Source organism: Marmota monax, unplaced genomic scaffold (genome assembly GCF_021218885.2).
Source record: "Marmota monax isolate L192 unplaced genomic scaffold, Marmota_monax_Labrador192_F-V1.1 WCK01_AAM20220418_F8-fsc00035, whole genome shotgun sequence".
Classification (NCBI taxonomy): domain Eukaryota; kingdom Metazoa; phylum Chordata; class Mammalia; order Rodentia; family Sciuridae; genus Marmota; species Marmota monax.
Window position 1 is genome coordinate 4,815,410 of NW_026691961.1, and position 282,481 is coordinate 5,097,890.

The 282,481-nt window shown below is 50.6% G+C and overlaps 5 protein-coding genes and 2 long non-coding RNA genes across 29 annotated transcripts; 3 read left to right on the plus strand and 4 right to left on the minus strand.

Moving 5' to 3' along the window:
- Nucleotides 1-1,906: 1,906 nt before the first annotated feature.
- On the plus strand, nt 1,907-17,641 carry Cep20 (centrosomal protein 20). 3 transcript variants are annotated; one of them, XM_046437781.2, is made up of 5 exons: nt 1,907-2,003; nt 4,290-4,487; nt 6,287-6,371; nt 12,003-12,131; nt 15,394-17,641. In XM_046437781.2, the coding sequence occupies exons 1-5, from the start codon at nt 1,937-1,939 to the stop codon at nt 15,395-15,397; spliced, it is 483 nt and encodes a 160-aa protein (XP_046293737.1). In that variant the 5' UTR covers nt 1,907-1,936; the 3' UTR covers nt 15,398-17,641. The 3 variants fall into 3 exon arrangements, 2 of the variants coding, with proteins under 2 accessions (XP_046293737.1, XP_046293810.1); XR_009226105.1 differs by lacking the exon at nt 6,287-6,371; XM_046437854.1 differs by lacking the exons at nt 12,003-12,131; nt 15,394-17,641 and having other exon boundaries at nt 6,287-6,375.
- A 5,291-nt stretch (nt 17,642-22,932) lies between these two features.
- On the plus strand, nt 22,933-111,526 carry Myh11 (myosin heavy chain 11). 5 transcript variants are annotated; one of them, XM_046438191.2, is made up of 43 exons: nt 22,933-23,144; nt 35,516-35,877; nt 42,806-42,962; nt 58,119-58,146; nt 63,332-63,434; nt 64,909-64,929; nt 66,522-66,614; nt 67,956-68,019; nt 69,650-69,748; nt 71,288-71,431; nt 77,235-77,330; nt 79,756-79,874; nt 81,192-81,344; nt 82,313-82,486; nt 83,427-83,600; nt 86,870-86,984; nt 87,830-88,023; nt 89,053-89,174; nt 89,267-89,336; nt 89,426-89,586; nt 90,839-90,947; nt 92,273-92,404; nt 92,486-92,692; nt 93,601-93,738; nt 94,058-94,181; nt 94,327-94,498; nt 95,790-96,002; nt 97,231-97,375; nt 98,533-98,739; nt 99,846-99,950; nt 100,037-100,189; nt 100,282-100,530; nt 101,692-101,904; nt 102,086-102,298; nt 102,507-102,668; nt 102,904-103,032; nt 103,308-103,396; nt 103,604-103,727; nt 104,262-104,470; nt 105,257-105,365; nt 105,448-105,620; nt 108,458-108,495; nt 110,874-111,006. In XM_046438191.2, the coding sequence occupies exons 2-42, from the start codon at nt 35,533-35,535 to the stop codon at nt 108,486-108,488; spliced, it is 5,838 nt and encodes a 1,945-aa protein (XP_046294147.1). In that variant the 5' UTR covers nt 22,933-23,144; nt 35,516-35,532; the 3' UTR covers nt 108,489-108,495; nt 110,874-111,006. The 5 variants fall into 5 exon arrangements, with proteins under 5 accessions (XP_046294147.1, XP_046293970.1, XP_046294223.1 ...); XM_046438014.2 differs by lacking the exon at nt 108,458-108,495 and having other exon boundaries at nt 22,935-23,148; nt 110,874-111,526; XM_046438267.2 differs by lacking the exon at nt 64,909-64,929 and having other exon boundaries at nt 22,935-23,144.
- On the minus strand, nt 99,230-140,948 carry Nde1 (nudE neurodevelopment protein 1). Of its 6 annotated transcripts, none has more exons than XM_046438380.2 (10): nt 132,972-133,131; nt 132,658-132,782; nt 131,537-131,690; nt 126,960-127,108; nt 119,695-119,831; nt 117,679-117,858; nt 116,174-116,265; nt 114,991-115,142; nt 113,703-113,820; nt 99,230-100,500 (listed from the first exon to the last, which is right to left on the minus strand). In XM_046438380.2, the coding sequence occupies exons 1-9, from the start codon at nt 132,972-132,974 to the stop codon at nt 113,730-113,732; spliced, it is 1,083 nt and encodes a 360-aa protein (XP_046294336.1). In that variant the 5' UTR covers nt 132,975-133,131; the 3' UTR covers nt 99,230-100,500; nt 113,703-113,729. The 6 variants fall into 6 exon arrangements, with proteins under 6 accessions (XP_046294336.1, XP_058433076.1, XP_058433098.1 ...); XM_058577093.1 differs by lacking the exons at nt 99,230-100,500; nt 132,972-133,131 and adding exons at nt 135,975-136,040; nt 140,866-140,899 and having other exon boundaries at nt 112,656-113,820; XM_058577115.1 differs by lacking the exons at nt 99,230-100,500; nt 132,972-133,131 and adding exons at nt 135,975-136,040; nt 136,554-136,572 and having other exon boundaries at nt 112,656-113,820.
- Nucleotides 140,949-142,483: 1,535 nt separating this feature from the next.
- Nucleotides 142,484-145,013, minus strand: LOC131423397 (uncharacterized). Its single transcript, XR_009224890.1, has 3 exons — nt 144,077-145,013; nt 142,784-142,866; nt 142,484-142,652 (listed from the first exon to the last, which is right to left on the minus strand). It is a non-coding gene; the product is annotated as an uncharacterized LOC131423397 (long non-coding RNA).
- Nucleotides 145,014-145,158: 145 nt separating this feature from the next.
- On the plus strand, nt 145,159-182,993 carry Marf1 (meiosis regulator and mRNA stability factor 1). 11 transcript variants are annotated; one of them, XM_046438971.2, is made up of 27 exons: nt 145,159-145,266; nt 148,688-148,889; nt 151,365-152,057; nt 152,755-152,929; nt 153,838-154,064; nt 154,858-154,975; nt 155,894-156,066; nt 158,414-158,842; nt 159,033-159,190; nt 159,278-159,436; nt 160,556-160,748; nt 161,395-161,573; nt 162,777-162,857; nt 164,566-164,802; nt 164,925-165,044; nt 165,730-165,905; nt 167,100-167,341; nt 168,062-168,204; nt 168,371-168,504; nt 169,484-169,686; nt 170,466-170,693; nt 173,943-174,173; nt 175,423-175,635; nt 177,871-177,931; nt 178,014-178,139; nt 179,023-179,193; nt 180,411-182,993. In XM_046438971.2, the coding sequence occupies exons 2-27, from the start codon at nt 148,746-148,748 to the stop codon at nt 180,659-180,661; spliced, it is 5,265 nt and encodes a 1,754-aa protein (XP_046294927.1). In that variant the 5' UTR covers nt 145,159-145,266; nt 148,688-148,745; the 3' UTR covers nt 180,662-182,993. The 11 variants fall into 11 exon arrangements, 10 of the variants coding, with proteins under 10 accessions (XP_046294927.1, XP_058433258.1, XP_058433220.1 ...); XM_058577275.1 differs by having other exon boundaries at nt 167,121-167,341; XM_058577237.1 differs by having other exon boundaries at nt 160,559-160,748.
- Nucleotides 182,994-191,166: 8,173 nt separating this feature from the next.
- On the minus strand, nt 191,167-282,171 carry Bmerb1 (bMERB domain containing 1). 2 transcript variants are annotated; one of them, XM_046439684.2, is made up of 6 exons: nt 281,903-282,171; nt 226,747-226,870; nt 200,256-200,329; nt 196,282-196,393; nt 195,134-195,216; nt 191,167-192,550 (listed from the first exon to the last, which is right to left on the minus strand). In XM_046439684.2, exons 1-6 carry the CDS (start codon nt 282,006-282,008, stop codon nt 192,438-192,440), a joined length of 612 nt encoding a protein of 203 aa, XP_046295640.1. In that variant the 5' UTR covers nt 282,009-282,171; the 3' UTR covers nt 191,167-192,437. The 2 variants fall into 2 exon arrangements, with proteins under 2 accessions (XP_046295640.1, XP_046295556.1); XM_046439600.2 differs by having other exon boundaries at nt 196,282-196,396; nt 281,903-282,169.
- On the minus strand, nt 273,775-281,684 carry LOC131423997 (uncharacterized). The gene is made up of 2 exons (XR_009226335.1): nt 276,873-281,684; nt 273,775-274,847 (listed from the first exon to the last, which is right to left on the minus strand). It is a non-coding gene; the product is annotated as an uncharacterized LOC131423997 (long non-coding RNA).
- Nucleotides 282,172-282,481: the final 310 nt, after the last annotated feature.

The following is a 282,481-nucleotide window of genomic DNA, read 5'->3' on the forward strand; positions in this document are numbered from 1 at the left end:
AATTTTTTAAAAAGAAAGACAACCTCAGGATCCAAATATATGTATAAAATATGTATTTTTTGAAACAAAAACTTCAAAGAATAATCTTCAATGTCTTCTACTTGTTACCTTGTATCTTTGACAATGTGCTGAGCACAATGGGGTCCAGAATATCTATTATTGGGCTGTCTGGCATCTTATTTATTTTTTATTGTTTTTTTTTTTAGTTATACATGACAGTAGAATTCATTTTAATATAATTATACAAACATGAAAATATCTTAATCTAATTAGGACCCCATTCTTCTGGTTGTACATGGTGATGGGATTCACCTGGTGTATTCATATGTACATAGGAAAATTATGTCAGGTTTGTTCCACTGTCTTTCCTTTTCTGTTCTTCCCTTCCTTCCCATCATTGCTCTGCCACCTTTTTTTTTTTAATTTTTATTTTTTTGGTGGGGCTGGGGATTGAACCCATAGCCTTGTGCATGTGAGGCAAGCACTCTACCAACTGAGCTAAACCCCAGCCCTCCCATCATTCCCCTTTGTCTAATCAACTGAACATCTATTATTTCCCTCTCCCCCCTTATTGTGGGTTCGCTTTCACATATTAGCAAAAACATTTCACCTCTGGTTTGGGGGATTGTCTGATTCTACTAAGCATGATAGTCTCCAGATCTATCCATTTACTAGGAAATGTCTTAAAGTCATTCTTCTTTATGGCTGAATAATGCTGCATTGTGTACGTAGACCACATTTGCTTTATCTACTCATCTCTTGAAGGGCACTTAGGTTGGTTCCATAGCTTATCAATTGTAATTGAGGTGCCATAAACGTTGACATGGCTGTGTCACTGTAATATGTTGATTTTAAATCCTTTGGATATACACCAAGGAGTGGGATAGCTGGGTCAAAGGCTTGTTCCATTCCTAGTTTTTTTGAGGAACTCCATACTACTTTCCAGAGTGGTTGCACCAATTTGCAGTCCCATCAACTGTGTATGTGCCGTACCCTTTCCCGACATCCTCACCAACATTTATTATTACTTATATTCTTGATATTTCCGGCCAGCATTTTAAAGAGTACAGTTCTAGAACCCAGGTCAATCCACGTCACTTGTATAACCAAGGCTTTCCATCTCCCTGGTGATGCAATTGGAATCATGCAACCTCACACTCAGTTTGGGACACTTCATTCCCATGTTCCTTTTCTAGGAATCTGAGAGCCTATTCCTTCATCAGTTATTTCCACAAACAGCTCTTGGATTCCATATGTGCACTGCGCAGTATTAAATGCTAGTGGAAGACGGTCGGTCGGCTTTGAAGAGAAAGAGGCCTGGATTCAGATGTCACCGCCACCATCTGCCGGGGATCTTACAGGGAAATCACGGAGCTAAGGTATGGGAAGGACTTGGCCGAACGTCAGGCTCCTAGCCGGTGCTTAACACAGTGGTTCTCAACGTGTGATTTCCCAGACCAGCAGCATCGGCGTCACCTGGGAACTTGATAGAAAGGCAAAGCCCCAGTCGGCGCCTCAGTTTCACTGAGAAGCTCCGAGGCTGGGACCCGGACGTCTCTCTTAACCAGTCTTCTAAATGGTACCGAGGCCTGCTCACTTTGAGGGCCACCGGCTGAACGGTGGTAACCATTAGCAGTTAGTACGCAAAGCGGCAGAGATGAGCAGCGGGCGGACGACGAGCGGCTCCGCAGGCTGCAGTCAAGCACCAAGGGGCCAGCAGCACCCACCGGTAAACGCTTGAACTGTCTCTGTCCCGGCTCCTCCCACCTCCCTCCTCCCGGAGCAGGACCCGCCTAGTGCGCTCGCTGATTGGTGGAGTCTCTCGTGGACTTTCGCCACTCACCCAATCCCGGAGAGCATAAACAGAGAAGGGCGGGACTGGGCTGTGCGCTTATTGGCTGTAGACCACGCCGGGGGCGGGAGGGCGGAACTGCGCATGCGCGCTTTCGCGGCGCGGCCCCGGCGGCCGTTGAAAATGGCGACTGTCGCCGAGCTGAAGACTGGTGAGTACCAGCAGGGCGGCTTGCTGGGTGGTAAGCATCGCGACTTCCACCGGTGAAGAGCACGGGCCGGAAGGAACACAGGCTGGGCCTTTGCGGGGCTCGTTCTGCGGTATCAGGGTCTGCGGGAGCGCCCGGCAGGGGTGGCGGCCGCGGCGCGCGGGCTCTGGGAGGGACGCGGAGGTCCAGCGGCGTCGAGCTGGAGCCAGAGCCCAGAACCCGCGGGCCCCTGTGCTTGCTCCCGGCCTGCACCCTGGGCCTCTGGCGCGTCTTTCTGGACCCCGCCGGGGCTGGGGAGAGGAAGGCCCGGGCGGGCTTTGCACCCGAGCTGCCCCGGGATGCAGGGTCGTGACCACTGGGCAGTCATCATTGCTGCACGCACAGCCGTCGTTGGTAGGAGCTCGGTCCTGAACGGTTGGCTAGGTTTGCTCAGGAGTCCCGGCAGCAGCCTGTGCAGGAGGTCCTCCTGTCCACCAGGAGAAACCGGGGTCAGAGTTTCCTGGTGTGGCCATTCGGAAAAGTTCCCCGAAGTACTTCTGTAGTAGTTCTGTGCATGTCATTAAGAACATTTTATGCCGTTAACTTCGAAGCAGACGTTCCGACAAGTGTTAGTGATTGTACTTGTCAGCGCCTGCGCTGGGTATGAAGCACTCCCCACGGCCTGTGTGTTGTCTGATCCATGCCCTGTAACACCTGTACCCATGGCCTGGACTGGGAAACTGAGCTGTTAACAGGGGAAGTGCCCGAAGTCATTTACCGAGGAAGAGACAGTGTGGGAACCCAGATTAGACGCACCACGATGCCAGGTCTTCATCACCGGGCAATAAACCTGCTAATGAGTCCAACCAGTTCTGGTTTTTCAGAAAACACAGGGCCTGATAACCAGTCGTTGGTAGAGAGGTGGAGAATAGGAAGCTGCATGACTTTGGGAATATGATTCCCACATCCGCGATGTGAATGTATATTGGGGACACTGTGCTGGGGAACAGTCATAAAAGAGGCATGCAACTGTCACATCAGAACAAACTGCACTGGATCTGTGGGCTCCCTCCTTGGAGAAATACACATCACACCTAATGTCGTGTGCAGTTTCAGAGAATTTAGGTATTCCATGGGGGATCAGCCAGGTCAACAACCTCTTTCTGATGGCGTTTTTATGGTGCAGTGTTCTAGGCATAACAATGAGGAGAAGAGAAAATGATATGGAACCCAGAAGGCGATTTACTCTTTGGGGACTAGGAGTGTCCTACAGTGACTTGAAGAGGGGCCCATTTACCCTGTTTTCCCCAATTCTGAATGTACTTTGTGTCCACAAGAAAGTCCATGAAATCTTGTTTGCCAAATATCTTAAATTTTATGGACGTTTTATCTTTTTTGGGAGGGAGGGGTGTCTTGTTCTTTTTCTGTGGTTCTTTGTTTTTTTGTTTTTTTGTTTTTGCATACCTCGTGTCTTGCCTGTATAGAATTCAGGCCACCTCGGGAACAAGCACCTTCATTGTTGCTTTCTTTTGTTTTTGGGGGGTGCCAGGGACTGAACTCGGGGGTACTTGCCCACTGAGCCACATCCCCAGCCCTAGTTTGAATTTTATTTAGAGACAGAGTCTCACTGAGTTGTTTGGTGCCTTGCTTTTGCTTAGGCTGGCTTTGAATTTACGATTGATCTACAGGAGTGGGCCATCACTGCGGGCCCTTTTATCTTTTTTAAGCACTCATAACTGTCATTAGAAAAAAACAAAACAAAAAAGCCCCCAAAACCGTTTCATTCAGACTGGGCCATTTCCTAAGGGTATCAAAGGCTTTTATACAAAAAACATGATACATTCCTTTCTTTATGGCGGCTAGTTTTCTTTAATCACCTTTCTGAACTGGAGTCTGTTGGAGAAGCCCAGAATCCATTTACAGTGACAAACACTCTTGGACATAGGAGAGATGGGGGAGGTAGGCTAAGTCCTGGTAAGCTAACTATACTTCTAATCCCCCCATATTTTCCCGTTTGTAGTCTCGGAGTATGTCTCAGACTACAGCCCCTGACCGCAAAGATGCTATAGGGATAAAACTGAATTCCTTCAACTGTATTCAGAGTAAATCATAACTTGGAAACTTTGTTTTTGTTTTTGTTTGTTTTTTTTATAAGCATGGTTTGTGATAGTCAATGTCATTGACCACTTTGTTACTTTGTTTAGCTCAAGGGCTGCATTTGTACTATTTACCTTTTCAACATTTTTCTTGAGAACATACCCAACAGTGACAAAATTTATAACTGAAGCATTAATATTTTATATTTAACAGTTTTAAAGGACACTTTGGAAAAAAGGGGGGTACTAGGGCATTTAAAAGCAAGGATCCGAGCTGAAGTTTTCAGTGCCCTAGATGATGATCATGAACCCCGACCAACGTTGTCTCATGAAAACCTTCTAATTAACGAATTAATTCGGGAGTATTTGGAATTCAACAAATATAAGTATACGGCATCGGTCCTCACAGCAGGTAAGTGGTCATGGTTTATCATTTGAGGCAGAATCTGTGCCTCCCTTTCCCAATTTATCCTAGAAGTCCAGTTTCATTACCAAGCAGTGTCATCTGGGTGATTGGATCAGAAAAATCATATGTGCTCTTTTCACAGCTCAAACAAAAACTTTTAAAAAATATTTATTTTTTAGCTTTTAGGTGGACACAATATCTTTATTTTATTTTTATGTGGTGCTGAGGATCGAACCCAGGGCCTCATGCATGCCAGGCAAGCTTGCTACTACTTGAGCCACATCCTCAGCCCATCAAACAAATTTTTATAAGGTTTAACATAGTACAGGAGAAAATACTAGCTAGAACTTTCCATTACAGATCCTTTAATATTAAGCATACATTTCTGCATCCCTCAGTTTGTTATAGATGGCTATATGATGCCAGTGACATCAGCTAGTTATCTTGGATTTTGGCTTCCCTAGAATGAAATTCAGTGAGGTAACCAAATTTCATATTAAATGTTTTGGCTTTAAAAAAAAGTGTAAAATTTACATACAAAAAAAATTACCTTTTTTAGTGTACAGTTCTATGGATTTTGTCAAACATGTTCAATCGTGTAACTACCACCACAGTCACAGTCGAGACACAGAACATTTCCATCACCTCAGGAGATTTTCTGGCACCCATCTGTGGCCAGCCTTGTCACTCAGCCCCGCCCTGACACTAAGTTTTTCTGTTCTGGGGTCTTCTTTTCCGGAGTATCCTGCATGGAGCATGTTGGTAAAGCCTTTTGACTCTGCTTCCCGTTGCTTGCATACTGCACCTGAGGTTCAGCCATTCTGGCTGTCCCCTGCAAGTGGCATTATCCCCAGGGAAATAGTGTGGCCCTGCCAGTTCACCTGTTTCAGTGGTTAGGCAGTTAGGTGGTCTCTAGTTTGGGGCAGTTATGAATCAAGCCCCTGTAAACATTTACTTACGAGTTTTTATGTGAACATGAATATTCATTCTCTTGGGTAAATAGCTAGGAGTAGCATTGCTGGGTTGTGTGGTAAATGTTCACAGACCTTTATAGGAAAAGGGGCCAGCTGTTTTCCAAAGTGACTACGCCATTTTACTTTCCCACCAGGGAAGTACGAGAGTTCCAGTTGCCGGTGTCCCTGCCGGCACTTGATATCAAGTCCAGTTTTACTTTTAGAATTACTGATGCCAAATGGATATATTTTTTCAAAATTGAGTTATTAGTAGTTATGTGTTTATATTTTGGTGGTGCTGGGGATTGAACCCATAGCCTTGTGCATGGGAGGCAAGCACTCTACCAACTGAGCTATACCCCCAGCCCTCCCGTCATTCCCCTTTATCTAATCAACTTTATCTAATCAACATCTATTATTTCCCTCTCCCCCTTATTGTGGGTTCGCTTCCACATATTAGCAAAAACATTTCACCTTTGGTTTGGGGGATTGTCTTATTTTACTTAGCATGATAGTCTCCAGATCTATCCATTTACTGGCAAATGTCTTAAAGTCATTCTTCTTTATGGCTGAGTAATGCTGCACTGGCTTCTCAGGAAACTGATTGAAGTATTTTCAACCCAGAATTGGGGATTTAAAAACTTAGGTTAAACTGCATTACGTTTTGCATTAACAGAATGAATTTTTCAAAGTCATAAAGTCGGTTGCAGTTGGATCTACCCTGTTTTGTTCTGTCATTAATCTTCCCAAATCTGAAAAACGTATGTGTATCTGGTAAGTTTGGTTGTTATCAAAATCACATTTGTTTTTAGATTAACAGACTCGGTGTTTTAATGAATTTTTCCCCTCCAGAATCTGGTCAACCTGCAGTTCCACTGGACAGACAGTTTCTCGTCCGTGAACTAAATGCCTTTGAAGAGTCAAAGGACAGCAAAATGTAAGAAGCTTCTTTAATGTGGGCTTTTAGCTCCTGTTGCAGGAGTCCTCCTGGCGCAGGGGGCCGTGGTTTCTCTTTAATTCAGCAGGTCTTACCCAGATCTGGTGAGCAGCAGCGAGAAGGTCCGCTCTGTTCGTGAAAATTCCTGTGGCGTCAGAGGACTGAGCGTCTCTACTATTTTTTTTTTTTTTTTCCGGTGGTGCTGGGCCTGGACCCCAGGGCCTGAATGTGCATGCTGGACATGGGCTGCGCTGACCCCCGCCCCAGCCCTCTTCTCAGGGCCACTTTCACTTGCTCTCCCTCTCGCCCGCTCTGCATCTCAAGTTCTGTCCTCGGGTTGACGCCACCTGGTGGGAGTGGGCGGCACTTTCTGGTGGTGGTTCTTTCCAGAGGGTCCCTGGGTGGGCTGAAGAGGGCTGTGGCTGGCAGGCCAGGCCCTCGCACTCCAAGCAGCCTGCCCCAGCACCTTTCCTTCTCTTTCTGAAAATTCATTGAGCTTTCAGTTCTCCCTCCTGGTGTGATGGGGTTTGGTTACCGCGAAGCGTTTGACATACGTGCCAGCTGAATTCGTGCAGTCGGTGCCCCTGATAATGTGTGCCCGGCCCTCTACTCTGAGTTGAGGCATGCGGGCCAAGAGTGGCGTCTGTGGATTTCTGATTTGAGAAGCTCAACTTCACTTGAGTTTCTGCAGTGTTTTGTAATATTGGCTTGTCTTAAAATGCTTTTTGTCATTTGTTTCTAAGACTCTTTATGTCTTAGTTTCCAGGGCTTCCTCATAGTGCTCTCAGTTTCTTTGTTGACTCTTTAGGGCTCCTTTCACCTCCGCCCGACCCCAAGTCTGCCCTCTGCTTTCCCTTCTCCTTGTCCTCCACCTCCTCTTCTGTGGCCTCTGGAGGCTCCAGCGAGGCTGCCTGCTGCTGCCTGCTTTGAACCCTAGTGGTAGGCCGGGTTTCTGCTGGCATGTCCGGAAACCAAATGGGTTATTCTTATCTCCTCAGCTCCCCGCCCCAATGGGAGCCTGCTGCAGCTGCTCAGGTCTTAACTCAGAGTCTCTCGAGGTGCGAGGTGCGGCTCTTTCTGTTCTCTACCGGTCCCTCCGCAGATCCCACTGCTTCTGCCCCTGCTGCGTCCCCTGTCCGCTCTCGTCCTGCACCCCTCTGCTCAGGAACCCTCTGACTAGTTTTTTTTTTAATCTCCAGTCACCTTCTTTTCCACCTTGTTTTACCTGCCACTGTCTTTTAACAGAGTTGTTGCATTGTTTAAAAACAACCTTGAGGATGTGACGAAGCCCCAGCGCCTCTGCCCAGCGTCTTCCCACCTGTCTCTGGTGGGATTGGCTCACACCTCACTGTGCGTTGTCCCCAGAGGACACCTTGTAACCCCAGGCTTCTCTGCCTTTGCACCAACTGTCCCTTAGCCTCGCAGCCAGGGTCACTTCCTTGTTCGTCTCACTTCCTGTGGGAGTGTCCTTTGTCACCCTGGCCCTGTTCAGGTGTTAACTTCTTTTTGACATTTTTTCTTCCTCTTCTTTCCAGGTTTCTGTGTTTAAGATTTGATTTGTACTTTTGTTATACATGTGTCTCATTTTTTTCTTAGACTTAACTGTTTATAGTTCATCTACTGGACAGGAATCTTTAAGAAAAAAGGATATGTGACATTCATTTCTATTTGTCATGGTATGTCACTGTGTTCTCTCTCTTTTTTTTTAATATACTTTTTAGATGTTGATGGGCCTTTATTATATTAATTTATTGATATGTGGTGCTGAGAATCGAACCCATTGCCTCACACATGCCAGGCAAGTGCCACCACCCAGCCCCTGTCACCATGTTCTCTACACACATGAATACACAATAAAATGCTTACTGCACTGAACCTCCATTACCCAGATAATTACTAACTATATAAAATCAGGGTTGCTTTGAAAAAGAGGAAAAAAACCTTTTTAGCTCAGTTCCATTGATGTATATTTTCTTAAAGTCCTCATGTGGGCAGTAAATGACTGTAGAAGGCTTTAGCAGCAACATTAGGCTGACTAGAAAGAAGATAATTCCATTACGCCATATTCTGAATCTAGAATTTGACCCAAATAAGTGTAGCTGGGGCTAGTGCACACCCGGACCTCGCAGTCACGTCTCCAGCTCGCACTCCACATTCGCATTCCCGCGAGCATCCAGACCCCGCTCAGTCCTGTGCTGGGAGGTCTGCTGCTCTGATGGAAGGGCCCCATGGGCATGAGACAGGAGGAGGTGACGCGCTTGCCTGCCTGCCCCTCTTAAGGTCAGACACTTCTGTGAACTGCCACAGGCTCCCGGAGGCTGAGCAGTGGCTGGAGGGGTCAGGACAGACCTCTTCAGCAGGGGGTCAGAATGTTTTAAGTGACCGTGAAAGTAGTAATTGTTGTTGAGAAAGAATGCAGACAGCACAGAGAGGCAGCTATTGAAGAGGAACAAGCTTGGCCCTCCCTGAAAGCCAGTCTCACTTCCCCAGACGCCCACCGTGGGCTCTCTCCCTTGCAGCCATTCAAACTTACGCTATATTTAAGCCTACCCATTGTACTTTCTCCTGCCTGTGCAGGGGGTGTATTTGCCACTTGTTTTTCATCCCAGAGTATATAAATCTTTTTTTCTAAATAAGATTATAAATTATTTCAGCTGTACAGAGCAGTGCGGAGTCATGCAGCAGACGCTGAGTTCCTTCCCCTCCGGCTTGGAACCTTACGCTTTGTCTTTGAGTTTTTTAACTACATAAATATTAAGGGTATCTTTGAAGGCCACCTTCCCCCATTTCCCCTCCCCCGGCAAAACTGTTTCCCCTTTCTGTTTTAAACAACTTTGTAGTGTTCTGTGTACCATAAATGATTGGCACCTGCTCCTATCTGTGGACATTTAGGTTGTTTCCAGTGTTTTGCTATTGCACCAGATACCGCAGTGGATGTTGTTGGTTCACTTAAAAGTGTCTGAGAACCCATTGTGTGTCAGACACTGTTGTAGGCTCTGGGGACAGCAGTATGCATTGTTTTCTGCAGTGTTGTCTGGGAACCAACCATGCCCAAAGCGTGATCCACAGAATAGTTGTCCTACGAGCGTCACCACAAAAGAGATTTTGAGCAGGAAGCCACCATACCACTTCCCTTCTTGGAGATTCATGATCACCTTATTAGGACAATTGCTCTGAAAAATCCTGTAATTCAAAGAGCCATTGTTACCTAACCTGTTTGGCAGAGGGACCAATTTTGGCATAAGTATTCACATCCTGTAAAGCCAGAGTTCATGGGTATAGTTTGATAGCTGTACTTAAACACTGAGTTGTTAAAGCAGTGGGTAACACTTTAGAAAGCATATATTTTGACAAATTTTGAAAAGTATAGAAAACTGGCAGAGTAGAAATGGTGGGAGTGGTAATTTGGAGTAGTCTACGTGTGACTTGGGGCGGGCCGGGAGGTAAGGTGGCATCCAGTTCAGGACCTTGGTTTGCCCGTAGCACTAGGGAATGAACCCTGATACAGTCTTCCTGGCTCTTGGTAGTTTTGATATACTTGCTGCAGATGAAAGGATTAAGAAGTAAGTGACGGCTTTACTTCCAAAAATTTAGGGAAATTCTTCAAGCTCTACTTTTGCTGAGTTTAGTGATTTGCGTTTGCCAAGTTTGCCATCCCCCCGTAGCACTCGGGTTATTCACTTAGTACAGATCTTCTGTGCTAGTTCTGAAACCCTTAGGGCTGCTGGGTCTTGAAAGTCCAGAAGTTTTCATAGATAATATGTTAGGTCAAACCCTGCCACCAAATGAGGGTGTGCCAACCTTATGAAGAAAGTTCCAGTTTTGAGAGGTTTGATTTTTCAGTATTGTATGTGAGGCTGTACTTTAAATGATCTTTTTAAAACTTATTTTAAAAAATGACTCTTAATATCCATGAAATTGCAAGTTAAATGTGTTAGTTATATACAAGTTAGAATACTTGATTTTTTTAAAAAATTTCAATCTTTTGTCAATCTTATCCATATTTAAAATATAAAAATTTAAACATTTAACAATCATCTTAACAAATTAATACTTGGGGAAAGACTGGCTTAAAATAATAGGAGACGTATCTTTTAATTGCTAGGTGAGGCCTGTCTAAGAAAGGGTTGGGACTCCTCTTAGAGAAACCTCCTTTCCTGCTTTCCTGGTAACATGGAGAAATTGCTTTGATATGCAATTATTTATTGCTGCCTAAGCGACTGCCCAGAATCTGATGACTTAAAACAAATGTTTATCATTGTCTGTAGCGAATGTGGGGAATGGGCATAGCTGGAGAGTCGAGCTCAGGCTCCCTCCTGAGGCTGCGGCGTCTGGGCTTGCTGGGGCTGGGAGGTGTGCTTCCCGTCTGCTCTCGGTTGCCAGCTGTTGATGGGCAGGAGGCCTCAGCTCCTTGCTCTTCATTCCCAGGGGGCTGCTGGAGAGTCCTTGGGAGTCGACCTTCCCCTAGAGAGAAAGCAAGGAGGTAGACACTGTCACTCTCCATCTTATTCCTTGTGTGGGAACTGAGACCAGTTCTCAGGGAGGGCAGTTTGGTTCCAGTTTCAAAGGACTTGTTCATGCTTTGAACCATACTAGCTGGTAAGTAGGTGGATATCTAAAAAAATAAGTCAAGTTCATTGTATTTTCAAGGATGCAATTAAAAACATTTCTGTATTGTCAACAGAGCAGCTTTCATTGATGCAAAGGCACTGATATCAATTCCTGGGTGGCATATTTCTAGAAAAAGTATGGGACTTGGGGTATAAATATGAACTTTATTAATCTCTGGGCTGTGGATTTCTCATTCACAAATTGATGATAATGGTTATGACATCACAAAGGGAGGATAAAATGAAGAGGAGTAGGAGTGTTTGGTGAACAATTCAGCTGCCACGTGTGTGCCGGGCAAGCCCTAAGCACTCAGTGCGTGGCGTTTGGGCCTGTGCTTTCCCCACCTCAGGTGGCAAAGCCAGTATTGGAGCCCTGGCTGTCTGGATGTGTGATGTTTTCTGGGCCCTGATTTATTCAACAGGCATTTGCTGTCCTATTATCAGGCAGAGTCAGATACTGGGAGGTATATGGACTTGGAGTTTAAAAGCTGAATTCCTATGAATTGATTCATAGTATTTCAGTTTATATGAATTTTAAGTTGTTCACATGTTTTCTCTGGGTTTTAAATTTTCCTTCAATTGGTACTTTTAAATTTAAGAGTATGAATAGTTCACAACTCAAATAATAATCATACACTATTTTCTTAATATTATTTTTTGATACTGGGGATTGAGCCCAGGGGTGCTTTACCACTGAACCACATCCCCAGCCTTTTGTTTTTGAGAAAGGGTCTCACTAAATTGCCGAGGCTGGCCTTGAACTTATGATAATCCTGCCTCAGCTCCTGAATCACGGGGATCATAGGCATGCACCACTGCTTATAGAACTGTTTTTTTTTTTTTTCCAGCGTCCCGGTTTTATTGCAAACTCGGGCTGCACCGGGTAGATATAGAACTGTTTTTAAGCCTAGTGAATTACTTGGCCATTTTGGTGTCAGAGGTTATCTTTTAAAGAATAAATGTTTTTAGTTGTCCCTTTTATGTCAAATTAATTGATTTTTTTGTTTTCTTCCTGCTACAGACCTCTTTTATATGGAATTTTGGCTCATTTCTTGCATGGAACTAAGGACGGTGTCCCAAACACCTTTCTGAAAGAGTCTTCACTTCAGCCTTCAAACCCAAATCTTGTCAGACAGAAGAAGGCCGATGGGTAAGAGGTTCCTGAGGTTCCTCTTTTAGCTTTAATAAGTGTGTTTTCTTCCTGTGCATTTGTATCCTTGAAGGAGTTTTTCCTGAGCTTTTGAGCCGTAGTTTAATTTCACTTATGTCTAATACAGTGAGCTTATGTTACTCAACCTTCAAGAAATACTTTTTGGAAAGAAAATTTTAAAAAGAGTAGGGGAATAACTGGGAAAGTTTATATGTGTGTGTGTGTGTGTGTGTGTGTGTACACACATACATGTAAATTCATATACACACACAAAAGTTTTGCAAAACCCGATTTTTATTTATAGTCCTTGGAGCACTGCAGATCTGTATACTGCAAAAGTAGTTTTTTTACCAAGGGATCTGCCGTAGTCTGTCTGGCTGCAGCAAAATAACCGGGGGGTGACGAATAACTTTGTATGTTGATACAGCAGGAGTAGGAGCCGTTTATTGCAGGACAGGAGCAGTATTTATACATTCCACATAGCTTATCTAATTAGCATAAACTAGATACATCAGTCAACCAATAAGGAATTTCCACACTTAATGGCTTGTTTTTGTTACTTCTCAAACCATTCCCTCTGGCATTTTGCCAGGCACCATCCAGACTTGTTTACAGACTCTAACATTCCCCTGGCAAAATGCCAGGTGTTATTTTTGACTTGTTTACAGACTCTAACATTATCATTTTTTTCTGTCCAGGAGCGAAACACAGATGGAGAAGTCATGGGCCATGTGTCCTTTGCATTTTCAGGATTTTTTTTTTTTTTTTTTTTTTTTACAGTAGATGGTGGTTATTTTGACAAATAATGGATTCTTAGAATGACTTGATCTTTTTTTTCAGAATGCTTGCTGTTAAAATGAGCTTTCAGTTGTTCAGTTACATCAGTAGTGGAGCCTCCGTTTTTGGATTGCATTTTAGCTGAGTTTCTAGCCGTGGTAGAGAGCTCATCGCTCTGCCCACTCCTACCACTAGTTCTTCTGTGTGGGCACGTAAAGTAGAATTGCTGGTCACAGTGTACGCATGTTGAAAACCAGCACAAATTGTTTACACACTTCCCAGGAATATGTGACTCTATCCGTTTGTTCCAGTGGATCTGGGTGACACATGAGCACTTGTTACACAGCAATCGCAAGACATTGTATTAGTCCCGGGAAGAAAGAGAGCCTCTTGAGAAATAAGCCTTTCTGGCTCGTAAGCTTCTTATAATCAGCCTCTTAACATTCCTGCTAGTGACAGGTACTTCCTGACCAAGTTCTGTTCAGAGGTGGAAGGCACTGATGAGCTCCTGCTGTCTTACACCACACAGGGATGGACACGGAGGGAAAGAAGGGGCAAGAGACAAAGTGCCAAAAGTATCGTAGAATCGGCTTCAAGGCAGTAAAGCAGCTTTGGGTGCCTGTTCTGTGGCAAGCTCCATAGAAAGCCCAGCAGTGAGGGTGACCACTGATCCAGTGGACAAGAATGATGACTTGCAAATTATTTTCTTGGCACAACAGTGATTTCTTTGTGCAATGACTTGAAGCACTGTCAGCCACATGTTGCGTCATGTTTCAGGAACACGGTTCAGCAGTCCACTCGCTTTCTTAGCCTGCATACCTGCACGTCTGGAGCTGCGTCACTCTTACCTGACAGCACTGAGGAGGTCGCAGAAATAGTAAAGTGACCACTCTGCAAGCCACACGCCTTATCACTGCACCAGCCCATCCGGATGCAAGACAAGACATCAAACAAAATCTGCTTCCATTTGAAAATAAGCCCAAAGCCTGCCAAGATGGAAGCACACCTCATAAGAGCTTTCAGAGTGGGGGAAACCCCTCCGAGAGCGCAGCTCACTGTCCTGCTGCTGCTGACCCTTGCCACCTTGCAGGCAAAGAAGTTTTTGCTCCGAATAAAGACAAGATGTTTAGAGAAAACCTTTATCAGCTCGACTTTATACAAAAATGCAGACTCCATTTTCTAGAACGTGACTTTTCTAGAAGACCTAACATCATTGTGCTCTAAGGAACTTGTTCATTTTGTTCTGTCAACAAAGTTGCCCAAATGTGGGGAGAGAGAGATCTCCATCTGTTATCCAGACTGGAGAGGTCCTAGTCCTAAGGCTGCTCAGCCTTTGGTGACATTCAACTCTGGGAGATGTCACCTCTTCTTAAGGATTTGAAAACCAAGTGTGGATTTTTGGTACTAAATCTGCATTTTTCTTTTTTTTTTCTTTTTTTTTTTTTTTAATTTTTTATTGTTGGCTGTTCAAAACATTACATAGTTCTTGATATATCATATTTCACAATTTGATTCAAGTGGGTTATGAGCTCCCATTTTTACCCCATATACAGATTGCAGAATCACATCAGTTACACATCCATTGATTTACATATTGCCATACTAGTGTCTGTTGTATTCTGCTGCCTTTCCTATCCTCTACTATGCATTTTTCTAATTGCTTGCCTAAATTTGTATTTTCTTAAAAGAATTGACACAAGAAAGGCTCTGTCAGCTGTGGCAGTGCTGGGCTGGGCAGAAGTGCCCCCTTTACTGTGGCCAGAGCACTGCAGGAGTCACAGAAGCCTCCTGGAGCTTTCTTGTCTTGTTTTGGGGCTTTTGAAAACATTTTCCACGGTTCCAGGAGTTTTCGAATCTCGGTAGGAAGATGTGAATGTGCCCATGTTTTTCTTGCCACCAGAGGGCGCTGCTGGGAGGCGCTTGTGTCTGAAGGTCTTGTTTCTGATGGAAGAGCCCTGGCGCCCTCAGCCGCTGACCCACCACTTGTCCTCCTCCCTCGTGAATTCCATTCCTTACAAATAAGAGGGAGGCCTGGAACTCATCACGCAGGGGTTTCCTCCAGCCTGCCTCCTTCACTTAAAAAAAAAAAAAGGGGCAAGAAACACTTTTGAATAGTTAGCCCCGAGGACTGAACATTTCTGACTTCCTCAGTAGGTTTAAGAAGTGCACTTAAAGGTAGGTGCAGTGGTGCAGGCCTGCGATCCCGGCCCCTTGGGTAGCTGAGGCTCACAAGTTCCAGGCCAGCCTAGGAAACCTTAGCAAGGCCCTGTCTCAAAATTAAAAAATAAAAGGGGCTGGGGATTTGACTTATTCCTAGGTTCAAGCCCCAATACCAAAAAAAAAAAAAAAAAGATTTTTTTTTTCATCATCTTAAGCCATCTTCAGAACTCATCAAAGAGTGCATGACAACATTGGAAAATACGTGCAGGTGTGGCCACCCCTGTGGCTTGGGATACATGTTGACATGTGCTTCTGCTCATTCCAGGTGACCACCAGGAAAGGAGAGGGATGAAGGCACCAACACTGAGGCTGTCCCCCTTTCTCAAGCCGTGAAGAGATGACACTTCGATGCAGAGTATCTTTTATCTTAAAATTGTGTGTATTAAGTAACGAATTTATCATTCCAGAGTTACCATTTTGTAGAAATTTGAGTTTCTGCAAAATACTTGACCCCTCATGTTTTACTGCATTTGTGAATAAAAGCTAACTCTGTCATCTAGCTTATTGGATGTGACTGGAAAGAAGGTGCATGGTTTTTACGAAGTAGTTTAAAGGTCCAGAAGTTCATGAAAAAGGCGCAAGGGCTTTTAGAACTTTGTACCTTCTTCTAAAAAAAGTTCTAGGCCGTTATCCACATGTTCTGCTCCTTGACATGCACATTAATTAAATTTCCTTCAGTTGGAATCATGTGAACTTGTAGGAAAATTCATTCATGACTTAAAGAATATTAAAACCAAAACTAATTTCCTGTACAGTTTGATTTTTCTTAAAGGACCTATTTTTCAGAAAACCACTCATGATTCAGCTTAAATGTCTGAATTACTACCTAAAGTTTAGTTTGTAAATAGATAACCAAGTACTTTTTCTTTCCTTAGTCCATTTTGGCTTCCGCTGGAAAATTTAATTAAAAGGTAGAGGGGGAAATAATTCTTTTAACATGCTATAAGTAAAACAAAGAGTTTATTTTGTTTTATTAAGAATGTAAAATAAGGGGGGCTGGGTTTGTGGCTCAGTGGTAGAGCGCTCACCTAGCACGGGCGGGACCCAGGTTCTATCCTCAGCAGCACATAAAAATAAAGGCATTGTGTTGTGTCCATCTACACCTAAAAATATATATATTAAAAAAAAAAAAAGAATGTAAAATAAGGGGCTGGGGTTGTGGCTTAGTGACTGAGCCCTTGCCTCATGTGTGTGAGGCACAGGGTTTGATCCTCAGCATCACATGAAATAAATAAATAAATGCAAAGATATTGTGTCCACCTACAACTAAAAAAAGAACGTGAAATGACATGAAGTGACAGGCTTTAGGGAAATACCAGAAGGAGCTTTCCCTAGAGGCACTGTTGAAGCCCCGCGTGGCCCGGGTCGTGCAGTTAAGACTGCTGAGGGACGCGCGCCTTCCTGCGCAGGCTCTGGAAGTCATTTTGAATGTCCGTGTGTCTCCAGAAGCCCCTTTGATCGTTGCTAAGGAAGTCTCGTGGTGTGGAGTTTCACTAAGACAGCTCTCAGGGTAGCCTGCTCGTGGTGCAGAGTCGTGGGGCGCTGGAACTCAGAGCGCCTGGACGTGACCGTCTAGCCGCGTGCTTCCCACGGGAGAATCTGAGGGCTGTGGCTGGTGCCGCTGTCACCATCCTTGGGGTGCTGGGTATGTGCTAACTTTGAAAATGACAGAAACCTTTGATTTTTATATTTGATGATGTTAATTGTATTTACTCCTTACAGATTAAAAATTTTTATCTAAACACAAATCACCATTGTTTTTCATTTTTATTTTATTGTGTTTGGGCTGGAGCTCGGGGCCCCAGGCTTTCTAGGCAGGTGCTCTACCACTGAGCTACCCAGCCCATCAGAAACTACTAATGAAACCCCTTGAAACTGTATTTTATAAGTCAAAAGATTTTGACAGCTGGGCGCAGTGGCTCATGCCTGTCATCCCAGTGGCTTGGGAGGCTGAGGCAGGAGGATCTTGAGTTCAAAGCCAGCCTCAGCAACAGCAAAGTTCTAAGCAACTCAGTGAGACCCTGTCTCTAAATGAAATACAAAATAGGGCTGGGGATGGGGCTCAGTGGTCTAGTGCCCCTGAGTTCAATCCCTGGTACCCCCCCCCCCAAAAAAAAAGATTTTGAGAGCCCTGTTTGTGGGTTAAAATTATATCTGTAGATGCAGAGTCTTGTAAGGGCCCATTTTCACTTTTAAATCTGTAATGTCTGATTACAATTATGAATTCCATTGTATCATATGTGGGAATATAAAGATCTGACTTTTCCCAGCAGTCTTGGTTCACATCCAAGTTGTTGTCACTAAGTTTACCTCAGGAATTGCAATCATGTAGATTAAGGAAAAATGCTGGAGTTGATGATTTTGGATACTGTTGAAAAACCATCATAATGAAAGCTGACCAGAACTGTCACCGGTGTTGTAGCCTTCTGTGTGCATTACTCTGTAACTCCTGTGCCTGGGCAACTTTTATACTTTCAATATATCATTTAATTAAAAAAATTTTAAGCAACTCACCTTTGTGCAGAGGGTGTTTGTATCGCTGCTGTGTGGTCAAGAGCTGGGCACAGAAACAGAAGAAGGACCTGGTGGCTCTCCCGCTGCCTGTCGGGGTCCTCATGGTGGAGAACCAGGAGTAGGGGCTGGGGTCTGTGTCCTGGGCTTCAGCCCTGTCACCCTGCAGCAGCTATTCCCAGGGTGCAGTGGGGGGCCTGTGCCAGTCCCTCGGGGGGGTAGCATGATAATGGGGGGCAGGGGTGGTTTGAAAACATTTATATTTGGAAAAGAAAAGACAAGGGCTGGGGATGTGGCTCAAGCGGTAGCGCGCTCGCCTGGCATGCGTGCGGCCCGGGTTCGATCCTCAGCACCACATACAAACAAAGATGTTGTCCGCCAAATACTAAAAAATAAATATTAAAAAAAAAAAAATTCTCTCTCTCTCTACCTCTATCTCTCTCACTCTCTCTTTAAAAAAAAAAAAAGAAAAAGAAAAGACAAAACATTCACTGAGAATTTTATTATCCAAAAAGAAGGACTTCGTGTTAAAAAATCTGCCCTAGAAATTTCCATACTTGAGATTTTTCAATAGTGTCAGTTTTTAATCCAGGAGCTCAAAAAGGCAGTGCCTGAGCAGGGAGACACTGGGGGAAAGAAAATCGAGCACAAATGGATTCAAGGAAAGAGAGAGCTCCATAGTGCTGGTGGGTTCCCTGGGCTTGGGAGAAGTTGGGGGAAAATGTTGGATTTACACAAAAATCAAATGGGAAAGTGGAACAGAAGGGATTTAGGGAGGTGGAGATTTAAAACGTGGACAGTCCAAAAATCCAGAGCCCCAGGCTCAGAGGGCATTTGAAGATGATGAACAGGCTTGGCATATGTATTTGCATAGAATAAACGAATCGCTTTATAATTACGTGCGAGTACACATTTGTGTGTGGCTCACGAGCCTGTGTGACTGTGTAACCTTGATGAGTTCTTTTAGCCTAAAGCCAAGTGCACAGGAAGGATCGAGTTGTGACAATCTGCCTTTAGAGGTCCTTGGTATGTGACGTTTGTAACAACTGTTAGGCATAGACTATGATCTCCGTGGATTTTTAAAAAAGAAAATGAAGGAAAACTACCTTCTTAAAAGTAGATGATATTGTTTAGAGCAGTTGCAGATGGCAGCTAAATAGAAAGGAAGTGCCCTCTCCTCCCTGCCCCCAGGGACGAGCAGCCTCCGCATCTCTGTCATTGTGGACGGTCCATGGTTGCGTTAGGGACCACTTGGTGTCTGTCCTGTGGTTTTGGACAAACGTGTACTCACATGTGTTCACAGTATAGTGTTAGACAGCAAGTTCCCCCCACACCCTCTGTGCTGGGCTTTCCTCTGCCTTTTGCAGAGACTCTAGCTGGAGACATTCAGTCTGGCTTCTTTCACCCAGGACCCTGCATGAGTTCCCCTCTGCTTCATGATTTGAAAGCTCATTTCTTTTTAGTCTTGAGTAGTATTCCACTGTTATTTGTCCATCCCCCACTTGGGACATAGTAGTTGCTTCCAAGGTTGGGCAGTTTGAACAAAGCTGCTACAAACATCCATGTGCAGGTTGGGTTTTTTGTTTTTGTTTTTGTGTTGGACATAAGTTTTCAACTCCTTTGGATAAATTCCTAAAAAGCGTCACTGGCTGGATCATATGGTAAGAAAATGTTTGGTTTTGTAAAAAATGATTTTTGTTGAGACTCTTGGGACCCTTTCCTAAGATAGTGGTAGAGAATCTACAGTTACTGGGAGGCCAGAGTTGGAAACTGGTGACAAGGAGGGTGGCAGGTCACTACCCAGTGCAGTCTTACACCTGGAGAAGCGTGGGGCCGCCTGGCTGAGCGGAAGTGCTCTGGGCAGTGCAGGGGGCACAGTTGTGCTGTGGTCAGGAATCTTGGGCCAGGTGGACTTGAGATGATACCTGGGGCCTATTAAGTATTTATTTGAGTATATAAATCTATTTACCTTTTAAGTAAATAAATCCTGAAGCCCACACAGGAGTAAATCATGCTTAGGGTGACCTATCTTTGATAACTAGAAATTAGAAGGGGTCGGGTGCTGTGGTGCATACCTGCAATCCCAGCAGCTCGGGAGTTTGAGGTGGGAGGATTGCAAGTTAGAGGCCAGCCTCAGCAACTTAGGGAGAAATAAAAATTGGAGGGAATCACACTTTGGGGGCTTTTTGAAAACAGTAACAAGAAATTATTTTTATTTTTTTAGAGAGAGAGAAAAAACATTTTAATATTTATTTTTTAGTTTTCGGCGGACACAACTTCTTTGTTTGTATGTGGTACTGAGGATCGAACCCGGGCCGCCCGCATGCCAGCTGAGCGTGCCACCGCTTGAGCCACATCCCCAACCCAAGAAATTATTTTTAAAAAGATCCTGAGAGAAAGATTTCCTCTCCCCCATAGTTCATGGAAATGCGCATTCTATGGTCCCTCACAGAAAAGACGTGCCTCGGAAAAATATTTGACAGCACTCAAAGTGACATTTTGTAAAGCAGCTTTTTGTCTCCATCTTAAAATAACTGGCCTTTTGAGACATGAGAAATAAAACAGGCATCTGCTTTAATTCATAGAAGAATGCACTTTTGAAGATTCCAGCATCTGAACGTGGTGCATGGGCCGGCACATACTGAACGGCCGTTACGTGAACATGCCATCTCTGGGCACTTCTAGAGCATGCATGATGAAGTGGTTGATGGAAAGCGTCAACACCATCATATTCACAACACGGCAAGCTAGCCAAGGCAGGGTCTCATCTTTGCTTTTCCTTTGAGAAAATGGACTCAGGTACAGCAACCAGCCTGCAGCTGCTTGGCTGGTGCTTATTTAGTATTAAAAGTCAGACTTGTGCTTACTGCAGACTCAGGCGGTGCTTGGAATCCCTGCCCCACTGCTAACTACCCCAGCTACTTGCCCTGGGTGTCTCACCTCTCCAGACCCTCACCTACGTCATGTCCTTATTAAGGACCACAGGAGACAGCAAGTAAAACTGAGCATTGGCTTCAAAGTCTCTGCTTCTAATTACTCTCTTCTCAAAGTTACCAACAAGTTCTTCAAGGAATCAGCTGCAGCCCTGTGGAATACCACTGTTTAGGGCCAGTGGTGGAAATGCCAGTCCTTCCTCGGAGGGGGCCAGGCTGGGTTGGGCCAGCCGCTCTGGACTCTTTCCAGGATGGGAAGGTGAGGATCGGCTGAGTCTTCCCCCTTTCTCTGCTAATGCAAAGACAATTTCCACTCCTTTTACAGTGTAGATGTGAAAAGGTATGTGGGGAAGCAGCTCATTTGTCATTTTCGAAAGAGCTTCACCCTGAACTTCCCCAGCCGTGGAACTCGGGCTGCTCTTGGCAGTAGGATTCAGGCCTCTGAGCCGGTGGGGGTTGGGCGCAGATGCTTTCAAGGGTGAAAACCAGGTGGACTTGATGTTGGAGGGGTGTCCCCAGGACCGGGAGGGTCTGAGCTGCACAGCTGTCTGAAAGTTCTATTGGAGGGTCTGTGCAGCTGGACCTGGTTTCCCGGAGCCCGGCCAGAGGTCTGCTCCTTTCACATCAGGGACTGCTTATCCCCAAACAGGAAGGGCCGAAGTCCTGCCGTTTTCCAGGTGTGGAAACCGAGGCCTGGCAAGGTGAACTCACTTGCTCGTGGCCAAACAGCTAGAAAGTGGCTCTGGCAGCTTGACTCCCAGACGTCCACCCTCAGCTCCTGCCCTTGGCCTTCTCCTGTGCTCCCCCGGAAGTCCCCTGTCTGGAAGTGAATCTTCCTTTCACAAAGCCCCAGCACCAATCCCTGGCTGTCCCAATCCATGGCAGTCCCCTGTAGGGACCCGATCTTCTCGTCTGAAAAATGGAGATATTGGTTCCTATTGGTTCCCGGGCTGTTGGACAGGGCGTGGGCCAGGTACAGAGCCTGCCAAGGGTCTTCCCAACTTTTTTTAACCCTTTCCCCAGATCCTCCGGCTTAAAGCAGTTGGGCGCACGTGGGCCTGGAGCGGGACGGCCCCTCTGGGCTCTGCCCGGGCAGAGGGTCCCCTCCACCCGCGGGCGGCGGCGGCCAGCTGCGGGATGCGGCCGGTCCCCATCCCCGCCCGCGCGCCGCGCCGCGCTCGGCACCATATTTAGTCAGGGGGAGCGGGCAGCCCCGGCTGGTATGCGGCGCTGGGAATTCCTGCAGGAGGAGCCCGCGCCTGGCCTTTTTGGGTTGTCTCCCACCCAGCGCCGGGGAGAGGATCGGCTCGACCCGCCCGGCCCGGGAACCTCGCAGCGGTCCGCGCGGGGAGCGGGGCGTCCCCGGCCTGGAGCGGGGCCAGCTCGCTGCCTCGACTCCTTTTATGGCCTGTGCGTGCGGGTGACAGGGAGGAAAGGGACCGGGAGAAGACAGCCAGAGACCCAGGATAGAGATGGGCGGGCGACAGAGGAGGAGGGGACGGGGGCCCCTGGACGAGGGATGCGACAGGGGCTAGGACCACAGTCCGAATGGGACCGGAGCGCGAGCGAGGCGACTAAGGTGCCAGACGTGCGGCACCTGAACGCCCCGGAGGGAGACCGCAGGCGACTTCTTGGTCTCTGAGCCCCTGGGAGGAGCAGTGGGAACTCGCAGCGCAGAGGCGCCCCCACGTTCTCCCGGGACGGTGACCCGCACCCCGCAAATGACACAGCGGCCCCGCCCCCACCCACTCCCATGTCCTATTTTGCTGATGCAAAGGCTCAGCGAAGGCAATGACTCGCCCCAGGTCACCCGGCTCTCCGGGACACAGCGTGGGGCTGGAGGCACAGAGCGGGATTGCTTTAGTTTTGCTGGTGGCCGCGGGCGCGGAGGTGGGGCTGGCAAGTTGGGAAAAGCGAAAAATTCCCCTTCTGCCCCCTTCCCAGCCGTCCGGGCGGACCGAGGGACGCCCGCCTCGTACTTTGAAAAGTTGATAAATAAATAATTTAATAAATTATAAATATAAATAAATAAATAATCAACGCGATCCCCTTTCCCTGCCCTTCACGCACACGGCCGGCCCCCTCCCTCGACAGTGGCAGGAGACTGAAATGGGGACAAGGGAGGGAGGCGTCAGGTCAGATCCGCCGAGGTCCCCGGCGCGGGCAGGAAGAGGTTAAGGCCCGGGAGGCTGGAATTAGGGAAGAAATTCCCAGTATCCAACACAGTCGCTGCCCGCTCCACCCCTTTCTCTAGGGACCCGGAGTCCTGGCGACTGCCCCGAGCAAGGGGTGAGACACCCGGCCCGCGCCCCTCCCCGAGCGCCCGCGCCAGGTGCGCCCGAGGCCCCGGTACCGCGGCTCTTCTCGGGCCCTGCAGGGGGCGCCGCGGAGGCCGCACGTGGGACCCTCCCCCTCCGCCCCCCGAAGCCACCTCCTCTTTCCCACCGCCCCAGATCTGGGGCTATAAAGCCAGGCGTCCGAGGCGCGCAGGGAGATTTGGACGCCCCGGCCTGGGAGGTGTGCCAGATCTGAGCTCTGCGTCCAGCGTCCGCTCCGCAGTCCCCAGGAGGAGGTGTGTAAGTAGTGGTGGTCCTGCTGGGCAGATCCCTTGGTGGGTTTGAGGGTCCCACAGTAAGGCATTCTGCAGCGCTGGGGAAAGCTGCGGGGTCTCTGTCATCCTCTCCTAAGGGCTGCCGCGGGGTCCCCTGTTACCCAGGTCCTCTGTTCCCCAGACCAACATCTCCCCCAAAATCCCAGCCTGGATCCAGGTCCAGCTCCAGCGCTGCTAGAATCTCCAGGAAGACGGTCCCTCCCCCCCCCCCAAAAAAAAAAGTACTGGTAATGAGGGCTGGGGTGCACCTCCCCAGTTTGTGTGAGGCCCTGGCTTGGTCCAGCCCCTGTGCCACAAAAAAAGAAAAACCAGGACTCCCAGGTGATTCCGGTGAGAGGCTGTCCGGCTGCCACATCAGGCTCTTCATTTTTATTCTAGACACAAAAAGTGCAGCTGGCTCCCCGACAGTCCCACTTCGCCATCAGGGTCTGGAAAGTCCAGCTCCGAGTGCGTTTCAAAGCCTCTGCTGAGTTGGGTGGAGGAGAGTGGAGGGGGGGCTTTTCCTCAGTTATCAAGCCTGTTGATAACTCCAGGGAGATAAAGCTGGCTTAGCAGATAAGGTTTGTTGATTACAGCCCAAATTTCTTCCAGACCCGGTCCCTCCAGATTTTAAAAAACCAAACCTGGTCTGGGTTGATCTCAGCCCCAGGTCCCCAGGTGGATGTTATTGGCATCCTCGCCTGACAGGCTGTTGTTAGGTCCTAGGACCTGTGCTGGGGGCCCCCAGGGTAAAAGTTGCTCTCCTGCCTAACAAAGTGGCCCAAGTGGGGGAGCGTGGCTGCTCCCTTCTCACAGCTGCTGGGGATTTCACCACTCTTGGAAAGACACCTTTCAAAGCCGAGCTTGTCAAGAAGCAAAAGAAAATATTTAGAAACCCAAGGAGGGGAGCGTTTAGTTACAGCGGTAAGAACTAAGAGATGACCTTGTTCACTGGCCAGGGTTTAGCAGCGGAAGTCAGGCTGTGGATGAACTGCTCCACTAGTTCTCTTTGGTGACCATTTGCTGGGTCTTCTTAAAAATTTTAGCATTGGTTTAAAGAAAACTCAAAGATCCGAACTGCAAGAAATTTATGGCAAGGCACGTGTAGTCTAGTGAGCGTCATCTCAAGGAAAACATTCGTTCTTGCTGAATTCGTGGCTGAGATAGCTACTGTCAATGGTACACTCAGGTGGAAGGCACTAATGCTAATGGATCTCATTTAATCATTGCCCCAACCTCACCAGAGGGTCATTATGATGTTTAGTATAGAAGGCAGCCAAGACTCAGAGAAGTTAAGTAACTTGCCTAATGTCATACAGTAAGTGGTAGAACCCATTTCCCCCAGTCTGTGAGATGCCAAGTTTATGTCCTTGAGCCTACCAGATTTTTTTCTTGACTGAGGACAAAAACTTCTTGTTGCAGTCAGGTTTCCGGTAGGACCGAATGCTTCCAGCAAAGTAAATATTTATCATCGTCTCTTTGAAGAAAACTCAAACTGACCTTTTATTTTAAACTGCGAATTTAAAATAAAATGCACTGTTTGTTCCCCGGTGGGGTGGTTATCTAGCTGGAGTTGGTGACCTGAGGTGGGCCGCCATCCCTAGAGCCCAAAATGGGAACTTGCTGGGCCTCCTTTGAGAAGCCTCTGGGGGGTGCCTCATAAACACGGTGGTTTTTTTTATTATCATGTCTGAAATAGACGTGCTATTCCGTACAAGGTATTTGTTATGGATTTATCATTACTTTTCTGTGGGAGGGCTGGGATTGAGGCACACATGCCCATTTATGGTAGCGTTTTTCCATGAGGCCATCCCCAGCCCCCTTGCCAATTACCCTGCCCTGGGCTGCTCAAGGCTCTGGGGATTTCTCGGCCCCGTCCTTCCCCGGCAAGAACCAGCATTGAAGCCCAGAGGAGAGCACACACGGGAGGAAAGGGCATCATTTTTCCCACTCCTTTTTATTTAGAAGTCTTGATTTTTGGTGGAAAAGTCATCTCCTCTATCTTTGGTAAAATGAACCCCAACAAGTGACATTTGTGCTTCAGGAGCAACTGTTCTAAAATCAGACACATTCGATTTTTTCTGGAAAACCAAGTTCGATTTTAAAACCATCAGAATCCTAGAAGGTCATGAACAAATTTAAAAGTCCTCCACTGTGGGCTTCCCCCAGCCTCAGTTTTCCCATCTGCCGGATGGGACTGCTGAGAACAGCCAATGTTAGTTTTGCCCTGGTGATGGACAGCACTTGGGGAAGCCTCGCTGGGCATGTGCTTATTAAGTCTTCACCACAACCCTTTGGAGTAGATACGGGTTATTATGGACCCTATTTTACAGATGTGGATTCTCAGTAACTTGCTCCTTGGTCTAACTAGCCATTAAGACAGGATTTGCTGGGCGCAGTGGTACCTGCCTGTAACCCCAGCAGCTCGGGAGGCTGAGGCAGGAGGATTGCAAGTTCAAAGCCAACCTCAGTAAAAGCCAGGCACTCAGCAACTCAGACCCTGTCTCTAAATAAAATATGAAATAGGGCTGGGGATGTGGCTCAGGGCCCCTCCAAAAAAGTCAGGATTCCACAATCCAAGACCTTTCTAAGGGATTACCCTTTGGGGAGAATTAGACAATACTATAAAGGGTTTAGCACAGTGTGTGGCATCTGGCAAACTTCAGCAGATGGTCATGTATGATGAATGTGATCAGAGATGTTGAGGAGGTGGCTCTGTGTGGCACAGCTCATCTCAGCAGAACCAGGAAAGCCATGGCATGGTCTTTCCATATGGAGAAACTTTCCCTTAATTTTTGTGTAATCCTTTTTTTGCAAATTCAGCTCCCATTTGGGGCTCAAAGTAGTAAATAGAAACTGATCAGAAACATACTTCCTCACCTGTGAGATCACAAACTCCAGTTATGCCGGCCCGTTCCTGCTTTGCTGGGGGTCACTCTGGACTCTTCAGAGCTCATCTGTGCCCGGGAGAAGTCCATCTGGTTCTCTGGTCTTCCAACCTTCACCCCTGACTTTTGGTCACATTAACCCTGGGCACAAACTGAGTTTGAAGAAGGCCAGGCAAGCATTGGAAGGGGATTCTTGTGTGTGAGAAGAGGAAGAAGCTGCTCATGTGTCCAGAAGCAGGAAGTCGGGTATCTCTGACTTCCTGGGTTTCAGGGACCCATCCTCCTCAAAGTCACAAAGAAAAGGTCATGGGGCCTGCCTGCTCTCTGTGCAGAGTTGAACTTGCCAAGTTGGCTCTGCCGTTGGGTCCGAGTCTATGAATTCAATCAACCGTGGGCTGAAAACATTTTTTTTTAATTGCATCTCTACTGAACATGCACCAATTTTTTTTTTCCTTATCATCCCCTAAATCATACAGTAGAGCAACTATTTCTATAAAATTGGCATTGCATTGAGTGCTCTGAGTACTCCAGAGACTTAAAGTATACAGGCGGACGGGCAAAGCTTCTGTGCAAACATCATGGATGGAGCATGGTTGGGTTTGGTATCCATGGACACCGGCCAATGCCTGTCCCTGGTCCTCTCCTTGGAGAGGGAGGGGCCAGTGCCTGGGACTGCCATTCCCCTATCTCCAGACAGAATATCTTTGTCTCCATCTCTGCATGCATCATGGTAAATGTAGTCTTGTGAATCTTCCTAAAATTTATCTATGTCAGATTTTCCTTTTTATGCAATTATTGGCATTCTGTAGTTCCCCCCGCCCCACCTAATTATGTATTTTCAACATCTTTTCTATGTCTGCCTGCTTTAGCACTTTTCTTATCTGCTACACAATGTAAAAGGACAACATCTTATTTAGCCCCTTATTAAATATACCAGATTCATGCCACCGTTTCTTATAAATAGTGCTTCAGGGAGTACCCTCAGGCAGGTTGACTATCTCTTATCTCCAATGGTTGGGACCACAAGTATTTCAGTTTTTTGTTTTTATTTTTAAATATTTGTGGGTACATACTGTGCCATCTTGGTGATGGGACCCAACTCTAAACACAAAGGTCATTTTTTTTTCCATATCTACATTACGCAATAGCCTGAAGGGTAAATTTTTCTTTTTTTGGTGGTATTGGGAATTGAACTTGGGGGCACTTGACCACTGAGCCGCATCCCCAGACCTATTTTGTGTTTTTTATTGAGAGACAGGGTCTCACTGAATTGCTTAGTGCTTCAATGTTGCTGAGGCTGGCTTTGAACTCATGATCCTCCTGCCTCAGCCTCCCAAGCTGCTGGGATCACAGGTGTGCGCCACGTGCCCAGCTGAAAGGTAGTTTCATATGGTCTTTTTGCGTTTGAACTGCGACCTGTCCCAGAAGGTCAAGTGTGGAAGTCAACCCTCAAAAAGTATTCTAGATTTGCTAGGCTCACCGAATTTTCTCAAGAGTAAATATGTGGCCAAGTGTCATTATGAGAGCCCAGGGTCCATAAGGGGGGCATAGCCTTTGGATTTCAAGATCTGCCAGGAACCTAGCTGTCCCGATGTGTGCTCTCACGAAGCACAGGGAAGAGGTGGCCCCTTCCTAATGGACTTGACCTCAGTACTGTGTTTGAAGGGCTTTGCGATACCCTGTCCACTTTACCCCATTATCTCAGGAGATGGGGGTTCCAAGGAGCCCCATCTGGGAAACATCGTTGCATCATAGCCCAAGCGTCTCCATCCCTTGTCTGCTTCCCGTGACCAAAGTGGCTTCACACTTGGTGACTGTCAGAGGCATCAAAGCCAAGCAGAGCCTGCCAGCACCGCTAGCTCCTCTTTATGGACGGAGACGCTTTTTTTTGTCTCTGCATTTGATCTTGTTTGTGTTTTCCAGTCCTGGATGAGTCGGGCTTCCTAGCCGCGGGGACCCGCCTCGGTGACCCGTGAGCACTTTCATTTTCCTGTTGAGATTTGGGCTCCTTCTCCCTGCCCCTCTAAGGCAGCTCCTCCACATGGTGATGGGAGCTTGTCACACTGCCTGGGAAAAAATGCCCTCAGCCGGGTGCTGCGATTGGCTACTGCAAGACACTGCTCACTGGCTGCAGAGTCATGAAAAAATGCCACAGCCCAGCCGTGCTGTCCCCCGGGATGGGGGGACATTTTATGTTGGGAGTATTTTGCTGCAATTAAGATAAAAAGAAACAAGATAGAAAAGCGGGTTTTGTATCCAGAAAAGTCCACACGCAGAGCAGCTTGATGAAGTCCTCCAACACCATCGCTCTCCTGTGACAGGCACTAGGGTCAAGAAATAGATCACTGGCCCCCAAGCTGCCCTCAGGTCCGGCCTTCCAGGGCCTTCGTGCCTGGGGTCATTCCTTCTGTGGCCTCTGTCACACAGACTCCTTTTCCAGCTTCAGGACCTCATTTAAACAGAATCACTTTTGAGTCTGCCTCCTGTTGTCAGGACAGTTTCTGTAGGATGACATTTTCTCACGGTCGGGAATTGTAGTTCATTTAATCTGATTCAAGTCCACGTTGAATATTTATTATGTGCCGGCTACTTTAAGGATTGGTTCATTTGTTTAAAACACCCCCCTGAGCTTCTGACAAGCACAGGCTCCGAGGGGCACCTGGGCTCACGTTCCAGCCCTGTAGTTCTTGGCTCTGTGGTCTCGGGTAGATTCCTTCACCTCTCTGAGCTTCAGTGTCCATATGTCTAAGGTGCAGCTGGCTGTGGCGATGGTACTTAATAATTGCACGTGCAGGATTTAGCTCAGGCTGTCACTGAGTGCTCAGAGACTCCACCATGGACATGCAGTAGGGCTTCAGTGGGAGATGGTGCTATGTTTGCATTGCTTCAAGTGGAAGACAGCTTTATAGATTTTATAGGGTTATATTTTTTTCCTTTTAGAAAGATCTCAAGCATGTGCAGAAGCCCAAAGACCAAGATTACATATTCCTAGGCACCTGCACTCATCCTCACCGGTTATCAACACACAGATCCCATCTGATTTCATCCTGATCTCATTCATTTCTTCCTGCTTTGATTTTGCAATAAGCCCCGGGTAGATCATTCCATCCATGACTCCTTCACCATGTCCCTGAGCAGTAAGGACTCTCTAATCACACGAAGTCATAATACCGTGTTCGCACCAAGAGTCTAAGACATTCTCTGAACTATGGAGTCCATCTTCAGAATTTTCCTGCTTATCTCTTTTTTTTTTTTTTTTTTTTTTTTTTTAAATATTTATTTATTTATTTATTTATTTTAGTTTTAGGCGGACACAACATCTTTGTTTGTATGTGGTGCTGAGGATCGAACCCGGGCCGCACGCATGCCAGGCGAGCGTGCTACCACTTGAGCCACATCCCCAGCCCTCCTGCTTATCTCATACGGGTTCTTTTTGTCCTTTTTCTGAGGGGGAAATGCTTGCAAATAATTTTTTTTTTTCTGACGACTGCATTCAGTCTTGCTGAATTTCCCATTTAAGGCATGGCTTTTGAAAAACACAAAGCATACCTTTACTTGTGATTTGCTGTGTGTGGTGGGGGTAGGGACCTTCCCCTGCCTTCTCTTACCAGATATCTTTTATTGTACCTGTTTTTCATTATGAAAAATTTGAAATATATGTAAAAGCAGAGACGCCAGTCACTGGACTTGAGATAAAAGCTTCCTTGGTTTCCACCCCTCCCATCTCTCCTGTCTGTCAACGAAATAGCAGGATCTATTGCAGCATCTTGTAAACAACAGGGATTGTCCAGGAATTTGCTACATTTCCTACTTCAGGAAAATACCTTGGTTATAGTGTTGCAGAACAGACAGGTTTGGTTTTTGTGTTTTGTTTTTTTTTTTTTTTTTTGGTGGGGGGTGGTGGGGACAAAGTGCTTCAGAGTAAAGGGAGGAGGAGAGATGTAGAAAGGGCACCTTGGGGGTACCTGTCCCAGACGACCCTGGGCCGTACCTCTCACCTCTCCACCACTAATGCAGAGGTTTGCACAAACTGCCCAAAACACCTCCTGGGGTGGCTGGATCAGATTTGAACAGGGATTTGCCTCCCCAGCCTGGGGACCTTTCCCCGACTGTAGATGAAGGTCAACTAGCGATTCAAACCTGACCAGCTCCCGTCGGCATGTGTGAGGTTGACTCAAATCTCTGTCCCTTTGAAATGTCTCCAGTGCGTTTCTTCCTCTTCTTTCCAAGTCCCGTGGGTCTCTGGGCTGCCTTCCTTTTGGTCTGCACTTCATTTGGTAACGAAGTCGCTTGCCCTGTGGCTCCTGACTTCTGGGCCTCGCTGCCTGCCCTTGACCTGTGTGTGCCTGGTCTTGCCCGTGGACAGGTGGCAGATCCCCAGCCCGAATCCCACCCGCTTCTTGTGAGACGGCTCGTGGGCCGCGGTGCTGCTCCCTGGGCCGCCCACCTTGGGCCTGGAAGGTCTCTTCTGCTCTCTGTGGTGGTCATTAATTATTAGGGTTAGGTGGCCCCCGCCTGACCCATGCACAATAAACTTCCCCAACTTTTTATCTCAGAGTTGGTCTTCAAGGGTGGACCTGGGCCAGCCGCCCTCCTGGGAATGGTTAGAGATACAAATTCTTGGGGCTGGGGGCGCGTAGCTCAGGGAGAGGGCGTGCACGTGCTTAGCACACGCAAGGCCCTGGGGGACCCCAGGACGAACACAAACCCCAACAACCACAGCAGGAAAACTCCCCAACCAACCAGATCCCCGAAATATGAATTCTTGGGGTGCTGGTCCCAAACCCCCAGCACAAGGCGATGTGAGAACCAGCCGTCTAATGGGCTCAGCAGCTATGGACGGTCCTTGCCAAGACCTGTTATCTTACCAGGGGTGACACAATGGTCACACTGAGTGTCAGTTTCTGCATTTATTCACCGGCGTCCTTCCCCGCAGGAGGGATGATGATTTAGATGGGGAAGTGGGAGGGAGGATGCTCTTGGGCTCATTTGCTCCTAAGATAAATTTATTAACAATTTTCAAACGCAGGAACACGTGATTGTTAAACCCAAACAGCCTGCGATCACATCTGATTGGCTAAGGTGATCCTTCAGAGTTACAGAGCGATTCACTTATTTCTCCCTTGATCAGGTCCCCGGGAGAAGTAACTTTTCTCCAAACAACTACCTTCTGGTTTTTATTACTATTCTTTTCACCCTGGAAAGAGCAAAGTAGGTATTAGAATAAAGCCTCCTTTTTTTTTTTTTTTTGCCTTGTGAAATCTGCCTCCCCCAAATTAGAGGAGTTGGTGCCTTGGCTCTGGGCCCTGGGTAGGGGGGATTGGGGCCCTCAAGTGGGTATTGTCTTGGTGAATTCAAAGGAGGTGTGAATTACTTTTTGCTGAAGCAGGGACGTCAACCACACAGTGGGTCCTGGTAGCTGCACATCCTATCTCAATTAGTGGCTTATTTCTTTGGAGCCCAGCAGCACTGAATGGGGACGGGGTGAAGCTGACTGGGAGCACCGTCAGCTCCTGCAGGTACAGTCAGAGGGTCCAGAGCAGGTGCCTGGGGCAGTCCACAGGGACTTGCTGCCCCAGCAGCTACAGGATGGAGAATCAATTGCAAATGGTCTCCATATTGAGAGGGACAGTTAATGAATTGAAATCTTACTTAAAAAAAAAAAGTGTTCTCCTTTTCAGTCACTTAGTTACCCTGAGCAACAATTTGTTTAGGAAAGGTAGACTTGATAACTTGGTTTTTGCCCCCCTTCTTTAGCCATTTTTCAAAGACACACTTGGTTCCTTCTCTTCTTGCAAGGATGATCTAGGAATGTCTTTAATCATTATGAACATGAGTTAAAGACTTGAATAGCCTTTCAACTATTACAGTTATTTTAAAAATTGATGTTTAAGTCGTCCCATGCTGGACCAGATAGGACCATAGTTTAATATTTGAATGTGCACTTTTCTAGACTTTAAAATGCAGATGCATCATATAAAATTACAAAAAAAAATTCTAATTATACTTTATTGAAGTGTAAAGTGTAAAATTTGCCAGTTTTTTCAATTCATTGATTTTTTAAAAAAATATACTCAATGAACTTTGCAAAATGTATGCAGTTATGTGATCACCACCATTGTTATGATACGGGTCATTATTATCATGCTGTGCTTCTTATGAACCCCATTCAACTACTGATCTGTGGCCCTGGCAATTACTGATCTACCGTCATGGAAAAACGCTGCATGCAAGGTTTTAGATCTGGCTCATTTTACTTAACATGGTGCTTCGAGACTTAGCTATTGTATTGAGGTTTTTTTTTTTTTTTTTCCTTTTTATTGCTGAGTAGTATTCCATTCAGACATGTTGTTTTTTAACTTTAAAATATATATGTATCTTTGCATGGTCTCAGCCTGGTCAGAGGTCACCTATTATGTGATTCCATTTATCCAAAATGTACAGAAAACGTGAATTTACAGAGTCAGAACATTAGTGGTTGTCAGGCCTGGGGGCGGGGACCCTAACCCCAGCCACAGCAAGGCCCATAGGTGCTCCTGCAGTGCTCTCTGGACACGCGCTAGGGTGTGCAAGCCTCTGTGCACTGTGTCTGAGAAGCAGAACTTCAGGTCTAGGGATGTGCCTGGTTTCCATAGGACATAGGACACGGGCAGAGCCCTGAATTCTACTTCCTGAACCCTCCTGGTTCCATCATGGCCAAGCTGAGGGGTGAAAATCGACATCTCGTTCTTTAACTTCATTTCTTTGATTGCTAGTGAGGCTGAACATCTTTTTCTAATGTTCTGTTTTTGCAACTATTTGAAGGGCTTTCTAAATTTTTTTCTTTTTTGTAATGGAGATTTAATTCAGGGTTGTTTTCCCACTGAGCTATCCCCCCAGCCCCTTTTGTTTTGTTTTCATTTTGAGACGGGGGTCTCCTTAAGTTGCTTAGGGCCTTGCTAAGTTGCTGAGGCTGGCCTCAAATTTGCAGTCCTCCTTTCTTAGTCTCCAGAGCCACTGGGATTATAGGTGTGTGCCACCACACCCAGCTAAATATCTATTTTTGCTGATTACAAATGTAATAGTTATATATTTTTGTCATATTTGATTTTTTATGACAGGAAGTACACCCACCTTCATAGCAGCATTATTTATAATAATTAAAATGTGAAAGCAATCTGGATATCCATTGGTGGGTAAATGAATAAGCAAAGTGTAGTCTCTCCACACAGTGGAATATTACTCAGCTGTAAAAAGGAAGAAAATCTGGACGTAGGCTACAGTATGGATGACCCTCGATCATTATGCCAAGTGAAATAAACTTGTCATAAAAAGATGAATACTCTAAAGTCCCCCCTGTGTGGGGTAACTTAGAGTCATTGGCGTACTAGGAATGAAGAGAGAATAGCCATTGCCGGGGCTGGGGGAGGGGATGGATGGAAAGGGTCCCATGTGACCAGTTGGTGCTGCAAGGTGGAAAGGGTGCTGGAGGCGTCCGTGGTGACAGCCGCACCATGATGTGAGCACGCTCTGTGCCACCCGGCTGTTGACCTGCAGATGGTCACGATGGCAGAATTTTAGGTCGCGTATATTTTACCATAATTTTAAAAATTGGTGCAAATAATAGAAGGCAAAAAAAATCCTCTCGTGACTGTGTTTGATAAATGCATATTTCTCCAGTTCTACAGTCTGTAGCGTCTACGTCTAAATATTTTAGATAGAACATGGAGTAGTATGTCTGCCGTTTTGCAATTCCCACTTTTACTTTTTAAAAAGCTTTATCGGGGCTGGAGTCCTGGCTCGGTGGCTGAGCGCTTGCCCAGCTGTGGGAGGCACCGGGTTTGATCCTCAGCACCCCATAAATAAAATCAAAATAGAGGGATCGTGTCCATCTTTAAAAACAAATAAACAAAGGCTTTATTCGGACTCAATCCCCAGCACCGAGTGGGGGGTATAATGCGCCCATTTATTAATTTTGTGCTGGGATGGAATCCAGGGTCTTGTGTCTGTGTTGAGAGCCACAGCCGAATCGGAATGGCCCCTGGCATTTTGCCAGAAGTAATGGCTGAGAGGCAAGCCATTAAGATGATGTTGGATTGATTCGATTGTATATTAGACCTTTACTGACAGATAATAGGGTGGCTCTTGCTGCCTCGGCCCCCGCTACTTTGGAGTTCCTGTTGCGTTCTCCCGAGTGAGTGTGCACGCCCGCAGCCCTGTGGAGGGAGTTCTGGTTGGTGTGTGGTGCGTTCCTGGAGGAGCTGAGTGGGTGGCGTTCGGGAGAGTTCCCAGGAGTGTGGGGTGTGCTGGTGGAGTTCGGAAATAAAGTTTGTTCCTGCTTGAGTGGCTCGTGATTTGTGCCCAGCCAGACTGCGGCATGTCTGCTCAACACCTGCTCCACACGGACCCCACCAGCCTTGTGCAGCCCAGTGGCTTTTAAGTATAGTCAGTTATGTGCCTATTACTACAGAATCTTCTAGAACACTTTATCACCTCCCCAAAGAAATGGTGCACCCCTCAGCTGTCCCCTGTAGTGCTCCCCCAGTTCCTGGAACCACTCATGGACTTCATTTCTAAGGATCTGCCTACCGGGGACATCTTATATGGGTAGAATCACACAATAAGTGGTGCTTTCTTCCCCCCAGTACTGAGGGTGGAGCCCGGGGGCTTTGCTACTGAGCTGTACTCCCAGCCCTTTTTATTCTGAGGGTCTAAGTTGCTGGTTCTGACTTGCGGTCCCCCTGCCTCGGCCTCCCTAGTTGCTGGGATAGCAGGCGTGCGTGTTGTGCCAGCTGTCGGGGGGCCTTCTGGGCCAGGCTCCGTCCACTTAGCGTGATGTTTTGGGGTTCAGCCACGTCGTAGCACGTGTCATGTTTCATTCCTTTTTATGGCTCGGTACTACTCCACTGTGTGGAGAGGCCACATCTTACTCGTCCACTCGCCTCTTACCTGCCCATGGACCGTGGGGTTGTTTCCACTTTGGGGCTGTGATAAGGGACACGGCTGTGAACGTCCACGTTCAAGTTTTTGGGTGGAGGTCTGTTTCACTTCTCCTGAGTACGAACTCGGGAATGGAGTTCTTGGGTGACGGGGTGGCTCTGATCCATCACCTGAGGACCCCCTTTTGTTTTGCAGTAGGCAGCGAGGTTTGGGCACCTCCTATGCCTACACCCAAGGACCTGCTTCTTGCTGGCCACTGGGTGGGGTTCGCTGCATGAAAACCCCCTGGTTTACCCTCCAGTCTGAGCTGGTGGCCGTTGGGTTGCTCCTTGGCTTTGTGATCATGGGCCATGAAGCAGGGGGTCCCCTGGAGGCCTCGGAATGTCCCCGTTCTCCCACAGCACACACGAGGCCAAGGCCGCAGGGGACACCCCCGTACTTTGTGGACATTTCTGCGGACCACACAGTGTCCTGCCGAGACACGGGGCAAGGTGTCTTCAAGACGCGGTTCTGGCCTGACCCTGACCCTCTCTCCTCCTCCCGCAGGGGACCAACCAGGCGCCATGGCACAGAAGGGCCAACTCAGTGACGACGAGAAGTTCCTGTTTGTGGACAAAAACTTCATCAACAGCCCAGTGGCGCAGGCCGACTGGGTGGCCAAGAGACTGGTCTGGGTCCCTTCCGAGAAGCAAGGCTTCGAGGCGGCCAGCATCAAGGAGGAGAAGGGGGACGAGGTGGTCGTGGAGCTGGTGGAGAATGGCAAGAAGGTGACGGTGGGCAAGGATGACATCCAGAAGATGAACCCGCCCAAGTTCTCCAAGGTGGAGGACATGGCCGAGCTGACCTGCCTCAACGAGGCCTCGGTGCTGCACAACCTGCGGGAGCGCTACTTCTCGGGGCTCATCTACGTGAGTGTCCAGGCGGCCACTGCCCCCCGTCCTGGTCTCAGGGGCTCAGGGAGTTGGGGTGCAGAAGACGGGCGGGGGCTTCACTGAGCGGATCCCACGGGGGTGACTCCATCCCAGTCCCCCCTCACCAGCTCTGGGATGTGGGCAGGTGTGTGGCCTCCCGCAGCCTCACTTTTCCCATCTGTAAAGTGGGAACCGCGCCCTCCCCACAGAGCAGGGGTGGACAGTCCCTGCCATCGCATACCCCAAGTGCCAGGCGCGGGACGGACTCCCCTCAGATCCCAGGGGTGTCTTCCCTGCCCGGCCTCCATCCTGGAGGCGGGGAGAACTCGGGGACCCCTTGGAAAGGCTGGTCCACCCTGGCACTGGGAGGGTAGGGGACAGGAGAGGGTCCCTGTCACAAGTGGGGATGGCCAGATGGGCCCTGGGACTCCTGAGTGGGCCCTGCAGATGAGGTGGACTGGAGCCGTATGTGCAGCATGGCCACCACTGGCCACTGCGGCCACCTGCACTGGGCTTCTAACTAACTTTAAAAAATGAGTGTTTGAGGATTCGTTTCTCCAGCTGGGTCTCGGCCACGTGAAGTCCCCAACAGCCCCTGTGGCCAGCAGTTGCCTGACTGGAGGGTGTAGGTCTAGAACATTCTCACCATCACAGTTCTGTGGGGGCTGGTGACAAGGGGGGACACAGGTTTCTTGGGCTGGACCAGATTTCCAGGACAAATGGGACAGGAATGATTTGAAATTCAGAAAAAAAACAAAAGTTTCAAAAGCAGAAAACACAAAGATCCGTCTTCACCCAAAAAGCCCCATGAGGCCACCTGGGCGGGCGGAGGTCCCCAGCCCGATCATTGTCCGCCTTTCCTCTCTGAAAGCCACGCTGGTGCCTGGGGCAGGTCGCCTTTCGCACCTGGAACTTGGTTCCCTTGTCGGTAACAGACAGAACCGCGCCAGCCTCCCGCCCCCGGTAGCTCTAAAGAGAAAGCCCGACACTCTTCCTGGCACATAGTAGGCACTCAGAGTGTGAGGTGTCACCATCACAGGTTGAAGGCCATCATGACGGCTTTAGTTGTCACGGGGCCAGTGTTCTTGGATCCTTCGCAGAGCCATGGGCACAGTCACTTCTGTCCTTGTGTCCCCTTGGTCCGTCCTGTATGCCTTGCCACTTGAAAATCACCCAAAGCTCCTTGTCATCTCTTAAAAAAAAAAAAAATGTCCTGCACATTTTTTTTCCTAATTGGGACAATAGAACACATTGTCTAGGAAGGATGTGAAATTCAGAAAAAAAGCAAAACTCGGTCAAAAGCAGAAAACACAAAGATCCGTCTTCACCCAAAAAGGAGGTGCGTGCATCCATCTCTTGGTGGGAATGGCGCGAGATGTGGGTGTGTTTGCAAGCCTACTGTGCGCGTGGATTAGTGACTTGCTCTTTTTCTGTGTGAAGTCGATGCTGAGCGTCTCCCAGCCCCAAAGATTCCCTTTGAAGGGCCACATACTCTGTGGTGGTCAGAGCCACATTTAATGACCCCTTCTTGTGGCTATTTCCGAAGGGGCTACAGAGGCTGTTTTAAGAGCCGGAGGGGAGGGGACAACTGTGAAATGCCGCCCCCCCCCCCCGCGCCAGCCAGGTGCTGTAACCCCGCACCCTCCATTTCCCTTAGTGGACACAACAGCCATGGAGTGACGCAGTGAGTCCATTTTACAGGTGAGCAAGCTGAGGCCCATCTTCCCTTCCCCAACTAAGCAGAGAAAGTCCCTTTAGTCTGTGCCACTCCTTGTGTGGAGACATCGCCACCCTAAGTCCCTTGGTACACTGGACGTTGTTTTTCGGTGCTAGGATTGGGCCCAGGGGTGCGTAACCCCTGAGCCACATCCCCAGACCCTTTTAAATATGTTTATTTAGAGACGGGGTCTCCCGGAGTTGCCGGGGGCCTTGCTAAGTTGCCGAGTCCGGCTTTGAACTTGCAATCCTCCTGCCTCGGCCTCCCGAGCTGCTGGGATCACAGGTGTGCCCCTCCACACCCCGCTACCTGGGACATTTCTAAGGACACCAATCTGCAGAGAGCTGGGGGGACCGTTGGGGTCCAACCGGTGTCACCTCCCTGTGGACAGGGCCACGTCTCCACTCGACTGTCCTCTGACGTGGCATTTGAGCCCAAAATAGAAGTCGGGAACCAGGAGGCGCTTGTGAAGTTCCCGAGACCCGGAGTATCATCTGAAGCAGATTAAAAAAGGAATCGGAGCTGCACATTCCTGCTGTGCTTCTCTGGACAAATTAGATTAAAGTCATGTGGCTTCGTGACCAGGCACCTGCTGTTATCTGGTACCTTTCTGCTCAGTTTAATCACTTAATAGAAACTGTTGCCCATGGCGGGAAAAAATAGAGAAGGCAAGGGGTTGGGGGATGGGGACGGGCACGGGAAGCCGCTCTCCCATCCCATAATCAGACTGCGTGACCCTTATCAACAGGTGGCACTGTGTCTGCGGGCCAGTCGGCCGACCGTGCCCACCTTTGCCCTCGGTGATGAGGAGACCCTGGCGGACCTCTGTCCTCTTGGGCCCTTACCTTAGATTTTTGGGTCTGGGCTCAGCAATGTCCAGGGTCTCGCCCGAGCTGCCCGCACACCTGGCGTGGGGACGCAGCTCTGATCCCTGCTCCGAGGCCCCCTGGTCTTCTGGGTCCTCGGCCGAGGCTTCACTGTGGAGCCTGGTAGCTCGGGCTCTGGAGCCTGCTCTGTGCCAGGTGCTGTCCCAAGCCCTTCCATCCCACTTTGTCCCTTGGGATACAGCAGAATGATGTCCCAGCCTTCAGATAAGGTGACTGAGGCAGAGGGGACATGCACTTGGGAGGGATCCCCTTCCCAATTCTGGTCTTGTCTATAAAACATGGTCTGTCTCCACTCTCCTGTTTCTGGGTGGGACAGGAGCGTCGGTCCTCGCCCTGAGATGATTCTGCACTTAAGTGACAGGCGAGATGTGCTTGAGCCAGAGGCAAGTCACAATGTCTATGTTCTAGGACTCTCTTCTACAACATGGGGTGGGGAGTTCAAGCCCCGCCGTCCCTCAAATGGGTTCCAGGGAGCCTAAGCCTCTGATGATTTGGGGGAAACATTTGCTCCTATGTGTACTTTTTCTGGCCCCAGATCTTAGTTGTCATTAAACTCTCAAAGTAGCCGGTGACCCTCAGTGATAGTAGATAGTATTTGTTCAAAATTTACTATGATCAAAGTTTATGCTAACATATCATTGTGATTACCATTATTTTTGTATAAGAGAGACGCAACTACAATGTACTATTAAAAATGTGTGTGGGGGGAAGAGATACCATGACTTATGCCCATTTTTTGCAGTTTAAAACTGTGGCTTTGAAAAGTTAAATGACTTGGGGGACCCAGAGGTGACTCTCAAACCCAGAGAGGCTGCCCCCAGACCAGTGCTCTCACCTAGATCCCACGTGATGTGTCCATGATATGAGACAGATAGTGTCATTTTGCACTTTAGAGAGGGGGACACTGAGGCCCTGCGCTCAGTCTCATTGCTGGTGAGTGGGCTGAGCAGGGATGTGGCACGGGCTGGGGAGGCTGCCCGGGCTGGGGAGGGCCCTCAGGGGAGCAGGAGGTGAGGTGTGGGAGGGGCAGGGGAGACGGTGCCACGGGTGCTCTCGGCTATGAGTAGCACAAACTTGATGTGCCTGCGAGGAAGGAATCTAATCTTGTGTTACGATTACTTGAGCACCTACTGGGTGCTAGGGTAGACATTGTACGCTGTTGACCCAGAGCGAGTGATTTTTTTTTTCTTTAAAATGAGTTAATTCGAGGCGTTGTATTGCTTAAAAAAGCAGAGGACCTGCGTCTCCTGGACCAGGGTGGAGGTAAAAGTCCCTGTTAGATGCGCTGTGTGGTTGCTGCTTTTCCACAGGCCCCACCCCTCCCTGTTGCCCTCAGGACCTGGAGGACTCTCCTGCTGCTCACTGGGTCCCCCTAGCCCCAGTCCCCTGCCCAGTCACCCAAACCCATGTTCTCCAGCAGGTGAGGATCCCCTCATGTGGGACATCTGGCCCCGCCACCTTATGGTTTTCTGGAATGATCACCAACCAGAGATGCTGGGGCAGAGGTGTTCTGGGTGCCCATCACTGCCCTGGGGCCTGGATGGGTGGCAAGGAAGGAGACAGGGCGGGGGGTGCCCTTTGCTGAGCCTCCCAAATTAGCCCTTCAGATCCTTTTAAGTCATTATGGCTTCAAGGAAGCTCCTCCAGCTACACAGGGTCACCTGTGGACGAGAAGGTTGAACACTAAGTCCTGCTTTGTAAAAGGCAAGAGTTCATGCACCTCTGCCTGGAGGCAAACGTGGTAAAGGGGATTTTTTTTTTTTTTTTGGCATTTGTTCGTAACAATCTGTCTAGACGAGATCTTTTTGAATAGGTAAAACGTGAATATGTAATGAAGTGGTCCATCAGGGTACATAGACCTTCCTTTCCCCACCCCAAATGGGCATGCAGGCCACTGCTGTCCTGCATCTTGGCCTTCGCATCTAGCTACCCAGAGGCTGGCTTTGGACTCCTATCCTCCTGCCTCGGCCTCCTGAGCTGCTGGGATGACAGGTGCTGGGATGACCATGCCAGCAATGACACTCTTTTTAACCATAGCAGGGTCTTCTGCTCTAGGGATGAACTGGACTCCCTGAGCCCACCAGGGCTAACGGGCATTTAGATTGTTCCTAGTCTTTTGCTGCTGAAATCCAGGCAAGAGCAGAATCACTGTCAGTCTAGGACAGGGATCCCGTGGGGCTCACCTCGTTAAGGAGTGACTGTCCATCGTTTTAGAGAACAAAAGCAGGATGCCCAGGTCGGGCTGTGTGTACAGCCAGGCTGGGGAGATCCCCCCAGGCCCTAAAGCCGGTGTTCCTTGCCCTTCCTCCTGCTCCTGGACACTCGGCTCAGGGCTCTGGGGCTGACCATATAAAGCCTCAGGGAGCAATTGGAGCCGCTTCCTAATACGGTTACAAGAGGGACACCGTGCCTGTGGCCTGGATCTGCATGGCACAGATGCCCCAAGATGCTGGCTGGGGCACGGGCTGGGGATGTGGAGACTCTGTACTTGCCGGTCGGGAGCGGGGCTCCTGGGGACTGAGGCCAACACAGGGCCAGCTACAGGGGGCTGGGTCAGGGCGAGGCTGAGCCGAGTGGGACGTGGGGATGGAACGGCCAGATTCGCGAGCCCAGTGACCCTGTGGGACCTGCCACTGTACCCTGGCTTGCTTGGGAAACTGAACTGAACACAGATTCAGATCTGCCTGGAAGCACAGAGTAAGTGCTTGCTGTGTGCACAGCACCCGGAGAGGTGTCCTGGGATCGTGGTGGAGCTACGAGGGCCCAGCCGTCCCTCTTTAGGATTCGTTTTATTCAGCGAATATTTGCAGGGTGAACATCTACCCTGTGCTGGGGGCGGGAGATGCGGTACGTGTAGCTCGTCGTCTGGGAAGTGATGCTGAGACGGAGCCCTGAGCTGCAGGGACACTGAGGGGTAGACATCATGACTGCTCATCCCCTCCCCTGGAAGAGGGGGTGGTGGCTCCAGGGAGATCAGGGGGAATAGCCTCTGGGAAGACGCCATGTGGCAAGGTTTTCATCCTCGGGAAACAGCGCAGAATAGTCGCTCATATTGACTACTGAGCACCTACTGTATACCAGGCATGGTGCTGAATGCCTTAAAAGCATGATCTCAGAACAAACCTAGGAGGAGATTGTTAGTGTGCCCCCACGGTTTTGCAGATGAGGATAACTGAGACTCAGAGAGGTTAAGAGTCTTTCCTGGGGTCACAGAGCTAGGAAGTCGGAGAGTGAGGTTCATATCTGAGTCCTCCCTCAACTATTGCCGATTACTGCCTCCGGTTCAGGGCTTGGGCGGGATGTAAATGACACCCTCAGGCTGAAGGGGGCGTGGCAGGGGTGTGGCCTGGAGGAGCTGGAGGCGGGGCTGAGACCAGAAGAGGTGGGGCCTGGCTGATTCTGTTCCACGTGGTGCTTTCAAAGCTCACCCATGTTGCAGCCTAGGTCAGTGCTCTGCTATTTTGGAGGACACTTGTCCTCGTCCCCATTTTACAGATATGGAAGTGCTTTGTTAACCATCATGAGCTCTGAGATGAGCAGTCATGATGTCTACCCCTGAATGTCCCTCCAGCTCTGTGACCTGGAGACAACCCCACCACGCCTCAGTTTCCTCTCCTGTCAATCAGGCAGCAGGGAAATCAAAGGCTCCTATTACCTCCCAGAAGATGCCTGTGAAGTGCTCAGTTCAGTGACAGGCACTTAGTGAGCACTCAGTCATGGCCACTGTTGTTAGGTCCTCGGGGCTCAGAGTGAAGTGACATCAGCCGGGTGGAGCTGAGGTTTGAACTATTTAAAACCACACAGATGGGGCTGGGGGTTAGGTCGGGGGAGAAACCTTGCCTAGCACGTACAAGGCTCTGGGTTCCATCCTTGACGCGCACACACACAAATTAAAACCACACAGTTGGCCAGACACGGTGGTGCGCACGTGTAATCCCAGCAACTCGGGAGGCTGAGGCAGGAGGATCGCAAGTTGGTGGCTAGCCTTAGAAACTTAGGAAGGCCTTAAGCAACTTATACCCTGTCTCAAAATAAAAAATAAAAAGGACTGGGGAGTGGCTCAGTGGTACAGCACCCCTGGGTTCAATCCCCTTGTACCAGAAATAAATAAATAAAACCAGAGTCATCAAACACGGCGCGGGCAGCCTGGCAGTCCGGGCTTGCTCCCGTTCCCCTGTCCCCACACCTGGAAATCGTGACGCTCAGGGCTCCCACGGCCACCCTGGGCCTCAGTTTCCCCGTCTCGGGTGGGAACTCGGAGCACACCTAGTGACCTCTTCCTCCTGCGGGGCCTCGAGCTAAGCCCGCTCTCTGTTTGCAGACCTACTCGGGCCTCTTCTGCGTGGTGGTCAACCCCTACAAACAACTGCCCATCTACTCGGAAAAGATCGTGGACATGTACAAGGGCAAGAAGAGGCACGAGATGCCGCCGCACATCTACGCCATCGCGGACACGGCCTACCGGAGCATGCTGCAAGGTGAGCGCGCGGGACCCACGCTGCGCTGCGCTCGGGCCACCTCTGGGGAGCTGCTGGCTCGGGAGCCCCGCCCACCCAAGGCCACGCCCACAACAGGCCCCGCCTACAAGCAGCCCCTGCCCACCCAAGGCCCCGCCCATCCCTCAGGCCCCGCCCCCGGCTGTGGGGCTCGCTGGGGACGCAGGCTTGGCAGGCGGTGCTGGGGCCAGGGGGCAAACCAGGCGGAACGTCTGTGTCCACGCCCGGGGAGCCAGGGGCCGAGAGCTGGAGAAATACGGGCATGGCCCCCTCCCAGCGCCGGCCCTGGGAGGAAGAGGGTGGTGACAGCCAGGGCTGCGCCAGCAGATGGCTTGCCCCTCCCGCTCCCCGGCAGCTGGGCGGACACCGTCCCCTCTCCAGCCTCAGTTTCCTCGTCTGTAAAGGGGGTCAGCGCCTCCCCCTCGCCGTCTGTTGTAAGATTGCTGAGGCCGGCCTCTCCGACTCAGGGGCGAGTATGTTTCCCTCACGCCCACGGCCTGAGCGTCCCTCTCTGGAATGCTGGGGACCCGGAGGGTTTCAGGCTTGGGATCTTCAGATGTAGAATGGCCAACCTGCGTCATGGCTCTTAGGAACAAAGTGTTTTAAGGAGAAGAAAACTGGAGACTTACAGAATGGGCAGACTGTGCTCAAGGGTCCAGTTTAAAGTGAATTTTGATGTCTGCAGTAGTGTGATCACCATCCAGACCAAGATGTGAAATATTTCTAGAAAGTTCCGCCATGCCTCTTCCCAGTCAATAGCTCTTGGACACCCCTGCCTGGAGTGGCCGCTGTTGACCTCCATCACTGTCAGTTAGTTTTGCTTGTCCTTGAACTTCATATAAATGACATTCTTATGTGATGTACGTAATGCTTTTCATATAAGCTTCCTCCCCTCCTCAAACTACTTTAGACTAAACAAAAAAGATTCCTTATTAAGAGTGTGAATTCTAGAACAGAGCTGCTTGTGTTCAAATTCCAGAACTGTCACTCACAAGCTGTGTGACCTTGGATGAGCCGCTTAACCTCTCTGTATCTGTTTCCTCCTCTGTGAAAGAGGATTATAGTGACTGTGCCCATCCTCATAAGGCTGATGCAAGGATTAAACAGCTGTTGCACCCAAAGATCGGAACAATGTCTGGTTTTAGAGTAAAAGCTTGTTAAGCATAAACAATCACAGGCTGAATATGCCTAATCTGAGAATCCAAAAGCTCCAAATTCTGAAATGTTTGAACCCAGTGTGAAGCCATAGTGGAAATTCAACACGTGGGAACACAGGGGCTGGGAATTGAGGGGAGCCCTGTGCTGGGAATTCCTAAAGGGCAGGAAGCCAGGGGTGTGCAGGAGATAGCACCCCACAGGGTAGAGGCGTTCAGGTAGAAGTGTCCCAAGTTGCTGGCAGTTAGCCAGGCTCTAGGGCAGGACCTGATCCTTCAGGACATAGGGCTGCCACTACCTCCAAGGACCAGCAGATGAAGCCTTGCAGGGTCAGTCCCAGAGTGCAAGCTGTGTCCTTGAACTTCATATAAATGACATTCTTATGTTATTTACGTAATGGGGTTTAAAGCAATGGCTCCTGGAATTAGGGTGTGTATTTGTGACATTATTGTATTTTTGGTGTCCTCAGATGAAACAGTCTTTTAAAAGTGGTTCCCACCCCACTTTGGGAGGCTGAGCATCACAAATGTAGGATGTTCATATGGTCTTTTGGCATGCTTTTGGTTGCAAGTAACATAAGAACTAACTCAAGTGGCTTAAACCGTAGGAGTTTATTACCCTATATACAGGAAGTCTAGAGGTTGGTGATTTCCGGGTTGCTTGATTCAGGAGTTCAAAAGCAGGCCACTTTGGGGGATTTTCTTGGCTGCTTCCTCATAGTCAAAAGATGGAAGCCATTGATCTGGCCATCACATTGTCAGGTGATAATAGCCAAAAGCATGAAAGAAGTAGGAGATTAGGCTTTTACCCCTCCTTCCCTCTAGTCAAGGAGGAACTTGGTCACATGTCAGCCTCTAAATCGAGCATTAGCTAAGGGGGTGTTCACAACTGTTTTAAATCATTTCTGGTTTCTTTTTCTGGAGTGGAGGGAGGTCCCACTAAGCGCATTTTATCCGACTACTAGAATGAAATAGAATTCTGTCAGGGAAGGAGAATGGGAGACACACAGGTGGGTAGGCATTGCTATAGTGCTCTGAAAATGGGCATTTGTAACTTTGAAAATCCTTAGCATTATAGTCTATTCTAGAAAAATTAAACCCTCTATTTAAGCAAAGGAGAAGCTGGGACCTGTCATTCTGTCACCCAGAGGTCACCATCACTGATGTCTTGCTGTGCAGCCTTTCATACGCTAACTGAGCTGAATGGCACATAATGAATAGGACTCTGACCATCAGAAAATTAGCTCCAGAAAAAGGTGACTTTACCCAAGGCCATCGGCCATCGTTTCACTGTAGACAACAAGGGGGGGGGGTGGGGAGGGGAGAAGGTGTGGGCTTGAGAAAGGGTCTGGCAAATTAAGAAAATGGTCGATTTCCCTTTTTTAAGTGTGTTTAGAATTCAGTTATAACTGCAGATAGCTGCTAGTCCTTGGATTGAATATAAAATGAACCAAGGGTTTATTTTTGGGGGAGCTTAACATTTTTCCACATGATCATGAGAGCATGACAGGCAGCCCCCTTCCTGTCTCCCTTGAGCTCTGCAGCGCAGCAGGGAAGCCACTCTTCAGACTCACTCAGTAGGTCAGCGGTTTCCCTAGGGCTTCTCCATGGTGTTGGTGCCGAGCACAGTCCCCAGGCCCCTCTTGTCTGGTTCCTGACAATGCTCTGACCTCCAGGCGGGAACTGACCCGACTCTCTTTGTGGCCATTCCAAGGCCCTTGACTCCGGGCAACACTGCCCCTTGGTGACGGCTCCCACATGGCTGGGGCTCTTGGAGCCTAGTCATCAGCAGGCTGCAGTCCGAGTGGGGCTAGCGTGGTGTAGACCCAAGCAGGTGGCGTAGACCCGGGAGGCTGCTCCACTGCGTCAGACCTCCCCGTGGTCAGTCCATTGAGGCTTATCCCTGGGGCCCGCTGATGCCTGCTGCCTTGGACGTGCCTAACTGTGGGCCAGGCTGGTGGATGGTGAGGACCCTGTGTCTTCCCTCCGTGCCTCCTGGGCTCCGTGTGCAGACACAGAAGCACAGTCTGCTGACGCCACTTAGAGATGCTCGCTGGGCTCCTTGGTGGCCCCCCAGGAGACGGCAGCCAGGAGCAGGGCACCCCCAGAAGGCGGCCGTCTGTGCAGTGGGCGTTAGTCCGCCGCCGTGTCCTCGTGCGCCCTGTGTGTTCACCGAACTCCAGGCCTTCTGAACCACAGGGAGGGGACTCCAAACACAAGACCACAGAGCTCAGAGACACATCAGGGAGGAAAATGGAAGCTGGGGAGCACTCTGCACATCTGTGTCCACTCCCCCCTCCGTCAAGTGGGAGTTTGGCTGTGGTAGAGGGACGGGGACTTCCCATGTGTGCACCACTGGGCACATTCCTGGCTCGTGTCATTCAGTCTCATAAAGATGTAGAGATGGTGCGTTCACATCCACAAGGTCACCTTCTCCTTCCCCCTCTGTGCATCAGACCCCCAGTCCACCTCCCCGGAGATGATCATGGCTCCTAGTGTATCAGGTGTCCTCCTGGAGTCTATTTTCTTGCATGTGTGAGCAGATATGTCTATTTTCTCCCACCATCTTCCCTATAAATAGTAGCATTTCACACGCATCACTTTACATTGTGCGAGCTGTTCCTTGTTAGTGTTATAAGGACCCCTCGTTCCTGTGATTTTAAATTTAGTTTTGATTTTTATTAAAAATATTCATGCAGATGATAGAGTCAAAAAACTCCTCCAAGCCTGTTATGAAAAATAGCCCTCCCTCTACTCCTTCCCCAGAGGTAACCCTTATCAACTCCTTTCATTGATGTTTGACTATTTGCCTTTATATCCTATTTTTTTTTAAGTCTGGTAAAACATTAAAATTTTTTTTTTGTAGTTGTAGATGGACAGCATACCTTTATTTTATTTGTTTATTTTTATGTGGTGCTGAGGATCGAACCCAGAGCCTCACACGTACTAGGCAAGCGCTCTGCCACTGAGCTCCAGGCCCAGCCCCTTGCCTCTGTATCTTCAAATAACTTGACTATTTTGCTGATATCTTAACACTTTTTCAGTTTTGCCTTTCACCTATTGACTTTTCACCATGGATGATGAGGATTTAACTCATCCACTTTCTTGATTTGCCCTTCTGCCCCATCCTCATACGCCTTATTTATATTACAGATTGCCAGTATAGTTAGCCTTAATCTTGATGAGCTCACTATTCAGAGTTTACTATGTTATGACTGTAATAGTAAATGCTATTATATAGACATCATTCAGTTCTGATCTCTGCTCTCTCTTGTGAGTACTTTTCTTTTACCGTACGACTTATTCTTTTCCCTGGAGTTAGCAGTTGCCTTTTTTTCTCGCCCCCCCCCCCCAGCCTGGTTTTCTATGTGGCTGCTCACTTATTCTGCCCCAGATTCTCCATCTAAATGTTTTACTCTTGTCTTAATATGTCCAGAATTGTATCAGAGGTCACCCAGTGATAGTCTGTCCTTGAAATGATCTCTACTGTAGCCTTTGGACCTGCCCTGACCCTATTACTGGTAGCGGTCAGTGCTCTCAGGGGGATTCCTTGTTCCCTAATTTCCATCTCTTCCTGTTCCTTGGTTGACTCTCCTGTTTGAATCGCACCTTCTCCAGTAGCTTCCCAAGGAAGGGTATAGATGATCCTGATGTATGGGGATCCTGAATAGCTGAAAGATCAGAAGTTCCTCTAATACTCAGAGGACGATTTATTTGGGTTTAAATGTTCTGGCAAGACGTAAAATCTCCTTCAGGATTTTTAAGGACTTGCTTCATCGCTCTCTAGCTTCAGTTTTTTTTGAGAAGCAAAAGCCTAGTCTGATCCTTGATCCTTTCTGTGCAACCAGAGACTCCTCTCCTCCTCCTCCTCTGGAAGTTTTTAGATCTTCATCTCCCTATTCATGGTGACGGGACTTTCCGTGGTTCTGTTCCCCACGTTGTTCTGAAGACCTAGTGGGCGCCCTTGGTTTGTAAACTCATCCACATCCTTGAATTCTGGGTAGTTTTCTTGAATCATTTCCCTGGTCATGTCTTTCTCGCCGTGTTCTCTTTTCCTACTTCTGGAATGGAACTTCTGAACTGGCCCCAGAGTTTTCCTTCTCCGGGCTCTTTTATCTCCTTTTTGTTTTTTCCTTTGTTTTTAGTACTGAGGATTAAACCCAGGAGTGTCGACCACTGAGCCACAGACAGGGTCTCACTAAGTTGCTTGGGGGCCTCGCCAAGTTGCTGAGGCTGGCCTTGAACTTGGAACCCTCCTGCCTCGGCCTCCCGAGCTGCTGGGATTACTTGGAGTCTGTGCGCCTCTGCACCCAGCTCTTTATGTTTTTTTTTTTATTCTGTTTACTGAGCAGTTACCTCAACTTTATCTTTCAACCTTTCCACTGAGTTTTTAATTTTGGTATTTTTAAAAAAATTTCCAAGAGCTCTGTTTCTCTCTCTGAATGTTTCTTGGGCTATTCTTTCCTGTGGCTGTGATGGCCTCTGTCTGAAGGACACTCCTTCATGCATCTTCTCTGTTTCCTCCAGATGCACATTTTCCTGCGTGTCTGTGTTGACTTCTTCCTGTGACCGGCTTCCTGGTGATTCTTGAACGTCCGAGTGTGTGGGGACCAAGGAATTGGCGGGAGCTGTGCGCGCAGAGGGCTTGCGGGTGATGACCTTGGCCTAGTTCCCATGGCTCTTCTGAAGTTCCGTCCCCTTTCCTGGCCTGGTCTGCGTTCCTCTCTCCTGCTCCCTCCCTTCCAAAGGCCCCTGGTGCTCTCAGTTACTGAGGCTTGGGGTAGGAATGAGACCAGGTCTGATACCGGGCGTTCAGAGTCAGAATCCGGGTCCGTTTCCCTGGTGTTGGCGATCCTGAGAAGTGCCCAGCCAAGAGCAAAAAGTTTTATTTAAAGGGTGGAACACAGCGAGACAGAGACTCCCCCTCAAAGGAGGGGGTCCAAGGCTGGTGCCCCAGGGAGTGGGGGTGTCCCGCCCCTTCTGTGGATTTCAGATATCCTTTGTTCTCATGCTCCCTCCTCCCATCCTGCCGAGTGACCAAAAGGTGGAGTGATCCTGGGGTACTGGCGGCAAGTTGAATCAGCCCAGCTTCTGACCCAGTCACCGGCTACCTACACTGACTGCCCTTTTGCCAGCTCCCCAGGGATGCGTGATCCTGCAGTTAGGGGAGTTGGGGCTCCTTCTAGAACCTCCTGCTGCCGACTGACTCTCCTCCTCTCTTGGAGGAGTTGCCCCTTCCACTTCCTGGCTTCCCGGCTGCAGCTGCAGGTCTTTTTGGAAGTTGCGTGGGCTTGTGGAGACTCCCTTTACCATGGCTCCGTGAGGGCTGGGGAGGGAGGAGAGCTCCGTGCGTGTGTTCACCCGCTGTCCCCTCACGGACATTCCCGACTCCTTTGCCACGTAACTGACAGTGCTGTGGGATGTTACCAGACGTCTGCTAAATGCTCAGGGCTTAGCAAGAATGTTCAACTAATCCTTAGCTACGAACTCACCGCAGCAAACAGGACAGATAAAGACCTTTAAATTTCAATCCCGAAATTAATACGGGGCCTGAGTGTGTCGTCCAAAATAAAAGCGAGCTTAGATTTAAAAATAAGGAAGGCCAACCACATGTTTAAATCTCTCTTATGTTTACCTTAATGGCTTTTACAGAACCACAACTATCCAATCCTTCCTTGGCGTGTGCGTGCACTGTGAGCGTGGGTGTCCGGGGCTTGTTGGCGACCCAGCGCTGGGGCAGCCACCACGATGACTCAGTCCCCTTTTGTAGCTGGAGAAATGAGGCTCAGAGAAGTGAAGGATTTGCTGAAGGTCAGATAAATGTCGTCGATGGATTTGAACTTGGCCTATCTGACATCCAGTCTTGCCCAGGGCGGAGCTGCAGCAGGGTCCCCATCCCATGGAGGCTCTGTGCTCCCCAAAGTCCAGCTCCTCGCGTCTCCCCATAGTGAAGGCCCATAGCTTGGGAGGCAGGAGCTGAGCTCGGGACACCATGGGACACCACGGGGTGAATGGACAGCAGCACAGCCCTCCCGCAGGCCCCCCTGGGGTCTTCCTCTCCTCCCAGGGCTGCTGGGCTGGGAGGGCCTGGGGTGCAGGGAGGACCTGGGGTGCTCGGGCAGGGAGGCCCGAGTTCATTCTGTCCTGCTGGCAGGAGCCCTCAGGCTGCGCCCGGCTGGCCCAGTCACCAGAAGTGTCTTGTCTTCACCTCATTAGCACCAAATGGCCACTCTCGGGGGATTAGAACAGATGCCGGGCCAGCATGGGGCCCTGGGCCCAGTCCTCTCCAGGCCTGAGATAAGTCTGCACAGGGAGGTCATCCAAACTGCCCTCTGGGCCTCGCGGGTTCCCACACTCGGTTGTGTCCCTCTGTGCCTGGTTGGCAGGCCCTGGGGCTGGCTCACGCTCGCCCAGCTCCCCAGAGGCTGCTCTGGAACGAGGAGGAGGGAGGAGGGCCTGCCAGGTCCTGGCTCCCTGCTCCCTAAACCCCAGCAGGCTCAGCCCTCGCCCGCAGGACAGGCAGCAGCCTCCCCACCTGACAGAGCGGAGAAACTGAGGCCCCACACGCCAAGCGATCTGGCAGAGCTGAGAGTAATCCTGGAGACCACCCCCTTCTGCCCCGCCGGGAACGTTTTCTCCTCCCTCCAGGGCAGTACACGAGTTGGTGTAGCTGGTTACTCCATTTAATGGAAGAAAAACAGAGGCCCCCAGAGCCTAAGGGACTGGCTTAGGCCTTAGGACTTAATCTGTTCTGGTTGCTATAACAAAATGCCTTAGACAGAGTGGCTTATAAACCACAGGGGTCTATTTCCTACAGTTCTCTAGGCTGAGAAGCCCAAGGTCAAGGTGCTGGCAGATGTGGTGTCTTGAGGATCTGTTTCCAGGCTCCTAGGTGGAGCCTTGCTGGGCCTTTTCACAGGGAGAAGGGGGAGTGAGCTCCCATTGGTGACTAATCACCTCCCAGAGGCCCAACTCCAAATTCCGTCACCTCTGGGAGAGGATTTCAGTATAAGAATTTTGGGGGAGACACAAACCTTCAGTCCATAGCACCTTGTCACTAGAAAGGGATTGAACTTAGCCCTCAACCCTGTTTTATCTATTTTTAGCCTGTTCTTATCTGTTTTCCTGGTGAAGGACTAGGCTTGGGGAGGCAGAGGGGGTGCCCAGGGGGTGGGCCTGGGAAGTCACCCCACACTGCTCTGCCCCAGGGACAGCTTTCCTGCAGACCCGTCTCCCCATGGGGCGAGTGCCTCTCCGTCTCTGGGGCTCGGCGGTGTGCTCAGCTGTGTCTGGCCTGCCGGGTGGTGGGGACAGCGAGGACCCTGGACAGCCTTCAGGGACGGCTGGTTGGCACTTGTCTTAGCTCAGGCTGCTCAAACCAATTGATGTTGTCCACTTTATGTGTGAGAAATGTGCTGTCCACCATGCTGGAGGCTGGGAAGCCCCAAGTTCAGGGCACCAGCGCGGTGGAGTCCCGGTGAGCCTCTTCCTCATAGATGGCACCCCCTCACCGTGTCCCCATGGGGTGGAAGGGGCTAGCCAGCTGTCTGGGCCTCTTTGATGGAGGACGCTGATCCCATTTGACCTAATCGCCTTCTGAAACTCCAGTTCTCCACCGTCACCTTAGTGATCAGGTCTCCCCAGTGCGTGTGGGGGTGCCGGCGCTCAGGCCCCAGCAGGCTCTGACTTGCCACCAGGAGCTCACGTCTTGGCAGAGTGGAGAGCAAAGGGCGGTCATTTTATAGTGAGTCAGTACTGAGCTGGAGAAGCCCACATGCTCCAGAGAGTGGACTTGGGGGTTCCTTGTTGTATATGCATGAAGGTGTCCCCCCAGCTTCGGGGAATCCGGTTCCTGTCCCCTCGTTCACTCAGCAGGATTGATAATTGACCCCCGCTGGCAAGGCACAGGCTGGGGAGGGAACGTTAATCGAATCATTTCAGGAATGGACAGGCCCTGGACAGAGGCCCAGGGAGCTGCGGCAGGGGCACCCCCTGGGGCCTGTCCTAGGCTGGGGGAGCAGGGCCTCCTGGGGAGGTGGCTGGAGCAGGAGGAGGGGGAGTGTGGCAAGTGGGAGTGGAGGCCCCCGAGGTCCCCGGGGAGATATTGGTCTTCTGCTCCCCAAGCCCCTTGGTGGCTCAGTTTCCCACCCAGGTCTGCGGGAAGGTGGGGGCGGGGCTGGAGGAGGAGGAGGCCCCACCTGCAGGCGTGGTGCAGGGAGTGGTGCAGGCGTGGTCTGACTCTGGGTTCGCACTTCTCTGAGCCTCGGTTTCCCCGTTTGCCCCAGGAGGGTGAGAGTTGCCTGCTTCAGGTGTTACTAGGGCTCACCTGGCAGTGGCTGGGGGAGCCGGGAGCCTGGTGCCTGGGCAGGACAGGGCCATTGGGGGTCAGCGTCATCTTTCCTTGGGGACCAGGCACTGGGCTCATTCACGTTCGCCCTGCGGAGGGTCAGGTGCCCCCGGCACCTCCTTCAGGTGGGGAGGAGGGTAGGGAGCCCCTTCTTGCTCATGGTGTAGACAGTCCCTCCATCCCCACTGGCCTGGGACTAGGGAGACCCCGCAGGGGTGTGGGCTTGGCCCCTTCTCCCCGAGGTCCCGGGCAGCCTGGCATAGGGAGGAAGGGAGGGACGCCGAGAGCTCGGTTTTCTCCTTTTATGGTCAGCCTGCAGGACTCTGCGCCCAGCCAGAAATCAGGAGCCTGTGCTTGGGATCCGGCTGAAGGAGCCGGTCAGTGGGGAGCTGGGCACCTCCTGAGGGTCTTGCCTGTTGTGCCACCGCGGGGAGGGGCCACTGGAGCCCTGAGTCTCCTTCAAACACCCCAGAGACCTGCACCCCAAGGCAGACCCCAGGCCCCGGAGGAGGTGGGGGAGGTACCCCAGCTCAGGGCTCTGGCCGGGAGGCAGGGCTGCGCTGGTGACATCTCCCAGGCTCCAGCCCTGCAGAGCCCCACACAAGGGGGTCCTGTGTCCTTTCCCGCTCTGAGCTGCGGGGTCTGGGGGGCTCTGCCTGGGCCCCGGGATTGTACACATCCGTCTTGGGGTAGCTCCCTCGGCACGGAGACCACGAGGCCTTCCTGCTGTCTGAGGGACCTCAAAGCCACACTGCTCGTTCCCGGCACTGGGCACATCCCCACTGTGGTGCCGTCACAGCCTGAGGTCGTTTATTTGCCCATCGGGCCCCAGCCCTGGGTCACAAGCTTCCGAAAAGCAAAATTAAGCGGGTCTTGTGGTTTGTGCATCTAGCCTGGCGCACAGTAGGGCCTCGGGACTCCTTTGCTGAGTGAACACAGCATGTCCCCCAGTGGATAGGCGGTCACCCTGCCCCTGCCTCCTCCTGCGCTCCAGGTCAGCACAAGCCCCTCGGCACCTGCTGCCCCCTGTGGCTCTCGGTTCCCAGGATCAGGCACCACCGCCCTTGACCTTCAGGCGCTCTGGGCCTCCCAGGGAAGCATTGGAAACAGTGAGGTGACTGTTGGGAAGCCGACAGACGCACCTGAGGTGTGGGAAGTCGGATCTCTCGACTCGGAGAGGGCATAAAATTAATACAGTTTTCCAAAAACCATGATTGTGGTCTCGTTTATGTACCACGAAGGAATCGGCTTCAAAGATAGCATTTCCTGGTCACTAGTGGACTTGCAGGGTCAGAAAGCCATCTTTGCCCTCTAACTTTAGATTTCCACCAACACAAAAAGAGGTGCCCACACGCCAGCCGGGCCCCGCCCCCGGCCGGCCCCCCACCCCTTCTGTGTCTGTAGACCCCCCTGCTCTGGCCCATGCATGTGACCAGGATCCTGGACGTGGGCTTTGGTGATGACCTCAGGCTCACCGTGGGCCAGGCTTGCCCCTCCTTGCTGGATGACATCCTGTTGGACGGAGAAGCCACATTTTGCTCACCCTCCCTTGGCTGTGGGACAACTCGGCAGTTTCCGCTTCTTAGCTATTACCAATCCTGTAAAGTACCACGGTCGTCACCAAACTTGAGAAAAGTAAGAAGAACTCTACAAGCTACATCATGATCGTCCCTTATCATAGAATCTGTACCCTTCTCCCCAAAGTATTAATGAGACAGGTTAAATAACCATCATGGGAAGTTAATTGCTACCATAGAGAGAAACTTTGGACTACGGGAGCCGGGACCACCCTGGACCGTGAGGCACATTCGCAGAGTGAGAAAGAGCCACTGTTTTCTCCAGGTGGTCGGCCTCCATCTGCTGGGAAATGATTTGAACGAACATCCAGATCTACCATGAGCAGTGTGGGTGGTCCCCTGGAGAGTCGTGCAGTGTGCAAGTCACCCTACTGTCCATGGCAGCCATGCAGGTGGTGGGGTACCGTGGAAAGACCCCCTTCTCAGCTCCTGAGAGGTGTGAGTAAGAGGCAGCATCTTAGAGGAGGTGACTCCTCAGATGCTGTTTGAAGAATTGAGTACAGTCTACACCCACAAACTGAAAACAGGTGCTCGCTGAAAGATTTGTATGTAAATGTTCACCACAACCCAGATTCCATCAGTGGAAAAATGGAGAAATGAAACTACTCTACCCATGGAGCAGAGTGTCAAGTCACAAAAAGGAATGAAGTAGGCAGGCACAGTGCACACACCTGCAATCCCAGTGGTTTCGGAGGCTGAGGCAGGAGGATAGCAAATTCAAGGCCAGCCTCAGCAACTTAGCAAGACTCTGTCTGAAGTTAAAAATTAGAAAGAGCTGGGATGTGGCTCAGTGTAGAGCACCCCGGGGTTCAGTCCCCAGTGCCAACGATGATGATGAAGTACTGATACAGGCTGCAATGTGCATGAACCTCAAAATTACACTCAGGGGGAGAGGCCAGGCCCAAAGGTCCACACATCACATGACTCCATTTCTTGTGAAATCTCCAGGTGAGGTCCATCCGTAGAGACGGAAGGCAGATTGGTGCTGACAGAGGTGCCAGGGAATGGGCCGTGGGGAGCAATGACTTAACGGGCACCGTGGTTTATTGGGGGGTAACAAGTACCTTGGAGTTAAGTGGAGGAGGTGCTCTTGGGCCTCGGGAATCCACCAAACCCCACGAGTCGCTGGTTTTGAAGTGATGAATTATGTGGGGACTTCGCTTCCATGAAAGAGAATGAATTGTGCAGGGGCAGGGCAGGGTGGGCTGGGGGCAGAGGATCCCCTGCACATAACTGAGTTCTGAATCTGCTCTCTGGTCTGGAGTGGGCACAGCCGGGGCCCAGGACACCAGAAGCCCCAGGGCAGCACAGGCCTGTATCCCAGGTACAGCCAGGTTGGCAGACAGTGCCCCGCGCCCTGCTGCCCATGACCAGCCCTCCCCGGGCTTCCCACGCTTGCGTTTCTGATGGGAACGTCCCAGGCCAGAGGTCTCCCAGTGGCCCCCGCACAGAGCCTGCTCCCCCTCCTGGGGGCCCTGGGACCTCTGAACCTATAAATCTCTCCTGCGCTGGGGCTGACTCTGGGGGGCTGCGGGAGGGTCTGCCGCTCCCTGAAGCAGACGGAGCCAGATAGTCCATCCTCTGCGTCTCAGACTGTTCCTTAAAATAGCGGAGGCCCCTGGGGGTTGTCTCCCGCCTGGCCTCTGATCGCTGGGGCCTGCTTCTTCCAACCCTCGCCCTCTGCCCATCCTGCCTGGATCCATTTTTAATCCGTTTCCCGAGATGCTCTGCTCTCAGTTTCTCCCGCTGGGCAGGTGTGGCGGCACAGGTCCGCGGTCCTCAGGCCTGCATTGTTGGGCCAGCTAGGATGGTTTCCTGTGCACGAGGGATCTGTCTGTCCCCAGAGAGTGCTGGGGACATTAAGTTTTGATTGTTTCCTTCCTTTTTTTGTCCTTTAAGGAAGTGCCGGCCGGGGAGTGTGGGTGACCTAAGGAAGGTGAGAGAGGCCCCGGCCTGGAGTCCCACCTGCCACTCACGAGTGAAGGGAGCCAAGGGAGCGGCTGTATCAGTTTCCTCTGGCTGCTGTAACAAGTGGCCCCTAACTTGGTGCCTTATCAGGAATGTCTCCTCTCCCAGCTCCGGAGGCCAGAGGCCTGAAACCAAGGTGTTGGCAGGGTTGGTCTCCGTGCAGGCTCGGAGGGACATCCCCTGGCTCCTGGGGGCTGCCAGCTGTCCCTGGGGTCCTGGCCTGTGGAGGAGTCTCTGGTCTCTGCCTCCTGCTCCCGTGTCTGTAATCTCCATCTTAAACAAGGAGCCAGTCCTCGACGCTGGAGGACCCTTACCGTAATTGTACCTGAGAGACCCTTAAGCTAAGTGACCTCTCAGCCCTGAGGTCCCAGGGTTTATTGCTTTGGGGGTCCATGGCTTGGCCCCCCATGGTGACCGTGTAAAGTCCCCCTGCTTCTGAGCATCGCTTTCCACTGCAGAACAGGAGCGATGCTGGCGTCCACACCAGGGCTGCTGAGGACCCGGTGCAGAGGCCCGGGGGACATGCCCTGTGGTCGTGGTGGTCTGACCAGGCGCAGTGCAAGCTCTTCTCCCCTCGGCCGTTTTTGGTGGCCTGAGGGAGAGGCTGCAGGCGGCTGTTTTGGTGGGGACTGGACTTGGGATTTGAATCACGATCCTTTCGGCCTTGGCCACGTGTGGCTTGATCCTCCTGCTGCCGGGCAGCTTGGAGCAGTGGCTCTGACCAGCCCCACGATCCTGAGGGGACACAGCTGGAGCTTGGCGGTGAGCCCCGGGGCTCAGCCATGGAGGTCAGGAGGTTGGGGTGCATTCCCAGTAGTGACAATCGCTGGCACATCACCCCGTCCTGAACAGGGCGCCCATGTTCTCCACCCAGACACAAGTACGTAAGGGCACACATGTCTACAACAGACACGTGTGTGCTGATGCAGAAGGCGTGTTTTGAAAAGCTGGCGGTGGGCCAAGTCCCTCCTGGCCGCCCACACCTGTCAGACACGCTCCCCAGGAGCCCTGTACCTGTCAGACACGGGGTAGGACCCCGGGGAGGAGGGGGGCTGGCGAGGGGCCGAGCGTTCCCTGGAACTAAGGACCAGGGAGTGGGTTAAAGGGACGCCCACCCCTTTGGCACTGCCCGTGGGCAAATACTATTCTCCAATCTTTGTCATTGGCTGATGGCCAAAGATGTTGGAAACTGTTCCCATGTCCCTTGTGAGGGACAAAATGAGCTTTAGGACCCAGCCCCACCCTCCGAGGCCCCCTGAAGAGCAGATAGTGTTCTATGACATCTGCAGTCACCTTTGACCCCAGGATACCCCCATATCCCTGGGGGGCACCCCAGGGCTGACTTCCAGAGGACAGGAATGTATGGAGGCATCTGAGGAGCCTGCAGATGGGCGGGGAGGCCGGGAGCCAGCCCTGAACATGTGACAGACACTGGGGCTGTTCAGGCTCTGGGGACAGCAGTGAGACCCCCTCTATTCCTGTGGTGCCTGAGGTCCGTCTTAGGCCAGAGAATCGGAGGACACAGCCTGTTCTCACCTGTTCACTGGGGCCTGGGGCTCCTGGACCAGCCCCGCCCAGGCTGGGTGTGATGGCCGCTGATGTGGGACAGATGACCTAAAGGCAGGTCCCTGCCCCTCTGAAAGGAGAGGGAACCAGGTTGGATGTCTCGAAATGTCTGCCCCCACCTTACAGACGAGGAGCCGAGGCGTGGGGGAGGTTCGGACCGTTTGCCCAAGGCCGCAGAGCACAGAGAGCTGTGGCCACTCGGGTGTCCAGTCTGTCTGGGTCTGAAGTCTGTGTCCTGGCCACAACCTGAACTGGGCAGGGTGGGTTCCGGGGACCCCCCCAGCCCCATCCTCACAGGACTGGGAGCCCCTCCTGGATGAGTTGGCTTCTAGCCCCATCCTGGGGCTGCCCCTGGGACTCTGCGGCTGCCCTTGGCCTTGACCTGGGCAAGAAGCCCCCTGGCCCTGGCCTCCCCAGCAGGACCAGCAGGCAGGAGCTTGAGACTGGAGGGCCTGGGGGAAGCCCGTCCAGACCCTGAGCCCAGAGCTCCTACCGATTCACGCCCCTCTCTCCTTTCTGTCCGCAGACCGGGAGGACCAGTCCATTCTGTGCACGTAAGTGGAGCGACTTCCTACCTCGTTCTTCTGGAATCCAGAGGCCATCTGTCAAAAAGGTCACGAGGGCGGGCTGTGTGATGTGTTCGGGGGCCCAGTGCTCCGTCCCACCAGGTGCAGCTGAGCACTACGGGGGGGGGTGCTCTCCTGCGGGGGCCACCCTGATCCCCGGGGTGCCTGGCAGGGTCCGGGTCTTGACCTTGGAGCCAGCCATCTGCTTTTCAGAAGTGCTCTTCCAGCATCTCCCCAAAGCCCCAGGGTGGGAAAGAGAGATGGGGGCAGTAAATACTTTCCACGTGCCAGTGAGTGCTGGGTCCTGCTGGGCACGGGTACCAGGGTGACGAGCTGAGTCAGAACCTCGGAGTGCGCTGGGGAAACGAGAGGGGCCAGCAGGAGATCCAGACGGCTCCCGGCAGGTGTGGGGTGGACGTGGGTAGAAAGTGGGAGGAGTCAAACAAGGCGATCATCAACTCTGCAGAAAACCTCCAGGTGGGCAGGAAGGAGGGGGGAGATTATGGGCGAGGTTTCCCGTCAGTATCAAAATGCAAACCAGAGCGCTGGTCTGCGCCGAGCGGCTGCAGTGCGTCCTCCTCCCCTGGAGCTGTGCAGCCAGCCAGAGGGGGAACTGAGGTCTTGGGGGGCTGGGGGCTGCTTAGTGCCACCTGGGTGCCGTTCCCAGGACTGCAGTCAATCCATCAATCAATCCATGATAGAGAAAACATTTGGGGAACTTTGCATCTTTTCCTGCCATTATTCCTCAACTCTCCAATGTGTCGCTACGTACACAGCATTTACATCTCATGGGGTCTTATGTAACAGGGCTTGTGCAAATACCGCACCGTTTGATCTAAGGGACTGGGTGTGTGCAGACTTGGGAGGCCCCAAGTGCAGACAACGGGGCACACCTCTGGCTTGAACTCCAGCCTGTTCCCAGCTCAGCAGCAGGTCGCCGGACTCCCCAGTCTCCATTTCCCATCCATAAAGTAGGGACAGGAAGTACCTGTTGAGAGGTTGGAGTGTGTGAGTTTTGTCACTGTGACCAAAATGTCTGACGAGTGACCAGGAGGAGGGGGGTCCATCCTGGGCTCACATATTCAGGGGTTCAGTCCACGGGGGGCAAGTCCACGGCTCTGGGCCCAGGTAGGCAGCACGTCACAGTGGGGGGCACAGTGACGGCCCGCTCTGTCCATAGCAGCCAGGCAGGGGGAGGGGCTGTGGGGCATCTGCGTGGTGACGGTCACGCTCTCTTCTCTCCTGCAAGCCACCCCACCCTGCGGTTCTGACTTCCTGTCTCTCTGGTTCTAAAGGCTCGGTGGCCGTTGGGACAGAACCCAGGCTCCTCCCTGTGGTCAGAAGATGGCCCATGACTGGCCCTGCTTCCTGGTCTTGTCACTAACCACTGTCCCCGTCCCTTGGTGTCCAGCCACACTGAGCTGCACACTGCTGCCCACGTTGGGCACTTTGTGGTCACTCTTGCCCGGCCTGGTGTGCCCTGCCCACTGTCCTTCCCAGGTGTCCCCAAGGCAGCTTTCAGGGCCACCCCTTCCCTGGCCACCCGCCTACAGCCTCCCCGCCCCGTCTTCTCAGCCGAGCCCCTGGCCACCTGGGTGGCTGCTTAGCTCGGCTGCTGTTGCCTCCCTTGTCTGGAAAGCAAGGCCAGCGTGGGAGGGGACAGGGGTCGTCCCCTAGGCCCTGCCGTCACACAGCCAGTGCTCGGCAGCAAGCCTTTGCCACTGCCGGGAACGAGTCCCAACCTGAGCAGCTTTCATTAAAAAATGCAGCCCCCTGAGCCACCAGCCCCATGACCCTCGTTACTGAGGGTCAAGTGGTGGGTGAAATCCGCCAGGGGCTCGAGGGGCCACAGGTTGGTGGCAGAGGACAGCTGACGGGAGCCGTGAGCAGTCAGGAGAAGCCGGGTTGGGCTGACTCCTGCCACAGGTGACTATGCCACCAGGAGGCTGGAGGCCAAGCAGTGTCCTTGGTTGACGTGAGCCCTGTTCTGTCCAGCAGGTAGAGGCCCTGGGCCGAGGGACAGAGCATGGAGGGCCCCAGGCCAAGAAGGAGCGTGTGGGTTGGGGGCTGGATTAGGAGGACGTGGGCGTGAGATCAGGGGTGGGTGGGGGCTGCCCTATTAGAAGGATGTGAAAGGGCTGAGGGACTTCAACCAGATTGACAGACTGTGGCCAGAGGACCCAATCCGGCCCCCGTCTGCATTTTATAAATAAAGCTTTATTGGAATACCTCCACGTGTTCACCATGGGCTTTCACTACAGTGCAGAGCACGTGGTTGCCACGGAGACCATGTGGCTCACAGAACCCGAAATGTTTGCTGTCCAGCCCTCCATAGGAACAGTGGGAGGACTCCTAGCTGTCATCCCTGGAGCTGGCCCTGTGGGCCCTGGGGTTAACTGCACTGGTTGCTCCTCCAGCCACTGGACCGACTAAGAGGACTTGGCAGTGGGGTCCCTGCAGGGCCAGGAGCCGTATCTGGTCAAGTCCAGGTCCTCTGGGCAGTGGGAGCTGGACACCAAGTTCCGGGGAAGCAGGACAGGACTTACGGTACTCAGGTAGGGTGGCTTCCGCACCCCCAGCTCCAGGGTGACAGTGTGAGGCCCTTCAGACGCCCGCGTGCCGGAGCCCAGGCGCTCTCTGGCAGAGCCTCCTGGGACAGTTTATTTTTATCAGTGAAGCCTGGAGGGGTTGAGCCAAGCCCGGGAGAAGCAGATTCCCAGTGCCTGTGTCCACTTCCCTTCTTTGGCAGGGTGGACAGCCACAGCCGCCGACATGGTTGCTGTACACCAGGGGGAGGGGAGGCTGAAGGCGGGGTGGGAAAGGAGGGGACTGTGGGAAAGGAGGGGACACTGATGTGTTGCACACATTGACGGTAAGCGCTGCTCTCTGCACTGGCTCAGATCTTAGGCTCAGGACCACCCACATCGGCAGTTTCCAACACCAGTTTCCCTCCTCTTCCTTGTGCTCTGATCCAAACCCAGCTCCTTCCGTTTGGAGTGAAATCTGTGGCATATTTTGACATCAACCTGATTGGACAAATTTATACTATGGTGTGAATGACTGAGTGGCTTTGCTCACTGATCACTGGTTCCCAAGAGCCTATTAAGGCAAGATTCCTAGAATCTTGGTGGAGCAGGGCTGGGACCTCCTTCTGCCTTCCCCCTTATTAACAGAAAAGCATAGAAGGCAGATCCTGGGCTCTGGTGTTGAGGGGACCCGAGTTCAAATCCTGTTCCTCTCCCATTTCCTATCTGTGTGACAGCAGGAGCAATTGTGACCTGGGGTAAATTTACTCAACCTCTCTGAGCTTTGGTTTCCCCAGGCAGATGATCAGGGTAATTCATCACACCATTGTATGATGGAAAGGCTTAAATGAAAACACTGGTGAGCCCAGTGCCTGGTGCACCATAGTAGATTTTCAAAAAATCCTAGTCCTTCTTCCCGTTCTGTTCTCTTGCCTTAGCAAGTTTCCAAAGAGCTGTGCCTGAGTTCCGGAATAGAGTAAAAGAAAGCTCTGCTTGCACTGGAATCGAGAAACCAGGCTTTCCATTCTGGCTGTGCCCCTGCCTTGCTGTGTGACTTAGGGCAAGTTGCTTATGCCCTCTGAGCTAGTTTTAGGTGGGGGGGGGGATCAGTCCTACCTGTAGGAATGTCGAGCAGTAAGAGAATGAAAGAGATTATGCACGTGAAACTGCTATGAAGTCCCTCCCCACACCTGCAGAAAGAGCAAATCTCCTCTTCAAATTGAAAAAAAAAATAGGCCTTAGTTTTTGCTGTTCAGGAAAATGGGGATAATACCTCCAGTGCCCCCCTGTTCTCACCTCACAATCCCCTCTGAGGCTATGTGTGATGACGTGAATAAAGTCCACTGGGCTGGGAGGGGACAGCGTGAAGGCTGCTGTGACAGCTGTTGTCGTCCCTGGCCGTCTGACACTAGGTTTCGGGACAGAGATCCACAGGACTGGGCAGCAATTCAGGGCATGTGTTTCTCCCTTTTTTCTTTTAGCTCTGAGCAAAGTTATTAATGGGCCCTTAGCAAGGAAAAAAAAAAGCCTAATTTCTTCATTCCCAAATTAGGAAGAAGAGCAGAGGCCCTGGCTCTGCCCAGAAAACCCCAGGCCAACCTGGGGCAGACGGATTCTTTCCCAGATTAAAAAAAAAAAGCTCTTAGAACATTAAGGGAGCTCAGAAAATGGGAGTTTAGGCAAAGAAAGGAAAAGAAACACGAGTGGATGAGGAGGGAGGCTGTTGGCCGAGGCCCTGAACGTCCCTTCTGCCAGGAGTTGGAGGCCAGAGCCACTCTGGAGCCCTTGGAGGAAGCAGTCCTTCCATGGTGACCTGTGACAAGCCGACTCGAGAAGGCCATCTTGGCTAAACCCTGCCCTGGTATTCTAGGAGCACTCTTTTATTTTGGTGTGTGTGGGGGAGACTACCAGGGATTGAACTCGGGGGCCCTCAGCCACTGAGCCCCCTCCCCAGCCCTATTTGGTACTTTATTCAGAGACAGGGTCTCACTGAGTTGCTTAGAGCCTTGCTTTTGAGGAGGCTGGCTTTGAACTTGCCATCCTCCTGCCTCAGCCTCCTGAGCCGCTGGGTTTACAGGCATGTGCCACTGGAGTGGTGCTCTAGGAGCACTCTTTGGATGAGACAGGTTTCGCCAGCAGGGCATCCTCTATCAGCCGTGTGCACTTTAGCGTGAATTACATCCGCCCATTTGCCCTCTGATGCTTGATGCGATCCTTGGCTAGCCACCTGGTGTTCAGGTGGGAGTCCCCAGAGGATGAAGGGGCTTCCCCCCGCCCAGTGGCCAATGGGATACCAGTTCTCTTTTCTAAGAGGAGCTTATGTGACTTTAGGTCCTGCACAGCTCTTCCCTGAGAGCTCCCTCCGTCCTTCTGTGTCTGACACATCCTAAAATTAGACAACTTCAGATAGACGTACGTTTGGACCTTCGTAGCAAAACCCAGGTTTTCTTTTCCATTCTTTTCACCTGAACTCTTTCCAGCCTCCTCCGGGGAGGCGTCGATCCTGGCTGCCTGTCCTTGGGCGAGTTACGCACATTCTGGGAGCCTCGGTCTTCCCTCTGGGGAAGGCAGTGACCACGCGCTCGGCCTGGCTCAGGGCACCCAGGGAAAGGCCTTATTCCAGGGGTCACAGTTCCCGTGTCTTTCAGAGGCGAGTCTGGAGCTGGCAAAACGGAAAACACCAAGAAGGTCATCCAGTACCTGGCCGTGGTGGCCTCCTCCCACAAGGGCAAGAAGGACACGAGCATCACGGTGAGTGGCCGCCTGGCTGGAGGCTGCGCCTGACCCAGGTGCAGATCGGCTCTGGATGCCCGGGCCACGCCCCCTCCCGCCCCCATCCAGGCCACGCCCACTCCCAGGCCACGCCCCCACCGCTCCTGTTGGGTCTGCGCGAGCCTCTCCTGGGCAGTGCCCTCTGCCCTCCACTGGGGCTACCCACCAGGGAGGCTCACAGGGCCCTGTTGTCATTTTGCAGCAGGTGGCGGGGTGTCCTGGCAACCAGGATGTTGGCAGAGCCCTGGCCTCCGTCCACTCCCACAGCACCCTCCCATCCCGCGGTGACGACCACCCAGGTGTCAGATACCGACAGGTGTCCCCTGGGATGGGACAGTCATCCGACTGGGCCACTGCTTTAAGTGGATCTCCGACGTCCCCAGGACTGAGTGCACCTTGGGTGGCTCCTTCCTCCATGTCCCTAACCCCCCAGGGAGGGGCTCTCTCTGGTCCAGTGCCCCTTAGTCCCGTGGGCGGAGCCCCCGCTGTGTGCCAGACCCTGCTGGGGTGAGGCCAGGGGGAGATGCTGTCCTTGTCATTATGAAGCTTTCAGACAAGTGGAGAAGAGTCACCAAATCACCCCTGGGACCCCAGGTGGCATAGGCCAGGGGCCTCCGGCTGGGGCCACGCCCCTAGGCCTCCTCTCCGCGCCCACCCTGCCTCAGCCAACCAGGGCTGGGGCCAGGCGGTGGGACCTGAGTCTCACCAGCACCCCTGTCTGCCCATCTGGGGACAGGAAGGTGGCAGGAAGGAGCTCTCAGTAGGGTGAGACCTCACTGCTTCCTGACATCTCGGACCTTGTCCTCGAAGTGACTCTACCCATCACGGTGGCCAGCTTATCTGGAGGCCTGGGGTGGACGCCTGTTGTGACTCTGGGGACCAGAGGCCTGGCCTGTCAGGGCTGCTCCTGGCAAGTTGGCTCCCAGCCAGTGCAGGGACCCATGGCCCCGGGTGTGTGGAGGCTTCCTGCTGCCTTCCGTTGCCCTGTGTGAAAACGAGAAGTGACGCTAACAGTGACCAACTTCACCAAGGGCCTGCCACTACCCTGCCCATGTAGCACATGCAGGATGTGATCTTGATGGCTACCATTTTAAAGAGTCCACTGTGACCAGCTGTGGTGGTTCACACCTGTAAACCCTGGGACTCGGTGGCTGAGGCCGGAGGACCACAGTTTGAGGTCAGCCTGGGTTTAGCAATTCAGCAAGGCCCTAGGCAATTTAGCGAGACAGTCCACTGTGGTCCCGGGAATCCCAGCCAACCTTGGAAGCATCAGGCCACTAGTGATCAGAGGAGGGAGGGGACTAAATGGGAGGGGAACCGCGGAGGAGGAGCTGCGTCCTGCCGTCTGGGGGAGGCCAGGCTGTTTGGGGGGTGAAACGCGTACCCCAGCCCCGGTGTCCGTGCGATTGAAGTAACACTGACGTTTGTTCCATGCTGTGCTGTCTGACCGCAGCAAGGCCCATCTTTTGCCTACGTGAGTAACCGAGAGTGTTTTCCTGTCCCGGTGTGCACGGGCAGCACGGAGTGGACTTAGATCTGCATGCCCCTGTCGCACCCACGAGTCCCCCACCCACATCAGCAAGCGTCCCCAAGTCCCGTCCCGTGGGCCTCCAGGGGTGCAATGTGGGGTGTGTCACCGCCCACAGCACCCCTGGAATCCTGGGGTTTGCTGGTCCAGGATCGACCCCCAGCTCCCGTGAGCCCCTCTCCCTGCCCAGCAACATGCCCAGCCCCAGAACCCCTGACCGAACGACCTAGAGACGCCCTCCCATCTGGCGGAGCAGGACTGTCGAGGCTCCCAGCATAATGGATAGTCGCAGCTCGGCTCTGGCATGCTTCCCGCCCGGCCCCTTCCGCCACCGTCCCAAGTTCTGCCCCAGCCCTGTCCCATGCACTGTGTGTCCCCACGCATGCGTGTGCCGTGTGCTGTGTGCCGTGTGCTGTCTTCTGCATGCTGGGTGCTTGACCAGGCTCCGAAGACCGGCTTGGGCGCGGCGCACTAGCTTCGGTGGTGTGGTAAGGCCCCGGCTGCGCGGCACGTGACCTGTCCTGCTCGGACCTCTGCACAAGTGGACTCATTGCTAACATGGAGCTTGGGGGGCTGGCACTCAGGTCAGGGGTCTTCCATGGCATTGGGAAGAGCACACGCGATCCATGTTAGATAGACACTGAGCAGCGGTACCGTGGAACGGAGGAGAGTCCAGATCATTTGAGATGGGCTCCTGTGTGACCCTGGCTGAGTCACTTACCTGTTCTAGGCCATAGTCTCAGTCCATCAGAGGAGGCCTCGAGTTTAAAGCTCCCCTGACAGGACCCCCCTCACCCACCTGCTGGGTCCTCACTTGGGGCAGGCATGCAACCCCAGGTTAGTGTGCACAGGGGACTCCTTCCCCCCCCCAGTCCAGCAGGACGCGTGGCGTTCTGGTCACTCTCCATGGCTGGGGCGATTCCCCTGGGGGCTGGGATTCCGTGAGGCTGAGGCTTGGGCATGAGGAACAGACAGGAGCCGCTGGCCTGTCCTGGGACAGCTGCCCGCCAGCCAGCCCTGCCCCCTGGGCCTGGAAGGACAAGAGAGCAAGGTCCCCAGAGCCACGCTTCCGGGAGGATGGGGTGCAGGCTGCAGCGCCACGGGGCTAGGCAGAGCGGCGCGTTGCTTTCTCTGCATGACTTACCTGTTGGCCTTTCCCGCGGTCACCCAGCGCCTGGTGCACAGGAGCCTGCAGCGGGGGTCGCGGGCTGGGTACGGCCTCAGCTGCATTTAACTGATGGACGGAGCTCGGGCAGCCGGCTTCAGAGCTTTGGCATCCCTGGCGTTAGGCAGTGTGATGGTTTTCGGTGACAGTGACATTGCACAGATGAGTAGACACTTATCTTTGAAAAAGTAGTCTTCATAGGGACCGGAAGTCCTAGCCATCAGAAAGCTCTTCTGAGATCGTCAGGTCTGGAGTTAGGAGATGGGCGAGAACCTGTGTGTCAAAGGCAGAGTTTGGTGACAACATCTGCCTAGGGCCAAACCGTCAGGACCCAGGTCGCTTTCTTCAATAACTAACTGCAAATGAATTCTAGGGAGAGCTGGAAAAGCAACTTCTACAAGCAAATCCCATCCTGGAGGCTTTTGGCAATGCTAAAACGGTCAAGAACGACAACTCCTCACGATTCGTGAGTAGCAGCGCCATATGGGGTTCTGGGAAACGTTTGGGTCCCCCCACCCTGAATCTCCCCCTGCTGAGGCTGCAGAGCACACGTGTGCAGGGGAATCTGGGCCCCAGGGTAGAGGGTACCTCACGGCAGCCTCTCCAGTCCTGCCCTGACCACACAGTAGGTCTCTCTCTCTCTCTCTCTGTTCATTGAGCAGCTACTGTGAATAAGGCCCTGTTAGGCATTCAATGTTCATAATTCATTTACTATTGCCTGAGCACCTACTATGTGCTAGGTACTCATATCCAACACTCATTTATTCTGCAAAGCATGAATTGAGCACCTCCTCATGCACACACATCCTTCACCATTTATTTAGCACCTGTTGTGTATATCATTCTGGTAGGCATGGTCACCTGCACCATCCTCATTGTTTTTTTTTTCATTTGCTAAGTCAGTTTAAACTAAGTGCCTACTGCATACCAGACACTGAACCAGGTTCACAGGATCATGATGAACAGCTTTCACAAAGCTCGTGTCCTGGTTGGGGAGCTACCAGTCCATGAGGAAGGAGGTGCCATGATCTCACACAAGCTCCTCGAGGCTCCGAGGATCTCCCCGGAACTCGGGAGGTGGGGTTGATGACACAGAGACACGCACTCTTTTATTGTACAAGAGAAGCAAAGGCCTCTGTGGGAGAGTCCGGAAGACTCGAGTTGGGAGAGGCCGAGCCTGGGCTGCCCCTGCCCCTGTGAGCAGGAGCCTCTGCTGGCTGCCGGGCCCCCCTTGGAACTGTCCCTCCTGGGGCAGGGCTGGGGAAATGGTGGACACGTGGACTCTGCCCACCCAGAGCCGTCTGCGTGCACTCCTGTGCCCCTTGGCGCTGTGCCCTGCCTGTGAATCCTCTTCCCATAACTCACGTAACGCCCCCTTTCCTGGCCTGCCCCGCAGGCTAACAGAGCAGCAGGCCCTGCGCGGGACTGGGGCGGGGGGATGAGGGCTGGGCACAGGGAGCCTGTCCTTGACCGTGGCTCTGCCTCTCGGGATTGGCCACTGCGCCTGTCAGCCCCAGTGTTCCCACTGACATTGGTGTGGCCATGACGGACAGAGAGTCCTCGCAGGAGCCCGATGAGGTTGACCCGTGGGTCTGTCCGAGTGGCTCCTGCCTCCGCAAGGCCATGATCACTGGGCTCAGTGGATGCTGGTTCCCTCCGAGAGGCTGCCCTCCTGGGAGGCCCTGAGGGTTGGCCAGGGTCAGCCCCTGCCCCAGAAGACTCCCTGGCATCTCGCTCCCCACTGGCCGGGGTCTGGGGCCAGGGGCCGGGGCCGGCAGCGCAGTGAACCTCCTTTTCCTGTTGCCAGGGCAAGTTCATCCGCATCAACTTCGACGTCACCGGCTACATCGTGGGCGCCAACATCGAGACGTGTATCCTTTGGCCGGGCCTGGGTCACATGGGCGGAGAACCCCCCCCCCCCCCGCTCACGCTCTCGAGTTCCTTCCAGAACCTTCCTGCTCACCTTCCCAGAGCCACCGGCCTTGGTGTGTCGGGTTGTGTGAATGCAGACCCAGGTGTGAGCCCCAAGCCGGTGTGGTTCTGGGTGACGCCTCCCTAGGCAGGCGACCTCGGTCATTTGCCTCTGTGCCCCGCAGGGCAGTGGGCATCGTAGGGTGGGGTGCCTGCCACGTCAGCAGGCCTGCAGCGCATCTCATCCTGGAGTCTGGACGGTGAAGAGCCGGGTGGGAAAGTTCTGGGCTGGGGACCAGGGCTGGGCTCAGGAGTTTCCCACCCCAGAAGCATCCAGGAGGCCCTCGGGCTCAAGGTACCAGATTCACAGCAGACCAGGACCCTGGTGGGAGGGACAGTGAACTTCAGCTGCGCTTAGTGCCCCGGAAAAGAGGGCCACCTGTGGAGTGGTGCTGCCCCGAGTCCAGTTCCCAGCTCGGCCCTGTTGGCCACGAGGCTGTGGGCAAGTTACTTAACCTCTCTGAGCCTCCACCCCCCCTTCTGCTCCCTGTAGAATGGGGGCGGTTCCCTCTCCTACTCTGTGGAGCTATTGAAGCTGTTAAATGAGGTGCTGTATGTGACCCATGACGTGGTATCTGATGGCTGGTGGCCGTTGGGTCACTAACTTAACCTGTGTGCTTTCCTATGGAAATCTGCCAAAATTTTCTCCAGAAAAGGGACATTTGTGAACTGATATTTTTAAAAATCTTGACTTATCTGGAGAAGCATCACAGCCAATGGCAGCTCCTTAAACCCAAGTGTGAGAACCAGGCTCTGTTTGGTCATGCAGGGGGACGGTCACTGGAGCTCGGAGGTCAAAACCAGCCCCGGCAGCAGAGAGGCCCCGTTTAAAAAAAAAAAAAAATTTGGTAAAACTTTGACGGCTGAAGGGCCCAAGGGAGGTCATTTCTTCTCTGTGTCCCCAGTGCCACTAAGTCAACTGTGTGGTCCCCGACCGGGCACACACACGTTTCTCCCCTCTGGCCTCTTGTCACAGGCAGGTCCCCCCAGATGCAGAGATGTCTGAGATTCGAACTCGCCCCAGAGCCGGTGGCCTCTGTCCACTCAGGACAGTGCTGGTGTGCCTTGCTGTGGTGGTACCGCTGGGCTGCTCCAGGGCCCGGGAGGGCGGTGTCTGATAGTTATGGTGTGTGCACAAAGCTCTGTGTGAAGTCTGGAAGGTTCTGGGCTCTCCTGGGCCAAGGGCTGAGAAAGGGGCTGTTCTCACAGCGTCGCTGACCCGATGCGGCCCTTCATCCTGGGACGTGTCAGTCATCTTCTGTCTTTTCCCTTCTGTCCCCTTGCTTCTCCCTGAGCCTGGTGACTGCCAGCAGCACCCGGCAGGCTCCCTCGTCCACGGGGGTGACGGTGTCCGAGGACTGGGTGGCCAGCCTGTGGGACACGGGCACAACGGCTCAGCCCTCCAGGGCCATCCAAGAGCCCCGTCCAGGGCCCGTCATTGTCCCCTCCAGTGCCTGGAGGGACAGGGAGGGGGAGAGGTGGGGTTCTGCGAGCACAGTGGCCCCAGGACCCTTGACTCCCCCGCACCAGATCTGCTGGAGAAGTCGCGGGCGATTCGCCAAGCCCGGGAGGAGAGGACCTTCCACATCTTTTACTACCTGATCGCTGGAGCCAAGGAAAAGATGAAAAGTGAGTCCCTCCCAACAGCCGTGGCTGGGCGGCTCGGCCTGCCCGTCCCCAGGGCACGGGGTGGGCGACCAGCTGTTCAGAGATGGGACCCACTTTGGGTGGCCTGTGGGCGGCTCTTGGCCTTCCCAGAGAGAGGGTGGCTTTTGTTTAGTCATCATTTACTGAGCACCTACTATGTGCCTCAGTGGACGTCGACTCCAATCAGACATCAGCTCTTTTACCAAATCCAATTAGACACACCTGCGCCACCAAGGAGGGCAGAAGACGTCACCTTGTTGCTCAGTTGACGAACCTTCCCGAGTGTGCAGGGTGCATTCTGATTTCATGAGGAATTTAGAGGGTGGAATTAAGGACTTTTCATTACATGAGATTTGAAAGTGACTTCAAAGCAGCCTTTGTAGGACAGGTCACCAAACTTTCTAAAAAAGGCCAAGTGGCAGATCTTCTAGGCTTTGCTGGCCGCGTCATTCATGTCACAGTTGCTCAACTCCTCCAGCGTCACTCAGATGCAGCCATAAGCTGGACCTAAACCACACAGTGCGACTACGATACAATGAATCTTATTTGCAGAAATGGGCTGTGTGCTGAGGTTTGCCGGCCTCTGTGGTAGGAAAAATTGTTTTCATGTAAAAGAAACATGCTTCAGGCCAGATTCCAGTAGGTCCGCAGCATATCATAAACTTGGACCATGTAGTCGCCCAACTTCAAAGAGTATACACACACCAGAGCTAAAAACGGGGATTGAGCCGGGTGCAGTGGTGCAGTCCTGTCATCCCAGCAGCTCTGGAGGCTGAGGCAGGAGGATCGCGAGTTCAAAGCCAACCTCAGCGAAAGTGAGGTGCTGAACCACTCAGTGGGACCCTGTCTCTAAATAAAGTACAAAATAGGGCTGGGGTGTGGCTCAGTGGTCGAGTGCCCTGAGTTCAATCCCCCGTAACCCCTCCCCCCAAAAGGGGAAGGGATAGGTAGACGGCAGCATCTACTTCCTAGTAATAAGTTCAGGTCCAAAAGGTTATGAGAACAGCTTTGCTTCCTGTCCTTGAGGTCCAGAGCTGGTTACTTTGGTTAAGAACATGACTAGGTGCATGTGCGCTCCCACCTGGTGCCGGGCTCCGTGGTGGGGTGTGACCTGCGACCTCGGCATGAGGTGGAGCAGTGCTGGGTGACAAGGGTCCTGGCTGGATGCCCAACTCCAGCAAGGGCGTGGCTCAGCGGCTCCGGTGCCCGTGGCCATGGGGTGGCCCAGGTCACATGTCCGTGAACCTCTGCCCTCCACTGAGCACCAAAGGTGACGGGCGGATGGGCTGGGGACTTGGGCTCCTGCTCTGCACCCCGCCTCGGGTCTTCTGGTTCTCCATGACAGACCTGGGAAGGGGAGGGCGCAGTCCACCCTGCTGGGTGAGAGTGGCCGTGGCTGGTGAGGCCACCCACGTGATGACTCGGAGCAGGGCTTGACAGTGTCCAGGCCTCGAGAAAGAAGGTGACGGCCGAGACCTGGCCCAGGCCGCGTCTCACGCCGCGCACTTGTCCCTCCTCCAGGCGACCTGCTCCTGGAAGGCTTCAGCAACTACACGTTCCTGTCCAACGGCTTCGTGCCCATCCCGGCAGCCCAGGACGACGAGATGTTCCAGGAGACGCTGGAGGCCATGGCCATCATGGGCTTCACCGAGGAGGAGCAGCTAGGTAGGCTCGTGCCCGGGGCCAGGACACCCCGCCCAGGGTCCCCTGGAGTCCACCCGGGACCTCGGTGGTCAGAGTGGACCTCTGCTCTCTGTGTTCGCCGCCTCCCAGGGAGGAGGCCCCCTGCTTATGCCTTGTTAGTTCTAGAAGAGCAGCTCGGGCTCCTACAGGTGACCAGGGCGGCTTCAGTGGACACTCGTGATGCCAGTCAGCTCAGGGCTGCTGTCCTCAGCTGTGGCAGGATGTAGGGACCCAGGAGGTTTCCCTAGAACCTGGTCTCTCGTCCTCTGTCACCGACAACCTCGTCTCTACGCAGCCCTCAGCACGGCTGCGCTCCAGCCTCATCCCGGGGTCTGTGTCCAGGGGGCAGCGCGAGTCCTGCTCGGGTCCCCGAATGGGGTCTGTTGACTGGTGGTTCCAGGTTGAGGTGCCCTGTGCCGAGCTCCTCGTGATGGCAGGCTGTGGATTGTTCCGGAAGGGGCCGGTGGTGGCGTCGGAGAGGCTTTCTTGGGCTGCAGGTGGAGATGCCAGTCTCTCTAGGATTGGGGGTGGCCGGCAGGGTGGGCCGCTAGAGCTCTTTCAGAGAAGGCCACCCTGGCCACAGACCCACCCGGTGGACCCTGCCATCAACCCAAGGCCAGGGAGCACTTGGGGCCCGAGGACAGGACAGCTCAGAGTCTTGGCCTGACGTTGTGCTTCCGGAAACACTTCTCCTTCTGGGCCGGGTGAGCCCCAGTGGTCAAGGTTAAACATGAGGGCAGGATGGTGGAGGACTCCCCTCTCTTCCCACGCCCCCGCGGTCCCCAGAATGTCACTAAGGGCTGAAATGCAGGGCGGGGGAGGGGCAGCTCCTCTGAGATAACCGGAGGCCCAGAAAAAGAAGGTCCCGAGGCTCAGCTGAGGGGTGGCTGCCGTTGGTGGCTTTTGGCCAGGGTCCCACGGCAGAATCCAGCACCATGGACTCCCCAAGTACAAGTCACTGTATTGGGGCGATGGGTCAGTTCTACTTCTAATCTTGCTTTTTAAAAACATAGATGATTAAATACTTGTTTTGTGCCAGAAATATTCTAAATCCTATTTTTACCCCTCCTTAAGGAGGTACCAGGGTGTTCAATGTAGTCTTATATAAATAGTGAAAAGAAAAAATTGGGACAAACTGAAATGTTGATCGGTGAAGTATTTGTTAAATCATCACCTGTCCTTGTGAAGGAAACCAATTTAAACTGCTTTGGAAAAACACGGGCCTCTGTGGAAATGCTTACAGTATATTTAAAGTGAAGACGTTAGGTGACAAGTGAATGAGGGGCTTTATATGCAGCATTTAACATCACGACAACCTGTGAGGCAGCTACTGTTATCCTCAGTTTGTTGATGGGGAAGCTAAGAAACAGAGAAGGACACACTTACCAAGGACACACAGCAAGTTGCTGGTGGAGCTGGGGCTCACTCTTGGGGCTTTTGAATTCCCAGTCCCTGCTTTTGTCTGTGGAAAGGGAGTTTTGATCCTTTAAAATTCTGTAAAAACTCTTGTGTCAGGACCTAGTGGAAATGGGCTAGAAGGATCCGGGTGTGTTCTCCAAGTGGACCCCCCGCTGCCGGGTAGTAGAGGATGCTGAGCTTTGACCAAAGCCCATTCCCTTCTCTACCCACCGTCAGTTCTTTTGATGGCTTTCAAAGTGAGATGGCAGCCTGGTGCTTAGCAGGTCTTCAGCTCCTCTTGGTAGGCTCCCTTTGAGCCACAGAGAGTGCCAATCCCAGGTCCAGCACCTGCCCACAACTTAACCATAGGGTTTGTTTCCCTGGTATTTCATCTTTAAAGTTGTCCTCTGCTTTGGGCAAGTAAGGCTGGAGCTTTACTTAAGGTGAAGTTTCCTAATAAAATAAATTTAAGGAAATAGAAGTGAATTTAAAGAAGAAAGTGAAGTCAATAATAGATCAGACAGTGCCCGGAGCAAGGTCACGATGATGAGCCGTCGGCAGAGCTCCTGGGACCCAGACAGACCAGGGGGTGTGCTGGCTTCAGGTCCACCATTCCTCCACCACGCCATCCACACCAGACCACAGGGGCTGGGGGCAGCTCAGGGGTACACACACGTGTACCTGGCTTCCCTCCCCAGCACCACACATGCGCGCGCGCGCGCACACACACACACACACACACACACACACACACACACACACACGAGGCCAGAGGAGAACCAGGGGGCAGGGAGGAGTGTCAGGAGCAGCTTGAGGCTGCAGGTGACAGGGATTCCCTGCCATGATCTTGGAATAACCGCAGAGTCACCAGAGCCCCAGAGAGCGAGCCGGAAGGGACCTCGGAGACTGGCGGTCCAGCCACCTCTGTCTCAGTTGGGACAGGATGGCAGCTAATGTTGCTGGGCACTGGCCATGTGGCTTAATCCTGGTGACAGTCCTATGGGGGAAGGTGTTTTATGGGTCTTTAGATGGTGAAACAAAGGCCCAGAGAGGTGGATAACTCACTTGAGGTCACACAGCTGCTAAGAAGAGGGCCAGGACCTGAGCCTCTGCAGTCAGCATCTGCATCCGGGCACTGAGACCCTCAGGGCTGTGGAGATTCGTGACCCCACCTTAGTCATTGGCACATGATGCTACTTGCGGTTGTATCTGTATTGTTGTTCTGTCTGTATTATTTTTATGTGCAGGGTCGATTTCTATGACTCTTCTCACTCTGGGCTTTGTCAAAAATGATAATTTATATGAAATCACTAATTTGATGCCTAGTTATATTGAGTCTAATAAATACCTAATTATTAAGATCTTTTTTAAAAAAAAGTTCCACTGGATGTGGTGGCACATGCCTGTAATTCCAGACACTCTGGAGGCCGAGGCAGGAGGATTGCAAGTTCGAGACCAGCCTTGGCAATTTAGTGAGGCCCTAAGCATCTTAGCGAGGTCTGTCTCAAAATAAAAAATAAAAAGGTCTGGGGATGTGGCTCAGAGGTTAAATGTCCCCGGGTGTTCCATCCCCTGTACCAAGAGAAAAGAAAAAAAAAGTCCCACATGCAACTGAAACCATCCGTCCCGCAGGGTGCCAGCCATCGCCCCTCCCTGCTGGTGGGGCCAGGTGCCTGTCCACATATCTTTCCACTCATCCCTGTGGCCTGGGTTAGGTCACCACCCTTTGGTCGTTTCTATGATCACATTAACTGCATCAGAAAATGCAGATCGGTAGCCCCTGGGCCTGCAGGAGAGAACTTGGCCCCCATGACCCTCACAGCTGACTTTTAATTGGTTTCCTACATTAAAATGTGGGCAGATTTCACATAAGAACCTGGGTTGGCATCGTCTTTGGGAAAATCAGAAGTTCTGGCAACACCTGGCTGATCTCCTGGGGACAACAGCACAGTCACTGTCCCCTTTGTGTGGGGTTACAGTCCCCCAGACCCCATCAGTCCCCTCTGTCCATTTAGGCCAGTTCTCCACGAGGGGCGAGTTTGCCCCCCAGGGGACATTATAGCAGCCTCGGGAGACATTTTTGCTTGTCCCACCTCTGGAGGGGAGCATGCTGTCATCTAGTGGTCAAAGACCAGGGGTGCTGGACATGTCCTTCCGGGGTGCACAGGAAGCCGCCCACAACCAGGACGGTTCGGGCCCCACGTTTCAGTGAAGCCAAGGGGATGAAGCCCTGAGTCGGGTGGTCATGGGCTCTGCAGGCCTTCCAGCAAGTTCTGGTGTAGACCTGCACTTAGAAGTCAGGGGTGCAGCCCTCGGCAGCTGACAGAGCCCCTTCACAGCGGTGGTGGTGAAGGAGCCTGTCTTAGCAGCTTCCCGTCAACCGCAGCTTTGTGCTCGGTGCCTGGGAGCAGCCGGGTGAGGGCCAGCAGCTGGGTCTTCCTTCCGCTGAGTGGGGCCTGGACTCCCTGTGTGAGGACAGCTGCTAGGAAGGGCCTTGCAACCTGGGGTTTGGCTTTAGGAACCAGAGAAGGCTGCCATCTCTAGGCTGTGCTCCTGGAACACAGAGGCTTGTTAGAATCCAGAACTCTTGGCCACTTATTCCCGAGTTCAGCTAAGATGAGCATTTGCTGTAATTAGTTATCTGTCTTCCACCATCCCCCCATCCTGCCCCTGACTCCACATCTGTCTAGCCTCCATTCAGCCTTCAAACGTTCATATCATCTATCACTCCATTCTCCATCTATCCACTCATCCTTCATCTGTCATCTTCCATCCACCCAGCCTCCACCCACCCACCCAGCCTCCATCCACTCATCCAGCCTCCATCCACCCAGCCTCCATCCAACCTCCATCCACCCATCCACCCAGCCTCCATCCATCTATCCACCCATCTGTCTATTCATCCTTCATCTATCCATCCTCTTCCATCCTCTCTCCATTCATCTGCCATCTATCACTCCATCCTCCATCCATCACTCCATCCTCCATCCATCCATCACTCCATCCTCCATCCATCACTCTATTCTCCATCTGTCCATTCTTCATTCACTCATCTCCCATCTATCTACTTTTCATCTTCCGTCCATCCGTCCATCACTTCATTCTCCACCCTGCACACATCCATCTGTCCGTCATGCCTTCTTCCTTCCCTCCCGTGTGTCTGGATCCCGGACTCGGCTTTGGGAATGCCAAGGTGTTTGGGGCACGCCCCCACCTAACAGAAACGCCTGGCCCTGAACAGATTCCAGCGCAGAAGCCATTTTCACAGTAACGTGAGCTGAGTACGGAGTCCCAAGAGTTCTGGGAGCTCTGGGAACAGAGATTTTTTTGTCTGAAGATATATCTAGATGATAATTGGGAAAAATTTCCCACCTTCTTATCCTAACTTGAGCCTCTCATACATCCAGTGGGGTATGTTAAGAAGCATAAGGTTTTAAAACAACTCTTATTAATAAGTGAGATACATTTAGAAAATCACGTCTATCCTAAATGTACTGTTCAACGAGTTTTTATAAACTGGACACACCTGTGGAACTAGCACCTGTTTTTAGCTAGACGCCACCCCCAGCCCCTCCGGACTCCCGGCCAGCAGCTTCCCCTAGTTAGGTTAGCCATCACCCCTCCTCTAACGAGGTGGATTCGTTTTGTCTGTCTTGTACTTTCTCTGAATGCACTTACAAGGTGTGTTCTTGTCTGCGCCTGCGTCCTTTGTTCAGCTTCTTGTTTTGACGTGTCAGCTGGGTTGTCTGTAGTCACAGAGCACTCATTCTCCTGACCTGCAGCAGGGGTTGGCAAGCAGCTTCTGTAAATTCCACAGAGTAAATATTTTAGCCTCCATGGGCCAGACAATGCCTGCTGCAGCTGTTCAGCTCTGCCGTTGCAGCAAGCACACAGCTCCAGACACTGCGCCAATGAATGAGGGTGACTATGTTCTAATAAAACTTTATTAGTAATAGCAATCAGCGGGCCACATGTGGTCCATGGGCTGGAGTTTGCCAGTCTGTTCCGTGTAGCATCATTTTAGCAATGATCTGGAGCCATTCAGTCACTGTCTGGGTATTCACTGTGTGTGCAGGGAACCAGCTAGTTCAGCTCTGTCCTCCACACAGGAGCTCAGGACTGAATCTCCTCGTTATAAAACACATGTAGGTGGGCTCTGGTCCCCAGTGACTTTGAGATTGCAAACCTGGCACACCTTAGTACTTATGCTTAGTTCTGGCATACCTTAGCACTGATGCTTAGTACTGGCACACTTTAGTACTGATGCTTAGTACTGGTACACCTTAGTACTGATGCTTAGTACTGGTACACCTTAGTACTGATGCTTAGTACTGGCATACTTTTGTACTGATGCCGTATCTGATCTGCTCTTCTCTCCTCACCTCAGCCATATTGAAGGTGGTGTCATCCGTCTTACAGCTTGGAAATATTGTCTTCAAGAAGGAAAGGAACACAGACCAGGCATCCATGCCGGATAACACAGGTACTCGCCACCTTTTCCCAGTGAGGGAAGTCTCAGGGGTGGAGGGAGGGTCCCCTTCCACCATTGCCGGTGCGGCCATCCTCCTCCTCTCCGTGTTTCCTTTACTGTGGATTCAGCTACCTGCGGTCAGCTGGGTGCAGAAATGCAGAACTGCACAAGAAGACGGTTTGAGAGGGCAGGACCACTCTTACATAACTTCTTTTTTTTTTAATGCGTCCATTTTATTTTTCACACTCACATAACTGTTACTGCAATGTATTGATTGTAATCAATCTAGCTTATTAGTCATGGTTGCCGACTTCTCAATGTGCCTAATTTGTAAGTTAAACTTTATCATATATGTGTCGAAGAAAATATCTGTAGGGTTTGGTACCATCTGTGATTTCAGGCATCCACTGGGGGTCTCAGAACGGGTGCCCCATTCACAAGGGGGCGTTTCTGCTCCTCGGGGTGAGGGCACCCAGGAGATTCACAATGGCTGGACTAGGTTCTGATCGCGGACTTCTCTCTCTCGACAAACTTTTCATGGCTAAAAACCCGATGGTGGGAAGTTCCTAAAGCGGGGTGTTTTAGATCAGGTGAATTCTGAAGGGGTTCATCTCTCCCAAAACCCTCCACTCATTTGTTTGTTCAATATTTCTTGAGCGCCTGCTGTATGCACTGGACACAGTGGGAGATGAGCCGAGACTGGCCCTTCTTGTGGTGTAAGTGGTCCTGTCAGGGGACCGTCCTCCAATCTCCCGCCAGATGAAACGCGGGAGGCCGAGTCCAATGTGAATTTCAGTAAACAGCAAACACCTCTATCATAGCTTTGTCTGTTCCAGTCAGGTTTTGTGTCTCTGGGACCAACACACATGACAAGAACAACACAGAGGAGGAAAAGTTTATTTTGCTCCTGGATTCGGAGGTTCAGTCCCTAGTCAGCCGAGTCCTTCCCACTGGGCCCAAAGTGAGGCAGAAAGTCATGGCGGAAGGGATGGTGGAGGAAAGAGCTCAGGACAGGGCCACTAAAGAGCGCTCCACTAAAGAAAGCAAACACACATCCCAAAGGCACACCCCACGCCCACCCCCTCCAACTCACCCCACCTGCCGACAGTTAGCACCCAGTTAATCCGACCGAGTGGATCAATCCACTAACACAACTGCGTCTCTCATGACCCAGTCGTCCAACCTCCAGACTTTCTGGCATTTTCTCACACATGAGCTTTTGAGGGGCACCTCAGATTGAAACCATAACAATGTCCCATGGAGCATCTGAGAACTATATTAATATAATTGATTAATGGTATTAATCTGAAATCACATTTAACTGGGAATTCCATTGGTTTGGTTTTTTTCCCTTCCACTAAATCTGACAACCCTCCCTGGAAACAAACAATTCTGAGTGTCTCGAGACCACAGGCCGCCATGCTTGTTGGAGGCTGAGCTGGGAGGTTGGCTGCCCCCGCGTTCCCTGAGCCTGGGCAGGGGTGCCAGGGCAGGGGTGCCAGGGCTGCCATCCTTGCCAGCCCACCAGGGCTCACTCCCGTCAGACCTATCCCGTGTGTTCACTTCCCAAATGTGGCAAGGTAACCGGACCCACTCTCCCAGAGAGAAGTTGGGGAAACGAGAAATGGAAAAAGAATCCTTGGAAAGCGATGGTGAGAATGGTCCTGACAGTCTCTTACTCAGTGTTGCTCTGACATAAACCATGTGATTGACAAAAGCCATGTCACACTGTTGACATCCTTCTACACACAGATTCTTAACACTTGCCATTGTCTAGATGGCTCCCCCCCCCACCACTGTGACAAACAAAAACGTCTCTGGACTTGCCAAATGTCCCCTAGGGACACACTCATTCCCACTCGAGAGCCACCGGCCTAGAGAGAGGCTGTTCCCTTTCCCTGCTGTTTGCCTTTCGGTTTCCATGAAATCGGGGCAACGCGTCTGTCCACTCCCCCATACTGATGGGCGTGGCAGCGGTTTCCGGCATTCTGCTGCTGCGTTGCTGTGACACGTGTCCTAGAACACTGGAACGAACATTTCTTGAATAGCTGCCGTCTGTCAGGCCCTTTACAAACCTCACCTCGGCTGTTGGTGTTGACAACTGGACAGGACACCCAATGGCTGGCCCCTTACAGAGCTGAGGAAGGCGCGGCTCCAGGAGGTTGACTGCCTTGTCCACAGTCACGTGACTCGGAAGTGAGCAGGGCAAGGACTTGGACTTGGATGTATCTGACCCCTGTCCCCTGTAGCTGCAGCCCACCCCAGGTTTGCCTCTTAGCAAAACACTAAGGGGACGTCACTAGGAGCGTGGTTCTAGGACTCTTGCCGTGCTCACACACGAGGCCCTGTGTCCCAAGAGTGGCCTGCGCAGAGCACAAGTGTGTGTGTGTGTGTGGGTCCTTTGTGACACACTCGGGATGCTTCTTTCCTCATCCAGCTGCTCAGAAAGTGTGCCACCTCATGGGAATTAACGTGACGGATTTCACCAGAGCCATCCTAACCCCTCGGATCAAAGTGGGACGGGACGTGGTACAGAAAGCTCAGACAAAAGAACAGGTAAGATGTTCCTGCCATTCATTCCTGCAGAGTCTCCCGTCTACCCACCCACCCACTCAGCACGCGTCCAGCCACTCAATGTCCATCTAGATATCCTCCCACCCACCCATCGATTCATTCACCCACCCACCCATCCATTAATCCATCCATCCACCTATCTACCCACCTACCAATCCATCCACCCACTCTTCCAATTCCATCCACCCACCTGTACAATATCCATCAACCTGCCTTTCTTCCATTTATTCATCCATCCACCAGTCCATCTACCCACCCACCTGACCATACACATACATACACCATCCATCTGTCCGTCCATCCATGCATCTACACACCTATCCATCCATCCACCCATCGATATATTAACCCACCCACCTGCCCATCCATCCACTCACCCCCCCTTTCGTTCATCCAGCTACTCTCACATTTAGCACCCATCTATCCCACATCCACGCATCCACCCACCTCCCTACCCATCCATCCACATGTCCATCTATTTAGTCATCTACTTATTCACCCACCCAGCTGCCCATCCACCCACCCACACATCCAACATCCATCTATCCATCCGTGTGTTCATTCACCTGTCGACCCCCCCATCCACCTGTCTAGCCGCCTATCCATTCACCCAGCTGCCCACCCATCCATCATCCACCCACCCAACCACCCATCCATCCCTTTATCTCGCATCCATTCAAAACTAGAACACTCGAGGTCCCCGTCAGGTTTTGAGGACACAGCGCTAGCCAAGAAAAGCAGAGCTCGCTCTCATGACCTCATGTTGACCTCTCAGCTATGGTCTGCGGTCTGACGGCAGACTTACCTGTGGAAATGCCCGTGGACCTTTTCTAGAGGCAGGTGACTACCTCCAAGGATCCTGGGATGAAACAGCCTCCCCGGTTCCCCGAGAGGAGGCATTCACGACCCACAGGATCACTCCTTGGGCCTGACTATGCTTACTGCTGCTTTCCTGCTGGTGACAGACATGATACATTTCCCTTCTTGTTTGTTGGTTTATTTTTTAAAGGGTTGATCAAAGGTAAGGGGAGAGGCAGATGGTGGTACATGCCTGTGATCCCAGCCACTCAGGAGCTGGGGCAGGAGGATTGTAAGTTTGAGGTCAGCCTCAGCAGCTTAGACCCTGTCTCAAAATCAAAAAGGACAGCGAAGTGGCTTAGAGGAAAGCACCCTGGGCTCAATCCCCAGTACCAAAATAAATAAATACAATAGGAGGAGAGTAAAAATCTGAACCTGCAGTCTGTCCCCGCTGTGAAAACCCAGCCCGCTGGAATATCCAGCTCTCTTCCTCCCCTGCAGGCCGACTTCGCCATAGAGGCTTTGGCCAAGGCCACCTATGAGCGCCTTTTCCGCTGGATACTCAGCCGTGTGAACAAAGCCCTGGACAAGACACATCGGCAAGGGGCTTCCTTCCTGGGCATCCTGGACATTGCTGGCTTTGAGATCTTTGAGGTACAGCTTGGTGGGATCCTGGCAGCCCTGGTCCTGGTCCTCTGGGATGAGGCTGTCTCCTGGACAGATCCCTGGGTTGGAGAAAGGCATGCACTTGCCCACTGCAGAGTGGAAAGCTGTCTAGGTAGGGTCAGAGGTGTGGTGCATGAGAGGCAGAAATCCCAGAGGGAATGTGATAGTTTGCATAACTAAGACGCCCAGGGGTACCGGAGCGTCCAGCAGGCAGGGCCTGACCTCCCGCCATCTTTCCCTCTGCCTTCCTTCATATTGGCCCCATTCTTAAGTGGGCTGTCCCTAATGGTGCCACAGCTCCAGACTTTCTCTCGGCAACCCTGGCAGAAAAGACTGTTTTTCAACAGTTCCAACTAAAATCGTGGCATGGAGTCTCACTGACTCCTACTCACCCGAGTTGGGCTCCACCGTCACCTCCAAGCCGAGCAAGCGCTGTTTTCAAGGTCTTGCGGTATTTTGTGTAGTATAAACACGGTTGGTTCCTGGAGACCACTCCCATGGTTTGGAAGAAAACTCTGAGAAAGAAAGGGATCTGGGAGTGATGGAGGTAGAAAAGACGCCTCCTGCAGAATTACTGAGTCTGAGCCTCAGTTCCCGGTCTGTAAAGTGGGGATGAGAACTTGCCTTAGGGGTTGTCCATCCATAGGTCATTCTGCGATGGAAAAGATAAGGGTCTTAAAGCCAGGCCATGTGGCTGGGGCTGTGTCATACCTGATGGCCTCTGGGCAGCCTGTTGGGCCCTAGCCCTCTGGGTGCTGGAGTGGAGCTCCTGGGGAGGGGGCGTGGCCTCGGGGCTCCTGGGGAGGGGACATGGCTGCTGGGCTCCTGGGGAGGGGGCGTGGCCTTGGAGCTCCTGGGGAGGGGGCGTGGCCGCGGGGCTCCTGGGGAGGGGGCGTGGCCGCGGGGCTCCTGGGCTGGACCTTCCCGCTGGCGCTCAGCCCCCGCCCGTCCTGCAGGTGAACTCCTTCGAGCAGCTGTGCATCAACTACACCAACGAGAAGCTGCAGCAGCTCTTCAACCACACCATGTTCATCCTGGAGCAGGAGGAGTACCAGCGCGAGGGCATCGAGTGGAACTTCATCGACTTCGGCCTCGACCTGCAGCCCTGCATCGAGCTCATCGAGCGGCCGGTGAGGGGCGGCACGGGCCGCGGGGCGCGCAGGGCACCGCGCTTAGCTGCACGTGGACCCCTGGCTCGCCCCCTCCGCGCACCGCTTCCCCTCACCGAGCCCCTAGGCCGAGTCTGTGACCTAAACCACACTTTCCGCTAACGCACATTCTATCGTCACAGGTATTGTCGTTTTCCAAAATGTCCCCTCTCGCTCCTCTTCTTTCCCCCCTTCCTTTCCCTCTCCGACTTGCTCTTCCCCGAAGGTGGGCATCTGTTCTGTTCCCTGCTGTACCCCAACTCCAGGAAACCATCGTAGGTCGACAGTAAACAATGGCTGATAAATATTAACTGAGCACCTACTATGGGCTGGGCCCTTCTTCAGGGGCTGGGGGTGTAACTGAGACAGACGGGGATCCCTCCCTCCTTGGAGGAACAGTGAAACCAGAAAAATAAAGCAAATAAAACGCCTTCAGGGCCACTGTGGAGAGAGATTTGGGAAGAAGGCCAGCTATGGACAGGACAGTCAAAAAATGCTTCTCTGAGACCGAGTCAGAAGGGCAATGGCACGTGCAGATTTGGCCATGCTCCTGAGACCTTAGTCCAGGCTGTCTCGGCCTCAAGGAGATGCTTGACTGACAGCAATCCTAGGGGGTTTGATGAGTGAAGAAAGCACCTAATGTTTGCAAGGACTTGCAATCTCCGAGTTGTCCACTAGGGGCAGCAGCAAGCTCCTTCCCTCATTGGCTCTGCCTTGCACCCCAGGACCATTCACTGTCCAGGGCTAATTTCAGGATAGTTTTGGGGGGTAGGGGACATGGGGACACAAATCCACCTTATGCAGGCAAGTGTGGTGACAACAGGGGAGGCCTATGCAGTGTGCTGGGGGGGGGGCTCTCCCAGTGTTCCTGAAGCGGGAGTGACCTGCCTCGCTGTGACTCCTGCCCCCTTGTCCTCCACAGAACAACCCTCCCGGTGTGCTGGCCCTGCTGGACGAGGAGTGCTGGTTCCCCAAGGCCACGGACAAGTCCTTTGTGGAGAAGCTGTGCTCAGAGCAGGGCAACCACCCCAAGTTCCAGAAGCCCAAGCAACTCAAGGACAAAACCGAGTTCTCCATCATCCACTACGCTGGCAAGGTACCGGCTCACCCAGCGCCCCCTCTGTTCACGAGACCCAGGTGGATGATCAGACCAGGGATGATTGGGAAGTGGCAGTACCCTGGGGCTGGCTGGAAATCCCAAAGACACGTAGCAGGTCACACTCAGCCAGGGCCTGTGTATGATTGGTCTGTGCATCTGTAAGGGTAGAGACTGCACCCCTCCAGTGTATTTCAAACATGGCAGCCAGGCTCTTCTTTCTTGGATAGACTCTGAATCCTGCCTTCTGTGAGTTAAACCCCCAAAGAAGGATCAACTAGAATGAGGTGACCACTAAATCTACCTTGGGTTTAACCAATGTCCCCGCCATTGCCAGCCTGTTCCCCCTGGGGAAGTCTACGGTAGTTTTGTTCTTCCTCCTCCCTGACTCCATCCTCCCCCCCCACTCCATCCTCCTTCTCCCCACTCCATCCTCCCTCCCCCCCACTCCATCCTCCCTCCCCCCCACTCCATCCTCCCTCCTCCCCCCACTCCATCCTCCTTCCTCCCCCCACTCCATCCTCCCTCCCCTGCACTCCATCCTCCCTCCTCCCCCCTCCATCCTCCCTCCTCCCCCCCCCTCCCTCCTCCTTCTCCCCACTCCATCCTCCCTCCCCCCCACTCCATCCTCCCTCCCCCCCCTCCTCCTCCCTCCCCCCCACTCCATCCTCCCTCCTCCCCCCACTCCATCCTCCCTCCTCCCCCCACTCCATCCTCCTTCCTCCCCCCACTCCATCCTCCTTCTCCCCCTCCTCCTCCCTCCTCCCCCCCCTCCATCCTCCCTCCCCCCACTCTATCCTCCCTCCCCCCCCTCTATCCTCCCTCCTCCCCACTCCATCCTCCCTCCTCCCCACTCCATCCTCCCTCCTCCCCCCCTCTATCCCTCCCTCCTCCCCCCCTCTATCCTCCCTCCTCACCCCCTCCATCCTCCCTCCCCCCCCTCCATCCTCCCTCCTCCCCCCCACTCCATCCTCCCTCCCCCCCACTCCCTCCTCCCTCCCCCCCCTCCATCCTCCCCCCTCCCCCCACTCCATCCTCCTTCCTCCCCCCACTCCATCCTCCTTCTCCCCCCCCCTCCTCCCTCCTCCCCCCACTCCATCCTCCCTCCCCCCCTCTATCCTCCCTCCCCCCCTCTATCCTCCCTCCTCCCCACTCTATCCTCCCTCCTCCCCCTCCCTCCTCCCTCCTCCCCACTCCCTCCTCCCTCCTCCCCCCACTCTATCCTCCCTCCTCACCCCACTCCATCCTCCCTCCCCCCCACTCCATCCTCCCTCCCCCCCCTCCATCCTCCCTCCCCCCACTCCATCCTCCCTCCCCCCACTCCATCCTCTCTCCTCCCCCCCACTCCATCCTCCCTCCTCCCCCCACTCCATCCTCCCTCCTCCCCCCCTCTATCCTCCCTCCTCCCACTCCATCCTCCCTCCTCCCCCCCTCCATCTTCCCTCCTCCCCCCACTCTATCCTCCCTCCCCCCACTCTATCCTCCCTCCCCCCACTCTATCCTCCATCCCCCCCACTCATCCTCCCTCCTCCCCCCCACTCCTCCTCCCTCCTCCCCCCCACTCCTCCTCCCTCCTCCCCCCACTCCTCCTCCCTCCCCTCCTCCTCCCTCCCCCCCTCCCTCCTCCTTCCTCCCCTCCCTCCATCCTCCCTCCTCCCCCCACTCCTCCTCCCTCCTCCCCCCACTCCATCCTCCCTCCTCCCCCCACTCCATCCTCCCTCCTCCCCTCCACTCCTCCTCCCTCCTCCCCTCCCTCCATCCTCCCTCCTCCCCTCCACTCCATCCTCCCTCCTCCCCCCCCTCCATCCTCCCTCCTCCCCCCCACTCCATCCTCCCTCCTCCCCCCCACTCCATCCTCCCTCCTCCCCCCCACTCCATCCTCCCTCCCCCCCTCCCTCCTCCCTCCTCCCCCCACTCCATCCTCCCTCCTCCCCCCCCTCCATCCTCCCTCCTCCCCCCCACTCCTCCTCCCTCCTCCCCTCCACTCCATCCTCCCTCCTCCCCTCCACTCCATCCCCCCTCCTCCCCCCCCTCCTCCTCCCTCCCCCCCACTCCATCCTCCCTCCTCCCCCCCACTCCATCCTCCCTCCTCCCCTCCACTCCATCCTCCCTCCCCCCTCCACTCCATCCTCCCTCCTCCCCACTCCATCCTCCCTCCTCCCTGTCCTCCCTGATCACCATGTCCTGCCTGTTGACACACAGGACCTTGCCTTATGGCTCCTGAATGTCCTGAACAATGTAGGAAGGCCCTCGCTTGATCTGGCTTGCAGAATCATTTTATGAACCCCACCCCCAGTAACCCCACTGCATTGTGAGACCAGCGGGTGACAAACTACAAGCCCAAGGGTCAAATCTGGCCCATAGAGTGTGTTTATAAATAGTTTTATTGGGACACGGCCAGGCCCATTTTCTCACAGAAGGTCTACAGCCGCTTTCGGGCCCCAAGGACAGAGCTGGACAGTCGTGGCTCACCAAGTTGGAAACATTTACCCTCTAGGCTCTTGACCAACGTGCCCCGACTCTGCCCTGTATCAAGGGAGATTATGCTCCTTTAAGTGCACAGAGGAAACACTTTTATCTTTCTGGCTTCATGCGTGTCTCTCCAGGCCCTTCTCAGATCAGGCCTGGCCATCACCTTGACAACCCACATCCCATAATAATCCTCCAGAGCAGAATCATCCGCTTCTTTCATTTCAAGGTCACAGTAATAAGATGAAGGCTTTGGCCAGGAATTCCAAGGGCCTTCAACGTTTGTGTGTTGGGGTGTGTGTGTGTGTGTGTGTGTGTGTGTGTGTACACAGGGGTCAGAACCTCCAAGTTAAAAAAAAAAAAATCATGTTCCCCAGAGACTGGGAAGGAGGACCCCAGGCTTAGTTCAGAAACTCAGCTTGTCATCAGGGCTTCCCTGGGTGAGGGGGACTGTGGGTGTCGGGAGGACTCTGGCCACCCACAGGCCCATCCTTAGCCTTTTTGTAGCTCCAGGGCCTTGTGCCCCTCTCTGGAGAGAGGAGGTGCCAGGGGAGGGGCTGCAAGACCCTGGGGGAGGGAGAGGCCCTCCCTGCAGTGGCCACGGCTTGCTGACCCTGCAGTGCTCGGGGCCCTTGATCCATGGGCCTCCCTCATGGTGTCGGTGGAGACCCGTCATGGCGGCTGCAAAAGCCCTTTCCTCGCTGACCTTGGGAGATCTGGGAGGGAACCTGGAGGCCCTGGGTCCTGCCGTTGGTGTCTGACTGGAGAGGGTACCTGACCGGTGCGGCGGTCCTTGGCAGGTGGACTATAACGCCAGTGCCTGGCTGACCAAGAACATGGACCCGCTGAATGACAACGTGACTTCCCTCCTCAATGCCTCCTCAGACAAGTTTGTGGCCGACCTGTGGAAGGACGGTAAGGCCCTCCTGGCTCTGGAGGCTGCCTCCAGGGGGAGGCTGAGCTCCTCAGTCCTCTCTCTTCCAGCTGCCCCAGGAGGGGAGGCCTGTGCGTGGGGCAGGGGAGAGGACCCTGTTGTCACGTGCTAGTCAAACACTCCACCTCTTCCTGAGTGGTGGCCCCGAGTCCCCTCAACCCCATACCTGGACCCCAGGGGGCAGGTCTGAGGTCAGGGCTCAGAGGAAACGGTGACCAGGCAGGCGGGTCAGACTGCCCCAACTGAGGTCAGAAGGACATGGCTTCATTCAGTCTCGTCTTCGCCACGTACAGGCAGCCAGAGGACCAGAGCGGGGTGGGTCTCTGTTTTGGTCATGGTGGCCCCTGGGGCCAAGCACATAGTAAGTCCTCAACGAATGCTCGTGTGGGGAGGAAGGTTGGAGGCTGGCCGGGAGACGGGGGCCTGCGTGCCCTGTCTCTCATTCCTGCCCTGGGAGGCAGATGTTCTGGTGCCACCTCCTGTAGAAAGGGAGGCCCAGGCACCAAATGGCGCCAGGCCAGGGCTCCTCGTGGTGAGCAGCAAGGACAGGTCTCTGATGAGGGCGGAGGACGTTCCTTCTGCCACTCGGGCACCCTTGGGGCTTCCCAGCGTGACACTACCAGCCCACCCCCACCCGCCTCCCCTTTCTGCTGCTGGAGGTGAAGGCGCTGGACAGGAGAGGAGGGGTCCTGGGTTCTCCAGGAATGTCCTCCACCCAGGAGGCCTGCCTCACCCGCCACCCTCTGGGCCTGGTCCCCTGGCCTGTGGCAGGGGTGGAGGCCCTAGGAGGGCCGGAGGCCAGTGCCACCCTCAATGTGCCCCTCAGTGGACCGCATCGTGGGGCTGGACCAGATGGCCAAGATGACCGAGAGCTCGTTGCCTAGCGCCTCCAAGACCAAGAAGGGCATGTTCCGCACCGTGGGGCAGCTGTACAAGGAGCAGCTGGCCAAGCTGATGACCACCCTGCGCAACACCACGCCCAACTTCGTGCGCTGCATCATCCCCAACCACGAGAAGAGGGTGAGCCCTGCCTCCGGGCTCCCAGCCCTGGCTGCCCAAGTAGCCAGGGTGCCCCCGGGCCCACTGTCGGGGGACATGGGTGGCACTGAGGCACACCGGGGTAGAGGGCCAGGAGGGGACGCCCCCATCTGCACCCAGCCCCTGCCCACTGCGAGGGCTCCGCCTGCCGTGGGTGGAAGGTCACGTGCATGGCCGGGAGGGAGCCGCTGTGGCATATAGCAGGTAGAGGCCAGGAGGCTGCTGGACACCTGCGGTGCTCCTACGGCAGACCCTCTGGCCCTGGATGTCAGCGGAGCTGAGGTTGCGGAAGGTCTGGGGTGCGGGGTAGACAGCCAGGCTGGGGACCACCGTGATCATCATGAGAACGCCCTGAGCTGGGCCCCACAGCCACTCAGGACTCACAGAAAGCCCCTAGAGAATCTGGACCTGAGTCCGCGCAGGCGTCCCCTTGGTGAGGTGTGCGGGAGGCCGAGGCGGCCCAAGGGGCTCAGGGGTGAAAACGCAGGGTGGCGGCAAGGACCTTAGCTGTCATCTCACACTGACGTGATGGCGGGGGGTGGGGCTGGGCAGAGGGTGGGTGGGCAGAGCCTAGAGCATGGAGTCCCTCGGGACCAGAGCTTGGCCTCCTGTCCCTAGGAAGCCATGGAGGGGGCGGGGAGTTTAAGCAGAGTGGGTTGTGGTCAGGTGGATGTTCTAGAACAAACGAGGGACCGAGGCGGGGAGGCAGGACTGCGGGGAGAGGTGGGGGCGGGGACGGTGGTGACGGGGGAGTTTGGAGGCAGGAGCTAGAGGATGGGTGACGGACAGGAGTGAGGGGGGAGCTGGGGAGGAGAAGCCCATCTTCCAGCCAGAGACGCTGGCACCCCGAGGACAAGGAGCCCAGGGGACACGGGGGCCCAGAGAGGGGCCGCTACATTTCACAGCTTCTGCCGAGCCTCGTCTGTGCCTCTGTCTTACCCCACGGTCTGCAGGGGGGTCGGCCAGACCTGCGCCCTGGCCCACGGTCACTGTCCTCTTCTGCCCCCGCAGTCGGGCAAGCTGGACGCCTTCCTGGTGCTGGAGCAGCTGCGGTGCAACGGCGTGCTCGAGGGCATCCGCATCTGCCGCCAGGGCTTCCCCAACAGGATCGTCTTCCAGGAGTTCCGCCAGCGGTGAGCCCCGGGGGCCGTGCCAGGGGGCACCGCGGGCAGCCGGGCTGGGCAGAGTGACGGGAGGCACCCGGTGACTTCTGCTCTGTTCCCAGCTACGAGATCCTGGCAGCGAACGCCATTCCCAAGGGCTTCATGGACGGCAAGCAGGCCTGCATCCTCATGGTGAGCCCCCGCCCTCCCCAGCCCCCGCCACGCCCAGCCGGGGGGACCCCGGCCCAGGTGACAACGGGGCTCCTCTCCTTCCCTGGCAGATCAAAGCCCTGGAGCTCGACCCCAACCTGTACAGGATCGGACAGAGCAAGATCTTCTTCCGCACCGGGGTCCTGGCCCACCTGGAGGAGGAGCGGGACCTGAAGATCACCGACGTCATCATAGCCTTTCAAGCCATGTGTCGCGGCTACCTGGCCAGGAAGTAAAGACGCGCCCTGTACCCCGAGGTCCCCAAACAGGCCGACACACTGACATCGAGGGCCTCCTGGCCCCGTGTCGCGGGTCCCTGATTTTTCAGAAGCCACGTGTCTTAAGATCTTTCCTGGTGAACAGCAGCTTTTAGTGGAGTGGAAAGAAATGGTCCCCTCTAAGTTAGAGCACAGGGAGGGAAGACGAGAAGTCCATGTTCTCTGGAGTGTAAGACCCGCACTCTCATCCCGGCCCCCCACTTATGTCCTGATCAACCGTGGGCAGGTTACAATACCTCTCTGAGCCTTGGGTTTCTCCACGGGAATATGAACATGATCGTCCCTACCTCGTGGAGCAGGTCATGAGGAGTCCGTGAGAGGACTCCTGAACAGGCTTACAACAGAGGCTGGTGGTCATTTGTAGAAAATGTTAGGATATGATAATCTGGAGGGATGTTCGGCCCTACCAATATTCCCCAAGTCCAAGTGGGATTCAAAAGCCAGGACGCTGGAAGTCCTGGTGCCCTCTGCGCTGTGAAGCATGGGACCAGGTGAGGCTCAGGTGCCCCTAGGACAGGCCCAGGCCCAAGAGCCTTCGGGGGCTGGTGGAGCCGCTCTGTCCAGAGCGAGCATGGTCATGGGGCATAGACCTGCCTCATCTGCAGAGCCCTGAGGGGGTCAGGCTGATGCACTGTCACTGGACCCAAGACGGCAAAGGCCAGCTCTGGGGAGCTCTTGGTCCAGCAGCAGACCTACCTTGTGAAGTTTAGTAGCTAAATTCCCTGTTGCCAGCCTCCCCAGCTCCAGAATAACTGGGGCAGTTTAATTCTTAAAACCTGTGCCCATCGAGATGGACCCCTCCCTGCCCTGTGGTCCCCCTCCCTGTCCCGTGGTCCCCCTCCCTGTCCCGTGGTCCTCACACCCAGTAGCCCTTAAAGGAGGCATGTGGAGGTGGTGTCGAGGGCTGAGGTGTCTCAGGCACAACCAGGGAAAGTCAGGTTGGCAGGACAGGTGGTGGCCCTGGGGGAGTGATAGTCCGCAGCGATGCTGTAGCACAGGTTCGATTTCTGGGGGTGTTGGGATCCCAGCTGTGAGTCCAGGGCATCTTGTGGGTCTCCCTTGCCCCCTGAGAAAGGCTCTCGGATCCCCTCAGGGGGCTAAGCCGGGACAGTCTGCGGAAGCTCAGAGGCTCTGGGCTGGAGAGGACGGTGCAGGGCGTGTGGACCACGGGACGTGGGCTCCTCATGGCCCCTGCTCCCTCTCCAGGGCCTTCGCCAAGCGGCAGCAGCAGCTGACGGCCATGAAGGTGATCCAGAGGAACTGCGCCGCCTACCTCAAGCTGCGCAACTGGCAGTGGTGGCGGCTCTTCACCAAGGCGAGTGCGCGGCCCCCTGGACCTCCCAGGCCCCCCAGGCCCCCCAGGTGGAGCCCACACCCCTCCTGCCGCTGGCTCTCCACCTGAGAGGGCCTCCTCGGGGCCTGTGGGTGACGGCCACCACCCCCAGGCAGATCCAGGGCGTTCCCATCACCCGGGGACCCCTCACCTGGACCTCTGTAGCCCGCCCACCTCCCCCTGTGGCCCTGGGAAATGCTGGTCTCCGGTCTGAGTTTCATCAGGATGCGAGGTCAAGGGCGTGCTCCCGTGTTGGGCCGCCTCTGGGGACTGGCCCTCTGCATCAGCATGGTGACCGGGAGAGCACATCGTCGCCCGTGTCCGTGGTTGTGTCTTTTCTCGTGGCGAGTGGACCCAAGGCCTCTGGCCACAGCTGGCTCCAAGAGCGCCACCTGCAGTGTGCCCGCCACACAATGCCATGCCCAGCTGGGTAGACCTGCTGCCCCTGGGGCAGGCACACACTAGGTGGTGGGGAGGCAGCTGTGGACAGGCCTCACGGCCCCTGGCCTTGGGAAATGACCCGCTGACGGTGGGACCCGTCAATAAACAGTCATAGAAACCAGGAGATAAAGGCGACTGTCATGGTCAGCCAGGGCCTGGGGCCAAGCTGGGGCTTAAAAACAAGCCCATGAACTACGCTGGGGGAGCCACTTCTTGGACACGTCCATCCCCATTGACCCGCCTTCTGACAAACTATCCCAAGAAAACCACGTTCAATGAAATCAGGTCTTCCTGGGTGGGCCTTACTGACAGCAGCGGCAGGTCAGTGTCCAGCCCTGGGCACAGGGACGTGTTCACCCCTCGATGGAAACATTTTCAACTATTAAAAGCAATGGCCATCTAAAAATAACGTCGTAAGAAGGATGCCCAGCCTGGGCTGAGGAGGAGCCCGTGGTCTCGGGTCATGAGGCAGACGTGAAGCGAGGCAGGACGCGCTCGAGTCTGTTTTTAAACATAGGAAACAGTCCAGGGAGGGAATATAAGCAATGCTGGCCGTGGCCTTGACCAGGTGGCCGGAGGCGAGGGCCCCGGCCTTCCCCCAGCCTCAGCAGGCGTCCCCCCTCGGCACAGGTCTGAGGCAGGGAGCAGGAGACTGCGGCACTGCTGGGGAGTCCCTCCACCTGGCCACTGTGACTGTTTGGGGGGGGGGTGTCCTGTGCCTTCTGTGGGGTTCAGTACCGTCCACCAGTGTGACGCCCAACGGTGTCTGCAGACATGCCCAGTGTCCCCTGGATGGGGGTCGGGGGCAAAAGCATCCGTAGTTAGAAGTGTCCGTCTGACACGAGCCTTGGCCGCGGTGTGCGCAGGTGAAGCCGCTGCTGCAGGTGACGCGGCAGGAGGAGGAGATGCAGGCCAAGGAGGACGAGCTGCAGAAGACCAAGGAGCGGCAGCTGAAGGCCGAGGGCGAGCTCAGGGAGCTGCAGCAGAAGCACTCGCAGGTGGGCGGCCGGCCGCAGGGAGCCCCGGAGCCCGTCAGGCCAGGCGCAGGGTGGGCTCACGGCCACCTCCTCCCGCTGCAGCTGGCCGAGGAGAAGAACCTGCTGCAGGAGCAGCTGCAGGCGGAGACGGAGCTGTACGCGGAGGCCGAGGAGATGCGGGTCCGGCTGGCCGCCAAGAAGCAGGAGCTGGAGGAGATCCTGCACGAGATGGAGGCCCGCCTGGAGGAGGAGGAGGACCGCAGCCAGCAGCTGCAGGCCGAGAGGAAGAAGATGGCCCAGCAGATGCTGGTAAGGGGCCCCGGGGCTGCCCACGGGGGCGGCATCTCGCCTCACCCTCACTGCCAGCGTCTGTGACACGCATCCCCACTGGACAGGTGAAGAGAGTTGGGGTTTGACCACTCTGACCCCCCCGCCCCCCGTCTCCTTAAATGACCACCCTGACCACCGCCCTGTCTGTAGGCACACCCTCTTTCTTTGGATAGCAACCCTGTGTGACGGGCAGCTGTGTTTGTCAGCTGCGGCTGTGTAACAAAGCGGCCCGAATGCAGCATCTTGGCATAATAAATACTCATCCCACACAGGAATCTGGGGCTGGCTTAGCGGGAGGGTTCTGGCGCAGGGTCCCCCGAGAGGTCACCATCAAGACGTCAGCCAGGGCCACAGTTATTGGAAAGCTTGACTGGGCTGGAGGAGCCACTCTGAGTGGCCCACACACGTGGCTGTTAGCAGGCAGCCTCGGTTCCTCAGGACGGGGGCCTCTTCCAGAGCTGCTAGGTGTCCTCTTGAGATGGTGACTGGCTCACCCCAGGAGGAGGATCGGGAAAGAGTGAGGGGGCCGCAAGCCTCACAGCCTCTCTCTGGGGCTACATCCTCTCGCCTCCTCCCGACTTTTTCTGCCAGAATCAGGTCATTAACGCCCAGCCTGCACCCAAGGGGGGGACCCGGCCCCACCTCTTGGAGGGGTAAGATCCAGGGGCAGTAGGCCTGCTTCACACCGTGGCCCCTGCTGTCCCCACTTTGCAGTCGAGGAGACGGAGGCTCCACTGGGGAAGGCCGCCGACCCCAGCCTCTAGCCTCCTCCTCGTAGGAGGCTGAGAGTGCCGGACGTGACCGTCGGGGCCTGTGTAGCCCTAAGCTCCGCTGTCCCCGGGGGACTCTGTCCTGAGCCCCTGTGCTTCCTCTCCCTGCCCCACAAGGACCTGGAGGAGCAGCTGGAGGAGGAGGAGGCGGCCAGGCAGAAGCTGCAGCTCGAGAAGGTCACGGCCGAGGCCAAGATCAAGAAGCTGGAGGACGACATCCTGGTCATGGACGACCAGAACAACAAGCTGTCCAAGGTGAGGGGCGGCCTCTGCATGGCCACGGGGCTGCCCAAGGGCGGGGGCTGGGAAAGCCCATGAGCTCTGCCACCTGGGGGCACCGCCATCATGGTCAGTGACACCTCCCCAGTCCCCCTGAGGTGGGCGTCCTGTGTCCTCGAGCCGGGGATCCCCCTCCGGCTGGGGATCCTTCGGGAACCTCTACCGTGGACAGCAGCCTGCCTTTGGCTATAAGGCGGGGCGTTCTTTTCCACGGTTTATATGGAAATTACCAGAAGAAAGATGCGGATCGTGGAGAAAAGCAGAGTCGTCACTGTCTCTCTTCCCACCCCCAAAGGAGCGGAAGCTCCTGGAGGAGAGAATCAGCGACCTGACGACGAACCTAGCGGAGGAGGAAGAGAAGGCCAAGAACCTCACCAAGCTGAAGAACAAGCACGAGTCCATGATCTCAGAACTGGAAGGTGGGCCGCCGGCATGGGCTCCCCGGGGGACAGGAGGGAGGTCCCCGGGAGCTGGGCCTGATCCCGCTGTGCTGCCGCGAGGTCAGGGGGGCTGCGTGTGCCCCCGGGTGGCGGGCCCCGTCCTGAGCGCCCTCTGCGGCTGCAGTGCGGCTGAAGAAGGAGGAGAAGAGCCGTCAGGAGTTGGAGAAGCTGAAGCGGAAGCTGGAGGGCGACGCCAGCGACTGCCACGAGCAGATCGCCGACCTGCAGGCGCAGATCGCGGAGCTCAAGATGCAGCTGGCCAAGAAGGAGGAGGAGCTGCAGGCGGCCCTGGCCAGGTAGCCAGCGGCGCGGGGCTGAGGCCCTGTGTGCAGTGTCCAGGGGCTGCCTGCCTGCCCTCCGCAGCAGCCACCTTGGTCCAGGTGCCCCAGGCCCTGAGCACAGACTGGGTTTTGCGGCCAGGCCTCTGCTCTCAGCCTCCCAGCTCGCCTGGGACTGCCTTCTCCCCCCTCCACGCCCAGCCTTCCTTTGCAGCCTCCCTGTTCCCCCGCTGCCGGGGCGCCCTCCTGGATGCCCGGGCGTTTCCCATCCACACCCCAGTTCTGCATCCCATCGCCCACTGAGTCCATTCCCACCGCACATCTCAAGCTAGGGTGACCTTCCTGTCCCCCAGGTCCCTCTGTTTGTGAATGCCAGGCTCCTCGGCAGCTGTTGCCCACCCGCTTCCTCCCACCCACAGCAGGCAGTGGCTCCCCCCCACTGTGCCTGTCCTTAGAGAGGTGCTCCCATCCGTCCCCCCCCCTTTGTCCCCTTTGCCTGGCTCCACATTGGAAGTATGGCAGCGGTGACAGGTGACAGTGGCTTCCCTGCATGTGCTGAGCTGAGCTCTCTTCCAGCGGTCCCCGTCAGGTGCGCTGCTCTCCCTTCACTATGGAGGAAGGGGCACAGGCCTCACCCCGTGAGGGTCGGCCCCTGGCTCTCTGCTCAAGCCCCAGCTCGGCTACTTCTCCCTTCTCTTCCAGCTTCTGCTGCCCCCCCCCCCCCCCCCCCCCGTGCTAGGGTGACCGATGACAACCACCTGGGGCAGGAACGTGCTCTGAGGCTTTGCTGGCTTACGGGGAAAGGCAGGTTCTTCCGCCTGGCCTCTGGAGCCCGCCCCCTCCAGTCTGTCCCCCAGACCCGGCCCTTCTGCTCTCGTTGGTGCCGAGACAAGTGCAGTAACATCTAAGTGGGCACCTGTCCCTGGCCAGAGCCCTCCTCATCCTGGTCCTCCCCCAGGTCCTTCTGTGACACCCTCCTGCACTCTGCCTCTGAGTCCCCTCCTCCGCCCTCCTGGGTCCTTGCTCACAGCCTCGGCCAGGCTGGCGGGGGCTCGGGGCGAGGGCCCGGTTCGGAGCTGGCACTCCCTGCTCCAGCACCCGGAGAACAAATAAGTGTCCACCATGGACGGACCTGCTTTGTGTGCGCACAGCTTGGCCCCTCATCCCACATGACTCCCTGAGCCCTGTGTTCTGGGACCAGCCGAGACACGTTCTGCCCCTCCCCAGGACAGAGTTCCTGGCTGCACGGATACGGCAGGGACCCTGGGGACCCTGGGGTCTTGACCGCCACCCCCGCTGTCCCTTGCAGGCTGGATGACGAAATTGCCCAGAAGAACAACGCCCTGAAGAAGATCCGGGAGCTGGAGGGCCACATCTCCGACCTCCAGGAGGACCTCGACTCGGAGCGAGCGGCCAGGAACAAGGCCGAGAAGCAGAAGCGGGACCTGGGGGAGGAGCTGGAGGCCCTGAAGACGGAGCTGGAGGACACGCTGGACAGCACGGCCGCCCAGCAGGAGCTCAGGTGACAGGACACCACCCAGCCAGTTCTTGGCCCCAGGACCCCGGGGAGGGGGAGGAAAGGGCACGGGCCAGTCCTGACGCCCAGGAGTCCTCAGCCCCTAGACCTTGACCTTCCTGGCCACGTTCTGCTGTGACTGACGGAAGCTCGATGGGGTCTGATCTTATTTCGCACCAACAAAGAATGACACTCAATTAGAGACGATGTAAAAACTACAGAAAAGTGGACACGCACGCACGCTGAGTCCCATCACGGTTAACAGTGCTCCACAAGGGTTGACCTGGGCGCCACTTGGGCGTGACTGGGGCGTTCATTCATTCAACACGCGCACACGGGCATCCTGGGCGACCCGTGGGCAGCGCTATGCCAACATTGAACACCTGAGGCTCACTGCCCGCACTCCGGGCTTTGTGCTGCACGGCTCACCTGCCCTGAGAGGCCAGCACGATGTCCTGTGGCCTCGTCACCAGGCAACAGTATGGAAAAGCCCAGTGCAGTGGTGAAGATGTAGGCTGAAGGTCAGGCCAGCTTCAAATTCTGACTGTCACACCGTGCTGCGGCACCATGGGCCAGCGGCTCACTCTCTCAACCTTAGTTTCTTCACCTGTGAGATGCATAAAATATACCTGCTTCTTAGGGCTGCTCTGAGGACCAGATGATGTGTATTAAAAACTGAGCCAGGTGTGGGGGGTTGCACACCTGTAATCCCAGCAACCTGGGAGGCTGAGGCAAGAGGATCGCAAATTCAAGACAGCCTGGGCAACTTGGCAAGACCCCGTCTCAAAACAAAAAAAAAGTAAAAAGGGCTGGGGTGGATCTCGGTGGTAGAGCACCCTGGGTTCACTCCCCAGTTCCCCCCGCCCCCCACACTGCCCCTACCCTCTCTATTGAGCACTTACTATGTGCCAGGCCCTGAGCATACATTAAGTGCTTAATAAGTCAGAGCTGGCATGAACACTCTTGGAAACGGGGTAGTTCCCAGATAGTCTTTCAATATTATTATTTGGCACGTTGGTCTCTCAGCCTTGAGGGAGATTCTGGGCAGGTAATGTGCTCCACATTTGGCAGCTGAGGAAATTCCAGGTTCAGAGACGTTAGGCGAATCACTCGAGGGCACACAGCAATGAAGGGTGGCAACGGGACTCCCGCTCCGGGTGCTGGAGAGCTCGTCCCCTGCTGGAGGGAAGCCCGCCTCCTCCCAGTTGCCATCTACTGTGTTCTTCCTGCCAAGGGCCAAGCGGGAGCAGGAGGTGACGGTGCTGAAGAAGGCCCTGGACGAGGAGGCCCGCTCCCACGAGGCGCAGGTCCAGGAGATGAGGCAGAAGCACACGCAGGCCGTGGAGGAGCTCACGGAGCAGCTGGAGCAGTTCAAGAGGGTACGTCGCCAGCTCCGCACCCCCCGGGCCCGCAGGGTCGCAGCCTCAAACCATGACAGGTCTGAGTGTCCTGCGTCCACAACCTTCAAGTCCGAAGCGCCCCAAACCCAAACGTCCTGGGCATCAACGTGAGGCCACAGGTGGAAGATGCCAAGCCCGGGCTCAGGGGATGGGTGACATTTATGTGGATAAAGTGTCCACGAAACAAATGGATTTCATGTTTGGACTCGGGCCCCATCCCCGGGAGATTTCCCTCCTCTTATCCAAATGCCAAGATTCTATAATCTGAAAAACTGAAATCCTAAACTTCTGGGCCCAAGCCTTTTGGACAAGGGACACTCCATCTGTATGTGAGGAGATTCTAATGCTAGCCACGGCGCCTCGCATTTACGAAGTGCCTCCCGCACGTTGTCCTTTCCTCTTTACAACCACCCTATGAGGTGGGTCAGTTGTCCATTACTCTAACAAATACCCAAGACGGCCAACTTACAAAGAGAAAAGGTTTGTTTGGCTCAGTGTGTTGGAGGCTGAAGTCCGGAGTCTGTTGGTCTACTGCTGGGGTGAGGCAGCTCACCCCGGGGACCCAGGGCAGGGGCAAAACCCTCCGCTAGAGGTCAGGAAGCGAAAGAGCAAAGAGGGGGTCAGAGTCCATAGTTCCCTTCAGGGCCGCACCCCAATCACCTGCAGCCCCTTCACTGAGGCCCACTCCTGATAAGCCTGGGGTTAGGGCTGGTTTTTGGAGGAAAGCGAGACCCTCTGTTTTCAGACCTCTAGTCTGCTTTCTGAAAGTCGGTCACTGACACATGCGGTTGGACTCAGCCGTTTGACCAAGCGGTGGGCTGTGTGAGCCCGGCTGGTTCAGGGCTTCACAACAGGAGCTGGAGATCCAGACTGTCACATAAAATCCATTTACATCTTGGCGACTCCTCCTTTTTGGAAGTCCAGAATGGGGCAGTGGGCGTGACCGCAGGTTGGAGGTGGCTGTGGGACCCCCCCCCCCGTGTGCCACCCCCTCTACAGCTTAGGACACAGCATCCCCCAGCCTCCCTGGTGACTCTGCGCTCCCCTGGCCCCATGCTCCGTGATGGCACGGTCCGGTCGGGGACCCTCCTGGGGAGCGGGGAGGCGGCGGCCAGCTCAGCCCCCGGCCCCCACAGGCCAAGGCCAGCCTGGACAAGAGCAAGCAGACGCTGGAGAAGGAGAACGCGGAGCTGGCGGGCGAGCTGCGGGTGCTGGGCCAGGCCAAGCAGGAGCTGGAGCACAGGAAGAAGAGGCTGGAGGGGCAGGTGCAGGAGCTGCAGGCCAAGTGCGGCGACGGCGAGCGGGCGCGGGCCGAGCTCAACGACAAGGCCCACAAGCTGCAGGTGAGCGGCGCCGCGAGGGCGGGCCTGGCCGGCCACTGCGGTCCCTCCAGTGACACTGCCCCCGGGGAGGGACGGCTCCCTGCTCAGCTCAGCCGACGGGTGTGCACTGCCATCTGCTTGATCCCGAGGCTCGAGATCCAGGAAGATACCAGACACTGTCCCTGCCCACACGCTCCAGCCCGGGGTGCGGGGGTGGGAGGACACCAGCGACCACACAGATTGAGCCGGAAGGGCAGGCACGCAATGGAGTGAGCGACAAGAAGGCCGGGCAAGGCCTCCCTCAGGAGGACTGTGAAATGACCCGTAGAAGTCTGCTAGGCAGAGGGACGGCATGCACAAAGGCCCTGTGGTAAGTGGAGAAGCAGAGGAGAGGCACAGTACAGAGGAGGAGGCTGTGGCTGGATGACACAGGGCCTTCAGGGACCATTCAATGGATGTTGTTGTTCCAAGCGATGGGAAGCCATTGAAGGGCACTAAGCTGACAAATGGCTCGGCCTGTCTTTGGCTTTAATTAGCTTTGAAGACACACATTGCCTGGATTTCCATTCATGGGACTGGCCAGAAACTAGATGGATATTTAATGTACTAAGGCCTGGGCCAGGGCAGCACTGGTTTCTCTCCCCACCTGCACTGGAGAGCAGGGCTCTTGATATCCTAATACAGCGAGGTCCTGGAAGATCAGCGTCAAGGTCAGTCACAGCCTCACTGTAAACGGGAAGAGGCAGGCGGCAGGCGGACACCTCCAGAGGACCTGCTCAGGGACGGCAGGCCCTTCACCTTCAGGGTCTGTGTCTTTGGTTGTAGCTAAAAGAGCTAACAGGAGGAGAGGGTGGGGACGGTCACGTGTCCTCCGCAGTCTCCGCCCCAGCTCTAGGGAGCACCTCTCAGCCCCGGACCCCGTGGGCAGGGATTCAGCATCCACTTGGGGACCAGGGCCCAGTCAGGAGGTTAGGGCTCCAACAGAGTCTAGAACCTCAGTCTAGGGACAGGGACTTCCCTCAGGGACAGAGTCACCCAGACCCTGCAGATCTTCTCTCAGTCAGTGGACGCCATGAGTCGGTCGCATCCTGTGAGGTCCCCACTAACCAGTCTCCTGCTACCCGCAGAATGAGGTGGAGAGTGTCACGAGCATGCTCAATGAGGCAGAGGGCAAGGCCATCAAGCTAGCCAAGGATGTGGCATCCCTGGGATCCCAGCTCCAGGACACCCAGGTGAGTGCCCGGCTGTGAGTGCCCAGGGGGACAGGGGTGTGACCCTCCTGGGTGGGTCCTTGGATCTCCGTGCGTGCTTTCCGTAGGAGCTGCTTCAGGAGGAGACCCGGCAGAAGCTCAGCGTGTCCACCAAGCTGCGCCAGCTGGAGGGCGAGAGGGACAGCCTCCAAGACCAGCTGGACGAGGAGATGGAGGCCAAGCAGAACCTGGAGCGCCACATCTCCACCCTGAACATCCAGGTGGGCGCCCGGGTTCCTCCCTGGCTGAGCCTGGCGTGGCCCACTCCTCAGGGCCGCTGTCCTCTCACCCCAGCCGGGCACTGCCGTTGCAGCTTTCCGACTCCAAGAAGAAGCTCCAGGACTTTGCCAGCACCGTGGAGGCCATGGAGGAGGGGAAGAGGCGGCTCCAGAAGGAGCTCGAGGGCCTCACCCAGCAGTACGAGGAGAAGGCGGCCGCTCACGACAAACTGGAGAAGACCCGGAGCAGGCTTCAGCAGGAGCTGGACGACCTGGTGGTGGACTTGGACAACCAGCGGCAGCTGGTGTCCAACCTGGAAAAGAAGCAGAAGAAGTTTGACCAGGTAGGGGCGGGGGTCCCCGCACTCGGTCTGGGACGCTGGCTGGGCGCTGGGGGCCTCCATCCCATCGCCACTTGCTAGAAGCAATGGAAGGCTCTCTCACCTCACCGGGGGTGACCATGACACATGAGGCTACCCGATGACTGTGACTTTCCTGGGCACCAGTACCATGGGGGCCATTTGTTTTATTCACTCAGTGAGTATTTGTGGGGCACCCAGCGAGGATCCCATTTATACTCCGGTACCACCTGTCCCACCAGCTGCATCATGTGAAATTTCACACACACAACCAAGTGGAAAGATTGGCACAGCGAACACCTGTACAGAACACCGTACAGCCACTGCAGCACTCGCGTGTCACCCCACGCGCTGCGCGCACTCGTTCAACTCCTAAGGTTTTACTACACGTTTTATCACAGAAGGATGAATCATATCTGTCCATCACCTTTTGGGCATATCTCAAAGCAAATTAGACATCTGTATACGCCTCCCTCAACAGCACAGTGATTACATATTGGAGTTCATTTTAAAAAGTAACTTGGCTTTTGAAGTACAGTGTACCGATAAGGCAACGTATGGATCTGAAGTTTACAAAGTTCTCATAAATGCACCCACCTGGGACCCAAACCTCTAAACACCAACTTTTACGATGTTACCCATAATTATTAAATATAGACTTGGAGTTAGTTATCGTAAAAACAAATTTGGGGATCCTACCACTGGGGCCAACTGCCAGAGGGGTGCTCGGCTTCTAGGCAACATCCCGATTCTTCCCTGTCCCAGGGAACCTGGAGGGCTCAACTTGCTTTTTCTGTTTTGCCATCACCTATGGTGCAGGGTTACTGTGTTGCCTGCGCTGTTTGGAGGTCCTGGTCACTGACTTTGGGTGTTAGAGATGGTAATGCCCAAACAACAGATTAACTGGCCTCAGTGTCACCCCGACCTCAGTAGTTGGATGTTCTAGCCCACGTGGGCAGCCCGATCTAGAAGTGAGAAAGTCCATTATGGACGACTTCCACTGCTACCTGAGTGACTCACCCCTGCAGCTGGGTACATTCAGTGGGCCACCTGGCTCCTGGCTTATAGCTGTGGCTCAATGAGGCTGAACCCCAGCTACACCATGGCGGGGACAGGGGCGCCTATGAGCCTTCTCTGGTGTTGCAGTTGTTAGCCGAGGAGAAGAACATCTCTTCCAAATATGCTGACGAGAGGGACCGGGCCGAGGCAGAAGCCAGGGAGAAGGAAACCAAGGCCTTGTCTCTGGCCCGGGCCCTTGAGGAAGCTCTGGAGGCCAAAGAGGAGCTTGAGAGAACCAACAAAATGCTCAAAGCTGAGATGGAAGACCTGGTCAGCTCCAAGGACGACGTAGGCAAGAATGTAAGTGGCTCGGTGCTGTCGCCTGTCCCCACGTTGGTCCACCATCGGGACTGGAAGGCGGTCCTCGGGGTGGCCCTGGTCGTGCGTCCTGCGGGGGGCCAGGGACACTCTCTGGACTGAGGCGCTGGGCTCTTCGGAGGTCGAGCCTCACTGCAGTGGAGGGGTCGCCGTTGCCTGGCAGGTCCATGAGCTGGAGAAGTCCAAGCGCGCCCTGGAGACCCAGATGGAGGAGATGAAGATGCAGCTGGAGGAGCTGGAGGACGAGCTGCAGGCCGCAGAGGACGCCAAGCTGCGGCTGGAGGTCAACATGCAGGCGCTCAAGGGCCAGCTCGAGCGGGACCTCCAAGCCCGGGATGAGCAGAACGAGGAGAAGCGGCGCCAGCTGCAGCGGCAGGTGAGCCCCGTCGCCGGAGGGCAGGACGGGGGGCGGGCAGCCCGTTGCGCCCCTGCCGTCACCTGGACAGGCCTCCGGGCACGGTCTTCCCGTTGGCAACCTGGGGGAGACCGCTGTGCGGCGGTGGTGCTGGGAAGGGGCTGCGGCACGGGGAGCACAGTGGCACCCTGCAGGGGCAGCCTCACCGCGCTGCTCCCTCCTCGTTCAGCTTCACGAATACGAGACGGAACTGGAAGACGAGCGGAAGCAGCGCGCCCTGGCGGCCGCCGCCAAGAAGAAGCTGGAAGGGGACCTGAAGGACCTGGAGCTGCAGGCCGACTCGGCCATCAAGGGGCGGGAGGAAGCCATCAAGCAGCTTCGAAAACTGCAGGTGGGTGACACGCAGAGTGAAGGGCACTAGGGGGTGGGGGGGAGGGGCTCTTGTCAGGTATTGGCCACCGCTCGGCTCACACCAGGCGCTCGGCTTCTCAGGACAGCGGAGATCCCCAACGCCGTGCCCTGAGGATGAGGGCGGGGCCATGCCCCACGGCCCCCTCTGTGGCCCAGGGCTGGGCTTGAGGAGGTGAGTAAGGACCTCTGGGCCTGTGCTTCTGTTGCCCACCCAGGCTCAGATGAAGGACTTCCAGAGAGAGGTGGAAGACGCCCGCACCTCCAGAGACGAGATCTTTGCCACGGCCAAAGAGAATGAGAAGAAGGCCAAGAGCTTAGAGGCCGACCTCATGCAGCTCCAGGAGGTAGGGTCCTCCTGGATGGCAGCAGGGCCACCCCGGGCCTGTGTGCCCTGGGACTTCTTTCCCTTGCCCAACACCTCCCCGTGCATGGGCCCCCATAGCAAGAGCACAGGGAGAGGCGCGCTCGCTCCTGCGGCCTGGGGCCTCCCTGAGCTCAGGGGGAGAACGTGGCACCTCAGGGCGGCTGGAGACTGGGGAGAGCTGGGGGACGGGAGCACAGGGGACTTGTGGTGGGGGCCGTCCCGAAGACGGCCCCTTTCCCCCCTGCTGTCCTGCAGGATCTGGCAGCAGCCGAGAGGGCCCGCAAGCAGGCAGACCTGGAGAAGGAGGAGCTGGCCGAGGAGCTGGCCAGCAGTGTGTCGGGCAGGTAGGGGGCCGGCGGGGAGGAGGGACTGGCTCTCAGGAGGGGACGAACCCAGTCCTTTCATTCTCAACGTTGCGGGGTGAAGCCCAGGAAACAAGGTCCCTGTGCCCGCCTGGCCCCTCGTTCCTGGACGAGGCTCCTACTCGGCCGAGCCTCGCGTCCTCCAGCATGAGGACAGGGGCGCAGGCCCACGGAGGCTGTCCCCCTCAGGAACAGCCTGCAGGACGAGAAGCGGCGGCTGGAGGCTCGCATCGCCCAGCTGGAGGAGGAGCTGGAGGAGGAGCAGGGCAACATGGAGGCCATGAGCGACCGGGTCCGCAAGGCCACCCAGCAGGTCGGTGACGCAAGTCCCCAGGCAGGGAAAGTCAGTCCGGGAGGCCCTCAGGAGCTGGCGTCAAGCCAGGGAGGACACCGTGAGGCCCCCGTGCTCAGACCACAGCAGGGCCCAGGGGTGCTGCGGGGGGGGGGGGGCGAGGACCCCCAGGCTGAGGCCCCCCACCAGAGAGCACCTCGCCTTGGATCTCGGCTGGCAGCAGGTCCAGTCTGGCCCAGGCTCAGGGCCACATCGCAGGCTGCTGTGGCTGCCCAGGGAGAGCCAAGCTGAGAACAGGGACCCAGGGATGGTCCCGCCTCCAGTGGGTCCTGCCAGTGCCCACCTGCCGTCCCCGTGACACTCAGCACCAGCCTGTCGGGTCTCCCTCGTGGACCAGCACCTGTCCACTAGAGGGAGCAGCCCGGCCGAGGACCCTGGTGTCCTGGTGACATGGTGGAGAATCCAGGCTTAGCATCTGTCACTCAGCCCGGGGGGGGGCATGGGTGCTTCTTGACATGCGCCCTCCCTCCTGAGCCTCCCCCCACCGCCCCCCAGGCCGAGCAGCTCAACAATGAGCTGGCCACGGAGCGCAGCGCGGCCCAGAAGAACGAGAGCGCGCGGCAGCAGCTGGAGCGGCAGAACAAGGAGCTTCGCAGCAAGCTGCAGGAGACGGAGGGGGCAGTCAAGTCCAAGTTCAAGTCCACCATTGCCGCACTGGAGGCCAAGATCGCACAGCTGGAGGAGCAGGTGGAGCAGGAGGCCAGGTACGCAGGGACCACCCCAGCTCACCTGCTGTGACCAGTCGGGGACGCTGGGGAGGTCAGGTAGCCTCTGAGCATGGAATGGAAATACCAAGTGCTGTGCCTGCACCTGGCCCTGAGCAGGCACTTCACACACGGAGGATCACGATGGCCCTGGGGACGTTAGTCACCTTCCTGGCTAGTGCAGGGAGATGATGTCATCAGCCATGTAGCTTCTCCTGACTCTGGGCCAACTGAGGCACAGGGTCACAGCGCCTCTGTGACGAACAGGTTTCCAGGATTCTGACCTTTCAACCCACCCGTTTACCGTGCGCAGTTCCTGGGGTTCTGTCTTGGCAGACGTGTAAGATCGCCATGTCTTTTTTTCGACCCCAGGGGTGCTCCACTGACCCACATCCCCAGCCCTCTTTTGAGACAGGGTCTTGGTAAATGGCTGGGATTACAGGCGTGAGCCACCAGACCCAGCGCTGCTGTCCATGTTCTAGAATGTTTCCATCACCCCAAAAGGAACCCCAGCCCTCTAGCCTTCACCCCAGGTACCTGCTAATCCAGTCACGGCCCTGGCCTGGTCCCCTCATACAAGTGCACGTTGCGTACGCACGTGGCCTCCTGCCTGGCCACCGCCTCCTCCAAGGGAGGTGACTCCAGGTGAGCGCTGGCTCCCCTCCCTCCTGTGGCCAGTCAGTCCTGTCAGCGGGTGCTGCTTCAGGGCCTAGGGCAAAGTGCCCGCGGAGGGCGTGACGCTGCACGCAGGACACTGCCTGAGTCCGCTCCCTCCCCACGGTGCAGAGAGAAGCAGGCGGTGGCCAAGTCGCTGAAGCAGAAGGACAAGAAGCTGAAGGAGGTCCTGCTGCAGGTGGAGGACGAGCGCAAGATGGCGGAGCAGTACAAGGAGCAGGTAGCCTTGCGCCGGCCCCCGCCCAGGACCCCTGCCTGCCCCCCCCCCCCCAGCAGCCTGACCCTGCGCCTCCCCCCGACAGGCGGAGAAAGGAAACGCCAGAGTCAAGCAGCTCAAGAGGCAGCTGGAGGAGGCGGAGGAGGAGTCCCAGCGCGTCAACGCCAACCGCAGGAAGCTGCAGCGGGAGCTGGACGAGGCCACGGAGAGCAACGAGGCCATGGGCCGCGAGGTGTCCGCGCTCAAGAGCAAGCTCAGGTGAGCGGCCCTGGGGGCCACAGGACACCAACGAGGGCCAGGCACTGAGGCCCAGAGCAGAGCAGGCGACCGTGGGAGTGTGCCCGTCTCCTTCAGAGCCTGCGTCCACGGCCAGAGGAACCGCCTCCTCCCTGGGCCTCCTCCGCACCTGCATCCTCCGTCTCAGCGCTGACCTTTTGCACTGGACCCTTCTCTGCAGGGCTCCTCCCCGCACCATGGCAACCAACTATCTCCCGAGGGCGCTGGGGTGCAGTCATGCTCAGCTGAGAGCCTCTGCACACCGCTGGTCCTCAGGGCCACCTCCACTCAGAGGTCTTGGCTCAGGGCCATCCTGCCAGCCAGCCCAGGCCTCCTGGTGTGGCCACCAGACATCGTGTGGTTCAGGGCCACCTGGCTTTAGCTGTCGCCCTGGGGTCTTCACCCATTCACGGCCCCCGCACAACCCGCCCTTCTGCCTTCTCCACAGCTGCAGCGCAAAGGGGCCCAAGGAAAGCACCCGTCCCCACTGCGTGCTCTGACCCCCATGCTTGCCCTCTCACACAACTCCCCCCCATGGCCTTACTTCCTGTTTCACTAAAAACAGAAACGACCCTGAGACCACCACCAGCTTCCCCCTCTGTCCACCCTGTGCCTGTGCTCCTTCCCTCCACCTTTCCTCCACTTCTGGGCCGAACTGCCCGGCCCCCCGCCCAGGTCCAGGCCTCCTTAAACTCGACCCTCATTTGCTCAGGTGCCCTGAAGTCTCACCTTGCCCTGCTGCAGAGCTTCCCTCTGGTTAGCAGCAGGGGAAAACCAAGTCCCACTTCTGCCACCCCTTACCATGACACTCCCTGTGGACACAGTGCTGGTGGCCCTGCGTCTTTCCCAAGGCCTGGCCAGGGCTGCCTCCGGCCCTCACCCACCTATGGGACAGATAAGGCAAGAGGAGTGATGAGCTTTTTCTCTTGGGCTTCCCAGGCCCCACCCTCCCCTGCCTGTCCCCCTCTCAGAACTCGCCCGCCACTAGGCGGCCCTGGGGCCATCTTGGTTCTCATCTCTTTCCATCCATGGTGATCTCAGCTGGTCTTGTCCCTTGGGAATTTCCACCTTCAGCTAATAACTTTGTATCCAGTCCCCCTTGAACTTCCCCCTCAGCTGTCCTGAGGGCCGTTCCCCCACGCAGCCCCTGCAGTGAACCCACCCCTCACTCGGACTGCTCACCGCGGGGTCGTGGTTCTCCTCTCCCCACATCCTACACCACCCTGTCGGAACAGCTCCTCAACTTCCTTCAAGCGTTCTCGCCACCGTCCCCCTCGTCTAGATCACAGGCTCCCGCTGTGGTCACCCAGGGACCTCCCGCTCCCACTGATCCTGACTTCCCAACACAGCAGCCCAGGGATCCGGGCTAAGTGAAGCCGGAACCCCTCCTCCTGGGCCCAGCCGTCCTCAGCCACCACCCCCCTTTACAGTGTCTGATCCCACTGACCCCACGTGACCTCTGCCAGTAGGTGACCCTCATCTTCACACACTGCCTTGGGGACTTTGCAGTGGCTGCCTCCTCTTTGCCCAGCTTTTTGCCAGGATGCCTCCCTCCCTGGTCCTGACCCAGCCCCACGGTCATCTTGTGTCCATCTCCTGGGCCGGCGGGCCCATGAGCAGAGCTTCATCTGCTCCTCCCCAGGATAGCATTGGGCACCCAGGAAACCTCCAGTCACTGAGCCCTAAAGGCCCCCTTTGTCATTTACCTGAGCCTCTTGCACCTGCATTAATGTTGTTTGAAAGTAGCCATTTTAAACATTCACCTCTTTGCAACTAAACCAGCATCACCATCCTAACAGGTCACAAAGCTAAACACAGTGAAGTCGAAGCAGTTGTGGTCACCCAGAAGGCCACCTCTTGGCTACAAGGAGTAACGCACATGAGCAGCAGACTTGAGCAGCGCGAGGGGACGCCCTTCTCTCTGCAGTTCAGCTAGTCCAGAGCAGGCCCAGGAGCCCCCTGCCATCTCCGGGAGCACCCACACATGAGCCAAGGGGCTGGGTCAGGGCACCAAGGCTTCAAGGAGGCCCCAGTCTCTGCAAGATGAGGGCTTGTGGGTCTCGGTTAGATGGAACAGAATCTAGACCCAACTTTCTGGGTATAGCAGGGGCTCGGAAGCAGGGTCCAGGGGGTCAGTGGAGGAGAGCTGTGCTCCCACAACGTCCCCCCCGACACCCAGATTATGCCATGGAGAAGCTAGGCTGAGCCAGGGGCACACAGCCACTCCTGGCTTGTCTCTGCTCCTTTCTGGGGGGCTCAGTGATTCTTTGAGCCTGGGCAGAACCCCCGGCGCTAACCCTTCTTGGGTAGGACCGGCCAGTTTGCACACACAACAGGCCACCTCTGCTCAGTCTGGGGGGAGGGGGAGTAAACACAAACTGGGGCCCTAGGTCCCTTTGTGCCGGTGGCAAGCCCCACCAGCTCCTTGGCGAACAAGGAATTTCAGAGCCATCTGTTTCATCAGGTGAATCTTCACACCAGCCCTCTGTAGCCTGACCCAACACTGATACTTGCCACAGTGCTGGCCACCTCTGACCCAAACTGCACAGCCTCCCTTCTGCCTGGAGGTGTCTATGGTAACAAAGTGCCAGTCAGGGGGAAGCCAGCCAAGGCTCCCTTCTTTCCTGAATAGGTGTGCAGTGACAGATTCGCTGGCAGTCCCCAAATACAGCTCTGCAGGACAGAAGTTTTCTAACTTAAAACACTGCTAGTGCTTGAGGTGCCACCCTCTCGCAGAGCTCCAGGTGCCTCTAGTGACCATAACCCTCTCAACCCGGCTCCTTCCTGCTAACCACTGGGGACTCTCTCTCTCTTTTCAGAGGGGCCCCCCCACAGGAAGCCTCGCAGTGACCACCAGGTATCAAGCCTCTGGCTGCAGCCCCTGTGTGTTCTGCTGTGTCCTTCCTGCCCGTGTCTCACCCCCCCCACACACACCCCCTGCCTTTTTTTAAGTCCTGGCCAATTTCTGTGGGATTCCTACAAAATCTGAAAGTTCGGGTAACTTAGCATCTTTTATGAAGCCCGAGAGCCTCAGGCCAAGTGGACCTCCCCTCCGGAGTGGCTTTCCTTCCTCCCCGGCAGTGCTTTGGCAGTGACACAGCACATCTGAGTCCCAGGGGGTCCTGAGAGACTGTGCTCACGTTGCTTGGGTTCCTCTTACCTGGGTGCTGACCCTTGCACAGTGACCACACCCCACTAAGTGAACAGGATGTTAGGCTCCGGGTCTGGCCCTGGAGAATGGAAGTAGCTTGAATTGGTCACACAGCAGGAGTGACAAAGCACAGTTCCTGGTGACCATGGCCCGGACTTGTCCCTCACAATTCAGCTTTCACAAACATGTGCGAAGGGCACAGCGCTCGCTGCCACGTCCTGGCAGGGCTTCGTCTGGCTGCCACCTGTACCTCTGGCACACGGGGTGGGACCCAGCCATAGAAGCCTCACAGGCGCGAGTTCAAGGCCCTGGGGATGGACGCCCCACCCGAGGAGCACAGGGACCCTTCTGACGAGTGTGCAGAGGCCCCTGCTTCTCTGGGATTTTAACTTTTCCACACTGTGAAGTTGGACCGTAGGGGCCCAAGTCCTCTTCTCGCCCCACTGAGAGGCCAGACAGGCCCCAGCTGGTGTCCACCTTTTCTTGTGGAAAATCTCAGCTTTGCTATGGCTACCGCATACTTAAGAGCTTCTGAGTAGGACCACCTGCTAGCAGGAAGTGGGGTCCCTGCTCTGGGGAGGCTCTTAGAACAGAATCTAAGTTCTCCAGGATGAGGAGACCCCTACTTCCTGTGATAGAGTCGTCTAGGGCTTGAAGCCAAGTCCCGGGGCAGGGATCTGCTTCCAAGATGGAGGATTCCGACTCCTCCTGTAGCCCACAGACTTCCCCCCCCCTCCCCCGGCACGAGGGGACTTGAGCCCCTAGCCAGGTCAGACACCATTTCCCAGGCTGGTCCATGGGGCTCGGAGCAGGGAGGGCCCCAGAGCAGCAGCACTGGAGCCACCAATGGCCATCTCTCCACCCTGGTCTTCAGGACCTTCTCTTGCTGAAGAGGAACCAGGGTCGGAGAGGTCACATTCAGAAAGGGTGCACAGTGCATCCTCTAACGTAGCTGGAGGTCTAGAAGCTTCCTCTGAAGCTGTCCTAGGAGGCTTTAGTTGGCCGGGGCTCTGATTGCTCATCTCGGGGACCCCCCCGCTCAGCGATCTCGAACCTTGTTTACGCACGCCCCCAAGTCTCACCTGAGTCCGTTGTCCCCTGGCCTAGAGAATGGGTAAGGGCTCAGCCCGTGGCCACTCCGTCCAGCCTGTCTGCGCTGAGCAGGTCTTTGGTTGTCAAAAGCCTGCTTTCTGAGAGGTCCTAAAATGAGGTAAGGCCTGTTCTGCAACCCAGGTCAGACAGGTGGCTGGGCCTGCACACTCAGGTTTCCGTCACGCAGCAACGGTTCACTGCAGGTGGCAGACGTCCCCCTCGGGAAACCAGCGTGGGCCTGGAGCATGACTTGGGTGCATGACTCGGGCGCACGGCAGGCCCAGGGAAGAGGGGACAGGAGGGGTCCTGCCCACTGGGGCTCAAGGCCACCTTGGACTAACTGCTTCTCTACAAGTGTTCGTTGAGCACCTCTCTTGTGCCCTGCATGGTATATACCACAGTGAGCAAAACAGGCACCCCACACACCGTCCCCGTGTGGGGACTCAACCAGGAGTCTCCAATCCAGCAGGGCACCGTCTTGCCCTGCAGCCAGGGGACGCCCCTCTGCACCCCGACTTGTTTCCTTCTCACTGCCCTTGGTGTCCACTTCTAAACCCTTTCAATGGACACCCCCATTTTTCTTTCGGAAGTACAAAGGGTGGCAGGCGGAGGAGGACTCAGCATGGTCCCCTCCTTCCCAGCTGCCCTCCTGGGCCTGGATAACAACAAGGGGACTCACTACCCACCCCGCCTTTTACCCCTCTCCTCCTATCCAAGTTCAAGACCACAGCAGACCAGAGCCCTGGGGTCATCGAATGACCAGGCTCGATGGCTTTAAAGCAGATCATCTCTCTTTGAAAAGAATCTCCTGACCCCCTCTCAGCTTCGAATGGTAACTGAGCAGACCCCAGACTCAGCTGCTGCCCTGAGCCTGGCGGAGGGGTCTCATTGTGTCCAGGCCCAGTGCTTGGTCTCTGCCCCTGATGAACACCTCTTCCGACCTCGAGAGGATTGCTTTACCACAGAGAAACGTTTCTTATTAAAATCCACAGGCGGGGAAACGAGACCTCGTTTGTTCCTGCCAGGAGGTCTGGAGGCCGCAGGGTCATAGAAAACGCAGACGGATCTGAGGAGGAGCTGGACGCCCGTGATGCAGACTTCAACGGAACCAAGGCCAGTGAATAAACTCAGAGTTCTGCACGAGGGCCGCAGGGGGATCGCCAGACTTACCACCGACCAGCAGACTCTGAGCCCTTCCCAGCGTCAGACTCACCGACACCCCACACCAACCAGGAAAGAAAGCTCCCCCTGCCATCGGGGTGTGGATTCGGCTTTTAGGACCCCAGGAGAAAATCCCCAGACGAGACACAGGAACGGCCCCCACATCGCTGGACCGGGCAAGTGTCGAGTTTTAAGAAAAGCCATAGTGACCAGTCACCAGCGCCTTTGTTCACATGAAATGGGGAGAAAGCTGCCATCCCGGGCGCCCCTGCCCCAGACCCTGTCTGCTCCCAGCTCGACCCCAACCTGCGGACCCCTCCACCTTCCGGAGTCCAGCCTTGTTTGAGAATTCTCCCCCTCTCCTGGCGGCCACACTTGACACACACAGTTCACCACAAGCCCAGTGCCTTCCATAGCCACGTGAAGCCAATACTGTACCTTGACTGTACTGCCACTGTCACCAATAAAAGGTTATAAATCACGAGCACGGGGTCGGCTTTTCTGTTGAGCATCTGTTTGGTTTTTTACAGAGCAAAGAAATGGGGCAGGGGCAGGGGGCAGCCTCACTCAATCCTCACAGTGACCCAACAGGGTGGTAACTCCCCCAAAAATGGGGACACTGAGGCCTAGGGAGGAGAGACCGGTGGCCCCAGGTCCCATGGCTGGCAAGAGGCAGCGAGATGCAGCGTGAGGCCGTCTGAGGAGGGAGGTGGCCCGGGATCCAGGAGGGCTCTGCCCCTGCCCTGAACCAGGACCAGGGAGACTATCCTCACTGATCAGAACCCACGAGAACCTACTGGTTGTGCATCCTTGATCCAAACCCCCAAATCCTTTTTAGCACCAGCATGACAACAGAAGTAGAAGCTCCAAGCGTGACCCCAGGTGAGGTCCCAGGCACAACGCGGGTGCATGGGTGCACCACCTTCAGGCTGTGTGTGGAAGGCCTATGCGAAATATGGTGTTTGGGGTTTTTTTGGTAGACTTGGATCCATCCCCAACATACCTCATTTCTATCTGCAAGTATCCCAATTTTTTTAAAGACCAACATCCAAAACACTTCTGGTCCCAAGCATCTTGAATAGGGGATGTTCAGCCATAATATGGCAAATACAGGATTTCTTTGATGTTTTTAAAGTTGACTATAAGACTGTCCTCTGCCCATCAGGGGAGTAGTTGACCGTCTCAGTAAATATCTTAGCCTTTGTGGCTCCGGGTTCTGACGCACAGCTTTTTTTTTTTTTTAAACCCTTAAAAGCATCAAGACCTTCTTGGCAGGTTGGTCCTACAAAGCCCAGGGCCCTTCCCTTCTTCCAGTGCTTCAGGCACGTCTTGCAAAACTTCTCTCACACCGACGATACCACAGACCGACACAGAGGGGGGAGAGGTGAGGACAGGAACCCGGAACCTCAGCAGCACACCGGGTCCTAATACCCCTGAAGGGGGCCCAGGCGACGCCCAGCCCAGGCGTCGCCCCAGGCTGACCTGCAGGGAAATTTTTAAAAAGCAGCTTTTTTTTTTCCATATTTTGTGACTTGGTTAAAAAAAAAAAAAGTTTCCACAAGCTCACAAGCCAACGTGGAGGCAGATACCACGAGGCACGAACCAGCTGCACATGGGTCCCTCTTGATTTTATTGTTCTTTTAAAAAATCAAAGTCCATCTTTTACCGACACAGGTTAGGATGCTTTCGGGGACAAAATCCAGCACGGAGGCTGAATCCCCTGAACTCGGGCAGCACTCGAGAAGCCGTCTTCATCCCAAGGTTATTCGGCTGGGCAGGAAAGCGGGCCACCAGGCTAGGCGCAGTTCGCGTGGCTGGGTGTGCCTTCCACCCATGTCCGAAGGCGGGCGTGCATCGCGGCCAGCAGAGCAGACTCGCCTCGACCCGGGATCCCACGGCGGGTCTCCTCCCACCACAGGCGCACTGCGACCTCGAGCTCCTCTCTCATTTGAAGGCCACCCTGGCTATCTTACGATGACCTCATGTTTCCAAGTCCTGTTCTCAGGGCTGTGTCACTGCAGCCACTCCACCCCGAGGTCTCCATGCAGATGTCCACACGAGGGCAGAGGACTCAGGAAGACCAGGATGAGCATTTACCAGAGGACAGACTTCCCACTGACCCTGACCCACCTGAGAATGACTCTGAAAGTCGTCTAACCTCAGTGAGAGGCAGGCGACTGCCCCAGAGGCCCGGGGCACGGTTTGAAAAGGCACATGTGTCCTCCGTTCTCCACTCCTGGACGCAGGCTCAGGGCTGATTTCAGGGCACTGTGAGGCCCGGGAGGGTCTGTCCGTGAAGACAGCTCCAGGGGACAGGACCGGGGAGGCGAGCCCAGGGGAGCGCAGCGCCCCCGTGGGGGAACCCAAACACAAGAAGCACCGCTCAGGGCCACGGGGACTCGGGCACTGACATGGGGGCGCCTCATCACCCACAGTCTCACACTTCTCAGGGGCCCACTTTGTCCCTGCCTCTGGGATGTGCACACTGACAATGACGCTAGGGACAGAGACATCATTTCATGGGGATGACACCAGGGCCCCAGGTGACAGCCTTGGTCCTTGGTTTGGGCCATGCAGCACCAGCAAACCACGGTGACTGCTGGCTCCCATTTCTCAAACTAACACCAAAAGCCTATTGGGCAGGGGATGTGGCGACGCACCCTCCGGCGGGCTCCAGCTCTGGGCTCCTAGAACAACAGCTTGACCACCCCCGGGGCGGGCGGCGGCGGCGAGGAGGACCGTGAGGGCGGCTTCCCGAGGTCCAGGCGTTTTCCCAACCTTCAGACAGAGCAAGCCAGAGTCAGATGACAGGACAGAGGTGACACGGCGGCTAACAGGGGCCTAGAAGAACCTAAGAATGTCAAGAGAGGGAGCACGTCTCACGGGGTCTCGATGCCCCCCCCCCCCCCCCCCCCCCCCCCGTGATGAAGAACAGACACTGGCCACCTGGCTCTCGTGTCCTCAAGCCCTCTCTCAGAAGACGCCTGAAAACACCCGCTTCTCACCTGTCGATTAAAGTGTGTGTGCGTTGGGGGGGGGGGGGGGCACTGGGACCTGAACCCAGGGCTTGCATCCCATAAGCTAAAACTCCAGCCCCCAAATTTAAAATGTGCAGAAGTAAAAATTAAATTGTAAAACAAATCTGTGCAGGGCGCAGTGGTGCACGCCTGTCATCCCAGTGGCTCAGGAGGCTGAGGCAAGAGGATTGTGAGTTCAAAGCCAGCCTCAGCAACGGTGCGGCACTAAGCAACTCAATGAGACCCTGTCTCTAAATACAAAATAGGGCTGGGAGTGTGGCTCAGTGGTCAAGTGCCCCTGAGTTCAATGCCCAGTACCCACTGCCCCTGCCAGCGCCCCCCTCCGCCGCCGAAAAACAAATCTGCTTCTAGACGTCTAAGTGCATGCCACAGAAACCCACTGAGCTTCCTGCCAGGTGCCTGCCACCTGCCAGGTTCATATGGGGAGGACCAGATTTACATCCAGGAGGACGGTGGTTCCTCCTGGGGAACTCCTGTGTCTGGAGGTGGCCCTGGTTTTCTTCAGGCAGGAAAATCTGTGAGGCTGCTGGAGGTCAGACTGGGCCTCTCTCTAGGACTCTAGCCTGGCCAGAGCGCAGTCAGTGCCTTCAGATTCCTGAAGGTGCTCCGGGCTTAGAAGTAAGAAAATCCTCTGAGAGAAGCAGAGCAAGCTCACAGGACAAGGGATCCTCATAGGACATTCCCAGGGCGTGACCCCACGCTGGGGCTGCAGAATCAAATTATAGCAATGGCCCTCTTTGTGGCCATTTCTCAAACCAGAGGTCACCTCGTTCTGTCTCAAGGAAAAGGAGGGCAAGGTTCACTGAAATGATCCTACAACTTAGAAGAGGGGGCAATGGGTGGGGTTAGCGTCTCCCACCCGGAGCACACGGAGGCCCACCCTACCTAGAGCACAGCAAAAGCTACTGACCCTTTATCACTCAGAGGTCCGCCGCTGCTGCTGGTCCGTCTGTCCCCGCCGTCTCTGTTCTTGCTCCCCCGCCCTGAGGCAGGGCCGCCTGTCCGGTTTGGGGACTGGTCATACACAAAGTTCCGGCAGGAGGCGAGTTTGGACTCCAGTGCCTGGAGAGAAGTGAACTTTCATCTCTCAGGGCAGGAACACGCCTCTCACCCACAGAGAGGATGAAACGGTGGTTCCTGAACGGTGCTGCGCTGGAATTCCCAGGGGTGGGCCAGAGGAACCCAAGTAGCTCTAAGACTTAGAACCTCTTGCCCCAGATACCCAGGAGCTTCCTGGAGAATCGCTAACTGCTTTATTGTCCAACTCCGCCCACAGGAAACATGAACTCAGCTTCCAGCTGGACACTCTTCTGTTGACCTCATGGAGCCTGCACAGAGTGGCAGGAGGGTTCCACAGGGACTTGAACTTGCAGTGGAGAGACCCTGAGGAAACCGAAGGGCAGAGAGAGCTCCCTGGGCCTCTTTGTATTCTAACTGGGCTAAATATTCAGAGACCTGCTAATGCAACAGAAAGAGAGGCCAAAGCCACGGCCAAAGGAAGGAGTGGCCACCTTCTGTGGAGCTGTAGCCACCAACACACACACACGTGCTGCTCAGTGACTAGCCGGCAGGACTGAAGTCACAAGGCCTCTCGGGAACAGGGCTGCAGCTGCGGCTCAGGGGTAGAGCACTTGCCTCCCATGCCTGAGGCCCTGGGTTCGATCCTCAGCACCACATAAAAGTAAAGATACTGTGTGTCCAGCTACAACTAAGAAAATATTCTAAAAAGAAATGAAAGAAACAACTACCAAGATTCCCTGTGCTATGGCTTAAGCACAATAGAATCCCTCCCTGTAATGAATGTAAAACCTGGAAGGACAAGTTCTTAAGAGGTCCATTAAACTCCCTGAGAAACCAAGGAGAGAAAGCCATTTACAAATGGCCCTCAGTTTTTTCATTGTAAGAAAAAAAAAAAAAAATCAGCCTGAATTGAAGGGGAAAATGGTTCAAGGAAAATAAAGATACACCCTGGGCGAGGTGAGAGGGAAGGCCGGCTCGGGGCTCGGGGCTCTGGCAACTGCCACAGGAGAAGCCGACCTGCTCAGGGATGGACCAGCCACAGGGGAGAGGGCCTGGTGTGTGCAGGGCCTTACCCCTACTTTCCGAAGCAGGTCCCCCACGATGTTGAGGGCTGAAATCCGGGCTGCAGGTGTGAGGGGGGTCCCACTGTTGGAGTTGTCCAGACCTGGGTGGGCAAAGAGAAGTGCGTGTCACACACCAGCCTTCAGACCTGGGTGTGCAAAGAGAAGCGCGTGTCACACACCAGCCTTCACCCGTGTTCTGACACGTCCAGGTCTGAGGCAGTGGGGGCGGGAGGGAAGCGGCTGCCTTCTCTCTGACCAGGAGGTAGCTGAGTGATGTGCCGAGACCTGCTGACGACTGACTCTCCTCCTTGTGAAGACCCCACCGAGCACCTATGTTCACACGTTCATTTTGTCGAAGTCCTCTTGAAACCCTAGGAGTCCACACAGGCAGCCCCGACACCTGTTCCAGGCAGCTAGCTCTCACATTAGCTGTGTAAATGTGACATTTACACAGGAAGCGAGTCGGAGCACAAAGCACTCTGCTCGGCAGAGACCCCTCCCCAAAGTGGCTCCGTGGACCAGCTGCTCTTGGGTGCTGGTCAGAAAGGCAAAGTCACCCAGACCAGCCAAACCTGAGGTGCCCGTGGAGGAGCCTTCAACTCATCCCCAGGAGTCCTGCTCAGGACTCCTGGAAGAGAGGAAAGGTGCTCCAGGCAGGACTCTAGGACCCTCCCCACCTCTTCGTCGCCAGGGGACAAGTTATGGGCCCTGGAGCCAGCCTGCCTGGGTTCCCACCCCAACTCTGCCATTGACTTCCGAGGGATGCCGGGCAGCTCTGGGACGCAGGGCCTCGGTCTACACTGTCTCCAGATGGGGATAGCTCTGACATCAAGGGCTTGAGGCGAGTACCGTGAGGCCACACGCAGAGCCCTTCAAGCTCGGTGGCCAGCAGACCTGTCCTTTGGTCCTGGCTGTCTGTGGCCTGATCAGGGTGTCCCAGCTGAGCACTCAGCACAGGGCAGAATTCAAACCTCTCTGGTTCTGCCGCTCAGCACAGTTTCCTGGGTCCCCTTGGGATGGAGGAGCTGCTGGTCCCACGAGGCTTTGACTTTCGAGCTGGGGGCCTCACTGAGTGGCCCCCGCCAGCCTCAAGCCCGATTCTCTTGCCTCAGCTTCCCAAGCTTCTGGGGTCACAGGCCCAGCCCACAAGGCTTTGTGTCCACGATGCTTTTCACACTTCTTTACTGGTCATTCAACTGGGGGATTTCATATTTGAAAAGGTCTCTGGTGAAGAATGGCCACATCTGCGGGACAGAGCCCACTTCCTGTGGCAGGAGTGAGCAGTGGGTGCCCCTCTAGATAGGGTTTCTGTCCTTCACCACGGACCCCGCCGCTCCCTACTGCCTCACATCCTGGACACTCCCCTCATTCACCACAGTGCCCTGGCGTGCCGAGTGCCCCAGACTGCCCCTGCCGTCCAGCCCGGCCCAAGTCCCCTCACCCAGGACCCACCCAGGTTCTCAGTGGGCCAAGCTGCGTGAAACCACCACCCTGCGGATCCCCCGTTGCCTCACCACGTTTGAACGTCCCTGGTGTGTTTAGGCCGGAGCTGGGTCCTCGATGTGCTACGGGCGTGGACGGCACGGAGCCCGTGGCCTGCACGGCTGTGTCCGTCCTCTCAGCTTCGGCCGAGCTGGGCATGGGCGTCCTGGGCTTCTCCTGCTTCTGCTGCACAGCCAGCTCCTGCCGCAAATCTGCACCAGGAGAAGAATCCAGAAATGGGAGTCCTGCTTCGGGGCGGGGGGTGGGGCGGCCCACAAGGAGAGGGGAGAAAACTCCAGGAGGAAGCCCCAGGTGGAGGGAGACCCTCGCGACCCTGCCGAGCAGCTTGGCCAACTATGTGATCTGGTTTCTGAGTTTAAAAAAAAAAAAAAAAAAAGGTTTAAAAATGTTTAAAACTGTGGTAGCGACACGTTACGTCTTTTATTGTTAAAGAAATTCAACGCAGCAGTGCACACAGGGTCCCAGTGCAATAAGGGTGTGCGTTCCCCCAGAAGCACTGCTCCCCGCCCAATGCCCCGTGACTCCTGAGTGGTCCCAACACTCGGGACATCTTCTCAACCCTTTTCTTCTGGGTTGTAGCATCTTTCCCCTTTTATATTTAAAACCCTCCAGTGTTCTACTGGTGCATCACAACCACACACAACAGTGGGAGTCACTGTCACACACTCTACCGGCACACAATGCGACGTACACTTTGGTCAATATGGCTCCTCCGTATTTCCCCGCCCCCTGGTCCCTCCCCTCTGCTCTGCTGGTCTCCCTTCAATTTTCACGAGATTCCCCCCAACCATTCTTTTCCTTTTTCCTTTCGAATTTCCACATATGAGAGAAAGTACAAGACCCGTGACTTTCTGAGTTTCACAGAACACTCTCAAGTTCCATCCATTTTCCTGCAAAGGACAGTCATTCTTTTCTTATGGCTGAATAAAACTCCATTGTGTATTTATACCACTTTTTTTTTTCATCCATTCATCTAAAACGGGGGATTACATATTTGGAAAGAAGGTCTCTGGTGAAGAATGGCCACATCTGTGTCATGAGCCCACACTCCTTGTGGGAGGAGTGAGCTGCCCCTCTAGATAGGGTTTCTGTCCTTCTCCAGAGACCCCGCCACTCCCTACTGCCTCACGTCCTATTTAGTATCTGACCCTTGTTTCATTTTAACAAATGTCTAACGTTCCATAAACCATACCTAAGTAATATTTTCAGCCACTTCATGATGGTGTAGCAGTTACTACAGTTGACATTCCTTATTCCAGAATGCTGGGACCAGAAGTGCTTCAGATTTTGTAGTTTTTTCCAAATTTGGAAAATATTTACATAGATTTCACTGGCTGAACATCCCTAATCTGAAAATCTGAACTGGTTCAAAATCTAAAACTTCAGTGGTACTTTTTAAATGTAACAGTTGGGGTTTTTCGTTGTTCTCTTAAATCCCCTACCTACTTACTACATATCAGAAATCAAATCAATCTTATAAACAACTAGGACTTCAAAAAAAGTCATCCTGGACGTCTCATGAATGCACGCAGTGGTGAGTCCAAAAGCCTTAAGTCAGGAACTGCCACACTCACGCGGACGAGGTTCAGAGTTCTAAGTCACATGAGGCCATTCCACCAGGAGGAAACTCTTGTGATCCTACTGAGGTCCAAGCCAGCTTGGCTTGGCTCCTGTGTCGATTACAGACTAAGAAGCATCTTTCCTGAAATGAATTCTGCTGCCGAGGCAAAACCCCAAAGCAAGCCCTTAATCTGTGAACCCTAAAGCTATTTCTGTGAATACCGAAGGGGGGGTTTACAGATGATCCCTAAACACTGAGGGCAGCTGACAATTCTGAGGTTGGAGAGGGACCAAGGCAAGGGACTGCCCAGGGTGGTCCCGGTCCTCTGCCTGGCTAACTGGGTGCAGAGAGGGGGATGGGTCTCCAGGGAAGGCAGCGCTGGGCAAGGCCAGGGGACAGATACTGTCAGGGAGGAAGAGAGGACCACACCCGTGAAGTTGCAGGACAAGGCCCAGGCCCTCCTGACCTCTGGCTTCGTCCTTCAGCCGCTGGACGGACTCTAGAAGGTTCTCCTTCTCATCAAGTTCACTTTCCAGGAAGGCGTTTCTTTCAATAGCTTGATTCAGGCGCTGCTCAAAGTCTTCCAGGGACATGATGGTGGCTCTAGATAAGAGAAAAGCAAAGCTGTCCAGGAGGGCAAGGGGCAGCGTCCACCGGTACCTACAGACCCAGGAGACACTGCAGGTCAGATATACCTGGGCCCAAGTCCCAGCACTGGGCTTCCTACATGCCAGACTGGGATAGGTCCCTTAGCCTCAGGGACCCAAGCCACAGACCTAGGCAGGTCCTTTAGCCTCAGGGGCTCAGGCTGCTGACTGAGGAATGGGAGTCACCCAGGAGCACAGAGGTGAGTAAGGCACTGTGCACACTGCCCCAGCAACCAGCCAGGGCCTCAGCAGAGGACATGACCCACCCAGTCCCTGGTGAGCAGCCAACTCCGCCTTCTCTTGGAAGTTCACAATGCAAACTAGTACAGAGAACTGCCTAATAAACACTGATGCAATTCAGCAACACTCGTTTAAACAGGCAGAAGAGACAGCGCAATTACTTTAGAAAGCTCTGAAGGCCCAGCCCAGGCCAGCTGCCCTGCCAACAATCCCTGTGAACAGAGAGGACGTCACCCTGGGGCACAGCACTGAGGGGGCTGAGAAGGGCCGTAATGGAAGGAAGAGTTTGGCTCTGGCAAGCTTCTTTCTCTGGGTCTCCGCTTCCTCGCGTGTGAAGCAGGCATGGCAGTGGTGTCCCCAGGTAAGAGCTGGGGGATAAAGGAAGACGAAGAGCACCCGCAGGGGCGCCACACCAAGCGCCAGTGATTTTGTCTTTGCGGTGCTGGGGAAGAAGCCCAGGGCCTCACACACACTAGGCAAGCGCTCTCCCCCCAGAGACTTTTATTTGTGACCTGTGTTGGTCTCCAGAGGGCCTTTACCGCCCTGCTAACTATAGTCCATGGTGGCTGGAAACACGCTTGGCATGAACCAGGAACCAACACCAAGCTCCTCCACGGAGGCCTGAGTGTCCTTGTCCCTTTGCCTGCAAAGCAAGCTGGGATTCCTTCCCTCCTTCAACCCCTCCTTCAACGTCTACCTGGAGTCACATTCGCACCCACCCTGGGAGAGTCTTTGGAAGAAGTGGGATAAATTCACCTGAAGAGGCTAATTCAAAACAACAAAGGGATCGCACCCAGGAGCACAAGAACCAGTTAAAATGCCCTCAGGATGGCGTCACACGATCATGAATGTCGCACATCTAGGAATCCTGTGACAACGAACACGCAAGGACACAAGACGCCGAGGAAACACAGACGTGCTGTTCATGGAGCGGAGGACCCAGTATCAGGAAGGAGTCGGCTCTCCAGGAGCTCATGACAAACCTGCTACCATTTTCACAAAGATACAGGGCTGGGGCGGAAGACTTGAAAGACCACGTGATAATGAAACAAGAACGGCTGGAGAGCGGTTGGGGTGTAGCCCCCTGGTGAGGCCCCGGGTTCAGTCCTCGGGGAGCTGGCCCTGGCAGGCAGAAGACACGCTACCCTAGAGCCTCAGTACTGAATGACAGCAGATCCTGGTGAGAAGGACAGGCGGCCCAGGGGGACTTCAGGTCCAGAAGTAGAGGCAAAAATGACCACGGCACATGGTCCAGCAGCACCACACACCCTGGGGAAAGATGGCCAGTTCAGGTCTAGGCTTAGGCGGACGCCTGGAAAAGGGGGGTTGGATTCCAAACTCTTGGTGCAGCCCAAGATAAATGCCATCGGCGTCAGAAACTTAAACTCAGTATTTGCTCCAAATCGACTATTTGGCTTCTGGAATGACGGAGAACTGAAGACCTCAGCGGTGTTCCTGCCATTTCTGGTCCAGCGTCCGCAGTCTTGTGACGTGCGTGACCAGCACGATGGCACTGATAATACTGGCAAGCCACGTCCTTCAGAGTCACTGTGACTACTGCAGAATTTGCTTTCCAATAAAAGGTCAGCATCCTGATGATAACCCAAGTTAAAATTACCTCCTGGGCTCTATATGTTGAGATTCTACCTGTCGACTGATCAATTACAAGTGTATTTACTAGAAGAGTAAAATGTGCAAGGATTAACGGCTGGAAGCTGCTACTGTCGTGTACTGTTAAGAGCTTGAAGAGAGTCAGATAGGGAAACGGTTTTCTGGAAAACAACAGATTTATCAGATAAAAACACGCAGGTGATAAGATCAATCCATTTTAATTTCTGTGGAAATTTTTGGTGTCTTAACGCTTATGTATGAAATAAAATAACTTTTAAGGGTTGTATTTAAATTTAGCTTCTTCTAGTGAGGTCCCCAGTCTTTCAAGCCATCCTTGCCCAAGGTCCCCTCCCCCGTGGAAGGTGAGTCACTACTTGTACAGGTGTGCAGCATCAGGACAGGAAGAAGGACCGCCGATGGTGCTGAAAAGTGCCGTTGCTGCAACAGAATGTCCTGTTTCCCAAACGGGACTGTTCAACGTTCATAATAAAATCTTCACGTTACAGTTCCTGTGAAACAACAAAGCTTGGCATTCTAGAGATTCATCAGTCCCGTCATGGTGCCTTGGGCCGCTACTTCTTCACTGAGAGAGAAGAGGAGGGACAAAGAAAGGAAGGAGAAAAAATGCCAGAAGAAAAGCGGCTAAGTGGCGCCAGGACTGAGCAAGGAGCAGGGCTACGCGGAAGCCAAAAGCCGACGCACCAGTAAAGACACCACGGGCAAAGCCGGGGACCAGGGCCAGCTCCCAACACTTCCAACTCATATCAGGTATATAAGAACATCCTGAGAATAATGAAAAGCAAACAACAACAACAACAAAAAACCCACCAACCAAAGTCATAGCTGGAGCTGGAGCTCGCTGGTAGACGGCTGCCCAGCACGAGCGAGGCCCTGGTCTGACCCCCAGGAGAGTCCAGAGTAAGGGAAAGGACGTAGTTCTGCAGTATATGAAAAGAAACTCAAAGTCACTTAGGATTCAGAAATCAGACTGTTTTTCACCTCTTAGGAAGAAATCCTAAGCTTGAAAACTACTGTGAAGCGATTTCTAAAACAGCCATTCATACACATCCTGTCATTTCCACCCAAATCTCATTGATTAAAGCAAGTCACATGGCCACGCCCAGTCAAAGGGTAGGGAAGTACATTCCACTCAAGGCAAGGTGTGCTAGAGAGAGGTAGGGAGACCCAGCAGGGATGCTGGGGACCTACGCTGGACCCAGCAGATGGAGAATAACCCAGCCAAAATCACAAATGCATATATCCTCAGAAACACCAGTTTAGCTCCTGGGACTTTATTCTACAGTCTGTATCTGTGAGTAGTCATTTGACACAGCAGTGCTTATCATTGTAAAAGACCAAAAATTCAAGAGCGATATCCATCCACTGGGGACTCGGTAAATAAATTACTATGGCATCCTACCACATGATACCAACTGTCGATACATATGTAATATTCTACTTGGGGGGAAAAGAACAAAGAATGCTTGTGTCCTACAACAATAGACCTCCAAGATTCTGAAGATCTATCGATCTATCTCCAAGATTCTCCAATGCGTAACAGCACGTGCACTGTGCTCTTCTATGGGTTAGATAGAGAAAGGAGATAAGAAGAATGTCGATTTTTATTGACTTGAATTTGCATTAAAAAAAAAAAATTGAACTACTCCTTCGTCTATCCTTTCTGAACTGTGTGATGCACTACCTGTTGGGGGAGGACCATCAATGGTCCCAATTCCTCTTCCCTCTCTGCACCCACACTCTTTGATGCAGCATGGCCATGTAACTTGCTGTGACCAGCCATACGGGGGTGGAAATGACAGCATGCCAGTAGCTTGCCAACAGTCGTATGTGGCTTTGCCTACTACAAAGCCACAGTGCTCAAGTCCCCAGGGTATTGGTGGAGCCATTCACAAACGGTATATTGGACCAAACGGAGAATCCAGAATTAGACCCCAGGATGTACGGGAGATTAACATAACATCAGCTTCAAATCAGGGGGGAAAAAAGATGGGGTGTTTAATAAACAGCACCATAAAAACGGGTTATCCACCTAAAGAAAATAAGGTTGATCCCATATCTTATCCTAGATATAAAAAATAAACTCTAGGTGAATTAAGGCAGTAAATGTAAGAAAATAAACAATAAAAAGATTTTGTAAAAAGAGAAAGAGAGGAAACGAAGCTACAAAAGGAGATATAACTGATGACCTGGAAATGGAAAATATTTGTATGGAAAATGATGGACAGGGGCTGGGGATGTGGTTTAAGTGGTAGCGCGCTCGCCTGGCATGCGTGCGGCCCGGGTTCAATCCTCAGCACCACATACCAGCAAAGATGTTGTGTCCGCCAAGAACTAAAAAAATAAATATTTTAAAAAATGAAATTCTCTCTCTTAAAAAAAAAAAATGATGGACAAAGTCAGACAAAAGATTATTTTGGGCCAGGCACAGTGGCTCATACCCGTAATCCTAGCAGGTCAAGGAGGCTGAGGCAGGAGGATCACAAGTTCAAGGCTAGCCCCAGAAATGTAGCAAGACTCTGTCTCAAGATGAAATATAAAGGGCTGGGAATGTAGCTTAGTGGTTAGGCACCCCAGGGGTTCAATCCCTGATGCCAAATAAAAAAAGAAGAAAAAGATTATTCTGGAAAAAAACAATTTTTCAATGCAGGACAAAAGGTTAGCACCAAAAATGAACAAAGAACTCTTACAAATTGACAAGAAAGGAGGTCCCACTTCTGATAATAATGAGCCAGTTGGTATCAGACTAAGCCTCCTACAGATTGCAACTATAAACGCTGGGGAAAATGTGCAAAAACAACTATCTGAAGGCACTGGCAGAAGCAGAAGGAAGCCAATACTTGGGAGAAGGGAACAGCACTGGGGAACATGACCCATTTCTAAGCTTCAGACCTAAGGCCCCACAAGAGAAATCCAGCCACAGGAGAAAGCCTCGAATGCTGCCCACACACTCTCGCCACCTCTCTGGCGGACCCCTAAACCGCATGTGCATGAGGCAAACTCAGAGCATCCAGTAAGGCTTTAAAAAAACAAACAAACAAAAAAAAACAAAATAGATTTCAGTTACTGCCCATCAGACGGGAGACAGTTTGGAATGTAAATTCAGCCAAGTTATACTTGAAAAAACAGACCAAAGAACAAAATAATAACAGTAGGAAAATTCTACTTAATATGTGAATCACGATGTCCAAAATATTACCCAGAATTACTAGACTTGTAAAATGCAAGAAAAATGTGATCCAACTCAGGAGAAAAGGCAATCACTGGAAAGCAAACCTGAGACAACCCAGATGTTGGAAACAGCAGAAAAGGATTTTAAAATAGATATTGTAACTATGCTCAAGGATGCACAGGAAGAAATCTCAGTAGAGGAATAGAAATTAAATCTATACACATATGAACCAAATGAAAGTTCTTGATGTGAAAACATAATACATCTAAAATCAAACATTATTTGATACAGTTTAATAGCAGATTAGAGAAAGGAACTCTGTGAACTTGAAACTAGAATAATAAAACTGTGCAACTTGAGAAGCCAAGACAAAGAACTTAAAAATCACACACAAACACACACACACGTTCTCTCCCCTCTCTCTCTCAGACTAACATATCAAAAAGACATGAGTTTAACTGGTATCACAGAAGAATAGGAGAGAAAGAATTTTGAGGAAAGAGAGGTCAAAGCTAAATTTGGCAAAAGACAAAAGTACAGATTAAAGAAGCTCAGCAAACCCCCATCAGCCTAAGTACAAATAAAACCTCAGCCAGGAGCGGTGGTGCACACTTATAATCCCAGAGGTTCAGGAGTCTGAGGCAGGAGGATTGCAAGTTCAAGGCCAGCCTCAGCAACTTAGTGAGACCCCGTTTCAAAATAAAAAAAGGCTTAGGGTGTGGCTCAGTGGTTGAGCACCCTTGGGTTCAATCCCTGGTACCAAAACACACACACACACACACACACACACACACACACACACAGAGCGAGGTGCCTTCTAGTCCACCCTGAACACCAGGAAACAGAATCTGAGAGCAGCCAGAAGGCATTACTTCACACTTGGGCAGTAGGAATGACCTTCAACTGTGATCAGAAACAGAGGCCAAGACAATGAAATCACCTAGAGGTGCTAGTTGAAAACACAAAACCAAAGTCCTGTCGACTCAGAACCCACACCTAGTGAAAACACCCTTCATGGATGAAGGCAAAGATATTTTCGGATAGAAGCTACGCCACCAGAAATCCTAAGGACGTTCTTAAAGCTGGAGGGGCGTGGAGTCGGATGGAAACAGCTTCAGGAAGGAATGAAGAGCACCAAGCACCAGACATGATAAATATGTGGGAGACTATTTTTCCATCCTCTTAATTTCTTCATATGACTTTCTAAAGCAAAAGTTATAACAATGTAGTATGAATTCCTCAGCACTCCTAGATGTATCAGATCCATACAACAGATTTGTAGATGCAAAAAAAGGAAGAGATACAATATTAACTTAAGACTGAAAAACTAGAGAAGTGTACAGTCATCCCCAAAGCAACCACTAAAACAACAGAAGGAACTCTGGAAAAATCAAAGTGCTCCGTATCTCAGTAGGAGTGTGGGCTTCATGAATGGGAGCATTTTTCAAAACTAACTGAATTGTACACTTGAGATCTGCACATTTCACTGTAATTTATATATAAATTATTTAATTGTACATATTTATAGGGGTACAGAATACTTTCAATATTTTTAAAAAGAGTTTTCTTTAAATAAAAAAATGCCTATAGAGAGAGTAATTATCCCATAAATGCTAAACCACAGAACATCAGTTTAGGGAATACTGTTTTGTTAATGTGTTCCTTTCCTGCCTACCTCAGGACCTTAGCACATGCCCATCCTTCTGCCTGGAATGCTTTCACCTCGCTTCCCTTCCTGGATAACGGCTATTCAGGCCTTCAGTCTTGGCCTAAAGGGCATTTCCTGTGGGAGGCTTTGCCTGACCGTCTCCCACCAACGGCCAAATTAATTCATCCTATTACAGTCCCCCAGCTCCTGGCCTTCCAGCATTTCTCGCTGTAATTAGCGAGCTCATGCCTGCCTACTGTCCGTTTCCCCCACGAGACCCCAAAGGGCACTGGTTCTGCCCGGTCACTGGCCAGCTCTCTGTGCCTGGTGCCAACGAGCTGGAGTGAAGGGCAGGAGGAAAGCCCCCCCCCCCCGTCCTCTCCCTCCCAACGCACCGCTTTGCTCTCTCCAGGTCGTCGTTGACCTGCTCCAGCTCCCGGATGTACTTCTGCAGCTGATCTCTAACGGCTCTGGTCTGCGCCAGGTCGCCCTCCAAGGCGGAGATCTGCCGGTAGCCCTCAGAGTGCTGCAGCTCAAACTTCTCCTAAGGACGAAACCAGAGAGGGTGAGCCACGCCAGTCTGACTTCCTGGCGCCTCCTTCCAACGCTCCTGGGACAGGAGCTCCCCTGGGAGGGGCGCTGGTTGGGACCCTGGGAGTGACAGAAGACCCTGGGGACAGGTGGCAGGCATGTCGTGACCTGGTGCTCCAGCCACATGCCAAGTGCTTCCCGCTCCCTCCCACCTCCCACCCCCCCACGGCATGTGGTACCTGCCCACTCCCAAACCTGGTCCCTACAGCCCCCCAACCATTTAAGGTGTCCATGGACAGAGGAAGCCTCGCCCAACGTGCGTCCTGCACCATCGAGTAGCGGGGACCACCGGTGCTTGTGCATCAGGATGAGAGGAGGGCATCGGGCAAGCAGTGTGACAACGTCCTTTGACCCAGGACAGTCCCCTACAGCACAGGGGAAGTTACGGGAAACTTTTGGGCAAGGAGGGAGGGAGATCAGGAAATGGAAGGAAAATGATCACTAAGTACCAGAGGAAGGTTGGGGTGACTGGCTGGTACTTTCCAAAGTCAGGGAATCACGGGTGCCGTCTCAGGGATGGCTGTGGCCCACTTGGAGCAGTTTACATTTACTGCGTGTTGATCTCAGCGCCAGCCTGAGAAGTGGGGACTGAGGCTCAGTTATACAGCCAGCCCAAACCCACTGGCCGCAGATGACCCAGTCAAGACTGAGCCCGCCGCTAGAGCTGGTGGTGTTAAGACGACCCTAGCCAGACACGGTGGCAGATGCCTGTGATCCAGCGACTTGGGAAGCCAAAGCGGAGGGTCACACATTCTCAGCCAGACTCAGCTACTCAGTGAGACCCTGTCTCTAAATAAAAAGCACCGGGGTTAGAGCTCAGGGTAGAGGGTCCCGAGTTCAATCCCCAGGACCAAACACGGTGACACTCAGCAGCCCTAAGCCACTTCATTCCAGGTCACCGACGTGCCGACCATGCCTTCTCCTACTTTTGCTCGTCTTTCAAATTCCTTTCTGCATCAACACAGCCTTCCCACACTTGCTTCTGTATTTTATTCATGTATTTCATTTTGTGGTGCCAGGGATCAGCCCAGGTCCCCCGTGTTAGGCAACGGCTCTACCCCTGAGCGGCACCCTCAGCCCCACCCCCTTCCTGGATTCCACAAACACATGAGAGAAGACACGTCCCACAAGAAAGGCCCAAGGTCCACTGGGAAAGTTGAAAACAAAGGCCAGCTTCTCCTCCACTCGGTCCAGTACACAGAGCTGTTGCTAGACACGGTCCGGATGTGCTGGGGGGTGACGTCATGGTGCCCGGGCCGCAGAACAGCCGGTTATTCACAGGGTGGTGACAGGAGGGCATTCCATACCCTCCCGCGGGCCGCCAGGGTCCCTCTGCTGCTCCATCCCTGGCTGTGAGCAGAGCGAGGGCCTGGACAGGCCGAGGCGGCCCGGCCAGTTCCCAGGTGGGGATCTGACTGCCCTGTAGCCTTTGCTTGGAGCCGTCCGTCTCTAAGCACGCTGGGGTCCCAGGTCATCACCGCGACTACACTGCAGGTTCCGAGAGGATGCAGGGAGCGGACTTCTCTACCCCCCAGATTCAGACGGTGTCCTCTGAACTGGGGACATGGCAAGCTGTCCTGTCTTGTTGCGCCTTCACTTGGGGCTGATCAGAAGGAGCCGTCAGCTGACGGGGCCTCAATAGCTACTCTGTCTGATTCCTGCCAGGCGCTGCTTCAGCGCCATGAATGGGCCACTTGTCCAGAAGCCCGTCGCGCGAGCACGTCTCTTAGGTGATGGACAGATGCGTACTGGGGGCAGCGCACTCGTCCTCGGAGATATCTGTTTCCTCCCTGGGAGGCTGTGCGTCTCCCTCCTGCCAGTGGTTGTGCTGAAGAGGGCTTCTGCAGGCTCAGGCTTAAAGCAGCTAATTACTCAGTAACCAAGGGACACTCAGCCTCCAGGGAGTCCCGTGCTCTCCAAACCACAGGGCGGCCTGCAATCCTTCACTCTGTACAGCGTTTGTCCCTGAGTCCTCTCCAAGTTAAGAACCAATGCCACGGGCAGAGAGGTCAGGCTGTCACAGGAGGGAGGGAGGTGGCCCCAGTGTAACACAAACAGACCACCGACACTTGGCCCTGGGCACTGGAGGCAGAGGACGGGCAGGCGGGTCTCAGCTCCCTGCTGGTGTGGGCGGACGCAGACCTGGCATGGCCAGTTCCACTGCTTCTCAGGGGAAGTCAGAGATCCAGATTTTTCTACACACCTTAGATTGGGATGTTAAATATTTTTTAAAAACCTAAAAATAGAACACTTTACTCTTGAGAGGGAAAACTGTAAACAAACATCTGAAGTCTGGTTAATGCGAAGGCAGAACTCAGGGGAAGATGTGCACAATCTGCAGCTGACTTTGAAATGCATCCGAAAATAAGCTGGCGGGGGGGCAGACACAGAGGAGGCAGGATGGCAAGGCCACGGGAGAGACCAGGAGGCAGACACGCAGATGTCCCCTGGAGAGGTCTCCCCTTGCCGGGTTCTTGGAACCTTTCAAGGTAAATGCTGGGAAAAAGTAAAGGGTCCAGCAAACATCCAGGGCCCGGACGGACCTGTGCGTCGATGGCCAGCCTGGGCTCTCTGGTCTACTGCACCAAGTGGGGACTTCACTGTTTAGCCTCCAAGGTCTTGGGGCCTTTCCGGTCCCTTCTCTGAATCCCCAGGGCAGGTGTTGGTCTTGCTTTTTCCCATGCACAGGAAGGCCAGGATTCCACCTGCCACTCACCTTGTCTTCTCTGACACAGGTCCCGGGGAACTTCTCTCACACACCCCAGCCCCTAAGCACCACATTACTGGCTGCACACAGAGACAGACACACACCGCCCCCCCTTCCAACCCCAGCTGAAGTCCCTCTCAGCTCCACATGAAGCCTTCTCCAACCCACGCAGACCTTCCTCGTAGAAGGCTCTCACAGCAGAACGATGGGACAGAGCGCCATCTCCCTAACTGCCCGACATGCCATGCAAGTAGGATTAGGTCAGAATGAACCCCACTATTAGGTATGCCTAGAATGCACTCATAAAAAAAATAAAAAAAAAAGTTTTTAAGTTGTAGATGGGCACAATACTTTATTTATTTATGTGGTGCTGAGGATTGAACCCAGTGCCTCACGCGTGCAAGACAAGTGCTCTACCACTGAGCCACAACCCCAGCCCCTAATAAAAACTTTTAAAAATATGTTTTAAAATGTGTTTGGAGAGAGAGAAGTGAACAGACACGTACAGACATGACAGGGCCCTGCCCCCAAATCACTGAGAAGTGGAATCTCAGAGTCGGTGGAGCAGAGCTGGGGTGGACAGGATGGAACTGCCTAGGTCTGCCTGGCGTTTATGAAGCCGGCTTGGTGGTCCTGACTGGCAGCCAGGCTGAGAGCCAGTCTCTGGGGCACAGGATGACCCCCGACGGTCATCTGCTAAATCCTATAGAATGCACAGGAGGCACGGTCTTCACCTGTCAGAGCAGTGGCTCCCCGGGCTCAGCCACATCTGGAGAGAATTTTGGCTATTTCAACCCCAGAGATAAGGAGATGCCCGCTGGTACGCGCTGGAGGGAGGCCAGGGTGCCCTTAGACACCCACAATGCACCACGTGGCTCACACATCCAGAGGGCAGCTCTCCCTTCTCAATAGGGACACATCCAAGGCATTCAGCCATGCCCCAGACTTCAGACAGTCTGCGACCCTGTGTGGACGTGTTTTATCTCACACACACACACACCCCTATGATGAGGTTTAACTCATCCCCTTTAAGAAATTAATAACAGTAAAATAGAATAATCATAACAATAAAGCAGAGTAAAAGTTACTCAAAACTATTGTTTATGTCTGGAATTTTCCATATAATACATTCTGAGGTAACTAAAACCATGGAAAGTGAAACTGCAGATAGGGGGTGACCACAGGGTCTGCACTGGGAAACGTCCCCTAGCACTCTAACGAGGTACCCGTTCCGCAGGCCTCTGCCCACTAACGACACCCATGAGCCGCAGGTGACCAAGAAGCACTAGAAACATGTGACTGAGGCATCGAGGGCTGGGTTCCCATTAACTTCCTTTTCAACAGCCACCTGTAGCTGGGGGTTACCATCCTGGTCAGCACAACCCCGGGCCTCATGATGATCTGCAACTCTAGTGACCATCCAACATCCAGAAAGAGCTCCCTGCCATGTGCCCTGGGAAATCAGCACAGGGCTCCAGGAAAGGCCTTGGACACGGGTGTGACTTGCTTCCCATAGAGCTCCATCCAACAGGGGCACAGAATGCAGTGACCACCCCTCCCCCAGGCCTGCAGGAGAGGGGACCTGGCCTTGGCCCACACCCCCCAGCGCCCCTCCTCTAGCCCGTCCTTGCTGCAGGCCTGCCCCTGCCTGAGCACACCTTGCCCAGCCCTCACCTTGACCGTCTCCAGCTCCAAGCGCAGGCGGTTGTTCTCTGACAACAGGTCCTGGTTCCTGGACTCGATCTGTTGCAGCTGTGTCTCCAACTCAGCTTCATATTCTCGGCTTCCCTCTTGGAATTCTCGAAGTTCCTCCTGCGTATTCTCTGCCCTGCAGCAGAATCGCCCAAAGTCAAATGATAATTTACTGAGCACCTAGTATGTGCTGCACTGTGCCCGTCACTGCGGGACACGGATCACCTCTTCACTGACAGTACTTCCATTTTACACACAAGATGTGGTTTAGACAAGATGAGTAACTTGTCTAACCATCACACAAGAAATCAAACAGAATTGGAAACTAACTCCCATGTACCCGACTCAAAGCCATTTCTTAACAAACTCACCATTCGCTCAGTCAGTCAGCATATACCAACATGTAGCAAGTATACTTGGGATTTTGTATCCTCTGCAGATTTATTTCATCCTCTGCAGATTTATTACATACATTATTTCATACAAGTATCTCCACCATAGGCCTGTCCCCAGCCCATCCCAAAAGTCTGTCTGGCTTCTCAATCCTTAAAATTCAAGAGACTTGTTCCCTTCAAAACCAAACCTGAATAAACTTTAAATCAAACTAAGAATAAAGAAACGAGAGGGACTGGAACAAGACCTCACGTGGAGATCCTAAGAGTCCAACAAGGACAAGCACTGGACTCACACACACAGCTCCAGACGTGCCCACTGAACGTTGGCTTCCGATTTTAAAATCTGCCAACAACCTGTTTTGTTAGGCACAGGGGAAAGTTCTTTTCTAAAAACCCCATTTATAACTGAGTGCAACGGCATCCAGGAACTGGCCATGGGTCACAGCGGCCCGAGTTTCCACCCTCGCAGGTGGCGGGGCGGTCAGGCACAGCCCTGCAGCCGATTCCAGCTCTGGTCCTCGCCGGCAGTGACCCTGGGCAGGAGGCCGCCTTCCCTGAGGCTCTCTTCATCTATAAAACAGGCGACAGCAGCTCCTTCGGGGGGCCCTTCTGAGTGTGAGATGAGCCCTTCACGGGGCAGGTGCATAACGGGCCAGCAATAAGAACTCTCCCAGGAGCAGGAGGCCAGTTGGGCTCTGCAGGACTCACCTCTGCTTGTAGGTCATTGCCAGGTCTTTCCAGTAGCTCGCTTCTTCCTCCTCGGAGCCAAAAGTCTTTCCTGAATCTTCCATGGTAGAAACGGGGAAGGGATCACACTTCCTGGGGCATGGTGTCTAGGAGAGAAGGTTTCAAAGTGATGGCCCGTATTTTTAACAACAATGACAGATTCTTGAAGTTGATTCTGGATTAAGTGATAAAATATTGCTCCCAAACAGAAACTAAATCCAAGCAAAAAACAGCCCAGCTGTCACATTCCACAGGTTAAGATTGATTCACTCCATGAATCTTTACTGAGCACCTACCATAGGACCCAGATAGCCACACAGAATGTCCGCAAGACCCCCGCTTCCCCTCAGGGGGCCGTGTACGTGGAGGAGATGTAAGGTACCATCCGGGGTGAGTGCAAGAACACAGGCACAGGACACCGTCACGTGACATGGACGTCTCTGTAGAGCACACACGTTGGTGTGTTTGGACACACACAGGATCAGAGAAACCGTCACCACAGTGAAAATGAGAAGTTTTTCTGCAGTGACCAGGATGCTTGGGGAGGGAGTCCCCAACTCAACCTGAGTCAGGAGGGGGACCTCCCAGGACAGGTGATGCCTGAGCAGCAGGTGAAAGAATATGACAGGCAAAGGTGGAGGAGGAAGAGGACACGAAACATCAGGAGAGAAAGTCGGTTGCGGGGCACTGAGGAAGTCAGGGAGGCTGAGGTTGGAGGCCAGAAGGATTAAAACAGAGGAGCTAAACCAGTGGGTTTTTTTTTTTTAATTTTTTTTTTTAATATTTATTTTTCAGTTTTCGGTGGACACAACATCTTTAATTTATTTTTATGTGGTGCTGAAGATCGAACCCAGCGCCCCGCGCACACCAGGAGAGCACGTTACCGCTTGAGCCACATCCCCAGTCCCCAGTGGGCTTTTTTGACCTGTTAAGAAACCCAGGGGCAGTGTTCTCCTCTACCATGCCCCATGCTGCGATGCTCTGCCTCACCTTGGGCCCAGGCAATGGAGTCGGTCAACCACAGACTGAACCTCTGAAACTGTGAGCCCTCAAATAAACTTTCCTCCTCTTTTAAAAAAGGCGGCGGCAGCAGCAGCAGCAGCCAGGCAGGGTGGTGCACATCTGTGATCCCAGAGACTTGGGAGGCTGGGACAGGAGGATCACAAGTTTAAGGCCAGCCTCAGCAACTTAGTAAGAGCTTGTCTCAAAATAAGAAATAAAGGGCTGTGGATGTAGCACAGTGGTAGGCAGAGCACTCCTGGATTCAATCTCTAGTGCCACCAGGAAAGAAAAAAGAAAGAAATATATCAGGAACCAGGAACAGTGGTGCACGCTATAATCCCAGCAATTCAGGAGGCTGAGGCAGGAGGATTGCTTGAGCCCAGTTTGAAGCCACCAGGACAGCATGGTGAGATCTCATCTCAAAAAAATAAGCAACTTTAAAAAAAAAAAAAAAAAAAAAAAAACAGGATTCCAGGACTTACTACATTTGAGAGCAGGGAGAGGGGGAAAGGAGATGGAGGTATCTCCTGGGTCTAGCTCTGGCCACAGGTACCTCAACTATCCCCATCACCAAAGATGGATACCAGGAGGAGAACACTGGGTAGGTGGGTTGGGGGAGACAAACCCGTCTGGGGAATTTTGGGTTTGACTCATCCAGGACACAGTTAGATGCAACAGCGGACCCGAAACTCAGGGCTGAACTCTAAGCCAATGGTAGAGTCTCCCGAGGACCACGTGTGGCACTTGGGGATGCCAATGCTGGAAAGGCAGGCAGAGAAAGGAAAGAGGAGACAAGGAGGAAGAGCTGTCCCAGGAGAGGACAGTGACAAGGGGACATTCCATAGCAACCAGGACACAACAGAGAAGCAGATAAGAGCTGGAAAATATCCAGGACACTGAGGGACATGCCGGTCACAGGGGCCTGAACCCGAGTTTCCAGGTTGTGCAAAAGAGAAGGAAGCTGAGCACAGGAGAGAGAGCCTGGCAGGTGACAGCAGATGGGACATGGAGACAGGGGTCCAAGGAGCTGGAGGAGGGAGCTGGCTCCGAGGGCTCGGGCTGCTCCAATTTCCACCAACCTGGGTTAATAATGGCTTGTCAGCTCCCTGTGGCTAGACCTCCTCTTTCTCTGATGTCACAGCCTATCTTCCGAGTTGGAGGCCTTGAGCTTGCCAAAAGTTAGGAGTCCACATATGATGTCATCAAGGTCCCTCCCTCCCTCAGGCTCCTAGGGGTCTACCCCGCTGCAGACATAACCCACAAGCTGAATCTTTGGTTAAACACACAAACCATTAGGCTGTTCTCTCCCTCCTAATTTTTAACCCTTCCATAATTCAGAGAAAACATACCACTTCCTCCCTACTCCATCCCGACGGGGAAGTGTCTGAGAGCACCATCCAGGTTGAGAAGACGGGTATGGCCAGAGTGGCTGATGGATAGATTTTTTCCCAGCCACTCATCCTTCCCGCCATCTTGCTGTGACCGTGCCCCAGTATTACCCTGGGGAACGCACTCCACTCTTACTGCATGTGGTTCATGGATTTGAGATCATTCTCTGGCTCTGGGAGACAACCTAGTCCTCTGGCATCAGTGACTGGCACGGGGATGGCCGGACCCAGGTGAGCACTGTCACTACTGTGACATTGACTGGTACATGAGCTGGGCCCAACCCAGGCATGAGCCAATGACAGAGGGACCGGACCCAGTGGTTGAACTAACGGCTGGAGCGGTGGCTGGACGCAGCCAAGGACAGGCTGCGCCACCGGAGCCACGGAGTGCCCGCCTTCCGCACAGCTCCCCAGAGGACACTTCCTACCGGGGTTGGTCAGTGGTAAGTGGCAAGCTCAGGACGGCCAGTGCACATCTGGCCATCACCACAGAGAGCTGGACTGATGAGAGGCGGGGTCTCTCGGTACTGCTGCCACCCCTGCACCCTGTCTCAGCAGATTTAAGGACAGGAGAATCAGTTCCCTGTGGGTTGGCTTTCTGCCACAGACAAGACCTAATCAATATATGAAGAGAACATTCTTATTGTTCAAAGTAAAAACAGGTAGAGTGTTGACGGAAGAGGAGAGGGTAGAGGGTGGCCTGGCCCAGATTCTAAGCCAGTCGCTGACTTGGCCAGGCGCAGTGGCTCACACCTGTGATCCCAGCAGCTCGGGAGGCCGAGGCAGGAGGACAGCAAGTCAAAGCCAGCCTCAGCAACTTAGCAAGACCCCGACTCAATATATATATTTATTTATTTATTTATTTATTTATTGGGGCTGTGGATGTGGCTCAAGCGGTAGCGCCCTCACCTGGCATGCGTGCGGCCCGGGTTCGATCCTCAGCACCACATACAAAGATGTTGTGTCCGCCGAAAACTAAAAAATAAATATTAAAATTCTCTCTCTCTCTTAAAAAAAATATATATGTAATATATATATATATAAAATATAATATATAATAATATATATTATATATTTATTTATTTTAATGCTAGGGATATAACTCTAGGGTAAAGCACCCCTGAGTTCAATCTCCAGTACCAAAAAAAGAGTAATTGACATGATAAGGAGAAGGGGTAAATCCAGACTGAACACTCTGTGCTCCAGCTTAAGTTCAAAGGAGCCCAGTTCTCATCTAACATGTAGTTACCAAACCAGTTCCATAACTTCAAGAGCACAGAGCTCATGCATCTATAGATGAGCGCCATGTGCCCATTAACACACTGGTGACCCCATGGAGGCCAGCGTCAGCTATGTGGCATAGAAGACAGCACACAATTGGGTGAGGTAGTACCTAACACAGACTAACTATTCTGACTGTTCAGAAAAAAATCACACACAAGATCCCAGGTGACCAGTCCCCTGCTTACTTCTCTAAACATCTCCTACCTCTTATTGGTTTTTGTCCCAAGCACACTGTCTTCACTCTTGCTTGAACACACCAAGTTTGCTCCCACCACAGGGCCTTTGCACTTGCTCTTCCCTTGGCCTGGAATGTTTTTGCCCCAAGTCTCTGTCCAGCAGGCTTCCTTCTTGCCATTCAGCTCTCCAGTGAAATGTTGTCCACAAAGAGACCATATTTAAATACTCTATCAACACTCCCCTCCAACTTTCACTAAGCTACTAACCTCTGCTGCATCTTATTTCATCACTTTTGAGTTTTGTTTATCTTCTCCATGGGAATGCCAGTTCTTGTATAGCAAGCTTTTTCATCCCCAGTGCCTACAACAGTGTCTGGCATTCAATGAATGGGAACCAGGGAGAGATGGAGACTGATAACTGGGAAGGGCTGTGAGCAGAAGGAAAGGCAGCAAGCCGGGCCTGAGGGAGGAGAGAGGCGCTGAAGCTTGCTCACACCTGGAAACCTCAAGACACTATCAGAGAACCAAACCCAACTCTCCCCAGGTGCAGCTGGGAACGGTAATGAGAAGTGGCTGGAGAAGATGCGGAGTGGGAAACCCGCCCACCCAGGGTCACGTGATGAGCAGTAGCCCACGCAGTTACTGGAGTTCAGAGGCTCCTCCTGCATGCTTACAAGGGAGTTTTAGAAAAGGGCTTCTTAAGACCTTTATCTTGGCCAATGAGGCTTAAAACTGAATCCTCTGGAAAGGATGGGAGACGCGTTTGGAAGTGATGTGATGGTGAGTGGGTGGGTCTAACTATAAGAAGGCCAGAGAGAAGGGCCCAGCCTTGACCTTCAGGGACTGAAGAGAAACCACACAGACCCTGGACTACGTCAGAGCCTGCACAATCCTGTATGTCAACTAAAGGACAAGGGGCACAGGAATGGATTTCAACCCAAACCCCACGCCACGCATTCTAAAAGCAATAGTTAGGGAAGAGGAAAGAAATTCTGAAGAAGGGGGAAGAAGTCTAGTGTAAAGAAGCAACCATATATATGTGTGTGTGTGTGTGTATCTATATACACACACACACCAGGGATTGAGCCCAGGGGTGCTTAAACACTGAGCCACATCCCCAGCCCTTTTTGAGACAGGGTCTCAGTAAGTTGCTTAGGACCTTGCTAAATTGCTGGGGCTGGCCTTGAACTTGTGATGCTCCTGCTTAAAAATATATTTCCTTTTACTATTTGGAATCTGGCTTGGAAAGTCCTATGGCTCTGCTCTCTGCCACAGAAAGCAGGCTTGGTGACTCACAAAGGCTCTCTCCTTCCAGGATTATCTACTGACTTTTTACCTTGGCCTTCTACTTGCTGTTGGCTGGGCATTTAACAAACTCCTTTCAAAGGACACTAGCCGCCTCAGGCTGTTCTGCCCTAAGAGGTAGGCAGTAGCTGAAACCGATGGTAGAGCAGGAACATGGCACGCACTGGCCATCTTTCAAGGGGCAAGTTAGTGGTAGAAGCAACCAGAACCAAGTCCAAGGCCTTGCAGGAGTTGCAGACAGACTGACTGGAGGTCAGATTCCCTCATTTCATTTGGCCTATGGTCCTTTTAAAGACACTATAGAAGGCAGGTGTTGGTTCATACTGGTCACAGCATACACAGCTCTGTACCTTCTATCTTTTTTTTTGGGGGGGGGGGTACCGGAGATTGAACTCAAGGGCACTTGATCACTGAGCCACATCCCCAGCCCTGTTTTGTGATTTATTTAGGGACAGGGTCTGAGTTATTTAGCATCTCACTTTTGCTGAAGCTGTCCTTGAACTTGTGATCCTGTCTCAGCCCGAAAGCTGCTGGGATTACAGGTATGCGCCATTGCACCCAGCTTGTAACTTCTATCTTAAAAGTGGATTCTACACTTAATTCACCTCTGTGCAGATCGTCCTGTCAACACGTCCAGAAGCTCTGTGGACCAATCTGATGGGGACCTCAAATATACATGCAGCATGCAAAAAACAAACTAGGATCCAGTGGTACAGAAACTGTTTGGCATCACTTAGAACTCTACCTCCTATAAAAATTCATTTCAGCATTTTTTGCATGATTAAATGGAACAGGAATGTCTCAAAACACACTGGAGACACACATCTCTGATTTCAAAACTCTGGAAAAAAATTAAGTGGTCCCTCTTGGCTTCCCTCTGAGCAAAGAAAGTCAGCACAGCTGATCAGGATCAATACACAGGTAGAAACCATCAGGAATTAACTGGCTGCCCTTCTCCACCCAAACCCCACCTCCTTCCCGATCAAAACAAATGCAAGAGCTGAGGGGAAAGGGAGGGAAGAGAGAGAAGCTGGCAAGTGTTCACACATGCACCAAGAGCCTTGTTACCACGCAGGCTTTGCACTTTGCAGAAGTGACATCACTGGGGCAAAAATCAGTGAAGAGTCAGCAAGCCTGGTGTCTCTTTGTGCCTTCAAGGTCTATAATGATCTACCTACAAAAGTACTGAAGCATGCAAGGACAGGTGCTCAGGGATACACCCTGTCATTCACTAACATGGAAAACTGGAGAAACCTAAGTGTCAGCAGAAGACTGATGGAAAACTGCAGTTGTTGAGAATTACATGTACACATACGGAAGAAAGCTCATGGTGTGTTGAAAGAGGGTCATTCTTGTTTATCTTCCTCTCTCTGCAACACGGTTAGAAAAGGGTCTGGAAGGAAGTGCCAGGGTAGGGGTAGAGCAGGCACCAAGATAACTACTTGTACCTGGCACACTTCTTTACACTAGACTTTTACAGTAAGCATGTCATTTTTGAAATTTTAAAAAGCTTATGCTAGGGAAAAAATAGCTATTGTTCCAAGATAATTTTACTCTTTTGAACCAAGATACCAGGGAATTTTTCCTACTGTCTTCCCCTCCTCTATTCCTTTTAATCACTTCTTGAATGCCTGCCTACTATGTGCTCTGCTGGGTGAGGCCCGCAAAGCAATACTAGCTGCAGGGACAAACTTTCTGGGCACTGGCAGGATTAAGTTAGGAGACTGTCTTGCAAGAGATGGGAGTGTAATCTTTCTGGGTTCACAAGTTCTAAGGCAAAGAATACATTTCGGAAACAAAAATAACGTCCTAACAGAGTAAGCCAAGTTAGGATACTATTATCCAAAATGGGATAAAATACACAGTTCAGAGAGACCGTAAGACTTCAAGGGCACAGATCATCAGCATCTAATACAACACAAAAGAGCTGAGAGGAAAGATTAAGTTTCAAAACTGGTGAAATACCAGCGAGGTAGGGGGAGGGGCAAGGGTGGTCAGATAACAAGAGGCTCTGGGAGTAGCGGGGTATTCAATTACGCTTCAAAGCACCCTACTCAAGTCCTAAAACGCCATCCTAGCCCAGAATACATTGAAACAAAACCAGCCTAGAAAATGACAAACCTGGGCACAGCACACGCTGCCAGGGCCCTTTCCTTAGAAAGGAAGTTAAAAGGGGCCTCGGGCTAAAAGTAAAAAGAAAGAGGCACAACCTGGTACGAACCCTGGACAAAGAAGACGGGGCGCTCGGGCTCTCGGGAGGCCGAGAACCTGAGATGACTTAGAGAAGATAAAGTACCTGCCCCAAAGCAGTGTCCAGGGACCTCGGGGAGGCAGGTAAGCCCAGCCAGCATTCAAGCTGCGGAATAAGCGCTTTTCACCCTTTATTCAATCCTGCCCCAAAGTGCTGTCCCGAGAAATCCGAACGGCCCCGCTGCAGAGGTCTGAGAAAAGCGGGTGGAAGGAGACTGCTCCAAATGAGGGAGGTGCAAAGGAGGGGGTGGTTTTTGGAAGGAAGCCTGCGCTCGGGGTGAAAATGGGGTGGGGACATGGGCACGAAGGCGGAGGTGGCGCTGGAAGTGAAGGAATGAGGGGGACCAGGGGCCCGCAGGAGAAGCAGGGGCGGGAACGGGCGGGTGGCGGGATGGAGGGGCGGAAAAGAGACGAGGGGCGTCTAGGAGGCGACCTCGAAGGAGGGAAGAGCGGTAGAGCCGGGCCGGGGGACCAGGAGGGCGAGGTGACCCAGGAAGTCCCCAGGGCGGGCAGGGCAGCGGGGCTGGAGAGACCAGCGCAGAAAGCGGAACGAGGTTGGCCACCCGAGGAGCTGGGCGCGAGGGGCACGCGGTGGGCGGGCGGAAAGTTAGGAAGCGGGGCTCCGGGAAGGCGCGGTGTTCGGGAGCCCGCGGAGCCCGGGCAGCGGGAGAGGGCGCGCAGGGTCCCTGCAAGGCGGCGGCAGGGTGCGGTCCCGCGAGCGCGGGCGGGCGCCGGAGTGTGGCGGCGGCGGCCCGCACCCCGGCCCGGCCGCAGCTCCCACTTACCGGGCTCAGGCGCCGAAGACCCGGCGGCCCGGGCGGCGAGGGTGGCGCGGCCCGGGTCCTCGGATCTCCGCCCCGGCGCTCGCGGCCGGCGCCGCCCATTGGCTGCCGCGCCACGGGTCCGCGTCCGGCTCGGCCAATCAGCGCCGAGCAGCGCGGTCTGGAAACTTTTTTCCCAGGCCCGGGCGCGGCGGGGCCACGCGGCGGCTGCCCTGCGCGGGAGGGGCCGGCTGCTGGGCGGCGACTGGCCAGCCGTGGAGAAGGGGCCGGCTGCCCTCCCCAGCACCCGGGACGGGCTTGTCCTCGCGGGCCACGCACTTCAGGAAAAGACGCCGGCCTCTTGCACACCGACTGCCTTCCCCTTCTTCCCCTTCCCCCCAATCTGAAAGAAGGGCAAAGACCCAGGCCCGCCGAGGCCACCAGTGTTCCGTGTCCTTTCCAGTCCTTTACACCCGGAATAGAATCGTCAACTTCATTGTTTGCTTCAGAGGCAGCCCAAGAGCTTGACTTTGAATCCTAGCTCTGCCCCTTGCTAGCGGTGTGCTCTTGTGCAAGTTATTTAACTACGCTCTCAATTTCTTATGTAGAAGGAGGTTAGGTCAGTCAGCTTTGCACATAGTATGAACAATATACGTATTTGTTAAATGACTGGGGTTTTTGTAGAATTATTATGTATCTCAGGCACACTAACTTCTTGACAAGCTTTTTTTTTTTTTTCGTTTAACTCTCAAGACAGGTTAATTGTTCACTAACAAATATTAATCAAGCAATTTTATGTACTAGGCACTCTTAGAGCACGATGAACAAATCAGACAAAGGTACCTGTCCTCCAAGTGCTCATATTTTGAAAAGAAAAAGGCACTAAACCAATAAGCGAATAAAATAATTTCGGGTGTCATGATAAGTTATGAATAAAACAAAGTTGTGATAGAAAAGGGATGAGCGGGGTCATTTCAGATAAAATGGTCAGGAGAAGCCACTTTAAGGATGTGATGATGGAGCTGAGTCTTCCCCGCCCCCCATGATGAGAACCACAGGAAAACACTTTTATTGTACTTATTTTAAAAGATGAGAAGACAAAGGTGCGGGAAGTTAAAGGAGTTGCCCAAGGTACTACAATTAGTAACTAACAAATCAGCATTCAAAACTGGCTCTTTGATTGTTTGATTTTTCACCATAAACTAGAGGCAAAGAATCCCTCCTGCCTCCCTGCTACAATTAGAATGACCTTTCTCTAATAATTCTTTGACTCCTTGCTAGTTCCTTAAAGAATTTCAGACACACAAAAGGAAACCCCAACACCTACATCAACAGGGTAAAGGAAAGTACCAAAGTGTTTTTCCAGAAATTTCCAATCTGGTCCCAAACACTAACAAATCATTTGCATATGGCTTGATGCTCAGTCTGAGGCCTTTACCTTCTAAATTTTACTTGACCTTTAGAACTCTAAGGTTTCTGGGCAGGAAGTAATCACCCAGTTCCTAGACAAGTTGAAGCACAAACTGGTGAGGTATTGGTCTTGCCTAAATGGAAATGATCAAATTATTTGCACTAGTTGGTTCTCATTTTCCCAATGTTTCCATAAAGAACAGGGAAAGATACTGAAATGATTATCGTTAAAAGTTTTATTCAGGGGGCTGGGGAAGTGGCTCAAGCGATGGAGTGCTTGCCTGGCGTGCATGCGACCCGGGTTCGATCCTCAGCACCACATACAAACAAGGATGTTGTGTCCGCCGAAAACTAGAAAATAAATATTGAAGGATTCTCTCTCCCTCTCTCTCACACTCTCCCTTTAAAAAAAAAAAAAAGTTTTATTCAGGACAAAAAATTGGGGACAAGGATTTGTCATTAGGCAAAATCTTAAAATGTTTCCCTCTTAATCTAATTAAAAATAATAATAATACTGTTCAAATCAGTATACCTGGTTCATTTCAGCTCCTTCACTGCCAAACGTGGGGGCAGGTTTGCTTGAGTTTTTTTTCTTTGCAGCTTTGAGATATGACTCTGTAACAGAGAGCTCAGTTTCTCTCCTTAGAGTCTTCTGTAACAGTGGCCCCTTCGCCTTGTGAATATAGCCTTCAATGCTCTAAGGTTTACTTTTTAAAAAAAAATATTTCTTTCTCTCTTCTCCCCTCTCCCCAACAAGACTAGGGAGACAGTGTTATTTTTTCTTCCCCTTGAACAAGCCCACTACAGGAAGGAGAAGCCTGCTGAAGATCTGGGAAATGAACATCTCCCAAATTAACAAATGAATTCTAACAAGCTAACTGGGTGAACTAGGACCCCCCTACTAGAATGTAACTCTTGAAAAGTTCCTTTAAAACCCCCCTGTCCCTCTTGATCAGGAGTGTCACAGCCTTTGGGACAGGATTCCCTTGTGTTTCTCCTTTGCTAGTAAAGCAATAAACCTTCTTTTACCTTTTTTCTCAAAATTGTGTCCTCATTATTAAATTGGTATTGGTTGGCATTGGGGACAGGGACCAAGCTTTTGGTTACACTTCCACCATAATTTACCAATTCAAAACACTCAACCTAACATAGGCAGGAAAGCAGTTACTGAGGAGAAACCCCTGTAACAGCAGCTTGGATAACTGAGAAGCCAAATCAAATGCAAAGTAGCCATTCAAATAACACAAAAATAAGTCTTCATCCTTGTTTCATAAATGTGGAAGTTATTATTTGGATAAGGAAAAACTTAGACTTACTAAATAGAACTAAATTAATAGAGGCTATCTGTACTTAACATATAAAGAGAAATTACTGTTTCCTTGTTTATGTTTGTTAACAAAATCTTGTTCGGAAATACTCAACTAAAGTTTAAAAGGAGGGGTGAAACCATCTAAAAGAGTAGCATATTTGTTTGATACTTTGGGAAAAAAAATCATAGAAACACGGTGGGTTTTCATGTGTTTCAATTCCCACTTGGAAAATACTACCCAAACACAGACACAATGAAGATCTACTCAGCAATAATAAATACCTAAGCAGGAAGATGATGTTTACTTGCTGTGTGCCTTCTGGAAAATTAAATACAGGCACAAAGGGTTCTTCAGGGACATGTTGGATCTTGCCCTTCACAATACATGTCTACAGCGACGTATTAATCACCACTAAATACGAATTGCCCAATGAAACCACCTCATCCTGAAGACTTCAGTTAAAAAAAAAAGAAAGAAAAAGAAAAAAAAGTTCTCATTTAGTAATTTCTACTTACTGATTCTTTTGTAAAGTTAATTTGTTTCTGGGCAAACTTAAAAGTAGAATGTTTTGAGTAATATTCTGCTAGCACATTCTCAACTGTGCCTAGGTTCAGATAATACGTGCTTTGTTTTTCTCCTAATTTGCAACAGGAAATAGCGAGCAGCTGGCAGTTTTAGAAATCACCACGTTGGCCTGATGAGTCTTTAAAAAAAAAAAAATCACATCAAGTGAAAAATCGTGAGGTGCCACTGAAAAAACACACCCACAGCATGTTTATCCAGCTAAAACAAAAAAGTGCTGTTAGTTTCACAAAGCTTTTGTAACTGTAGGGTCTCCTTTTTTGTCCACTGTCAATGGAAACGTTGTATTCATTTGTAACGAGCTCTGGATCAGGGCTTTTAAAAACACGACTTTTTAACTGAGGTCGCCACGGCCCTCTTTAATTGTTGGTGACAGTATCCAGCGTTAAGTCTTTGCACGCGCTTTATCTGTGCCAGCTGGGTCGAAACTGCTAGAAAGCAACCGAGGACTTCGCAGGGAGCCCGGGCGGCAGGTTTTCTCCTCCTCTCGCCACTAGGCTGCACTAGTCGTAATTAAGGACGCTGTGAAACATGCGCCATTTAATTTTTAAAAATAAGTAGGACTGTCACGTGGGCGGGGGGCGGAAAGCCGAAGCGACCGAGTCTTTCAATGAAATCCCGTGCACATCGCTTGGCCCCCAAAAGAGCTTAATTCTATTAAATCCCGTTCGGCAGGTTTTTCCTCGGTTCTGCCCCACAAGCTCCCCCAATTCTCCGCTTTGAGGTCCCAACCGCCTCCACAACCTCAGGGTAGGGGAGAGGCCTTCTTAAACTGGGGGTTTCTGCGGAGAAATCCCGGGCAGCCCCCCGGGAAGGTCCCTATTTAGGGGTTTATCGGGAGGGGACTGAGCCTGACGAGGCTGCAGGGCCGCGAGGCCCCGCCCCCCCCGGGGGTTCCCAGCGTGCCCCGCGCGGCGAGGACGCGGCGGCGGGGGCGGGGCGAGCGGCAGAGAAGGGCGTCGGTTTTGCGACAGGGGCGGTGCGGTGCGGAAGCGGAAGTGGAGGGTGCGCTTGGCGGCGGCGGCGGGAGCTGCGGAGTCGGGAATCAAAACAAAGGGCCTGGGGGGGGCGGGGGGAAGGCGGCGGGGCCGGAATGTGAGCGGAGGTGGAGCCGGCGGCCGAGGTGAGTTTGCTGTCGGCGCTGGGACTGGACCCTGACAGGCCCACTGCTCTGGGGCCGCCGGAGCTGGACGAGGGGCAGTGCCCCCCTCCTTCCCCCACCTATTGCTGGTGGGGTGAGAGGAGAGGTGGCTAGTCCGAAGGGAAGGAGTGGGACCCGCGGCACGGGCTGCTTCCAATCAGTCGGCTGGTCTCCCCTTCAAGTTCCTTCACTACTGTCACTGTTATGCAGACGTTCCCCTTTGGGGTATTTGGCTCCCCGCCCGCACCTGTCTCCCTGCTCCCTATTGGGCCCTCCAGGTGAGAGGAGCAACCTTCCCAGAGGGGTATGCAAAGTTGGAAAGTGAAAAGAAAACGTTAGGAATGGGTGTTTTGCAATCCTCCCTAGCATTTTGCATTCAGCTGGGTCTTTCAACAACCGGTAGGGTGGTCGCCTTGGGGTTTCAACCACTCCCCCTATAATTGTATGCGACCTCCTGATACCCTTTTTAGAGTTTCCCAAGCACCTTTTCTGATTTTACCAAGAGATTTTCAGCTATGTTTTTATTTTTTGCACTTCCCAGCATCTCTGAGCGATAGTCTTCTGCTTTGCATGCAAAAAAATGGAAAATTAAACGTTCTTATTTGACGTTTATTGAGCTCATCATTTGTTCAACAGTTATTTCTTGCTATATGCCAGGCACTGTGCTAGATGCCGGAGATAATAATGAATAAGAAAACATCCCTGGAATGTTGTCCTAGAGTTTACATTCTAATGGGACTAAAAGAGAATAAAATAGCAGGTAAAAAATAAGAATAAAGTAGCAAGGAGAGATGTGAAAAAGAAAAAAAAATGGTGATGGAGTGGTGTGGGAGCCCAGGACAAGATAGGGTGATGAGGGAAGGCCATTTGCTAAGTGTTCCAAATGGATTAGCAACTCCTGTAATCAAACAATCCTCTGAGCAGGTTACTTTTTTTTCCCTTTGTTTTCCCCTCCCCCCCCTCTTTCTTTTGTATGAAAGGTAAGAGAAGGGACTGTGAAGGTAAGAGAAGTTGTGAGTTGCTCAAAGCTGGACAGCTAGGAAGAGGTGGAATTGGGGACAAATATATAGCGTGACATCACATCCTGTACTCTCAGGCCACTATCTGAATTGTTCAAAGGCCATGAGAGAGAGAGACTGAAGGGAGATTCCAACTTAAACAGCCCTTCTTTGGCTACCTAAGTTGCTTAGTAGCATTCCTAGAAATATTGGAAAAATTTCAGGGTGCAGGCCATCAGCAAGTTTTTACTTTTATTTGCTTGTATTAAGCAGTATTAGAGGCAGCTTGGTGTGGTGGTAAGAGTTGGGCAAATCTAATTTTGCCGCTTTCTGCAGTAATTGTGTGATTTCTGACTAGCTACAGAATCTTAAATTTCAATTTCTCCCTTTATGAAATAAGACCGATCATTCCCTTTCTGCCTCACAGAATTACTGAGGGGGAAAAAGTTTATATAAGTGGATCCATTCCTTATTTTTCATCATTATATTTCTTGTGCTTTAGTAAAATATAAGCAAATATTTGCTGAATGAGAAAATAAGGTTAAGTGAAAATGCTTTATAAATTCTAGTTCAATTTGGGGTTTTTGCTTTGAAGAGTTTTGAGAGAGCATATTAAAATTGTTTATACCAGGAACATCACAAATTGTTAGGGCACATAAGACCTGTATGTAGTGGTAAAAACCAAGTATCATTATTTGATATTAGTATTGGCATTTCCATCTCTCGCTCGCTCTCTCTGATTAACCACTTCCAACTCTAGTGGGTGGGTAAATTTTGTGATTTCTTAATTCCTTCATTCAACAAATATTTACTTTGTATCTACTGTGTAACAGGCCTGTTTGTGCTTAGTACAAGATACAATGATGAAAATGGGTATTGAGTGATTTGCTATTTTATATGCAATGCTTTGGGGTAGACCAGGGAAAAATTAGCCAGATTTTACAGAGGAGGAAACAATGTGTGTGTGTGTGTGTGTGTGTGTGTGTGTGTCTTGCATGTGCCCTGGGGATTAGACTCAAGGCCTTGTTAAGCATGTACTCTAACACCACACCCAAGCCCAGAAAGAGAAACTTAATGAAAATTTGAAGCTTTGCTAAATAGGCCAAATAATTAATATTTTAGGCTTTGTGGCCCGTCCCTGTCACAACTCAACTCCGCAATTGTGCAAGCAACAGACAGCATTTAAATGAATGAGTATGGCTGTGTCTCAATAAGTTAACTTAATGGCCACTGAAATTTGAATCTCATTTAATTTTTTTTTTCAGGAATTAAAAAATGTAAAATACATTCTCAGTTCACAGGCCATTTAAATTACAGGCAGTGTGCTGGCTTGGGCACACAGGCCAGACTTCTGCTTTATGTGGTCAGTTCTCATGTACCTTAGACACAGTATGTATATAATTTCTCAGCTCCTCCTACCATGTAGATGTTAATATCTCTTGGAAAGAACATCTTATTAGAGATAGAACTAAGAAGTTGTTTACTGTATGCTTAAATAGAATTTCTGATAATGAAATTAATCCCCTGAAAATGGCCAGTATAGGTAAGAAAGGTGGTTGTTGGGACATTGTGGTAAGGACTTAGAAATGAAATTTAGTCTTCCTCACCATTGGCCAGCTTCCTCCATGAATGGTGGGTATGGATTGATTTGATCTGTCTTTATTGTACTGTTTAAGACTTGTAAAAGTGTTGTTACAGTGGAGCAAATACAGCACACCTGTGACTTGTGGTTGCTTTAATTGTTAGATTTTTTTTTTTTTTTTGTGGTGTGTCATATTGGACTTTCATCATAAGTAAACTGAGAAATTGGTTGGATTTATTCTGTGCAGAATAGAATTCAAAGTTCACAGTGCTCATATCAGAGACATAGTGGTAGAGTCTGATATCGTGTTATTTCTTTTAATACAATTAGATTCTCTATTCCATCATCTTCTTTACTCTTCTAGGCAGAATCTTGTGAGGGGAGAGAGAAAAAGAGAGAGTTAAAAATAACTTTTAAAAAGTCCGCTTAGGGCAGAGGAAGTTGACTCTAGCCAGGTGAAGAGAAGTCTCATTCAGGAACATGAGAATGTCTAAGATTAGGCTATTTTTTCAAGCATGTCAGTGTTTAAAGAAAAAATAGGACTCAGTCAAAACTCATTCCTATTTGAAGAGCTATCAAACACAAGGAATAGCAGTTTATAGATTTTATAAAAATCAGATTGATGCTTTTAGATTTTAAGCATAAGCAGTCAATCAAGTTTAACACATTTTAGTAGCTTGTAAGGTGCTATGATATGCATTCTTTTGTTCTTTCAGATTTGAATCATTGACAGCCATTGCGTGGTACATGTTGCAGTCATATTTAATATAAAATTTGTTCTTATATGAAGAAATAACAAGGAAATGTCACTTGCTCCTAACAGGGTGGAAGAATGAAAGAAAAGAAAGATGAAAGAATGTTGAACCACTTTGCATGGCTGTATGATGGAAGGAAACGGAACTGAGAACCCCTGCAGTAGAACACTTGGATGGCTTCAACAAGATAATGATGCTAAGCCATGGCTTTGGAAATTCTCTAATTGCTTTTCTCGTCCTGAGCAGACGTTGCCACTTAGTCCCCAAACGGTAACTATGTGCAAGGACTTAGCAAACTCCTTGTGTGACTAGATGAGAGGTCCATTTGGTCTGGCATCAGTCTCTTTCCCTGGAGTCTGTGCCAGGTGTTCCTGTATTGCCCATTATAGAACGTTGTTATTCCTGATGCAATGAGGGTGTAGTTTTTTTGTTTTTTGTTTTTTTTCATTCCTGTATTCCACTCTGAGTGATAGTAGAAACTTTAAACGTTAAAGTTAAAATTTCAGGAAGATTTGTTTCTTAATATAGTCTTAAATTCCAAAGACTGTGTAGTAAAATCAGAGGAAAGTGCAAAATAAATTGTATTATACTGGAGCCTTCTGAGGTTTTGAGTCTCATGACTTAGGAAACATTGACAAGACCGTATTGGCATTCTTTTTTATTCAGGATTTCTCCTGAATGTGTCTTGTGAATTTTCTGTGGTGGTGGTAGTGCTCAGCATGAAACCCAGGGACTCACATGTGTGGAGCACATAGCTTACTCTGAGCTGCGTCCCCAGCCCTGTGCTTGCTTTATTTTTTCATAGTGATTTTGACATTTTCTGATTTCATGCACTCCTGTTACCACTTATTTTCCTTTTTTCTATTGTACTTGGGATTCAAATGAGACTTTAAAAAAATCAATTTGGTTTTCTGTCTTCTCTAGGTTTTCACTATATGTTTTTGTTGTTGTTAATGATGCTTTTTACTATATAGTTGTCTTTGTTGCAAGGCATCAAGTAATTTGGGTCATTTCCAGAGTGCATCGGTTTAGGGACAGTTGACAAGGAGTGTTGGCATCTCAACAGGGATTCCTGGGTTATGATATGGATCTGGTCCTTGTAGAGTCACCCAGTTCAGAATTGCATTCTCAGCATTACCTCAAACCCTGGGTTTTGTTGGTCCCAGGGATGCTTCACCACTGAGCCACATCTCAGCTCCTTTTTATATTTTATTTAGAGACAGAGTCTTGCTAAATTGCTTAGGGCCTCACTAAGTTGCTGAAGCTGGCTTTGAACTTGTGACCCTCCTACCTCAGCCTCCTGAGCCACTGAGATTATGGACATGCGCCAACTGTGCCTGGTTCAAAAGTTGTTTTTGATAGTGGCATGCAGAATGGAGTAGGTTTTAGGCAACCAGTTCATCATAATATTGCACATAAGAGCCTGATATATAAAAATTGAAATGCCAGTGTATTCATAATTTCTAGTCTGAACTATAATTATCAAGACACACTGCTTGTTGCCTGGTCAGCCCATTGCTGTTATCCCCCTTTAAGGAAAAGTCTAACTGAAAATTCAGATTCCTTCCGAATGAGTGTAGAATGATAGTCAAAGGGCCTTTCCATGCTCTGATGGATCAGCATGTTTCAGTCACTACGTGAGGGCCTCCTCTTTGGGTTAGGGGTTCTGCATTCACTCCATAAAGTTGATTAATTAGTTAGATCCCCTTTCAGGGACCCAGTATTGTGCTAAGTACTTTATATGCTCAATCCCATTTCATCCTTCAGTAACTGTGGAAGGTGCTTTTTATGATTCCCAGTTTATAGATGGGGAAACCAAAGTTTAGAGAGGTTAAGTAACTAACCCAAAGTCATGCAGCTTTGGAACATCAGATTCAGCTCCAGGTCTCTTGACAGGAATGCCCTGCTTGTAACTTTTGTCATATACTGTCCTCCCCTGTATTGAAGTTAGATGGCAGAACTGTCTCTTTTTCCCAGATGGTTTTCTAAGTACTAATTCTTTTGCCGGTTTGATATAATGGTTGTCATTCTGGCTTTAGGTCATGACACCCTATCATTTCTTAACTGTCCTTGACAACAGAGCTGGACCCTTGGGAATCTTACTCCTCTTCTTTAGGGGACCCTACTAAAACCCCTGACGCACTAAATGCAGGAACTATTTGGTGAACCACTTTGCTTGCAAGCTATCTTTATTGAATACAGTTTGTGACATTATTGTTTTCATGCCACCTGTCATCTTTCGAAAGTCCTGTGAGGCAGAGGAGGTTATAAAAGGGAAGTCACTGAGGCACAGATGATTAACTTGCTTTGCCGACCACCCCCTCTTTGTTTTGGTACTGGGGATTGAACAACCCGGGAGTGCTTAACCACTGAGCTATACCCCCAGCCCTTTTTGATTTTTTTGAGACAGGGTTTTGCTAAGATCTTAGGACCTCACTAAGTTGCTGAGGCTGGCTTTGAACTTGTGATCCTTCCTCTTGCCTCAGCCTCCTGAGTCAGTGGGATTACAGGCTCATGCTGCCACACCAGCAACAGTCTTTATATTAGTTGTGTTTTTTAATCCACATCCTGGAGACCTTTCCAAAGAACACCCCTGGTCTTAGCCAATATTCCATTTTGTTGGGATATGACTGAGAGATGGAAACAGAATTAAACACTATTTCTGTTTTTTAATGGAGTAGTATATGAGTTGACAAAAGTCACTGACCTCATAAAATTGACTTATGTTCAATTTTCTTTTCTCAGAAAGAGTACATGGAGAACAAGAAAGTTGCTGTGGAATTAAAGGATGTACCATCTCCCCTTCATGCTGGCTCTAAGCTCTTTCCAGCAGTCCCACTTCCTGATATTCATTCTCTTCAGCAACCTAAAATACAGATTTCAACTGTCCCCAAAGTAAGCTGCTGTGCTCATTGCCCCAATGACTCCTCCACTTCGCCAATGCATTTTGGTGGTGGTGGTGGTGGCAGCAGTGGTGGAGGTACTGGTAGCTTGATTCACACGGGCACACTCTTAGACTCACAGAGCACCAGGACGGTCACATGTCAGGTAGGGTCAGGGTTTGCTTTCCAGTCTGCATCTTCACTTCAGAATGCCTCAGCTAGGAGCAACTTGGCAGGCATTGCGAGTGACTTTCCCAGCACGTGTCTAGAGAGTAATTTGTCCTCCTGCAAACACCTCCCCTGTTGTGGAAAGCTCCATTTCCAGTCATGTCACAGTAGCATGCACAAGCTGCATCAGTTTCCGACTCTCCAGGGCTGCACCTCTGCTGGCTATTTTCCCTGTTCTGATTTCACAAGTGGGGCTCCAGGGCGTTTGGAAGAGCACATTTCACAGTCGGAGCTAACGCCTCATTTGTGCACCAACTCTTTACACCTAAATGTGGTACCTCCGGTTTGTTTAAAGGGCTCACTTTACTGCGAAGACTGTCTAAACAAGGTTTGTATCTTTTTATTTTCTATATTGGGTGCAGCTGAGGTTTGAAGAATGACTTTTCTGTAGTGTATTATTGTGCACAGGGTGGATCTCCCCATGAGCATGACCTCTGCTGGTCCTGAAAGATGCAAGGGTAAAATGGGAGAGCCTTTAAAAAAGTGCAGTGTTTTTTTTTTTTGCAACTTATGCCTTTAGAGTCCCTAATTGAAATAAGTCTGTATCCAACTTAAGAACCTAGTTCTGCAAAAGCTCTGGGTTGTTGTATTTTTAATGGCTAGGGCACAGCTGATTTCTTGTAACTTTATCTGTAGTTGTGAGTTTCAGATAACATAAGTTACCCCATATTGTCTTTGTAATAACATGGAGGACTTTGCCTCAGTCACAGAGTTCAAGGGAAAACTACATTGCCCTTAGTCAAGTGTGTGAGGTGAGGTTTCCACTGCAGCAGACATGTGCACCAGAAAGCGGAGGCATAGATGGTTAACCTGTGCTGTCTGCCCCGATCATTTCAAGTCACTTGTTGAAATGAGGCTACGAATTAATAGTTAATCATTCTGGGAAAGATTATTTGAAAATACATTTTATCAGAGTTTAGGTGGAAAGGTGAAACACTTAGAATGTGTTTTCAGATGTGTGTAACTCTAGGTTCTGAAATGATGTATCTGAAACCTCCTCCTTTTTTAAAAAAATTTTAAAACAGCCGGCAAGAAATAGTATAATTGATGCTGCTAAAGTCTGGCCAAATATACCACCTCCAGATACTCAACCTGCACCTTTTGCTATCCCTCTGTGTAATGGCTGTGGAACCAAAGGAACAGGGAAGGAGACCACGTTGTTATTGACGACCAGTCTAGGCAAAGCTGCTTCGAAATTTGGTAAATGACAGTATGGCGTAAAATGTGCATTTTTAAGTAGTTTTCAGTAGCTGGTACTAACGTTGCATCTAATCACCTTTAAAAGATCCCTTGTGGTTCTAAAACTGTGTTTGATTTTAAAGTCTATGTGAGTCTCCCCTTCCATCTCTTGGTAAAAATCTTATTATTATTACTATAAACCAATAAAGTCATTTGCCCTTGATGTTGGGTGGAGGCTGTTTGAGATCAGAAGTTATTTATAGAAAAATGGGAAGTCATTAGGAGATGTGGGGTCAATGGGTTCATAATTGAACCTACTGCTGTATATATCCTAAAAGTTATAAAGTCAGTATTTACAACAATTTAGTAATGGCTGATATTAAACGGAATTTGAAAATCTAAGAGTTCTCAGTTAAAATCATTTCCCTCAAAAGTAGTTTATATGATATTTTTCAAAGACATTTTTAAGTGTTAGATGGGATGTTAAGCATTAAAGGTAATTTAAATTCAACAGTAGTGACAGCTTCACCTTCAGTGTTCTTCCTCACTGAGTAGGTAGTGAGGCATGGGTGCCCATGGGAATCCAGGCCTGGAGCAGCAGTATCCAACCTGTTAGGTGGCTCGTGTTCAGAGAAGCGTCACTGGTCAGCGTGAGAATGGCTCATACTTCAAGATAGATTTACTGTGAGCTTAAAGTCACTTGACCTATAGATTTGTTCTCTCTTGGAAAACGGGAATGATCTTGGAGAAGTACTGTGGCACCTTGGTTGCTTTTTAGGTCAGTCAGTCTAGTTGGCATTGTAAACTTAACATCCATCAGTAATTTAGCTTTTCTGCCACTAAGAATGTTAGGTAATGACCTATTAATGTATTTTAATTTGCCATTTTATTTTTCACAACATGTAATTAAAGTGTCAACATTTCTTAAGGGTCACCAGAAGTCACAGTACCCGGACAGGTGCTGGAAAACTTGCCCCCCATTGGAGTTTTTTGGGATATTGAAAACTGCTCAGTTCCTTCTGGCCGGTCAGCTACCACTGTTGTACAGAGAATCCGTGAAAGATTTTTTAAAGGTCACAGAGAAGCAGAGTTCATCTGTGTGTGTGACATCAGTAAAGAAAACAAAGAAGTTATTCAAGAACTGAATAATTGCCAGGTAAAAAAAATTTTTTTTTTTTTTTTTTTTAGTATTTTAATCTAGCAGCCAAGTATGGTAGTGCATGCCTATAATCCTAGTAACTCAGCTAAGGTAGCAGAATCACTAGTCCAACTTAATGAGATCCCGTCTCAAAATTAAAAATAAAAAAGGACTGGGAATGCACCACCACCACCAAACAAACATCTCATTATTCCTACTCAAGTTTTCAAATAAAATAAATTAGCAAGAGATTATTCCTAAAGTGCTAGAAATCACTTAATCATGTTTAATCTTTTATTTATGGTTACATTTCGATGGTTTCTTTAGGTTTTCTTTTCTTTTTTCTTTTTCTTTTTGGTCCCAGAGGTGCTTAACAACACTGAGCAACATCCCCAGCCCTTTTTATTTTATTTTTGAGACAGGGTCTCGATAAGTTGCTTAGGGCCTTGCTTAGTTGCTGAGGCTGGTCTTGAATTTGAGATCCTTCTTCCTCAGCTCTCTAAGTCACTGGGATTATAGGTCTATGCCACCGCACTTGGTTTTCTTGGTTTTTTGAAACTGCTATGGAACCAGACACATAAGATTTGTTACTTGAAAATTTACAGACAAAACTAAGGCCCTGAGTAGGAAAGCAACTTTTTAAGACTGAGATTTAATCCAGATTGTCTGATCCTGAGCTATACCCCAGTTTTCCATTCCTGGCAATAATAGTTTCTTTCCTCAAGAATTATCTACTAAAATATGGGCAGATGTGTAGCAGGTTTCTTAACCTCACCTCATGCTCATCTGCCCTCATTATGGATCAATGCAGGTAACCGTTGCTCACATCAATGCTACTGCAAAGAATGCTGCAGATGATAAGCTCCGGCAGAGTCTCCGAAGGTTTGCAAATACTCACACTGCTCCGGCCACTGTGGTTCTTGTGTCAAGTAAGTGTAAAGATAACTGCGGACTTGCGTTAAATTCACTGAGGGAGTTAGAGAACCAGATACAGGAAAGTAAAGTGAGGCTGAAACACGTAGGACATGATAATGCTTATTGTTGTGAATCTTTTGGAAAAAAATTGAGCCTGAATTTTTTATTGTCTCCTTGGAACTTGAGTTCTTTTTTTCCCGGGGAGGGGGAGTGGGCGGGGAACCACTGGGGATTGAACCCGGGGCACTTAACCACTGAGCAACATCCCTGGCCCTTTTTAAATACTTTATTTTATTTAAAAATAGGGTCTCGCTAAGTTGCTTAGGGCCTTGCTAAGTTGCTGAGGCTGGCTTTGACCTTGTGATCCTCCTGCCTCAGTCTCCCAAGTGGCAGAACTTGACTTCTTTCTTTTTTTTTTTTTTAATATTTTTTTAGTTATACATGGACACAATATCCTTATTTTGTTTATTTATTTTTATGTGGTGCTGAGGATCGAACCCAGGGTCTCACATGTGTGAGGCAAGCACTCTACCACTGAGCCACAACCCTAGCACTGAGAACTTGAGTTCTTAATGGGACCAGTTTTATATAAGTGTGGTTTGGTCTGTTCAGGTATTTTTAACCTGGGCCCCGGATTATTAACTTAAAAAATCCAAAATGAATGATTTCCAAATTTGAGTCTCCCCAACATATTGATGTTTGCTTCCTAGTAATGCTAAAAGAAACAAATGTCTTAGAACTGCATGTAGGTATGTGGTAAAATTGTCCTACTGTGTTAATCTGGTAGGAATTGTGCTTGTGTTCTTTAAAAAGGGAAACAATTTTGAATAGAAGCCAGCCAGTCCTTTCTTCTAAATGGGTGTCACTGGAGTTGTTTTTGTCACACATTTATAACGTTTGAGGATGAGTTTGGTCTGTAACTTTTCTTTCAGCTGATGTCAACTTTGCATTGGAACTTAGTGACCTGAGACACAGGCACGGTTTCCACATAATTTTGGTTCATAAAAACCAGGCGTCAGAAGCACTGCTGCATCATGCCAATGAGCTAATCAGATTTGAAGAATTCATTTCTGACTTGCCCCCCAGGTTACCACTAAAAATGCCGGTAAGTAAGTTTGTTATTTTTACCATTTTCCAAGATTGAATTATTGAGGCTGAAAGGCAACCTTTACCAAAGCATGTTCATATCCAGGTAGGGCTGTTCTTTGCATGAGACCGATCAGATTTTGAAATAAGGCTAGGAAATCTTCCACTTATTCTTTACAAAGAATGGATATGTATGAATTTTCCTTTTATTTTTTCAACTGTCATAGGGAATTATTTGTAGATTTACCTTACCAATAGTCATTTGCACCGTCTCCAAAGTTAGCAGTGTTTTATATCAAATGGATGGAAATAATGGAGTATTATGGTAGAGAATATGGTGAGAGCTCACCCATACTTGTGGGTTTGGCATCCCATAAACATGGTTATTATACATTTTGTAGGCCTGTGATTCCCTAGGCTCCAGCAGGCTTTTAAGCCTGTGCTTTCTGTACTGTGTGCCTGTGGTGCCTGGGCAGTAGGGGTGGCGGCAGCTGCTGCACCTGTGATCCAGCTAAGATGCCTGCTGGGAGAGTGGGCGCATGTTTCTGGGAGGAGCAGCACCTCTGCAGACTTGATAGGGACAGGACTGGGTACTGCAGAGCTGAGCTGTGTTTAAGTGTTTGGAGAATGTCTGTGTAACTTTTAGAGAAATAGTAAGAATGATGGAGAAGAGCTGTATGTAGGTGACCCAGGCAAGCAGGCAATCCCATACGTAAATGTACTCGAAATGCAGCTTCCACACAATTCAATGACTGTGCCTTAGAAAAGATCTCACCCAACATCCTCACTTCAGGGAAGAAGAGTAAGCACTTAGAAAATATGATCTAGTCATTTAAATAAACTTAAAAATAATAGTTTCACATTTATAGTGTTCTAATGACTTTTTTTTAACAAAAAAAATGTTATATTGGATGTCTTCCCATGTCAATATATGTTGATATAATCACACATTCCAAAAACCAGCAGAATGTCTTTTAGCAACATACTTTAAGCATTCTACCTCTTACTGGACATTTTGTTTATACCCAGTTTTTCACCATCTCCAGCAAGTTCATCCATGTCATCTTGGAGTTCCTGGGCTATAGTTTTACAGGGTAAATTGTAAGGTGTGACTGTTGTGAGTCAGAATTTCACTGTAAGGATCCACAGTGCCCTCCAGGAAGGTGACTGAGCTACATTCTTACCAAGAAGTGGTACAAAAATGTCTTTACCAGTCTTATAGGTGAAAGAAATCATCTGCCTGTAGTTGGCCTTTTGATAATCAACAGCAAGGTGCAATTTATTTTTCCTTTTATTTTTGTTTTCCTTTTATTATTGTTGTTGGTTCTTGTTATCTTTCCTGTAGATTGTTCACATATGCCCATTTTTAATGATTTCTTTTATGGCTTTTGGATTTAATCTCCATAATTAGGTTTCTTCTTGCATTTTTGTGGTTTTGTTTGATTCTTTTTTTATGCTTGGGATTGAACCCATGGCCTTGTGCATGAGAGGCAAGCACTCAATCAACTGAGCTAGATCCCCAGCCCAGGTTTTGTTTCTTAATATATACATTGCAGTTCTCTAGAAGGGTCATGGTCACACAGTATCTGGTAGAACTTACAGGCTAGTCACTGGCTACCTGCTATTGTGACTTGACAGGCTCTAACTTTGTACTATATCATTCAACAGTTCTGTTTAACAAGTAAAACAACTTTTAAAAAGGGTTTTATTGCACTATTATTTACATAGCACAAAATTCAATATATACAGTTCAATGATTTTTTTTTTTAATAAATTTCCTGAGCTATACAGCCAGTTTTAGAATATTTCCATTATTTCAGTAAGATCCCTCATACCAGTTTGTAGTTAATCCCCATTCCCACCCAAAGCAGCTACTAATTTTTTTTTTTTCTGGACATTTTCTTTTTTGTTCTCCCTTTATTTTTTTCTTTTTTTTATTTAAAAAAATAATATATATATGACTGCAGAATACATAACAATTCATATTCACATATAGAGCACAATTTTTCAAACCTCTAGTTGTACACTTCTGAACATTTTTATAGAAATGAAATCATGCAGTAGCCTTCTACCCAGCATCTTTTTTTTCAATACTTATTTTTTAGTTGTAGTTGGACACAATACCTTTATTTTATTTGTTTATTTTTATGTGGTGCTGAGGATTAAACCCAGGGCCTCGCACATGCTAGATGAGCACTCTTCCACTGAGCCGCAATCCCAGCCCTGTACCCAGCATCTTTTTAAAACAATATTCGGCCACCTTGTCGGCACTTGTTAGCTGAAGTTTGGAAGTTGCACATTCTTTTTTTGAAACAGAACTCGGGCCCTGGAGCTGACCTGAGGTGACACTGTTTCCTCTGTATTAGCAGTGCCACACTCTGCTCTATGTTTATAACCTGCCTGCAAACAAAGACGGCAAGAGCATCAGCAACAGGCTCAGACGCCTGTCCGACAACTGCGGTGGGAAAGTGCTGAGCATCACGGGCTGCAGTGCGATTCTGCGCTTCATAAACCAAGACAGTGCGGAGCGGGCTCAGAAGCGGATGGAAAACGAAGACGTCTTTGGTAATAGGATCATTGTGTCATTTACTCCAAAACATAGAGAACTCTGTGAAGCAAAGAGTTCAAATGCAATTGCTGATAAAGTGAAGTCTCCCAAAAAACTTAAGAATCCAAAATTGTGCCTCATCAAAGATGCAAGTGAACAATCTTCCAGTGCCAAAGCCACGCCTGGAAAAGGCTCGCAGGCGAATTCTGGATCTGCAACAAGAAGTACAAACGTTAAAAGTTTACAGGTGACTTGGATCTCTCTTGCTTTCTTAAGCTTATGGTAGTTTGGCTTCTTTATTTTCATGCTCTATGTGCCTGCTGGCTCTTGGTGTGTCCTCTTATTTTAGTTTTGATAAAACTCAAAGTCAGTTATTTTCTGTGCAAGATCTAACACATCTTGGGGACTTAAAACCCACTGTCCTTGTGTGTCTGAAGGAGCTGTGCCGCTTGGAGTCAAAGACCGGCAACAGAAGCTGTGAGCCGCAGCCCGGTCACGTGAGACTGGCAGCGACCCCGCACTGTAACCCCAGCGCCGTGGTGCCGACGCCCAAAAACTCCGGGATGGCCGAATTGCTCTACAAAGGCAATCAGAAGTGTGTGGAATTACTCTTTCTCAGAATTGCGTCTTTAATGTGAAGGGAGACATGTGACCTTTCCTTTCAATTTTTCCCTTTTATTAGAAAAGAGAACCTCAGTGCTCGAAGTGTCACCAGTTCTCCTGTAGAGAAAAAAGACAAAGAGGAGACTGTCTTCCGAGTGAGCTACCCATCCGCTTTTAGTGAGTTGATGGCGTCAAGGCGAGTTAGTCCTCTGCTCACGTCTCCGTCCTGGACTCCTAGGTGAGTCCAACTTCCTGACCAACACAGGTGGTCACGTGCAGGAGGAAGGATCAGGCACTAGTGCGTGTGTTGAAGTGCCGGAAGCAAAAAGATAAGTCTTCCAGCACCCCCTGCCAGCCCCATTTCCTTAGGTCGTGGCTAACATTCTGGGGCAGTACTTCGCCTTTCCCTCTCCCGGTAGAAATCTTGGTGAGCAGAGATCGGAGAGCAGCCTGCCTGGAGACCCTGGCTAGGGAGGGGAGGCAGCGAAGATGTCCCTGCATTTGTTGTGTTGAGGAGAGAGCTCAAACGAGGCATATGTTAGGTCTTCTTATTTTTATTTTTTTGGTACTAGAGATTGAACTCAGGGCACTTTACCACTGAGCCACTTTTTACTTTGTGTCTTGGGACAGGGTCTCACTAAATTGCTAAGGCTGGCTTGAATTTGCAATCCTTCTGCCTCAACCTCCCAAGTTGCTGGGATTACAGGCTTATTACTGTGTCACTTTATAGAAAGCTGCTTGAAAAATAAGAGTCTCTGTAGACCACTGTTATTGTCTACCACCTCCCTTATCTAAGTTTACAAACCCTTACCAAGTAGTTCTTGAGACTTGAGACACAGGGAACCATGAAGTGTGTCGTATTCTCCTGGGCTCCTTGTGACAGTACATTTGCTCTCCTGAGGTGGTGAAGAATCACTGTAGAAAATGACTGTGAACTTATAAAATTACACATAAAAATTCACATGAACGTTTTCCAAAGTGCAGAAGTACTGCAACATCTGAATCAGAGTATTTAGATTTTTCACAGCCACAGAGGAGGTTAAAGACTGAAGTTGGTAACACAGGTTAGTTTCCTAAGGGTAAATGCCCAAAGTAGGACTTTAGTTCATCAAGGTTACCTGTAATTCCTGCCTTTAGCTTTAAATAACACATGAAAGAATATTTGAAATTGAATAACTTATTGGTTGTTTAAAAGAGTTCAACAGATAGTACCTCAGACAATAGTTCTAAATCCATGTATGTTTAAGATAAAAGCACAAATGGGAAAGTTCTTTTCTATGTGTAGCTTCTTACAAAGCCTGAATTTTAAAACCCAAATACATTTTTTTTTTAATCTAACCTCACTGTGTGTTTCCAGCAGGAGTATGTCTCCAAACTTCTTAAACAGAGCATCCCCACTTGCTTTCAGCGTTGCTGACCCCAGCAGCGGAGCCGACCGCCCAGACCCCTTTGCAAATGGTGCTGACATCCAGGTCAGCAATGTGGACTACAGGTTGTCCCGGAAGGAGCTGCAGCAGCTCCTCCAAGAGGCCTTTTCTAGGCACGGCAAGGTAACCTGCTCCCTCTTGCTCCTTTACCCTTTGGTAAGTCCAGAGAACTTAATTTGGCACACATAACCACAGGCAGGATGTGAATGTGACTGGATGGATTTGAACTTCTTCCTTTCTCTGAAGTCTGCTCGGGTTGTGCTGTATGCCCAGTTTCTAGGTCACGGCCCCAGAGAGCAGGAGCCCTGGCCGTGAGAAGCACTTGTCATAGACAGGCTCTCAATGGCACTCTAGAAGACAAAACATTGATGGGTCTTAGTCAGCTCTGCCTACAAAAAAAACAGAGAAAGCCTTCTTAAGAAATGTTGGCTATTTTTCTTTATTTCTTATTGTCCCTGACTCAGCTTTTAGATGCAGTTTGCTAAAAATCCACCTTTTCTAGTCTGGGGTTTTTCAGAGTTCAGACTACCTGGAAGACCCCTTCTGTGCACTGGCCTCTGAGTCTGCCTCAGACAGCTGTGTGTGCCAGAGCACATGGGCAGACCAGCCTGGTGTGCACCTCTGAAGTCACCCCATCCTGCCTGTCTTCTGGCCAGCAGAAGTGCAGTGTTCACACTGGTTCCCTCATGTCTGCCCTGAAGTCCACAGATGTGTTTCTAAATGGCAGGACCTGGGTAGACGTGGTTCCATTTTCCTTTTCTCCTGGTAGGTGAAGAGTGTCGAGCTCAGCCCCCACACAGATTACCAGCTCAAGGCTGTTGTGCAGATGGAAAACCTGCAAGACGCCATTAGTGCAGTGAATAGCCTCCACAGGTGTAAAATTGGCAGCAAGAAGATCCTGGTCTCACTTGCCACAGGAGCTGCTAATAAATCACTCTCTTTACTGAGGTAAGAAACAAGGCAAACAACCGACCGTTTATTTCAGGAAGTAACATTTGACCCAGAAACTGTTTTGGAAATAATGAAAATAGATCTTATCCGTTCTCAGTTGTGTTGTGATGAATATGTATGCAGTAATGCTTATTCTTAATGTATATAGTTAGAAATAAGCCATCGTGTCTTGTTCAGTCATTAATCATAGGTGAAGTTCAACTTAAACTTGACAGGCAATTGGGAGTAAAATAGTATGCCACATATCCAGAACAGGTTCTAAAAGTAGAATTCTAAAAGCTTATAAGCCTGCAAAGTGTAAGATGTTTCCTTCAACTCTTGGTAGAAGGTCCATTCACCTTGCAGACTAGATCTACACAGCTCTAAATTCTCAACTTGGCATATGTCCTTAATATCACACAAGCACCCTGCCCCAGTCAGTGCACTTTACAACTGTGTCGATCTGGGGAATCCTGTGGCTTTATTTATTCTAATGTTTGATTCTCCTTTGACTGTCCGTGTTTTAAAACAGGAAGCTCTCCAGAGTGTCTGTTTGGATCTTTTAACTTGTATTTCACCATTATTTTAAGTTATTTGTTTTCCTTAGAATAAAAATAGTTCTCATTTGAAGAAAATTTGGAAAGTTCAGAAACAAAAGCAACAGGAGAGAGAGTCCTATAATCCTGTGGCTCTAAGCCAGTCACACTTAACATTTGAGCATTTTCCAATCACAGTTAATGTTTGGGCATTTGGGATTTTTGTTGTTGTTTTTAACTTCCCTTTGAGTGGTTTGATCTATTTATTTTTGTACCTTTTGATTTTTAAACAATAGTTGAGATACTATTGTATTGAGTTATGTTATATTCACATATATAGGAATTCTGATCCTGTGTATATAATGTATAAACACCATGGCAGGAGATAATTCAAGCTCTGAATCAGCAGCCAGGTGCTTGTCCTACTGTGAGCAGTCTGTCTTTCTGCTCCATAGGTGGGAAAAGCCTGATAAAAACCCTAGGGTATAATTCAATCTCTCATTGGCTTATCCCTGAAATTTTTTCTTTAGGTTTTTCTAGAAAATGAACCAACATATCAAAACTGGTAAAATTACTTTGCATACACTATACATTGTGTTAATTTTATGAACTTTTTTTTTAAAATATGCTTTGTAATGTAGAAGACGTGGTATACTTTCTAATTAATTAAAATTTTGTCTTACAGTGCAGAAACCATAGCTATTCTTCAGGATGCTCCGGCCTGTTGTTTGCCTCTTTTTAAATTTACAGATATCTATGAAAAAAAGTAAGTTGGTTATTGTTTACCTACCCAGTCAGTACTGACGGGTGACTTGCATGCAGAAACCATGGTAGCAATTCAGGGAACTGCCCGCCTCTTGGAGGAAAGGAAACAGTGTTGTTCTGATTTAAATTTTGAATTTAACATTCATTTTAAAAACTTATTTTTATCAAAATTAGTCTTTAATCCCCAAACCCTATTCTTTTTTTTTTCCCTAATCTAGTCCTTTTAGGTTTTTTTAAAATTAGTTTTATTCTCAGCAGCAGATAAGACAGAGGTGGGGGTGTTGTTCCAAGGATGTGTGGAGAGAGCACTGCAGGGAATGCAGGGGTCTGAGGCTACATGTGGTCTGAGGGTGAAGTGGAGATTGCTGGTGGCTGCAGAGCCATCACTGTGGAGTCCTGTGGGTGACATCTGGGAGGGAAGGGGCAAGAGTCTAGAGGACGAAATAGAAGGTGCAGCTGTGGCTAACCTGGCTGTTTTCCTCATGGAGGAGCTGGGACCACATGGGGCACCTGTTCTGGGAGAGGGGCGCTGGTAGAGGGCAGTCAGTGCAGATGGGATGGTAGGGCACTGGGAAGGAAGCACTGGATAGACGGGTAGCGTGGTTAGTGTGGTTGAACTCACCTCCAGCCAAGCCCCGCCGTGCTTAATCACCTAGTGCTCACATCAGCCCTGGGGGGTACACATTGGCATCACTCCACAGGTGAGAACACCAAGGCCTGGGTTAGGTTTATGTCTTGCAAGGGTCACGTGATGTCAGCTTAGCTCTGTCTGCCTCCAGAGCCTGGACCCAAGTATGCAAGTTGCAAGTTAGAGGGTGACTGAGTTGTCCAGTCTCAGAGAATATAGGCATGTAGTTGGGGCACAGGAGAGTGACAGTCTCTGGAAAGGAGCATGCTTGTGACGGCAGAGAGCAGGTGGTGGCAAGAGGTATCAGGGATTTGGAAGTGAGGAGGGCCACGTTGAGAGAGGTCATGTTCGATAACTTTCCTTCTGACAGATAAGGCAAGGGTGTTTACACAAACTAGGCAGGCATAGTGGAGAGGCTACCAAATGATATGGTCCTTGTGCTGGGCACTGAGCCAGAGAGGAATGACTCCAAGGATACCAGGCATCACTCGGTTGGTAGTAAATAAATTCACAGTGATAATATAGGTAGACTTTTTTTTTTTTGGTACCAGGGATTGAACCCTGGTACAAAAGGTTAAGTGTGGCTCTTAAACTCCAAGCCACATCCCCAGCATCCCCAACCTTTTTTATTTTTTATTTTGAGACAGGGTCTCTAAGTTGTTCAGGGCTTCACTAAGCTGCCTAAACTAACCTTGAACTTGGGATCCTCCTGCCTCAGCCTCACAAACCACTGGGATTATAGGCTTGTGCCTCCATACCCAGCTAAGTTGATCTTTGATGAGAGGAAGAAGCAAATTATTTTTAACCCCTGCTGTCCTGGAGATTGAACCCAGGGGCAGTCTACCACTGAGCTGCATCCTTAGCCCCTTCTCTTCTTTATTTTGGATGGTGTCTCACTGAATTGCCAACGTGAGCCTGGAACCTGGCAGTCCTCTTGCCTTGGCCTCGCAGTAGCTGGCATTGCAGGCGTGCCACTGCCTGGCCAGGAAACACTCTTGGTTATAGTCCTTTGTTTAAATGGGACAGGTGTTTCTGTACAAAGAGCAACATTCTAAGTTAGCATCTCTCTCGTTTTTTTTAGGTTTGGACACAAGCTGAATGTGTCAGATTTATATAAGTTAACGGACATAGTCGCAATCCGTGAACAAGGAAACGGGCGGCTGGTGTGTCTCTTACCCAGCAGTCAGGCCCGCCAGAGCCCCCTGGGGTCTTCCCAGTCACATGATGGCTCCTCCACGAATTGCAGCCCAATTATATTTGAAGAATTAGAGTACCATGAGCCTGTCTGCCGACAGCATTGTTCAAATAAAGACTTCAGGTATGCACATGTTTCCCTTAAATAATCCTTTTATATGAGACTGTGGAACTTCTCAAGTTAATTACCCTGTGAATGTTTTAGAACTACAAGGATTCTTAACTGTTTTGTTTTCTCTTCTGCAGTGAACATGAATTTGATCCAGACTCCTATAGGATTCCTTTTGTGATTCTCTCTCTGAAGACGTTTGCACCCCAGGTCCACAGTCTTCTCCAGACCCATGAGGGCACCGTGCCTTTATTAAGGTGAACTGCGTCATCCCGCTGTGGGTGTGATGCCTGAGCTCTCTGTGTCAAAGAAAGTCTGGCCTTTCTGACCACACCACACACTGTGGAGTACTTTGCCCTAATGTTTTTAGCCTTTCAGTTGAATTGTATCTGAAGTGGGATCTACTCACTCAGTATTTCAGCAACAAAATTTGTGGTTGTGCTGACGTTTACAAACAAACAGGACAGTTTATTCTCTGGAGGAAAGAGAAGTATGTAAGTGCAGTAATAGAAATCTGCACAGTGGCTAGGAAAGTGCACACATCCTCAACTACTTGGAAATTTTAAGACCTGAAAGAGAAAGGTGATCTTCAGGAGTCCATTCAACCACTGCATAGAGGGCTTACTACAAAAGCCATTGCAGGACCCAGCAGCCCTGATGCCCCTGCTGCTGAAGCAGAGTAACTGACCAGGAACTCTGGAGCCTTAGAGCTAAGACCTGCTCCTGGAAAACTGCCCAGGAACTTCCAGTACCATCAGAATGCATCATGAGGCCAGTGTCACCACAGTTGCCTCCTTGGGACCTAACTTTAGCATTCAAATCCAGACGTGGGGTTTTAAACAGAAGTTACTTAGTGACCGACAACTTAACCTGAAGCCTCCTATTTAGAGGGTGCTTTGCTTTTCTGTTATTTTATTTCACCCTCTTCCCCTCCCACTTCAGCTTTCCAGATTGCTATGCTGCAGAGTTTGGTGACCTAGAAGTAGTGCAGGAGAATGAAGGGGGCGTCCCCTTGGAGCACTTCATCACCTGCATCCCAGGTGTGAACATCGCCACTGCGCAGAACGGCGTCAAGGTGGTGAAGTGGATCCACAACAAGCCCCCACCTCCGAACACCGGTAGGTGTCCACGACCCCAACTCATAGACCCTAGCCTTTTAAAAACAGGCTCAGGTGTTTGAGGAAAATATCTCTTGATGTGGGTTTATCTTTGAAACTCATTTTGGTTGACGTTTCTTTCTTTGATAAAGGTGAAAATGACTTTGAACAACAAGGACTTAGGACCTCGATTTGGGCAAGTTTTTGAATTATGGGCATGCCCTGTGTTGCTACTGTCAAATGCCACTACCTGTGGGTGGCACTTTAAATTGTCCCTTCATGTGTATGTGCACTTCCTTCTTTATGGCCACCAACATGTCCTCCCTTCTCCTCCCACTTCCCCCAGCCAACAGGGGACAAGGCAGGTCAGTCAGGGAATTCTGCCCAGGCGGGCAGCTCTTGGAGGAGAAGGTGTGTGCCGCAGTCCCTTACTGAGTCCCTTCTCTTCCCCCTAGTCTGAAGCTTGCTCAGGGCTGTGGACTATCTGCCTCTCCTTTCTCTTTCCTATGCTGTGAGTCCACAGCTTCTTCCACCTTCCTATAAAGATTTCCATAGAAGAATTATTATTTTTATAATGTTTTTAGTTTTCAATGGACTTTTATTTTACTTATTTAGCAGTGCTGAGAATCGAACCTAGTGCCTTACACATGCTAGACAAATGCTCTACCACTGAGCTACAACCCCAGCCCTGTGGTTTTTTTTTTTTTTTTTTTTTAAATTAAAAACTTTTTCACTCAAGGTAGTATGACCTGTTCCTTACTCAGTTTTATGTCTTGATAGTTTTGTAACATTACTGCTTTCCATGGTTTTTTGGTTAACATTTTCAGCTCCACTCTGTTAGTTACCACCCTCTTTGGGGGCTCCTTACCGAGTGTTATGACATTGTGGGAAAGTGTGTTCCACATGACCAAGGTACAAATGGGTCTTTGAAATGCACCCTGTGTGTGAACTGGAAAATTTCTCTGCTTTCACTTCTACTGTAAATAACCTTAGTGAACTGTGCTTTACTCCGGCTACTAAACTTTATGAGAATTAGTAGAAAAGGTTTGCCAGCCTTAAATCAGCTGGACTCGCCAGATGGCTGTGTGGGACTGCGGACAGAAGCAGGCGTGAAGTGGTTCTTCGGGTTCCTCCGCCTGCTCATGGTTGAACTCATGCTGGAAACTGGAAAGTTCATTACCTTCTTTTCAACTGATGAAATGCATCCTGCCTCAGGCATGTCATTTCTTTCTCTAGACCCGTGGCTTCTGCGTTCAAAAAGTCCCGTGGGGAACCCGCAGCTGATCCAGTTCAGTAGAGAAGTGATCGACCTGCTGAAGAGCCAGCCATCCTGCGTCATCCCCATGAGTAGCTTCATCCCGTCCTACCACCATCACTTTGCAAAGCAGTGCCGGGTGTCCGACTACGGCTACGCCAAGCTGATCGAGCTGTTGGAGGCCGTGCCTCATGTGCTGCAGGTAAAAGTGCTCAGGGGTCGTTTGCAGACAGGAATGTTCCCTCATGGATTTGGCTACTCCAGGCAAAGAAACAATATAGATAGTAAGCTGATGTCTAAAAAAATCAATTCTGATCAAAATAGCCTGTAAAAGTGTTGTCCAAAGTGCAGGAAGCATACACCAGCTGGCTCCTCAGGTGTTAAGGACCGTGGACACCTTCCCTCTAGTTTCTGTAGACTGACGCCATCCCTACAGAGTTCTCTCCACCGTTGTTCACTGCTGCAAGGGAGCTGCTGTGGACATCCCAGTACTTATCTGTGGGTGCCTCTGTGAAAGTCGAGGGCTTAGCCTTTCTTGTGAGTGAGTTGGAGACTGGTTATGGGGCGGGAGCGAGGCATTGCACCCTGTGAAGACTTTGCCCATTAACTTACAGCGTCAGAGTAGTTTCCCATTTTTAAAAATGACTTGAAAAGCTTTTGCTGTCTTTTAAAGTCAAAATTAGCTGTTCAGATTGACAATATACTTTTCATTCTGTGCTCCTGACTTTGGGATGTGCAGAACCAACACAGTCCAAGGCAGGCGGTTTTCTTGTGACTGTTGATGCTTTGTTGATTACTTGAGTGTTTCACATGGTGGACATTATATATGAAGGGAGTTACTCTCTGAGGGTAGCGGCAGGAATGTGCAGCAATGAAGCCAGTATCTCCTGTGATGTAAGTAATCGAAATATTTGATTTGCAGATTCTTGGAATGGGCTCCAAACGTTTGCTGACCCTCACCCACAGGGCTCAAGTGAAGCGCTTTACTCAGGATTTACTAAAACTCCTCAAATCCCAGGCCAGCAAGCAGGTCATTGTGAGAGAATTCTCGCAGGCTTATCATTGGTGAGTTGAGGAGAAGTAAAAATTGAAGGCAAACATTTCAAATTACTTTTTCTTCCCCCAGAGTCTAAGTGGTTATCTAGCTTTCCTATTAATCACTCTTGGAAAACTTGTAGTTACTGTCATGATGATTTTACTCATTCTTTACCATTTCTGGTGTTGTACCTAGGTGTTTCTCAAAGAACTGGGATGTTACTGAATATGGTGTTTGTGAGTTGATTGATATCGTATCAGAGATTCCAGACACAACCATCTGCTTGTCCCAACAAGATCAAGATATGGTGATTTGTATCCCCAAAAGAGGTACATGGCTCACATTCCCTGAACACACTATCCTTCTCAGTAGGGATTTTAAAGTGGAATCATTTAGGTTTCCCCTCTCTTTCATGGTTCCTGAGGATTCCATGGAAAGTGCAGTTTGAAAATTGCCATGTACCTGGCTGTCCTCGTGTTCCTCAAAGTAGGTTCTTGTCACAAGGGAAAGCACACTGGTTTGTTGTTTTTTTTTTTTTTGGAATTCACTCCAAGGGGAAAAAGAGTGTAGCTGACACTTTCTTAAAATGCAACCCTCTCCCAGCTGTGGCTGTATAAGCTGCAGTGACCCAGTTCAGGGTCTGTCACGCAGCTGTTGCTTGTGTCTTCTTAACTCTGAGCACTTTACCATGCACAGCTGAGCAGAGAAGAAAACTTGAGTGTTATGTTTTGTCTCCTCAATTTGGATGATTCCAGTTGAGGTCTGGGAGGTGGGATAGTTAAATCTACATATCATCACGCTCTCCCACTGTTACGGATCCGTGATGCTTAAACTGGGCTTCTGCAGAACACTGATGTCCATGAATTCTAGAGCTGAGTAATGTCAGTCTTTCTCCAATTCTAATTTAAAAATTAGTAGAAATAGCCAGGCACAGTGGCATATGCCTATAGTCCCAGCCATTTGGAAGGCTCTAGATTACCTTTTTATGCAGAGATCTGTTGGAGTATCATGTTCGCACAGGGTGGAGGAGGCAGTGACATGCCCAGAGGCAACGCTGTTTCTACTGTCAGGTGCATACGCTTGTATTCATGGCAGACCATAATAGTGTCATGCCTTCCCAGTGTTCTGCCCTTGAACTCATGTGAGAACCACTGGCAAAGAGGAAAGAGTCCATGTATTTAAGTTGTGTGTGTTTGGAAGGCAAAGATGTCTGTCTTGTAGACTCAAAATAGGACTTACTGCAGCGTGGGTGTTAAACCCAAATGGATACAAAAAGACTGTGACCTACATTTTGTTTTGTTTTTAAAGAACGTACTCAGGATGAAATAGAAAGGACAAAACAGTTCTCCAAGGATGTTGTTGATTTGCTGCGTCACCAGCCCCACTTTCGGATGCCCTTCAATAAGTTTATTCCTTCCTACCACCACCACTTTGGCCGGCAGTGCAAGCTCGCATACTATGGGTTTACCAAACTACTTGAACTTTTTGAAGCCATACCTGATATTTTGCAAGTGAGTGAAGACATTCTATTTTCCTGAACAGTGTATAGGGAATTGTTTTTTTATTTTCAGGATCTATTTTCCTGGGAAGTGAGGATTTATGAAACAGTATGACAATCTGAAATATTCCCATCAGATAAGCTGTATTGTCGGCTCACTGGTATTTTTGGTTAATGTGGTTTTCTTCTTAATAAAGAATTATGTTTCAAACTCTCTAGGATAATTATTGAGAAAAGGATCAGGTAATTTGGTTTCTTAGGCTGGATATTCTCTCATGAGCTCCATCCAAAACCCCGTGATGGGGGCTGGGGATATGGCTCAGTTGACAGAGTGCTTTCCTCGCATGCACAAGGCCCTGGGTTCAGTCCCCAGCACTGTGTGTGTGCACGTGCGCACACACACACACACCAAAAAAAAAAAAAAACTGTGCTGGCGGTGGGGTAAGCGTAGGAAATGACAGCGATGCTAAGCTGCGGAGTTGATTTCTGTGGTTGATTTTATTAATACTGTTGGACTCCTAAAGTGCTTTTAAAAATTTTATTTTCATAAAATGTACATGACAGAATCCACTTTCATAACCTTGTTTTGGTATACATTTTAGTACTAAGTACATTCCTCTTGTGAACCAACTTCCGGAATTTTTTCATATTGCAAAACCGAGCCTCTGTCCCCCTTAAACAACACTAACATTCTTTTTAATTCCTAATTGTATATATTTTTTGTGCCGTTTAGTTTCAGAATTTTACTTTGTTCAGTCTTCTTCCTCTTCTCTTCCCTATTTGTTTCCCAAGGTATTAGAATGTGGAGAAGAAAAAATCCTTACTTTGACAGAAGTAGAACGATTCAAAGCTCTAGCTGCCCAGTTTGTAAAACTTCTGCGGTCCCAGAAAGATAACTGCCTTATGATGACAGATCTGCTTACAGAATATGCCAAGACTTTTGGTTACACGTTTCGTCTCCAAGACTATGACGTCAGTTCAATTTCAGCTCTGACGCAGAAACTCTGCCATGTTGTAAAGGTAAAGAGGGGATTCTTCATGGAATAGCCCTTGTGGCATAGTCCTCATTGGCATGTTTAGCGTTTGCGTTTTTACCTTGTACCATTTGCTGTTGCTACACAGTTGTTTTGTGTGTTATTAGTACCTTATTAGGCTTGCCACTGTAGGTTTCTGGTCTTCCTTTTATGTGTTTATTAATGGCCTTGTCAAGGTAGTTCCTCTTTGAGTTGATGGGGTCACTTTTTATCCCATGGTGTGCATTCTCAGCAAGGCAGACCTAAAGTTGAATCCTTCCAGACAGATTTTTGTCTCCAAGGTTTATGGGAAGCTATAATCATGTATCTCTTCTCTCCTCTAAATCCCCACTCATTTGGGAGTAGATCTGGGCAAGCCGAGGCTCAGAATTGCCTTCACTGCTGCTGCAATTATATCACAGGGCAACTTCCTCCCCTTGCCTGCCCTGAACTGCCCCTCCCAGGTCGAGGCAGAGCAGCTGTGCAGTTTCCAGGCCACCTCCAGCACAGGACCAGGAAAGTCACCACCAGGGGGAAGAACTGGGAAGGAACCAGGAAGTAGGGGCACCCCAGGCACAGGTCCAGGAGGGGTCTGGTTGCATTCAGTGAGTTGGAGGAGGTAGACCAGCACAGGAGTGGGAAGGAGTGACCAGAGGGCAGGACACAGTGGGAGAGCGGATGTGGCAGAGCCAAGGAAGAGGAATAGTCAGCAGTGTCCCGTGCTTCTGGTGTTGCTGGGGAAGGCAGTGACAGTGTCGCTGAGATGTGGGGACAGAAGCCACATTGAGCAGGTTGAGGAATGAGGAGGGGAGGCCATGGCGGTGGTCTCCACACTTCCTGGTGGTGGCTTGTGAAGGAGGAGGCAGGGAGGAGCAGCTGGGACTGTGGAATGGTGAGGCCAGCTGAGGGCGGGCTGGCTTTTGATTGGGGGTTTTGAGTCTTGAGCATGTTTGAGAGCCGCTCAGCAGGATTCACTTGAGAGGAGAAGATGAATACCAGGGCAAGAGAGAAAGGTCCACCGGGTGGCATCCTCAGCAGGAAGGATGGCTCTGACCTTCATAATTGACGAGACGGAGGAGTGACGGGGGTGCTGATGTAAGTGCACATTTGTTGTCAGGGAAAGGATGGCATTTTCCCATCCCATGGCTACTGTCTAATCAAGTGGAAGGTACGATGAGTGCTTAGCAGCGGAGGAGAGACCAGCTCGTGATGGAAAGGTGTGCAAAAGGCCTGAGACGTGGAGAGGGAGGGCGGCATGACCCTGAGGTCAGGTGGGGCCTGGGAGTGCTGCGAGTTCCCTGGAGTTGGACTCTAGACTGACTGCGGAGACGAGCATGGGGTGCAGTCGCCTGGGTGTAGGCCCAGGGGTGCTCAGCAGACCATTGACAGGAATGTGGATGAAGGAATGGGCTGCAGTGCCAAGGTGGCTGGGAGAGGAAGGTGAGGAAAGGACAAGGACATGACACAGGAGGTTCCGGGAGTCGGTGGGGAGGTTGAGGAGAGGTGCTGAAGGCAGAACAGTAGGACCTGCTGGGGCCCGCCCGTCGTTGGTGCCCTGGAGGGCTCTGGAGGGCTGAATGGCCTTGGGGATGGGTCTGCAGTAGAATTGGGTACCGAAGGTGGCCCTGGAGATGAGAAAGTTAAGGGCTGGAAGGCCCTGGTGTGGGCCCAGGGTGCTCAATGGCCTGCACAGTGGGAGGTGTAGGCTCAGCTGGCTAGGGAGACTCCAAGCCGTGGCTGCAGACTCATGAACGAGGTCAGCTGGTGGGAAGGGTGCAGCCCTGCTGCCCACCGTCACCTGTAGACAGCTGCTGGGGGTACTGCATCACAGACTCCCCAAGTGGCCTGAGATCTTCAGATGAGCCTGTGAGTGTGTTCTGAACCTTGGTGCTTTCCAAAGCTCCTGTGCTGATTCTCATGCATACACGAGAATCAAGACAGAATCTAAATAGCTTCAAAGGAGCAGGGTTGGGTGTGGTTTGGTTTCTTAAAAGGCAGCAGTGATATAATGGTGCAGGCACCCAAGAAGATGACTCCCAGGCCCTTGAATTTGTATCTGCAGATTGATTCTGTCCTATCTCTGAGCAGACAGTCTGTTCGGTTCCATACCGTGGAATGGGAGTCTCCTGTTCAGCTCTGAGTGCACCCAGAACCAGACTGAGATGCACGGTTGTGAGGCTGGCTCCTCACTGCCACCCACCTCTCTCTGCCCTTCAGACTCCAAAGTCCCAGAGTGGACTATCTTCTTATTACTTGTCCCTCATTGTGGGCATGGAGTTCTTTGACACTTACAGGGAAGCCAAGTACATGGAGACCAGCTGTAAGAGTAAATGCTGCTCAGCCTTAAGGGTGCCTAAGCAGCGGGACCTTCACGTGAACACTGACTGCTCTGCTTACAGTAAAGGCCTGTGGGCAGACTCACCCCCACCCAGGGCCTGCTCATCTCAGACTCCAGGTGCCTGTTTCTGTACATGGCGTTTTGTTTTGTTTAAGTATTTTTTTAGTTGTTGATGGACCTTTATTTACTTATTTATTTATTTATATGTGGTGCTGAGAATCTAACCCAGTGCCTCACACATGCTGGGCAAGCGCTGTGCCACTGAGCCACCACCCCAGCCCTCTGCACTCGTTTTGGTCTCCAAATGATAATGGGTATCTTTTCCACAAAGTTTTCCTCCCAATGCACTTCATCACTTTAACCTTTCTTTTTCTTGAAAATCTAAAATAATTGAGTAATAGACACGTGAGATGAAAATGCCAGCTTTTCAATTAGAACTGACTAGAAAAACAGCTTGCCTTGTGGTCAGAGGGGCCCTCTGCCACTCCTCGGTCTAACTTACTCCTCCCACCTCTCCTGTGAGCATAGCAATCCTTTACCCACAAGCCTGAGCCAAGGCTGTTAGCTGCAGTCTTGCCATGGGGACAGGGGAGTGGGAGGAAAGGCGGGAGGGAGTAGGGTGGATGGACACCAGCTTCTCTGTTATCACTCTGAGAGAAATGGTGGTGTATGTGCAAGGTTTTGGTTAGGGACCAGCAGAGAGGAAGAGAGTAACTTCTGCTGTGCTCTCATCCACAGAGTTGGACTGATATCCCAAAGAGGCTCAAGCAAACCTACTCACTTTATTTTAGTTTGAGAGAAAAAAAAAAAAGTTTGTTCCTCTGTTGCTTTCATTAACCAAAATGGAATCAGCTGAACTGGGTAATTCAGCTAGGTCATGTCTCCTAAGTTCAAGTCTGGTTCTTGGTTTTTCCCCAGGTTGCTGATATGGAATCTGGCAAACAGATTCAGCTGATCAACCGAAAGTCTCTGCGGTCCCTCACTGCCCAGTTGCTGGTGTTGTTGATGTCTTGGGAAGGAACCACCTCTCTTTCTGTCGATGAGCTCAAGAGACATTATGAAACTACCCACAGTACTCCTCTCAACCCCTGTGAATATGGATTCATGACCTTGACCGAACTTCTGAAGAGTTTGCCTTACTTAGTTGAGGTATGTGTGTGAGTGGTTTTGAGAGCTAATGATCTGCATCTTTCTGGATGATCTGTTGGTCTAGATTAATGCAGTGCATAGAGTAGAAAGGGACTCCAGAGATCTTAAAGACTGATGCTCATTTTATACATGAACACACTGAGGCCTGGGGGGGGGGGCAAGGAACCCTGCTGGGGGGGGAGGGGTAAAGTCAGTGCAAAGGCCCTGCACTCCCGGTGTTTTCCCCAGTTGGATCTTGCTGGTGCTGCCTTCCTGAGTCAGGTGGCATGTGTCAGAGTGTCAGGGGCTTAGCAGTGGAGGTAAGGGTTAGAAAGAAGGTTGGCTGGGCAGCCTTCCAGCAGTGGCACTTCAGGGTTGAAAGAATTTTAAGATAATATTTTATTTAGTCAATTTTATTCTCTGTAGAATTTTGAGACAGTATTTTATCTAGTTGGGCAACAAATACAAAAACCTAGATGTGGTCAGAGGGGCCCTCTGCCACTCCTCGAGCAAGTAGGTGAGATCCTAGGAAAAAAAATCATCCAGTTCAACTCTAAAGGAAGTTAAAAATCGGGCTAATCACTATAAAAGAGACTATAAAGATCCTTCAACTTTCACCACTGAATAAGGTGCCAAGCTCTGTTAATTGTGTATTCTACCAACATTGGTTCTGGATAACACTAATGATGCTTCAGGACACAGACTTTGATGACCAGTTAAGTTTGGGAAGTATCCCTTCTCTTGGAGATTCCAGTGCATATTGAAGATTCTGAAAAGGTTTATGATTTTTTTAAAAAATCTGCAACTCAATAGGAGAGAAATGGTTTTGTGTGTATGCGCACGCTGCTTCTTGTCTTTGTTACGTTTTTAAAGAACGCTGACACCCTCCTGCATCCCCATTTCTTGTAAAGCCAACATGGAAGGTGAGGCTTAGTGCTTCCGCCCCGCAGCCTGTGCAGCGCCCTCCGAGGCTGCGCCCCTCCTCGTGGCCTCTTGGTTGGAGACTGCAGTTCCTGGGCTTCCCTCCCCACTCGCTCGCTTGCTCTTCTGGGCCTGTCCTGTTGGACGTGCAGAAAGCTGAGTTCAGGCTCCAGCCTCCTCCTAGAGGAGCTCCTGGAATGACTCCCCACGGCCACCCCCTGCTCCTTTGCAGATTATTGCCCATCTTTCAAATTGACTTTTTTTTTTATTCTCACTTGGAGTCTTCAACCCCAGGGGACAGAGCCAGTCGCTCGTGAAGTTTCTAATCCTGTCTTTTCTTTTGGACCAGGTTTTTACTAATGATAAGACAGAAGAGTGTGTGAAGCTCACAAGTCTCTATTTGTTTGCAAAGAATGTGCGGTCTTTACTTCACACTTACCACTACCAGCAGATTTTCCTTCATGAATTCTCCATGGCCTATACCAAGTATGTTGGAGAAACACTGCAGCCCAAGGCATATGGCTACAATAGTGTGGAGGAGCTCTTGGGAGCGATCCCACAGGTAGGTGTCTTCTCGGTTTCTTGGAGAGCCTCTTCCTGAGGAGCCACAGGTGTAACTGAACCCAGGGCCCTGGGTTCAGTCCTCAGCATCTTGAAACGGTTGTCTCAAAACATCCTGTTAGTGTGAGATTAGTGATGCAGTGTTTTTCATTGATTCTTCAAACCTTAAAGCTCCTGTGTGCCAGGTAAGTAGCCCCAGATCCTCCCCTTGGAAAGTGCTGGTAATGGGTGTAGATGCCTGGCAGGCAAGGAGTTGGTGTAGGCACTGCAGCGACAGCCTTGAGCAGAGGGCCTGTGCCCCAGGTGCCCAAGGAGGGACATGGCGGCACCCACTTGCTGGATATGGGGGTCCCAGGGCAGCAATACCAAGGATATGAGCCAGTTACTATGTGAGGAGGAGGGGAGAGGGCAGTCCAGACGGGTAGCACCAGCTGATGGAGCAACAAGCAGCAGCACAAGATGCCAGGACACTAACACCACGTTGGAGGGCTGGGAGCAGCCCAGTGGTAGTGCTCATTGGCCTAGCATGGGCAGGGCCCTGGGTTCAGTCCTCAGCTCTGCAACAAATAGAAATGGAACAAACCTGTGCCGGGGTCTGCCCGTGAAGTAAAGCTCAGCTTGGAGGGTTTTGCTCCTCTAGGTAAGGAGCTGGATTGCATGGGGGCTAGGAGGAGCCAGGCTGTGTTCAGAAAGCAGCTCAGTGGCTACTGTCAGTGGTGGGATTGAGTGGAACAGTACCGTAGGAGGGAGTTGGCCATCACAGAGGTCCTGGGAACTGCTAGACAAAGGTGAGTCAGGGTGAAAATGCAGGTTGAGCATCCCTAATCGGAAAACCTAAAATCCAAAATACTCCAAAATTCCAAGCAAAATTGAGTGCCAACATGAGGCTGCAAGTGGAAAATCCCACACCTGACCTCACGTGACAGGTGACACATTAAAAATATTATATAAAATAATTTCTGGAGCCAGGCATAGCGGCACATGCCTGTGATCCCAGCAAATCAGGAGGCTAAGGCAAGGGGATATCAAGTCAAGCCAGGGCAATTTAGACTCTCAAAGTAAAACAAAAAGGGCTGGGGCTGTAGCTCAGTGGTAGAGTGCTTGCCTAGCATGCTGAGGGCCCTGGATTCAATCCTCAGTGATGCAGAGAAACAAAAACAGAAAAATCCTTTAGGCTATGGGTATAAAGCATATAGAAACATAAATAAATTTGTTTTACTTAAAATTTTTTATTGGTGCACTATAATTTTACATAATAGTGGAACTCCTTATGCCATATTCATGTGTGCACATAGTTTATTAGTACCATTCTTCAGTAGCACCCTCTCCCTCTTCTCCCCTCCTCCTCCTCCTCCTTGATCTGCTTACTCTACCGATCTCTCTTCTGTTATTATTTCAGTTAATACACTATAATTAAATATGTAAATAGAATCCACTGTGGTATATTTATACAAGGACATGGCATAATTGGTAGATTTTGTTCCCAGTCCTTCCCATACCCTCCCTCCCTTGCCATCCCCTTTCTCTACTCTGTTGGTCTCCCTTCTACATAAGCAAACTGTATGCTTAGCTTCAAGTCCCATCCCCAAGATGCCTCGTTATGTACACACAGATATTGCAAAATCCAAAGCCCTTCTGGTCTCAGACATTTCAGATAAGGGACACTCAGCCTGTAAGGAAGCAGAGGAAGTAGTAAAGACAGATGAAGACTGCTTAGGAGCCGAGACCAGGGACTTGGTGCAATCACACATGGGCCTGCAGCCAAGGGTCCCACCCCCACCCCGAGCTGACCAAGGAGGTGAACAGCACCATTAGGTGGGGTACTTTGCTTTAGGATTAGGATCAGAAACTTAGCTTAAAGGTTCTGGGAAAATCTTTATTTATTTATTTTTTATTGTGTTTAGTTTTTTGAAAAAATGGTAAGAGCTCTCATGTGAGACCTTTCTTAATCTCTGTGCCCAAACTGGTGTTTGAAAGGCATTCTTTTCAAGAGTCATAAAGAATATTTTTAAAGCTGACTTGATTTTCTGACTGCTCCACTTTTTCTCAAGGGGCATGTCTGTTTCTTTCTGTTGCTTTAGAAGCTAAAGAAAGTTTATAAAAATAGTTCTGGGCATTAATTTGGTTTCTCAGTTCTAGAATGTTAAAAGCAGGCACAAGAGGCCCACCCTTCCTGAATGCTAGGGCGTGTTCCCTCCTTTTCCACTGCTTAACCAGGAGTATGTCTTGTGTGCAGGTGGTCTGGATAAAAGGACATGGTCATAAGAGAATTGTAGTGTTAAAAAATGACATGAAAAGTAAGTAAGCACCCGTCCCCTGCCCTACGCAATCGTGGTTCTCTCACTGACCTTTCTCTGACGGGTGCTCCTTGTCCTCTAGGCCGGCTCAGTTCACTCAGTCTCTCCCCTGCCAATCCTGAACATCAGTCTGCAGACAGTGAGCGAATCCTGGAGGTGCCTGAACTGTGCGCAGCCTCGGAAACCCGGCTTGGAGCAAGTAGCACTGGTACGAGAGGAAAGGTGGATAAAACAGAGCTGTGGGGTCTAGGAGAAGGTGCAGGTGGGCGGAGTGGAGGAGGGGCAGCAGCTGCCATCCCATTAAGTAGCCACTCGTTCTCCAGAGCAGTCTTGGTGTTGCTGACAGACAGCCTGCATTCCATAGCTTTGGCACCCCCATGATAATTGTCCCCGTTCAGGTGTTTAAGTTATACTGATGTTTGCTAAAATGAAAAGTCGAGACTATCGGGATAGAGGGAAAGAGCTCCACTGGGATACAGCAGGGACAGTAAGGGGTCAGAGCTGAGGAGCAAAGTGGGGGTCAGCACATTTACTAAGAGGAGACATTGAGGCTGGGACCCTTGCTGAGCTGCCTAGCGGGATTCCTTCCCTGGGGCTTGGGCCTGTTTTGACAGTGACGGAGTGTCACTGAACTCTGCTCACAGGGAAGCTGGGTTGCACAGCTCCTCACAGGGCCAGACACCTGGCTGCAAGTCATCTGCTAACGTCCCCGCCTCTCTTCAGCAAGGAGTCACCTCCCTTCTCCAGAGAAGAGCTGAAATTGCAGGTGGAATTAGCCAGGAAGTGACGGGAGCAGGCCCAGGTCTTCTGAGTCTGAGCTTGTGCTCATGTCCGTCCTCGGAAGCTACTTCAAAACTCTTTTTCCCAGTGGGGCCTCTTGAGGGGCCAGTGTTCCTAAGAGCACAACTCTCCAGGAGGTGACTGGCTGTGGCATTTCATTTACCAAGGGTCTTACTGCTGATGGCTTTTTTTAAAAAAGTTGATTGAGTACTTGAGCGCTTCCTAACTTGCTTCGTCTTAAGGCTCAGCAACCCTCACGCACAGACTGGGCATTGGCCTGTGGTACACCACCACCTGCTCTCTCTCTACAGGGCCTGGTCAGACGGAGCAAGAGCTTCTCCGCCTGGCCAGCAGCTCCCCTGTCGACCTCCTGTGTGCACCTGTCCCGTCTTGCCTGCCGTCCCCTCAGCTGAGACCAGATCCTGTCATCCTGCAGTCTGCTGACCTCATTCAGTTTGAGGAACACCCTCAAGAGCCTTCTGGTAGGTCATAGTGTGTCTGGGCTGCGTTTCAGAAGCAGAACCACGATGCCCGTCTGTGAAATGGCTGATGAAGACGGGGAGAGGCTACCACTTCAGGTGTAACAGTACCTGGCTACTTGGAACTTGCTTTCTTTGTTGGGGTTTCCCCAGAATAGGCCTCATACCCCAAAGCTGCTCAGGGAACATGAAGCTAGGGAACAGAGGTGGGCTGGAGGGGTGATGTCTCTGGCTGTGGAAGCCCCCGTGGAGGAGGATGGCAGGTCCCATCAGGGAACCTCCAGGCTTTTCAGAGGTTCAGCTACTTGAGCACACCTTGCACCAGCTGCCTGCGTTGCCTGTGGCTGGGACCCAGGGGGTGCTGGGGCTTTTGTTTTTTGGTACCAGGGCCTGAACTCACTCGACCACTGAGCCACATCCCCAGCCCTCTTTTGTATTTTATTTAGAGGCAGAGTCTCACTGAGTTGCTTAGCACCTCGGAGTTGCTGAGGATGGCTTTCAACTAGAGATCCTCCTGTCTCAGCCTCCAGAGACACTGGGATTACAGGAGGGCACCACTGCCCAGCCAGTGCTGGGGCTTTTTGAGGTGTGAAGAAGCGAGGCATCTGCTTGCTTCCGCCCTGGAGTCTGTCCAGCAACCTGAGGATAGAGGGGAAGCTGACCTGGTCGGGTCCTGACTGACAGCCGGCCTCACGATGTGCAGTGGGGTTCTGCCTTGTGCCAGCCTGTGCTGGGAGCTGACGGTCACTGCTGACCCTTAACAGACACTCAGGGAGCCACTGCTCCCACTTCACAGCTTAGGTGACCTGTGGCCCAACTAGAAATGCAGCTGGACACAGGCTACTTGGCCAGGACACTGTAGAGCCAGGATTGAACCAAGGCCTCCTCAGTGTCACCAGGCTCAGAGTTCCCGTGTGGCTGATGGGTCCTTACTCCCCTGACAGAGAGAATGGATAGGCAGGGGCATCCTAGCAGGAAATCGTGGCCCATCAAGGTGCAGCCAAAACCGACGTCTCTAACACTTGGTGGTCCACGAGGAGGGGAGGGCAGTTAGACACGTTTGAGTGTGCAACATGTAGCTAATATGTAAATTATGGCCTAGGTGTGACATTTGGTGGATTAGTTTTTAAATACCTTTTGAGAAAATACAAGCCAGAAACTGAAAACCAATACTTCTGTGTGTCCTAGAATTAAAAGTGGTTTTTTGTGTGTGTTTATAGAAATTATGAATTTAAGCCAAGAAGAAAGCATTGAAATTCCAGTACCAGGAAGGAAGGAAATGAAGGAAATGCTGCCCTGTTACTCCAGCCCCTCCTGCGTCCCAGCCGCTGCCCCAGAGCCGCCTCGCCCCTCAGGAGCCCCGGAGCCACCACTCAGCAAGGACCCTGTGGAAAGCCCCGCCAAAAAGCAACCCAAAAACAGAGTGAAATTGGCAGCCAACTTCTCCTTCGCACCTGTAACCAAGCTTTAATTCCCACTGTGAACATAGAGTTAGGATGGGGAAAAACTGTCTGATTCTGCACACAAAAATGGGCTCAAAAAACAGCCTTTTATGTTTTAATGAAACCCCCCAGAAGCCACTTAACTGCTTCTTTAGAAGTATTCCATGATATTTTTGTCCTTTTAAATTGAACACAGCTTTCAGCTGAAGTTTCTCTCTTTTTTTTTTCCCCTCAATTATTTGAAAGAACTTCTGGCATTTGTTAAAGAATCTTTAATATATTTTCCCAAATTTTTCTCAACTATTAGGCAACACAGTGTGTTGCGGAAGAAGTAAGCAGTGGGAACCCAACTAGCAGGAAGTGGTCTTGCTTCCATTGAGCCGCTTCAAGGGTGTGACCCCACAGTAGCATACAGAGCCGCCGTCCTCGCTCCCCGAGGTCCCTGACAGTGTCAGCCCAGTGTGTGTTGTGTCTGTGAAGCAAATTCTGTGCGGAGCCTGCGCATGCACACGCGGAAGGAGGGTGGGCAGGGCGTTGAGCTGCGTTCTCAGGTTAGACTCTGAAGGTTCCTGGCTTCCATGTGACTTGTAAGCGTGCCCAGTTTTTATTTAACTATGTCTGTAGTTGACAAATATGGCTTCATCACAAATTTTTTAAAATGTTTCCAATGTAGGATTCCCTTTAGGAGCTTTCTAGAAAGTTGAGGTGCTTTAAGCTTCCCTTCTATTTTAAGTTCCAGTTTGGCGTGGATCAGGTGAAGGGTAAGGAGATGGTCTTGGCGTCATGAGTTGAGGTCAGCGTTTGAATTACAGCACACATTACTGTGTGTCGAGAGGCAGTGTTGGAAAGAGTCTGATTTTCTAAAATATGCATCAGATGCATAAATTATAAATCAGAGCTGAGTGGTGAGGTACTTTAACAGGAAAGGGATCAATACTATTTCCACTAGGAAGAGACAGTAATTCGATCTGTACATGTGAAGGCCAAGGTTGATCAACTTAACCTTGTTTTTGTAATTTTAAAGCTGGTGTTGGTAGCTGGGAAGCTGTACATGTGGAGAGGTGTGTGTCTACGTGTTAACTCAGCCTCTTTTAAGTGTCTGTTTTTACTCTTGTCACTTCTCGCCGTTGGAAGCATGTTTGGGTTTTTTTGTGGTGTCTGATGTTGGCATTTGAGAAAAGCCAGCCTTCGGGGGCACTGCCTGTGGAATGGCCTTCCTCTCCAGTGCCTGAGGTCTCTGCTCATGGGTGACCTCTCACCCCTGCTGGAGAAACCTGACATTTACAATGGATTGTATTTGTTGGGCAAAAAGGGCGGATTCATTCATAGAGCAGAAAGAACCTGTTTGGCAAGTGGCAAGGTCTTCCACTAGTTAGTTGGTTTCTTTTGGGGAAATGTTTATATTTTGTAATTTCTAGAAAGCCAGAAAAATGGGCTCTGATGTCATAGCCAGCATTTTGATAAAATGCCACAAAATAAGGGCTATCGAGAGATTTTTACTAGTTGGATTTTTGTTCCCCAAATCTTTTAAATGAAGCCACTGGTGCCTGGTTCTCGGCACAGGGCCCCAGTCGAGATGGAACAACGCTGGGAAACCTTCTGCGTGCTGTGGCAGTCTGCACGTTCTCCCGAAGGCCTTTCCTCTGCAGGCATAGTGTTACAGGAAGTACAGGGCAAAACGCAGCTTTTTATAAAACGCTTTAAACCATGTAATAAAGCGGGTGTCTAGAACATCAGCGCCTTACTCTGAGACTTCATAAGGCTGAGTTTGCACACTTGGGCTTCAGTTTTGCTAGCATGTAAAGAACTGTGGACTTCAAAAACGTAAGAGGTATCATTACAAGTCACGTGGAAATGTCTCAAGGAGCAGGTTCTTTGGGCAGCAGAGAAAGAAGGTCTGCGCTGTCGTGTGAATGTGTCTTTGCGCCATTTGCTGGGATTGCCGGTTAGTCTGGGACACTCTTGTGACTAACAATTGCTGTTTAAAGATGTGCGCTACAGGGGCACGGGCCCTGTCCTGACGTGCTCCACAGCGGCCAGTTCAACTGCTGTCTATTTTTTTATCCAGAGGCTTAATTAAGTGAATGACAAAATGATGTATGCACATTGAGACGAAGTTCTTTATTTCTAGGTGGCAAGATGTACCGGCTTAGAGTTATCTGTTTTAAAAAAAAAAAAAAAGACAGAAGTTATCACCAAGACCCCCTTCCCCATCTTGCACTGTTGGTTTTGGATCGGGCGTGGGGGAGGAAATGTTTTTCTTAACTGTCTACTTTGTTTGAACACTTTTTTTGTGGTTCAAGTGCTATTTTGTGTGTTGGGACCAAACAGTTGTCAATAAACTTTACAAGCAAGCATCCAGCCTGGGGTTTCCGAGTGAGTGCTTCGTCTCTCTGTGGGAGGGATGATGATCCTAAGTCTGACTTCTTCATCTCGACTTCCCCGACTTCTCACCCCTCCTGAGCATCAGGTCAGTGTGGGATGGAGAGCCCCCGAGGCTGGTGTGACGTTTGAACTTTTCCAGTTTTGGTTCCAGTTTTATATCAGGATGGAGAAACCCGACAGCCACACAGACCTTCCAGCTAGAACACTGGGGCAGTTCCTAGGCTCTCGCTCCCAGAAGGACGTCCACCTTCTGACTGCCTCAGCTTTTGGTCACTGCTGAACCTGCCGTGGGAATCAGCCAGTTGGGAAGAGGCTTCTTCCTCAGATTCAGCAGGACAGCCTGCGTCCCCCTGCCGCCCCCACCCCTGGTGATACTATGGAAGGACCTGGGGGAGGCTTGAGTAAATTACTTCTTGATAAGGTGCGATTTCTTTTTAAGTTCAATACTGAAATCTCCTGAAGACCGTCGGCAGTCTTTCCCACTACCACCCCTGAGACCATCCCTTCCCTCCACCCGAGGCAGTTCATGTAAGGCCTCTTCCCCTTGCACCTCTAGATGCTGGATTTGAGCACAGAGGGACCCCCCACCCCTGCCACCCACCTCTCCTGCCCTCTCAAGAGTTTCTAGAGCTGCAGCTGTGTAGATGGGGACTGCAGGGCCCTTGCCTTTTGTGGGTTAGAGCCCCTGCATCTGCGTGTCAGCCAGACGTGAACTCGGGAAGGAAACGTCGGGGAGGAAGCTCCTGTTCTGCTTCCGTGCAGGGGGTGCTGGTGAGGTATTGCTCGTGGGCTCCGAGGCCTGAGCCCTGCAGCACACCCCGCTCTCCTCTCTGACCTGGCCTCCTCTCAGCCTCCTGGCTGTGCATTGCCTTCCTGCTGGGGAGCCTCCTGCTGCTGCCCCTGGGCCCAAGTCCAGGCAGTGGCTAAGAGTTGGCCTGTTTTGAATCTCCACTTACCTCTTCCACGCCTCCCTCCCCACCTTCAAATGAGGCCAACAGGAACACTTCAGAGAGTCCTTTCCCGTCGTGAATGAGCTACTAGAAGTGAAGCACCCGAAGGACCACAGGACCTGTGACCCGTGCCCATCTGTACCCCTGGTGCTCCCCGGGCACTCGGGTCTGAGCACACACCTAGTTTTCTCAGGGAGATTCCTCTGAGCTGCTGTTCTCTCCGCGGACCAGGCAAGTTCGCCCGCTTCTCAGCGCCAGCCCTGTCGAGCGCCACTCTCTGGAGTCTCCGAGACTGCCCTTGTCTTTAATAGCACATGAGAAGCAGTAACGCTCCCAGTGTGCCACGGAATATGTCTTCTTGTTCCCCTTGACCAGGCCAGGAGGTTGGCGAGGGTCGGAACGGTCTGGTTTTTATTCACTTGCCTCTCCCCAGGACCTGGGGTCTGGCTCACAGTACTAACAGGCCATGTTAGTTTTCTGCAGCTACGTGACAAATCACCACCAGTGTGTGGCTACTGTCTCGTGGTTGGTGTGGGTCCGGGGCCAGGCACAGCTTAACTGCCGTCAGGATGCCGCGAGCTGGTTTCTCATCTGGAGGCTTGACTGGGACAGAACGCTCCGTACTCCTTGAGGGGTCGACCAGATTCACTTTCTTGAGGCTCTGTGTGGCTCTGGGCTCCAGCTCTTTGCTGGCCTCTGCCGGAGGCCATCCACAGTTCCCGCAGCATGGACATCCTCAGAATGGCCGCTTGATTCACCAGGCCAGTGAGGAGAGCCTCCCCGCGGCGGCATAAAGCAACCTCGTCAGGGTGGTGACTTCTTCTGTCTTTGCCATGTCCCACTAGCTAGAAGAAAATCCCACATCCTGCCTCACAGACAGTCCTTAAGCATTTGAGGAATGAGCAACTGGCTGAATTTACAGGCCCAAGACTTCCAATCCAGGTCCAGGAATGGGGCAGAAGGGTCCCGGCTACACCCAGGCTGACAGCCAAGATGCAAAGCTGCAGGGCTCTGGATCAGCCGCTTTCTGCCCCATACAGGTTTACAGAGGGAGAAGGAGACAAGGAGGTTAAGCCTTGGCCCAAGTCCAGGTTCAGTTGAGCTCCCTCTGGGTGCCAGGCATGAGCCAGATGTGGGACCCGGATGAGCAAGGTGGGCCCAGCTGTACAGTTCTGGTTCCCTGATGGCAGCTGCACACCAGGGCCCTTTGCAGACAGGAAGACGCCTCCAGGTGATGGTGGTGGCGAAGTTGAAGAGGGGCCACCAGCATCACCAGGGCACTGTGATTAACACACAGGTTCTGTGGACAAGGCCACAGGCCAGAGGTCTTCAAAACCGCCAGGGTCATGAGAGACAGGACCGCCTGGGGGGTGGGGGGTCCGTCAGACTGAAGGAGACTTTGGAAAAAGACTTAGCAACTCCACACTAGATCACATCCTGGACTTGGGAGGGCAGAATTGTCATGATGGAAAATCCAGGGGCGACTGACCAAGTCTGAGTCCTGGGCAATTCTACCAATGAAATTTGATGATTATGAAAGAGAACAAGAACACCTGCGTTCTTTGGCACACGCTGAAGGATCTAAAGGTACGGTGACATTATGTTTGCAATTAAGTCAGGTCATTCTGGAAAAGCAAAAGCAAGTGGGTATACAGAGAGGGAGAGAGGTGATCAAATATGAAACACCAAAACCAGCGCTCAGGGAGTCAGGTGGCCAAGTGAGAAGTCCTGTACTCTTTAAACACAGTCACATGTCACTAAAGGATGAGCCACATTCCGAGAAGTGTGTCATCAGTAGATTTTGTCATCGTGCAAACATAAAAGTATTGACACCAAATACAGTGTGTGTGGTCCCCAAGGGAAGCCAGGAGGAGTGGTTAAGAGACACAGGGTCCAGATGATAGCTCCTGAACCCAGTGCTACCCCTAATTTGGGGACATCCCAGGCCAGGAGCTAGGAAACACCCTTCTTTATTTTTTCCCGTTAGACATTTTTTTCTTTTTGACTGTTCTTATTTGTGTGTGTGTGCGCGCGCGTGCTGGGGAAGGAACCCAGGGCCGTGCATGCGAGGCAAGCTCTCTTCCAACTGAGCTGTGTCTCCAGCCCGACTGTTCTTATTTTTTATTTTAATTTTTTAAATCATTTGTTTCATTTTTAATTAATTTTATTTCAGACTGTTTTTAGTCTTTGCCTGTTCGGCAGTTCTCTGCATGAAGGTCCAGAAGGGATCCCACCGCCCCCATGCTGAGGCTCAGGTGGGCAGCCCTGCCTCCATGGAGGCCCTGGTGGCCTTCCTGCCTCCTCACAGCCCCCAGCTTCCCCTTCCCACGTCCCAATCCTGCAGGGTCTCATTCCCCAGAGGAGGAAGGGGGATGAGCCCCGTCGTCTTCCCTGCAGAGCCTGCGAGCCCTGGAGCTGGCAGCAGAAGAGCTGGGGCCTCTCCCCACCCTGTGTGGAGGCTGGGGTGGAGGTCTGGAGGGGTGCTGGGGTGGAGGTCTGGAGGGTGCTGGAGTTCCCAACAAAACAGAGGAAATTTACAGTGAAGTGGGTGAGACAGGGAGGGTCTGGGGTGGCAGAGCGGTGCAGACAGGAAATGGGTTCCTCGTCACCTGGGTGGGTGGCCATGCTGGAAGTCCTCGCCACCCTCACAGACATCCTGGGAGAGTGGCCTCGTTGTGGGCATGGTGCAGCTTGGTTTCTGGGGTGCACGGAGCAGAGGGGCCTAAGCACCATGTCAGGCTTTGCAAGAGTAGAGGAAGGGACATGTGGGGACAGAACAGTGAGGGATGTGGGAGTCTCACGGGGCAGGTGTCGAGAGTCACATGTGACAGTGGGACCAGAAAAAGTAGAAATCTTGGGGAAGCTCGGGGACTGGGGCCTCAGCTGGATTTGGGGTTCACCCGGTCCCTGAGCGTCTGCCCCGTGGGGACAGCCGTGCGCCTCACCTTTTCCCACCCAGCCCCAGGCCCTCCAGGAAGCACAGCGAGGCCCGGCCCCTGCCCATCTCGCGTCTCCTGTTTCTGACTTGACCAGGAGTGACTCTCCTGCGCCCTCTCTCCGAGGCCCCTCTGGTTCTCTGTCTTACAGGCCTGGACACTGAGGCCTCCGGGAGGGGAGTCGATGGCGCGTCCACACCCAGAGGACGGCGTTGGGCTGTCGGCCTGAGCCGTCCAGCTCCAGCTGAAGCCCTCGGTCCCTTTCTAGATGGCGGTCCCTATTGCCACTGCTGCTGCTCAGGGCTGCAGTGGTTCAGATTTGACACCCTGTGACCTCCATGTCCCTCACTGGAAGGCAGGTAGTGCCTAGGCCAGAGTCTCCACGCGCCCCAGCGCCTGCCACCCCTGCGTTAACCAGGGACTTAGCCGCTCAAGAAAGGGAAGGTGACCTGAGCCTCGCTCCTCAAGGCAGCTGTCCTGAGTGCTCTGCCTTCCCATGATGCCCGTCCTGTGACCCTGTTGGTGGCAGGCCTCCAAGTCCTGGCCGGCAGCCTCCTTATGGAAGGTGACACTGCGGCTTCTCAAGCTGCAGATGGCCAGCCATGTCCCCACAGCTCAGGGCTCAGGGCCGTCCAGCCACCACCATGGAGCTGAGGTTCCTGTGGCTTCCACACCAATCACAGCACAGTCCTGAGGTCACCTGGCTCCTGGGTGATGGTGGCCTCAAGGACACGCCCCCTCGGACACTTCACTCTGCGTGAATTTCCTTCTTCCCCGGCTGCTCCTGCTCAGTTTGTTTGTCCCCTTGAGTGCTGGCCCGAGCCAAGGGCGGTGGGAGAGGCAGACGGGCGCCTGGGGCTGACGCCAGGCCCTGGGCCCCCAACCTGGCCGCTGGCCCCGTGGGAAACAGCGGATGGCTTCAAACGGAGAAGCAACACACCTGTCACACGAACCGTTCAGAAGGATCATCTGGCTCCCGAGGGCAGCACGTGGGTGGTTCAGGGCGAGCCCCGTGGAAAGAAGGGCCGGTGGGAAGCTGAGTAGTTCTCGGCCGCGAGAACGATGTGGGGAAATCTGGGAGAGGTGCCCTCGGGAGCATGGCAGGAAGAGCCAGAGAACCCAGAAGAGAGTGGGTGTCCCAGCATCAAGAGGGGTGGAGGGGAGGGGGACAGAGGAGACTGACGTGTGGAAGAGCAGACCGGAGGGGACTTTTAACCACACGAAAGAGGCTGTGAGAATGACTTGGAGGAGGGACCAGAGGTTGGCATCATTCAGAGAATCCCGGGCAGCTGCAGAGAGCATGAACCCGGGAGACCAGCGCTGGGGGCCACTCAGGACACTGCTGCTGCCGCTGACCGAGAAAAGCTGAGAGTGGCCACCCCAGAGCAGCCAGGTCCTAGGGAAACGTAGGAGGTGGGCACTTCAGACCTGCAAATTGAAGAGGCACCACGTGGAACAGAAGGGCCAAGGACTTGTCTTAGGACAACCTTGGGGCTGGGTGGTGCCCTTTCCTGAAATGGAAAAAAATAAATAAAACGTGGCAGCTGAGGGCAGTTTAGGAGAGGAGTTGACTAACTTCATCTTCAAGCTCCAGAGAGGAAATATTCTAGAATCCACTCTGCTGTCCTAGCGCCAAATACGCCACAGACAATAGGTAAGAGAATGCGCGTGACTTTTCCAATGAACCTTTATTTACAAACGCAGAAGGCAGGTGGGATTTGGCCCCTGTTGCTGGTCCTTGAGTTAAGACAGGTTACATTGCAGGTGCCTGTTCTAGATTCAAGTGGAGAGCCTCCAGAAGCAGTCAGAGAAATGCATCTGAGCTTCAGAGAGAGGTTTAGGCTGCAGAAACTGTCCTGGGTGCATCCGCATATTGATGGCTCTCCAAGGTGTGCAGGAGATCCCGGGAGAGGAGAGAGCAGGAGGCCAAGGGTCAGGCTTTGAGGACAAGGAAGCCTTAAAGGGGTCTGGAGAGGGATCTTCTTGAGCAGGAGGAAGCACACCTAGAGAGTGGAGCCCCCGGGGGTCAAGTCAAGCACCTGTCTGGGTCACCCGCCACAGAGAGCCCCCATGGTGCAAGGGCCAATGTGCACCAGCTGCACCTAAACAAATGGCTGCTTCCTGGCACGAGGGGTCCGGTGCAGGAGAGGGACAAAATCCAGGTTAACATAGATCCTGGAGGGCTCTGGGCATTGGGGAGGTGCAGATCGCAAAGCTGTGGTCAACTCTAAGAGGACTGTGAAGGAAAATGGAATGAAGGGTGTTTTTGTTTTTGTTTTTTAAGTGAGAGGTTTGTTTAAACACTAGTAAGGAGAGAGAAACCTGTCAGGGCCCCAGGAAAGAGAGGCATGGGTGATAGATGTCTCGACCACTAACTGCCACGTTCCCTGGGCCTTGGATTTACTGCCACGTCCTAATCCATACAGTGGAAATAATATTAGGAGCCACCGCATCAGGCCGGCGTGAGACAAACGAGCTGCACAGCGATAAACTGCAATAAATATCAGCATCCTTCCCCATGGCTCCCCACGGGAGCACGTCTGAAGGGGAGGGAACCCCAGCTGAAGGATTCCCAGCTTCTCAGGCAGCCCTGGTGACCCGGGAGCATCATAAACTATTACTTTATCCTGCTCTTCTGTGAAGATCTAAATAAATGTTTCTTTGTTTTAAATCAGTGGAAAAGCAGGAAAATGAGGTCAGTCTACCCAGGGCTTAGTGGAAGCTCGAGAGGCAGGATTTTTATGAGAGTTCAATCCCCCTGGGTCTCTCCATCAGTGAGTGACTGCCCTGTGAGTGGCCTAAGGTCTCCCTGGCCCACATTTTCCACAGGGGAGAGGAACGAACCCTTTGTAGCCTAATTAATTTTTTAGGGGGTACTAGGATTGAACTTAGGGTTGTTTAAACCCTGACCAACATCCTCATCCTCCCACTTTTTAAAAAATTTAAGATAGGGTCTCGCTGAGTTGCTTAGAGCCTTGCTAATTTGCTGAGGCTGGCTTCAAACTTGTAATCCTCCTGCCTCAGCCTCCTGAGCCACTGGGATTACAGGCATGCGTCACTGTGCCTGGCTGCACCCTGAATTTTCATTGGGGGTTAGAGTGGGAAGGATCTACTGTGGTTTAATAGTATCCCCCACACCACTCCACCATATTCCTGTCTCCCCAGGATCTTTAGAATGTGAACTTACTTGGAAATAAGGGTTAACAGAAGTAAGTGAGGATCAAGGAAAGGTCATACTGCATCAGAACAGGTCCTAAATATGATGAATGTGTGCTCATAAGACCAGGAGAGGACCCACAGAGAGAGCCATCCAGTAGAGGAAGCCATGTGAAGACAGAGGTAGAGATTGGAGCAAAGTAGCCAAGGAAAGCCAAGGATTGCCAGGAGCTCTAGGGAGCCGGAGAAAGGAAGGAAGGACTCTTCCCCACAGCCTTGGGAGGGAACACGGCAGACACCTCAGTTACAGACTTCTGGCCTCCAGAAATGGGAGAGGATGAGTTTATCGTATAAGCCACCCAGTTAGAGGTAATTTTGTTACAGCAGCTGGAGAATACTCATACGTTCTATCTCCATGCTTAGTATAGGGCACCAAAGAAGGACATGGCGTCCTCTGATTCTGGTGACATTGGTTGGAGCCTCTTCAGCATCAGAATGTCAGGAAGAAGTGTGTGAGCAAAGCCTGGACTGAGGTAGAAACACATCTGAGACAGATTGGGAGGCCCAAGGTGGGAGGCCTGCAGGAGGGTCCATCAAACCAAAGACTGGAGGTCAACTCCAATGCTGCTGTGACTAGAAACCCGCAGATTTATTGTGAGTCCCAAATACTTTGAAAATGGTACCCATTCATGGTCCAAGAATGTTACTTCTAAGTGTCCCCTTAAGGAAAAACCCCAAATTCAGACGATTTGTCTCCTCAGGATATTTATCGTTACATCATTTTACAACATTGAAAAAGCTGGAAACAGTCTAAATGCCCAAGGGTGAGGAAATGGTGAGATAAATGACGGTATATCCACGAGATGGATTACTAAGCGGCCAGTATAAATATGTATGAAGAGCATTTAATGTTTACAAAGAGCTTTTAATGAAGCGGGGGATCCGTCGCCACATAATGACCTGTGGCAAAAACACTGGTTCTAAAATGGTAGAATACAGTGCCGAGCATGAGAAAAAAAGAAATATATAAAAAAGACAAGGAAACATGCCAAAATACTAGATGTCTCCATGGAGGGATCATGGATGCTTAAAACAAACAAACAAACAAACAAAAGAAGTCTTTATATTTTCTGTACTTTTAAAATGATTTACTATGTACATCAATCACTTCCATAATCAAGGGGAAAAAATTAAAGCATTTAAAAAGCGGTGTACGTGGTTTCCATTTTATTTTCTCTGATGGATGACGGAACATCAGCGAACCTTGAGTTACACTAACTACTAAGGCCGGTCACGACACACATACACGGACAGAGAGGTCACACGGGCTGTGCCTGGCTGGCTATAGCAAATGTACATCAAGTTGGACAGGTGGAATTGTTAGGCTGGTTCAAATACGCCACCAGAGGATGGGACACGGCTGGGTCACGCTGTCTCTCCCGCCTGTCAGCGTTCTTGATGGAGGTCTGGGTGTTGGGCTGGTGTGGTGACATCCCACTGGCACTCCTGCAGTGGCCCCCCCGGTGGGTAACGAGCGTCTGGGTCAACGTCTGTTCTGGGTCCCCTTCCGTCTGTCCTGGTCTTGGCCTTGGATTCCCCTCTTTCTTCCAAGCACTGGATCAGCTGCTGCCCAGACCTGTCCCCACTCAGCTCCATGCCCCTGGGCCACACATGGCAAGTAAAAGAAGAGCCAAGAGCACGGTGGACACCCTCCTGATGTGAACTGGGCCCGGACACAGGATGGGAGGAAGCAGGAGATGTGACCACAGCGTGGCACACAAGCTCAAGTCTTTAACAGACAGGCCATCGGCCTCCAAGAACGTGACACTGATGGTGCCTGAGAGATGCATGGGCTACGTGTAGGGCCCTCCAGTGGGGGGCACGGTCCCTGGGAGAGGACAGACGGGGGATGGGACCTGTGCCTATTTGGGGCAGGCCTGACAGCAGAGCTAGGAGGGTGGAAGGGGAGGTGTCCAATACGGTGCTAGATTGTTGAGAAGTCACAACTATACACACCTGGGGACCGATGCCCCTCTCCCAGATGATTTGCACAGTGGGTTAGATACAGCTAAATAGAAGTGGAGATAAACTTTTCTGAGGGAGGACCTTCCTGGTGGTTGGATAATTGGTGAGGCAGACTCCTGGGTTCGGCATGCTCTGGGGAGGGCCATGCGACGGTGAGGGACTCCCTATTGCTACACTCTGTACAGGGCGGCCAGCCCGCCTGCCGCGCCCATGGCCCCTGGCGGCAGTCACAGGTTTGCCTTCAACCCCTTCCGGAAGCCTTGGAGAGCTCTTAGGCCCCGGTGAAATGGGGGCTATGACGACAAGAGGGTGGGAGGGGGGTCCCCGTGGCCCTGGGGCACCCTGTGTGCGGGCTACATGATGTTGCACTGGGTGGCCCCGCAGCAATCCTTGATGAGTGCCAGCCCAGTCTTGGCCACCGTGGGCTTGCTAGGTGGGGGCTCTGCTTTCTTCTCTGCCCGGGAGCCTGCAACAAAGTAGAAGCACAGAGGGAGAGAGTGAGAGGTGAGGCAAGGAGAGCCCTGAGCACCGGCAGCCCCAGCCCACCCCAAGCCCAGGCCAGGCCTTGCTCAGGTGATATGGAGAGCTGCTGTGCATTATATATGGGCCAGTGTCTGGTCCCACTTCCCTCTGGGCCCACTGGCTTCCAGCTCTCAGCTTCCAACCACAGCCCTCTCCTAGCCACCATTGTAAATGCCAAGCCTCACCCATGACCTGGCATTCAATCTGAGGGGTCACATCTTTCAAATCTGGAAAATGATCCTATATTTTCAGATACCCACCCCCACGTTGGCTGCTTCCTCTCCTTCTGGATTGCCTACTAGATAGAATCGGACCTTCTCATTCTATCCTCTCTGATTCATGGCCTCTCATATTTTACAACTTTTTCTGTTTATGCTGGGTAATTTCCTCAGGTCTGCTTTCCAGTTTATGAGCTGTACCTTCAACTGTGTCTCTATATTTAATCCATTGAGTTTTTATTTTGACAATTTTTTTTAAAGGGTAATTTTTTGAAAATCGATCAATTCTTTTTTCATAGCATCCTGCTTTTTAGCTTTGGTTTCATTCCTTATCTCTAATCATTTAAATGTATGTATTGTCTCTTTAAAATAGTTGTTACATCTGGTTCTTGGGAGAGCATTCTCTTTGTTGCATCCACTGATTTTCCTCACAGTGGTAGAGTTTTATTTTATTTTATTTTGTGTGTGTATTTGTGTGTGTGTGTGTGTGTGTGTGTGTGTGTTTTGTTCTGGAGATTGACCCCAGAGCAGTTAGCCATTGACTCATATCTCACCTTTCTTTATTTTTTCATTTTGAGATCAGGTCTTTCTAAGTTACATAGGGCCTCACTAAATTGCTGAGGCTGACTTTGAACTTGTGATCCTCCAGCCTCAGCCTCCCAAACCCCTGGGATTACAGGCGTGCACCACCACACCCAGCTTCACGGTGGTACAATTCATGTTGGGTTTTGATATTTACTGAGAGCTCCTCTTGGTGGGAGTCGTTTTTCTCCAGGGTAGTGCTGTGTGTCAGGGGATGCAGAAGACTCACTGATCAGTTCTGCATTTGCTCTTGCTAGGGCCCCAGAGATTTCACTGGTTTTCAATTCGCTTTTATTTTTCAATCTGGGATTTCAGCACCAGATGAGTATTGTGGGCCCACACTTCACCCCTTGCTTATGGTGTGGGCTGGGTATTTTGATTTCTTACTGAGACCATTTCTTTGTTCTATCCCTAACCTCACACAGAAGGAAGGTTTTCTTGCTCCTTCTCCATATTGTTGAGTGGAGTTTTTCTATTTTGCCTTTTTTAGAAGAGTCCGTCCCTCGAGGATGCTGGCTTCAGGCAGGGATCACGTACCTTGTGGTCTTAGGAATCAATAGAAGAGAAGACAGATTCCCTCCCTTCCTCTACCTTTTTTTCTTATGGTGCTTGGAATTGAACCCACTGAGCTCTTTTCATTTTTATTTTTTTGAGACGGGGTCTTGCTAAGTCACCCAGGCTGGCCTCCAACTTGTGATCCTCCTGCCTCAGCTTCCCAAGTAGCTGAGATTATAGGTGTGAGCCACCACAGCCAGGAGGTAACAGATGTTCTCCCAGGAGGTAACAGATGGCAAAGTAAACTGGGTTTGTGTCTGTAAACATGGTGCAGCTTTTGGTTTTTGTATTCCCAACATGATTCCAGCCCTGACCCTGGTAACAGCTCCTGTCTCTGTGGCTGCTGGAGGGGGAGGGCACGTGACACAGACCTGGCCAATCAGGGTACCCCAACCTCTCCATAACAGTCATGGGTCTCAGAGATGGGAACCGAATCTAAGGGAGACCAGAGTCTTCCCCTGAGATTTGTGTATTAAAATACCAGGAGAACAGACCTGGCATCGCCTCGGAGCTGCCAACCCATGGTTCTGGGATTCTGACCCATGGAGAAGGGGTGTGTACTAGGGGGACATGAAGTTAGCATGCCAAGAAGGGCAGAGATGAGAAATGGAAGGAGAGTGGGGGGATGCTGACAGTGTCCTCTCTCTGACACCCTGTTTCTTGTCACTCTTCCTCCAACAAGTCCTCTTTTTTGCTTAGACCAGATCGAGCTGAGCATCGTTTCTTATACTGAAGGAGGCCCTTGAATTCAGCAGTGGGACGCCTCTGAGAAACACAGAGCCAACAAAGAAAGAGAAGACAGCTCCTCGACAGGAGGAGCCAGCATCACTTTAATTTCCTGGTGGACACTGGTTCCCCCAAATTGAGGGTCCACCTTGCGGCATTTCCCAGACTTATTTCACAAAAACCCTTTTGCTCTAGGTCTTTCGTTAAGGCTCGTATTCTGAGAAGTGCTTCTGGCCCTCCGGAGATCCCAGCCCTGACAGGGGCCAGAGTTCCCGGGGCCTCACCAAACCATGTGACCAGGGAAGGACCACTGCTGGGGTAGAATGTGGGCCTGGGGAATTGGATTGCAAGAAAGCTTTTTTGCTGTGCCCTCTGGTCCCAGATCTCTCTGAAATATCCTTCCCTCTCTCTGGTGGGGGAAGAGGAGGAATGGTGAATGCACTCACTGGCTGGAGATTTGGCTACTTTGTCTAGAGGTTTTAACTTGATTCTCAGGAAATCGGCCATTTCCTTGTCTTCTTCTTGCTCCCTGGGAAGGCAGATGTGCAAAAGAGAGAACAGAGTGAGCGAGGAAACATCTAGGCGCCAAGGGAAGGGGGCGTGAGGTGCTAAACGCGTGGGGCCGGGGGTAGGGCTTTGTGGACGGTACCCACGTGTTGTGTGCTCTGTGTGTGGCGCGTTGAACTGCTCTGAACCAGAGACGTGTGGACAGTGGGTGAATACAGATGCAGAGCTAGGGGTGAGAGCCCAGAGCAGAGATGGACACGACCGGACCCAGCTACCCGGCTGGGGGTTCAGTGAGCTGGGCAACATCTCTCCTGACCCTGTACCTTCAAGCCACCCCTGTCACCTGTGCTCCCACAGGTGTGTGGCAGGTCTTAGAGAAAGTCACCTCAGCTCATCAAGGTCACCAGGAATAAAGTTGATGGTCCCAGCCCAGCTGAGCAAGGCAAGGCCTATCCTAGGGGCCTTATAGAGAGACCTCAGGGGACACAGAATAAAGAGTTGCCCTCCTCAAAGAGAGAGACTCCAAAGGCTTTGTTTGGAGACAAAAAATTTTTAAGAATCAACATTCTCAGCGTTTTCTATGCCCAGACTCCTCAGGAACCTTCCAGACCCCTGGGCCTGTGGTCATCCGGGTCAAACTGGCCAGTAGGAATGGGTATAAAAGGGCCTTGGAGCCACTGAGGAGAAGGGACGGAAACAAGGCAATATAGGGGCAGAGTTTCTGTGGATACTGACAGGAGAAGTTTCTAGAAGTTGCCTTGATGAGTTGGGAAACTATGTAGGGAGCTCTGTCATTTGTTATGTGATGTCATCTCCCCGCCCCAGGGCACCTCCCGAAATGACGTTCACCTAAGACACACAGGACTTTGCAAGACTTTGGGGGGCTGGCTTGGAGTTCTATTCAGTGGGAAGCGGGTCCTCAGGCCCGAAGCCTGGGATTCATTTGGGGTCAGTGACTGGGGAGCCTGGTGGAGGCCGTGTGGGTGTTGGGCAAGGCAGGGCCTCTCGGGAGCAGAGCGTGGGTTTTGAGGGGAAGGACGAGGCTGGGGTCTGGTGGCCGCAGGCTTGAGGACGTGTCCCCACTCACCTTAGCCGCTCCACCTCCGCGTCGTCCACGAGGAAGTCTCTCTTCTGCACGAGTCTATGGATCTTCTGGATTAGCTCATCCTCTCTCTGCTTCTGCAGCTTGGTTTTTTCTTCTTCTGGGAAGAACAAAGCATCAGTAAAGAAACAGCTGAGGACAACCCCTCGAAGCACTTGAGTCCGAGGGGCTGGGTCAGGGTCCTGGCTCTGCCAGTTCACTCGCTGTGTGAACCTGAAGAAGCAACGTGGCCTCTTCAAGTCTCGGTTTCCTCATCTGTAAAATACACACAGAATCAGGCTCAAAAAGGCAGCAGATATCAGTGTGTGACTTGGAGAGCACTCAGAACATGGTGGTGACCCTGCAAGGGGGATCTGCAGAAGACAGAGGGGGACAAAGCGCTGGCCGGGGTTTGGGTGGGGGGCTGTTCAGGAGGGACCTGCTGTGTGGTGTGGGTGAACCAGTTTCTCAGGGGAAAAAAAAAAGATTGTCCATGCTGATAACATTAGCCTGTCCCAAAGACCCAGGGCCAGGAGGACAAGGAAAGACGGGCTGAAGGTCAAAACAGAAGGAAGCTCAGAGGCAAAAATCCTAAACCCACTTCCAGCTCTTTCTGCTCAAATCCGTTCAGAATGAAAAAAAAAAAAATGCAGGCAGCTTGTCCATCTGCCCACTTAGGGGCACTGATGGCCTTCAGATCTGGAAGCAGAACTGGAGGTGAGAATAGAGTCATCCTTTGGAATCTATGCAGGGTTGGTATCAGTTACCCCCCTGCAGATACCAAAACCCAAGGATGCACAGGTCCTTTGTATGCAATGGCACCCTCTGCACACCCTCCCGTAGACTTTAAGCCATCTCTAGGTCACTTATGATGCCTGATCCAATGTCAGTGCTATGGAAATAGTTTTGTTACACTATTGTTTAGGAAATAACACCAAGAAAGAAGGTCTGTATAATGTTCAGTACAGAGACAATGTTTCCCCCCGCCCCCGCCCCCTGCAGTTTTAAAAATCTATGGTTGGTTGAATCCATGGATCTGGAACCCACAGATCCATACGTCTGAATGGTTGGTTTGTCTCATTAACCAAAAGGCCACCAGCTCATGAAGAAGCGCAGTGGAATTTTGAGCAGTCCCCAGTTCCTGATGACCAGGGCATTGCTCTGACCAAGGTGGGGCTTGTGAGTCTGATTCCCCAAATCACTTCTCAGCACCACAACGTCCTCCCTGCTACCTCTAAGCCAGGGCCAGTGGCTTCCCTCTCCCAGAAGTCATAGCATCTAAAAATGTCTCCAGACCTTGTCAAACATCCATTGGGGAGCAAACCCTCCCCCCAGCTGAGAACCACTTCCAACAACCCTGTGAAGGTGACACTATTTTCACGTCCACTGCCACACCTCAGCATGCCCCGCTCTCAGGACGCAGGGGTGGCAGCGGAGGTGGTGTGAGACTTTGGACCTGGGCTGTTGTCCAATCAGACTTCCTCGACTATCAACACACTGGCAAATTATTTTCTGACCTTGGCTCAAAAAAAGCATGATTTTATTGGCTGTTTACTCTCCACTGAATACTTTATGGTCACTGTGTTGCTAGGAACATTCATTTTTCTTCTCCTAAATGCAGCTACATCCATCTAGCAACCTGTCAATGGCCCAGGGAATCAGAGAAAGACACCCAGCAAGGAGGATGGAGGGGAAGGGGGTCGGGGGAGGAGGCCTGGGAAAGCAGGAGAGGAGGAGGCTCCAGATTTCTGCACAGAAGTCACAGGAAGAAGCAGTTTGCAGGGGAAATCAGTGGGGCTGGGGTAGGGCCCGGGGCTCTGTGGCTCTTGAGCCCTGGACCTGGTTTGAGTTGTGTTCTCAGCGGGGACATGGGTGGCGTGTCACTCCAGCAGGATGCATTTTCCAGTGGGCCTATGGCATCCAGGTCCCGGGCTGCAGGCTCCCTGGCCTCTGCCCGTGGGATGTCACCACCAATCCTGTCTACACTTTTGATATTTGGCTCATCATGAATTTTCCTTGGCATGCATTTAAAATATTTATCATGCCTGCTGAGTTTGGGGAGCTCCTTTGAAGTATCTTGTTCTCCTTGCCCTCCATCTGGCCCTGGTCACCAGCTGCCCCAGTCACTGTCAACCAAAAAGTGCCATATCCATGCCCGCTCTGGAGGCCACCACAGCCCCCGGTAGCCTTGGTGGACTCCATGGTCACACACTCATGCCTCCTTGGCCTTGGTGGGATCCCATGTGTCCTGCTGAGCTAACAATGGGCCCTGGGAGGACACGGTCACCCAAATGCATCTCCAAGGAGGTGGAAATTGGAACCCAGAAGCCCCGAGAGTCGGGTGGTTACATAGGGAGGTCAGGAAAGGGAGGTGGAGGGGCCTTGCCTGGCTCGGGTGCTACAGGGGGAAAACAGGATTTGTACCCAAAATTGAATTTTGTACCCAAAATGGGAGTTGGTGGCCAAGAACATTCCACTGGCTTCCGGGTTTCAGGCCCTTGTGAGGCTGGAGTTAGTAGTATATGCCCCCACCCCCATGGATAAGTTCATGTCTACTCTAATGGGAAATAGGTCCTGTCAAATATTCATATCCACCCTATGCAGAAATAGCCTATTTCCAAAGTAATTTGAAAATCACTTGGCAGATGGGATTAGTGAAGCTAAAATTAAGTTATACTCATTAGAGTGGACTCTCTGTCGTCTAGTGACCAGTGTCCTCGGGAAGAGCAGACATCAGAGGCAGGCTGGGATGATGCAGCTGTGAGCCAAGGACTGAGAGGGACCATCAGATGGTGGAAGAGACGGAGACTCTCCTCTAAAGCCTCTGGAGAGAGCGCGGCCTGTCGGCACCTGGATATCAGACTTCTGGCCTCCAGAAGTCTAAGAAAATTCACCTCTGGTTGTTGTAAGTCACCAGAGTAGTGGGGATTTGTTCTGGGAACCACACAAAATAAATTCAGCGTGTGAGGGCTCCAGGAGACGTCCTCGTCCTCGTAGTGACTGAGGGCTTTGTGTTCACATAACCCCAGATGGGTCTCTGCACCTTTCCACCAAATTCCACCTGGAAGAGCTAGAAGAGTGGCTGTCACCCCTGGCTGGTCATCACGATCATGTGGAAGGTAACCCCACTACCCCCTAGTCCTTGGGGTTGAACCCAGGGGTGCTCCGCCACTGAGCCACATCCCCAGCCCTTTTCATTTTATTTCAAGATGGGGTCTCACGAGGTTACTCAGGCTGGCTTAGAAACTTGTGACCCTCCTGCCTCAGCCTCCCCAGCCACCAGGATTACTGGCATGTGCCCCCTTGCCTGACTAGAAAGCTTTTCAAAATTACCAGGTCCCGCACCTGACCAAATGAATCAGAATTTCTAGTGGTGACTGGACTATAGTATTTTTTTTCCCATTTATTTATGGTTTAATTTTAATGCTTAACTGGTTTTGGTGATTTTTATTGGGATATAATTCACACACCATGGAGTTGGCCCCTTTCAATTAGGACAGTGGGCTCAGTGGTTTATCCCGAGAGCCCCACACATGCTAGGCAAGTGCTCTACCCCTGAGCCACAACCCCATCCCATAACCACTATCTTCTACTTGTTCCCAAGCAGAATAATGATGATAGTAATTGCTAATATTTATTGGACGGTTTGGGCCACATATCAAGCTAAACGTTTGGTCTGCAACGTACCTTTGTCACGGTGACATTTACAGTTAGTGAATCAGGTACTGTTACTGTTGTTATATTCTATTTTCAGAGAGACACTGAGTCTCAGAGAGGTGACTTTCCCAGGGTCCAAACGTGGCCAGGCCTGGCCGACTTGAACTTGTACTTGGACCCCGTGTTCAGGGTGCTTCACTGCAAGAGTGAAGCCAAGGCTTGGAGGAGAGATGAACTCGTCTCCCAGACCTCGGGGTGCAGATGGAGCCGCCCGGGGGGCCCCCAAGCAGCTGCTAGCAGGGAGTGAGGCCGCGCGTGGTTACCTGGGATGGCGACCAAGTTCTGCAGCTCCTGCTTGAGGTCCATGATGTCCTTGCAGAGCTGAATGTCATCCATCCTGGGGAAACAAGGCCACATCAACAGAACATGCCCCCAGCATCACCCTGCTTGAGCACAGAGGGCCTGTGGGAGGGGGCCCTCCCGCACAGCCCGTGGGTGCTTGGTGGTCACTTTGGGTGTCGACTTGACTGGATTGAGGATGCCTCAGGGGCTGGTGAAGCAGTTTCTGGATGAGTCCAGGAGGGCTCTCCAGAGGAGCCTGGCCTGTCCGTCCCTGGACTGTGTGGCAGGAACCAGCCTCAGTGTGGCTGGGAGCCCGGATGGAGAAGGCAAGGAGAAGGTCCTGGGGGGGGGGTGTTCTCCCTGCTTTTCTTTCTCCCTCCCTCCTCTTGGTTCTGTCTCTCTGGAGAACCCAGACTGATACACACGGCCATGGTAGAAGTTGGCCCTCACGAGGAGCCTTCCAACCACTGCCCGTTATCCCACCGCTCAGCAACGATCTGTCCCTGTGAATGACGCCGGGATCCTGTGCTTTTGGTCTCCTTGTGCCTGTTGTGCTGTTGGGCAGGAGCTCCTCTGTTGCAGGCTCAGGTGGGTTTTTTTTTTTATACTTTTATTTTTTTTTCTGTTGATTTACGTTCAGCAATTCTAAGCAGGCCAGGTGTGGTGGTGCAGGCCTGTAATCCCAGCAACTCGGGAGGCTGAGGCAGGAGGATCACAAGTTCAAGGCCAGTGAGAGCAACTTATCAAGAAACCTATCTAATAATAATAATAATAATAATAATAATAATAATAATAATAATGGGCTGGGGGTATAGCTCAGTGATAAAGGGCCCCTAGATTCAATCCCTCATACCAAAGGGGAAAAAAAAAACTTGAGCATTACAAAAATTCACAGCACAGAGAAAATCTCGCTAATCCTTTAGCGAAAGTATTGCTAACAGTTTGATGTATATCTCCTGTGATTTTTTTTTCTCTTTTTTTTTGGCGGGGGGGGGGGCGGACCATGGATTGAACTCAGGGGCACTCTACCACTGAGCCACATCCGGGTCTCCCTGAGTTGCTTAGCGCCTCGCTTTTGCTGAGGCTGGCTTTGAACCCGCGATCCTCCTACCTCAGCCTCCCAAGCCACTGCGATTACAGGCATGCGCCACTGCACCCAGCTCTCCTAATTTTTAAAATGCTTATGCTGCCATATGTGACACCATTATTATTATACAAAAATATTTTGGCAATCTGCTTTTTTGGCTTTTTCTTTCTTTTTTTTTACTTAATAATATATCTGGGCATTTTCCCTGTCAGTTCATGCAAATATATTCATTTTTAATGAATGCAGTATATTCTATTATGTTGATATACAGTGATTTATTTAACTAGTTTTGTATGCATAGACTTCTGGGTATTTATCTGATACATCTCAATGATAAACTCTCAGAAATGCAATTGCTTAGTCAAGTGACATGAACACTTATATTTTAATAGAATATTCCAAATTGTGCCCCAGGGACATTGTACATATTCCCACCGAAGGTGTGTTGGGGAAGGGTGCTCACTCCTATAATCTCAGTAATTGGGTTACAGTCACAGTTTTTCCTTATGCATGATAGTTTGTTGTGTATGCTATAAAAGTCAGCTTGTCTTACTATAAATAATATTGTAATGGCTGCCTGGAACTTCACCATGTCAATTCACAAGGGCTGTGTTCACTACATCCATATCTGATTACAGGGTGGGTTTTCAGGTGGCTTGTGCTATTTCAGGATAAATGTTAGTTAGTGTGAAGATTTTTCTTCTCATTGGCTTATTTGGGGAGGGGATGCTTAGAGTCTCAGAAGTGGAACCATTAAGTACAAATGGCTTGATTAGGTCTGTGGCAGTTGAGATCTATTTTCTAACCGCTTCCCTAAGGGTGTATATGTGGACATCCCCTCTGCACATCTTTAATGAGCATCTTCTGACATTGTCCTGGGCTTGGGGATACATCAGCAAGCACAAACAAGACCCTCATAAAGCTGCCCCTTAGGCAGCTGAGATAGAAGGGACACCCAGATAGTCAATCCCTCAGTCTCCATGGAGGATTCCCTCTAGGATCCCCGAAATCCCGGGATGCTCAAATCCTGTACATAAAATGGCTTAGTATTTGTCTAGACCCTTCCCACATTCTCCTCTAGACTTTAAATCATCTCTTGATTACTTTTAATACCTAACGCAACAAATGCTATGCACCCAGTTAGAGATGGACACAATGTTTTTATTTGACTTTATGTGGTGCTGAGGATCGAACCCAGGGCCTCACGCATGCCCCGCGAGTGCTCTACCACTGAGCCACAGCCCCAGCCCGAGAGGGATTGTTAAGAATGTTATTTTAGTGATGTGGAAACAGGTCAAGAGACTCAGCTGGTCCCTCCTGTTAGAGGGAACGGGGCCAGGACTAGAGATGGACTTCAGAGTCCAGCCTGAGTTGGCTGATCTGTCTGCAGCGTCTTCAAAAGAGCTCCACCTGCTGGCTCTTTTCCATAGTGCAGTCCACCGCCAGCATCCAGGGCCCTGCCCTTTGAGGGTCAGGAAGTGCCCATGGTCTTCCAATCCGTCTTTCAGGACCAGAGCCAGGGTGTCCTGCTGCAGCTCACATCTCGGCTGCCATCGGCACCCCAGACATTTTTCCAGCCCCGCCCCAGAATGTCTCACAGGTGGCAGGCGCCCCAGGTGAGTGAGCTCGGGCTTGCCAGAGGCACGGGCTGTTCCTGCTGGTGATCATTCACCTGGAGGGATTCCGAATCCTTCTCCACACCCACATAGGGATCAGGCTGCTGGGTGGTTCTCAGCGAGGGCGATTTTGGTCCCCGAGGACAAATGTCATGTCTGAAGACGTTTTTGGTTACTCCAACTGGGTGTGTGCATGGGTGGGGGCTGCTCCTGGCATCCAGTGGGAAGAGTCCAAAGATGGCGCTAAACACCCTACAGTGCACAGGACAACCCCTGGTCGACAATGATCCCTTTCAATATGTCAATCATGCTGAACTTGAGAACCCTTGGGTTACAACCCAGAATTGACAAGAGATAGCTTTATCAAAAATTCTTGAAACATGAGAGGGGAGAAGATGGAGAGAGAGAGAGAGAGAGAGAGAGAGAATCTCCAACAACCAAATGAGTTCAGGGAGGGAAGGAGTGGGACCTGTGAGCTGTCCATTCTTCTTTATGGCCTTTCATGCTAGGACAATGGTGGAAAATTGGCCATTTGACCAGCTTTGGAGAGGTGGCAGGCCCTGTCGGAACAGAAGTGCTGCTGATTTACAAAATTTCTTTGAAAGTGACCAGGTCTGCAGCTGGAGTTAGTTGTGGTCTAATGGAAGCCCCCAGGGACGGCGATGGGAAGGCCAAAGCAGACTGTCAGAGGAAAGGGTTGACTTTTTAAAATAGTCAACTTATTTGGCTCCTTTTCTGTAAGCCGCAGAGGCTGCAGACTTCTCTGGAGGGTAAGAAGCAGAGAAAGTAACGTTGACTTTGGAGATGGTTATGTTTGGATGTGAGGTGTCCCCCAGAGCTCCTGTGTGAGACAATGCAAGGAGGTTCAGGGGTGAAATGGCGGGGATGAGAGCCTTGACCTAATCAGTGGATCAGTCCCCTAATAGGGATTAACTGGGTGGTGACTCTAGGCAGGGGGTGTGTGGCTGGAGGAGGTGGGTCCCTGGAGCTGTGCCTTGGGGTATGTATTTTGTCCGTGTTGAGCAGTGCTCTGTTTTCCGAGGGTCCCGTCCTGAGCCTTTCCTCCAATACTCCTCCACCATGATGTTCTGCCTCACCCAGAGCCCAAAGAGTGGAGTCAGCCATCTATGGACTACGACCTCTGAAAACATGAGCCCCCAAATCAACTTTTCCTCCTCTAATTGTTCTTGTCAGTTCTTTTGGTCACAGCAGGAGAAAAAAAAAATAAGATGGATCACTGATCTGGGATTTGGAGCTCAGGTCCAAGTCCAAACGCTCCGTGATTCTGGGAAAGTCTCTGGACCTCTGTTTCTTTATGAGTAAAGTGAGGGGTTTCGGTGATCCCTAGAGCCCTGTTCTTCCAGTACAGACAGGACTTGCTTTGCATCCACCCGGATCTGAGGGTAGGTCTCAGTTCCACCACTGACTGTGAACGATCTCAGCGTCAGAGCCGTCACAGGTGAAAAGGAAAAACACCTTCACCTGGGGTCCTGTGAGCATTGACCGGGAAGCCGGGATTGGCCCACGTGGAGCGGGTGTGTAGGAAAGGCCACTTCCGTCCACCCCTCTGCCCTGGGTGGGAGGGAGCAGCTAGGCTGAGTCACTCCTGTCGCCCAGCAGCAGAGGACGTGGCTCACCTTCACCCAGGGCCAGATACTGAACGTGTTCCTTGGCTCCACTGGGTTCCTGAGCTTAAGTGCGGTCCCCAGGGCAGCCTAAGTGTTGAGAAGTCCCCAGGGAGCCCCGGAGCTGGGCTATCTCTCAACATCACACTGGAGACCGAGGGACCAGAGAGGTGGCTGCCAGTGGGCTCAGGGGACACACCTAAGAAAGAAAAGCCCTGGGGATGCTTCTTGGAAGGCCACGCTACCGGTCACCTCTCAGTGGCTCGTTGAATGACCAGAGTGTCAACCTCCATCCATAGGGTCCCTCAGCTGTCATCAGACCCTCATTCTTGGATGTGAAGCTCAGTCCCCAAAAGTATGTCACCTCCCTCCAGCACAGTGTACTCTTCTCCTCCAAGAGTGTTCTAGACTGTCTTAGTTTTTCGATCCTTTCTCTTTCAGCAGTGCTGATGGTGGGACCCTGGGCCTTGTGCCAGGCAAGTGGCAGCTCAGCGGAGGCCTGACCATCCAAGGAGGACTGAGTCCCTCCACTTCCAGCCTCTGCGTATCCTATTTTGTGGAATGAAACGCTGTGCCCTTCCAGGATCAATAGTAAAGCCACTGAGAGTTTTTAACAAAATGGCAATGCTGTCCTTTCGCCGTTGAACAGTCATGTCCACTCATTCGTGGGTGACGTGGCTGTTGTCACACTACAATGGCAGAGGTGAGTCACCGTGACAGGGACTCAACGGCCTTCCAGGCCTGAGATACTGACAAGCTGGCCCCTTATCGAGAAATGCTTCTGGCCCCTGACCTTCAGAAAGAGCTATGGAAAGTACTGAGGGCCAAATTGCAAAGCTGAAGAAATAAATAACCTTCACCTCACATGAGTGAAGAACCCCGTGTCCAGAGAGGGGACTACTGTCCATGGATCCACAGACTCTTCCAGAAAACAGCTCTTGAGGGCCCACTGAGGGCCAGGCTTCCAGACTCAATTTTCACTTCCTGGAGACACTGAGAATCAGGTCAGCGACCAAGACCCCGTGGAGTGGAGGCAGGGCTCTCACACACCCCACTGTCCTGATCGACGGCCCAGGGACCATTTTCTTCTCCAGGTAGCAGCAGGGAATTGGGCTGTGCCCGGCGCACATAAGGTTGGCCAACAGACCTCCTGCAGGTGCCTGCCAATGCGATCCGGAGGGTTCTGCCACACATCCGACCTTCTACCCGCCCTTCACTCCACTGATGTGTGGAGGAGATATTGAGTTTGGGTAATTTCTTTTTCTTTTTTTAAATTTTCTACTATCCCTCTCCCCCGCCCAGACTCTTCCCAAGATCCTGCCTAGGCTGAGACACTTAAGTCCTCCCCTTCAAACCACAGGTAGAATAGACTAGCCCGGTGTCCCCAGCCCCAGCCCTAAGGCCATTGGCTTAGCTGGTTCAGAAGTAATCAGAGATGGGAAGGAAGAGTAAGAAGTGAGGGAGGAAGGAAGGAAGAAGAAGCAAGAAGAGGGAATGACATACATGTCTTAAAAGAACTGGTTGCAGATGTAGTTTTCCAACTCCAGGAAGAATTTCACTGACACAAGAGCTGCCGCTGGCAGCCTGCAGGGGGCACCCGAGAACACACAGCTGATGTACAATGGGTCCCGTGAGCCACCAAGGGGACAGGGGTGCCAGATTTAGCAAATGGAAATACAGAGCTCACAGCTGGGTGTGGTGGCACAGGCCTGTAATCCCAGCTACTCAGGAGTCCGAGGCAGGAGGATGGCCAGTTTGAGGCCAGCCTGGGCAACACAGCAAGACCCTGTCTCAAAATAAATTTTAAAATAGGGGCTGAGGGGTGTCACTCAGCGGGAGAGAACCCCTGGATTCAATCCCCAGCACCACAAAAAAATAAAAGTGAATCTTTAAAAATGCAGAGCTTAGGGGCTGGGGTTGTGGCTCAGCGGTAGAGCTCTCACCCATCACGTGCGGGGCCCTGGGTTCGATCCTCAGCACCACATTAAAAAATAAATGAATAAATAAAATAAAGATATTGTGTTAAAAAAAGTAGAGCTTACAATTACATTTGCATTTCAGACACACAACAAATTTTAGTATAAGTCTGTCTCAACAGGGAACATACTTGTACTCAAGAGAGTGTTCACTGCTTATCTGAAATTCATATGGATTCAGATTAAGCTGGATCTCCTGTTTTATCTGGTCATCCTTCAAGAGGACCGCTAGGCTTTTAAACTCATGTTGAAATATAATTTTAATAGGAGTTCAATTTCGTTGTAACAGTACTGAGGAGTGGGGCCTTGGGAGGCCATGGGTCATGGTTAAGGCTAAAGGCCCTTGTGTAGCGATGGCTCCTGACACCAGGGTGGGTTCTGCTGGTGGGTGCCCTCCGCCTCGTACATGTGTTCTGGCCCTCTGCTCCCTGCCACGCTGTGCTGAGCCCTCCCAGCTCTGTGTCCTGGGACTTTCCGGGCTCCAGCACTGTGGGAGATACATAGCTTTGTGAATTACCCAGTCTGTGGTCTCCTGTTGTGGCTGAAGCAAATAGGTTAGGACAAGGAGGGAGGTCACTGTTTCAGTATCAGCCTCATTTTCTAAGCAGTCCCTGGCCCAGGGGCTGCTCCCTCGGAGGGGGAGGAAGTCTCCAAAAGGCCCGATGGTTGGAATAATAGCAGAATATCCTAGCCTCGGTTCTCCCCACTCCGGCTGAAGAGCCCTCTGTGGACGAATTTCCACTTATGTGAGAGTTTGAAAAGACAGCAAGCAAGACTCCAAGGGGAACCTGACAGTGATGTCCAATGGACGGACAGTTGACATTAAGGACGATAGGACAGATCCATGCTAAGGACTCAGCAACACTGAGACCCTCTAGTCTGTCGACTCTGTTTAGGGTTTTATCCTAAGGAGATAATTATGGGCACATAAAGATTGAACGATGATTATGTCTAGTACAAGTATCGCCTTGTTGACAATAACAGAAAATTGGGAACAACCTAATGTCCAATGATGGGGCTGCCAAAACCAATTATGGTACATGTGCACGAGGGAGTTCCACAAGCATTAAGCATGAGGCTTGGAAGAGATGTTATCCCTGTGAGAGAATGAACCATTAAAAAAAAAACTGGTTAGGAAATGTTATGTTCTGATTTCACAAAGTGCATATGCATTGAAAAAAAAAAAGAATCCATGCTTTGATACATGCTTTGATAGCCGGGCGCCGTAGCGCATGCCTGTAATCCCAGCGGCTTGGGAGGCTGAGGCAGGAGGATCTCAAGTTCAAAGCCAGCCTCAGCAAAAGTGAGGCACTAAGCAACTCAGTGAGACCCTGTATCTAAATAAAATACAAAATAGGGCTCAGTGGTCAAGTGCCCCTGAGTTCAACCCCAGGAACCCCCCAAAAATGATTTGTTAATTTTGAAGGAATGGTTATTTAATTTGCTTCTCTGTATCTTTGATCTTCATTTTGGCCATAAGCATATTTAATTTTTTTCTTGGTTTGCTTTTTGTTTTGGGGGGTGCTAGGGATTGAACACAGGGCCTTATATGTGCTAAGCACACGCTGTACCACGGAACTACCTTCCCAGCTTCTGATTTTTTTAAAGGTCCGTGTTGGGTTTTGTTGTTGTTTTTTAAACTGCCCAGCCGCTGCGAGAAATGGAAACTCCAGTGGTCCATTTTCAGATTACAGTATTTAGCCTCAAATGTGAAATGACTGAGGAATATAAGAACATCGGCCAGAGAGGACATAGAACAAGTGGTTGCCAGCAGTGAACACCAGCGTGTGACAGATTCACAGCCCCTGGACACACAGGAGGTGAGGGCAAGGACCAGCCTGGCCAACAAAGATAGAATTCCTCTGTGCTCACCTGCGCTCCGTCCCTGCACCAGACAACCCAGGGAGGCGGGTCACTAAAGGCATGTTTCTCTAAGGAATCCAATAGGTGACCGTGAAACCTAAGCAACGCACCCCGTGGTGCTCAGCCAGGGGGGAACCCGGGAGGGACCCGGGATAAACTGCTGACGGCTCCCCAGACCCAGGACCTTGCAATGCTGCTTTCTCTGTGCCCTTTGCCTCCAGTCCTTTCTCTGGATCTGGACAGTGTGTTTCTCAGCCACTCCTTTCCTCCCAGACTAACACGGTCAGCCGTGGGTCACCTCAGCAGAGCCCCTCTGTGCCTGGGCCTGCAGCTCATTCCAGTGGGAATCCCACTCTGCGTCCTTCAGTCTGTCCAGCTCCTCCTCCCGCCCGGGCCACGTGGTCCAGGACCCATTCCCCCCCAAGCCGCCCCGGCATCTCCTGGACCTTCTGGAAGCTCCGGGGCTGGACCAGGTCCTCTTCCTTCCTGCTGCCACAGCCCCCTCTCACCCTCCTGTGGCCCCAGTGATACCACCTCAGTGTTTGTGTTCCCCCCTAACTAGACTGTGCCCCTGAGGGGACCTCCTCCCCTCCTCGGTGACTCTAGCACATCACCTTGTTCCTGGCACACTGAGAAGCTCCGTGACAGAGGACAGAGCCACACCGGCAGGAGGGCACGGGGACGTACGCACCGTCCTGGATTTCATTGGAACTAGGCCTAGAGGTTGCAAGCGCAGGTGGAAAATTTTTGAGACCCATGACAGAGACTCCATGAGGGAACAGCATCTATCAAAGGCGGTGACTCACCCCTGGAGGAATCCAGTTAAACACCCGTAATTCAAGCGGTGCTGCTCCGCGCTCTGCTGTCAATACCGCTGCTATTCTGAGCTCTCTTGCACTTGCAGGGGGGCCCCCACACCCCACCCTACGTCTTCCATTTACCATCACCTGCCAAGACTCCCCGCCGATGCCCTCTCTCCTCTCTTCCCTCCCCTCTCCCAAGTCCACCCCTCCTCGTGCTGATACCCATAAAAACTAATATTCAGTTGACAACTTCCTGTCCATTTGGAACCGGTCCCTGCAATATCTCACAGAATCCTCACAGCCTGTGGGGCGAGTGTTCTCATTCTCAGAGTCTCAGAGAGGTAGAGTAAATCACCCCAGATCACACAGCAGGCAAGATCTGAACGAAGGGAATCTGACTCCAGAGGCGCTACAGCTTCCAGTCTCACGGTCTGTCTACATGTGCCACCAAGCTATACCTGCTGTCACCCTCTGCCCCAGGAACCCTTTACTTTGTCCCATCCTGGCAGTTAGGAGCCTTTAAAAAATGCTCTCAACTTGGGGCAGTTCCAAGGGAGGGCTTTGTTGGGGTGGGGGATGACTTTAGCTCAACCCAGAATTTCCATCAAAACCACCTCCGCATTTACAGTCTCTTGGTGAGAGAGGCAATGGATATTTCCCCAGTTTTGTGTGAAGCACACGTACGAGACTTGGTGGAGAACCGTGCTATTTTTACTGATTCGTATCACAGCAGTCTCAGTTAACGCTTTAAGATAAGTCCCCTGATCCCTCCTGGAGCCCACGTTGCTGAAGCCAACCCCCTCCCACATAGGGATTCTAAAACTGTCACTCCTTTCAACCGAGAATCCAAGGAATGAAGAGGGAGAAACTCTTAGCAACATAATCAGCGGTCCCAGAAGACCCCCCCCACCCCGGCGGCCTTTGGGCACAGAGATCACCCTCTCAGCTGAGCTCTGCCCCTGCCAGAGCACAGAGTATCCTTCTCTGAGTCCCTCACCCACAATTTCCATTAGATTGACTGCACAAGCAGCATCGGATCAGCTTTTGATGATAATTAATGTTTAAACCAACGTCATGTTTATTCAGCACTAGAGACGAGTGGGTTTTTGCAGAGAAGCAGGATTCCCAGGGCTTAGAGAACCACAGGGGGCAGCCAGTGTCCTTTGCCAGGTCTTCCAACAAAGAAGGGCAGCCCAGGGCGAGAGTCAGCTAGGTGACAGCCGGCTGGGAGTGGCTGGGAGGTGGAGGCTTGGCAGTGTCCTCTGCCAATTTCCATGGTATAACTACTCGCCACGGCTGCAGATTCTAAGCTACCCACAGCTTAACTACGAGTTCACAAGATTCCTGAAAACTGAACATCGCCGGCTGATCTCAACCAGAGGACAAACCTGGGGATGTCTCTCTCCAACCCACTTTGATCTTTATTCAACATTAATTCAGAAGAGAATCGGAGCACTCTGTGGGGACCCTAATGATTTCAGTTACCATTTATCCAGAATTCTCTGTGTGCGCTCTGGTTTAAAGATGAGAAGTGCTTTTTTACAGATGATCTCCATCCTTAGAACCATCCATCGAGATAGGTGTGATCATCTCTCTTACAGATGAAGAGCTTGCAGCTCAGAGGGGTTAAGTAGCTCGTGCAGAACCACACAGCTAGTTAAATGGCGGAACGGGATGCTAACCTGAAGTGTCTGACTCGGAAGCTGGCATTAAGGCCACGAGAAATCTCTATTGTTCCAAGCAATCTGGCCTAGGAAACTTCAGCATAGTCCCACGTCCCCCTACCCCTCCACCCCAAAATCCTGCAGATGGCAGGACTCATTTCACTTAGAAGGCTCTTTAGAGACCACCTATGGTTCTTCACTCGTGGTCTTTGCCGGGTGGTGGGGGCCTCCCCATTCTTAATGGCCAAAGTTGGGATTTCCATTGCTCACCATCCAAACCCTGCTTTTGGGGAAATGGTTCATTGCACCAATTGTTGTTAGAAAAGCCCCCTTTCCCCAGGCTCAGCTCAACCAGAAACTCGTGGCCAACATGTTGACCACTGGACAAAGGACACAGAGATCAAAGGACAGTGGGGTTAGATGGGTGGCGTCCAACAGCAGTGGCAGTGGCCTCCTGCCCAGACAAGTCCTAAAGTTGGTCTTGGAGGGCCTCTCTCTCCTACCCATGTTCCAAGCCTCTCTCTGTCGATGCCTTTCGTCTCCTCGGGCCCCCACCACACTAAGAATCAGACTGACCCATACTGTCGGGCAGTGTCGGTTCCCATGGAGGGCAGCCAAGACCCCTGCACTCTCCCCCAGATGCTCCTGTCAATCAGCCCACAGCCTCACACGGGAAGCCTGCTGGGGACAGCTGTCTCTGTTTCACATCCCCTTCTACGGATCGGCACCTCGATAGTGTGTCCCTTATCAGTTCTGGTCAAAAGACACCAGTAGGAGGGGGGTTAGGATGGACTTGTGAGATTGGGCCTGGGTCAGGTGCTCGGCGGGGACAGTTCCGAGGAAGTGGGCATTCGCTCTGTGCTGGACGTTGTCAAGAAGTGGGGGTTGACACCTGGGGGGGGGGACAATCATTCTTCCCTCCAAACGGGACCAAGAGAGTGAGGCTGACACTGGTGGGTAAAGAAGTCGCTGTCACTCATGGGGGACAGGATGCGAGCACTGCTATGATTTGAATGAAGTTCATCCCCCCAAAGCCCAGGTGCTGAAGCTTAGTCACCAATGGTGAAAGTGTTGAATGGTGGTGGGACCCTCCCGAGGTGGGGCCTATGAGCCCAGCCCTCCCCAGGCTCCTCCTTTCTTGCCACTCGACCTCCCTCTTTTTGTGATGCCATCCGCCATGTTGTGACGCAGCCCAGGGCCCTCTCCACCATGGCACTGTTTTGCGCCCAACACATCTCTTTTCTTATATATTATTGAGCATCCAGTATTTTGTTATAAGCCTCACGAAACGACCGAGATGGGGGTGCCTTGGGGTGTGGCCAGTGCTCTAGTCTCTATCTGCTTCCCAGCATGCTTATGCAATTGTCATATTTTTGCCTTAATCTCGTTTTTTTTTGTTGATGTTGCTCCAGAAAGGCCTTCTCTGATGTTGGCAATCTGCACAGTGATTGTGCCAGGGCCAAGCCCCAAGGACCACGCCAGCACCTGGCTGCCGGGGCAGCTTCTCCTTCTTGCAGGATAAGTAATGATTTTTCTACTTCCTGCCTCCCCATAAATCATCCTGAAACCATCCACTATAGAGACCAGTCTGCTGTCTTCCCTGCACACCAAGGTATCCTGTGGGCGCTCAGTGGACTGGGATTATGGGTACAGAGAGCTCCCTGAGACCTGGCGTTATTACAATCAGGCCTCCGTATTCTGTATTTTCACATTCTAAAAATGTGACTCATAGAAAATTTATTTAACTCATTAACGAGGGAACCAGTAAGATGGGAAAGCTCCTTCCAAGAGCATTTAAGGATTTGTAGGCAGATTTTTAAAGAATCTTAGAATATGATTACCAGGCTATGTGCAAAGCTGCTTAACACCCCTCAAGGAGAAAAAAAATCCTATTCCTTTAAGGTGATCTTTTCCACAGGACAGAAGTTTACAAGTGGGTGTGTAGTTCATCACGTTGATATTCTAATAAAACAGTTAATAACCAAGTTAGAAACCGGGTGCAGTGGTGCACACCTACAATCCCCGTGACTTAGGAGGCTGAGGCAGGAGGATCCCAGCAAGTTCAAGGCCCGTCTTCGCAACTTACCAAGACCCTGTCTCAAAAAAAAAAAAAAAAAAAAAAAAAAGAAGGACTGGAGATGTGGCTCATGGTTGAGTCCAATCCCTAGTACCAAAAAATAAATATAGAAATAGATAACAAAGTTAGATATGTGCACCCTCTCCCTGATAATCACATCATCCTGGGGCAGCCTCCAAGCAGAACAACATGGAGAGTTTATTTCCAGTTTTTAGTTAATGTTGATTTTTAAGGCACGGCACAGGGACAGTGTGGCTTTAAGAACATCGCCAACTGACATTTCTTCATGCACCTACTTCATATCCTGCAGCTTCAATAGCAGCAGCACCTGGCTCATGTTTACTGAGCCGCTACATGGTTAGATACTGTGATACCTATTTATAAACCTTATCTCGTCTACTACTCACACAAAATCCCTGTGAGGTCATTAATCCTGAGGAAAACAGGCACGGCATGATAAAATATATATCTCGACTTTGTCCCAACTTCTCGGCGTGGAGTTCCTAAAACCCCTGGAAGTTTCTAAACAGTAGCAGCGTCTTGTTAGGGATGGAATCCCTTTTGCCCTCACCTGAGTGGGTGCTAAGGAGGTGACTGGGTGGCGGGTAGAGAGCTTCAGGATGGGGACTGGTCACAGAGGAGGCTGCAGGTTGAGCTACAAACCCCTCAGCTGTGAGGGACAAGGAGCCGGGGGTGTGCCGAGGTGGAGGTGGCGGCTGGCTCACTGAGGGCGTGGCAGCGCTACCCAGATCCCTGTGTTTCTCTTCCATTTGGCTGTTCAGAATAAACCCCAAAAAAGTAAAGATTTTCTTGAGCTCTGAGTCATTCTGCAAAACGTTGAACCTGAAGGGGGGCATTATAGGAACCTCCAAATTGAGAGTCCCCTAGGCAGAAGCAAGGGTGGCCCCGGACTTGTGACTGGCATCTAAATTAGGGGCAGTTTTGTGGGACAGAGGCCTTCAACTTGTGGGATGTGACACTAACTCCAGGTACCTGGGGTCAGAACTGAACCGGATCACTGGACCCCCAGCTGACATCGGTGTTGAAAAGGGTCGCATGTTTGGGGTCAGAAGTGGTATCAGAAGCTGCCGTACAAACAAGTTACGGAGAAGTGAATAAGTGGCCTAAGATCACGCAGCTGGGGAGCATCTCCCCCGGGGACATGCTTGAAGCTAAGTCAGTCTCATATGGCCATGAGGAGGATGTCAGCCGTGTCTCCTGCCCGCTCTGTTATTATTTATTCCATATTTTCTTTATGTCGATTCACTTGTTAAAAATAGCACCATAAATGGAAAACTAGTATTTTCCCTAAAAGACGTGAAAATTAATGTTTTCCCAAAACTACCCTCAAACCATGCCAGAGCATAACTCATCTGGGGTAAACGGGACCAAAGTCACTTGGCCAAGATCTCAGCACAGGGTCCTGTCTCTGTCTGGGGTCTGTCCCGAGCCTCCTCCCCCCCATGGGGGTGTTTCTGGACAACTCGGTCAGGGCAGCCAAGTGCAGAGAACTCGAAAGTTCTCAACTTGGCTCAAAATGGGACCGAGGGGGAAACCAGAGTGACGGCAGACAGCAGATGGCCACAGGACTGCCTCCTCGGAGCAGGTGACCGTGTGCTGGGCAAGCTGCCCTGAGTTTAACCAGCAGGGCCCAGGCTGAGCTGCAGCAGACCTACTTGGATCATTCTAGGATCAGATGGCGTTTGCCTGGGGGAAAGCCCAAGGTCAACTCCAAGGAGCAACGTCAGGAGAGTGGGAGAACTTGCAGACGTGGGATAGTGGTGCATGATCGCCATCTTCAAGGGGAGGGGAGGGGAGGGCGCAGAGCTCCGAGACCAGAGCCTTGTAAAGGGCCTGGCATTGCTCATCCAACTCCACCTGGGAAACCTCACATCAAGTCAACATGTCAGCTTACTCTAAGCCAAGGTACTGAGGCTGGCCTCGAACTTGCGATCCTCCTGCCTCAGCCTCCCAAATTGCTGGAATTATAAGCAGACACTACTATGCCTGGCTATTTGGGGGCATGTTCTAGAGTGTTGCTTTTAAAGTGAAATTTAGACCTCGTGATATAAGTGGGCAGTTATTGTCTTAGAGGGAACAACAGCTCCAAGCTTCTTCTATAGGTTGCGGAAAGACCTCCTAAGAATTCTCATGGCTAATACCCAGGAAGTTACTTATGGGAAGTTTGGCTTTACACTAAGTTCTATCATGCATTACTTCATTTAATCTCCTCTCTGACTCTACAAAATAAGAACTGTTCTACAGATGAGGAATCTGAGGTTTGAGGTTCACACAGTTAGTCAGCGGTGAAGCTAGAATTAGATTTTGGCACCATCTGGCTCGGAATCCACCTTTATCCTCATTACATTCTAATCTTAAAACCCTGCCACAGTTTGCTGAAGAAACTCAGAAATCCCATTTTGCTCCCTTGATTTCTTTACAAATATAAAAAAGAAAAAGAAAAAGGAGCCCATGTGTTGATTCTTGGAGGTCACAACCAGACGGAGCAAATAGAAAAACAATCACTGTTGAACGGTGACAAATTCTGCTTCGAGTTAGATGCCATCAGAAACCTGTAATTGGCGTTTGCTTGATAAATACAGCACTCGGTTCAGTCAAAGGTGGGATTTGATAACCGACGTGACAGTGACGGTGACGGTGACAGGTGGCATCAGAATTCTCGAACACACATTTCACTCTGGTTCCCATCACGATCCTAAACTCCTGGAGAGAGAGGTCCCCACAGCCACGCTGAGAAGTCCAACTAACAGAGAGGAGATTGGATGCGTTCTGTCTGATGCCAGTTTTCATCCAGAGAAATCGTGGAAGGAAACGGGAAGATGAGTCATCTGTGAGCAGCTGACGGACTCCGGGATTCTTCGACTTCGTCCATGGGGGAGGTGAGGGGACCACCCTGTAACGCCTTTTAAAGCTGCCGGTGCCTGGACCGCATCTTGGACCAGTCGATAAGACTCTGGGAGGGAGGCCCAGGCCTGGCATTTCCCAAGATCCAGGAGGTGCCCGTGCTAAGAAGCAGAGGGTCTGCCTTCCTGGTGCCAAATGGACAGCCCCAGCGTCCCGGCCCCGTCCTGGCTGCTGTGAGGTTCTCAGGGGGGTAAGAGCAGGACCCGCTCAGGGAGGCAGAACCACCGTGAGCTGTGGGATGGGGGACGCACCTTGGGAGTTAGACCTTCCACAGCTGTGGCGGGGAGCTGGGCAGGTGAGGGCCTGGGAGGGGGTGGAGGAGCAGAGGGGTCACCAACCAGCCGATCTGAGGGTCAGACACGAGCCCCTGGTGTTGAGGGCCACAGCCGAGCAGGGATGACACATGGCATTTTTGCCAGAAGTTAGTGGTAGAGAGGTGACGCCAGCGAGCCAATCAGATGATGACTTTTGAATTCTCGAGGAGTTCCCGTTGAGTTCCGGTGGAGCTCTCGCAGGGATTCCCGGAGATTTCCCATTGGTTGGGGAAGTGCCCGAGGAGGGATTTTCCGGTTGGTGGTTCCTGGATGAGCCGCGTGGTGTTTGGGAGAGTTCCTGGGGAGCGTGTGTGGGGTGTGCTGGTGGAGTTCAGAAATAAAGTTTGTTCCTCTTGAGCGGCTCATGATTTGTGCCCAGCCGGACTGCGGCACCCTGGCAAGATGGCTTCAGAGGGGCAGCGGGTGGTCAGCGGGGGTCTATTGCTTTGTCCGCCAAACATCCAGAGGAGGCGGGGCTGCTGCTGGTCAGCGGGGCCGTGGGTCGCGAAGTCAAGATGGGGCCGCCTGTCTGATCACCTCCTCCTCTCGTCTCGGCGGCCTTCAGGGAGTAAATGCTGATGCTTCCCCTTCATCTTGGTTTGTTTTGCGCTAAACCCCACAGATTGGGGGATTTATAATAAGCAGAAATGCTCTGGCTCCCAGCTCCGGAGGCCGGGAGTTCTGGAATAGCAAGGTCCTGCTGGTTGGCGAGGGTCCTCTGGCTGCATCACCACATGGTGGAAGGGCAGAGAGAGGGTCAAGGACAGTGAGGGGCAGACCCACGATGCTCATGGTGACAGCATTACTCCACTGGCCGCGACCTAATCCCCTCTTGGAGTCCCCCCTCCTACACTGTTACAGTGGTACAAGAGGTCAGCATGAGTTTTGGGGGGACATTCAAACCAGGGTATCTTCTGCCTCCTGAATCTCCTACATGGTCCTCTTTTGGACACTTTTTTTCCTGGAACCACCCAGGGGAAGGGACTTGGGAAAACAGACTTCTCAGTGCAGCTCAGTTTGCAATAGAATATTCCAGCAGTAATGGAAGGAAGAGAAATATACTCGAGCTCATTCAGTAAAAAGATAGTTTAGCAAAGGCTCAAAAAAAAATGAAGGGGTTGAGCCAAACAGGACCCACCAAGTCTGGCCTCCAGGAGGGGAGCAGGGAGAGACCCAAACCCTGCTCCTGGCTGCCTTGCCTGGGCTGAGGTGGGTCTCCAAAGAGGGCAGCGTTCAGGGAGGCAGCGAGGAGCAGTGGTTGAAGCGTGGTAAGGCTGGGTCCTGGGGCCAGAATGCACAGCTAGAATCTCCACCTGCTCCCTCCTCACTGGTCATCTTGGGTAAGTGTAAGTCCCCCCACTTATCCGCTGTGGCTCACAATAGTTCCTGCTTCCTCCAGACGAGAACAGGAGAGCCCATAGGCAGGTGGGCATCACACCTAGCACAGCTGCTAGAGTTCAGAGAGGTCAGAGTCACAAACAATAACAACAACCCTAAGCACCTGCCATGGCATCTCGACGTCCCCTACCCCATCCCGTCACCATCTGGAGTGTCCCTCCGTCACCTGGGAATCATCTGCTTTCTTCCCTTCCTCTACACTTCACGAGGGCAGAGCCCCCACTGTTCCCCCCATCGCTCCAGTCCCAGCACCTGACACTTTGTGATTATGCAGACGGTCCCTGACTTGGGAGTTGAGGTTCCCCAGCTTCACTGTGGTGTGGGAGCAACATGCTGCGGAAGAAACTGGACTTGGAATTTTGAATGAAGATCTCTCCCTGGGCCTGGGATCTCTGGCATGATCCTCTCTCGAGGTCCCTGGCAGCTGCTGCAGGGTCACACCCTGATCAGGAGGGGAAGCATCCTCCAGCGTGCTGTGTGGCTGAGCCGCAAGGTCCAGGGCACGAGGCGGGCTGGGTGCAGTTTTGACAGAGGACACTTTGAGGGTTTTTCAGGATGTAACCCTGAGGTTGAGGAACAGCTGTGTACACTTGTTGAGTGAATGAATGAACGAACAAGTGAACACACGGTTGAATACCCCCAGGTACGGGAACTCCTTGACTCCCAAGAGCCCAGCTCTGAATACCTGGCAAGGCCTCTCATACTGAGAGTGCAAGCCAGTTAACTCACCATGGCCTCTGATACTGGTTCCTGTTCCATGTAAAAGAAACTCCCTATCTTCCTGCAATTCCTAAGTTTTGGGGTTTGTTTGTTCTGTTCTTGGTACGGGGATTGAACCCAGCGTGCCTCCCACTGAGCTCATCCCCAGCCCTTTTCTATTTTTTATTCTGAGGCAAAGTCTTACTAAGTTGCCCAGGCTGACCTCAAATTGCAATCCTCCTGCCTCAGCCTTCCGGGTCTCTGGGTGTTATGGTTTGGATATGTGGTGTCCCCCAAAAGCTCATGTGTGAGACGATACAAGAATGTTCAGGGGTGAAATGATCGGGTTATGAGAGCCTCAACCTAATCAGTGCATAAATCCACTTAAACGGATTAGATATTCGTGCAAGATGCCACAGCCCTGCAAAGGATAGAGCTGGAATTCAAACCCTGATTTAATCTGGAGCCAGGGCGGGTCTCTCAGAAAAGAGATGGCTTCCTGATCAGAAAGGAGCCCCCATCAAAGACCAGGCCATGTAGGTATGAAAACATAGGCATCTCCTCACTTTTGGCAGAACCCAACCAGGAGAGTCTTGATCCAGTTGAACCTGAACCCCTGAGGAGTGAAGGGAACTGAGGTATCCTGGAATTCGGGGAGAAAACCAGGCCCGAGTAACTGACGGCTCAATGAATAGCAGTCGGCTATTTCCTAAGGGGGTGGCTGGCTGGGGCCGGCTGTGCACGTGTAGGACCCCCCCACACCAGCTGAGCTGTGCATAGACAGACGCCCTCCTGTTCCTCTCCGAGAGCCCGTCCCAGAACTCTCCAGAGAGGGACACTCTTAACTGAAGAGCGATGTGGCCAGGAGCTCCAGCGGGCCCCCTGACCCCGCTCCAGCCGTCCAGAGGCACAGGCCAGCCCTGGTCCTCCTCGGTGGCCCCTCCAGTCAGCAGTTGGCCAGAGACAAGCAGAGAACAGAAGAACCCTGGACTTCAGAGATTTCAAAAAATGACGAGAAGCCCCAAGCCAAAGCAGCGAGGGTGCGCCGTGCCCACACCGGCTTTGGGCTTAGCCCGACATGGACTGCTGTGGTCATTTAAGGTGAGGGACTGAATAATGGCCCCACTTCGCTGGTAATGGGTGTTTCTCCTGGACGCTGCAGCTGGTCTTAGTACAACCACAAGTGGCCTTTTAAGAGGGAGGCAGAGGGAGAGTGGGCACCGAAAAGGGAAGGTAACAGGGCCACCTCACACTGCTGGCTTCAGAGACGGAGGGAGAAGCCCAGCAGAGCATGGAATGGATGGAAGCTTCTAGCTCCAACCTCACGTGGCAGAAGGAAATCAAACTCCAGTGGATCTCTGTTTTTTTTGGTACCAGGGACTGAACCCAGGGGAACTGAACCCCTGAGCCACATCATCCCCAGTCCTTTTTATTTTTTATTTTGAGATAGAGTCTCACTAAGTTGCACTGGGTATCCCTAAGTTGCTGAGGCTGACTCTGAACTTGCGATCCTCCTGCCTCAGCCTCCTGAGTTGCAGGAAATTCCCTTTAATCAATTGCTAAGCAGATAAAGCATCCAGATGAAAATTTATGCGGATGAACAGGGCTCTTCAGGGTTCTCCAGAGAAACATGACCAATAGGATTTGGCTCATAAGATGATGGAAGCTGACAACCCCTAGGTCTGCCGTCAACAAGCTGGAGACCCCGGAGAGCCAATGGTGTATGTCTCAGTCCAAAGGCCAGCAGCTCGGGACCCAAGGAGAACCGATGTTCCAGTTTGAGTATGAAGGCTGGAGACTATCAACGCCCCAGCTCAGGCACCAGGAATTCCCTCTTCTCAGTCCTGATAGTCTAATCAGGCCTTCTACTGATGAGAAGAGGCTCACTCCCCATAGGAGGTCCATTTACTTCATTCAATCTATCATGAAAACATCACCCTCACCCCAGAAACACCCTCGCACACACCCAGAGACATGTTGGACCACATGTCTAGGCCACCTGTGGCCAGGCAAGTTGACTCACAGAGGGTCATAGATGACACGCTCCTTTCCAATGTACCAGACCCCGCAGGTGCAGAGGAGACCTGAACTTCATCCAAAGTTAACAGAATGAGATACATTCATGATAAGACAGAGCCTTCAAGGAGAGGTATTTCCTTTCTAAAATTTGTTCTGGACAGCAAGTCGCAAGAGCTTGTCAATCCACCCAGTCCCCAGCAGCGTCCCCACCTCCCTGGACATACAGAAACCCAGCAGGAGGCTCCTTCCCCTCCGAGGTCTAGCCTGGCCCCTTCCCATCCATTCTCTAGCCTCTCCATCCCTTCCCGTTCCTTCCAAGCCCCCGCTCCCTCCCAACTTCTCAAATTCTTGCATATTTTGTCCAAGACAAGTTTCTCTTTTCAGGTGTTCTGCAATTCAGGGCGTCTCCTCCCACCTGATGGGTACAGTGGCTCTGGCAACGGTGACCTGTTCTTAGAGATGCTATTTAAAACCCAGAGTGCATCTGGAGTGACACAGAACTCCCGAGTGGGGCTGAGACGCGTCAAGTTACATAAACGCACACGCTTTGTCTCGCCCTTGGCTTGAAGCTCTGCCGAAGAGGCTTCAGAAATGCCAGGTCACACCAGGGACAGAAAAATGCAGGTTTCAAGGGGAAGAAACCGTAACAATACCATCCAGGCGCACAGTGGCGCTGGATTTGGTGATGGACAGGCACACCCAGAAACCCCCAGCGCGAGGGACCGTCAGCACCACCACCCCAGCCCAGCTTCTCTCTCTCTCTCTCTCTCTCTCTCTCTCTCTCTCTCTCTCTCTCTCTCTCTCTCTCTCTCGGGCTTGTTTCCTGAGTGTTGCAGAAGTAACCCTGAGATGCCCGCTCTCCCCCACTGAGCACAGCGCTAACAACGAGAAAGGAGGGGAGGGAATTAGATCTGCCTTCTCCCTAGGAAAAGCCGGTCACCTCTCAGCTGTGTGGTCTCTGACCCTTGCTACAGGGCGGCCAGAGAGACATCAGCGCTCCAGTATAGAGATGGGGAAACTGAGGCTCTAACAGGGCAAAATATTTCCTCTAGGCCACAGAGTTGGTCAGAAGCAGAACCAGTTTCAATATCAGTTGCAAGACCCCATAGCTTGATGGTGGAGGCCATGGACTTGCCCCAGAGAGCCTGGCTTATAGCATTGTCTGCTATTTAATGGAGCCTGTGTAACCCCAGACAAGTGACTTGACCTCTCTGGGCCTCCACTTCTTTCATCTGTAAAAAGAGAGAGAGAGAGAGAGAGAGAAAGTGTGAGTGTGTGTGTGTGTGTGTGCGCGTGTGTGTTATTATCTGCCTACTAGGTTGTTGAGGGGATTCAATGAATCAACACATCAATACACTGAGAATCCTACCCTGCAGAGCAAGTATTCAAAAGTCTGTCATCTGTAACTCATGCACTCCTTGAATCTCTGCCAGGTTCCAAGGGCCTGACCTCCTCATCACACTGGGTACTTCTTAATTAAATGAAGGTACGGGAGTTCAAGGCTGGGCACACTAGAAATATTGGAACTCCGGGGCTGTGCTCCTGAAATATGCCCTTGGCACGCCCAGCTCCCTGCCGCTGCATGCTGATTAGAAGCCACTGCCTATAGAGCAAGCAAAGAGACGGGCACATGTCCCTTTTATGAAAATCCAGCAAGCTGGTGTGAAGTGGAGATAACCAGCCCCCGCCGCACTCTGAGGCTGAAGATACTTAATTATCTGAAACCCAGATAAACAGCAGGAGCAGGACGGTAGGTGGAGGCAGAGTAGCTGAGCCCGGCAACCAGAGGCTGCAGGAGACATTCAGAGCTAATGGTGTGAGCCCGGGCCCGAGTGAAGGGCAGGAAGAGGAGGGCAAAGTGGTTGGCAGCCCCAGGAGCCTCACCTGCAGAAGAACAGGAGGAGGAGGACCTGGACCAGAGAGGCCAGGAGGGAGAAGCAGCCAGGGGCACTGTCTCCCAGACAGCTCAGGGGACCAAGGTGTTTATTGACTTGGTCCTAGTGAAGTTCATAAGATTGCTAAGCCTCAGGAGAGGGATCTCAAAATGCCATTTTGCAAGTTGGAAACCCGAGGACAAGCTAGGGAAGACAGTGAGAGGAGAAGTGGTGGAGATTCAGGGCGGAGAACACGCACCTGCTGGGGTTCACTCATAGCAGCCTGTCAATCTAAGCAGGGTCTGTGAACTTGACCTTGAGGGCCTGATGCAGGGCCAGCGGGGGCAGCTGTCCCTCAGCACTTGAGGGACGTGGTGACAATAGGCACAAAGGACTCAGAGTGAGCCTGGGCCCATGATAAGGGCTCACTCGGTGCCACCACTGTGGTCCTTGGGAATCCTTCCAGGAATGGGGCTCTGCAGACAGTTCCCAGCAGGTCACGTTACAGACCTTGACTAAGATGGTGCTTGTCATTCTGGGCTCCAAAATCGATCCTTATGTCCAAGGAGCCAAAGTGGGACCCAGTCCATTTCCAAGGCCCTCAACTCAAGATGATGAAGCAGGACAAGCCCTGCCGTGGGACGCTGGGCATGCGTCCAGAGGCCACCTGCGCCTTCTAGAAGCTGGGCGGAGAGCACGGGGTCCCTGCACCGGGAGTAAAGGCTTAGGGTTGAGGGCTCAGCCTCCAAAACAAACATCTTGGGTTCAACTGCTGGTTCTGCCTCGTTCCAGCTACTGACCTTGAGCAAGCCACTTCAGTCCCTCACCACGGCAGGGAGAGACCCCATCAGGATTCCTGTGAGAACTCCGGAACTGCTAAAGCAAGTCAGCCAATGCATGCAGTGCCCAGGGCGATCTGTGTGGCACAGCAGGGGCCCCAGTGAACAGCAGCTCCTGTGCTCTGCCCTGAACCCAAGGTCAAGTCCAAGGATGTGAGGAGCCAGTTGACTCCTGAGCTCCCTGGGAATGGCTAAACCCCCCTCTCCTGGTTCCTCAACGTCCTGGCAAGAGGGGAGGGACAAGGGGCCAAGGCTGTGGATCCAAAGGAAAAGGGCAAGACAGTGACCAAAGCAGAAAGAGAGCCACCAAAGAACAGCCCTAGACCTTGGGGCAAGGAAGGAAGGCAGCAGCCACCACCCGGCCCATTCCTAGAAGGCCCAGAACCCGGCAGGGGCCTTGGAAGCAGAGGACATTCTCTGCTGTGGAATGTGGGCGCGCTCCCAGGCTCCGCGGGAGTTGACGGGTATTAACACGATCACGTGGTCCCTCCAGAGCAGGTGTGACCACACGGATCCCACTGTGGTTGTTATGACCACCGGGCGTCTCCGCCAAGCGCTGTCACATGCCTGCCATTTGAGCTACCCGCTCCCAGCTTGAGAAGGCTGAACGGGGTCTGAGATGGCGCTCATCTATCTCCCTCTCACTCTGTGCCAAGGGGGGCCCCGTGCAAGTCTGTGTGCATGCAGCAGGTGACTGGGGACAGTGACGAGTGTGAAAGGGTCACTCACGGCCACCTGACAGACATCAGATGCTGGCAGGTGTCAGGCACTGCTCAAGATGCTGGGAAGACCCAACAGCGAGGGGCATGTCCCTCGTGGAGTTCCACGGTCCCTCCCTCCCTGCCCGTCTCCCTGCCGGCTTCTTCAGTTTCTTCCCTTTCCTTCCACTCCCTTCCCTTCTTCCCTCCTTGATGCACTCATTACTAAACACCCTGGGACCAGAGTGCATTCCAGCTCAGCTGCCCATCACCTTGGGCTCCCCTTTCTTCCTCTCCAAGATGGACATAAGGACAGGACTCACCTGCAGGGCAAGCCCCTGCACCTACGGAAGGACCCGTCCCGAGCCATAGCTGCAAGACTCAATTCCTGCATGAACTTGGCTCCCAGCCTGTTGGTGGGAAGGCTGAGGGAGATGGATGAGGAGTTTGTCCAGCTTTGAGTGTGCTGCGTCCTCTATCTTGGCCAACTTAGAGTCCTGGGCGCATCTCTGAGATAGATGAGGTGGGTGCACGTCCAGGCAGGCTACGCACCGCACGAGGCTGGGCCTGGAGGAGCATCTAGCAAGACCTCTGGGGGGGGGGACTGAAAACTGGCCCTTCCCCTGCACAATGTCACTGGATCCTGCTGTGTCCTGGGAGCCTTTAGATGACTTGATTTATTCTAGTGTTTACTATCGACATTTGTCCCTCAGTGGTGATTCATGGGCTCGATGGGGAAATTCAGTGGGAGCAAAGGTCAGGAGCTTGGTACCATTCCCAGCCCAGAGCTAGCGCTTAATAAATGTTAGCTATGCTTGTCCTGAAGCACCGCTCTATGCCAAGCTCCTGCCACGTGCCGGGAAGGACCTCCGTGTGTGTGCATGTAAACACTCACAGCAAAGGTCAGTCAGGGCAACGTGGCCACCTTGTCCCCACAGCTGGAAAGCAACTGTGAGCTCCTTCTGCACTCCTCCAGGGACCCTCAGTCCTGCAGAGCTGTGATCGTGTTCTCCGTCTTCCCTTCTAAACACGGGGAGGAAGGAAGAGCTTCCGAATGCTCGCATGTTGGTTTAGCTTATTTCCAGACAAAAGGGATGATGTTTCGTCTTCATAAAGCAGGAATGTTCCAGAACCTTCCTCGGAGGGCTCCCCCCGAGAAGGGATCACATGCATCCGGCACAGGCTGAATGAACGGCAGCTACGAAGATCGCAGTCCCTCTTAGGGGGCAGGAGAGAGGGTCAAACACTGTCATACTGAGAATATAGATTCTGAAGGCAGGAAGAGCTGGGCGCTGAGGCCCGACGCCCCCGATTGCCTCCTGGGAGGCCTGGAGCGGGTGGTTGACTTTCTTTGAGCCTCAGTCTCCCCATCTGCAAAGCGGGTTAGTCACACGCCCAGCCTTACCGCCTGTGAGACATCGGTGCACAGGCGAGATGTGTTGCTCCTGCCGCTTCCAGCAAGGTTGGGTCAGGAGCTGTCAGGGGGCTGGGAGAATTTTCCAGCAAGGTCACCTCTTTATTGTTTCGTTTATTTATTTATTATGGAAGCACAAATCCAGTTCGACTTATTGAGTTTTCATTGGTTAAAATTCTGGGGGGGGGTGTGTGCTACAGCATCGCCCTGATTCTGTGTCCAGCGGCCTTAGCAGGAAGGTGGCTTTGGAATTTGGCACAGACCGACCTGCTGTTTCCTGGATCATGGGGTCTTGTTCCGTGTTCCATGGCTCTTTGCTTCCTATGCACACCTCGTGTCTTGCCTGTAGAGAACTCAGGCCACCTCAGGCACAAGCGCCTTCAGGGGTTTTGTTTGTTTGTTTGTTTTTGTTTTGGGTACCAGGGATTGAACTCAGGGGCACTCGACCACTGAGCCACATCCCCAGCCCTAGTTTGTATTTCAGGGACAGAGTCTCACTGGGTTGCTTAGCGCCTCGCCTTTGCTGAGGCTGGCTTTGAACTCGCAATCCTCCTGCCTCAGCCTCCAGAACTGCTGGGATGACAGGTGCCTGATCACCTTCAGTTTTAAGAAGACCCGTGCATCCCCTTTGGTGCCAGAGACCCTGCCCATAGCCAGCAAAAGTGTCATTGGCTGCAGTCTTCCAGACTTTTTAAAAAAAATGTTTATTTATTCTAATTAATTATATATGACAGCAGAATGCATTTCAATTCATAGTACACAAACAGAGCACAATTTTTCATGTCCCTCTTTTCATTCACAAAGAAGAGTCACACCATTCGTGTCTTCATACATGTACTTAGGGTCATGACGTCCATCTCATTCCACCGTCTTTCCTACCCCCATGCCCCCTCCCTTCCCCTCCGTCCCCTTTGCCCTATCTAAAGTCCGTCTACTCCTCCCGTGTCCCCCCATCCTCATTATGAATCAGCATCCTTATATCAGAGAAGTCTTCCAGACTTTTACCCTTAGAAGTCTGTCCCCAGTCACCTCTTCTGGCTCCAAGATGGCAGGAGGAGCCCAGATTACCTCTTAGCCCTCTGTTGTTTGTTTGCCTTTTAAACACTATCCGCCAGAGCCCAATTTTCTCTTGGAAGATCCTTTATAACGCACCTGGGTTGCCAGGGACCCCACAAGAGGGGTATTATTTTCTTCCCTTTTACACATGAGGGCACTGAAACTCAGAGAGGCTAAGCAACCTGCCTAAGCTCACCCAGCAATTTTTGATCTCGGGCCTATCTGAGCCCAGATGGTGTGATCTGTACAGCCCCAGCTCAGGATACAACCTGTGGGCCCCCTACCCCCTTCCCCAGTGGGGAACATAGAAAGAACTTGGGCCTGAACTCAACCCCAGGGTCTTGTTTGAATGGGGATAGCACCCACTTAGACTCTAAGAGATACTGAGAACGAAATGAGATTTTTTTTTTTTTTTAATGGATGCAATGCCTTCGTCCAAGTGCCTCGCAGGCAGTAGGCCACCCACAGCCACCAGGGCCCTGGGCTCCTCCTCCACAGCCCTCCGTCCCTCCCCTGGGCACTCACATGAACCTGAGCTCAGACTCCCGGCGGACGAGCACTTCCCGGAGACGCTGGATCTTTGCCATCTCCAGCTCGATCTCCTCGGGCATCATGGTCGTCTCTGCCATGGAGATGATGTCCAGCTGGGCTGTGCAGGACGGAAACACAGGCATCAGGCCCGAGTCCGAATGGGCTTCCAAGAACTCCCAGGGACAGACCCTGCCGCAGCCCCCAGGACCATCATGCACGGCTGGGTCACACAGACCTCGGCCACCTGCAGACCTCGGCCACCTGCAAACCTCGATCACCTGCAAACCTCGATCTGGGCTGCAAACACTCAGGAGTGGACCCTTTGGGAACAGGGAACCATGTTTTCCGTGATGCTAGGGTTTGGATGTGTTTTGTTCCCATCAAAACTCATGCTGGGTCTTGGTCCCCAGGGTAAGGCTGTTGAGCTTTTAAGAGGCGATTTGGTCTTTGTGAAGGAGGGACTAACGGCTGGGTTCTTGGTTAATGGGCATGAATTAGTGGCCTAGAGGGCGGCTCATTAGAAATCAAGTTCCGTTTCCTGGGCTTGCCCCTCTCTTCTGCACGCACCTGCTTGACCTTCTGCTTATTTCCCCCTTGCCCTGACACAGCACAAGGCACTCCCATCAGGGGTGGCCACCCAGTCTTGAACTTTCTGGCCTTCATATCCATGATTTAAAATAAACCTCTTTTCTTTATAAACTACCCACTCCCTGGTATTCTGTCACAGCAACAGAAAATGGACCAAGACACAGGGGAACATTTGTTAGGATGCCAGCAGAGGCTCACAAAAGTCCTGCTTAAGGTGTGGTCAGTGCCTGCCTGGCCCCAACCTCTGAGGTGCAGGCACACTTGACTATGGCCACTTTGCCCTGCCCCAGCCTCAAAGACCGAGGACAACTTGAGGAAGAAGAAAATTTCATACTAATTATCTTATGGTAATACTAAGTATCGTAAGTAATAATAACATAAAGTAATAACATGTTTGTTGTAGAAAATTCAGGTAATACAGGCAGACAAGAAAGAACACAAAGAAGTCATCCATAACCCCACTGCCCAGAGAGAACCACTGCTGAAGTTTTGATGGACACTCTTCCAATCTTATATAGTCAGAGTTACATGTTTCCGTATAGAAGAACTATATGTAAGAAACTGTATCACCATGTATAACCATATACATATATGGAAAGACACCACGCCCTGCTGTAACAAAACACTAGAGGCCCGATGGCTTAAATGATAGCAGTTTACTTTGGCACAGTTCTGGAAGAGGACACTCTTCTTGGCTTTTGTCCCCCCCCACCCCGGCCGGGCCTCTTCTTGGTATGTGCATAGGGTAGGGGTGAGGAATGGAGAGCAATTCTCTGATGTCTCTTCTTCTTTTTTTTTTTTTCTCTCTCTCTCTCTTTTTAAAATTTTGTTGTTGTTGTTGATGGACCTTTATTTTATTTATCTATCTGTGGTGCTGAGACTTGAACCCAGAGCCGCACACATGCTAGGCAAGCGCTCTACCACTGAGCCCCAGCCCCAGCTACCTCGTGTCTCTTCTTTTAAGGACACCAGAACTATATGATCAGGGCTGCACCCTCTTGACCTCATTTAACCTTAATTACTTCCTTCAAGGACCCATCTCCAAATACAGCCCATTAGGGGTTAGGGTTTCAACACATGAAATTTTCAACCCATGACTGTATGCATGTGTGGGTGTATGTTTGCACATGTGTGCATGTATGTATCACCACATATGCTACCATTAAAATCTTGTCCTGTGTCCTCCAGTATGTTTGTCTAACCTTTATCTATAGACACAGTTATACAGTCATCTACATGACTTATACACGTAGCATGGCCATACAGGGCAACACAGACGGAAGATTCGTAACCTGAAGATCAGAAATCTGAAATATTCCAAAGTTCAAAACATTCTGAGTGCCAACAAGATGCCACATCCACACCTGACCTCATGTCAAAATGCAGGCACACTATAAATACTGCATAAAACTCAGGAGGCTGAGGCAGGAGGATTGCAAGTTCAAGGCCAGCCTCAGCAACTTAAGGAGGCCCTGAACAATTTAGGGACACCCTGCTTAACCCTGTTAAAAAATAAAAAGGGGGGGCTGGGGTTGTGGTTCAGCAGTAGCACACTTGCCTGGCATGTGTGAGGCACTGGGTTTGATTCTCAGCACCGCATATAATAAATAAAAATAAAGGTCTATCAATAACTAAAAAATTTTTAAAATATATATATATATATATATATATATACACAAAAATAATATACATATTGCATAAACAGCACTACATATATATGCATATTGCATATACATACATTTTGCATAAAATTACCTTTAGACTCTATGTATAAAATATAGATGGGACATAAATAAATTTTGTTTAGACTTGAGTCCTCTTTCTCCAAGATACCTCATTATGTATGTGCGAATGTTCCAAAATCTGAAAGCGGAAACACTTCTGGTCCCAAGCATTTGGGAAAAAGTGATACTCAACCTGCATGTATAGTTTTATATAGGCAACATGTATAATTATATATATGTACACGCCTATTTTTTAAATACTGAAAAAAATGTATACTAAAATGTTAGTGACTGAAAATGTTAACATATGCATGTGTCTATGTATATGCACACACATGTATCTCCATATATCTGCCATCCCACGTCTTATTTTGGTCCTACGGAGTCTTGCGGGTTTCTTGCCCTCTTCTCACTAGCACACATTACAATCGCGCTCTCTCTCTCTCTCTCTCTCTCTCTCTCTCGCCTGTCCTCGGATGCTCTTGCTCAGCGGTCGTGGGCAAGGCTGGGTGGCTTTCTGCGTGGGGCTCCATCACGAATCACAGGACCAGTCTGCAGGCCTTTGGGTGGTTCCCCCTCCCCTCCCTGTGTGCATTCCCAAAGCGAAATCTTTGCCCACATCCAGGTTCCTTCAGGCTGCATTTCTGGAGTGGATGGCTGGGTTCTCAAGGAGGTAACAGTCTCAGGGCTTTCACAGGGGGAGGGCTGCAGTAGGAGAAGGAGATGTTCTTGCTTTACTGAGGCCAGCACCACACACACCCCTCATCTCTGACTCTCCAGCACCCCCCTGAGGCTCAGCGCCCCACCCCACACTCAGTCCTGCTGCCTGGGGCTGGTCTTTGTCCTCAGGTCCAAGCCTGCATCTGGAAAGCTGCCCTGCCTGGTTCTACCTGTGTGTCTCCCTCCAGCCACCTGGAGCCCTGGCCTGGCACCCCTGCATGGGGACGGGGACACTGTGACTTGCAGACTTCCCTGAAGACAGCTCCTGCCTTCTTTGACCTCAGGAATAGTGACAATTCCCAGGAGCCCCTGTGACAGGCTTTGTCCCTCCGTTGGGCTCTCCTGGCCCTGAGTTCTCCAGCAAATGGAATTTGGAAAGTCACATACCCTTCCATCACCTGGGCCCTGGGGGAACTGTCCATGGCCAAAATCTGTTCCCCCTCCAGCAATCAAACCCCCATGGAGGAAGGCAATTCCCTGTAGTGGATTCTCACATTGAAGGAGTGGCCGGGGAGTCCAGCGTGGTGGAGCACACCTGTAATCCCAACGTCCTGCGGCAGCGGTGGGGCATTTTGGAGTCTGATGGCCTGAGCAGGAGTCCCAGCTCTGCGCCCCCAGTAGCTGTATGACCTTGGGGGAGGGGATCTTTAACTCTTGATGGCTCACGAGCAGAGAGCCCACCACCCACGCAGCTGCGCTTGGGGCTCCGCATCTGGTTATGAGGACCACTGCGCATGCTCTGACCCGCCTTCTCCGCACCGGTCCGCAGGATCCGACGCTCTGTCTTTTACAAAGGAAGCAAAGAGGCAGAGCTGACAAGGGAGTGGCTGAGCCCGTGCCCATGTCGGCTCTGGTCCATCCGGGCTGCCTCTTGTCCACAGGTGCTCCAGGTCGATACCCCAGGTCATTCCCATCTCAGGGTCCCGGTGGTGCCATCACCACAAACCAGATGCTTAAAACAACAAGAGTTTATTCCCTCACAGTCCTGGATGTCCAAAACCCAGGTGTTGGCAGAGCCCTGCTCCCTGAGAAGGCTCCAGGGGAGGGTCCCTCCTGCCTCTCCCACCTCATGGTGGCTCCTGGCAACCCTTGGCTTGTGGCTGTATCACTTCAACCTCTGTTTCCACGTGACAGCCCTCCTGGTGACTCTGTGTGTCCCTCTCTGTCCTGTTAGATTTAGGACCTACCCTGACATCGCACATAAGGTCCCTGTCTGAGGTTCTGGGTGGATATGAATTTTAGGACACTAACTGCTACAGACAGTCTCTGACGTGTGAGTTTTCGACTTTACGATGGTGGTGAAGTCCTAGGCGTTCGGTAGAAACCCCTATTTTGCATTTCAAATTTGGATCTCTTCCTGGTCTAGCAACAGGCGGTCGCATCCTTTCTTGCAGTGCTGGGCATGCAGCTCCATTGGCCACGGGATCCCAAGGGCAAAGAGCTGAGATTCTTCAGCGTACAGTCCTGCTAAGCTGGGTGCTAGGTAGGCTAGGTGTATTAAATGCATTTTGACTTATGATATTTTCCATCTACGATGGATTCATCAGGACACACCCCCACTGGAAACAGAGGACATCTGACATAGGTTAGTAACCATGGGCTGGAAAGCTCCCAGACAGACACTGCTCTCTCCAAAAGCTTTATGTCACCCAGTGCCACAATCTTGGCTGGAAACAGCAGGGATCCAGGAAGTGGGGAGTGGGAAGAGGCAGTGGGGTCTGGCAAGAGCCTGCTGGGGACCAGAGCTGAGATCCTGGTACAAGTCCTTCATCAGCTGAAGAGTCTCTTGGCATCATTTCCTTCTCTGCAAAATGGGGCTCCACAGTGACCACGTGCCGGGGCTTTCCAGGTCTCTTTGCAGTGAATCCCGATTTTGCAGACAACAAACAACTCTGAGGCTGGGAGAAGGAAAGCGACAGGACCACACGACCAGACTTAGAACCCAGCTCGCTCTTTCTCCCCACCCCCCTCCATATGCCTTCACCCCACCCTGCAGCTCCCGGGCCAGGGTCAAACGCGGTGTGGGTGTGAGCATGCATAGTTAAGCCCACCAAGGAAGGGCCCTGCTCGTGTTTCCCATCACGGCTCAGATGGGCCACCTGCTTTCCAGGGGACAGATGCTGAAAATGGCAACACACCCCAGGGCCAGGCGTGGGACGGAGAGAGCTCATCACATCCCCCACACTGGCATTTTACCTCCGTCCCTGGGGGAGGGCGGGGGTGGTGCTGCCAGGCTCCAGGTGTTGCCATAAACATTCAGCTCGGATGCGCTGGGAGCTCGGATGCGGGGCAGAGAACGGGCTGAGACCAACCTTGGAGAGTCTCCCTCAAGGCTATTCTCCTGCCCCTAGAGAAGGAGAGTCCAAACCTTGAGGCAGACGCGAAATAGCATCTTTTCTAGTAGTGAGCACTCTGCCCGGTGTGGCCCGGGCTCCTGCAAGCCTCACCCCATTCCATCTTCACCACGCCCCAGGCCAGGGGTTGACGACCTCAGCCAGCCCTGGCTGCCACCCAGCCCCGTGCCTGAGGTCCTAAGTGCACAGGAACATCCTGGTGCCCAAGTCGTGCTCACTGGTTTATGTATTATCCATGGCCAGTTCTGCACTACCACAGCAGAACTGAGCACTGTAGCAGAGTCTCAGAAATTAACTACCCGGCTCTTTGCAGAAAAAGTTTGCCAGCCCTGCTGTCATTGGTAGATCCTAGGATACCCTAATTTGGACATTGAGAAACCCAAGCTGACCCAGGAACCATAACTGCTAACACCATGGAGCACCCACCGCATGACAGATCCGCCTGCTACCTTGTTTGATTCTCGGAACAGCCCCCACCGTGGTCAGTACCCTCGATCCATTTCCAAGATGAGAAAGTTAAGGCGCAGGAGAAAATGTGATGAGGCTGAGATCTGAAATGAGATCCAGCCTCTGCAGAGTCCTTGCTGTCAATCACAGTCAAGGACTACTGTCCTTTTGGACAGTCGTCCATCATTGGATAACCCCCATGGTAGAGGGTAGGGACCAGGGTCCTTCTGGTCTTCAGACTCTGAGAAATGTTGCTATGGGACATAAATAAATAAATGTCACACCTAGTTAGCTTCTTATCGGTCTGAATTCGTGTAATAGAAACTAGCATGGCATGATGGTGCGGATCCACAGGAGGAGTCGGGAGGAACATTCCAGACCGGCCAGAGAAGATGGTCTCTAAGGGGCGTACTGCACATTGGCCAGCAGAGCCACTGGCCGTGTGGTGAGAGGGAAGCATCACGGCCCACAAGTCCCCAGGGCTCCAACTGCCATCATTGTCACCGATGCCATCATTGTCACCGAGCTTCCAGGAGCTGAGTCACTTCTGGGGGAAGAGGCAGCTAAATCCATCTTTCTATCCCCAAATGCCACCCCAGGAAGAGGCTTGCCTCTTGGGCAGCAGCCGAGCAAACCGGAGCTGAGCACCGGGCAGGGCCGGGATGTGCAGCACGGTTGGTCATTTGTCTTGAAAATGGAAAGCTACCCAGGGCCGGGAGGGGTGGAGGTGATGGTGGAAGAGGGCTGGCAGGCTCCTAGAAACTTCTAATTTAAATACAGACTGGGATGGTAAAACTGCTGGGGACACCAAAGAGGAGTCTCCCTTAGTCTCTGTCTCAGCCATGGGTCCCAGGATCCCTGGAAGCTTCCGGCTTTTTCTTTTGCTCCAAAACGGGATGTGCCTGGTGCACATCCAAAGCTCTCTGTGGGAAGTATCTATGTGAGCACGTACCAGCTCCTCGCCCCTCAATATCCTGGGAGGCAGGCACTTGCATTATCACCCTCTCCTTCTAGGTTCATCTTATGAGGCTCAGGGAGGTCATAAGTGATGGGTCAATGTCACGCAATCAGTGAGTGGCAGAGCAGGGGTGCCAGGGCGGACCAACCTGACTTCCAACCTGTTGTGCTAAGCCAAAGAGCTACCAAATGGCATTTCTAGAATTCCAAACAGTGCATGGGATCCGTCACAGCCGTGTACTTTCTACATGACCACATACTCAGGATTTCTTTACATTGACTTTTTTTGGGGGGCAGGGAGGGCAGTGCCAGGGATGGAACCCAGGGCCTCTCACATGCTAGGCAAGTGCTCTACCACAGAGCTGCACCCCCGCCCTGTCATCTTCTCTAAGCAGAAACGTGGCAGCCCAGTTAAGATGCTCACCACCTGAGCATCCACGGGCACTTCCTCCTGGTGTCAATCCAAGAGAGTCTTAAATACCAGGCAGATGCACCTGAGCCCTGTTACTGGCCAGCCACTTTCCTGAGGCATTTCAAAGGCTCCTGGTGGCATCCCAGCCCCTGATGTCCTCGGTCATCCACGTAGGGAAGAAGCTCACTTCAGCCCCAAACATTCCATCACGGGAGGTGCTACGCACCTCTCCTCTCCCTGCGGTGTGACGGTGACGAGAAGCAGCCGGTTGCTCTTAATGAGTCACCATTTCCCAAGGAGATGAAGTAACTGCTTTTGCAGAAGCTCCTGGATGCTGTACCCGGCCCCACCCCCAGCCTGCCTTGCGAAGGAGGATGCCACTGGGCCCAGACAGGAATGGGACCTTCTGTTGCCCAGCGCTGTCCCATACGTAATGTCTCTTTACATTCACAATCACCCCAGAGAAGATGTGCAGTGGAGAAAACTGCCTTGCTCCAAATCCTGGCAAAGACTGTTATTCTCTAATACAACCTTAAGTGCATGCTTAAATTTCTCCACGTTCTTTTCTCTCAGCCTCATTTGGTTTGTCTAAGGAGACAAAAGGTGCTGTGATTTGAATAAGTGTCCTCCCCCCCCCCCGCCCAAAAGGCCCAGTGTTAAAGGCTGAGTCCCCAACTGAGCGCTATTGGGTGGTGAGGAACCTTTAAGAGGCGGAGCCTAGTGAGAGGTCTTTAGGTAAAGGGAGGCTTGGTCTCAAAAGAGGAGGCTTGATCCTCTTCTACCTTTTTTTTTTTTTTTTTTTTTTTTGCTTCCCAGTCGTTCAGTGAGAGATTTTCTCTTTATAAATTTACTCATCTCAGGCATTTGTTACAGTAACAGAAAGCATTTAATGCTAAGATGCAGGCCTTGGAGAGAAGCAAGCTCAGGTTCATCCTGGCTTTGCTTCTTTCTAACAGCTGATGTCGGGCAAACTCCGTAACTAGCAAAATCTCAGTTACCTTATTATGCACTGAACAGAGCTGGTTCTATCCGCCTCTTACCTTTGGTCTCAGGGCACCTTGGGCCTGGTTCCATACACTGGGGCTGGCTTGTTCTGGGACCACCATGTGAAGATGTTCCTAAGACTTTGCCTCGGACAGAGATTGCTGTTCCCAAGTGGGATTCCCAGAAAGATTTTCTCTGAATAATGTATAATGTACGTGTTACCTCCAGTATGGGGCTTTGAAGGGGATGACACACAAGTCCTGGCAGATTATGCAGCAACCTGTAATGTCATGGTACATTACTCATTGTCCTGTCCCCAACACTTCTAAGTGACCTTCAATGAGTCACCATGCCACTACGGCACCTTCCTCCCAACCCCAAGCTGAAAGGGTTCCAAGTGGTTTCTGAGGCCTTCTGGGACCATACGAGCAAATAGAGCGTTTCTTCTACTTCAAAGGGAACTGTTGGGGCTGTAGGATCAAAACTGCTGGGGTTGAAGGAAATGGATAACCCTGTCATAAGCGTAAGATAATTTCCCAATTATAACTGCATAAACAACTCATATTCCCCAGCCCCTGCCTGGCTCGTCCTATTATTCAAGGACCTTTTACATTTTTAAAAAATTCTCCTCCAGTCCTGCAATTTCAGAAGGACTTTGTGAATACTGACGATTATAAATCCATCCTGAGTGGTGATTCACAAGTCTTCTCCAAACTCCCCCAAGATGTGCAGTTTGCAAACCAATTCAGAAGAGAGCAGAGGGCCCCGGTCACGCGAGGATGGTTCAAGAACCAGATGGTGCTGCTCGAAGCCACGCTCGCTTGGGGCTGAGATGATGGGAATCGGGGGGATAATAAATTGGGGCTGTCTGAAGTAATATTTCAGTTTTTAAAAATTGCTTAGCCTGGTCCCGGAACCGCCCTGGCTCAGGGCTGCGGAGCCCGCGGAGGCTGCTTCTTGGACCCTGCTACTATCAGAGCATACACCAAACACTAAGCGGCCGAATTCCGGCTCCCGGAACTGAGCCCGCGGGGGCTGCTTCTTGGAGCCTACACTTATAGGAGCTTACACCGAGCACGGAGCGGCCGAGTTCCGGCTCCCGGAACTTCCCTGGACCGGGGCTAGGAGCCCGCGGAAACTGTGTCTCGGTCCGGGTCCTGCTGAGGGCAGGTCAGGACTCACCCATTGCTTGGGTTGCCTGGCAAGGGGAACGAAATGCTGCCATTCGCATAGGATACCAACATGGCAGAGATCTGATGTCAGCAGAAAGCGGTGGAGGAGAGATCTTCATCAATACCAGCGGTGACATAAGCAGTTGGTCTCCTGGTAAGGGGGGTGAGGCTCAGTCACCCGAGTCTCCTCAATTTGTCCTCGAGCCAGAGGGAAGGAGCCGGGCCGCCGCCAGCCCCCGGAGCAGGCCCAGCGGCTCGCCAGCGTGGTGACCGCGTGACCCCAATTGGAGAGGGGGCGGAGCGGAGCCGCCACCCACACCCGCCAGGTGGGCAGACCCACGACCCAGTAGTACATGGGCGTGGTAGGAGGGGCAGGGCAGAGCCGCCCTTCGCGCTTGCAAGGTAAACAGACCTGTGACAGCCTGGCGGGTCAGGCCCAGTGGCCTGCCAGTGTGGTACACACGTCACCCCAACTCGAGTAGGGGCAGAGCAGATCCTTATCCCACGCCCGGATCAGGCCCTGCCGGTGTGGTGGTCACGTGACCCCAATTGGAGTGGGGGTGGAGCGGAACCGCCACCCGTGCCCGCAGGGTGAGCAGACCAGTGATCAACCTGCAGATCAGGCCCAGGGGTCCGCAGGCGTGGTAGGAGGGGCAGGGCAGATCCGCCGCCCGCGCCTTCAAGGTAGGCAGACCTACAACAGACCGGCGGATCAGGCCCAGGAGCCTGCCGGCGGGGTACAAACACCACCCTAATTGGAGTAGTGACAGAGCAGAGTCGCCTCCCTTGCCAGGAACAGACCCAGCATCCTGCAGGCGGGGTAGTCACGACACCCCAATTGGAGTAGGGGCAAAGCAGAGCCGCCCCTCGTGCCCGAAAGGTGGGCAGATCTGCGACCGCCCAGCGGGACAGGCCCAGTGGCCTGCTGGTACGACAGACACGTCACCCCAATTGGAGTAGGGGCAGAACAGAGCCGCCACCAGCTCCCAGAACAGGCCCAGTGACCTGCCGGCGTGGTAGCCACGACACCCCAATTGGAATAAGGAGAGAGCAGAGCCGCCGCCCGCACCTGCAGGAAAGATACGCAAGCAGTATGAAAAGACAAGGAAAGAAAGGACCACAAGCAATGCAGGTCAACGCAACTTTAGAAGAGGTAACAGCTGCAGCAGATGGAATGTCAGATAAAGAATTCAGGATATACATGCTTCAGATGATCTGGAGTATCAAGGAAGACATTAAACAGCAAAATCAGACAATGAAAGATCACTTCGACAACGAATTACGCAAACAAATCCAGGAAGCAAAGGATCAACTATACAGGGAGATAGAGGTTATAAAAAACAAGCAATCAGAAATCCTAGAAATGCAGGAAGCAATAAACCAACTTAAAAACTCAATGGAGAATACTACCAACAGAGTAGAACACTTAGAAGATAGAACATCAGACAATGAAGACAAAGTATTTCAACTGGAAAAGAACATAGACAGCTCAGCAAGACTGTTAAGAAACCATGAGCAGAACATCCAAGAAATATGGGATAACATTAAGAGACCAAACTTAAGAGTCATTGGGATACAGGAAGGTACAGAGCTCCAAACCAAAGGAATGAGCAGTCTATTCAATGAAATAATACAAGAAAACTTCCCAGACTTGAAGAATGAGACAGAATCCCAAATCCTAGAAGCCTACAGGACGCCGAATGTGCAAAATCATAAGAGATCCACACCTAGACACATTATAATGAAGATGCCCAACATACAGAATAAGGAGAGAATTTTAAAAGCTACAAGAGAAAGGAAGCAGATTACATTTAGGGGCAAGCCAATCAGGATAACAGCTGATCTTTCAACACAGACTCTGAAAGCTAGAAGATCCTGGAATAACATATTTCAAACACTGAAAGATAATGGGTTCCAACCAAGAATTGTGTATCCAGCGAAATTAAGCTTCAGGATGGAGAATGAAATTAAAACCTTCCACGATAAACAAAAGTTTAAAGAATTCGCAGCTAGAAAACCATCTCTTCAAAACATCCTAGCCAAAGTATTACAGGAAGAGGAAATGGAAAATAACAATGAAAACCAACAGTGGGAGGTAGGACAGTAAAGGGGGGGGGGAAACAATCAAAGAGGAAAACAAACAATGTTTAGTAACAGAAATAAACAAATATGGCTGGAAGAACAACCCATATCTCAATAATAACCCTAAATGTTAATGGCTTAAACTCACCAATTAAGAGACACAGGCTAGTAGAATGGATCACAAAACAAGACCCAACAATATGCTGCCTACAGGAGACGCATTTGATAGGAAAAGACATACATAGGCTGAAGGTGAAAGGTTGGGAAAAATCATATCACTCATATGGACTTCGGAAACAAGCAGGCGTGTCCATACTCATATCAAATAAAATAGATTTCAAGCCAAAGTTAATCAAAAGAGATAAAGAGGGACACTACATACTGCTTAAGGGAACCATACACCAACAAGACATAACAATCATAAATATTTATGCCCCAAACAATGGTGCAGCTATGTTCGTCAAACAAACTCTTCTCAAGTTCAAGAGTCTAATAGACCACCACACCATAATCATGGGAGACTTCAACACACCTCTCTCGCCACTGGACAGATCTTCCAAACAAAAGTTGAATAAGGAAACTATAGAACTCAATAACACTATTAATAACCTAGACCTAATTGACATATATAGAGTATACCACCCAACATCAAGCAGTTACACTTTTTTCTCAGCAGCACATGGATCCTTCTCAAAAATAGATCATATATTATGTCACAGGGCAACTCTTAGACAATATAAAGGAGTAGAGATATTACCATGCATCTTATCTGATCATAATGGAATGAAACTGAAAATCAACGATAAAAGAAGGAAGGAAAAAGCATACATCAATTGGAGAATGAACAATAGGTTACTGAATGATCAATGGGTTATAGAAGACATCAAGGAGGAAATTAAAAAATTCTTAGAGATAAATGAAAACACAGACACAACATATCGGAATCTATGGGACACATTGAAAGCAGTTCTAAGAGGAAAATTCATTGCTTGGAGTTCATTCCTTAAAAAAGAAAAAACCAACAAATAAATGATCTCATACTTCATCTCAAAATCCTAGAAAAAGAAGAGCAAAACAACAGCAAAAGAAGTAGAAGGCAAGAAATAATTAAAATCAGAGCTGAAATTAATGAAATCGAAACAAAAGAAACAATTGAAAAAATTGACAAAACTAAAAGTTGGTTCTTTGAAAAAATAAACAAAATCGACAGACCCTTAGCGATGCTAGTGAAGAGAAGAAGAGAGAGAACTCAAATTACTAGCATACGGGATGAAAAAGGCAATATCACAACAGACACTTCAGAAATACAGAAGATAATCAAAAACTATTTTGAATCCTTATACTCCAATAAATTAGAAGATAGTGAAGGTATAGATAAATTTCTTAAGTCATATGATCTGCCCAGATTGAGTCAGGAGGATATAGAAAACCTAAACAGACCAATATCAATTGAGGAGATAGAAGAAACCATCAAAAGACTACCAACTAAGAAAAGCCCAGGTCCCGATGGGTATACAGCAGAATTTTACAAAACCTTTAAAGAAGAACTAATACCAATACTTTTCAAGCTACTTCAGGAAATAGAAAAGGAGGGAGAACTTCCAAATTCATTCTATGAGGCCAACATCACCCTGATACCTAAACCAGACAAAGACACTTCAAAGAAAGAAAACTACAGACCAATATCTCTAATGAACCTAGATGCAAAAATCCTCAATAAAATTCTGGCGAATCGGATACAAAAACATATAAAAAAAATTGTACACCATGATCAAGTAGGATTCATCCCTGGGATGCAAGGCTGGTTCAATATACGGAAATCAATAAATGTTATTCACCACATCAATAGACTTAAAAATAAGAACGATATGATCATCTCGATAGATGCGGAAAAAGCATTTGACAAAGTACAGCATCCCTTTATGTTCAAAACTCTAGAAAAACTAGGGATAACAGGAACATACCTCAATATTGTAAAAGCAATCTATGCTAAGCCTCAGGCTAGCATTATTCTGAATGGAGAAAAACTGAAGGCATTCCCTCTAAAATCTGGAACAAGACAGGGATGCCCTCTCTCTCCACTTCTCTTCAACATAGTTCTCGAAACACTGGCCAGAGCAATTAGACAGACGAAAGAAATTAAAGGCATAAAAATAGGAAAAGAAGAAATTAAATTATCACTATTTGCAGATGATATGATTCTATATCTAGCAGACCCAAAAGGCTCTACAAAGAAACTATTAGAGCTAATAAATGAATTCAGCAAAGTGGCAGGATTTAAAATCAACACGCATAAATCAAAGGCATTCCTGTATATCAGCGACAAATCCTCTGAAATGGAAATGAGGACAACCACTCCATTCAAAATATCTTCAAAAAAAATAAAATACTTGGGAATCAACCTAACAAAAGAGGTGAAAGACTTATACAATGAAAACTACAGAACCCTAAAGAGAGAAATAGAAGAAGATCTTAGAAGATGGAAAAATATACCCTGTTCATGGATAGGCAGAACTAACATCATCAAAATGGCGATATTACCAAAAGTTCTCTATAGGTTTAATGCAATGCCAATCAAAATCCCAATGGCATTTCTTGTAGAAATAGAGAAAGCAATCATGAAATTCATATGGAAAAATAAAAGACCCAGAATAGCAAAAACAATGCTAAGCAAGAAGTGTGAATCAGGCGGTATAGCGATACCAGACTTCAAACTATACTACAGAGCAATAGTAACAAAAACAGCATGGTACTGGTACCAAAACAGGCGTGTGGACCAATGGTACAGAATAGAGGACACAGAAACCAATCCACAAAACTACAACTATCTTATATTTGATAAAGGGGCTAAAAGCATGCAATGGAGGAAGGATAGCATCTTCAACAAATGGTGCTGGGAAAACTGGAAATCCATATGCAACAAAATGAAACTGAATCCCTTTCTCTCGCCATGCACAAAAGTGAATTCAAAATGGATCAAGGAACTTGATATCAAATCAGAGACGCGCCGTCTGATAGAAGAAAAAGTTGGCTACGATCTACAGTCGGTGGGGTCGGGCTCCAAATTCCTCAATAGGACACCCATAGCACAAAAGTTAATAACTAGAATCAACAAATGGGACTTACTCAAACTAAGAAGTTTTTTCTCAGCAAAAGAAACAATAAGAGAGGTAAATAGGGAGCCTACATCCTGGGAACAAATCTTTACTCCTCACACTTCAGATAGAGCCCTAATATCCAGAGTGTACAAAGAACTCAAAAAATTAGACAATAAGAGAACAAACAACCCAATCAACAAATGGGCCAAGGACCTGAACAGACACTTCACAGAGGAGGACATACAGTCAATCAACAAGTACGTGAAAAAATGCTCAACATCTCTAGCTGTCAGAGAAATGCAAATCAAAACCACCCTAAGATACCATCTCACTCCAGTAAGATTGGCAGCCATTAGGAAGTCAAACAACAACAAGTGCTGGCGAGGATGTGGGGAAAAGGGTACACTTGTACATTGCTGGTGGGACTGCAGATTGGTGCAGCCAATTTGGAAAGCAGTATGGAGATTTCTTGGAAAGCTGGGAATGGAGCCACCATTTGACCCAGCTATTCCCCTTCTTGGTCTATTCCCTAAAGACCTAAAAAGAGCATGCTACAGGGACACTGCTACATCGATGTTCACAGCAGCACAGTTCACAATAGCAAGACTGTGGAACCAACCTAGATGCCCTTCAATAGACGAATGGATAAAAAAAATGTGGCATTTATACACAATGGAGTATTACTCTGCATTAAAAAATGACAAAATCATAGAATTTACAGGGAAATGGATGGCATTAGAGCAGATTATGCTAAGTGAAGCTAGCCAATCCCTAAAAAACAAATGCCAAATGTCTTCTTTGATATAAGGAAAGTAACTAAGAACAGAGTAGGGACGAAGAACAGGAGAAGAAGATTAACATTTAACAGGGATGAGAGGTGGGAGGGAAAGGGAGAGAGAAGGTAAATTGCACGGTAATGGAAGGAGACCCTCAGGGTTATACAGTGGAGGGGGTAGAGAGAGAGGAGGGGAGGGGAGGGGAGAGGTGGGGAGGGGGGAGGGTGGATGATGGGAAAGGCAGCGGAGCACAACAGACACTAGTATGGCAATTTGTAAATCAATGGATGTGTAACTGATGTGAATCTGCAATCTGTGTATGGGGTGAAGGTGGGAGTTCATAACCCACTAGAATCAAAGTGTGGAATATGATATGTCAAGAAATTTGTAATGTTTTGAACAACCCACAATAAAAAATTAAAAAAAAAAAAAATTGCTTAGCCTGGAAATCATGTGGCTCATTGCATTCCTCACAGCCCAGAAACTCGGCGGGGAGATAAACGGTACGGGGATCATTATTTTTGTTGGGAAAGTTCAGGACCCCGTCATAGTGCAGGATATGTTCTTTTCTGAATGAGGGTGGCCTGCTGGAGGGTCGGGGACAATCGGCTGGGAAGCCGTGAAACCTCATGGGGACTGCAGAATTGAAAACCAGAAGGAAGTCAGGTTGTGGCAAAAGAGGGAGGAAGCAGGGGGACACGGTGGCTCATTCCTGCAATCCCCGCAACTCGGGAGGCTGAGGCAGGAGGATTGCAAGTTGGAGGCCAGCCTCAGCAACTTAGCAAGGCCCTGTCTTAAAAATTAAAAAAGTAAAAAGGGCTGGGGATGTGGCTCAGTAGTTCAATCCCCAGTACCCACCCCCACAAAAATGCAAAAGCATCAGGCCTAGAAATCCGCACACACACACCCCCCCCACACACACACCCGCCTTTTTTTTTTTTAACTAAAATCCCTACTTTGTTCAATCTCCTTGGTTTTACCTGACCAAGGTTTTTATCCTTATTCCGTGCCAGGATCCCATCTAGGAGAGCAGATGACATTTAGTCATGTCCTGGCTGTCTCTCAGACTTTCCTGGTGGTTGATGACCTTGACCATGTTGAAGGGTACTCCTCGCGTGATTTGTACAGCCACCGGTAACTGCAGTTTTTCTAACGCTCCCCTGATGATCGGGGCTGCGGTGTGAATGCTCGTCTCCCCACTAGATCCACAGACTGAAACTTCACTCCCAGTGGGACACAGTCAGATGTCGGCTCTCTGGGGAGGTGACCAGGGGGTCCCAGTTCCCCCTTCACGATCGGGATCGGTGCCCTTAGAAAAGAGGTTGACGGGAGCGTGCCCACCCTTTCCATCACACGAGGACACAGAGAAGTTGCCATTCATGAGACAAGAAGTGGCCGACCAGACCCTGAATCGACGGGGGGCCTGCGTCTCTGACTCCCCAACCTCCAGAACTGTGAGCAGCAAGTTCTGTCCTTCCCAGATGGCCCAGCCCACTGGGCAGTCTTGTTCCAGCAGCCCCAGTGGATGTCCGTTTTGAATACTCAGGACTCTGCCCCTCCCCATGCACTGTCCCTCCTCTGTGGGGCTCCGGGCAGAGGACATGTTTCCCTGTGTCATTGATGGGCTCCTGCTGTATTCAACGTTATCTCCCTACACCCGGCAACGATCTCAGAGCAGGAAACAGGACCCGTCCTGGTAAGGGAGACGGACAGAAGGCAAAAAGATGAACACCATTTAAGTTGACGGGGCTGCGAAGACAGTAAGATACAATTAAGGGCCATAAAGGGACAGACAAGAGACTCGTTCAGGTGGCATGGGCCACAGACACCCCTCTGAGAAGGGGGGCACTTGAGCCCCCTTTGAAAAACCAGCCAGAGCTGTCCTGGGGAGACGGATGGGAAGGATGTCACAGGCAGGCGGAGGAGCAAGTGCCCCAGCCCAGAGGTGGGACGGAGCTTCCCCATGTGGGTGGAGCAGAAGGAGAAACGGGAGGAGGGGCACAGGATGCAGACACCGGGAGACGGAGAGGAGGCGATGGTGGGGAGACCGGGGCCCGCGGACCCTGGAGGAAGGGCTGCACTTCAGGCCCAGAGGATGCCCTGCGGATTCCAACCCGATCGAGTTTCTAAAAGTCATTGCGATGCATTGCTAAAGGGACACGCACAGAGACAGGAAGAGCACCCAGGGACACCGCAGAGTGCAAAATAGCAATGAGCGCCTTCGGTCAGCACACGGCTGCAATCCTGTAGGTTCCTGGCTCCTTCCAACTAACCAAGCTGCCCTCCAGCTCCTACTTGGCTCTTTGTCGGGGGACAGGCTGGAGGGAGCTGTCCCCGCCCACAGCCCACTGGATGGGCACAGCGGGGATGAGTTCCAGGGAGCCGGAGCCTCTGCAGGCACAAATGCCCAGGATCGCCCTTGGCTGGAAGGTGGGGTCTGAAACACAGGTCCATCCAGGCTGAACCTAGGCCTGGGGTGGGGTGGGGGGGGTCTGTCCTGCTCGGCAGCTTGTGAAGTGGGTGCTGGTAGCTGAGCGTCCATCTTGGTTTGGTAGAGGATGGGGGGGAAAATATTGGATCTGGACGGGATTTCTAAGAAGAAGAGAAAAATCAGAATCGGGGTGACAGGCAAACTTGGGAAGAACTGCAGGTGATCAGTCGTGTTTCAGGGAACGTAGAGAACAGTAGACTCTGGTGTGGGGAGAAGCAGAATCAACAATACCACCAAGTATGGAAAACTCCAGCATGAATCACCAAGAGCCCACGTCAGACGCAGCTATTTTGAGCCCAGCTCAAAAGTTCAGCTCTGGGTGCCTTTGCTGAGAGTGGCGAGTGGCAGACCAGGCTGTGAGCTACTCAAGTACCACAAGCCTCCGCCACCTGACGGCCCAGAACATGAGAAGGAGACCTTTAGGAACCTCTGGGCTGGCAGACCCATAGAAGTCTGTTCCAAGAGAACAGACTTTTCCTTTCCTTCCCTTTCCCACAAAAGGAATTTTACCAAAGGAAGGACAAGCAATTCCTTCTAGAAGAGGGGATATGAACAGCGACTTCCTCTTCCTGGCAAGCCCCCAACACACTTGTTCAAGGCCTTGAGATTCTAAATATCATTGTGTGATGCCCCTAGGTGGTCTGGACCTCCGTTGATTTTGCCCCTGTCTTTGACTGTTCTCTGTTGCTGTAACAGAATACCTGAGGCTGGACAATTTATTAAGGATAGAGGTTTATTTAGTTTACAGTTCTGAAGGCTGGAAAGTCCAAGAACGTGGCACGAGCCTTCAAGGACGGCTCCCTGCTGCATTATAACTTGGCCGAGGGTATTGCATGTCAAGACAAAGCAAGCCTTCTAGTTTGGCTCTCTCTTCCTCTTCTGATAAAGTCACTGATGCCATCATGGAGGGGCCCGTCCTCATGACTTCATCTAATCCTAGTTACTTCCCCAAAGCCCCACCTCCAAATGTCACTAACATATGAGTTTGGGGACCGAGTTTCCAAAACATGAGTTCTAAGGGACAATATTCAAATCATGGTGGCCCTGAGCATCCACTCATCCCTCTTTGGTAGCAGGGCTCCTATTTCCTTCAGGAAACCAACATGCACGTCACTTCCCGGCCTGGAGATTTAGTGGGTCGGCCCCACCTAGGGGTGGCCGAAGCCTCTCGCCGTGGTCCATTTCCCCAGTCTCTGGGCCTGGTTGGCACGGGCGTGGGGCCTCAGACACATCTTCAGTCAGGCCCCAGCTTGTACATGGACTCTTGGGGGAAAAGAACCCCTGAGATCACATGAATTCTAAGTGCAAAGTCCCCACGGTGGGGGAACTGAGATGGAGAGAGACAGGGTTATTCTTTGAATCCCTGGACCCACCACCTCTCAAGCAAATACATTCCTTTTTAGTGGAAGCACTTCAGGTAGAGTTTTTATTGTTGTTGTTGCATAACCAAAAAGAGTCGTGCCAACGCTGTGTATCTTCTATGAGACAAGCCTAAGAAGGAGCAGCAGAGGGTGAAAACGACTCTGGGGTCAGAGAGTCCCTAGGAGCAGTGGGCGGTCATGTCTGTCCCCTGCCTTCAGTCCAAATGCTGACACAGCGGTGGCCATCCTGTGCACCTGTGGACCTAGTCACTGTGGAGGCTGAAGTGGGAGGAGGATCACTCGACTCTAGGAATTCAGGACTAAGCCTGGGCAGCACAGCCAGACCCCATCTCAAAAAAGAAAAAAGGAAGGAAGGAAAAATAAAAGAATAACAACCCACATCTCCAAAAGCAGGGTCTGCAAATCACAGCCCAAAGGCCAAACCCACCCACCACCTCTTTTTCTGTGAACAGAGAATGGTTTTTACATTCTCAATGGTGGAGGAGGGGAATAAACTAATGTGAAAAAATCACATAAAATCCGAGTTTCAGTGCCCTTCAGTAAAGCTTTCTTGGAAGCTGGCCACGCCGGCGTGTGCGAGTGCTGTCCCTGGCTACTTCTGTCCTGCGACGGAGCTGCCTCCAAGGACAGAGACCAGATGGCCCTCGAAGACAGAAATATTTACTATCAGCCCCTGGAGGAAAGCCTGAGGGACCCTGTGACTACAAGCTGTGTTTGACAACACCCAGCAACGCCCTGTCCCTCGTCTGTGTGGAGGAAGGTACTCGGGGCTGTAGACTCCGATTTTATGATGTTGGCAAACTCATTAAAACAATTGCACTTTTGCCAGGTAACATAGACAGAATTGCTAATGTTTCATCCGAGATCGTCTACTTAAACCTTTAAGGTTCTAAACCAAAAGAACCTTCTGGGTTTATTTTATTCAAATAGTAGTCCCCAGGGCAACCACGATATGTTTTAATTTTTAGTAATGGTCATTTTGACCTATTTTCACACATTTAAAATAATCTAAGCCATCATTGGAACAAACTTTATAGTAATCATAATAATGACAGCTATGATTTATGTGCCACCAAGAATTCTGAGCATTATGCTCGTGTTAGGTCCTTTAAGAGTCCCAGCCACCCTCTCAGGTAGGTCCTGTGATTGTACCCACTCATAGATGGCAAAACTGAGGCACAGAGGCAGAGCAAGTTCCTTGCTAAGGTCACACAGTCAGCAGATACTGGGATGAGGATTCAAAACCCAGTATCTGGCCCTAGAAGCTGGACCACGCCATGGTGCAGACCTTCTCAACTGGGCAAGAAGATTTCGCTGTAGTTGGAAATTTAATTTGTAGTACAAAGCAACATAGGCTTTTTTAAAAAATTTATTTCTGGGAAACATTGCTGTTGCCCTGGGGATTTCTCTGCACCATGAATAGGATCAGGTTCAAACAACGTAAGTCCCACCCCCCTCTCTATAGTTGATTGGACCAAGTGAGGACATCTTATCCAAGCTAGACCAATAGGATCCTTCCCTGAGCGCTTGGTACTCAGATTGACAATTCCAGCCTCGACCTAACTGCTGTCATTGTGTGTGTGTGTGTGTGTGTGTTACTAAAGATTAAACCAGGCGTGCTCTACCACTGAGCGGCACTCTCAGCCCTTTTTATTTTTTGAGACAGGGTCTCTCTAAGTTGCTGAGGTTGGTCTCAACTTGCAATCCTCCTGCCTGGGCCTCCCATGCTACCACGATTGTAGGAGAATGCCGTTACGCCCGGTCTACCTACCTGCCACCTTACACTGTAAACCTGACAGCTGTTTGCTACAAGTTCTGTCGAACCAGAGAAATCTGTCCCTATGATGGAGAAGAATGGAGCAAACATGAAGAGAGCACAGACGAGAGGTGGCAGTGGTAGAAGGAATCTCCTTGCTTCCCAACAGGCCCAGCTCCTTCCTGATCTCCAGTGAAACACCACTCCTGAGCTCTGCGAGCAACCCCACCGTCTTCCAATATAGCCCCTTTGGGTTGGATCAAAAGCATCTCGGTTACCTACAAGCAGAAGAACCCTCAAATACAGCCCAGTGAGGAACACAATAACCTGCTACTTTTCATACTCCCAGAAGCATCCGCCTGGGCCTCTCATGGTTTTGCCGGATTTCTGATTATTTCCTGAGCTGGGCACCAACTAGGCCAGCTCCCGAGACGACTGGTGGGCAGACAGAGGGACTAGTTAAATGTACCCCAAATGGCACAAGGACAATCTGGGAGCCCACGAGCTGGTTTTAGCCTTCATTTTTTTGTTTGTTTGTTTGTTTGTCTTGTTCTACTTGCTTCTTTTCTTTTTTTTTTCCCCTGGAAAGAAGAAAACAAATATCTTTCCCCATTTTCCTCCAATGAAACAGCAGGGAAATAGCCCTTCATACTTGGGATGGGGCTTGGGGAGACGGATGGTGTCTCACAACCAATTACTAAAATGACCAGAGTGGTTATAAGATGCTGTTGCAGAATTTCCTAGGCCCCTGTTTCTCAAGGCGGAAATGGATCAGAGACAGAGCAAATGCTTCTCTGAAGAAATTAAGCGAGGCGGAGGGAAAAGAAAGTTGGCTGCCCAGGTCTGGTAATAACGGGATGTGAACGAGCGCAACAAGCCCATTTATATATAGATGGGAAATGTGGGGGCCTCGGTGCCTAGGAGACTTGTTCACCGACGGCAAGGTCCATACCATACCTCTGGCCTCTGAGTCCAGCTACCCAGCCCAGTGACCTTTGAAGGACATCTGTTCTCTTCCAACACCTAGCATCCATTTCCTGATTGTCCCTTGGGGGAATGAGATGACCAGTCGGAATATTCCACCAGCACCTCTCCTCCTCCCCTTAACCTAGCAGTTGGTTCAGGTCTGGGCAGACGACCCAAATGGGGACAGCAATACTCAGTGCCAGGACTTCTAAGTAAGCCCGTCCAATGAAGCTACTCTGTTGGGAGGACTTTTCTCTCTCTCTCTCTCTCTCTCTCTCTCTGCCTCTCCAAGATTCAGAGGCTGTGCCCTGCTGGGGTGGAAACCCAGTTTAGCTGGGCTCACGTGCTTCCCAACAGAAGGAAGAGCCGGGAGCTCAGAACGCTCCTTCCGAGGCTCCCATCCTTCTGTGTTCTCCAGAACATTCAGGCTTCAGCCCACTGAGAGGTGTTCTCATGACAGCACTCTTTAGAACAGCGAAAAAGTTGGAAAACGTCTGACGAATGGCCCTAGGACCCCCCAAATGCCTTAGAGACAATAAAATGCTATTTTGAAACGCTGGGCCATCTTTTCCTTTTATTTTCCTTTTTTTAAACCTGAAAGAATCCTGAAAAGCAGCCCTTGGAAGTCACCTCCCTGAGCTCCCTTCCAGTGACCTCCTCCTCCAGGTGTGAAGCTGGGGGTGGCAGTGAGTCACGGCTGCCTCCCAGGTGCCCTCGAATCGGGGCTCGATTAAGCTCCCCGCTCTGTGTGTGAAAGTACCAGCTGCTTCCTTTTCTTCTGTTTTTTTAAAATTCTTTATTTAAGACAATTTTTTTTTGTCTTTTTAAAGCCTATTTTTGTTTTGTTTTGTCTTGATTTTTTTTTCTTTTTCATTCCAGTGGCTTCTTTTAACCCATAGGGCTCAGGGCTCCCCACTGGGGTCCTCCTCCAGAGGCCACCAACAAACAGGTACAGGGGGCAGGGTTCCAAGCCCCCGTGCACTGGATGATTCTGGTGGCCACCAGGATGTGGCCCGACTCTCGGCCCAGGTGACAGGCAGAGGGTCTCTGCTCCTGTGGGTTCCTGTTTGGAGCATCAACATCAATATATGCAATTCGGCCCAAATGTAGGCAGTCTTCCTCTCATAGAGACAGGATGTAGCCTCAGCATCGTCCCCACCTCGATGTCCCCATGTTCAGGGCCTGGCCCTGCCACTTTTCCCCTTCTCCCAAGGCAGGCTCTTAATCAACTCCGCCACTTGGGATGGGCTGGGGAGCACCAGGCTCCCTGCTAGTATCAATGGTGATGGAATCAATCCTGCCAAGAAACATCTCTGTCTTTCACTGAAGGTCTGATTCAGGGTCCCAGCCAGGTTTTAATGATTATGCAAGCCATGCACAAATTAGTTATCATTGCAGGAAATTCAAACAATCTAGCAGCATGCTTCAAAAAGGAAAGAAAAGGGATTCCCTCAAAACTCTCTTCCAGTCTCACTCCTCTTCCAATTTTTCAGTACCAGGCCTGGCATGATGGCGTATGCCTGCAATCCCCACGGCTCCGGAGGCTGAGGCAGGAGGATCAAAGCCAGCCTCAGCCAATTAGCAAGGCCCTAAGCAACTTAGCAAGACCCTGTCTCAAAACAAAACATAAAAAGGGCTGGGGATGTTGCTCAGTGGTTAAGCTCTCCTGGGTTCAATCCCCAAAACCAAAAAAAAAAAAAAAAAGATCAATTTTTCATTACATCACTAGACAAAAGGCTCTAATGAAATTCTTTTATAGATGGCTTGCAAGTTCTTGCAAATAATTCTCATAATGCGGAGTCCTAAAAGTGTAATTCTTGGCTCAAAAATTCGGCTCACTTGAAATATTGTTAAATATTGCCTAAGTGCCTTTGCAAAAGGCCAAATCAATTTCCAGGTCCGGTCTTTCCAGTTGAAGCTGACTTCTCAAAGTTTGACCAACAAGTGTAGTAAGGGTTTTGGAGGAAAGTACTTCAGTTTGCTTTCTCCCAATATTTTTCTTCCTTCCAAGGGGCCTCTGCAAAGCAACACACATTTATAGAGCAGGCTACCCACTATCTTAACTCTCGCACAAGATGGAAAACGTAAATGCAGGGTTGGCTGGAGGGAAAATGCAGTCGAAATACTCCAGGTTGTCGGATGAATTCCACCCCTCCCCAGGGAAGAGGTCGGTGATGGTCCAATTACTCTATGGCAGAGAACGTCAAGTAAAAAGCTCATCTTTACTTCACATAATTCTTATAACAACCCTGTAAGCTGCTGACTATTTTATATATATGCACCTAGGTTGGTTCCATAGCTTAGTGATCACCAAGATCACAGAGTTAGAGCAAGACAGAACTTCCCCGGGAACCCAGATTGTCTCCTCCACAGCCTTGGCCCAGCAAAACCCAAGTTTTCAATTCTGTGACCAGTTCAACAAAATTGACAAGTGCATTAAAATAGATTGACCTACAGCTTTTTAAAAATTTGTTCTTTTCAGTTATACGTGACAGTAGAATATATTTCGACATACCACACATACATGGAATTTAACTTCCCATTCTCATGATTGTACATGATGTGGAGGGACACTGGTCATGTATTCATATATGAAAATAGGAAAGTTATGTCTGATTCATTCTACTGTCTTTCCCATTCCCACTTCCAGTCCCTTCCCCCACCCCACACTGTTCAATCTGGTGAACCTCCACTCCTCCCTACCCGGCCTTGTTTATTGTGAGTCATCATCCGCTTACCAGAGAGAACATTCAGCCTTTGGTTTTTTGAGACTGGCTTATTTCACTTAGCATGGTAGTCTCCATAATTTAAAATTTAGTAGCAAATGCCATAATTTCATTTTTTATTTATGGCTAAGTAATATTCCATTATGTATATGTATCACATTTTTCTTTATCCATTCATCTGTTGAAGGGCACCTAGGTTGGTTCCATAGCTTAGCTACTGTGAATTGAGCTGCTATAAACATTGATGTGGCCACATCATTACAGTATGCTGATTTTCAGTCCTTTGGGGATAGCAGAGGAATGGGATAACTGGGTCAAATGGTGATAACCTAGAACTTAGATGTGATTATAGTATATAATCATTATAATTATATTCTTCCTATTCTATAATTACTTATATATCATAGATATGATTATAACATTATAATTATATTCTGACTATTATAGAATTATTTTTATATCATATAATTACATATTATTTACTGCTTTTAAGTTTTATCTATGTTCCACATTTGGGATGGTGGGACAAAAGGGTTAACTACCTAGGCTCTTTACCCGCCATACTAGACAATCTTTTTTGTTGTTGTTGCTAGTTGTACATGGACACAAGACCTTTATTTTACTTATTTATTTATATGCAGTGTTGAGGATCAAACTCAGTGCCTCACATGTACCAAGCAAGCGCTCTACCACTGAGCTACAGCCCCAGCCCCATACTAGACAATCTTAACCCTGATCTGAATGCCCTTCACCACCAGAAACTCTGACACAGCGGGTCCTGGCCTTAGATGAAATGTAACATCACCAACTATTAATAAATTATGCTTGAGAGCTAAGCCATGGCAATAGATGAGGAGGAAGAAAGAACACAAGAAATAGAATGAGACAAAATAGGGTTAGTTTGCAGATTATGTGAGCATCCATATAAAAATTCAAGAGCATCTATAAACTATTAAAATCGACTACAAGTTCAACAAAGTTGCTGTTTATAAGATTAACAGTGCAAAAATAATCAAGAGGATTCCTATATTGCAGTAAGCATGAATTCAAATATCTAATTTAAAAAAAATTATCAACATAGCAAATAAAACTACAAAGTTCTTAGAAATGAACTCAATGAAATATATGAAATCTTTACAGAGAAAAGCACCAAATTTGGTTCAAAGACATAAAAAGGAGACCTACGTAATGGAAATGTATACCATGATCATAGAGAGGAAGATATATCCAAAAAATGTCAACATATCCCCAGATACCAAGAAAATATCAAGTAATCTTAATTAAGACAGTGTGGAATTGTCACATGGATGGACCAATAGGGGAATGTAATAGGAAAGGAGAGCACAGGCACAGATTCATGTGCACACGGAAACATTCTAAAGGCCGGAGATTACATTATGAATCAGTAGGGACAGAGTAGACCATTCTCCAGTAATGGGAATCTTGTTCATGTGAGAAAAATGAAATAAAATCAGATCTCTTATTTCATGCCATACACCAATACTTCTTGACTATCTAAAAATTTTTGTTGAGGACCCCAAAATCTTTTTGTCTTTAACAAGTTGAGTATTCCTTATCCAGAAGTGGATAAGGATCAGAAGTGTGGCTGACTTCAGATTTTTCCACATTCTGGAATATTTGCATATAAACTATGAGACCTCTCGGGGACGAGACCCAGGTCTAAACATGAAATTCATTTATGCTCCGTACACACCTCATGCACATAACCTGAAGTTAATTTTATACAATGTCGTTTGTGTGCCTGCATTTGACTGCAACCTGTCACATGAGTTCAGATGTGGAATGTGGAGTGGTTTCAGTGATCAAGAAGTTCTGGATTTTGGAGCATTTCAAATTTTAGATTTTCAGTTTGGGATGTTCACCCTGGATTTTTATCAATGTTTATTGCATCATAAATTAATATGATATTACTAATTTGCTTTTTAAATTGCTCTAATCATTACATGTTAACAGAGATTACTTTTTTTGGCACTAGGGATTGAACCCAGGCCTCATGCATGTTAGACAAGCACTCTACAACTGAGCTGCACCCCCAATCCTTTTTACTTTATTTTGAGGCAGGTTCTCACTAAGTTGCCCAGGCTGACCTCAAAAACTTGAAATTCTCCTGCCTCTGCCTCCTGAGGAGCTAGAATTACAGACATTTGCCCAGCAACATATTTTTTAACTTTAAAAATATCTCTATTTGGAGAGGGGGAAGGGTTGGGAGAAATATCAGCCAAATTGTATTGCGTGCATGTACAAATATGTAACAGCAAATCCCATCATTATGTACAATTATGATGCACCAATAAAAAGTGTGGGGAAAAAAGTAGCTTAAAAATATGTTTTCCAAGACAAAAAAAAACCTCAGTTACTAACCTTATTATTATTTTTTTTTTTTGCATTTTTGCAAATCTCTTCATTGTCTGTCTGGATTCTCATAACTGCTCCTACGTTCAGTCTATTGTGGGATTGTTTGACAGACGATAGAAAGAAAATCTAGCCTGATAAAGCTATGTGGTTGCAAAAGCAGGCATGTTTTAATAGCCTTTTCAGATTATTATGAGTACCCTTATTTGGTACTACACCCAAGAAGAAGTACTTGAGGTTAAGTTGCAATGTAGAATCAGAAACTACGTCAATGATCTTTTCTTATTCTCTTACATGAAAATCCAATGGGTCTATCTTATTCTTTGAAAGACCTTTTGCCCAAGCATGATTTTGTCACTTTCTTTATTGGTCATTTAGAAAACACTGGATCATGGAGTTGTACAGATCTTCCAAATGTTGACACATGCTATGCTTTGGCTCTGGGATGTGCCCCAAGGGCTCATGTGTTCAAAGCTTGTTCCCCAGAAGTTGTGGACCTTTTAAAAGGCGGAGCCTAGTGGGAGGTCTTCGGGTCATTGGGGGGTGTGACCTGGAAGGGGATAGAGGGCCCACAGCCCACTTTTGCTTCCCAGGCATGAGATGAGTGTTTTCTTTTTTTTTTCCCTCATTTTTTTAATTGGTGCATTTAGTTGTACTTATTGATGGGATTCGTGCATGCACACAATATAACAATACAATTGGGCCAACATCCCTCCCTAGCAGTTCCCTCCTCCCTCCCCTCCTCCTACCCCTGGGTCCCTTTCCTCTATTGGTCTCCCTCTGATTTTCATGAGATTTGATTTTTCACTCCACCTTTCTTTTCCACTTTATCCACTCTAGTGTCTCCATATGAGAGAAAACATAGACCCTTGGCCTTCTGACTTATTTCACTTAACCGGATGGTCTCTGGTTCCAACCATTTTCTGCAAATGACGTGATTTCGTTTTTCTTTACGGCTGAAGAGGGGTTTGTGGTTTTCATCTTTTCCTCCGCCATGTCCTCCCCTCGTGTGCTAAACTTGACAGAAGGCAAGTTTCCCCAAAATTCTAATCGTCTATTAGAAACTCAAATTGGGTCACTGGCAACAAACACTGTCAGCCGTCTCCTTGACGTGACAGCCTTGCCTCATTGATTTTTGGGGAACTGGCTGACAACCACCCAGGCCTAAAAACCAGTTTTGCCGCCATTCCTTTTCAATGGTGTTGTTCGCAGAGGGAAAGTGTTTTTAGGGGGAAGCTCAGATCATTACACAGGTGCTTTTCCTTGAGACAATTTGATGCTTCAAATGACACCAGGGCTTGAGTGAACCTCCCTGCATGTCACCACACGTCACTGCCCGTCACCCCACGGATACAGGAGAACCCCAAGTCCTGTGTTTGAAACTTTTCTGGACTTTGCTGCACGTACTTCTTCCCTGGATGGTTTTTATCTGTACCCTATCCCTGTAATAAACCGTAGCGGTGCGTTTAACAGCTTTCAGTGGGTTCTCCGGAACTTTCTAGCACAGCATCAAATCTGAGAATGTTTGAGGGGACCCCCAAACTTGCAGCTGGTGTCAGAAGTAAAGGTGGCCTGGGGACTGTTCTCTTCTTTCTATATGTTGGTCTGCACTCCGGTCTCACCCTCCAGCCCCTGGTATCCGTGCAACCCACAGGGAGCCGGGGTCTGCTCTCCACCCTGTAGCCACAAAGCCTCATGAGTCAGCCCTCCACTCCCGGGATCCCTGGTAGCAGAACCCACCCAGTAAGGAACTGAGCTCTGCCCCCACCTGGAGGCAGGGTGGAAGTGCAAGCTGGTACCCCTGATAATTACAGCTCAGCAAGGGGCTGCCGGCCGGAAAAGAAACAACCAAAGTCTCATGACGGAACACCCCAAATATCCATCACTCATGGCAAGAAGCAGAAAAATCACAACTTAGATGAGAAAAGACAAGTAACAGATGTCCACACCAAGATGAATGGCATATTGGCATTCTCAGGCAAAGATCTTAAAGTCGCCTTCATAAAAATACTTCAAAGGCAGCCCCAGGGGCAGGGTGAACACCTGTAATTCCAGCTACTGGGGAGGCTGAGGCAGAAGGATCTTAGTTCACCACCAGTCTGGACAACTTAGCAAGGCCTTGTCTCCAAATAAAAATTCAGAAAGGGCTAAGGGTGCATGCAGTTCAGTGGTAGAGCACTTGCCAAGCATGCACAAGGTCCCAGGTTCAAATCCCCAGCAATGTGTTTTAAAAAAATGCTTCAAAGGCAATTACAAATTTTCTTGAAACAAAGCAAAACCCAGAGAATCCCAACAAAGAAATCTCGGCGGGCGGGGGGGATTGTAAAAAAAAAAAAATTAAATGAAATTATAGGACTGAAAAATACACTGATGGAAATGAAAAGATCACTAGATGGGCTCCATACTGGAGCAGAAATGAGACGATAGAATGAGGATGAATGACTAGTCTTACCCAATCTGAACTTCAGAGAAAATAGATGGGAAAAAAAAGTAAATATAGTTACTGTTCCTGTCATCAGAGTTCCAGAGGAAGAGAAAGACAATGACACTGAAAAGGTTTTTGAAGAAATAATGGCTGAAAACTTCTCAAAGTTTGACAAAAGACGAAACTATGGTTTCAAGAAGCTGAGAAAATTCCCACTAAAGTAGATCCAAAGAAATCCATACTAAGACACATCAGGAAAATTCTTCCAAAAGAAAACAAACAAAAAATCTCAAAAGCAATCTAGGGAGAAAGGAAACGTTACTTCCAAGGAAACACCAGTTTGAACGATGGTGGATTTCTCCTCAGAAACCATGGCAACTAGCAGGAAGAGCCTTAACAATTGTCAAGTACTAAAAGGAAAGAATTCTGCATTGTGTCTTCTATATCTGGCAAAAAATAAAATAGCTTTCAGGAGTCAAGGGCAAAAATAAAGAGATTCTCAGGTGAAGAAAACCTCTGAAAGTCTGTTGCTCTCAGACCTGCCCTTAAAGAAGGGCTAAGGAAGTCCTCTGAAGGGAGAGGATGGTAACAGAGGGCTTGAGACTTTGAAAAGAAAAACCCTGGAGTGGGTAAAAATAGGAGTACGTAGAATAGACCATCTTTCTTTCATGTTTCTTAAGTCCTATTTGATGCAAAGACAATTTCTGCAGCAAAAAAAAACTGTACCACAGTAATGTGGTACTTGAGATATTTGGAAAACATTAAGACAATTGTAATTTAAAAATGGAATAGGTGAGCCAGGCCTGGTGGCACCCCTGGACTCCCAGCTACTCCAGAAGCTGAGGTGGGAAGACGGCTTGAGCCCAGGACGGTGAGACCAGCCTAGGCCACACAGTGAGACCCCCTTTCAGGAAAAGGGGGACAGTGGGTAAAGGAACCGAAATGGAAGTAATTGGAGGTGATAAAATATCATTACCAGTGGACTGTGCTGTGAATATACAGAAATACCTACAGCAACCACGGAGAACACTGTGCCAAGGATAAGTAAATCAAGATGGAACCCTAAGAAACGATCACACGCTTGTAATTCCAGCAGCTCAGGAGGCTGAGGCAAGAGGATCGCAAGTTCCAAGCCAGCCTCAGCAACTGAGGCCCTAAGCAACTTAGTGAGACCCTGTCTCTAAGTAAAAAAGGAAAAGGGCTGGGGATGAGGCTCAGGGGTTGAGCATCCCTGGGTTCAATCCATGGTACAAGAAAAGAGAAAAAAAAAAGATGTCAACAGCCCACAGAAAGGTAAGAGAAGCAGAGTCTGATGCACCCGTTATTCACGCATCCGTTTGTGTGTGAGTGTGCATGTGTGTATTTAGTTCTATGTGATTTTATTCCATGTGCAGCCCCCATCAAAACGCACTTCGGCGCCAGCACACAGCATCTTGGGGGTCCAAGGCTGTTAGGTTTTCCTTGATGCTAGATTTTTTTTTTTTGCTTGAAATTTAAAAATACTAAAGTACATGCCCGAAGAACCCCAGCCTTGCTCCAGGACGCTGGGGCACACTCACATCTGGAAGTCCCTGTGCTGGGGTGGCAGAACCTCACCCATGAGGCATTGCTGTAGCAGCAGGTGTTGGTGCAGGGGCAAGAGTGTGGGGGGGTGGCTCTCGGCAGGTGAAGTCCCCAGGCGGCTCTCTCAGGGGAATATTGAGAGGTCACTGTGATTGTCATTGAGGCTGTGCTAAAGATACACTAGGGCAGGAGGGCGAAAGCCAAGGTCAGGCTAGTCAGTGGTGAATATGACCTCCAAGGTCAAATGATGGGACCAGGGAAGGTGGCTAAAGGGGGCCCTGTAATCCCAGCACCCCTCCCCCACCTGGCACACCCTCAGCCAGGCTTCTGGGCTCATCCATGCCCGTGTGAGGCGCACCTCTGTTGAAACAGTGGCACAAAGGACACCTTTAAGGGCCTCTCCAAGGCGCTGCTGCCTATGCTAACACTGGAAGCCCCGGACCTCGTTTCTGACTTTAGATTCAGGATGATATTCCTTGTCCTCCTCATGTGATGCCTCCATGCCAGGGTCTCTCACCCTCAGCCCTGTTGGCATCTGGGGCTGGATTCGGCTTTGCTGGGGAAGAGGCTTGTGCACCATCCCTGGCCACATCCCTGGCCTCTACCCAGTGGGTGCCAGCAGCATCCGTCGTTCCCATGGTGACAGTTAAGATTGTCTCTAGACATTGCCAAAGGCCCCCTGGAGTAGGGGGGACCCCCCCGGTTGGGAACCAGGGGTGCCGGTAAGTGGCCCCATGCACCAGGACTGGGGTCTCAGTCGGGCTTGCCAGACACACACCTGAGTTCCAGCAGCAGGCCGTGCACAGGTCACCTGGCGACCTTGTCACCCAGCACTTTCCCTCTGGGCAGCAAATTCCCTCTGACGGACGAGGGACGCTGCATTTTCTATCTGATCTGAAACAGCCGGCCTCCTGAGTAACTCGTCCAGGTTGTGAAACCCTGTGATTGCATCTTTACAGGCACAATCAGATTCGTCTGGGGATGACTTTGCCTGGTTGGAGGTCTAGGGCCGGCCGTGTCCCGGCCCACGCGTCAGAATTGCCTGGCACCTGGCAACAGGACCAAGTGGTCCAGATCTCCCCTGATTCATCTTCTAGAATCAATAGCCTGAGTCACTGCACCTGACATTTACTTCACAGCATTCCTACTGATGAGCGCAGTCGATTGATTCACTTCCTGATGGCTTCTCCTGTCTCCTGGCAAATTAAATACCCCTGCTAGAGCCCCAGGGACCTTCCCTCAGACTCCCCCATGTTCCATCAGGGCTGCTTCCTGCTACTGTTCATGTGCTATTTCCTCCTCTGAGGGTGCCCCTCTGTCCCCACCTCCTCTCCCCAGGGACGCCTCCTGTTCCGCACACCTCATCCTCTCCCCCAGGGCCCCCTCCACCGAGCCCCAGAGCACGTACCATAAATTGGTGTGTGTGTGTGTGTGTGTGTGTGTGTGTGGTGCCGGGGATTGAACCCAGGGCCTGGTGCATGCGAGGCAAGCACTCTACCCACTGAGCTAGATCCCCAGCCCCCGTGAGGGCAATGGCTAAGTTGGTTCTCCTCTCCCTGTTTTCTTCCTGGTTCTTAGCACTGTGCTTTGGGCACAAATGGCATGGAGTAAACTCAGTGAGTGGAGTGGATGAGTGTGAGAAGGAGGAGAAAGGAAAGAAAACCAGGGAGGAGTGGAAGCGGGTTGAAGGTGAATCACTCTTAGTCCCAGGAAGCACCACGCGGCCTCCTACTTCCGTGACATTGCTCTCGCCCTCTTCACCTGGCTCACTGGATGCCTTCCCGGGGTTCCTAGGCTGAGTCAGAAGCCTCGGAGCGCTCGGTGCCCCCAACCTCCCCTCTCGTTACCTAATTACCCGCTAATGTGTCTGTGTCTCACCGGATCGTAAATTCCTTCAGGGTGGGCACCGTGTCTCATCCACCTTGGAAATCCATTGGCAGAACTGGCCGATGTTCACCCAGGGTTCACTGGTGTGTTGGGATGTCACGCTGACTGCCTCGTCCCAATGAAGCCCACAGACAGCAACCTTGGCTTATGAGGAATGTCTTATTGTTTATGGAAGCTTTGTTGAGAGATGGGAGAGGGTTATTTTGCTCATCCCAGAGCAAAATGTCTAAAGGTCCCCTTGAAAGGTACATTCTTTCTCTATATATATCTTAATGCTCTTTTCCTTGAATCTCCTCATTATTTATCCCCCCCCCCCCCGCTTTTTTTTTTTTTTTTTTTTTTGGCCAAGATGGCTCCAAAGTCTCCTCCCTCCTACCCCATGCCGATACCTTTCCTTTGAAGACTCTCTGTCTCAGGTAGAACCATTCAGTTCTCATTGGACTTTCCCAATATAAATCCTACCCATCCAGGATCCTCAGCCCACACAGAGAATCCTTCTTGGGGGTCAACTTCCTTACAAGTTGAAGATGAGTAGCGGGATTTTGAACTCAACAACTAAGTCTCCCTCTCTCATCAGAAGAGGATGCTTTCTGTTGACAAGCAGGACTGGTGCCGGCGTGGGAAGCCATGCTAGATCAATGAGAAGAGCGAAAACCTTCTGGTATCAAGACCAAAACTACTGAGGAAAGGTGGCAAGAGGGAGACCAAGCAAAGGAAAGGAAACTTGAGAAGGGAAAGAAATAGATCGTAGAGCAGCAAGACTCTGAAAACCAGAAGTTTGGATGTTTACAATGAGCCCTTAACTGTCCCCCTACCCCTGAAAAGGACGGTGACTCTCCCTCAGGTTGTTTCCTGGTTCTGCTGTTCTGATTTGTCTTCTCCATCAAGGCTGCCACTTTGGTGCATTTGAGATGATGACACCTTAGGATGGAGGGAAGGTAAATGGATAGAGGTTCTTTACCACCAGGGAAGGAACCAGGGGAGGTTCCAAGGGATGTTCCTGAAAACACACATAACTCATCCTACAGTTCATATAGATGTGGCTTTTTGTCTTACAAGCTCTTTTGTCTGATAGCGGGAGAGCCACTCCTGCTCTCTTAAGTTAACATGACATACATTTTTTTTCCTTTCTTTTCTTTTAAACCTATTTGTGTCTTCAGATCTGAAGTATTTCCCTTGTAGAAAACGTATAATTAGAGACTTTTTTTTTTTAAATCCTTTCTGACAATCTCTGCCTTTTGACTGGAGCATTTTAATCCATTTACATTTAATATAATTCTTGAATGTGGTTGGAATTACACCTGCCACTTTGTTATTCTTTTTCTATATATCCTCATGTCTTTTTTGTTTGTTTGTTTTTCTGTCCCCCCCCCTTACTACCTTCTTTTATAGTAAATTGATATTTTCTAGTGTACCCTCTTAATCCTTTTGTGGTGTTTTTTTTTTTTACTACATTATTTTGAATTGCTTCCATAGTGGTTGCTCTGGGGCTCCCTGCAACTTTTAGTTCTCATAAAGTCCTACAATTTTGTATTACAGATCATCTGCTCCATTGCATGAAGATTTAGTGTTTGACATTTAGGTGTGTCAAACACTGGGTAGACATTGGGGATTCAAAGGCAAATAGGCCTTGGCTTTTTTCCCCTCAAAAGAGAGAAGTGACCCAGACAGGAAAGTTAGCAGGTACCCTACAGTGTGGTTGGTGCTACATTACATAGGATGTGTGGGACAATATGTTGTGTTCCCAAGAGCCAAAGGAACACACATCAGTTCATCCCATAGGGATCAAGAAATGCTCCCCAGAAGGCAAGAAGTCCAGGTTGTTTATCGAAGAATGAGTAGGAGTTGGTTGCTCAGAGAAGTCGGACCAGGTGTTCCAAAAGGAATCAACCATGTGAGCATCAAGTGTGGGTCAAGGAGGCACAGACACCAGGACCCAAGGTCCTAGCTGGGTGTGTGATTGGAGAGGAAACTAAAAGTAGAGCCTGCCGCATATCAGCGAGGCCTTTAGCTTCCTCCTGAAGACAACGGTGAACGGCTGGGGAAATCCTGGGGGTCCCATCTGCATCGTGGACAATGACTCTGCCCATTATTTGGAAGACCCAGGGGACAAGACTCAACGGGACACAAGAGTCCGATGCCCAGAAAGGCGAAGAGGCTTGTCATACATCATCCATTTAGTTGGGAGGTGAACAAGAACGGGAACCTAGGTGACCTAACTCCTTGTTTTCTGCTTTCTTCGTGGGTCATTCAAATTGTGATATTTTATTTCTTCCTCAAAGTAGGAAATTTTACCTTCGTCTCAAAGTGGACCCCCATAAAATGAAGTCAGACCAACATATCTCTCACATTTTGAACCTTGCTGAGAAGCTTTTACTTAACAATTCCATTTTTAAGAATTTGTAAAGAGGAAATAATTGGATGGATATGCGAAAATGGAAAATGTGTTTATTGCAGCATTTTTATAATGTTAAATGGCCTAAATGCTATTTAGAGAATTTGTTAAGAAAAAGTATATATATATATATATATATATATATATATATATATATATATATATATTCAAAAATCAGGCAGTCATCAAAAAGAACAAAATGGTTCTACATGATGTGCTGTTTGAAGGGAAAAAATAGACAATATTTAGTGCATACAATGTCATCCAATCTGTTTGCTCTCTTTTGGATCTGAATGTCCCTGTCCCCAGCTGGGCACTATTGGGAAGTGATGGGACCTTACAGAGGAGGGATCTAGTGGGAGGTCTTCTGTCATGGGGGGGTCTGTCCTTGAAGGGGGATATGGGACCCCCATATCCTTTCTTTTCATGGCTGTGTTGAGATGAATGGCTTTGCTCTGTCATGCATTCCCCACTTTGACATGCTACCTTGTCACAGCCCCCAGAGCAATGGCACCAACCAACGCTGAGGTGAAACTTCCAAAACTGTGAGCCAAAACAAACCTTTTTTTTCTGTGTAAATAGCTTATTTCAGGTATTTGTTATAGTTCCAGAAAGCTAACAGCTACTCTTAAAAATACAAGTGTTAATATATGCCCATTGTATTAATATGTTAATAAATGTTAATATATGCTAATATATGTTAATATATGAACACATGGGACTATAAAAGACCTGAAGGATGGACACAAAACTTGTGACAGGGTAGCAGGTTGGGGGTGGGAGACAGCTCTTCCTGCACTTCCGTATTGTTTGAGTTTGTATAATAAGCATCTATGACTTCAAAAAGATTTTTTTTAAAGCTTACTGACAGTATCTATGCGGCGCCTACAATGAACGCCACTAAATTAATTGAATCCCTTAAGTCTCAGCCACCAAAGAGAAAGGAAAATGTCAACTTGATAAGCCAGAAATTGCTATTAAAAATAGACCTTAACTACAGCCCTTTCAGAGAACATGGTGGGAAAGTCGGGCCTGTGCAGATGCCATCTTGAAGTAGCACCCCATAAAACAAAGCCAGTTCCTGCCTAGGGCATGGTTACCATTAGCCATGATCTATTGGTGCAGCTGCCTTGCACCCAAACTCACCAGCTCACTCTCAGACTCAGGTCAAGTGCTTGCATTGCATTACCTGGCTTTGAATGCTATGGGTAAGGCGTGGGGAGCCCAGGGCCACTGTTCTCCATTGGGCATCAAACGCCTTCTCAACCCCTGCAACCTTCATAAAGTGGGACAGTTGGTCAGGTGGCAAACTGCTCCAGTGTGCCCAGGACTGATGTTTTCCAGGGCAGTGGGACTCCTCAGCACTATAACCAGGACAGTATCAGGCCAACCCAGGTGGTCAAACACCTGGGAGTAGCCATTATTAGGCATTTTTCGGATGACATTTTCTACTCTCCCCCATTCATTGTAGCCTTCTTTGTTGCAAGAGTGATTTTTGGCAAAATACTCGCTAGAGCCAAATTCCACCAACTGAACTGTCACTGTGTTCAAAGGGGGCCTAGCAGATGGAATTTTCTGAACGTTGATCTCCATCTTTCCTTCTGGGTTGTTCAGCGGGCTCACAGCATAATAGGGTAGTGATCTGGATCTTGTAGCTAAAAATAATTAAAGTTATTTATGGTCAAAAACCTAATGCATTTCCCCAGAGGTTAGAATCTTGAATTGGCTTTTGGTGGCGTTGAGTCAGGAGTTATTTTAGTTTTTCCTTTTTTTCCGGGGGAGAAGTACCAGGGATTGAACTCAGGGACACTCAACCACTGAGCCACATCCCCAGCCCTATTTTGTATTTTATTTAGAGACAGGGTCTCCCTGAGTTGCTTAAGGCCTGGCTTTTGCTGAGGCTGGCTTTGAACTTAAGATCCTCCTGCCTCAGCCTCCTGAGCCGCTGGGATTACAAGCGTGTGCCACCGTGCCCAGCTGGCGTGTGTGATTTTAGTCTGTGATTTTAGTATGTCATTCAAGTATCACCCAATGAAAGAGAGGTGGGACTGGACCCTTAACAATTCTTCTAAGTCCCTTCCAACAGATGGTTTGAGAAGGGCTTGTAAATATGTGCTTCATATTCAGCTGCACCTGAATGGGTAGGATTTAATCATAGGCTGTGGCTCATCTTATAATGATTACAAGTTAGAAAATAGAAAGAAAAACATCAGTTAGGTATTAGCAGAGTGAGTCATGAGTTTTGATACCGTGGTCTGATTTCAGTATAACTTGACTTTGCAAAACACACTTAGATATTAAAAACTACATGCATGTATTATTTCAATTTAAAGGGGAATTCATTTTTCAAGTTCAATTTTAGGGGAGACTTTTAAAATACTCTTGAGATCACAAAGCGTCCTCTGCTAAGAAACAGAAAAGCTGCCAGGAGCGTTGGTTCATGCCTACAGTCCCAGCTACTCAGGAGGCTGAGGCAGGAGGATCACAAGTTCAAGGCCAGCTTCAGCAACTTAGCTACACCCTAAGCAACTTAGCGAGACCCTGTCTCAACATTTAAAAAATGGAAGGGTTGGGGATGTATCTCAGTGGTTAAGCACTCCTGGGTTCAATTCCCAATACCAAAAAAAGAAAAAGAAAGAAACTGAAAACCTTTGGCTGCAGATGTGAGATTTCCTTTCTCTTTGGTTACTCCCACGGTAGTTGGAACAGTACCTTATACTCACTGGATCCCTACTAAGTGCCCTAGACTGGATTGAGAGGCCTTGAGATGTTACAAGAACAGTTTGTCATTATTCAATTAACATCAAGTCAGGCTTTCAGAATGAGACGATTTTTGTATTTCTTTTTTGAAACTGTGAGAAAAACTGGGGGTGGTGGGGCCTGCTATTTCTCCTTAAAAAAAATACAAAAACACACTTGAGTTTAATCAAGTAATAGAAGTTGGCATAGGAGAAGAAACAAATCTTTTCATATTTTCGCCTCTCCTCCAGGAACACGATTAACTTTGTTGTCTGTTCATTTGAAAAGAAAAAGCCACGAATTCTAACAGCCTTCATTCACGGTTTCCATCCAAGGGCTTCTGCACCCACCGAAGCCCTTGGCTGAATTCTGCGCCTCTTCCTTTTTGAAATGAAGTTTTTATTTGGGAGTAAGATGCTCACAGAAGTCACAGTGATAGTTCAGGGGGTTCTCGTGTACCTCTTCCACCCGAGTCGACACCTTACAGAACATTTGTCAAAACTAAGAGGACAACGTCCGAGTATCACTATTCACTGAACCTTGCGCTTGGTTCCAAGTCACCAGCTTTTCCACCTTGTGACTGTCGGTGTTTCAAGATCCCAGCCAGAATCCTAAGTGTTCTTAGCCTCTCTCTCTGTTCAGGGGACACAGCCTGCCCCATGTGGACTGGAATGACCAGATCCCGTTCCCTTTTCTCATTAGAGTGGACTCTCTCATTGACACGGTCATCGATTTTTTTCATTCACTCAACAGATACCAACTGAATACAGCCGAGCGCTTGGGGGTGGGGGGTGGGGGGAAGCAAGTGTGATCTGAATCCTTCCAGAATCAGGGGAAACAGGCAGTAACCTGTTATCACCAACAGTGAGGGGGAAGGCGAGGATGGGAAAGGAGAAGGGTGCTCCCCGAGGGGGGTCGAGCCTGGAGGAGAAGTCAGAGAAGAGGGGAAATCTAAGCCAAATGGCCCACAGAATGGGTTCCCCAACTAGGACCCGAAAGGGAAGCAGGCACCTAGGAGAGGCCGTGGGTGGGCTGGGCAGAGGGGATGCCTTGATATTGAAGACGGATCTGAGAACAGGCTGCATTAATGCAATGCAGTACCTTGGGGGAGAGCTGTCAGGACACCCTAACCACCTTCTCCTCTGTGTCTCCTTGGCACTTAGCTCACGCAAGTTTCCACGGGCTGATTTGTGCTCCCATCTCTGCAGCATCCCCTGCCCCACACCCCCAGACAGGTGGGTCCTGAGAGGAAGCGAGTCTGCCTCAGCATTTTGGCTTCCTCCCCTTCCTCTGCCCCAGCAGCCCTCTGCACTAAAGGACCAACAGGTGTGTTGTTGAATCAGCTTAGACTTCCTGTCACAACCCCTCTTATTCCCGTAGCCCCAGTTATTCACGTTACATCTAATGGGCCACCCATTATTCTCTCTGAAGCCTCTGGCTGATTGGGATCTTTCTACAGTTCCACCCCAAGTCTCCATTCAAACTCTCTCTGATACCCGCAGCGGGGACAGATTCCAAAGTGCATTTTGGTGGAGACGCAGGATTTGGAGGAGGAGGTGGTTCTCAGTGGTTTTCTGAGGCTGGCAGGACCCTTTTAGATTTGCTCTCTCATCATATGCAATCCTTTTTTAGTTTATAAAATCATGAGCATTAATCTACTTTTATTCTCAGAATAAAAACAACAGTTATTTTTATTGGAGAGGGGAGAGCCATTTCATTCCTTGGTGGGCTCCTGTGGGTTTGGCCAGGTAAGCATCTATTGTCCTGTCCTCGCCTATGCAATGCAGTACCCTGGGGGGACCAACTGTCAGGGTGCCCTGCTCTTCCTAGCTGAGGGTTGGTACTGATCCCAGCTGGGCCAGTTCTGGCTTTAACCAAAGCTGGGCTCCTCCAACCAGGCTCAGCCTCCTTAGGCTCACAGAGAGCTTATCCAGCAACTGGGGAGGTCCCACAGCCTGTGAGCAGCAGATGCAAAGCTGGCAGGAGGCACTGAGACCCAGGGAAAGTTTGGAGGGTTTAGCGTTTCTCTTATGAGTGGTTATTTTGGGAACTTTCACACACAGGAGATAAGACTATTCACAAGCTAGAGAAATTGACTCTGGTTATTGCAGAGATTTCCCTCTCTGTTCTATCCTGGGAATTCAAATCCTGACCACGGTGTGTCAGAGACACAAAGTGCAGAACCGATTCAGTCCGATAACAGTGCCTTGAATTTTCTGCCACCTGATGTTTGGGGGTTGGGGTTTTTTATCCAGGACTAGGGATTAAACTCAGAGGTGGTCTATCATTGAGTACATCCCCACTTTTTTTTTTTTAATTTTGAGGCAGTTTTGTGAAGTTGCCGAGGCTGGTCTCCAACCTGTGATCCTCCTGCCTCAGTCTCCCAAGTAGCTGGGGTTACAGATGTGTGCCCCTGCACCCAGCCAACTGGAACTTTATAATTGCCCGAGTTCTTCTTTCTAAGGACTGGGCTATCCGGCATTTTCTTTAACTCTGGAGGCATTCCCACATATTTCCAGTGCATTCCCTTTTCTCCTTAAGTTCCTGGGCTGTTCAAACTTACTTAAATAAATTTACTTCCTGTGGCCCACAGTAAGAAATAGAGTGCACCAGCACCTGTGGTACATATGGAAACATAAGTGAAACAAAAGTTGCACAAAATAATACCCTTAGTATCTGAGGTACAGCCCCCGGATTTGTTATTCTTTTCAATTTCATCTTCAAAGTACTATTTGCAGCCCATTAAATTGATTTGGAGTCTCTTCAGTGGGTTGTGCCGCAGTCTGGCTGCCCCTGCGTTTGGAAACCACTGAGTTACCCAAGGTTAATTCCTGTTTCTTGTTTATGAAAAACGTCCCAAAATAAGCACCTGCAAACAGAACTGAACCAGGAAGCTTTTGCTCTGGGGTAATGTACTTTCTCCAGCTGTAGGACTATCTCTATGAGCCAAATGGCCACAGATCGGGGGTGGGGGGTGGGGGGGCAAGAGCCAATCACAAGATCAAAGAGAGCCAGAGCTCTGTGTTCCCACAGCAATCCAAAGGTCAGCCCTGATGTGACCGCAAGTCTTTTATTCATCCTGTCCAGGGGCCAATGTACCTTCAGGCCAAACCCAACCCAACGCCTGTTTTTGCCTAACCCTTGAACTAAGAATGACCTCTATGTTTTTAAATGATTGAGGGAAGATTTTATTTTTTTAAGAAAACTGGCCCACAGCAGATGGGGCAGCACTGAGGGCAGGTGGCTGCTAAAGAGGGTCACAGTGTCCATCAACCTCCTCCTCAGGATGCTGGCTGCTGGGCTTGAGCTGCAGCTCAGTGGTAGAGCACTTGCTAGCAGGTGGGAGGCCCTGGGTGTCATCCCCAGCACAGCAAGGGAAAAAACAGAAAAGAGTCCTACAGCCCAGAAACCTGTGCCATTAAGTTTTATCCAGTGAATCCCAAATTTATTGACCACAGTCCCCATCTCTTTTTCTTAGAAAACCTATTAACAGCTGGTGTTCCTCGGAGCACAGTTTAGAAAATGCTGGTTCTGAGAAAGACAGTTTGCTACCGGGGGATTTCTATCTTTAAACCCTGCCTCTGACTCGCTCCTCTGTGGCACCGGCAGATCTTTCTGCGCTGAGCAACGGGTGCCAAGCTAGTAAGGAATGGCACACCCAGGGCTTTATTCTCACGAGCTGCCTCTGAGCGGCTCTGCTGTATTTTTAGATAACAGAAGAGGCAGCTGAGCAAGCGCTGTAAATCCGCATACCTGATCCCAACCCCACAGAGGCCAAAGCAATTTTTAGAAGTTTGGAAGTTTCTTGCCCAGTGTCCCTGCCTCCCTAGGAAGGGACACCGCATTCCTCCATCGCTTAGGAATTGAATGCCTCCATGCAATTCAGAAAACACGTACTGAGTTCCTACTGTGCGCCTGTCTTCCGGTTAACAGCCTCTTCTTTGAAAGGATCATCAGTCCACCAGACAGGTTGGTTGTTGCCAACCACAGAATGACACGGCAATGACCCCAAGCTTAAAATATATAGATGTAGGTGGGTATTTTTAGTTCACAGAGCAGCTGAGTGGGTAAACAGCAAGTGCAGGTTGATGAACTCCTCAGTCGGAATCAAGCTGGTTGAAGCTTTTAAGAAGTTGATAAAACCTCAGGCATTTGGAATCCAGAGCGAACCTCTGCATGAGTCATTGAGCCAACTGTCAATCATCTGTCGGCCGAGGCTCTAGATTCCAGGTGTTCAAGCCTCAACGTTCACAGCACCGGTGTCATCTGAAATCATTTTAATACCTGAAAGGATCACTTTTCTCCTGAAAACCTGTGGCTTTCTTGGGGCTCGAAAAACGGAGTGAATAGAGAACCCGAATTCTCAATGCCTCCTCTTCAGGAGAGCGCGGAGGCCACACAGGGAATACGGGGCCTCCGGGGACGGGCACGTCGGGGAGGCCACCTGTTCAGGGTATCCGAGTTGGTTGCACATCGTCTTTGAGCTATTTCACAGCTCTGGACCTAGCAGGGAACTGATAACAACACAAAGCCAGCCCTACCCACACGTGAATTCCGCCCTGTCTCCTGGAAGTCCCATCAAATTCCCTCTCCCTCATGGAAAACTCCATGCGTCCTTGTCCATATCCCTGGTCTATCTATTAGTCTGTGCCTGTTAAAACACCTGCGTGATTCTCCTGATTGAACAGAATGCAATCTTTAACATGTGGGCTTTTGGGGTGTTTTTTATTTTTTTAATCTTTGTAACAGACTTTTACCTTTTTCTGAAAATCGTCTTTTTTCTAATAATGTAGGAAGATTTGAGTATTTTCCCATATGCTATAGTTTGGAGATGGAAAATGTCCCTCAAAGGCTCGTGGGTCAAAGGCTCTGTTGCCAGTGAGGCCCTATTGAGAGGTGGTAGAACCTTTAAGAGGTGGAGCCCAAGGGAAGGAAGTTACACCTTGGCACTGTGACCTTGAAGGAGACATTGAGACCCCACCCTTTCCTCTTTCTTCTTCCTCTCGCTGATTCCTGGCCACCAGGAGGTAAAGCTTTGGCTTCTGCCATTATATTCTGCCTCACCATAATCCCAAAAGCACTGGATCTAACCAACCATGGGCTAAAACCTCTGAAACCTTGTGTCTAAATAAGACTTTATTCCTTTAAGTTTCTTACCTCAGGTACTTTGTCACAGTGACAGAAAGCTGATACGCCATATATCCTCAAATATGCCTTTGTCTCCCGTCCCCTGGCCCATTACTACTATAGGTGAATTCCTACGGCAACTAACAGTGGTCATATAGCAGACTGTTTCTTTTGGAAATGCATTAGCTAGTGGATAATTGCCTTTTCTAAATACAGTTTATTGTATTTATTTATTTTTTCAGAAAAGGAGCTAAATCAGAGGAGGTTAGCCCACCAAATACAAGTTACACGTCTTTCTGTGATAACACTTTGAACAATCATTACAAATCAAATAATAATAGCATCAGTATCTTTTGCATTCAGAAAAGCATATCTGACTAGGACAACAGGATACCTGGGTTCAACTGGTTTTTTCCAGGCACAATGACAGGTTTGTAATCTCAGATTTAATTATCTACTGAGAGCTTCAGGTGTTGGCCATCATGGTTGGGTATGAAAAACCCTTTATTAGGACAGAATTTTTTTTTCAACTTAACTTTTTTTTTTTTGACTCTGTAGGACAAATGGGTTCAAGTTCATTTCTGCCTCTGCCTAGCCCTGGTGGGGGGCGGGGGCGGGGGAACTGCCTAGCCCTGGGGAAAATCATGTACCCTGGGACTGGGAGTTTCTAATCCATTAAAAAGGGAGGTGGAGAAATGGATTAATTGTTTTAAAAGTGACTCAGGGGATTCTCTATGCAGCCAGACCCAGGAATCACCTGTCTATCCCAGTGGGAGCCCTAGAGAAGTGACTGAGGTAAATGCAGACAGATGTGTGAACAGGGTCCTCCGTCCTCCGTAAGGGAGATGAGAGACTCCTGGCTCTTTAAGCACGCCTGCACCTCCTCAGCACACCTCTGCAATGAAGAATTTATCCAAGAACATTAAAGAACAATGCGTTCTTTCTCTTCCCGCACTTCATCAGAAGAAATACCCATTTCCGGGGCAGGGATGCTGCTCAGTGGTAGGACACTTGCCTAGCATACCCAAGTCCCATCCCCAGCACCGCAGACCAAAAGAAAAAGGAAAGAAATGCCCATTTCAGTTTTGCAAAAATTAAGATGTCATTTGTCAACCCCGGGGTGCTTGGCTCTGCTGGTCCCTGTGCACTCCTAGAAGTGGAGATTAAAAAAGAGGAGCCAGTCAGTCCCTAGAAATGGATAATGTTCCAGAGAAACCCTGGAGCCAGTGTTCTCTGGACGACTCAGGGACCCTCCTTGGGGGAGCAGAGCGCAGGGCTGTCGTGGGGAGGGTGTTTCTAGTCATCTACCTGGAGCATTTCCTGTGTTCTAAGTGAAAGTGACAATTTCTCCTTCACTTCAGTTTGTCATAAGCAGGGGACTTCCTGGGCAGGAATGCCTGGAGGAGAATGGAATCCATTTTTGCATGGGGAGTTTTCTTCATGCTCCAGGAAACTCAGAACTGTGTTTCTCTGGGCTTCACCCTGAGCACATCCAACAGTTTTGATTGGCAGGGCTTTGTGTGTGTGAACAGAAAACTGCAAGACCTCAGCAGGACCGGGGAGCAGAGACCTGGGAGCAGAGATGCAGAGAGTGGGCAGGAACCTTCTTTGGGATTAGAAAGTACCCACATCCAAAACCGGAGGACTAAGGGCTGGGGGTGCAGCTCACAGTGGTAGGGGTTGCTCAGCACACACTCTAGGTTTGAGCCCCAGCACTGGAGAATAAAACAAAATAAAACCCTCAAGTATGTGCATCAAAAAGGATATTAGGACTTGATCAACGACTCTTGACAGGGGCAGTTTTGCCCTTCTAGGGAATATATGGCAATGGCTGGAGGTATTTTTGGTTGTCACAAGTGGGCGGGGGTGGGGTGCTATTGACGTCTAGTGGGCAGAGGACAGAGATGCTGCTAAGCATCCTAAGGAGCACAAGACACCCGCCCACAACAGACCTGTCTAGCCCCAAATGTCAATGCCGATGATGCAGAACTTGAGAAAGATGAACTTGGACTAGATGAACTCCAAATTTCCTTCCAACCCCAAGACATCATGATGTTAAATGCAACTTCCGGTCCCAAATAAGAAGCCTGTTGCTGGGCTGAGGTTGCAGGTAGGTGGCACAGCACTTGCCCGGCATTCCCGAGGCCCTGGGTTCCATCCCCAGCACCAAAGATTAGAGCTAAAAGAAAAGGCTATTGCTATGGACCGATCTGAGTCCCCCATCTGGATTCATATGTTGAAGCACTAATTCCCCAATGTGAGCACACTCAGAGACAGGGCATCTAGGGAGGAAATTAAGGTTGAATGAGCTCATAAATCCATCTAATAAGATTGATGTTTTTGTTTTTTTTTTTTTGGTACCGGGGATTGAACTCAGAGGCACTTGACCACTGAGCCACACCCCCAGCCTTGTTTTGTATTTTATTTAGAGACAGGGTCTCACTGAGTTGCTTAGTGCCTCGTTTTTGCTGAGGCTGGCTTTGAACTCACGATTCTCCTGTCTCAGCCTCCAGAGCCCCTGGGATTACTGGCCTGCACCACCCATCGGCAGATTGGTGTTCTTAGAAGAGACACCAGAGTTTGTTTTCTCTCACCCTCTGCCTTCCCTGCAACTCCTCTCCTGCCCCTCTCTCCTCAACATATGCACCAGACACCACACAAGCACACAATGAGAACACAGCCTTCTCCAAGCCAAAGAAGCCTCAGAATGAAATCTCCTGGGCCAGCACCTTGGACTTTCCAGCCACCAGAACCGTGAGAAATAAATGCCTATTGCTTACACCTCCCAGTCTAGGGCCCTTCCTTATGCAGCCTGAGCTGACTAATGTACCTCTTTGCTGCCCATTGTTGGTAATTGCCATGGCTGACATCTTCTCGTGGTTTACTATGTGCTAGGCACTGTGCTAAGCATCAGCTACACCTCACCACACTCCTCAACACACCCCTAAGAAATGGGAATTTCGGTGATCAAGGCAGAGGGATAAATGAAAGACCAGAGAGGTTACACAACTTACCTAAGATCAACCAGTCAGTAAGTGGGAGAAGCAGGCTTTGAACCAAGGCAGGCTGATCCCTACTGAAGAATTCATGTATTTATTTAATGACTACAAGAGACCATCTTCCCACATTGTCTCTCCATATACTAAAAATCATAAACTTCCAGGGAAGACAGGAAAGTGGGAAAATTGCCAGAAAATGTGGAAGTCAAAAATCATTGTGTCTTCCTCAAAAAGCTAAATATAGACTTACCATATGACCAGCATTTGCACTTCCAGGTATAAGCCCAAAATACTTAAAAACAAGCACTCGGGAGCTGGGGGTGCAGCTCTGTGGTAAAATGTGTGCTTAGCATTTGGGAGATCTGGACCCCATCCCCAGCACTGCAAAACAATGACAAAGACTCAAACCAGTACGTACCCATCAGTATTTATAGCAGCATTTCTCACAATGGCCAAAAGGTAGGGAAAACCCAACTGTCCATCCACAGAAAAATGGATAAACAGAGGGTGGTCTACTCATAAAAGGAATATCACTTAGTCAGAAGAAGGAATGAGGTACTGACACGTTCAACTACCCCGAGGCACCTTGAAAACATCTTGCTAAGTGAAACAAGACAGACCCAAAAGGTCACATGACTGTGAGTGTCATATATAAAATATCCTGGGCAGGTAGATCCCGAGATGGAAAATAGTCATTTCCTAGGACTTGGGGAAGGAACATGATAGGGTCCAGGACACGCTACCCCAAAAGCTGGCATCTTAGCATTTGAGAAAATAGCAGAAATAGGATTCCCACCCCAAGACCCTCACGGGACAATTGTCCTGCTCTATGCCCAAAAGGAAGAAATGTCGCACATACATGCCAAGAAGAATCAGAACTAAAGGTCTTGCTAAGTTCCTTCCAGTTTATTCCCATTATATCATCCCCTTTAGTCCCTCGTACTGGAAGTATCTGCACAGCTGTCCATACAAATATAAACATTGCCCTTTTCTTTGGGGTTCCACTTCCAAAGGTTCTCATGTCATCCAAAACCCAAAATGCTCCCAAATCTGAAATCTTCTGGCACCGACCTGACGCGACAAGTGGAAAATTCTACATCTGACCTCACGTGATGGGTCACATTCAAAACACAGGTGCACCAAAAATATTATAATCAGTTGCCTTCAGGCTGGGTGTATAAGGCACATACCAAAAAAAAAAATGAATTTGGCATTCAGTCTTGGGTCCCCTTCCCAAGGCATCTCATTTATGTATAGGCAAATATTCCAAAATCTGAAAAAAAAAAATAAATCCCAAATCTGAGATATTTCTGGTCCCAAATATATTGAACAAGGAATATTCAACCTGTATTAAATAAATCTGTCTTGCTTTTCTTTTGTTAATCTGTGTTTTTTGTCAGAGGGATCTCAACCATGAACCCAGCAGCTGATGAAGAAAAGGAGCCTGTTTCCTACAGGGACTGCTTAACAGGTGCGGGGTTTCCTTTGGGCTGAAGAAATGTCTTGGAACTAGGCAGAGGTAAGGGCTGTACAGCATTGTAAATGTACTCAACACTAGTAAATCGTACACCTTAAAACAGTTGGCAGTTAATTTTGTGTATTGAATATGGTACTTCATTCTTCTGGTTATTATTATTTTATCTCAGTAGAGAAGACAAATGAAGCTAACCTCAGCCCACCTCTGGGTAAGCCTTTGAGAAATAACAAAGGACTGATCCCTAGGAAAATGGGCCTCTCTGCTCCTGGAATCCAGCCCAGCCACCCAGGACCCCAGCTGGCTGCTCTTGAGGATGTCCTGCGCACTGGTTTTAACCACCAGGATGTGCTCCGGGGCCACTTTGCTGTCTATTTAAAGAGGATAAAGATGGATGGATCCTGCAGCCGTGGACAGCTGGTCACCGGCACTCCCAGACAGGGAGACAGAGATCAAGACAGAAAGCAAGGATTTGGTCCTGAAAAAAATGAGATCCTATTATATACATTTCCTGGGTCTCATTTGTCTCCCTCAGTGATCCTCCAAGACAACTATTGCTCTCATTTTTTTGTTTTTAAGGTGGTGCTGGGAATTGAATCCACCACAGCCTTGTACATGCCGGTCAAGGGCTCTACCGCTGAGCTACGTCCCCAAATCTAATTTGTTCCTTTTTAACAATGGCATATCCTCTCACAGCGGAGGAACAATGACTTTCTTGACCATTCTTCTAATAGGTCTGTACTTAGGGCCCAGCTTATTTTGCACATAGATCTTTGTGTACAAGTGCTTTTCAACACATAGAGGCCTATACTCTGTATATTCTGTTCTGTTTTTTGTTTTTTCCTTCAGATCAGATGAATCTTTCACCTTTTCATAAGGGCTAAAATCCCAGGGGTGAGATTGCTGACTCAAAGCAAACAAGCATTTTAAATTTTAAGAGATGATACCTGAGCCAGGTGCAGTGGCACACGCCTGTAATCCCAGCAACTGGGGAGGCTGAAGCAGGAGGATCACGAGTTCAAACCCAGCCTCAGCAATTTAGCAAGTCCCTAAGCAACTCAGCGAGACCCTGTCTCTAATAATAATATATATGTATGTATGTGTGTGGAGGGGGCATATATATATATATATATATATATATATATATATATATATATATATAAAATATGTGCATATGAGTGGGATGTGGCTGGGGATGACAACATTTAGCTAAGAGGGCAAAATATCCTGGATCCTGTTCAATCCCCAGTATGAAATAAATAAATAAGAGATGCTATGTGATTGCTTTCCAATAAAGATCACTCCATTTGCCCACTGATACTGTCTCAAATGAGCTTCTCTGCCTGAAATTAGAATGTCTTTTAAATGGACCAGTCTATTAACTGTGGCTTGTCGGGTTCTTCGTTTGTTTGTTTGTTTGTTTGTTTAATGGTTCCAAAACACAGCTGACTATGAACAGTGCCCCTCACCTGTGCTGGTATCTGAGAATCAAGGAGATAGGCCCATGCAATACACCTGGCCCAGCCCTCTCACCTCCTAGGGTTCTGACAGTGGTATCTGTTCCTGTTACTTTGTACCTGATCTGAAAGTCTTGCATCTTTCCTTCAAAGGAAGCGGGTTCCTCTAACTGCAGCATCAGGAGCAAAGCATGCAAACCAGACAAGGGGGTGATTCAGACCAACCGAGATGCTCCCTAACTTTATTTTTTTTCTACAATTTTGAAGGTTTACAAAACAAAATGAAAGCATTTGGCACCTCAACTCTGAATTATCAAGTCAGCAACTGTCCATTGAATGAGAAGCTTCTAAGTGCTTCTTGTGTGATACACACTGGGCGTCCAGCTTCCAGCAATGAATGGGATGCCGGGGGTCAATGCATCCGCAGCAAGACTGAAGTAAATAGCCCATAAAACTTGGTTTGACCCTATTAAGATTCATTGTCTCTGAGACAATGGCCTTTGAGGCCAGCAAAAACTCGTCTGTCAGCAAAACAACTGAATTAATCTCTTCACAACATTTAGCTAAGAGGGCAAAATGTCCTGGATCCAGTTTCACAAGGACTGGAAGAGATAACAGAACCTTTGGGGGCCTTGGATTTGCAGCACTGCAAACAGGAACTATTCTCAATAGACCTTAAATCACCTGAAGTGCCAGGCATGGTGGGGCACAGCAGTAATCCCAGCGGCTTGGAAGGCTGAGGCAGGAGCATCCCAAGTTCAAAGCCAGCCTCAGCAACTAAGTGAGGCCCTAAGCAACTTAGTGAGACCCTGTCTCAAAATAAAAAGGGGTGGGGATGTGGCTTGGTGTTAAGCACCCTTGTGTTCAATCCCTAGTACCAAAAAAAAAAAAAAAATCAGCTGAAGCCAGGGACCATACACACCCTGCTCAAAGTGCTACTGTACTCTTGAGAGGGCGGCACAACACCTGGCCTAGAAGGGCCGTCAGTAAATACGTATGGGGCAGATAAATGGATGGAAGGATTAATAGAAGAATGAATGACTTACCTGTTTGGGAATTTTTTTATGAACAGAATAATTCCTGCTATCCACTATAGTCATTTTCCACCTTGGATTTAGAGAACCTAGGGAGACACTGCTCTTCAATGACAGGGCCACCTCTCACTCAGACTTTGATCACCTGCTCCTTCCACCCAGTCCAGGAGGCCTTTCTTAACAAATGTTAACAGCTAAACTGAGCTGAACCTTAACACCGTCAGCCTCAGTGCTATTCAGGGCCCCATAAGTCATGCTTTGCCATCCTCATTTTACTCATTTTACAGATGAGGTCACTGAGGTTTATGGATGTTAGGCCAATCGCCCAAGATCACACCCTGGGCAGCAGCAGAGGGTGGGCTGGAACACAATCAAAGACTCCTGAGGGTGGGTGCTGGGCCTTCTCTGGCTCTGGACCCCTGAAGCTAGCACATAGCAATGCTCGAGGCTGTTCAGCAAGCGTGCAGCGAAGGAATGAATGGATCGGATGCTGGGCCTCTTCGGGGGACCTCTTGAGAGGTGCTCTGAGAGGCTACACCAAAGGAGAGCCTCTATCTGTACTGGCCTCCAACCCTCGTGCTCAACCAGGGAGCCAGCCGGTGGTTCACCAGACACTCCTGCAAAAGCCAACAGACCCAGATCTCTCTATGCCGAGAGCAAAAGAAACAGCAAAACAAACAAACAAACAAAACCCAGTACGTGGACTCTGGCCTTTGGAACCTCCACCCGCCTGCCCCATGCTGGCAGCTCACCTGAGATGCCCTTCTCTTCCCTCTCCGCCCTCTGAGACTCTGTTTAGTCCTCAGGCCCAACACAAGCACATTCCTCTGAGCTGCTGGCCTGGAGCCTCCAGTGTCCCCAGCCCCTGGAACACCACCTGGCATTTTGAAGACACTCAACACCTATCTGCTCCAGGCATACATGGGAGTGGTGATGAGTGTCATCTTTCACCATGTGTTTTTATATTTCAGATGAACCTGAATCTTTTATAGTAGTTTTTGTTTGTTTGAATATTTTATAGTAATTTGGGGTTTTTTTTTTTTCTGTGCTAGGATTAAACCTGGGGCTTCATGCAGGCTAGGCAAGTGTTCAACCACTGAGCTACACTCCCAGCCCACATATGTTACTTTTATAATAAGAAAAAAGGAAGGATGCTAAAACAAAATAATAAAATGAGTCTATTTAATCCAACAGATGAAAATAATACAAAACCTTCCCCAAGAATCTTTTCTGTAGATCGCCAGTCGTTGACATTACTTCAGTCATCACACTGTTTATTAAGTCTGAAACATGGACCAGCTTAATAATCTACTTGCTAGTCAGCACACGTCCTTGGACTTTTAAATACCAGGCATCTCCCCCTGGGCTTAGGGAAAGATTGACACCTGGGTTTTCCACTCTATTTCAATCTCCTTCTCACAGTGCATTTATTTCTACCTCAATACTGATAAGGATGTTATTTCCCCCTGTGGTATCCTCTCTCCACTGGGCCACCCTCTCCCCTACTTCTCCTGCCACAGAATCTTGATCATGTTTTAAGGTGCATTCAATTGATGAAGAAATGACCACAACCATAGATAACTGTAACGTTTAAAAGCCCTGAGTTGTTGTTGCTGTTGTTGTTTTCAAAAGACACCTTGTCTTTTCGTCTCCCTCAATTAATTACACTTGGATGAAAGCTTTCTTTTTATATATCTCAACACTCTGAATTGTCACTATACATTTTCCAACTCTGTTTAAAAAAAAAACTCACTGCTAATCAGAAAGTGCTGTCAAAGGTGGATGAGAGCAATGTCTCAGAATCTGTCTCAAACAAGAAAATACTAGATGGCTTCCCAGGGTTCAAAAACCTTTCCCCACATAGTCCCAGGAGGAAGGCAGTGTATAGACAATCAATACCCAGAATTTGCAAATAAATGGCAGCAATGAAAAGCTGTGCCTGTTAACCTCAGAATAATCTCTGCAAAATGCTGTTGGGTGCTGTCCAATCGTGTCCTGCCTGGCATTTTGAAGCACTCGATACCTGTCCACTGATACCTGTTCACCCAATGAATAAACGGAAGTGGTGATGATGGTTCTCTTTCTCCTTTCACTTGTATATTTCAGATGAACTTGAATCTTTTATCATGACCTTCATTTATTGTTCACTGAGCACTCTGGGTGCCATGCACAGTGCTACGTGCATTGTCTCATTCAATCTTCCAAGTGCCCGTTACTATTATTATCCCATCTTACAGATGAAACAACTGGTGGAGAACCTCACAGTCTTCCCACAGTGATAAAGCTACCAAGGGACAGAGCTGGTTTGAACTCAGTTTGCCTGACTTCAAAGCTCCCATTCTCTGTTACTATCCTATAGAACATCGCGTATCTCTTATTTTAAAAACTAGAGTTGACATGAAAGGCAGCAGTTAATACAACGTTAACTAAAAACAACCAGTTCTGCAATCTTTCTTCTCTTTTCAATCCTTTTTAATTTATGTGTATTCAATGTTCAGCATAAAATATTTAAACGTGAGGAAGTCAGACAAAGCATGACTTCTTTTTAAGAGGGCTTTTCTATTCTCTGGCATCACATTGGCTGAGCAATTGCTATGCCACAGAATCAATAGTACTAGTTTTCACACATCATTAATAAATAAATGGAGGTTCCCAGATGTGATGGAAGGGATTCATCATCCCCTGGGAATTGAGTCTTCCAAAGATGCCACTTGAATCAAATTTATGTCTGGTTGCAGACAAGAGTCCAGAGACCCACACTTTAACAGATTCAAGATTCCAAAGTGGGACCCTGGATTAGTGCTTTAAGAAGATTTCAAACTTGAATAGGGGAAAGTGGGGGGAAAACAGATTTGGGGATCCATGCAAAAGTAGATCAGAGACTGGGGGTCTCATATTGGGCCAAGAAACAAGTTTCAGAGTCCTTGATGATTTGAAAGCCTTTTGGCCAGACTTTTAATAGTTTGCAGCTTAGGACTGAGAAGCACAAAAATTTCAGGGGCTAAAATGACATAAATTGATGTGTGTGGCAATTTTCCTGTATGCTTGAAATTTTCCCAAATAAAATGGTCAGAAAATAAAAGGCAGTAAGAGAGAGAGATTAGGAAAATGACCCACACTTTTGTTGTAGCCCAGGGTCTTGCTTTATGTAATTCCCTGGTAAGAATAAAGGCAAGTTCCTTGAATAGATTTAGTAGTAAAGGAAGCAACCGGTATGTAGCAAGCACTTCCCTTGAGCTCTACGAACTCGATCTCATTTAACATTCACATGAAGCCATAAGGTAGGTCTAAGTATGATCTCCATTTTCAGAAAACAGAGGCAAGGTGAGGCTTAGAATTGTGCCTAAAGTCACACTGTCAGCAAGGGGCAGCACGAGGATTCAGACCAGGGCTTCTACTCTGCATGGACCCAGCATTCTTTCCAGGCCCCTGTAAGCTGCAGAGACATACAGGGCTGCTACACATAAAATCACTGACCATATCCTGGGACTCTCTCGACAGATTTAAGAAGGTTCCTGAAAATGCAAAAACAATAAACCTTCATGCTGAGAATCTGGGGTCCAACAAGCATGAGTCCAAACCCTGGCTTTGCTACTCAACAATCATGTCATCTAACAAGCTCCAGGGTTTTCATCCATGCCAGGGGGAATTCATGATGCCAGAAGAGGTTGTTGTGGAGATTAAATGAGATGATGCTTTAAAGTTCTTAGGGCATGATAATCTGGGAGGGGAGCAGCCATTGTTGACATCATTTTGAGTTTGTAGGAAATAGACACTCTCACCCCTGAGGTTGCACCAAAGCACCAAAACCAAAGGGTTTGGAAAGGATGAAACAGGAGAAGGAAGGAGTGGGCATAAAACCAAGAAGAAAAGGAAAGAGATTCAAAGCACTGTGTATCCCTCATAGCAGGTGAGGAACTAATACATGTGATTGTGATTTCAACTTGAACCCATCAAAATACAGCTGAGCCATCCTAGGAAGATTTCCTTACATTGTAATTACAGAAAAACACACACACACAATTTTTCACCCAGGTAAAGACGGGAGAAGAGCTTATACACAATACTTCAGTCCAACATAACTCGGATTGGTGCTAGGGCAGAGCGCTGAACACAGTTACCCAGAGCAGGGTCCCAGAGGAGGCAAGAGGGCCTTTCTCAGCCTGGCAGGAGGCACCCGGGCTAGGGCAAGTCTCTATCCACAACTGGGGACACTGGGAAGTCCCTGCCCTCCCTGGGGCTTGCAGGGAGGGCTGGTAACCCTGGAAGCCCTGAGGCTGCTCCTGCACTTTGAGAGCAGGAGTTTCAACTATTGTGTACTATTAATTAGAAACAAATATCCTTCGTTAATTTGGAAATGTTGCTGACACCAAATACCCCAGAAGAGAGAACCAGTAAACGCAGCCCTTTGGTTTCAGAACCGCCTTCTAGGGCTGTACCCAAACCAGACTGTAATTGAATCCAGGGAGAAAGGAGGAGGTGTGATCAGTTAGCCTCCCCCTAACCTTTGCCCCTCCCCTCCGACACAGGAGTAGTCTGAAGAAGAAATGCTGGGGATTTCAGGTGTGCCGGGAACCTCGCGCCGGTGAAAGCAAGCAGAAACCCAGCGGACACTCCCCCCCTCTCCAGGGACGTGGGCGCTTTCCAGGATGGCCCTCCGGCTCCTGCGCCCTAGTGCATCCCAGCGCCCTAACGCAACCCGGGCGGAGGAAGCACCCTCCTCCTCCGACTGCAGGAAAGACCTTCCTTCCCAGGAGGAGATGCCAGCTGAGGGATCTGGGACTCCCAAGTCCACCCCAGGCTCCTGGCTTAGGGGCCAGGCGATTGCCCAAGCCTCCCGGTGAAGCCCAGTCTGAAGGATCCCCCCTTTTGTTCACCCGGAGAGCGCGGCGCGGCGCTGCGCATCCCTCTGCGCTGAAAGCCGGGCTGCGGGGGGTGCCTCCCGGGGGGCGCGTCCCTGGGTCAGCTGCTGGCACGCCACCCGCTCCTGCGACCCCGGGCTCCAGCTCTCGGATCCCCAGCACCCCTGCCCTATTACTCACTTCTCCCCAGTCCCTCCGCTTTCCATGCTGTCTCCTCCACCGCCCCATAGCGCCTCAGAGGCTTTTCAGCTTCCAGATGGGTGGATAAAGATTGCTTTAACTCCATCGCTGATCCCCGCGGGCAGGTCGACGGGTCCCCCTTTACTCCATCCCCGCCGCGGGTTGCAGGGAGGGAGGCGGCTCCAGCCAGCAGCGTTTTAAGGGGCCGGGCGCCCGTGACGCGGCTCCATCTCTTCCGCCGCCAGCGCCCGGGAGCGCCGACTGGTACCCAGGAGGGGGGAGGGATGCAGAGCACATGCGCAATGGAGGTTTAGGGGGAAAGCTTGGGGGCAGGGTAGGGAGAAAGAGGGACAGATGATAAACTCTAAGAAGAACAACAACAACAACAACAAAAATAAAACCAACCCCAAAGAAGTAAGAACGAGGCTCCTGATCATTCTGGAGAGGGTGGTGTTGCGCTGCATGGGTCTGGCACTGTGGGTGGTATGCGATCTGTCAGTGGGATGCTAGGTTTTGAGTGGGATTGGTGAGCCCGTCTCTATCTGTGGGCGATGGATCCATCTTTGTAGGGAGTATGGA

Excerpts from the sequence above, each read along its gene's own strand:
- Cep20 (XM_046437781.2), top strand. The coding sequence starts at position 1,937 with ATGCGCGCTTTCGCGGCGCGGCCCCGGCGGCCGTTGAAAATGGCGACT. Across the intron at positions 4,488-6,286 it reads GGCATCGGTCCTCACAGCAG|AATCTGGTCAACCTGCAGTT; the intron begins GTAAGTGGTCAT and ends TTTCCCCTCCAG. Across the intron at positions 6,372-12,002 it reads GAGTCAAAGGACAGCAAAAT|ACCTCTTTTATATGGAATTT; the intron begins GTAAGAAGCTTC and ends TTCCTGCTACAG.
- Myh11 (XM_046438014.2), top strand. The coding sequence starts at position 35,533 with ATGGCACAGAAGGGCCAACTCAGTGACGACGAGAAGTTCCTGTTTGTG. Across the intron at positions 93,739-94,057 it reads AGAACAACAAGCTGTCCAAG|GAGCGGAAGCTCCTGGAGGA; the intron begins GTGAGGGGCGGC and ends CCACCCCCAAAG. Across the intron at positions 101,905-102,085 it reads AGGACGACGTAGGCAAGAAT|GTCCATGAGCTGGAGAAGTC; the intron begins GTAAGTGGCTCG and ends GTTGCCTGGCAG.
- Nde1 (XM_046438380.2), bottom strand. Across the intron at positions 119,832-126,959 it reads GACCTGGAGAGAGCAAAGCG|AGCCACCATCATGTCCCTGG; the intron begins GTGCGTTGGGAG and ends TCTCTTATCTAG. Across the intron at positions 115,143-116,173 it reads ACCTGCTTCGGAAAGTAGGG|GCACTGGAGTCCAAACTCGC; the intron begins GTAAGGCCCTGC and ends ACTTCTCTCCAG.
- Marf1 (XM_046438971.2), top strand. The coding sequence starts at position 148,746 with ATGATGGAAGGAAACGGAACTGAGAACCCCTGCAGTAGAACACTTGGA. Across the intron at positions 167,342-168,061 it reads CCGTGCCTCATGTGCTGCAG|ATTCTTGGAATGGGCTCCAA; the intron begins GTAAAAGTGCTC and ends TTTGATTTGCAG. Across the intron at positions 168,505-169,483 it reads GATTTGTATCCCCAAAAGAG|AACGTACTCAGGATGAAATA; the intron begins GTACATGGCTCA and ends TTGTTTTTAAAG.
- Bmerb1 (XM_046439600.2), bottom strand. The coding sequence starts at position 282,008 with ATGGAGTTAAAGCAATCTTTATCCACCCATCTGGAAGCTGAAAAGCCT. Across the intron at positions 200,330-226,746 it reads GAGTCTGAGCTCAGGTTCAT|GATGGATGACATTCAGCTCT; the intron begins GTGAGTGCCCAG and ends TTGTTTCCCCAG. Across the intron at positions 195,217-196,281 it reads GCGGAGGTGGAGCGGCTAAG|GGAGCAAGAAGAAGACAAGG; the intron begins GTGAGTGGGGAC and ends CTGCCTTCCCAG.